Source organism: Neodiprion lecontei, chromosome 4, assembly GCF_021901455.1.
Source record: "Neodiprion lecontei isolate iyNeoLeco1 chromosome 4, iyNeoLeco1.1, whole genome shotgun sequence".
Taxonomy (NCBI): Eukaryota; Metazoa; Arthropoda; class Insecta; order Hymenoptera; family Diprionidae; genus Neodiprion; species Neodiprion lecontei.
In genome coordinates this window covers 17,256,392-17,493,018 of record NC_060263.1, presented here as the reverse complement: position 1 = coordinate 17,493,018, position 236,627 = coordinate 17,256,392, and the positions used below count along the sequence as shown (strand labels likewise).

The 236,627-nt window shown below is 39.2% G+C and overlaps 4 protein-coding genes across 5 annotated transcripts; 3 read left to right on the top strand and 1 right to left on the bottom strand.

Annotated features, from left to right (window-relative positions):
• Nucleotides 1-236: 236 nt before the first annotated feature.
• LOC107218465 (lachesin-like) lies at nt 237-33,278 on the top strand. Its single transcript, XM_015656352.2, has 9 exons — nt 237-623; nt 10,949-11,067; nt 17,190-17,457; nt 21,174-21,344; nt 23,360-23,509; nt 25,811-25,949; nt 29,167-29,315; nt 30,276-30,335; nt 32,512-33,278. Exons 1-9 carry the CDS (start codon nt 554-556, stop codon nt 32,631-32,633), a joined length of 1,248 nt encoding a protein of 415 aa, XP_015511838.1. The 5' UTR covers nt 237-553; the 3' UTR covers nt 32,634-33,278.
• Nucleotides 33,279-36,144: 2,866 nt separating this feature from the next.
• Nucleotides 36,145-42,215, top strand: LOC107218462. 2 transcript variants are annotated; one of them, XM_046737121.1, is made up of 3 exons: nt 36,145-36,194; nt 39,126-39,466; nt 39,549-42,215. In XM_046737121.1, exons 1-3 carry the CDS (start codon nt 36,190-36,192, stop codon nt 40,592-40,594), a joined length of 1,392 nt encoding a protein of 463 aa, XP_046593077.1. In that variant the 5' UTR covers nt 36,145-36,189; the 3' UTR covers nt 40,595-42,215. The 2 variants fall into 2 exon arrangements, with proteins under 2 accessions (XP_046593077.1, XP_015511835.1); XM_015656349.2 differs by lacking the exon at nt 36,145-36,194 and adding an exon at nt 38,915-39,011.
• Nucleotides 42,216-43,068: 853 nt separating this feature from the next.
• LOC124294087 lies at nt 43,069-236,373 on the bottom strand. Its single transcript, XM_046737946.1, has 11 exons — nt 236,280-236,373; nt 164,901-165,920; nt 99,894-99,951; nt 58,121-58,193; nt 50,734-50,939; nt 48,487-48,671; nt 46,837-47,032; nt 46,372-46,754; nt 44,338-44,506; nt 43,574-43,735; nt 43,069-43,305 (listed from the first exon to the last, which is right to left on the bottom strand). Exons 1-11 carry the CDS (start codon nt 236,369-236,371, stop codon nt 43,204-43,206), a joined length of 2,646 nt encoding a protein of 881 aa, XP_046593902.1. The 5' UTR covers nt 236,372-236,373; the 3' UTR covers nt 43,069-43,203.
• On the top strand, nt 63,200-68,273 carry LOC107218467 (glucose dehydrogenase [FAD, quinone]). Its single transcript, XM_015656353.2, has 7 exons — nt 63,200-63,408; nt 63,684-63,926; nt 64,062-64,190; nt 64,263-64,819; nt 64,938-65,400; nt 65,508-65,878; nt 66,801-68,273. Exons 2-7 carry the CDS (start codon nt 63,716-63,718, stop codon nt 66,897-66,899), a joined length of 1,830 nt encoding a protein of 609 aa, XP_015511839.1. The 5' UTR covers nt 63,200-63,408; nt 63,684-63,715; the 3' UTR covers nt 66,900-68,273.
• Nucleotides 236,374-236,627: the final 254 nt, after the last annotated feature.

The window sequence follows — 236,627 nt, the reverse complement described above, 5'->3', positions numbered from 1 at the left end:
CCGGAGCGTATAGTGTGTTCTCCTAACGTGGAATTGTACATGTGAAAATTCATGTGCATGTGGCGAAACTTGTTACAGCGCAGGAGAGATTTGTGAATGCGAAGCAGTGCCCGGGCAACAGCCAAGAACGCCCGGGACGCCTGCGCCGTCGTTCACATGCCTCTGGGGGAGGCTTTTCTATACGGGATTGTCGAGGTATAGTGAAAGATCCCAGGCAGCGGTAGTAGCGACCCGGGACTCTGCGGGATGAGTTGTTAAAAGACATACATAATGTATCTTATGCCGTACCGCGCAACCGAGAACGTGAATTAGAAAAACGAAGCCTAAAATTTTTTTTAAGAAGAACTGACATACGCCATCGTAGTTCAGTGCTTTTCACATCGAACCTTGTGTCACCGTGTTTTATTCGTGCATAAAACTTTGGAACGCGAGACTTTAAGTGAAAATCCGGTGGTGAGTCGTGGCTAACGGGCAACAAAAAACGACAATCACTGACAGTATAATAACGAATGCAAACTTGGTGATTGGAGATTACGGGAGGGAAAATACAGTGATGAATTCTAAGCTGCGCATGTTTTTGGTTCTGTGTGTCGTTACAACTGTCACTGCTGTTGGATATAAAGGTAGTATTTCGGTCTGAAACTACTAGCTTATTATTAATTGAAATTGATTATCTAGATGTCATGAGCTTTGGAGATTCTTTTTCATTGTTCAGACTCTATTTTCTCACTCGGATCTTCACAAAATTGCGTCATTTTTCAAGTCAAGTTTTGACGGAGTTAGTTAGTTCTGAAACTGACTACGGTAAGGTTACAATATTACCAGGTGGAAACGAGCCTGTGACAATTAATTTACAATTTAACGAATTCTACTTGGCGATGGTTTTCACTACTGGTGGCTTACATGAAATAGGAATTTATTTGATAAATTTCACTCTCTATTGCAGTGGATTCGGGAGATGTAATCATGTGAACTGGGTGTGTTTGCAAAATGTCTATTTCATATTCAAATCACATCTGAAACCTAAAACACTACTCTAAACATTTATATCAATTTTCACGTACCGGATTCTTTCCGGCGTATCTGAAAAATCACTTTTTTCGGACAGTTATTTTGTTCCGGGGGTGGTAGATGGCAGATAAAGCTGATCTGGGATCAGCTCGTGAATATGGGACTTTCCACGTGGTTTTAAGGTGGGCTTGAATCTCGCTATCTCTAATAAAGTGAAATTTTATCAAAGTTAGAGTACAGTCGGCGATGGTAGTAGAAATGATTTTAGGATATTTAATGAGAGCTATTTACGAGCGCACTTATTTACCAATGAATATGCTAATGATTTTTCCACGACTATTGTAGCTACATCTTATTCGGGAAACTCCTAAAAATTAAGACAACCTTGATTTAAATAAAGTGCTCGAAATGTTAAATTGAATCTTCATTACTACATCCTTTACACACCTTTAAATTGTTACATAATAAATAAAAGTAAAACTGCATCTCTCATAGGTGCCATTAAATGCTCATGCAGGTCAGCACGTGTATAATTGCATTTACGTTTAAGTAAAACGCGTTTATGACATTTCAATCGTGATTTCCGGTAAACGTGGAAACCAAATTTTAATACGAGTATCATTCTTTGCTTCCTTAGTTACGGAGTAAATTTTCTCTTTCTTCTTTACGAGTTTTTCGTTCCGGGACTTTCTTAAAGAGTTGCTATGAATAGAAAAAACAATCCAGTGTACGGAGGACAGCCAAGATTGTGATTTTGTTTTCATTTCATGATAAGTCATCTTTGATTTTCAATGAGCTTAAAAATTTCGTAGAGCGCTCTACCGCCCAGGCATTGTAAGATGAGACACTGTATGATGAGATGCAGATTTTGACGTGATGTTTTATTTGGCTCTCTTGTTGCGGGGTGGATAATTCGGATCACGAGTGACTATCGATGACCGAATCCACACCCGGCCTTGATGTTATTACGGCCTATTTCGGGTTCGTAACCCGTTGACTACACGCACGTACGAAGGATAAGAGGAAATGAGAGGCACTTCTATTGAGGAGTTGAATGTTTGAGTATATAATTGATTGACTAGAAGGGAAATGGAGAGTACAATGAGAAGATGCTGTAACGTGTCGGAATTCGAATGCTCTATTCATATAATTTCGTCCATTTTCGAATTTATTCTGCCGATCAGCAAACAAATGGATTCCCGGGCCAAAACAGCGCTACATGGTCTTGCCGGATTACGGCTGTCAGCTCCGAGCTTCACTCGATCCGCCGCGTGGCACCGATTCCCTCGCTACCGTCCCGTAAACAAATAGGAAATATTATTATAAATAACCAGAGGTTAATTAATCGGTCACGTCAGCGAATCATACCTGCTTTTACATAACGAGATGAAGAGGTGAAGCATCGCGGATCGTACGTCGGTATTTCTGTCCATTGGAAACTTTGACCTTACGATTTAAATCAGCAATGGTGTCCGTGGATGTTCACTATCGTAGCATGTTTGTGCAGCCATCCGACAGTTCAGGTTTATTCTTTATGCTAGTAGGTACGTATCAATGTCCGGCCGAACCTTCGGCTTCACCCACCTTCGACCAAAAAAAGTACCGTTGGCCGCATCTTCGGGTTCAGCCAAAAATCAGCCGAAGGTTTGGCCAAAGCCAAACTTTTTTATCAGTTGTCGAAAACGGACGAATTTGTAGAAGCGCGGGCGAGTTGCGTGCCGAGTCAGGTACCGTCATCTCATTTCATTGCAATAAAGAAATAAATATATAAATCTCACCGAGTACTTCTTTTATTACTACTATCATGCGTAATACCAAATGATTCTACGCAATTTGCATCGATATTATTATCGTTCTTAGCCAGTGTTATAGAAGTTCTTACTAAAGTTGAATCGTCGGCTTCGGTTTTGGGCAAAGGTTGAGGCTAGGGCTAAACAATCGGCTCCAGCTTTAGCCAAAATCTGACCTTCGGTCGGACACTAGTACGAATGCGCGTAACCATCTGGATTCTGGAAGTGTAGGTTCCTATTATTAATCCTTGTGTAACTATCCGATAGCGCAGGTTTATTGATTATATTTGTGTATAACTATCCGGTAATGGAAATGACGTTACTCCAGATGCACTCCTTTCTCATATATAATACATTAAAAATTGTGCTAATTCCTAACCACCCAATATCATTACTCCCACCAATATATGTATACCTTTTTATTCCATCAACTTCCTGAATAAACAAATACTAATTTCCTGTCACATGTAATTGCCTGCTTTGTCTCGCTGATTCATTGCCTACGTGCATTTACTTAGCCTAAGACAACCCACGGTTTATTCCAAACGTCCTGAGAATGATCATGTTAGTTTCCGCTTCGTTTTTTAATTATTATTACAGAAAGCAATTGGCGCCCAAAATTAACATAGAATGAAAGTGCACGTGGCCGGAGTATCGCAATATGGCGGAGGAAAAAGGGCAGAGATGCGAATTTTGATGTTGGCTGAATGGAAGATGACTTGCGAGTGTGAATATATGGGGGGAAGCATGCAAGGGACTGGTTAGTTGCAGTTTAGGAGAAGAGGGAGCATTCTGCTGATGCGGTATGAGAACCGAGGCAGTGAGATGATGATGAGAAGAGGATGCAGGATATAAGGTAGCTGTAAGAGTGTAAGGAAAGAATTCAAGGTCTGGAGGACGTAATACTCTCAAGGAAACTTGGAAGGTGGTCCGTCGCAGTGAAAATAAAAAAAGTTTATTACTTAACAAAATTAAATTGGATTTCTTAGGGAGTATGAAAAATATATTTTTGTTTCCTCTGCAAAAGCTCTAGCCAAAACGCATGTAAATATACCTCAGGAAGCTTCTTGATGCTTATTCAAAACAATATATAGGTCATGTGAAGAAAAAAAAAAAAACTTCCAACAAGTTTCAATCCCTTATCGCTTTTATTTAACCTTCAGTGTCAAATTTGATGTGTTTGATTTCAATTTTTTTCCTCTGCATATGAAGGAGTTGCTACCATTGAAAAATTTCGCGTTGAATTAGATATTAAAACGCGCATGGGGATACATTTTTTCCACTTTGACGGCAACTCCGAATGACGAACAATTCAACAAAGTTTTATGTCAAGTTTTTACTGTGACCGGGTTGGGTTGTACTTACATTTATTTTTTTTCAAATAAAATTTGTGAAAACTACAGTGTTAAAGAAAACAATGTTGAATTTAACATTTTATGCATGTCGCAGTTGGTCCACTATAGAGTTCGTGCGAATTTTACACAAACCATTGATGTCGAGTCGAGAGACGCTGAAAACCGAATTGAGAATGCAGAAACCAAATTAGGAATGCAACCGATCTGAAGCTGCTCGAAATCGAATCTATTGTAAATTCAAGGCTTTGAGTGACGACCTATGCAAACGTGTGCAGTGATACTCTGCTGTTGGTTGTAAGAGAAGTCGATACCATCGAAGGTGGCAAAAGGTGTAAAAGGTATCGAAAACGCATAGGAACTAGTAAACACCTTGGACCTTCGGAGCGTAAAAATAAATTCGAAAAACCCGAGAAGCACACAGGTATCACTTTAACATTAGTGCGATTTTTTTGCAATATGAACAACGGCCTTCACGTCTGTTATTCACATGTTTGGTTTTTAAGTAGCACGTCAAGTGACACATTATTCTATTCCCGAAGGGATTTTGACGTAAAGTGGTTACTGTATCAAAAATCGGAATGTGAAGTTAATGTGATTTCCACGTCAATAAATGAGGCAAGAAAGTAATATCAAGTTTGGACAATATCAAATCTGGTAAGACAAGTTCTCGTACAAACAAATCGTAACCAATTCAATATCAGGCAGTATCCGATTCATTATCATCTATTTATTATTGATACTCATGTTCATTTTTTACATTATCAACTTCTGTTTTCAGTTTGAAAATGTATTCTATTAATATGTCCGGAAATATTTCAGTAATTTTGTGATAATTTCTTTATACAATTCAGCATCCTGTCAAGTTTGTACACTGGTTCTTATATCTTCGGAAAGGTAAGATCATTTTGAAAATATCGATATTTGCTATCGAAAATATGTCATTCGCCCGAAGCAATGCGACTTCTCACGTTAATCCGTAAGAGATTTAGATATAGGGACACTTTATTTAGACCATAAATTCAGACATCATATGTTTAAGGTGAGTTTGTCCACTTTTCACATCCTGTATACAGCTTAATTACGGGAACATACCGCACACATGAGGCTCCGTGCAGAGGAGATGGGCTGCATGGATAATAGGAACGTTACTGTCAGCAAATACCTTATTCATTGGACCTGTGTTGCTTGCTACAACAAGATGGGAAAGTGGTCAAATTCACCCGAAACTGACGCAGAATTAACCTACTACCAATTAAAACCTAAAAAATACACTAATAGAAACTTTATTACAGAAGTGTGAACGGTATTCATGGCGCATGATTTATTTCAAACTTCGTTTAGAGCAAAAGCGGTTGTTTTTTGGTAAATTTGTTGTATAATCCTCGGGTGTTACAAGCCGCTTCCCCTCCGGACAGAAAGTCATTTAGCAAGCTATTGGACGCTACAACGTCCAACGGAATTTGCTATTTGGAGCGAATTCTGTCACGTTCGGATAATTATATTTAAAAAATCGTCAAATCGAAAAAATCGAAGATCGCAAAAATGTTTATTTGAATGCAATAGTGCGATACAATTTTTTATTTTTTTTTATTTTTGTGGTGGTAGGACAAAGAAACTCGCTGGTTACAGATTTTTTTGAACATATTTAGTCTTACGGCAAAATACATACTGAGAACATGGCCGAAACACGTGTAATTTAAACGGGGAAATCCACCCTTTTACAGGCAGGGGTTAGAGTTGGGATAAAAATCTGAAAAAAAGGGGTAATAATTTTGAAATTTTTCGGAGCCGATCTGGGGGTTGCCTGATGAAAAATTCCTCCGAGCCCTAAATAAGGACCACCCTAATGCACATATGTATATTGTATACGTATTACGTACGCTGCGCGGCACTGTTTGTGCTGCCGAAAAGTTTCACTTCTGTCGCGTGTGGTTTGCCCAAATTGTTTTAAAATTATAATACGAGAATTTTTTAATTTCATTTGCAGCCATTTCATCACACGTTTGGTCATATCTTTTTTTTTTCTTTTTTTCTGACCAAATTTGAAATTCCCCAACATTTCCACGATTCCCTGACCAATCTTTTTTGCCTTCAACATTTCCCGGTTTTCCCTGATCGTGGCCACCATGGTAGAAAGGCAATTAGTGCGCCACAATGCCACCGCATGCAGCAGTCGGGAAACCTCAATTCTTAGTAATGTTACCCCTGCGGTCTCAAATACAGACTTATAACGTGCGAGTACTGTACATACTTTATTACTGTTCTTTATTTGTGACTGTACACGGTTGAGAATTCGGAGTACCTTGGGTGTAAAATTTGCTCAGTCAATTTGAGCCCATACGCATTTGTGACAATATTTGCACTGAGACACGTTCGGGCGAATGTTGTTATTTCAACGATAAGTAAAATTGGAGTGAATTCTTATGAGTTTGAGTAAAATTTGCACAAATTTAAGTTAAATTTTCATGAACCCGTATTGATTCCAAGCTGCAAGAAAATTACACGAAAATTTTTGACAGTATAAATTTGTTTGTTAATTTGTAACGCTGATATTGTTGACAATGATATAAAAGTTCATATTGCGATAGTTGCGATGGGAATAAAGCTGATAATAAGAATGAAAATGAAGATACAAATGAGAGTAATGATAAGAAAATAGAAATGGTCAAGAAACGAATGTAAACGATAACTACAATAGTGGCCAAGGTCCATCCATTTCGTTTTTAGTATTTAGTATTTTTAATTCGTTTTAGTACCGTATTTTTCCCCTTCTCTGACGATGTCATAATGCCCTTAAATCCAATCTGCTAACCTAAAATTTTTTCAGTTTTCTGTTATTATTCAACAGAAGTAAACACTTCAAAATTTGTGTTAATCCAAATTGATACGTTACCAAAAATGAAGAAAAAATATTTAATTAAAATTTTGACAGTTTCCTAGAAGATTCAGGGTACGGTGGGAGGATTAAGTACAGACTGCATAAGCACTGTAATGGGTTTCATAAAAGTTTTAATGTGGTTGAATCCATCATGGTGCAAACATCTTTCTATCGGTTGTTGGCCTGTTTAATTATTTGAGCTATTTGAAGCGACTTAATCAGTTGAAACGGTTTCCATTGCAGCAATTTGGTAATAGATTTGAAGAACTGAATTGTGTACATAAAACTAGTTTCTAAGAAAAAAAAGCATTCCCGAATTCAAATCTATAAACAATTCGCAGAAATGTCAACCATTAGAACCAGCAGATTCAATGAATCGATAAAATAGCCGGATACGTAGTAGTCGATAATAAAGAAATAGTTGCTGTGAAATTGATTGTTAATGTTGAGAGAGAATATAAAATTGTGGGTACTCCTTCAAATATAAGCGAGATCTTGACATAAAAATTCATAAAATCGAGCATTTATTTGCCATTCAGAGATAGCTTTACTGTTATCCCTATACTACACCAGAGAATATAAATAGTGAGATTTGCGTTAGTCAACACAAATGCAGTTTTCTTACGGGTATACACGGCAAAATAAAATTGCAAAAATCTGTTCACAACAACATATTAAACCTGTTTAATAAGCCTGTGATCACGAAATTAGCAAATCATAAATATATAACATGATTTTAGTCGTTCATGTGATTATTTCTGACAAAAGTATTTTTTTTTTTTCTCAACATTTCTTGTAAACTGTTATTAATCGATTATATGACGATGAATGGCGATATTTTTTAAAACTTGATTCATCTTTTACCCAAAAGAAACCGTATTTTCAATGCATTAATTCTCTTTTAAACGTACGTATATATATACTTAATCATTCTAAAAATGGCAGAACATGAAAAATAAGGCTCAAGAGAAACTCGATAACAAAAATAAATTTGAATTTTTTTGCGAATTTTGATAATCACTATGTGATAGATACCTAACTATAACATGTGTGTGCTTACGATTGTTGTTTATATATAAGAAATTGATCCAAGAAATTCGAAAATCTGCTTGTTTCTGATTCATCCTACGTTCTAAAAAAAATTACAATTTCAGAAATGTCAATAAAATTTAGCAATCAGGTGATATAAAAGTTTTTGGACCTGTGACAGTTATAAATATTACGGATTTCCTGTTGTTCACTGTGGTGTGTAGGCAAAACGATATTTCTAAATTAAAAATACATAATAATACAATTTTTCACGAATATTTCTCCAACAGAAAGTTTTTACTCACTGCAAAAAACAACGACGCACATTACAAAAGACAGTATATCCGAAAAAGATGGCACGGTTTGGACCATTGGTAAAAATTCCACACGGCATTGTTATGAAAGAGAGTCAATGCCTTCAGATACTTCGGATGATACGTCAACAGATGATGAAAATCGTCCGTCAACCCACAATTCGAACACCTCGAATCCACGACTGAATATCAACATATCCAATGCATCACCTGGCATCTTTTCTGCAAATATAAAATATCAGTTCGCCCTTCAGCTCACAGTTTGACGAGGTCGATACCTGAATATAATCTATCAAAGTCACAAACTATGCTCTCAACTTCGGTATGTGAAGTTTCACCTGTAGTTGTATTCCGAAATCCAACGAGGACCTTCTACGAGCAAACTATACGATATCTGAAAGGTATCTATATAAGTTTTCCGTCAACCAGAATCAACTTATGCTGAGGAAAATCGTATCAAGGCAGAAAGTAATTAAAGGGAGATTATACAACAGCCGGTGGTTTTTCCGACGTTACCGATTGATTCAATGGAAGAATTTGCAAATCTCGAAGAACTTCTGACGTCAAATGAGCATCGAATATGCTTGGTTAATAGTGCTAATACTTATGAAATGCACGGTTACCAAAATTCAGTGCGAATAGGAATATCATTTCAAATATTTAGTCTGTGTGAGCTCATTTTTCCAGACTCTAGAAATAGATTTGATGTACAACGCGTCTCAGAGTACGAAGAGTTGTACCAGAAAATAAAACGCCGATACTTTTTATTCCACTTTTTGCAAAAATTGAGATTTTTTACCAAGTCCCGAGAAGATATGAGATAACGATTTTTCTCATTAAGATATAATAATTAATCGTTATATAGTACATTTCTTTTATGTTTGATTTGTTGCCTTATCACACGTATATAGTACAATTTTTTATTTGTTCATATTTTCTTAAGTTTAGTAATAATTGTACTTCTATGCTCTTGTGAGTATAAGTATGTGTAATAGACTGTGTACAAATATTAGATCCCAGGCAGTTTTCACAACATTCACATCGCAAGCATATAAGAATATTTGCCTCAATAATAACAGACGAATTGGCATAAAATACTGCTGTTATGTCCCAGAGACATTGTTGAAGCAAATATTTATACTCCTGCGATGTAAGTATTGTAATTGCTGACTTGGATGAAAATACCTAATAAATATCATCTTTCGCAAAAGTGTGTGATTTATCTTATTCAGTTGTCCTGCGTTTTTTCATGAGAAAACACAGGTACGTAAAATGAAAATAGGTAAATGAAATAGGTATGTATATAAAACGAGCAAAATCATTTGACGGGTACAAGTTACGATTACTTAATTAGCTAAAAATACTCACGATAATAATGCAATTAGTTCGGTGACAGATTTTAACATTTCATAAAGTACGGTAAGTCTTGAGCAAAATCCATTGTTCTGCATGTTAAAGGTGGCGAATGGCGTTTATTATACATATTATATAAAAAATTATACTAAAAATATATTCTCAGTTTGGATATTATACGTTTATCGTAGCATTGTGATATTCGGTCAAGTGAATTCAATTATACGTATAAACATCGGTTACCGATGTCGTTATTACGTTAAATGCTTTCCATAAACCCTAATTTTGACGATGAATTTCCGAATCGTAATCATTCAAATTATTGATAAGCGTTGTTAAAAAAACCGAAATCAGGGCGGACAATTTAAACTTTAACAGTAAACTTTTCCAAATTTTTGACTCCTTCGAGTCACATATTATCGTGCTGAGTCAACTTTTATAAAAAGATAACATTCCGTGGTTTTTGTGATACCTGATTACGAATCTGAAATTAGATTTTGAAAATTCAAGATGGTGGATCCAATACAGTGGACAAGGATTTCAAATTTGATGAAATCCGGTTAAAAAACTCTACGCAGCGTTTTTCGGGGTCCCTTGATTGGATTCGCCATACTGAATTTTCAAAATCTGATTTTATATTCGTAATCAGCGACTTCAAAAACTCCTAGGCAGAATAATTTCTCTGGATTAGATCGAATTTGAAATTGTTGTCCACCGTATTGGATCCACCATATTGAATTTTAAAAATCCACTAGCTTTAAAATCGGATGCACAGGATGCACAGGACACAGGCTGACAAAAAACCCTAACCCAGTGTGTCAAATCGAGCACTTCAGTTTTATGCATGCGCAAACAGCGTTTTACCGCACTGTTTGGAAATGAGGCACTTTACGCACGCTCCAAAAGTTTTAAAAATCGAACTTTCCAAGCAGGTATTGGAAAAATACCCGCGTCTCTGACACAAGGCAGCCATTATTCTCAGCGTTTTGAATTAATTGAATAATTCATAACATGAGGTGTTTACCAGATAGATCTGGACATGTTATTTTGCGTAATGCTACATCGACTCACTCTGCAATTGGTGCTCAATGCACGAAAGTGTTGATCATTTGACTTTGTATCGACTGATGGCAGAAATATTGAGAGTCGAGGAATTGTCGTGATGATCCACTAATGAAAAACATGATTCATTTAGCAGAACTTTTCGTTCAATTGCAGTTACTCTTCCGCCATCCAACGTTGGACCCATGTTTGTTGCTCCAGTCGGCAATCAAACTGCACCGACTGGTCGTGACGCGATCTTCACTTGCAGTATACGCAACATTGACAAATATAAGGTAAGCGCAAATTAGTGTAATGATTAACGATCCGAAGTAATTGTTGGTGAAGAAGAAGAGATGGCGTGAGAGGAACTCAAAATTATAGTCACTATTGTGACAACAATACCAATAGCCGAAAAAATGACTTAAAATGATTCACTGTATCATAAAAAGAAATAATAATTGTTTCACACGCTGCCTAAAATATTTTCCGTATTACTAAGATGAATACAGTATGTCAGGCAAAGTCAAAGGCCAGGCCATAAGTTAATCACAGATACAGCTGATATACGCAAGATCTACACTTTTCTACTTGTTTCGTTCTTCACAATTTCCTTGGATCCTCATTAATTGTTGTACGCTGCTCTAGCCTGTGAAGACCCAGATTACAAGCTAACATTGAAAAAATTTTGTCATGTTGTGACTAAAATGAAAGTTGACTAGATTGTAATATAATTGTGATAACTTGGAGCAGCGCTCTGTTGCAAGTATAAAAAAACTAAATGAAAAAAAAAAAATGTCGATTGATCGAAAGCCGAATGATACAAGTTTCGAAATGCAAGATTACGAAAATTCAAGTTACGATAGAGCAAAGATCCGAAAAATAAAGTTTCGATCGAGTAAAATTCTTAAAATTATAACATACTAACGTAGCGTAGTTTACTCAACGTGTTGGTGTAAAAAATCAGAAGAACCGAAAATAAAAATGACCAGGATTTGGAACGTAAGACTATCGAAAATCCAAAACACAGGAAGATCACAGAAGTGAAATTTCATCAAGCAAAAAATTTACGGAACTGAAAATCTTCGATCATTCAGAATTTCTATGTATCACATTTTTTAATTTTCTCATTTTTGCACTTTTGGAACTTTGAGCGTCAGCCTTCGGACCATTCGAAAGTTTAATGTTTTCTCAAGGTTTGATTTCTTTACTATGAGTTTCACCACAAAAAAATTCGAAACTTGGCGCTTTCGGAACTTCAACCCCGCCGCCTGTGTGGGCGAATAAGTGTGTTCAGCCAAGCTTATGCGGATATGGAATAAATTTTGAAAATTTTTCCAAATACTCTGGGTAATTTATTGTTAAAAGGGTTGAAATATTCAACTCACATTTATGAAATGAACAACGAACTGTTTATTCACTAGACATCAGAAATTTAATGTTCACGAGTTATTTTATTCATTGGAACAGGAAAGTATAATGATCGAAATTCAAGTGTGATTCTATTTCAACGGATAAAGATTTTAATATAAAGTAGCTAGATAAACAAAAATGCTTGGAGTTTCTTGCAACAAGGACGATTGGATAATCGCGTTTTTATTCCTCAATAGTTTGGTTTAGTTTGTTGGATGTTCGAAGAGAAAAAGTCGGAGCTTCGAGTCGTCCGCGAAAAATTTTCAGGCGGCGAACGATACCCAGAGAAAAACGGATACATCTAAATTGAAAACGAAAAGTCGTGTACCAAATTTTATAAAAATTAATGGAAAATTCTAAATCGTTTCGAACTTCAGGCTATCGTCGTTCCGTAACCGGAAGTCGACAGATATTCAACAAAACTGTGTCTAATCTTCATTGGATTTTGATTTTTTTACTTGAACCTTAATTGTTTTTAGTATTAGAAGTGGTAGAAGTTTCAAAAAATTCTTGAAATTCTTCTACCAAATACTTTATGTATCACTAAAATTTCGTCGAAGTCGGTCAAGCCAGTCCTCTTTAAGTTAAGCCTGAACAAACTCTCCTCAGGGAACCCTATTCAACCTTGCTACCTTTTTCGAATCCCGATATTTACTTGGTCCTCCTAAAATTCTTGTCATTTGGACCAATGCGCAAAACTTACCCCTAAACCAGTTCTTTTCAAATTTTCTTATTCTTTCTTAGGGTCAAACTCTTGCAACAAGGGAAGTGGAAAAGTTACGCACACTCCGACTCTTCTTGAGAGGCTTATTTTAGTTCTAGGAACATCGTATTCCGAAGGAGATACCACTTGTTGCCGGAAAGGTTTTACTGTTGCACATGTGCAAAAGTTGGTGCGTGTTCGAAAATATCGCGAAAAATTTTTAAACAGTGGGTACATTTTAACGAACTATTGTTCAGTATGAAGCAAATTTTGCTTGAAAGCGGACGAGAAAAATATAAATTTGAGAAGGTCGTGTATATCGAGTGTGAATTATAACCGTTGGCCGTGGATTTTCAAGAACGGACACCTGTATGTTAACTTGGGAATAAATGTTCTGAACTGATAAATAAACCGTTCGAACTAATTCAAAAGTGAAATACGCTGGATGTATTTATAGGCGTTTAGAATCCTTAGCCTACCAGCGCATGAAAGAATGCGTTGGTTATAAAACACACGTGTATGCTGTTTCATTTATTATCTAACTGTGATGTTAGGTATGCAAGAAATAGTACGAATATGAGATTATTTATAATTCTATCAACATAGACTTAACCTTTTTAATCCAAAATTGACAAGCAAATATAAATTAAGACAATGAAAGAGAAAATATTGAATAGGTTGCATGGAATGTGTCAAGTCTCTAAAAAATTGCTATCAAACTTACAGTATATACAAACATGATCTGCAGTTACTCAACAATTGCGCCGTTATTAAGTTATCTCGTGGAGAAATATTTCCAGTATCAATACGTTGATACTTAGAGCAGGAATGCTTGACTTATGAAAAATGTGAAAGGAAAATTGAAACGCGACGCGATCGATGCTGTAAACGTGTTTACACCTTGCGAATGATTCCCAAAGATTATTGAGGACCGAAGACGGTACATCAGTAAAATGTACCGTAAATTTTTATCAAATCATGCTGCACCTTTCACTTGAATATATCGTCCAGCACTAGCGCACCTGGAGTGACTTTGAAATCCCTGACCGTTTAGCTGTGCGATTTTGATCTAGCAGATCGTGGAATTGAAAGATCCATTAATATCAACGATTTTTATTATGTCTTACAGGCTTTGCCGATCATCAGGAAAACGCAATCGTCATGGAATTGTCGCGATTGGATTATTCGTCACAATATCTCATTGACAGTACACATTGTTATTGGTGATCAATCTGCTGCTTTTCGTTTTATTGATTGGTGGATATAACTCATCGTTTCTGTAAAACGTACGAGTTTTAATTACCGGTTGAAATATTTTATAACACTCCGTTACGATTCAATAAATTTGATTACGTAGTCTTCAAAAACATATTTTTCGCAATTATTCAGTGGCATTCTACTGCAATTACATAGCCCGTTAAACTTATTGAAAAGCCCGGATTTTACTCCGACGACCTAAAAAGACTGTACTCCCTCCATTTGTTTTAATTCCATTCGTACTAATATTATTGTTGCTTGAAGCAAATTACGTCTAACGGAAACAATACATAAATCTTTGCTTTGCACTCACCTTGATTTACTTGTATGTACCCATGTTGTGCGGTGAGAAAACGAAGTCAGTCAGCACGAGCGACAGCGTATATAATGTTTGACATTTTTAGTATATGTATATTCCACATTGTCTTTCTCATGTGAAACACGATGCGAAACGTTGATGCAGTGAAACATCTCGCACGTGCCCACATAAGCTCAAATACCATCGGAACGTATAAATGCACACCTTCCAGCACCTTTCAGATACCGGTTCGTTGTACGACGTTTTCAAGATTAATTTGCAATCCCTTTTCATTTGCCTGAAAGGTATTTAAAATGTAAGAAATTGTCATTTCTGCTCAACGCATCGCGGTTGTCGCGTGACAATGGTCCAGTATAAGTGATGTAACAATGAGACATCTGTGATATATCATAATCATATTAATTCTGCGAAAAGCACGAGGATAGCATTCAGTAACGTGAATTAGAGAACATCCCGTGATGTCAATTTTATCTATCAAGACACTTAATTCGTGATGTTATACCGGTATAGATATAGATGAAAAACAAAAAAAAAAAAAAAAAGCAACGCTCATAGACCAGTGTTACATAACATTTACACCAACAGAAGTATTAACCAGATTAATCAAAATGTGATATCATAGTATGACAAATGTAGCAAGTATTTTAGCTAGTTTTTTAAGGAAATTGGTGAGATTCATAGTTAAAACGAAGTATAGTAATATTGATTCATCGAGATACTACCAAGAATACATTACATTCAAATCTTGTTTTTTTTTTTTTTTTTTACCCCAAGTGGTGGATTGATTTTTTCTTGGATATGGAGCTGTGAATGATATATGGCGAATCGTTGACGTTTCGAGCCAAGTGGGGACCCTATTCAAAAAGAAATTTATATTTCAACATCCATTTGTATAAATAGGAATTGTAATTAGAATAAACCTATCGTAATTCAGTTTTGTAACAACGACGAGGCCATGACCCTTTTTTCAGTAACATACCTTGAGTAGTAGAAAAAGTGTCATATGTATAGATTCTTGAGAGGAAAGCTCTATGGAAATACCAATCTTCCACTTGTCCACCAACAGGACGTTTCATCTAAAATTAATTACACAAAGAATTAGCGTGATCAGTATTGAATCAAATACCTATAGCAGAAAGATGATGGAGACCGCGAAGATTATTATCGGGAACGACTATAGCGTAAATAAACTAATCGTGAGTGAAGTCACATAGTCACCCGATCGATAACAAGGTAGATGAGACTCGGGCTACAGTAATGACTTAACTCGAGTCGAGTTATTTCTAGAGAAACATGCATATTTGAATTTCTTATAGTCTTTTTGATAAGTATACTAATTCATATCTATCAATTTCGAACATACGAAATGTGTTAAAAAAAATAACGGGAATTTTGTAACTTTGCGTGTTGCATTAGTCCGACTCTCGTGCTTCTTTTGTTGTTGTGTTGGTGAACTTGGCTGAAAGTTTCTATACTGACGATGAGATAGGCATATTGGATATTTAGTCGCTCGTTGCCTTTCACAAAAGTTACATGTGTTTTGGTAGGCACGGTGATTTCGAAAATAGAACAGAGAATTTTCGTTATATCTTGCTATAAGAATTGAAGAAAATGCCGCACAGTTTTAGAAATGTTAAATATTGCCTTTGGTGAGTCTGTTATAAGTAAAACAAGGGTTTACGAGTGATGTGAGCGTTCCCAAGATTCACGTAAAGACGTTCAAGATGATGAGCGCCCAGGATGCCCCAGCACATCACGAGCCGATTAAAACGTGGAAAAAGTGAAAGAAACGGTTATGAATGATCGCCGAATCACAATTACCCAAAAGCAATATTTAAAATTTGTGAAACTTTACTGCATTTGATTCCATTCTTGTAGTAAAATTTAATACAAATTCTCTGGTCCATTTTCAAAGTGACCGATCCAATCAAAACACATGTAATTTTTTTGACAGCTGACAGTAGACTAAATATTCAATATGGCTACCACAGTACAGCAACTTTTCAGTCAAGTTTATCAATACAACACGAAAAAATCGCGCAAATCGGACTAATTCAACTGGTAAAATAACAAAATTCCCATTATTTGTTTAAATACTTCGTGTGATGCAATTGCGCTGTCACGTGTAATTGCACTCACACTTTGCGAAGTGTTCGTATCTTTTTCGCGCGTTTATATAACGTTTGCTTGTAGCGCTGTGTTTATTATAGCAGTGACTTGCATAAAGTTTGATTTTCTCTACAAATTGTCCAAAATTTTCAGATTTATTGCTCAATATTATGGTGATTAAGTATTATTCATTATACGTGTAACACCTTTCATTGATTTTATGCGTTGAGTATTTGATAATTATTGTTCAATGTGATAACTGAATTATGAGAATTGAGTGAATGTATTAGCCATTACAAATAGTTAATAGAAATCTTGCGATTCATCGCAATCAGCTGCGTTGGCCTTTGAATAATTAATTGTGTTCCTTTTAGGAGCACAGAAAACGTGAATATAGATTTTCAAACAGATCTATCATTCAAATAAACTTCTTATCCGAGTCCTCTTCCTTGTCTTCCCGATTCTTCCTTTATGTAAAAGCAGAGAACGAACCTAAATGCACGATCTTAAGATCGTGACTTTGTTAGTAATGAAGCAAATAGATCCACGAATATCTTGGTTAGACGTAAGTCGAGTTGGTAGATATAAAGTACATCTCAAGTAATGAAATGTTTCAGGTGGGCTGGCTGCGTACTTCAGATCGTACGATACTTTCTGTTCACACACGAACAGTTACGCACAATGCGCGAATATCCGTTTCCTATGAAAGTGGTAGCGGCAATAGCGGCACAACCAATTTTGTGACGAACCAATCGTTAGAAGATACAAATATTGGTACTTGGCGACTCCACATACGTCATCTTAAGGAATCTGATAGAGATTGTTACATGTGTCAAATTAACACAAGTCCGATGAGATCGGAAGAAGGTTGTTTGGATATCCTGGGTAAGTGATTTTCATTATTGCATGTTGTACGCACAGAAAAATTAGTAATCAATAATCGATCAAAAATCGTAGATTGAGTCAAAGTTTCATACACCAATAATATACAGCTTCTGGCTAATATTTAAAACTTACTTTGGCTTCGAACTTCATGGAAACTCGAAAAGAAACCTCAAAGCATCATATGTCAGTTGCACGTTACCCAAAATCCATTTACGGGGCCAAAATTGTAAACTTGTCTCATGTCTAAAAATGACTCTATAGTTTTTGATGAAATTTGGATGACCAAGAGTCCCTGTCATTACGAACGTACGCCGCAACTTTGAAAACTGGAATACTGCTATCATAATCTTAACTCTTAATGATTGCGACAGAAATTCAACAGCGAAAAATAAGTTTTCAACAGTTTCATTTGAAAAAGTGACGATTCTGAATCCTAATTGAACATGAAATTTAGATAGCGAAAACACGTTTCTGTGATTTTGATCTCGACTCCTATTGATTTTGAACAAAAATTTACTGCGCGTAACAAAATCTGGCAACTGAATAGTATTCTGCACCAAAGTGAGAACATTTAATTATCCTAAGTAAAATGATTCAATACTAAAAATTTCCAACGAATTACAGTCAATCATTTCTATTTCATCCTCTATAAAATAAACCTTCACTCCACTCTCCTTGGAGTGAACTTCTATTTCATCTTTCACAAAGTTGAATTCTATCCTAACTTTTACCAAGTGTACTTTTCACATGTTCTTGAAAAAAACATTTTCATCTTAATTTTCATCAAGTCAAGTTCCATTTCGATCATTATAATATATAGGTACAAAGAGCCGTTTCAAGACCAAAAAGAGAGTCGATCCCGATCACGATCCATAGTTGACCGGCCAGATCACCTCTGTTGTACCGATAATTCTTACCTTACTGATCTCTTTTACAGACCGTACCTGCTCTGTTTGATAATTAATATTAATCAATAAAATGTGATCTGTTTTTCGATTCCCACTGCTAGGTGCAATTTTGAGCGATCTACCAACAAAGTCTCCTTCGTGTCACTCATCAAAATTTACCGATAAAATCCGATCCGTCACCAATTCTTACAGCCAGATGGGAATTCTTACTAGTTTACTGACCAACCATCCCATAGTGCTGGACAAGCTTTATGTTCTGGGCTTTTATCTGGGCGCTACGAAATGGATAGGCAGCTATAATTCTTTGTATCAACGACTTCTTCAGTGTCTTCGTTTCTCAGACCATCTCACCTATGCGGACGACCTGCAAATTTATTTCCAGATTACTGTATGAGACTTGGCAGATGCTTTCTGGAGTATTAACAGAGACATCGACGCTGTTTTAGATTGGGCCACGACCAACGCCCTGAAATTAAACATTGTTAAGACCCAAGCTATCTTTCTGGGTGGCTTGCCTTTAATCGACAGACTCAAGTTTCTTGAGCTCCCGGATATTCGTTTTGATGGGTACCCAACAGGCTGACCTGATCCTTTCAGATGAATTCCATCTGTAACCAGGTGCATTTTGTCGTCCGGCAACTCTGTGTGTGTGTGTGTGGCTAGGAGAGAGTACATATTACGCCTTCTCGCAGATGGCTCAGTTGGTGATCTGTTCATGATCACAGCATCAATCTTCCGGGCACTCTGCTTTCCTTGATTTTATTGCTCTAGAGTTTCAGCTCATCTTGGAAGTCTTTCTTCGCGGATCGGAAACTTGCAGTCTTCCTCCACGATCGGTCGGCGAAGCATTCGGAAAATCCTTCACGGTTACAGGGTCGCGTCTATGGGAATCCTTTTCCGCCGAGTAAAGGGAATTCAAGTTTATCGAGGGTTTCAAACTGGTTCTATTTAATCATCCCCTAATCGCTAAGTATGTGCGTCTGATTCCAATCTGTCCTGACTGGTCTCTCTATCTCTGCGTGCTCTGTGTTGCGCTGTTTTTATTTTGTTACAGTCCCTAATTACTTGTCAATTCAATTCCAATTTCTAGTTGCGTAATTATTATCATTTTATTTCATCTAATTTAACCTTTACCTTTGCAGTTTTACTTTGTTTCTCTGTACTGTCAGTTTGTTTCCCTGTACTTCAGTTTATTGTTTAAAATGAAAGTTGTACTTGTGTAATATTATATTAGAACCCTAAGACTCGACAGTGGTAATAAGGATATTAAAGCACAGTGAATCAATCAAATCACAGGAAATCTAACCATACAGAATGAAAAGGAAATGAAAAATAGTAGGACTTGGTTTTGATTTACACAAAATGAAAAGTAGTTGAAATATACCTATCCTTCGGAGAAGTAAAATTATATAGTTTACTGAATGAAATTCCACACGTGTGCCTCAAATTGTGTGTTCTATTAATATCACGAAAAATCTTCATTTGAGTAGATGTTTTCTTACAGTTGAACCAACCATCGATTATTGAAGAATTTTGTTGTAGATTCCTTGTATCACTTTTTGCGAATCAATCTGTCAATCCAGAAACTGATTTGAATAATTCAAAACAATTTCTACCATCATTTTAGACAACAGTTTCAGATGTCTTGTCTGAAGACATTGGTCTAGGAAAAAAAGATGCGAATTCATTAAATTTCCATCGCATGTATTATACGTACCGCTCGAGGTAGAGACGGTTCAAGAACTTAAAATTATGACCCAGCGAATTGTGTTAGAATAAGCGATTCAAATATAATGGTAAAAAAAAGATAAAATAAATAAACAAAAAAGCTACAATTACGCAATAACGCCCTCTTGACTCTGATTTGGCTTACCATGTATGCCTTCTCAGTTCTTATAAAACACCTGAAAAGACAATAAATCAGAATTGTCGTTAAGATGGACAAATAAATTAGGTAATGTATTGAATGTGACAGCACAACGCAGATCCAATTCTTTGTTATTTTATCAATAACCTAACTGTGAAAGAATCAGTCAAAATAGAAGTTCCGTAAGATTTAATCTCTGGAGAATAATCAAAATTTGACCAGCTGATTTCAAAAGTGTTATAATGTGTGAGTGGTTGTCAAGAAATTTTGTCTTCACACTCCTTGTACACCCTTTCATCAGTTACTTTACCTGCTGTTTTGTATTGCACTGTTCCTCAAGCAGCTCTTTATTATTATCATATAAACAGTCCTTTTCCACACTTCGATAGTAGACCATGTATTCTGAATCTTCCGTATTTTACAAAATTCTTCTCAACCAATTTGTCTTTGATTCGTTTTCACTCACATGTCGGGGAACTCTTTTTGGAAGCTTCTAACGCAATTCCTGATTGCCCCTAGTGACATTGATACCAAAAGTAGGATTGTGCTCATGATTTTTCGACTGTAAGTGTCGTCGGACAGTTTTCTATCCTCAAGGTTCCATTAACGGGTTAGGTTGTCTTTGGGTAGTTGATACCGGAGTCGAGGTATCTCTAGTTCGATCAGCTATAATTATTTTCCTTGATGGAATTTTCTCGTTCTCTTATATTCACACCGCCAACGTAACGACTGCCTCGGTTTTAGGTAAACATGTCGTACAGATGCACATTGAAAGCTCAACGATTTTGCTCTGACCGATCGCATCAAATAATATATGCGATGCATGCATTAGCAACTTACAAAAACTGTAATGTAAATGTGGTTGAAATTATTAGTTTAGAATTCGAGCTCACCCGCACTGAGATACATGATTAACTTCTTTTTATTGGTGTTCAATATAGTACCACCTGATATTGTCTATGGTGGTGAGACAAGTGCTGATCTAGCTGTCTCAGAGGGTGACAATGCTACCTTGACATGTCGCGCAACCGGTCGTCCAACTCCCAGGGTGTCATGGAGGCGAGAAGATGGTGAACCTGTTCTAACGAGATCATCGTCATCAACATCTTCAGGTATGTGGTCATTCATCTCATGTAACAATCTTCTTACTTTTATTTCGAATCTGATTGGCCTACACGGCATACATTGAACTGATACTACAAAAAGAAATGTAAATAACGAGAGGCAGTGAAGCAGCCACTGTGCAGTAAAAAGTGATAGTTTAAGCCTCATCCTCGAGATCACAAAGTATTGAAATACGAAGTTTCACGCCAAATGACACGATGAGGTATAAAGTTGAACAAATACACTCAATGTTTCTTGTTACAATGTATTAAAAATCTGTACTAAACTAATAGAGTGGACTATACATAAGAGATATGAAATTTAAAATGTATCTGCTAGGTAAGAGTGGCCGACAGTCAGTCGACCGTGAGTCACCGGCATGAAGGGTTATGAAGGTGTAGAAATAAATCTCAGTATTCAAATATTTCTCCTTCGTTCATATTGTGCATAGAACATTACAATTTGCAAGCGTAAAGTGTTAACAAGGTAAATGCGATCGAATGGACAACACGAGTGAAACGGTTATACATGTATAACGTAAACGATCAATTCAGAATACGTGCGCGTGTCCAATAGCGGGACGACCGACTCATCAGCAGGCGGGAAAACCAAAAACTTCATGGGTTTATGCATCACCAAAACCGGAGTTAATCAGTAACTCAAAAATTACAGAAGTTAGTGAATCGTATAATTTGATTATGGCACTCTTGATAAAGGTGAAAAATGTGTCGCATAAAAATACACAAATAATCTATTGCAAATGGTCTTTGTGCTTATGTCATGGATCAATTAGTAATAATTTATGGATAACATGTAATCATTCAAAATGATATAATCTTCTTCAATTTATAAAAAAATGAACCATTGCGTGTAAAAGAAAAGAATCAAACTATAAATAATAGATCATTGTATTTTGTATGAATATTTGCACAAAATTTCAGTTCAATGGGTCAATTAGACATTGAGTTATATTGGGCGCCACGCAGCTGTTTTCAAAAATACGCCAAACCGTGAATAGCTACCACATCATCGGTTTAAACCACTTTCGAATAAAACTTACAGGATTTGTGAATGAAAATCCATCATTTCAAATGTTTACAATGATTTTCCACAAAAGAAAAAAACAAAAAAAAATTAACACTCAACAAAATTCTTAAAATTTACCACGCTTTTTATTATCCTGCTAAATGTATGTACCCCCTCTGAGACAGGCTGACAAGGAATTGTTTCAACACTATTGCATCTTCGTTAAGAACTTCGTGAAAATTTTTTTCAAAATGCTCTACCTTCAGCAAGGTACACGGAACTGCTTCTGTGGCGTTGCGTCGCTCAATATCCAGATACAAATACGATGTGGGTGATATGCGCCTTGACTTTTTGACGCCTGTTTTCGATCCGTAAAGTGTCACCTTATACGGGCTGACTTCGGAATGTCCATATAATGACTTTATAAGGCAGTTCCGAAGTCAGCCACATAAAGTGACACTTTACGGATCGAAAACAGGCGTCAAAAAGTGACTTTTTCATAAAATCATCGGAACTGCCTTATAAACTCTTTATACGACAGTTCCGATGCGCAGTTGAAAGTGCACATTGAAACAGATGTATAAAGATACTTTATACTTCAGTTCTGACTTCTGTTGCTCGGGCCCACGTTCAAATCTCGACTGGCTTTAAATTGACTTTTCATGTTTTACCGAAAAAATAAAGTATGCGGCTCGCCTGTAAACGGTTTTTGGCTCGAATAACAATTTCAGTACTTGGTTTCTGCTCGCCTTTCAGCTCAACTTCAAATCGTACGTGAAATCATTATCTTCGCCTAAAAACACCTAGTTTACGGGCATGCCTCATAATCTACTGTTAGAATGAACAGTTTTCTAGTTGAGCTTTCATGGCCAAAATCAAGCCGCGCAGGTCTACGTAAAGTAGTCGGCAGATAAAGATGATAGTATTCAGGAATAAATTTTTCAGTTACAAGATTACTCAGGAAATTTGTTTGAAACCTCACTGTCCTATGTTGCAGGGGTGGCGAATCTAATAAGACACGATACGTTCAACGGATCAGTGTTGCAATTGCATCGGGTCGAAAGAAAGCAAATGGGAGCGTACCTCTGCATTGCGAGTAACGACGTTCCCCCAGCAGTAAGCAAACGGGTGACTTTGGCAGTTAATTGTGAGTATAAATTCTCCTTATATAAAATCGATATTATCGCTGAACAGACTCTGAAAGATTTGATGTAATGAATTACTGCGATTTTCGTATTATGGCAATATTTAATTTTAATTAAATTAATGCACTACATTGTTGTGATAAAATTTAAATAAGATTCGAAAGATTTAGACCATCTCTCAAATGGTACGCTACCAAATTCAGATGGAGATTTCAACGTCGTGGTATGCTATCTCAAATTGCAAACAATGAAGATGCAATCCGGCAAAAAACCATTTCATTTATGAAAATATCAATATAGTCTGCTTGGACCATAAGTAGCACATTAACCTGACAATAGATACGTATAAATAATTTATCACCACTTCTACCATAAAAATCAAAAAAAAAAAAAAATGTCTGACACGTCGTACTGTGTAGTAATATGAAAACATCATTCCAAGAGTTTGACTATAGGGTCACGTGGATTACTTAACACCACTAGCAAAAGCTGGTCCAGTTTTTTCTCAAAACTTCGAATTGAATCGGATTTTTTTTGTAAAATGATCGTGCTATTTTTAGACGAGGGCTTTACTCAGCGATGGCTTAATAAATATCGTACCGACCTTGCACCTTTTTATTCTCTGTCATACGGTCTTTGAGATTAAATTTAGCAAATTATTCAATTGCTATTAATTCATATGATAATTAAACTTGCCCAGCTGACTGAAGCGCACTTTTTGACACATAAACGACCATATCACAAGAAATTTCAAATCGAACCGACGTCTTACGAAAAAATGAAATCAAATCTCGTAAATAGGCTTGAATTAGTAACCCCGCGTACGAATAACTTACAATTAGCTAGTGTAAGTCATGCAGCTAAGGAAGTGAAAGCCAATAAACCTTTGTTGTTCTGATCCTCTAATTGTGAATGTAGATCATTCGGGCCCCGCCAACATGGCTTCCTGGTTTCTGACATACACAAACATATAACTTCAAGCGACCGTAGATATCTCGCACTTCCAAAATCAAACTTTCCAAGCATTTACTGGGAAATTTCGTTTCGCTACAACAAAGTAATCACAAGCGAATGATGTTTGTACCTCAGCAAAAAAAAAGTCGAGTAAACTCACGTAAGGCTAATTTTTTCAGGCACTAGGATTCAGTCCTCTCAACGTAAATATTTCTTGGATGCATTTTCATACTTATCATCACCAATTTCATATAATGATAAAGTTTAAGAAAAATTATGAGAATAATCTAATTTTGCATAAAAGCATTCACTACCTTCCGTTTACGAAGTTCACGCTTACTGCTCACTAAGAGGGTATCAGACCTCTGTATCATTGATTCTGCTCAAGCTTCTAGGGTTTTTTCATTGGCCTGAGATATGAGGCCTGTCATATTTAATTTTAATAAATAGATTTCTCTTGGGTCCAATCGAAATTGATTATATCGGCACTTTGATAAGTATAACGTCACAATGAATAGAGCCTGTGGTATATTTTTGCGTTGAATATCAATTTCCGTTGTCCTCAATTCAAGTTTCGATGACGAGATCTCATAAATTCCAATACTAACGGATACCAAAGCATGATAAAATGCAAATTTTTAACAATTTGATGTATCGTCAGTTAGCGAACAAATACCAGATAGGTAGAACTATTTATAGAACAGCTTTGCAATTGCAGCCAAAGAAACACCCTTTGAAGTTAAAACAACATCAGTTCTCTGGAGGTCCGATACTTTCCATGTCGGTCAAACAGAGATATATTTTCAGAAATAGCAGAACTTACTTGGGCTGTTCAATTCAATCATCTCAACTGATCAAGATGGACCTATGTATTCAGCCAATGGTTCAACCAGTTGACTGACCAAAAATAGTTATTCGTTTACAATGGTTCAAACCCTATTGGTCAATCGGACAATTCATTTTTACATATATCCATTTTAAACCGATTAAAAAATTAACTGATTACACTGTCGAAACATTTTGAACGGTTAACCGTACTTGGCTGGTTAAACAATTGAACTATTGGTTGATTAACCACGTTGGTCGATTGATCCGGTTAAACTGAACTACTTAGTAGCAGGCCTCAAATTTACCTTTGAGTACCTTTCTGTGGCGGAGAGTCCACTACCCTTTGAGGAATACTCGGAGTATGTCAAAGGTCTCACGTAGTCACAAGCTTTGCCACAAGGCGACATCAACTTGTCAAAATTTTCTAAATTACAAATTTATTTTGTTTTTTCACCAAAGTACGACATATTTTTAAAACTGTTGTGTCTCTGTTCCTTCTTTCAAATTCGGATATCGCACAGTCGCACCTGCAGTTAAAGTCCCAAATCAATTGCTTGGAGCACCATTGGGAACTGATGTTCAGCTAGAATGCTACGTGGAAGCATTTCCGAACACGATAAATTATTGGCTGAAGCATCGCGGGGAAATGTTACTGGATGGGTGAGTACAATGAATTCGATACCAAAAGTTCGCAATTCAAGAAACCCGGTATATCATATAAATATAAATATAACTGATGTTTGAAGTGGTTGGAGTAAAATGTAAAACTTTCCTCGAAAAAGTAATGCGTCACCTCGCAATCTCCAAGCTCTGTTATGCTATATTGTATCGATAAAAATATTGTCCAACAAGTTCGAAATAAACAGAACAGACTAGTAGTGCATAATTTGATCAGGGTAACCAATGGAAATGGTTTGCTTATTGTCAATTGATTACCTGCCAGTCACGCCTTACACTGAATCGGTCAAAGCTGTTTATTCGGACAATCAGCCACAAGCTTAGCTGACTCGACTGGTTCAAACGGCCTACGAGGTTAATTAACTAGTAGCGTGGCCTGACGGTCAAGCTTATTCGACCATCCGAACTGGCCAATCATTAAAAGGTGACTAAGACAGCTCAATTCTTTAAAGATATAGATATTCTGCTTCGTGTGTACATTGAGGTCTCGAGATTTTCTTCACATCTGAAAAAATGCCTCTAAAAATACTGTAAAAATGACAGTACTACCGGTAAAACAGTAATAGCGTGTCTATGCGCTCTGCCGCGTTCCGCACTGGCAGTGTTACATATTTTGACCAATCAAACATTTGCTATCCATCGTCAAGTTTCAAGTACCAATTGTAAAATAGTGTATTCATTTTTTGAGTCCTTAGTCGTCTGGTTGGACTAGTCCTGGCGTTTTACGACTCTTGAATAGCAAGCGAGCAAGGCCCCAAGTGTTACATTGACGTGCAGTGCCTTTAGGAATTTAGAGAAACGCATGTCACGATGGCCCTTCAAGAGAAACTCGCATTAGTCGACCTCGTCGTCTAAAGCAGAAAATTTCGGACAGTGGTATATGTGGATGTGGCTTAAGATACCGCGGGAGAGGTTAGGAATAAAACTTCTAGCGGAAGGCCGGGCCCGACTTACCATTGCGGTCCCCGTTAAACTACCTTGGGTGCAGATTCGCCACGAGTTCGCGCTTCCGGATCTCGTTACCCCTTTCTCGGAGAAACATCTACGTTGGGTCCTCCACACTATCTCTTCCCTCGTTTCCCCTCCTTAAAAGATCCTGGAATATATTCCAACCCCCATTATTTACGTTTTCCTTCAATCCTCAACCCCAGCAGGTCCCCGGATAGAGTCTAGTGGTAAAACGTTTGAAAAAAAAGGAAATTTTTGTAGGTATTCACGTCTACATTTGAGATTCGTCGCAGAGACACATTTTAGACTTGTGTGTGAAGCTTGTTGGTATGTACACACATATGCTGTAAGTGGCTATTAATGTGAAATTAAAATTCACTTTAGCCATTTACTTTTGAACGGCTGCGCGTTCATTTTGGCGATATGAGCTACGCATATCATATTTTTTAGCGAGAAAAATTTGCTTGAGGAGAGTACAATTTCGAAATTTTTAGGTGAGTTGAAAAATTAACGACGGAGCCAGGAATCGAACCTGGTATCTAGAGAAAATTTTCTCTAGATACCAGGTTCGATTCCTGGCTCCGTCGTTAATTTTTCAACTCACCTAAAAATTTCGAAATTGTACTCTCCTCAAGCAAATTTTTCTCGCTAAAAAATATGATATGCGTAGCTCATATCGCCAAAATGAACGCGCAGCCGTTCAAAAGTAAATGGCTAAAGTGAATTTTAATTTCACATTAATAGCCACTTACAGCATATGTGTGTACATACCAACAAGCTTCACACACAAGTCTAAAATGTGTCTTTCTCTAGATACCAGGTTCGATTCCTGGCTCCGTCGTTAATTTTTCAACTCACCTAAAAATTTCGAAATTGTACTCTCCTCAAGGTATTCACGTCTTTCGCATATTTCACGTGAGATTTTTTCACCGAGAAATTTTTGATAGGATCCGGATTTATTACTGGCCAAACTTTGGTGTCAAAATTGAATAACTTTTGCACGAAAATTCTGTTATATTAAATTCCTTTGTTTGCTGGTTATGCTGATTTTTGATACAAGACGTAGGACAAAAACGAGTGTCATTACATCATACATAGCTGTTAAATATACTCACAAAGTACGTTGCTCTTGGAATTTTTTGATGTCACTACGCGTAACAGCGAGGTCCTACTTGACGATGTATCCTTGCTGAGAGATTCCACAATTGGCTACACCAATTTTGTGTGATTCGTTATTTATTTTCAAGTGTTTTCGATCCGCGAACTTTAACAAGGGTACAAATCTCAGTCGTGAGATCTCGGGAAGACCCGCGCGAGATTCCCCAACCGGCTCTACCCGGTTCTGCTCTCGCATTTAATTACCCGATCACAATTACATTGGAAACACGATCCAACGTTATTTAATAATCAAATCGATCGGTATGAGCCTCGATTCGTCGAGTTGATAGCCTCACGTTCACACAGTTCACTGTTCCACTCTTACGCACACTACGAGCTACTGTCAACAAAACTCACGTGTTATCTCTTCCGAGTTTCGACTAATACTGATCTGATTTTGGATTCTTCTCCAAATTTTCGTCTCGCTCCCTCTCGCGGGAATTTTTAGAACTTTGGACTGTATTGCCTTGTTGATCACTCGCCGTAGTGTGCGTGAGATTAGCGTACTTGGATCCAATCACACACACGTCGCAGTATTATAATACATTCTGTCCCTTTGCTAATATCTAGCTGATCTATAGCGGTCGTTCACCCCCTCGCCTTCCCATACCTCTCTGTTATTACATATGGTTTCAAGTAATGTTCGTCCAAACTGTAGTGCTATCGAGTACACTTCTTAATTTTTCACACGTTATCAGGTTGACATCGCGTTAAACGTCGGATTATAACTTAATAATCACATGGGGCAATAATAGGTCTGTGCTAACGGCCGATTACGAAATTATAGTTCATAAAGCACTAGTTTCAGCTATTGTTTTCTGTCTATGTATCGGTACGTGTCGCCAACAATCATCTTTTCACTGCGGTATTTGCTTTTTCGAACCAGTATGGAATTACACATTTTTTGACTTATCGTACGGTTTCTTAGTCCAACTGAAACACCTTAGCCGTGTATTAAGATATGTGTTTGACACCGTCCAAAATTTAGCGCAACTGCATTAAATTTTCCAATACAACTCTGTCACTTCATACCGTTACTTGACTATCATCGTGAAACCGGACTAATATCGACTATTATTTTATCATTATACAGACCGAAGTACAACATAAGAGAAGATCGATCCGGTTACAGAGTACTGATGTGGTTGCTCATCAGGGGGTTCACTCAGGAAGATGTTGGTACTTACAATTGTGTATCAACCAATAGCCTTGGTAAAGCCGAAGGCACTTTGAGACTTTATGGTAAGCTTCACAAAGAAACTTGAAGAATTTTTTTTTAGTAACCAGCCACAATCCTTCGTCCAATATGCACGTCTTAATAAAAAGTTTTTGTTTTTTTCCACCCAAAACTGAAATGTTTCAAACACTTGACTTGCCTTGTGAAATATTCTCCGCTCGCATCAATTCAGTCTATGATCATGTAGAATACTTACGTATGCCATCCGTCTTATTACTGATGTGGGTGAGTGTCGTGTTCGTTTATTTCGCTCCAGATTCGATAACAATAGCAATTTTTTGCACGTGGCTTAATTTTTGAATTAATCCATTTTTTCATTTATTTTTATATAATTGTTACCGCCGAAAACTTACCTTTTATCGTATCAACATAATTGCAAGCAAAAGCAAATTAACATAATTCCTAACTAGTCCCTTACAACTAATTTTTGGGCAAAACTCAATTCGTCTCTGTAGTCGAACTTTGCATGAAGAACACCTACGTTTTACGTCATGGGAGTTTCTATGTACAGATATTCGGTACAGTGACGTGTTCTCCTATCAGCCTAATTATAGCAGATTTATTCATGGAACATTCAGGAAAAAAAGTTCTCAATGGTGCAACGTTACATGTGTCGATAACCAACAATTAACTACATTTGTGAATGTTTTCAATATTTTTTATCCAAAACTCCAATTCACGCATGAGTATAAATTAAAAACTCCATCAGCTTTCCAAATGTCCTTTTCTTTAACATGAACAATAAACGAAAATGTAACTGGTTCACGAAACTTATTTGGTCTGCATATTACTTTAATTTTTCCACCAAACACCCGATGGATTATGAAATCAGTGTAGCCATAGGACTGTTCGATAGAACTGTTGTTTCATATTAGGCAAATTTTCTGTTGTTAATCTAACTAGTATACTCCTACTTCTGATTGGATTTATGTATTTCGTACTTACATTTTTATTGCTTGTTTCAGAAATCAAGATATTTGTTGATATCGGTAGACGGGGCAACGATGAGATCGCGATCTATGGAGGTTAGTACTTATTTAAGAGTTAATTTATTTATATTGAGACAGAACAATTTTCTTTTAGCCGAAAAGTTCCACCCGACGCGGCTGGGTCCGAGCTGTCGGGGCTCATGAGACAGAACTGAATCCTATTTTAATCGAATGAATAAATAATTAACCTGGGCGCCAACTGATTTCTCTAAAATCAGTAAATCATATTTCTTTTGATAATAATCATTGGCCGGCTATTCGGAACCCGCTCAAGGTCGGGGACGCTGGATGACCCGATGTACCTTTTATAAATTTAATGACAATATTTAAAGGCAGAGAAAGAAAGATAGGGATAGCACTGTATTAACAGAAGTAATTTATTTTTATCTTACTTGGTCAAAAGCGGTTAGATAAATATTCCCCTTGACGGATTCTCCCTCGACCGGTTACAACCGACAGGTTGGCGGGGTATCTTCGTCGAAATTCAAAAATCTTACCTAGAACTCTTAAGTTGATGTTCAACTGTTTGTCATTAGGTTAAATGTTTTTGTTTGTTTTTGATTATAATCTGGAACAAGGAGCGCGATAATTAATTATCTGAATGCTGTATCGATACTTTCCTATTATCCTCGGTCATGGACGTTTGTATACTTTTTTTAAACGAAGGATAATCAAATATTAACGCATTATGAACACTATCACATAGCTGTTCAGTATAACGTTTTTAACTATGAACAAACTTCGAAAGCTGCCTGAAAGAGTTACTTTTGGTTTATGAAGAAGAAGATTTTACTGGTAAATTTGTGTAATGCATGTATAATACCAAAAATCACAATTACCTGATGATCAACTGATTTATAAGATAATTATTTCCAACAACTAATAATAAAATACGACCGAATGCGTCTAGATTTCTCTACCTATTTGTACACATATTGAAATAGAAAATTTCTGTATCTTCTTCATTATTTTCACTGCGTAGTTCATTCGTTATTTTTCATTGTTCTCTGCGAGTTAGTAATGACCGTCAGCATAATTTCTGTTGCAGACTTGTATTTGAAATTGACAGACCCAATGCGTAAAATTACTTTTGCAGTTTGTAAAAATATCAATGAGAAGGTTTACAAAATTTGCATGAAATCACATTGGGCTCATCATCCTGACAATCAGAAAAATGATTTACATGAATATAAACTTGTTTAATGATTTATTTGAAATAATCGGAGTCCTGTCTCATTGCGCAAAGTAATGAAATTATAACATGACTTCCCAAATCTCATCTTAAGTAAAATTTATTCCCCGTCGTTAAAATATTAGTCACATAAAAATTAAAATAATGTTACTAGATATATTCTATGAAGCGGTAGACGTTATTTTTTCACTTTACTTAACCGGTCTTGCAGAGAAAATGAGGTGTAATATGAGAACCTTGGTTAAAAATAATAATTCTATCGAAATTCTATAATTTCTATTAATATTCGAAATGTGTTTGAATCATGAACATACTGGAAATTAATGACATAAATAAAAGCCATAAAACAATTTCGTCTCCAATAATAACTCCACATTATGAGAAGAAATTTCTTCTGACGGAAAATTATCATCTTCCACAATTTTCCTGTCCGTGAAGGAAGGACATTGGAGAATTGCGAAAATTTGTTCGACAACAAGGCTAGATTATTCACTTCACTTTTATTTTCACTTCATATCAGGCGACCATGTCTGAAACGTATAAGAGCAGATGTTATTTGAAATATGAAACGTGTATTCGCAAACGTTTGTATCTTTTGAACAAACTTTACGTATATATTATGTATTTTACACTATTATGTAGAAAGTAGGGTCAAAGTGCAGAGATACCTGTAGAATATGTGTGAGGTTTGTTTAATCTGTTTATTTATAGTAAAATAAAAATACTCTCAGGTAGCAGGGATAAAATTCAAGATATAAATATCAGAGAAACGTGGGATAAGAATGAGAATGTCAGACCGATTTTTATACCCTACATTTCATAAATACGTATAACGAAGTTGAAAATTTCGGAGTGGCTAAACATTACTGAAATACAATACTGCATTTTTTATGTTTCGTTGCTGGGTGAGATTTTGTGAAGTGAGCAAAGTATTAAAATGATTCAATGCTTCACGCAGTAATGCATTGTCTAGCTCCGGATAATTTAGTAATTTCTCATAATTTGTTCGATGTGTTTCAGGTTCAGCGGAAGCTGCGCGTGGCTCGGGTGCACTTCAAAGTGGATTGTGTTTGCGCACAGACTTTTCGCGTAGACTCAGCTTTGTGTTATGGTTCATATTACAAATGTTCAGGCGCTATTAAATGTGTACGTGGCATTGAAAACCGGAAACCGATAGTGAATCAACGGTGAACAATACATCACCTGATTGACAAGTGCCAAAATGACAATTGTTAATATAGTAATAGGAAAATACACGGACAAATGAATTGTCATACCAAACAAAGACGTAGTTTTACAACGTCAAATTTAATAGTACAGCGTGAAGTGGAACGAACAAGATTAACGTTCATGTGAATCACTAGATCATCCAAATATTGTGTACAGAAATTTATGTGAACATCGACGTTCAACGGACTTACGTGAAAAAATGATAACTAAACATGTGAATGATGATTTACTAAATATACACAAGAACCCACCGTAACGGCAATATGATTCATAACTTTCGATTGTACAAATATTCTTGTTGAACGTGGCTTTAATAAACCAAATATGCACAGATCGGTTAACCAAACTATTACGTTATTCTAGTCGTACAGTGCGGACTATGAATCATATTGTAATTTTGCAAGAAAATAAAAGAAAAAAAAAACAAAACAAATATGGGAAGTATTATTTTAAGAATTTATTTTGAACTATGTACGTTTTTGAAAAGAAGCTATTCTACTCCTGAATCCTGGGAAATTAACTCTTTTGAAAATTCATTTCTGTAACGAATAAACGGAGAGAGGATTTTCTTTTACGACTTGATCAGTGGTTGTGTCACATAAATTTTACCCGGTTCGAACACCTGTCAAAATCCTGATTAATTTTTTTAATAATAGCAATAAGCAGATTGAGTGTAACGTACGACCGGCTTCGTTTGGAAAACAAGAGACGAACATTTATGAAGAGGAAGGCTCGCACAAATTTGCTGTACAAATTTTAGGAAATGGATCATATGGAAGTAGACGCATATTTTTAAATTCACGATCAGACAAGTGCGTATGGATTATCACAGTAAACGACAATAAGTGAACAAATCACCTACTCGGACAACCCAATCATCGCATTGTCGTGCAGTTTATTGCCACGAGATTCAGATCACGAACCTCTCTTGCAGGTGAGTCCAAAATTGATCTACACAAGTGAATCGACGAACTAGCAGCGTGGTTAAGCAATATCACACCAAAGGTGGGCAGAATGCTTATGTTAAATGCCCCCCTCAGCCAAGTTGAGTTTCATCGTGGCACACCGACCAAGTTAACCTGAAGGAAAACTCTTGAACAAATTCCAGTCTAAATCAAGAAAGCAACTGGCAATGACGAATGTTCTCAGAAGAAGGTATGCGCTTCGGTTTGTTTGTACTTTGCAAATAAAGTAGACAGGGATCCGTTTTTTACCAGCCTGGTACAGGATCACAGAAACGTATTTCCACCAAGGTACCCGTTGACGGGCTACACGGAAAATTGTTTGATATCCTCTTGGTGGCAGGCTTGTGAAAAGCAACGACTAGGTTGCGCAAAGACAGCCTTCCGAGTCACCTTTCCATCGAAACTCATCAAACTACCCTAGGATTGTTTTCGCGTTGTGTTATGGGATCCCTGCCACATCTCTGTGAACTTTTGATTGATAATATTTTTATCTGTGAATCGTCTGTTCATATTTGAAATATTAATCTTAGCCATACGGTTTGAGGGCCGCTATTATTTGGGAAGCTCATCTCCGCAGTGACAATATAAAAATACTTGTTCCTGTGATTATGCACAATAGATAAACCTGTTAAGTACAAGAATTAATCTTTTCACATCGTCAATCCGGAGATGGTAAGCATTTTTTGATAGTGGCTTTAGGTTTATAGTTGCCTAATTTATTAAATAAATAACGACGAGAATTCCACCCAATCCAAACTCCTGGCCATCAACCAAAACTACTCTACTGCTTGATGTCAGGATTCGTAGTAGAAAACCACCGCTAAAAATTAGTCCCAGGGGGCCAGCACTTTCTAGCATAATATGTCAGCATATGAGTTATCTCTAAAACAGAGCACAATTTCATAAACTTTGCAAAGTAGGTAGTATTCTCAGAGAGACAGACACTGCTGAAGTTCAAAGAAAAGTTTATTCAATAGGTCGGATAATAACCATCCAAGCCGAATTGCACGAATAAAATAATTCATGTTCCAGTTCGCAGTAATCTTCCATGCAAAAAACTTTCCGTCGTATGAGAATGTATCTTGACCTGCACATTTATACCACCCAAATCTCACTCCTCACCAACTTTAAGCATAGCTTCAGATCGCAAAGCATAGTTATTAAGATTTATCAAATACAGTCAAAGAAAATTGTAATGTACATCATACATATGTATGTGTGAGCTTTTTCGTACTAACGTTTCCTACCTTACCTCTTTTCTGGGACCCAGGGTGGTCAAACTGCGCTTACCGACAGCTGACCTACGAGAATTCAAATAACCTTACCTTTCATTCAGGTCTTTACCTCTGACCGATGAACAGTCGAATTGCATCACCATTTGTTTCAGATTTGGACCGTTAACGAGAGCTGTATTGACATTCTACTGACAGAGAATGAAAGTGCATAACGTTTCGTTGTAGGTTACTTACAATCGCTACATGAAGCCATGTTGACCTCTTACTGACAATGGAAGTACCAGAGATCTGTTAACAACGGAGATATGAAGTGCATTTCCATTTCGTCATTTCATTTGGATTTCAATTGCCAAAGAAAGCCAAAAAATCTTCACTTCGCTATGTTACCAACTGATTTCACACCAATGACTGATAAGGTGTGTTTTGTTTTCAATTTACAAATTTACTATCTTCTAGACTTTTTAAATTAAATTCACAACTCAAAATAAACCCACGTCGGCACTACTCGTGAACGTTGATTCTTTTAACTAGAGAATACAATGTTTTTGTACCGTCTGGAAAGGTAATATATTCTAAAGGGTAAGCCAGCAAACATACCCAACGCTGTGAATTAAAAAAAAAAAAAAATGAAAAAAACAAATTACACAAAATAAGAGGGACTACAGAAAAAAATTCATGGAATAAATGTAGATCGCCAGGCAGGAATTTCCAATGAAACGAAATTGAATCAACGTAATGAAATACCATGGAATGAAGTAAAATTAGATAAAGAATGTTACTCCGGGCGAAAGATTTACTCGACTATCGGTCGTTGCTGTCGCAAAAAGTTTGTAATTACAAGTATGCCGGTATCCCCATTTATAGTTGACGATTGCACTCAACTCGACGAAAAGTCCGTTGGATGAAAAGTACAATTGTGATGTTTAAGTAGACAAAATTTCGTTGCTAATTACAGATATGATTTGTGATTTATAAAAAAATTCGTGTTGAAATTCGCCAAAATTATGATGCTGATTACAATTGTATTTTGTAATTGTCAATCGATTGGGTTCACTCACAAATCAAATTAGCTTATTAAAAATTTACCCAGCATAACGCGGAAGTGTCGAAAGCTAATGAAAAAGGTTTTTATGTCCTTCGTGGTAGCGGGGTTCAGTGCACTGTACCTGCAACACTTCGACCAGAACGTAAGCAGGTCAGGTCGTCTGCCTCAGTCAAAATCATCACACCGTGCCGCCAACATCGTACGTGAATAGCAGGGAAGCATAATGAGGTATAATATAATCAATATGCCTAATTATTTGCACGGTCTATTGATGAATAGGATTTAATAATTAAACTGTTAATTTTCCAATCAATCGTAAATCAGTATTCCTTTTATTCAAAAAAGTTCACTTTGTCAGATTTCGTTTAATTTACCGTCGAAAATTGTCGTGCGCAAGAACTTAGGGATTATATTTCCACAGAATCTGCTTTGTGTATAAATGTTTTTTCCGTACTACTTATCCACTATCTTTACTAGTGTAAGATAAGATTGCCTTGTATTTTCAACTCATGAATAATCGAATTTTTAATTTTTGACACTATATTATTAATGCGAAATAACTTATGAACGTGGTCGATGATAAAGAAATATTAGGCGTAATTATCATCTTAACATTTTCAAGAAATATTAAAATTCAAACTGATAACCTCAAGCCTGTCCTATAAGAAGGTGAACGTAAAATATACAGTTTATTTCCACCTTGTGTAAGTTGATAAGTTTTACCTTATCATGATATTAGCCGATTGTCTTGGAGCTGGTAGTCTCACGAATGGTAAAATCATTTCTGCGGTGAAGGTAAAGAAAATCAATTAATCCGGCCTTAAGATAAATCGTTTCAATAATTACTTGCCGATTGTTTGAAGCTGAATGCCTTATTCTCATTTTGTTTCAATTTTTTTCTTAGTACTAAAAAAATTATACTTCTTTGTGGCTGCAATTTGTTGTCAATTTAGCCCTTCTGTCTCACATGTTCTGAGTAAAAAGGAAGAATCCTTGCGCTTTGTGTCTTCTTGACTTTTCAAGTAGCAAAAATTTTAATAGTTGGTTTCACCCACCCGTCGCGTAGTTGTTGAAAAGTTTGACTATACTTGCAAAATTCTGACAGATGTAGCGAAAATTCAGTTTTTCCAGTAATTCCCTTTTCCTTAGGAATTGTGTTGAAAATTCATCACATTTAAAATAATCAGTTACAACTTTTGTCGGAATATTCCCAAGAATTTCTCACTGCCGTGATTCGTATCCACGTGCACAAATGTCTAATATATTTCAAAGTTCATCAAAGGACGATTTTGGTAAGATTTAATGAAATTACCTCACCTACGGTTCTTCTGGTTTGATAATTTTCCGCTTCGCTGTCAGGTCACCCACGCGAGTATAATGTAACAGGAAATCCTTATGGTACGTTGAACCAGGAGTAACTGCAAACCAGTAGTATAGCCCTTTTTTCATTCTGCTAAGCAAAACGTCAACTCCAAAGTGGCAACAAGGAGGATTGAGTATCCGCAGATTATATTCTATCCTTATAAAAAGATTCATTAAGCTCAGAAACAATTTCTGTGAGTGAACCATTCGGGGATTACATAATAGCGTATTAGAAAATAAGATTATTAGGAGTTTAAACAAGTTTACGCACAAACGCGTCATTATCAAAACTTTTCAATCACGTTACGTCTGTGGTCTCTCATTTTCAGCAATCCGTAAATATTTCACAGAGTCATTGATTTTTCTGCACTGCTTTTACATCTTGGCATGCGTACGTTGAAATTGTTTTAACATAGGACAATACTGTAAGAAAATAGTACGATTATCTCATAATACATAGGACTCTATAAATGTAAATTATTTATATTATTATAGAACAGAGTACAGAACTTACTAATTGAAGAGAAATTAGGGTTCATGCTTTCTTTGAACGTCTCACTAACAAATAGTATTGAAAATTTCATACAGGCAAATGCTGGAAATTTTTCAACGATCACGGTAACAACAGTAAAGAACATTCTTTGCGAAAAATTGTTTGGTTTCGATGATAACACATCAGATTTCTATGTTTTCACTGTGCAAACACAGTTACGAAACTCGACGTTTTAATATTCTTACGCTACCCACGATTCATAAGCAATGAGTCCGCGATTCTAGGAACATAAAGAATATCGAATTCGAAAATAAAACTTTATACGTGTTTTTCGAACCTCAAAAAAAACTTCTTTCTTTACCTGTCAGATTAGACTTCCTCTTTAATATGCTCATAAAATATTCTGTATCGAGTAAGAAATTGGCAACCTTTCGAGCTGAAAATTTTACGAGCTTCAACAAAATAACCCGTATGCGTAATTCTCATTACCTCTTATAGCTCTCCTTACAATGAATCAATAATTTAGTAACTTATATGAACAGGTAACAATTACATAGTATTAAACCAAATCAATTTTAGGTTCGCTCAAAATCAAGCTTCCAAAGTTTAAAAACTTTCATACGTGAAAGAGAGACAGAAAAATACATTATACGTTTAGATATAGGTACAGCAGAATGAGTGAGTGAGTGACAAAAAGAGCGAAAGAGAGAGAGAGAGAGAGAAGTAAAGAAGGAAAGAGAGTTTCACAAAGTGAAATGGAGAGAGGACATGGCATGAGCTTCAGAAAATGTCTACTGATGTGACTGATATAAATGACTACACAATGTCGTTCTGGGTAGATTCACAGAACCGGATATTTGTATAATACCGCGGAAACGCGCAAGAACTATACTTGTCAGAGAAAATCAGTTACTCCGTTACTATTCAAAGCATAGTGGCGGCGGAAGGGGGGGAGCAGTGTCATGTGCGAGCACCAGGGATCGAGGCCAATCCGATCTGTTCACGGATTGGCCGGATATGCCATACTTGTCTTCCCGTCCATTGTTTGTTTCGGTAAAAATTTCACACAGAATTTATGCAGTATCGGATTGGTATTCATTGTACTCACAAAAGTCAGCTACTTGACCCGTGGTGGTTATTTGGGGTGGTTCACACCCTACGCTAAATTTTCAGCTCATATTACACTATTTGTAAAGAAAAACGGATTAATTTAATTTTTTTTTTCTCTTTTATAGAATATCATTTTTGAAATTTCTTAACCCTATCGTAATCGACTAAATAGCAGCACCTACATTTTTAAATAGGACGGAAATGCTGCTAACCTTTTGGGTTGTGTACATATTCGCATTGCACGTGAGCACTGCAGCAGTGGGCGAGGCTTATGATATATCGCCGACTTCCACGTATCACTTATCAAATCATCCTTCGTGGTCCGGCTCGGCTCTTGAAGATCGCAGCGTGAGCGGAGTTGGACACTTTGCAGCACCCGTGAATCCACACGAGACAATCGATCATCGTAGAAACAGACGTGGGTTAGAAGAGTTCGAGGCAGACCCAGAAAAGTATATCGAGGATCTATCCTTTGAAGATTTTCCACGCAGCCGCCGTGAGATGAAAGATGTTGAGGAATTTACCCGCTTTGAAGGTTGTTTAATCATTCTACTACTCACGCGTAAAGAGAGTTGTTAAAAAATCGATAATACACTATTTCACTGTTCCGCTCTTAGGTCTTATGAAGAAGCCAAGGGTCCGCAGAGACGCTGAACCAAATTTGGAAAAGGTGTCCAGTTCAAAAAGCGTCCGAGAAGCTCGACTTAACTCCCCTGAAACGTGGTCAAAGCAACCAATCTCCATCGAGCTTCGTCGGCATTCTAACGCTGATCAAACCCCCTTCGGAAAGGACATCCACGGGTCATCTGGTCACCACGTACCGAAAACTGACTTTGTTACCGGACACCGGCGTGACTTTTCCGAAAGCCGAGAATCGAGAGCAATGCCAGAACTCGCTAGATCGTATCAGGACTACGTACCATTGTTTCGGGAAAAGGTCAGGCAGCGTGATTTCGACGTGACGATTCCACGATATTATTACCCGGACCGTTTTGGGTCCGACCGAAGCATCGATGAGCGGAGACCTGCCAGTAGTACCCACTACTACAACCGATACAACGAAGAAGATGTCAGTCCATACGGAAGAGCTCACATTCAGTCGAAGCCCAAGAGAATAGTTTACTATGCACACCTTCCCGAAGTCGCTCGAAAGCCCGTTGATATTAGAAACAATCGCCATCTCTATGACGATGTCGTGCGTTCGCCACCCGAAGCTGTCGCTAGCTCTACATCGTACAGTCGGGCACCAGGACACGTAGACAATAACAATTATCGTTACAGGATGTCCTATCCTTACGAAGCCTACCGACCGTACCAAAGATATGCTTACAGACGGCCGTACGATGCTCTATACCGATCGGAGATGAACGATGACCAGTATATGGATCATGCATCGCTGAGAGAAGAACTCCGATATCCAGAGCTTGAAGGTGGGAGTCTGGACCGAAAAGTTTATAGCAGGGTTTTCGATAGATCCGAGTCTACATTGCCATGGCCAGTGGAAATTGGGACCAAACTCCATATCAAGGATGACAAGAGAATTCCAGGACGTCGGATCTTTGGTCAGAATAATGATGACAATGGGTATGAGGTGAACGCTAAGATTCAGGCCGCTTTGAATTCGGATAATCCAAATACCGAGCGTCGCGAAAGCAGCGAATAGGTGTAAGACGTTCAACTATTTCACGATAACCATTTTCATCAAAAGTCGAACGGGGTGAAAATGTTGATTAGGGAATTCTAATACCTATAATACGGAGAAAATACCTGTTGGAATTTTTTGGTTAAATACATTGCGGTGAACTGTCATGTGTAAATTTCACATTTCCGGTAGTTGGTCGCCCTAACAAATAGCCGTTCTCGGAGTCTACCGCATGCACATTGAACTCTAGCAGACGACGGAGTGTACAGCCGTTAAGTATTCACTCTGTGCACTTGGGTACAATGAATCTGAGACGGCTAATTTTTTACACTAGACAGTTATGTTGGCAAGACAGAGAAACCTACAGCACCATAGTCGGTCGAGCACGAAACAAAGTCGATCTGAATAAAATTAACATAACCCGTGACCGTCGAATCTAACCTTAGAATACCGCGGGGATAATGACTTGTTGGATTGACACGGTCATGGGTTACATTATGTTTATTGAGATTGACTTTGCTTTGCGCTCGGCCGACTGTAGCGCTGTAGATTTCTCTGTATTGCCAACATAACTGTCTAGTGTAAAAAATTAGCCGTCTCAGATTCATTGTCCCCAACTGTACATCTAATTATTCATAAGTACCGCTCTGCGTACTTGGATATAAGTAGAGCTCAAGGACAGTTAGAACCAAGCTAACTGTACCCCGTTTTGTTAGTTTTTGTTTTGAGGAGATACCCCCGACCAGTTGAATAGTTTATTTATTTTCTTAGTATAACTAAATCGTGTTTATTTTTGTTTTATACCTCGCTCAAATACCGCTTCTTTCGTGAAATCAACCCTGGTCAAATTCGAGAAGATGATTTGGTGGAAAGAGGCATGACCATTTCCACACGGGGTATCCCGAGCCTGACCGCCGACCCGACCAGAACACCGTAACAGTTAAAGTCACATTCGCGGATGTAGTTTCAACTTGTCGAATACCGCAATTGAGGTAACTTTTACTCGAAAAAATTGCTTTCGATATAATTACCGTCACGCATGTAAATCCAACAGGTTTTTATTCCGTGTGTATGTGTCTTCAAGTTACCTTAAACGACTATTTAATCAGGTTCTCTTGGTCAAAGTAAAATAAATATGACTGCTTCCATATTGCAATACTGTAATGCGTATACAATAGTAATGGTTAAATGGTTTCTATTATTATCATTATCGTCGTCGTCGACGTTATTATTATTATTATTATTATTATTATTATTATTATTATTATTATTATTATTATTATTATTATTATTATTATTATTCATGGAAAGTCAACGGCAATTACCTAACAACCTAATTATTCAAATATCGCGAACTTGAGAAGAGTCGCCAACGTCAAAAGAATTAACAAATTATAGGATAGGTGAAGGAATATACGTATGAATGAGAAAAAAAAGGTGTAACAAACGTTTGAAAATGATGTGTGTCTCACAGTTGAAAAGCTGTGTGTGAAGTAAAGAATATATTGTAAGAAATTTGAAGATGTTAGACGTTTTTCCAAGGTTTCGAAGGATTGTCTACAATGCTAAAATCTCCCGACAAATGTTTACAAATTGTTATAAAAAACGAGTGTAATATATACGATTTTTCGAGTGAATTAAAGTTCTGTTGTAGCTGGTATGGATTTCGATTTACCTCCAAAAAATTTATGATTACAGCTCTTCCCGTACAAGGTGTATCGATGTAGATTCGAAGAAAATTATGAACTTATAATATCCACGTGCTATTAATGAAAAGTGTTTTGAATGTGTCAGAAAACAGAATGCAGAATTGAGTGTCTACAGTTGTATATATGCACGCAGTCAACGGACGCGTAACATGTGGTTCCATGTTGACACGCATATATATGTTGATTCATTGTGTACCGCTCTCTATTGTGGTTTGATTTTGGAGTAAATAATAATATTTTTTATTTCAAAGGCGATTATAAATATTGATCATCACAGCTGTCGATCGCAATGCATCACAGAAGTCTTTTCAAAGTATGAATAACATGCATGCGATTATTTTGAGTCTAATTATAGGACAAGATCTTTGGGTTATAGTTTTCAAAACTACTTACATTATATCTCACCAAGTTTACCAAGATGTAGACCTAATAAATTCATCACGAAACTACTGAAAAGCAAGTTTAGTAAGTTTTTCAATTCCATAGTCTTCTAATGTTTCTAATCAAACGAATCAGTAGCTGCTCAACTTCAACTCTCGTGATTCGACTAGTTTAAGATTTTAATGAATATTGGATTCGTCAATTTCCATTTTTGATTCGCATTGCCACGATCTCTGAACAACCATCTTGGAGGTATGTCATAGTCTCACGTGTGATCGGGAAATGGAATTCGCCAACAACCTTATTCCAATGACACAATAATATTCGTCATACAATTTTATTTAAAAACAGTATTCAAGTAAGAGTGTTGATTTCATGTCAAACCTGCAAAATATACACAATACATATAGGCAAAACTGGACCTTGAAAATTTCTTTGATCAGTTGGTTTAAAAATTCCATTTGGTCAATTTTTTTTTCTTCACGAAAGTGCACTGGACAAGTGATTTTCCAAATTTGTTGGTTTGTATTCATGTGCCGATCATGCACTACCGAAAACTTCTTCAAGTAAATGTTCTGCCAAATCTCCTGAAAAATCACCTCTCGACGTTATTTTGTGGAATTCTGCAAGCCAGGTGTTGATCTAAAAAGCAAGCAGCATAACAGTATTTATTCCGCAGTATTTACCGTGTATTTGTTTTAATAGAATGAATTGCTATTGATAATTTTTATAATTAAATAAATGGTTGGTTGCCCATTCAGATTTTTTTCAGAAATGGCAGTCGAGACCTCAAACGTAAGTTCAGCAGCCCAATCGCTGGTACTGAGCAGTGAGTTTCACAGAATACTCGAATCATGTACGTAGTAGTCTCGTGTGCCAAAGGTCCAAAATTCACAGTACGTTTGATCACCTTTTTGACAGGTCGACCTTTCATGAATCCAGATAATTCTTCTGGCGTCATTTTTAAAATTGAACACGCAGTCTTAAGGGCCTCATTACGACTGGCGTCATCATCAAACTCAGCTCGCACTTCCAAGTCTTCTTCGTGATTATTCATTTGTTTCAGAAGCCCCTGGATACACAAATTCTTGGTACACAAATTATCCTAAATTGTTTTAGCATTATAATTAACGTGCACTAAATTCAATCTCACAAATTATATTTGGTGCACCCGTTTTTTCCGAATTTGATTAATAAAACTAACATATATCTGGCTAATAATTGCAAATACGAATATTGTATCCTGATCCCAGCCATCAGGTAATTCTTTCGCGTATATAGTTATAGCGCTACCAAGGTGAAATAAATGTTGTAGAATCAGTCAGATTTATGAGGCAATATCATTATCATTTACCTAATTTCCTTTATACATGATTTACTGTTATATGGCAAGAAATTGTTAGTTCAAGAAGATGAACACGAAGCAATTAATAGGATACAAAATATACTCTCTCAGTTACTAGACCCCTGCTGTTTATCGTCAACCAATCGAATCTCTGGACATTCCGTTGTGGTCATGAACCAGAGGAGACAACATTCTGTATATATTGTCGATACTTGTTGAAAAAATTTTGATTTTTTTCTGCCAAACTTGAGTGGAATCACTCATATGAAGAACTAAACATATATTGATACAAATTATCTGTTGCCAAATAATTTTGTAGGTGCATGTACCTTAACTTTCAAATAAGCGTTAGCATTCCTTAGCTGAGTCAAGTCAATCTCAAGTTCTTTATTTTTAGATATTGCTTGCTCTTTTTCTTTGACCAAATTTGCTACTTGTGCTTTATAAGTGTTCAGTGAAGATCTTTCATTCGTGTTCGTCGACTCAGAGCGTGCTAATCTGGAAAATTCAATTCCGGGGCTTATTACAGCTGAACGTCACTTTTCAAGCATGCGTTGCCAATTATGAAATAAAAACACTTCTGTTACAGATGGACCGAGCTTGAGAGACAAGAATTAGTAAAATAACATTGAGCCCAGGTTTTTTCAAGTCTTGATCCAATTGTTGTATTCATATCTACCGATATTCCAATGCTTCGACTAAAAGGACGAAGAACGTAGCTCACAATCGGTAATACACTAGAACTCATGGGTGTAACGATGGGTGTGAGATTCGGCAAATATTTGACTCAATAATGAATTTTGCTTTCAAAGAGAAGCTGAAAGAGTTTTGGTCACAACAATTGGATCAAGGCTTGAAAACACCGGTTAATCACAGTGAAATAATCAAGATTTGAGCAAGAAAATGAAGAATCGTAAATTTGAGGCGCCATATTGGAGCCGACATTTTGTTTATAAAGAAAATTCCAACGCGATGTGAAAGGAGTGATTAAAAATACGCGATTAGTGCCTTTGACAATGGTCGGTATTGCTTTTTTCATTGTCAAAATATACGATTTTTGCGAAAAAAACACGAAAAAAATCAGCTCTTTTTTCGAAAAAATGGTCATAACTTTTTTCCAAAAAATCGTAGGCTGATTTTGCCCATACCATTCGGAAGAAGAGATCAAAAGCTATCGACTTATGTTTTTTTTTTTTTTCAAGTGACGTTTTGATCAAAAGTTACATCGCCGAAGGTCGTGTGCAAATTTTGGACATTTCGGACGAAATGGGTTTAGCGGGGATTATGATGGACTTGACGCAATGTGACACGGTACAAAGGAACGGAGCGGGACGTGAACTTCGTTGAAGGAAGATTGGTACCGGTTACGTTACAACATGGATCGTCGTATGCAATTGAATATCGCATTACGGATTAGAATCACATTCTGAGAAAAAATATTGGGAGGTACATTGTTGATTTCCGCATGGTTGAAAATTTATAGTCAATTTAACTTGATTTCTAGTAATAAATCGTAATATCGTTGACATTACAATATTTTGGTAACTGTGGTAATTGTGCGGGGAAAATAAGAAAAAAGATTTCACAAATAGTCGATATTACCATACGTATTGTTGTACATGAAACTATCTAGAGTAGAATGAACTATCCTGAATTAACACACCTTTCTCAACGTTACTCAGTTCTCTAACGGTGTACTTCTAAAGAAAATAGGAAATTTTTTCACAATTCCTTCCAAATCCATTTACCACCCACAGAGCCCGAAATTATTCGATTGGATTAATCGTAAGGTCCGATTTCACTGATCGAAAATTCAAAAAGTCAATGCAAAATTGAAAATGTAAGAAAAAATAATCTTTCGAAATATATTTTTCAATTGTTTTACGGTGCATTTATTCCCGCAATTTCATGGTACCAATCAAGACAACGCAAGAGTCCACTTCACCGTGCCCGAGTACCTTTGATTTGTTAGAATGTTTCGCAGTCTTAATAACGAATGAAATGATGATATATATTTTACATTGGAACAACGAGATCGCAATGCATTGCAGTACACTGTCAAAGGCATACCTTTTCATTTTTCATTTAGAGCGAAGTTAAAGCAGATACGATAGGTTAAGAAAAGACACTGTGTAACGTCACTTATGCCAAAGTATATCCATATGCATTATACAGGTACAACAAAAACCTCGAAATTCAATTGCTCATGTACTTTTGAAAGTGTGATTTTTACGAAAATGAAATAACGGGACCGAATTATTTTCAAATACTCTGCTAAAACATTTCTATTGAGTTTACCGTGAATGTGAAACAACTTAATGACACTTGTAAGATGGAACAATGTTTTTACAATACTCTTATACCCTTGAGTCGTAACAATCAAAAATTTGACTTGCTTGCTTCCAAGTTGAGTTTTCGTACCGACGTCTTCATCGGTCTTATTCTTCAAATTGATGATAACTCTGCTTTTAGGCACATTTTTGAGTTGCATGACATTGTTTCGTTCGTGAAGGTCTTTCCCAATTTTTATCTCCATCCATTTTCTGGTGTCTTCAAATTTTTTGCGCAAGAAAGAGTTTTTATCATTCAGATCTCTCAAATTGAGTTCAGTAATTTCCAATTGTTGCTTGAGTTTGGTAAAACGCTGACTCAAGAGGTCGTGCTGTATTGTTTTTTCACTGAGAACTTCCTTGGTTTTCTCTAACTCATATCTTAGTTTATCAGACACAGCAAGAGCGGACCTAAGCTGTATAGTAATATCATTCTTAAGCAACTAATGAAATACACAATAAATTGGATACTTGAGAAATCGGAATGAACAAAATTACTTTTCGATGAAGTTTTCTTGTCAGCTTTCCATAAAGTTTGTAAGACTTGTTACTCTTAAACCGAGCGCATCCACTCGATTGCTTTGCATTGAAGGCATGTGGTTTAAAATTTTCGAGGACAGAACTACAAATCTGGACAATTTTCTCGTGGACAGCATTTTCCCTCGTCGCTTCTATTTTCTTATCACGTATCGCCCTAGCAAAATGTCAATTATTCAAACGAGGTTGATTAGCTTTTTAAGAAAAACAACTTGATCGTAATTTCAAAGCAGAATTATATTAAATTTCGCAAGTGAATTCTTTGCGGAAACAATAATTCGTTTGTCACAATTAAGTAAAGTGAAAATTGCAAACTTCAAAACTGCCTGACAAGGAGACTATCAAAGCTGGTTACGAATCTTGGGATCGTTTCTACAAGTTGTTCTCCACTTTTACGTGTAGAAATAATCAAGAACTTGTAAAGTAGGATATAAATAAAGTTTGAGTTCGATTATTAGAACATGAGTTTGACGGTTATTATATACTTTGCAATTTGTAACAAGGTGTTTGGTTTGACGAGTAGAGAAGGAGTAGATGAGTAGTGTAGAAAGTAGAGTGTAGAATCAATGTTCTGGAAATGAGAGAAGACAGTAAAGTGTGAACAAGATTTGCAAAAGATTGTTTTGTCTAACAAAATGAAGAAAAACATATAACAAAATTAAGGCGCTTTCGGATAGAAGGGATAAATACCATAGCGTGAATGTTGAGAAGTGTGAAGTGGGAACGAGAACGCTACACTGATAATCATGGATTTTTGGGAGTCTAATCAATATTGTAGAGAAATCGATGCGAGTAAAGAAGAACACGTTATGAACCAGTTTTATGATTCCCACGGTGGTAAAGTAAATATATGCGATGCGAACATTGAACTTTTAAAATAATTGAACGCTTTCAAACAAAATTCAAATGAATTTGATAATGAGTCACGTTTATGAGTGAACGTGGAGTAAACTAAAGCCGGTAATCGGATAATAAGTCATGTAAGCCAATATAATCGATAATCGATTTGTCAGAATACAATTTTGAGCAGAACAATAATTGCAAGTATTCAGAATAACGATGTGTTCATTAACAAAAAATTAACAATTTTTGTAGATTTTTAATTGATAAAAGGAAACCTCTGGTTTTATTAACTTATAATTGACACTGAAATGCTGGATTATTAATTAGTAAAACAAATTATGAAAATTCACGATAATTTATTGTGGATAAGGCTGCCGTACCCTCAAGTTTCAGAAGGTTAATATTTGTGAGTGGCAGCGCAGCATTATTTAATTCTCGATGAATCTTTTAATTACTTTAGTTTTTAATGATCTGTTACGAAAATACGAATCGCAATTTGATAAAACTACTGGATTATTTTCTTCAGTGAGATATCTCTACAAATTCCAATATCAAGTAAATTCAACATATGGTTACTTGAAATGCTTAATTACTGTTCTAATTAAAACTGTATTTTGACAAAATAACTATCCACAATAATGGCTTTAATAGTGTAACAGCCGTACACTACTAATGGCAATATTAAAATTAGTGAAAAAACCTGTCATACTTGGACAGTTTTGAAAAATACCGACGCTTTCCCCTATTTGTAAAAATTTGAAAATGAACCTTTCAAATTGATTATGAAGATTATTTTTCTCTTTGTGAGCCATTTCGAGTTCCAGCTTCAAGTGATTCAACTTTCCTTCAAGGTTCCGAATCATTTCTTCGTATTTTTTCTTTAAGGGAGACACATCTTCCGCAGGTTCCATACAATACTGTTCCATATGGTCCCACCGATTCGTCACGTTCATCTATATACGTTGAAACCGATCAGGTATTGTTTGACTTTTCTTTTTCGATAATTATACTATTGTAACATATGTCATTTGCAGGATCATTTCATGCAAATGACCTATAGTAAGCTGTGGTATACTAGCCTAGACCTCATCAGGCTTCCCTTAATGCCCGATCAGGTTCTGAACAGGCTGTCTGATCGGGCCCTAGTGACGAATGTGTCATAGAATTCCTTCAAGGGGGCCTGACCCGGCAATGATCAAGTTCCTCAATAAAACCCTGATCAGGCATTGATCAGAACTGGATCAGGAGTGGTCAAGGCACTACCTGGTCAGACTTTAAAAAACGATCTATCAGTTAAGGCATTTTTGGAATTATATAACGAATTATCTTGTTTTTATGGATGCAAAAAGGAGGCTACCGCAAGTAAATAGCTGATGTCTGTAGCAAAATATCCACGCAAACAATGTTAGATGTAATATTAGTTGGCACGATTGGAAACTTGGAAGTTAGATGGCCTCGAGTCATCAGAAGTTAACTGATACTTTTAGCACGCGAGCGCCAAAGACTTCCAAGAGGCCATCAGCTGCGCGCAGTACTTGCAACGTGTAATATTTGGTCAGGGTCAGATCAGATTCGCCCTAGCAGAGTTTTTCTGACTTGCAGCGGATTAGGCCTTGAACAGGCATGCACAAATCAGGTATGCCTGATGTTCGACTCTGATCAGGGTCGAGTGGAACATCAATTTTGTTGTTCCGGGCGACTTGTCACTTTGGGTGTTAGTCGTGAACTGATTTCTCGAGCTCTGGTTTTCAGCTCGATCGCTTCGAACGCTGGTGGCGCCCTCTGCATGCGAAACAGATTTGTCGCGGGTTTATCACATTTTGATAGTGTATTCATACGAGCTTATTCTTCTGGCATATTCATCAAGGTAACCCGAGCCTTGAATGCGATTACTTGAGTGACACGGGCTTCCTTGCGTTCTGTCTTTCAGAACCGCCCCTTGAACCTTGCGCCGTGTCTTTGGGGTTTTTTACTTAAACCAAGCAAATATTCAGTCACCCCCCCCTCCCCCAGCCGGGGGTGTGGCCCCCACCATCTCGAGAGTACATTCTTTCTATTTTCCGGGTTATATCTATCGATAATTAATTTGTTTTCATGACCGCTCTGGTACAATAATGTTAAGGGAGTGCCCTGATCGATTTCGACGTTCGCGTATACGTTTCCAGATATCGAAGTCCGCGTATCGCAAACGCAAAAAGGGCTTAACAGCGCCATTTTATACATGATTTTGAACAAAAGCAATCAAACACATTTTCATCCGACGCAGAAATAAAGAAATTGCACGGATTCTACGAAAACGCAAAAGTAAATCCGTAGAATTCAAGCCATCTCTTTATTTCTGCGTTAAATGAAAATATGCTCGAGTCTTTTTGTTCAGAAATGCGGATAAAATGGGGCCGTTAAGTTTTTTTTTCGTTACAGATACGCGGACTCCGATATTTGGAGATATATACGACAGCGTTGAAATCGAGCACCCCCTTAAGAAGAGTTGAAATATCGACCGAACGGTTTGTGGCAACGCCAAATCTGAGGTAGTGAAATTCAAATGATAAGTAGTCTTATCCCACAGGCTGAGCCACAATGCAGTAGACAACACTTGGCTTATAAAACTTCAACTCGGTAGATGAAGAACTATCGTTAGTGAACAAGGTTTCAAGAGTCGTGACTGTTCAGGATACAAAGAGCCCAGCAGTGGGTTGAAAAACATGTTTTCTTGCAGTTCGTCACGGAAGGCAGGGAAGCCAGATAATAGTGATAATAATCACAATTAAAGCTATCGTACACTCTCAGATATATTTCTATAAGCGACGAACTTGTATGGGATAAAGGAGGGATCTATTAGTAACCATCATTATGCGGCTTTAGGCGTCTTAAGTTGTTCAATAGAAACACCCGCATTTGCACAGGGGCAAAGAATAATCCACAGAAATGAATTACAGAAATGGTCCAAAATTGAAATAGTTTTGCAACATATGTTACCCGGTGTTAATTAAATTATCTCTCAGTTAATCCTACCTCGCATCCACGATTGAAAACATCCTCTTTAAGCCACTGCGATGTTTGTTTGTCATTGCTGCTCCAATGCTTGGAGAATTTCCTACCCTCTAATGTCCCTACGAAGACATTGGTATCTGACAAACATCCCGGCTGCTGGTGCTTGTTGACTTTGACTGGAGCGGAGTTTGTGGTTACGTGTATTTTCGACAGGGCAGCGTGGTGATCTGAAAAATTACCAAGCGTATGAGCTTCATGTTAAGGGTTGTAGTACGATCTTGATCCTTCCACAGGACATGATATCGTCTATAAATCTAATGTGACGCGTATTATGTTGACGTATAAGCATGAAATCGTATACTATATAGGGACTCCATCCCTGCACGCCAAACCCAGTCGGTGCTTCACGAATTGTCAATGGAAATCACATAGGTATTGTGGTTTGCTGTACTCAAAACTTTAAAAGCAAATCAAGTCGATATCGCATCGCACCTAAAATATATCGAGTGGCCCGTGACGTATAGCCTTTTTTGCTATATACCTTTACTTCAAAAATAGTCCATAGAAACATACAAGTTCAACATACAGCCATCTGCTTTATAATCAGCTTATATAAACCGTTTTCGGTAATACAAAATGAATTTGTGGGCTGTTCTTATATCTCATTTTACGTCATAACAGGTGATGATTTGTGAAATATTAGCTTTTCAACTCGATTTAATTTCTATATATGAGAGCTCAAATATTTCGGACAAAAATTTCTCACTAATAACTTTATTTATAATTTTTGTATTGCGTTCTTAATTTAGAATCTTAGATTTACATTTTTATTTACTTAAGTTCATTATATGCCTTTTTATCACGTGATGTCACATCACATCCGATAAGATTTCATTTTGCGTATAATTCTCTGCATGCATCATCCTTTCCAATAATATTATCACGTCGAGCACGTAAGCAGAATAATTTAGTAAGCGTTGGTGCGAGCCTGACAAGTTTGCATAACTAGCATCTTTCTCTTTACGCTCCAAGAGTATAACGTTACTGAGTAAACAACCAGTTGTGATCTCGTTTTATGGGCTGAATCTTTTTGTAAGATAGGAAAATTGTTGCACGCTTTAATTTTTGACTAATGAAATCAAATTAAAAAAGTCCAAAAAATATAAAAAAACAGTGTGTTTCATGAAACAAATTTTTTTTTCTAACGAGTAACTCGTTCAGATGTCATGGCAAGTACATTAAGCATGAGGCATGCTAATGTTCAAACTCTTGACTGCCAGACAGAGGAATTTCCGGACAGAACAAATTTCCAGACAGACGGATAATTAATCTGAATTATACACCATGAAGCTTGTGGTACACGAGTACACGTGCCCAACTATTTTGTCCAACCGCAAATGTGTGAAATTCAAGAAATACTCCTTTAACGTTCCCAATTCAAAGGGCCGTTTCGTCATCAAACAACTTTGTTTTACCGATGCAAAAAACACGTATCTTCTTTTTTAAGGGGAGTAACATATCAAAGAATGATCAAAATCGTGGTTGGACACTAGTAAACATTTCCTTATCGCCAATCAAAAGTGGAAAGCTGAAAAAATGAAGAAATCTGCGTTCAAAGTTTCCAACAATTCACGGCTTAGCATGTTTAAGGCTATTGACTTTTTGGTTAGAATTTCCGAGGATTCGAGTTCTTGGTACTACAGCTGATAGGGATATTCAGTACCTAATGTTCTTGTGCTCTTAGCTCTTAGCTCCAGTGCACATCACGATTGGTAGTAAAAATACCAACAACAATAAGAGGTACTACATTCAATGTCCTGCGGTTTCGCTAGTATTCAAGCTGTATAATAATATTGAAGAATTTCACAGGAGTAGGTAGAATTCAAAAAAAAACTGTACTGTACTGTAAAATCCAGATTAATAACTGAAAATCTCTCTCGAGCTACAATGCCGAATGCAAATTTCCTGCTTGATGTGTCTCATATGTGTACAGACATTTTTTATGAACATTGAACATTTTGAAACCATTAGCTTTTAATCCTGAGAAGCAGAATTGAAGGAGCTTTATATGACGACTTTTTCTACTCAAACTACATTTCGACTGACTATAGAGATCAGGGCCAGTGAAATACTTCATTAGAAAATGTTTCTGCCATAGCAGAACTATGTTTTTAGTTGAATTGTTTTATCGTCATAGCAGATCATGCAACATGGAAAAACTGGTGTAACAACAATGTTAAAACTAAATCACATGTGGCTGCATTCGAGCTTGTGGATACAGTATCCTTGCATATCGACACTGCCTCGGTAGATATTTCTAGTTTTACCTTCTGTGAGCTGCTGCCACGTAGCGGACGAGCCTTGAATCCGTAGCTCCACCTTACCTCAGCATACGAATATGCGACCTTTCAAGGGCATTAGAGCGATGGGGTAGAAAAAGGAGAGAGAATTTTGAGGTTTTAAATACGTAATTCATTTCACATTCGAAAATGCAAAAAAAAATGTTCGTTTCGATGGTTAAACTGATCCACATATTTATATAGGCTGAAGTGAAGGCGAAATTTAAGGTCATGGTCAAGTACTCCTCCTTAAAAGTCTGAAAACTTTCGTATTCAACACTTTTCGTGAGAACTTGATTCTTTGAAGTTATTTAAGCTTTCGGTTACCGAACACCCTGTATATTTTATAACATGCGATTTGCTACGGATTTTATGTATCCTCTTCTAAGGCAATATTCGACACGTTTACTTTACACGAAGTGACTATGGCACATGTGTCGTGCAATAGGCCCACCTTAGTATAGAACCATTACCTTGTTTGAGGATGCGTCACTCTTAATTTTTTGCTAAAGCACTAGCAAGATTGTTCAATTCTTTATTGTATACGATATCCAACAAATGATCAAACTTATATCAGCATATCACCAGGTGTCCTATTTGGCATTGGTGGACTTCGGAAATGCATACACTATTACTAAAACTTTCTCGTGGAGCCAAGAAATAGGATCTCGAAAACGTTATAAGATCGAGAGCAAACGGAAAAAACTTAATGTTCTAATCAAGAATCCATTAAAAGCATAAAAGATTATCCTAGCCAAAACGACACGAAAGCAAATACTGAAGAAAATAATTTTGACTCGGATTCACCACCGCGCTTGCCGTCAGTAGAAAGTGCTAGAGTAGAACCAAATGATTTAAAAGTGGGAGTAGAAACGAATAATTTCGAAGTACGAGTAGACAATTTCTGGAAGATCCGCTTTTCTATCAGTCTTGGGATTTAAATTAATTTTCCGCCAGTAGAACAAGCACATTTCCATAACGTCACTAGCCTCTCGAAAGGTGCGCTGTTGGAGAAAATAGAAATTACACCAGACACGCAGACCGACCCACGGAGCCCAAAATCATCCAATTCGACTGAAGGTAATTGCCGAATCGTAAATCAGAAACCAAGTTGTATTCTGAATCAAACGGTGATTCCCAAGATTCTCAAAGAAAAGATTTTCATCGATAATCTAAGGTAAATCACATTTAGAGATTCGTCTCAAATTTAACGTTCATTCATGTTGCAAGTGGTTTGATTCTTAAGTGAATATTATTTAAATCCAATTCGTGGTACACTATAGGATATTATACGACCATATGGAATTTGGGTTCGAAAATGGGTCCCGTGCAGGAAATTGCTAACGACTTAAACGTTGAGGCGTTACCAGGTCCGGGGTCCTATGATCCCAATGATTGATGGACCTCGCTCTTGGACGCCACTCTGTAATTTGGAGCGTTATAAGCGGACCACTAACACGGACACGGGTAGTGTACTTTGGTACTATAACCTTTGGCATATGCCAGCCTGTTTGTCCACCAGTGGATCCGACTCGACCGCCTCATGCCTTGGAGCGCTTTTTGAATATCGTTCAGGCTATCTGCTGATAAGAAATCTCATTCGTTAAAAGTACGTATCCAAATCTCAGAAGCACCCAACTCGACCGCGAAAAGTCACGTGTCATACGAGCTTTTTGTCTTTACTCTTACAATTGGTAAGCTCATTTTCCAGTTTCATTGAAAGTATATCTAAGTATAGTATTCTCGCTTGTTTGGTGTGGGAACTTTCACGCGACGTATACGAGTATTTTACATGCAAGAGAATTGAAAAATTTTAATAATCACGCAAGAAATGACTTATTAGATTTTCAACATCGGACAAATGCAGCTTGTTCAATATTGGAAATTTAGTTTTTCCAGACGTGGGTGGTTTCCCAATTGCAAAATCAAAGTTGTAGTGTACCCTTGTAATGGCTAATTCTCTCATAACTTTTACAGAAGACCCCCCACCCTGAATTGGCACCACCGTAATTATTAATGGTTTTCTTAACGACCTATTAAGCTATAGAAGTATGACGAATTCTTGAAAATTTTTAAAATACATTTGAAAACTCTTTGTGTTACATCAGAGGTACATCAAGAATGAAACCCGGAGAATAGATTTTTTCTAAAAAAGAAGAAAACCCAGTTATCTGATAAAAATACCGAAAAAAATTTCGGTGACCAGAAATCTACGAAATTTAATTCTCAAGCAAAATAACCTTTACTTGTTATCGTGAGCTTATTTCTGAACAGTATGTAAGTTAAACAGGAATATAACAAAAGTTGTATAGGTGCTTTTATTATTTGAAGCTTTAGCTTTCACAATGGACACGTTTTATCTTCAACAATTTAAGATTATGTAGCTTATTGCATGAATGCGACCTTTATCTTTTGGAATTTCAATGCTTCAATCAACAATTTTGCGAACTTGAGTAATATTGGATCAATAATTGCTATTGATTTTAGCCCCGTTTATTCACGACTGAGAAAATTGATTGTCAACACTTACACTTATCAACTTTTACGTTGCTCCTAAGGTGCTATGCTCAGCCCGGTAAGCGGTGAATTGAGCGAGAATAAATACTCGGTTGGATACAAACCAATATCTTCTCAGTAGTAGGGATTGGTGGAACATGGTATTCGTCACGATTGTTTTGTACATTTTTTTTTCTTTTGATTGTTTTGTGATTGATTTTTTAATACGATTAAAGTGCACCCATGCAATCTTGCTTTCGCGATAAACCAGGTATCACCGAGATGCCTGGCAGACTGAATAATGTCAAGCGCTGACGATTTCTGCGTGAGTCTTTGCTGTGACACTAAGTGTCCGCTCTCACTCAGCTGTTTGCTGATAAATTTACTATTGTTTTTAAAATTCGGTCCATCACTAAGCGTGTTGAACTCCCAGCCACCCGAATCCACGCCCGCAACATTCGGTACTCCTGGCGATTTTCTATACAGACAAGCAAGAAACTTGCTCACGTTTTGCTTCGGTACACTAATATCAGCTTGAGAGTTTAAATATATAGCTAATATTTTTTCCCAACTCAAACGTAAAAATATGTGATCTTTGCCGCATGCTGAAAATGAACAAAAACAAGCTGTTCCTCAATGAATGACGTGTTAACCATTTTTCCGCTAGAGAGCAAAAGATGGTTTTGCCCACTAATACAGCGAATAGCCTCCATACAGAGGCTCCTTGTAACACGCGTTTCGCGAATGTATATATAATAAATTAAACAAGTAAATAAAACTCCGGAAAAAGAAATGAATTATACAAATACAGAGAGTGAAGCAGAATATAAAAGAGAAATCTATTATTCTTCTATACAAGATTTAAAATTGTTGTAAAATTTAAGTTTGAAAAGATACACCGTTGTTTTTTTTTGTTGGAATCAGCATTTTTGTATTAGTCGGGGAGCTCCCCCAATCTCGTAACTACCTCTCACATTTGTTACCATAATCGTAAATTAATTGAGAAATGCGTCCAATTCCCTCGATTCTAAGTTCGTGTCATATCTGTACTCACTCAAAATCGGCACTTTTACTCGCTCGTCGCACAATATACTATTTTCTTATAGGCCAAAAGCTTTTTTTTTACGATAAAGAAACTGCGTCAACTCACGCGTGAATTCCCCCCTTTTTTTTCTTAAGTACTCGGCGCGAAATTCTAGCGAGTTTCTTGATTACAATTATCTGTATTCCCTCAGTAAGCAGTCTAACGGCCACAAGTTTTTCCGTATAATATCATGTTTGTATACCTGTGCATTCAGAACCAATAAGATGCGGCCTTTTGTCGTCCTTTTCATTTCTTTCTCTTTGCGTACGATTTTATCGAATTACCAGACTTGCTGGTATGTTGTTCATCACTACCAGCAAGGTTTCCGTGAAACATCAAAAATTTGGTGGGCAGGTTATTTTTTATAGGGTATATTATGTTTTCACTTCCAAAAACATTTCGATAAAATACATGACTGCTGGTTTGGATTCCCCATTTGTTTTTTTGTTTTTTTTTTAACTGTTTTGTGATTTCATAAACAGATTATTCTTCGCATGCTCGCTGACAATGAGTAAAGGTTCTTTTTTCTGATCGCTATCTGTTAACTATGTGGCCTTAGATCGTGTTAATTTAGAGTATTGTTAAGAATTGTTTTGTCGCCTTCGAGCGCACTGGATTCTACGATGAAATCATACCATTGTTAGGATAACCATGATTTTCGTATGAAACCAATCCTACCTGTCGAAGTTATCAATTTCTACAAAAAGTAATGAAATTCCTAAAACGAATCGCAGCTGCAAAAATCTTGCTCCGAGTACATCAAAGTGGATTTTATAAATGGTAAGTGAAGAGCCTATGAAATACAATGTAATCAGTCAATAATATTGAATAATTAAATGATATTGCCAGATTAACTCATCTCTAAAACGTCGCAGATGAGAAACTACTTTTACAAACTTGGTATCCTCGTCGAAATCACGCATGCTATGCGGACGAACTTCACACAGGTGTAATAAAATTGAAGTAAGTTTTCCTGGCAAGTGGACAATGAAAAATAATGTAATAATAATTGTTCGGGCAACTGACGTTTACTGATATAAAGATTTATCGTCTTACGATATGTTTCTCTCACTCTTATTCATTCATCGTTGATCAACCCATTGCCGGGACAATGAAGGTGAAAGTGCAGATAATACACTTGTCTCCCGAAAAGTACAATATATTATAGAGAATGTAAAAAAAAAAAGAAAGAAAAGAATAAAGAAAGAAAGGAAAATCTCACCGAATCCTTCGTGACGTAAAATTATTGTAGATAATACACGATAGTTAACCAACGATTAGCTCGGCCGTCTGTCCGTTGGATTATAGTAACTCTCCCCCGAGGCGCCGCGGGACGCCCTGATGATAAATGACCGAATGTTTTAGAGTTTTTAACCGCGAACCGCTTACCTGCTTCACGGGCCCTTCGTGGTCGAAGGTCGCTGCCGCAATCTTACCGTAAATCACTGTTAACACTGACGCAAACGCTACAATAAGTAGATACACTTACCGGAATAAGATGTTGAACCCAATTTTGCTTCTTCATCCTGGAAAATAACCCCGGTTCCTTTGCCGTTCCGATTCTGGAGAAAAAAAAGCAAAGATTGCGATAAGAATTATGAGACTCGAAATGTAGGACGTTCGTTATAATACATGAACTGAGGCGAAAGCTCTTTTATAGTAAGAATCAAGCGATACGTATAACGAGTCTCATTTTTGAGAGAAAGTCCCAACGTTGTCGTTCAAGCAATGACATTTTTTTATGCTGTTTTAATTTTTGTCCTTTTTTCTGCTCCCTCATCTTCTTGCCTCTCTTCTCTTTGCTGGTACATCGTTAACCATTGGCCACCCCACCCTTCTTACCTCCTTGTCCGGGGTATGAGAATCCCAAGCCCAAGCGAGTGTCTAAGGCAAGGGGATTTTTATGTAGATTGGGAAGGCCCCGCGTAATTTCGAGACTCACCGTTGTTTATTGCCAAATCCTTTTAGCCTCGAATGGGGTGTGCCTGGCTACGGATTTTTCGTCGCCGTTTTCGTCGACTCGCACGGACTCTTTCTTGTTAGTGAGCCACTGTGATATTAAAAAAGCTAATTCTTACGAAGCAGGTATTAACATAACGACATTCGCACTTAGTAATTTACAACCCTGAGCAGCTATGATACTGTAATGGTACGGCCTTAATCAAAACTAACAACCTTCCCTGTAGACTGCGTCTTTGCAAGTATACTCAATGGTGGATAAAGCCAAGATCAGTCCTGAAAATATAGCTAATATATCTTTTCACGTTCATTAATTCATCGCGTATGGAATACAGAAAAGGGGAAGCGTCACAATATTTAAACGAATTGAATTCATTCGTTATATTGCTGGCTATGAAAAGTTGCGGCAAACTGACTATTCAAATGTGCGTATCAGTAGCTGAGCGGATCCATAAGCCCATTATTATTAAATATTATTAAATGTTCGTATTTTAAAATCAATTGTTACAATCAGCCATTATTATTACAGCAAGTCAGGTGCTAGCTTGAATTTTTCTACATTACTTGGTAATTCTATGAAACGAATATCTCAGTCTAAGAAGCTGATTGAAATGCCAAAGTCGAGTAGGAACGGGTGTGCAGCCTCCCACGGATTGGTCTGTTTTTAGGTTATAAGTTACCTCTGATAAGTGGTATAATAAATTGTTACGAAAATGAACCCTTCAACTTCTGATAAAGAGCTATTAAACCAAATGTTATTTCTTGTTTATTATTTTTTCTTCAAATCCAACAAACCGATTTTTCCGAAAAAAAAGTACCGGTCAAGAATATATCATGGACAAAATAGAGTAAAGATTGAGAATCAAATTCCACACGTGTAAAGACATTGACAAATAGTTCCAATATTCGTTATTTTTTTCTGCTGAGGTGCCTAAAAGAGACAACTCTCATAATTTCTTTACACGCGATTCGAACGTATTTTCACAGCAGATTTTTTTTCTTATCTGAGGAAAGAAATAGATCGTAGTCAAAAAATTAGATCACACTTATTCAGTAGTTATCCGAATTTCAACGAATTAAAATAAATGATAATTACATTTTTTTTTTCAAATCCATCATACTCTTAATTTTTTTCGTCAGGACTATGGCCATTTTTCTAGCAGTGGGATGTCTCACAATCAGTACATTTTCTTCGTACGACTTTATGTTGGAGATATTACGAATTTTGAAATACCACACGTTTTCACTATCGTTACTTGTACTTGTTCGATGAACTTAAAAAAAAAAGAATTGTAAAGATACGTTAGAATTGCATGTGAAATAATTACTTCAGCTGCTTCTTTTCCGTAACTCGTAAAGAAATGGCATTGGTTGAAATTATTTTTACCGTAGTCACACGTGTGGGATTTGATTTCCAATTTTTTTCTTGGTTTGTCCCAAATACTTTATTAAACTGTATTCTGTTTTGAAACATTGATCTACTGGATCAGGAAAAACAAATAAGAACCAAAAAAGAACATTTCATTTGCTAGCTCTTCATCAAGAAAAGTTTTAGAGTTATATTTGGGATTTACTTGATACTTATCAGACATAACTCACAGTTCAAATATCAGACCGATTGACGTGGAGGTCGTTCTTACTCAGCCCGGTCTCTTCTTCTTTGAAGTTCAATCACTTTTGGCGAATTGCAACCATCTTTGTAACTTTGTAAAAAGGTACTTTAAATAATTGTACTTATGTCTTGGAAATATTGGCATCCTCATCAGTGAATGCATTCGGTTGAGTTTTAGAACAATGATTCTAGAAATAATGTTCACTGATGTCATTAAGCGTATGCAAAGTTTGAATCTCTCAAGTCATACTCAAGTCTACTGTAAAGTACACTATACTCGTACATATGAATATAGGTTCACTGATCAGATTCAATCAAATATAAGAACCAAAACCTCTTTTTCCAATTTCCTCACAGTTGCAAAGTCGACATTATATGTCATTTCGAATAGTATCGCAGAACTTTAGCCAATATTTGCAACTCGGCTTCCATTCGTAAAAAATAGATGAAATACAATTTACTGTGTCATTCCCACTACTTAACTCGAGAAACTTGAATAGATGTGGTTCCAAATTGAATAAATCAAAGTTAAAAATAAAATTTGACTGAAAGAAATCTTTTATGGCGTCACCGTTAACGAATACCGAGATCGTCGATCAACGAGTTCGACTTATTTTCTCAAAGACAGCGGTATTGTGATTGGTGGGAAGTTGTGGAGAGGTATCCATACGTACCGGTACTTAAGGCATACGTTGATCGAAGCCTGGCCGTTATGGCGATCTATCATTCACCGCCCCATGAGTCGCGGACGGATCAGCTGTTCACGGATGCTTACCAACGCTTACGGATAAAGTACCTACATAGTCAACCCGTGACCATCATTAGTCGCAGGATATCAAATACCAAGACTGGTTAGATCTCAGATTTGATTTACTTATTATTTATAAATTCTGGCAATGGTGTGTGTCTATAGAATTTTATATGATGAGGTATTAGAACTAAAGAAATTTGGTGCCATATCGTTTGTAATGTTTTTCCATGTACGGGACAAGGCAGGAAGATGCGGAAGAAAGTACAAATTATTTATCTTATGTACCAAACTTCCGGAAAATTATCATACCATCAACTGAAACGTTTATCAGCTATTATTAATCAATTTATTAGTCAACAAATGGTTATATATAATAATAATCATTCATCATACTGGAAATATACCACTTGATATGCTATAGTAAAAATAGCAAGGCTTTCTTTTGCTTTCTATCCGTCAACTCGACAATCTCCATCCGTCAAATAAGCCTTGAAAAATTATAAAATACCGCATAACAAGCATTATTTCATGAGTTTATGAACACATAAATTTCATCTGAGCTGTAAAGGTAATAGACGGCCATACGTATCAAAACTTGTCCCGCAATCACGTTCTACATTGATGTTTTCTTGCAGCTGATAATATTGTTCCGAAGACATCGACAAATGTTGATGTAATGTTATTTGCATATAAATATGGCTGGTTATACATATATAGAGAAAAATTATTCGAGAAGATGAGTTTGGAAAAAAATATGTAATACAAAGATGTGACAATCTTAAAAAGAGAATTGGATGGTAACTTGACAAAATTTCTTTTGAACTTGCAATATATTTGATACAGACATATATTATATGCTTCTCATCTTTAGCAAAGACAAGCTATACTTTAAAGAAGAACAAAAACCAATTTTGGATATTCTCGAAGGATGTTTTTTGGATGTTTTGTTTTTTTGTACTTCTCCACCTCAGTCATCTCCGTCAGAAATGTAAACTATATGTTGTAACGTGTACGATTTTTAAGAGCCTTTATTTGCTCGTATGAATAATCGTGCGTTATTGTGGGTAGTTTTACCGCTTTTAATAAAACTGGCAATTAGTGATTGATCAAAGAAATACGGCCTCCTCTTATAAGTGAAAGTCTGGATCGATCTAACCGACCCAAAACACCCTGTGCTGTGAGCTAGAAGTTTCGCTTACTCAGGTTTTTGAAGCCAGAGTTGCAATTTTTGAAAACACGGGCTTTTTAAGCCAGTGTTTCCCTATCGCTAGTTGCGAACTTGGGGTTTTAAAGCCAGATCCGCTTCCCTCATTCAACCAGATAAGACACCTGACATGCAAATATCTGCTATTAATTTGGAGTGCAACGATTACCCTCAGAAAAGAGGTTTTTAAGCCATGACTATGTGTCAGATTTGAGATACCCCAATATCGTTTTCGGACTCGGAATTTATGAGGACAGAGCCGTTCACTTTAAAGAATCATCCTACGTTGATCGAACGAAATGCAATATTGCAATTGAAGCTATGATGTTCCCGGTTAAAGAAACAGAGTCATTTAATTTATAATTTCAATGGTCAAATAAAGTAGCGAAGAAGATAAAGAAAATTAATCAACTACTCGATATAATCGTACAAAAATTAATATAAAATAAAGTTTTACAGTATTCCTAGATACTGCTCCTATTTGAATCTAATGCCCCATGCAAAGATGTTGAGTTCAAATTCGGTGAAGACTAAATCTAGCGCTAATCCATCTGAAAAATTTGAATCCAATCTGAAACTTTAAATCTTCCTAACGAACCTAATACCGATCATTGACTCAGCGAAGTGCTTTACTGCCTACTGGCAACACACCCGCGAAGCACCTCTATTTATACCGAATTCGGACTGGTTACGAGCGGTTATGGGGTGTCGTTCGTTCCATTCGACTATCTTCGTTGTCGTTTGTACGTCTTCGGCGTCATGTCGCGTTGTCATTGCCTGCGGTCCTAGTGGTCCTCTCGGCGATCGCTCCGGTTTGCGTCGGGTATATTCGGTTTGAGTTGAGGCTGCTCCATCATGTATACGATTCAGTTATCGGCGTGGTAGTATCAGACTGATAGCATTACAATGTTTGTATTATACTCTTGGCCAATGGAGTTATTCTTTGCCAAGTCGTATAAATGTTTATGAATAACAGTACGCCCCCCGTTGTTTCGTAAGTTCCGAGGTATATAAAACGTCGGCACATTCCAATAAGTGACAGTAAAATATTTGATATCCTCATACATTAAAACTCTGAAAGAGTTTTACCAACACAAATTGTGAGAATAGTTTGCAATTCTCGAATCTTAACGTTAAGAGTAATCGCAAGTGGTTGAGGTGGCAAACTTGTTCAGTCTGAGGATTGAAACAGTTGTCCAAAAATACAGTGACTGCGGCGAAAATCTCGTTTGCATGAATATAAGACACAAGGTAATTATGGAAATAAACTAAAATTCACCCAGGTTGTACAAATTATTTATAAATTAAGATTTTAGAGAAAGGGCCAAGCAAGGCATTGAGTTTTACCAGCCAAAAGGCCACATCTGTTGACCATATGAAACTGACAATGATCTGTTTGTTGTTCCATCTTTCAAACACAATTCATTTCACTAGAAACATTTGGTGATACTGCAATTATAGTTAGATTTTCGTGCAGTCCGACAATTGTAAATTATACTACTCATTATTATCCTTGCCAACCCTAGTTAACTTTCAACCCGACTCGTCCGCAAGAGAAATGGAGCACAGCCACGCCGCATCGGGAACTTGCAATGTGGGCCAACTAGGACCGAGCTTGACAAGCTTGTGCAATAACGTCACATTATACTATTATTTTATGTCGGTTCTTGACGCCTTCATATACAAAAAGCAAAACATAGCTCAAACGTGCGAGCGCATCACGCCTATCCAAACACCAGATCCCGAGTACGACTTCATCGTAGTCGGTGGTGAGTTACTTTATGAAATAAACGATTTATACTTGGAGGAGAGATTTCGGTACGCGTGAACGTTACCGGAGTCAATGAACAAGATGAGGGAACCAAGTAAAATTGCAAAATAAACCTCAGTTCTTTTATTTATAGGTGGTGCAACCGGCTCTGTCGTGGCTGCAAGACTGAGTGAAAATCCATCCTGGAAAGTTATCCTTGTTGAGGCTGGCCCTGATGAGCCACCTGGTGCATCTGTCCCTGGTTTTCACAACACGATGATCCGTAGGTGTACAGGCAAATATAGAAATACTGTCTGAAAAATTTCAAGTAATTCGTGAGAGCTTTGTTTGGTAGAATCACCTATCGATTGGGGATACCAGACAACAAACGAGAGTTACGCCTGTCTTGACTTGAACCACTCCTGTGCGATTCAATCTGCGAGAGCACTAGGTGGAAACATGGTGCACAATGCAATGATGTACCTGCGCGGCAGCCCGTTCATATTCGATCAATGGGCTGAAATGGGTAACGAGGGATGGTCATGGAAAGAAGTCTTACCGTTTTTTAAGAAATCCGAGAATAACGGTGACATCGATAGTGTCGGTCGAGAGTATCACGGCACGGATGGGCCACTTTTTGTCGAAAGATTTCCTTACCAACCACCTTTCGTTAATGTACTACTCACTGCAGCCAAAGAATCAGGTTTTGGCTACAACAACGACCTCAACGGAAAAGATAACCATGGCTTTGCTGTAATTCAAGGAACGGTGCACAACGGTGCCAGACGCAGCAGCGCCGCTGCGTATCTGCGGCCAATCAGACACCGTAGTAATCTTCACATCACTTTGAACTCCATCTGCACGAGGGTCATAATCGAAAATGGAAAAGCAGTTGGCGTTCAATATTACAAAGTAAATCAACGATAAGCCATCAAGCTAGGGAGTAAAACTTAATTAATGTGACCACGTATGATTTTTTTTATTTCAAATGCTATTGACGAATGAACTGATTCCGATGAATTGTCCGCAGGACGGCAAATTCCATACGATACGCTCAACCAAGGAAGTCATCATCTCCGCAGGTAATATTCGGTCTCCCCACATTCTACTCCTCTCTGGAGTTGGGCCAGAGGAAGATTTGAAATCGCAGGGAATTGACGTGGTCAAAGATTTAGACGGCGTTGGCAAGAATTTCCATGACCATCTCTCAGTGCCGCTTACATTCACCATCAATGAGCCTGATGTCTACGACAACAACTGGGCCGCTCTTGCTGAATATCTAGGTTTCCGGACTGGACCCTTGTCTAGCATTGGAACAGCTCAGGTGGTGGGTTTTATACCATCCAAAATCACAACGCCCGACCTTCCAGACATCCAGATAATCTTCGACGGTTATCAGGCCGCTTGCGCGCCTGGTGAAATCGGCGCCCTTCAAAGCAATGGTAACCGCCAAATTCTGCTTTTGGCAGGGTACTATTACCCCAGAAGCAGAGGTATGTCTGAAGCTTTCGATTCAAGCAATATAATTCTCCTACCTATAATTAAGGAATTGAAGACTATATGGAGCCCATCAAGCAACTGCAGTTGTTTTCTTTCACAGGGCAAATCAGTCTGGCTTCAAGTGCTCCACTTGAATATCCTTCTATCTGGGGAAACTATTTAAACAACCCTGCTGACGTTGCTGGTATTGTAAAAGCCATCGAAACTGGTCTGAAGTTTGCTGAAACAACGGCCGCGAAAGCCTATAACATGACCTTGATCACACCACTTGTTGAGGAATGCTCCAAATACACTTTTCCAAGTGCAAATTACTGGGAGTGTGCCGTTCATTACTTGGCACATGGGGCAAATCATAATGCAGGCACCTGCAAAATGGGTCCCCCATCAGACCCACTTGCAGTTGTCGATCCTCGGCTACGAGTTTACGGAATAGAGGGACTACGCGTTGCAGACGCATCCATCATGCCTCAGGTAATTGCCGAAATGATTTAATTCGTGGTGTGATGCGTGAACTTTGTCTTTGCAAAGAAATGATAGGCGAAATAGAAACCTAAATAGTGAACTCTATCTGCTTGTTCTGGATGATAGCACTTTATGCAACAAGTGACGAAAACTAGGGAATGGTGATTAGTCTGCACGCGAGCACAAGTCGGAGGCGAAACGGAGAAAAATGCAGAGCTCGCACTCGAATCTCCATTTCCTGGTTTCGTCACTACTTGCATACAGTATTTTTCATCATGAACGCGTCGAAAACCAGTTTTGGTGCCCGTAACACGTGCCTATAATTGTCTGCAGCGTCAGCTGTGTATCAGAACTAGCCTCACTCAGTTTGCTTCAAGTGCTCATGTGTAGCTGTGCACAGTGCTTTTTAATGCGCATCTGCAGTGGCGCACATCATTCTATACGACGTAATGCGCATGCGTAACGGTGCGCGGTGATTTATATGGTGTGGAAAATTAACGTTTTACAACACCTGCTCTGGAAGTTGACTTTTCGAGCGCTGTATGTCATCTCCGAAATACACAATAATCGCATACTTGCCTATATATGTTTCATAAACGCACATGTTCGGTTAAGTATCAGATAACTGCACAGATTCCGCCTAAACTATACTACTATAGAAATATAACCACACGAGTACAGTCTGTATTAAACTCACTCTATCTTTTTCACTTTACTAGAAACTACTCAAACGCCATCTGATGCCACTATAGTAATTTAAGTTTTAAAATTATTATATTCCTCTCAAATTCGACTTCCAGATCAGTTTTTGTAAAAAATATTGTATTCTACGTGTGGGATAAGTAGCATAAATAACTATTACAACTCATGTGTGGCAAGAAGATCATTACATAAGCAGGAGTAACAGTGCATGATATACATGTTTTTATAGGTGCCCACCGCAAATACTCAAGCAACTTGCGTCATGATTGGAGAGTATGCCGCTGACCTCATCAAGAAAGATTGGAAAAGTGAAATCTATTCTTCGTAGGAAACTTGTCCGTAGCGGTACCAAATGTGAAGCAAAAACGAATGTGACCCAGTGAAAATAGCTTGATTTAGACATTTTTAAACCAGCCCCACTTCGATCTTAATAAAATCTCTTGCATTTGCAGCAAGTTCACGTTGGAATTGTGCTAAAAAATAAAAATAAACCACGGCAATAACTTTGACGAGAGTGAATGAAATACGAATCTCTCAACTTTGGCTTATTCAATTCGTTAGAAATCTCAATTTTAATATTTGAACAATTATCACAGGCGTAAAATAATTATTGTCACCGAATTACAAAACCTGTGCTGCACAACTTCAACGAAATAATTCGACAGAAACACGTTGTTCCTGAGATCTTTACGAATGAAAATTACTATTGCATTTGCTCTGATATTCACTACTTTGGGGACTGGCACACTTTTCTTGCTCACGTTACCGCAATTCTTGTAACTACAACTTCTTACCGTGATAAAATTACCGTAAAAAAAGCCCACCGCCCCTAGATATTGATTATACTCTACAGTTTATTCGGAAATGTTCCATACTTTGTCTTTATCTTATGCAATGTTTCATTTTCTTTATCCGTTTGCGGAAATTTTTTTGATCATCTCTACTTCAAACCGCTTGCGCGCTTTGTCCGTTATCCTTCCTTCACTGTAAAACGAAGTCATCTTATTGATAACCTACGTAAACCGCCTTGTATGCGTGCGTCAGAGGGATCTTTTAAATATTTACCAAATATTAAATAAATACCTGAAAATACCGGAAGTTATTTTTTAGGATATAACATCTGACGTGCACATGCATGCAATAAATCACTTATGAAGAGATATTTGTCTTGGGTGGGTAGGCGCATCATAGAATAAGTATAAACAAAAGGCAAGAGAGGATTCTTACGTATACCCGTGGAAAGAGTGGTAGTGGGCATAACTCTCCCACTACCCTGGGCCCACGGGGTCGAAATGAATGAACAAATTAAAAGGCGCAAAACGCTTTTACTTCTTCATTGGTCCGGCTCGATGGAAATTGCGGGGAGTTAATCAGGGAGTTCGTCAAATTTTCCCAAACTTTAGAGGAAACTTGGTTCAATAAGACACTTCAACTTGAAAAAGATCCTTCTAACGAGTCACTTCAGTTTTTGCATGCGATTAGTACAGTTTTTCAAAATTTTCTCCGCATTTGTTCAACAAAGTTAAACCTGTAATTTGGTAGAATTTTGTCTTGCGCTATTTCTTCCAACGTCGCATTCAGTTCTTGCGAAGCTATATTATTTCTTTTAAAACTCGTTCCATTAAAATTTTTATGTTGAACCAAATATTTGAATTAACCTTTTGTTATTGTATTCCAAATATAATTATTTTAATTTATTGAACATTTTGTTATTGTCTTCTAAACTCTGTCTCCACAACTAATTAATTCGCAACCGATCCTAATTAAGTTCACAAAAAGACATTTTCTAATTTCCCGCCGAACACGCAGAACCGCCCACAGTCTGAATAACCAAAATCAACGAAAGGTAAATGGCACCCTTTTATTACGAAAGGTCTTTTCCTCTCGATAAGCGCCTAACCAAGAGAGAAAAATTCAGTATGCATTTGGAGTAATCGTGCATAATACCATTTTCCTTGCATACAAATTATGTGACGAGTAAACGTTTTCGTACACAACTAAAAGTCAGACCCAACCCGTCTCACAACACCTGCAGGCTGTTAAAATATAAAACTGTTGTGTTTGTTTAGCTTGTTTACTTACCGAAGTCTTAACCGCACATGAACAAATATCCACATAATATGAAATATATACGCGGGAAATCTGCGGCGAACAGAAAACTGAAATTGTATACTCTGGCACCTCTACCCAAGAGTATAACTTGCGATCGATGTTGATATTCGCGAGTATACTCGTACAATCTCCACCTGTGATTGTTATTTGTAACCGGCAAATCAGTTTGCTTTAGAATGACAAGGGCTAAACACTTTTTGCATCCCGCGAAGTTGTTATCTCTGTAGGAGCTATACGGTCACCCGAAATCGTGCTCCTGGCCCTAAGAGCACCTCGAGTCAAAGTGGGTCAAAATCATTAAGTATCTGCTTGGAGTGGAGGAGAACTTTCATGACTATGTTATGTACTCCGTCGACTTCACCGTTAACGAGCTGGATCGCTCGGATAACAACTGGGTTATTTGGCGAATTGTACGCCAGGTGATTCGTATGCATATATTTTCCGGTGATAGCAATTACTGTAAGCTCCAGTCGTACTATGTGAACACGATTATTCGAGTGGTCTATATTAAACACGGTTCAATTAGAGCCGATTTGGAATGAACGCCAATGGTATATCAGCCGATCCACTGATTTCACCCTCGACTGATTCCCACGGCTTTAGGTCATTTTGGCACGTCCCAGTCTGTACCAATACTAAATGCGTGGAAGCATCAATGAGGCTTTTCACATATTGGCGGTACACCTTTCCCACCGTTGTCATGGATTCCCAAACGTAGTTGAAAAGTATTGCAGCACTTTAAACAAAACAAGCGATAAAAACAATACTTTTTTATAGTAATTTTCATCCGTACCCAAGCCAATTCAATTACTGGAAGTACCGTCAAGCAAAGACCACTATCGATAGAGAAATCCAATCGAAAGCAGCCGATTACCAGACGCCTGGGATAAGGCAACCAGCGTACCATGTGAGAAGTATGCACCGGAACGAAATAGATCGTTCGCCGAGTTCCAGAGGAGACAACCAACCCACTTGACCATCTAGACCAAGAAATCCCATTACAATCAATTTGCATGATTGTTGTGAAGTTATTTTGATGCATTTTTTTTTTTTTTCAATCATGCTATATTTTTATCGTACTACTTGCATATGAATCGATTTGTCATAGTTAGGGCAGAACTGACACATCTGAATTACTGAATACACCTGTTTAAGATTTGATCCTTCACTACTGTCAAATTTTCACCATACGAAGTGACTGGGTGCTTCACTATCGATAATAAACCTTTGCTTGATCACTTAATATTCCTACACGTATCGTTCTTTTATCCGAGCAAACGTCGAGGATTCGGACAAGATAGCTGAACTCTTTCTAGTTGAATTATTATTTTATCCAAGACTATTAACTAACGTGACAAAATCACCTCGTGTGAGATCTGAACAAAATTCAAGCAACTGTTTGAGCTTGCTTAAATCCGATCGTCAGATAGGGAAGAATTTAATCTAATACAGTTTCAATTCATTGGATTCATGAGCTCTGAGAGAATAATTATTTATTTGTCAAGGATAAATTTCAAATTCAAATAATGTTGAGATATTTAACTGATGTCCAATGAAACCTGGTATGAACTAGAAGTTCAAAAGAATTGCAGTCACGGAGTTTAGAACAAAGCAAATTCAGTAGAATTAAGTTAACACGACGCAATATATGAATTTTTAGTCACTATCGTATACAACGAAATTTTGAGAAATATATTAATTTACATTCACTGATGTGCAAGCATGATGAAAATTCGATAACGAGGAAAGTAAGGTGTAAATGCCAGCCAATAAAGTTTGACTTCACGTCACCTGATCACGAGCTTCCTAGTGAGGTTCAAATCGGGGTCACTCATTTAGAAGCTGTCTGAAAGTCAGCCAATCCCAAGCAGACTTTCGCAGAAAATAAAACTACAATATATCAAAAGAATGAAAAGGCGAGTTTTCAATTCGCATTGGATTTGCATCGAGATTGATTTCAGTCTCTGGCTCATGTCAAATGGTTGACAGTGTCGACTGGGGGTTTCCAAACAGTGATCAGCGTCGTTGTTCTGTAAGCAGTCTTTTATCAACAACGGCACCAATAAACGAATTAAAATTTAGAGATGTTTCGATAGAGTTGAGTCGGTTACATCTTTATACCACGACAAAGTTACGAAATGATTGTTAGACTTAGGAAGTACTTTTGCGTGAGGACTTGGCATTCACTTCGCTTCTAATCGCGTACGTTTTCTTTAGTGGTTGCCAATGGAGTTGGCAAAGACGAGTCCTGTATTCACTTCTATTTGTATGTTTTATCACGTACTTGTAATTTCGGTACATCAAGCTTGGAACAATGATAAAAAACGTATCAAAGCCTCAGCCATTACAACAAATTTCGTACACTCAGGTAACCACCCAAATTTCATTCACCATTCAAAAATTTATCGTCGAATCTCAGTAGTAGCAGCTAATTGAATTTTTTATCGGCTCCGATAAATCGGACTTCAGGTACATACATTATTTTTCATCGACATCATACAACAACGAATGAGCGGCTAAATGTAAATCCGGAGAATCGCTGAACAATTAATTTTTCGTTAGACCCAGCCTAAGAGAAATCTGCCGTTACAGCCATGCGAAGTAACGAAGCGTCATAAACGACTTTAAGACTGAAACATTTGATACTATTCCTTTATACGAAACAAATGAAATTCATAAGTATTTCCGGCAATATTCTTACCGAGGGAGGATTCTGAAGGGGACTTCCGGTTGTAAGGTGAGCTAGTGTCCCTAATTACCGTGTCGGTTCATGAATACGATTGCCGTTCTCCGCTGCACGGAAGCTAGCATGGCGTCACTGGTTGTTGCTTGCTCATGAATTTATGTATCTCCATTTTGCAACGTGCACAGAGAAAAGTTTGTAGGATTTCTTCGTCAAATTTTAAAGTGAAAAATGCCATGTAATACCGTGATCGCTGGACATACATGTAATATACTAATTTCTACGATACTGCAAACGAAATATTATGAACTAACGATCACATTTTTACAATGCTGGAATCCCTTCCCACTACACAAACTGCTTCAAGTTTTCCCGAAGTAGGTAATGCTACAAAATTATTAAGGCACTGCCCCATCTACAACATTTTGAAGGAGACTTATTTCTTGCAGGGTAATAATGGCAATTTGGTTTGTATAGAGTGTTACGGGACTATTAGCAAACGTGTTACAACTGAACAACGAGTACTTTTATACACCTTGTAAAAAGAACTAGGTTATGAAAAACGATGTAAAAGTTTTAGTTCATCGCTCCGTATATGGCGTTTTTGTAAACGACTACATTCCTTATGCGAAAAATATTGTAATACCGTACAGATCGCTGTAAGAAGTATGTTTGATACATTGAACTGCAATGTGAAAGAAATGACAATTCTGTAGAGAAATGAGGTATGTAATGTTTAGAAAACAGTGGCTACGGCAATCATCGTTTCACTTTACATCGAGTGCGTCACTGACCGTTATTCTTCAGTAGTGGGTTTTTTTTTTCAGGCCTCATATTCTAGGAAACTACCTCAAAATTTATGCCCTCATTATTTTAATAATCATTCCGAAGACACGCTATAGAATAATAAATTAAGCTGTTTACACCTCAAAGTTCAATCGTAGAAAAGAGTACTCAATCAATATATGTATAATCATGATTTGAAAATTCAGGTCACATTCGTAAAGCTGAAGACAAAATTACTCCTATCATCGATACTCCTGCGATTATTAATGATCATGCCAAGAGTTGCCGCTCTTGTTCTCTTGCATCCATTATTAGAATAAGAGGTTCGGATACCTTGAGCGAGCGTTAGTGAGGTGATGGAAGAAGGAAACCATCCGCGATTTAACATATTAGCGTTAATTAAGGCAATTATGTCCCCGACGTGAGCATGAGAGTGTGTCCGATGCTCGACTCATCCATATTCAGCAGTCACTTCCGTCCACGTTACAACGAGACTTCAGCCTCGTCGTCGTCTATGCGTTGACAGTCATCGTGGGATCTTTTGTACCGCGTGACTTTTCAAGAAATTGAGGACAATGCAACGGTTGTACAACACTGATTAAGAATGCGATTAGCCAAGCCATAAAACTCATCTTTCAAGTAGAATTCTTCCCTGTGACACAGTCAGTCGTTTCATGGACATAAATCCATACCGCGATCAGGAGAAGTTCTGGACAGTTCCCAAAATCAGCTCTGGCGTTGATTGAGGCGTCTGACAATGAGCTCGACAACGGCGAGATGCTAAGATCTCTGAAAGGCAGCAAAAGGTGCAGGATGTACATGTATAGAGGAGGCAACTTCCAGGTGCACACGAGCATAAATAGGAACCGGGAAGGTCTAGCTTTGTGGAATGACCAATGGCAGAAGAGAACACAGCGCGCGCCGTTCGTATCGATCCTTGGAAGAGAGGAGCTCCCGGGTCACCCGCGGGTCGCTCTCTTAGTTTTCTCGCTGTCTCCTAAATCCTGCCTGCAAGATTTATTCAAGCTATGAAAACGTTGCATTTTGTATTCTCTTGGCGGTGTCTGCTTTCTGATGGAAATGCAGCCCAGCGGTCTAAGCCTTCTTCTCAAACATCTGCAAGTGCAAACTGACCCTTGAACGTTGTCTCCTCCGTTTCTCTTCACAGGACGCATGCGTCGAACGACAAGGCAAGTCCACCCTACTCTTCGAGAGGAGGGCGAGAGTGTCACCAGAGTGCGTGTCGCGCTATGCTGATGACATTTCTCCGCACATGCGTACGTCTTCGGCCTATCGGTGGTCACGTTATTAAAATTTCTAAACCAATGACGTTCTGGGAATCGAGTTACGTGGGCTGGACCTCTCAGTACGGGGAGTTGTTATCACTTCCGAGATCGCGATCACCCAAAGGTGATGGCCCAGGCAACTCTGGCAAGTGTCGCCGCTGATTCTTTCCTCTCAATTATCGGGTTAAAAGTTGTTCCGAACTTAATTTGTAATATTTTTCCATCGCCGCTTATGGCGATTCTGCGTATATTTATTTTGAAGGATGGAGCAAGAATATTTTAAATTTACGTGAGTTATAGGCAGAAAAAAGTTAATTTGATCCATAAATTCGTTCCATTTTTGAGAACTCCCGCTTCAGCTTAAGAAAACATCGTGAAATGGAAATTTGTCACACTGTGTCAAAGGTCAAGACTTTTTTTTCGAAAGATAAAATGCTCGCTGATTCGACATGAAACTTATCCGCCTTTATAGAACCTTGCTGATCTTGTATTTTCCTGGTCTGACCTAATGGTGAAAAGATTGAAGGTTATGTGTAATATTTTGAGAAAAAGGATAACAGACGATCCACGTCACGTGCATTTTCTTGTAGGGTGTTATGTGTGTCTGGATGGGGAACGAGGCTATTGTAGATCTGGGATTCACCTGGTTCGTAGCATCGAATGATTTTTAGATAAATGGTACTTGTTAATGACGTAAAATATGGTATTTGTTATACCTTAGCCCAGTTCTTGTCCTTTTAACATCCTTCGAGAACCGCCTATACGATTACCATGGTGATGAAGAGTACGCGAACAGACTATGGCTCTTGTATCACGGGTAAACAGAATCACCGTCATTAGATATTGTCTGATGTCGGTTAATGGAGGAAATGAGTTTTAAGCTAAAAAAAGTAAACGAAAAAAAAGGAAACTTCCATTAACGGTGGTTTCCCAGGTGCAAGTTTGTTTCTGATATTATCTATAGAGAAATGCCGCCGTGATTTCTGAATTCTGAATGCAATCTGTGGAAGAATTTATTAATTGGAACTGATCCTCAGATTCAGTCCCGGAAAATCGGTGACTTGCAAAAAATGAAATAAAATTTTAACAGAATCTAACATTTTTCACAAAAATTCAACGTTTTTTTTTTCGTAAGAATCAGAATTTGTAGAGTAAGGTGAGAGATTAAAAATAAGAGGTTAATTTATTGGGTTAAAAAACCTCTAAGCTACAACACACATCAGAATTAGAATTTGTATAGTGGGTATAAAATATAAAGTAGTCCTCGCGTTAGTTTTTTCCGGAAATAAGAATCTTAATGCATATGAACGTACGTAGCACACAAATGAAAGGGAATGAATAACGCCTAAATTTCTTATTGTCTTACCGTAGAAAATATACGTACAAAATCTTTATTATTTCGAAGCGCGCTGTTCGAGAAAACACAATTTTTTCGTTATTTTTAGCCGGAACAAAAATGAATAGAAATTTTTTAAATTCAAGCGACAAAATCTCTCTTTGCACTTATAACAGAAGGAATAAAAAGATTTGTAAAGTATGCGTTAGCAATACAAATTTTCGAGTAATGAAAGTTAAAAAGGTTTATTTTGGAGAATATGAAGAAAATGGAATTTTTTACCGATTCACGATGATATACTTTTTAATCAAGGAATTAAATAAATTGGTATTCAGTCCGTTCACCGTTGGGCCTGAACCTTGTTTAGTTTTATTAAAATAATGATAATTTCCAAAAGCTTAAATTTTCGATAATTATAAGTTACAAAAATAATTTTTTTAAATTTCGCCGCTGGATTTTGACATTCGTGATTATAAGTGAGCATCTGAAACTCATTTTAATCCGCATTAGTATGCTGGATTTGAGAACAAGTAACGTATAAAAAGTAAGAGTAAATCCAAGTGTTTGGCGATTTGACTTTTCCACGTATCTATCCATTTATGACTGCGGTGTTCGTGTGCAATGAAAAATTGACCCCTTGATAAGATCTAATAGTTTCTCTTCCCGGTCAATTTGTCCTTCTTGACTAGCGTTGCTGCAGAAGTAGTATCGTAATGCATTATACATGCACATGAGACAGTGACAAGCATTAATTATCGTACCAGACAAAGCTCACGGGGTTCTGATTACCCTCGATTTTGCCTCCGTTGTATCTGCCAGCCATCGGATGGCGGAAAACCTGATACAGTTGTAACTAGATAGCTGTTTAAGTGCTCACAAAAGCAGAGGTTGACGTCTCAATTTTTTTTACCCGAGATAGCATTGTTACCAGAGAACTCTGGGACCACGTACGTCGCAAGGAGTTGTTAGAGCTGTTTGGAAATAAATTTTATTTATCAAGACCGGACAGTGCAGGTCGTCCTTGCTTAACCATATCGATGCTTGAATGATAAAATGTTCATACCTTGACCGCGCAGCCCGTTTTCAGTACCTTAGCCTGCGATTGTCAATTGATCAACAAGATAAGCCAAACTATGACTTACGAAACCATGATCATTTTGTCTTATTCTTGTGAATTGTGAAATTTTTATCAAGTACTCTGATTCCTTAAATTTTTGGACTAAGAATTGAGCTAAATGTCTCACTTCCGCGTTCGAAACATTTGTCTATGTCTTTTTTTCACTGAGATATTCGCGCTATTTATATATATACCCCTATTATTTTCCGAGATGTAATTAACAGATATTCAGAGCATTTCATGCAGAAACAGTACAGCTGAGGTACGCAGACTACGCAAATTTGTCGTTTTAATTAAAGTACTTTAATTTCGAGCTGAAAACGAGATACATTTCTCCCGTATGGTGGAATCGGAAAGTCAAATGAGAAAAACAAAGTGATTCGGGAAACACTGAAGTCCGTACCTACGAGTATATTATTCCGTGAATATTACATTTGTGACTTTGCCTTGGCGCAGGTCGCTGGAAACGGGAGGCACCGGGTTTCCTAATTTCCTCCGGGAAACGAAATGCGAAGCATCATCCGCCGCTGCACCGTCGGTCCTGTCCGTGAATTATTTACCAAATATACAATTGTCTTCGAAAATTGGCAAGAAAAAAAATCTCGTCGACGTTTCGTTTACTTCATGTTTGTTTTCATTCGATCTCTCGTAATTAAAAAAAAAAGGATATTTTTTTACAGTTAAATTACCCAATGCCTTGAAATTTTCGAAAGTTTTCTATTCAAGGAATTCAACATCGCGATAACGCAACCATCAATATCAAGCTAATGATTTGTTCAATTGCAAGTGTTTTTCAATGTCTTCAAGCACTTTTGTTGATCTAATGTTTTGCATACCTTTCTCTATGAACTACCCCATTTTTCGCCATTTCCAGCGGAGGCTAATTGGTCGAGGAAAGTGTTTTGTTTCGTCCATATTGTAGGCACATTTTTTTTACTTTGTTACCGCACCGTCTCAGGAGACACAGAGGGATGAAGGCCTGCTTCGGACGTTTCAGAACAGTGATGAATAACGTAAAAACAGTTATTTTTCGTCGCACGATTGTTCGTTTACCCCCGCGTATGCCTTGGCTTTGATTCCTCATTCCCTCTTATCACCCTTTGGCGGACAGAAAAGCCCGGGAAGAAATGCTGACGCATGCACTTTAAATCTGAAAACCCCCTGGTACCGAGCCTTTAAAAATTCACGTCGTGAGACGAGAGAGTGATAATTTGTTGCCGAGACGTGCTTTTCACCGCCAAAATTGATTAGTTTCCCAAGACGTGGTTGACGGAGTGCCGACGGAGTTGGGGTTCACTTTCGTCTTGTAATGGAACAAAACATTTCCAGGGTGTTGCGATTATAAATTGTACGCTTTCAGAAGCAGTAAAGAACTGCCGGAGAAGCTCGAGGTTTGTCAGCGAGATGCAAATGAAATTGTATTAAAGTTTCACCTCCTATGTTCGAGCTACGTCAGGAGCGCCTCGACGCGCCCTAGGGAACGCCATGGAAATATTAAACTTGTCTTTTCAACCTAAAATAGAGCGCGAAAAAACGAACTTTGCTATCTCTGTGTGCTTATTCAAGAGGTTTCTTGAAATAAAGGAATAACCAACAACGAATGGATCATATACATGACAGTGTCCACGTCATTATTGTCTCGATGATTCGAAACGTCGCTTTGACAGTTGTTGAAACGCCCTTCGGTAGAGAAATTTGCCGAATCATAAGTAACCGCGTCTTTTTTGAAAAAGATAATGGAATCTGAAAGTTCCTTTTTCTCTATGCAAAATTCAGCATCCAGTTTTCTTATCTTCGTATTGAAGACTTTCCAAGTTTCTTACCCTGTAAAATTGCCTTGGTTGAAAATCACCGAAATCCGTTCATTTGCTTTCCAAAATTCAATTTCAAAATTCATCACCGTTTATCTGAAAATTGTCGGAAGTGATTCTCTAGACCTAGAAACTCAATTTTTAATTGTTATGGTAATTGTAATAGCGTCCCTTCTTTTTCTTCTTACCGTAAAAAAGTTGCGGAAAGTTAAAAACGGAAATCCGCGAGGATAGAAAAAATACAAAAATACCGCAAACTTATAACTACTTTCCCTGAATTTGACGAAGAACAGACATGTTCAGTATACTTCGTGCTAGTAACTCAGAAATTGAAGAGTTTGAAATACCACTGATTATCGTAAAATACTGATATAACGAAAAAAAAACAAAAACTGGTCAAATCGAAATGTTTAACATATCGCTGATGATGAGTTACGAAAATATTGTTCTAAGTCGACTTGTTTTTCGATACGTTCAAATTTAAGCCATGTACTCAAAAATATCTCTAATCCGCAGAAGTTTTTCAAACGGCCCGGACATTTTAGGTACCTCGATCGCGAAGCATTTTCTTCTATTGTAGCTTTTGTATTCTTCTTCATCATTGTTAGTGTTAATTTGGTTTAACATATTTAAACTACTCATTGTCAGCGAACAATAATACCCTGCAAATTCGTTTGCCATCGGCCTGATACACTTTTCGGCGAGTCACAAGGGTTCATGAAAGCATGATGAAGATCACCACAAGGAATGCGAAGCTAGCATTAGACTCGTCCGTTGTCTAGCCAATCACCGGAAGAACCGTATAGCTACCGCGGCAAGATTTATCCACGTATAATCACAGACTCGGGCCTTAAGCATTGTTATTGGTGCATTTTAATGCGAGAGATGACCCATGGTGTTATTATCGCCGTAGTCTCGTCATCGTCTGGTGAAATTAGCGGTTGTTTCAGGGGCTCGAACATAACTCACCCATCTGTCAAGTCCAGGATGCCCGAATTCGTTAGTTCTCGAGTTATCCTTAACTTACGAAGCAGCAAATTTCCATTTATCTAGACGTTTACATGATCAGGGCCGTATCCGTCATGTTCGAGAAGCAACGAACAATTTCGGGCAAAGTTGGGAGTTGTCAAAGTCGCTAGTCACATTGTTTTCATCTTTCGCCCTCGGAGAGTTCACCTCAAAAGGGGTGCATCCATTTCTCAAGCACATAAAGCTCGTCATGGGTGACTGAGTGCCGGTCCAAGTTCTTGGGAAAAGTATCCGTTAGCTCGGGCCAGGTTATCTCGAAACTCGTCACTGCCTTGCGGGACTGTCGACCACAGGTAGTGTGGATGTTAGCCTTGGTAAAATTTTGGTTTCTCATCATAATGTTGATTATCCTGCGGTCTTTCATAATTATACCCGAAGATTCCGTTAATACGCACCCTCGAAACACCATATCAAACCTCGGGTTCGTCCTGGTAGTATATCCAGCGTCTCTAACACGGCACATTGATTTATGTCCGAAAAATGCCTTCCAGGCAAAAGGCTTGAAGAACCCCGGTGACCCAAGACTGAAATGGGCAAACTCAATTTTCGAACTTCCCAATATCACACTAAAATTTAAGAAATTTCAACCCTTGAAGTCCTGATGTAACGGATCCCGAGACTTTTACGGACAAGTACGTGTAGCGTCCTGCAACTAAATGCGGCACTTCCACACTGTTTGAACCTCTCAAGCATAATGATCGAGCAGTGTTTTCAGAATCAACTGCTGAAAGTGTACAGAAATCTCTTCATTATTGTCCTAGTCCCTATGATGCGATATGCGGAAGATCCTTTTCTTCTGGCTGTTCAGTAAAAATGCAAAAGTTTTCACAAGATTCACGTCAGTTCAAATAACAATGAGTATGAACAAAACCTTACAGCCAGAAATGAAAAGTCATACGAATTGTGAAGTTCAGAAAACAATTGAGTTAACAACCAAGCGATTGGAGGAATGCGGCAAACTTGTTGTTAACCGAACTAATTCTACTGAAATTATCCCTGAATACATGATCTGGTGGATAGTTCATTCGCAGCGTATTAATCGTACTGGAAGGTATATATCCCGGAGTACTCGAGACTAGGCGTGATTGAGGACAGATTAGACCGTATCATTCTGGGTCCTCGATATTAATTCAGTCCCAATTAGTACCGTTTCCTTCCCGGCATTAGTGTCACGGTGAACGCACAATCTCGGAATCTCTCGTATTGTACGCCACCCGGTGGATGCGCACCGTCTGCCGTCGTTGTCATGAATATTACATGCTTCTTAGCAAGTGGAAAGATAATTGTCAAGATGTCTAAATGGAGCTGCGAGGAGGTGGACAGAAAATACATAATACATAACTCGGAGCGAGTCCATACTGAACGCAAAATAGCATGTAGCAGGTGCTACTGTACTGGTAATTATTGTTCTCTCATAAGTTCTTCGCCGTCACAACACTTCGGCTTGCACAGACTTTTTATCAAACAACAATCAGTTTGATGTAAAATAATTCATCAACATCCATCGCATGATGGAATTCATTGGTGAACTTTAAGCGGACAATTTGGTAAATATTATTTTTGTGACAGTCCCATATGGGTTTTAAAAAATATCCATTAATTGGAGTATTATGCGGACCCTGATCACAATACATTAAGTGGGCTGACTTCTACTTTAACAAGTTGATTCCAAATCCTTCTCTATTGCCACCGTAATAATTGGACTGTCTGTTCAATAATGGGGGTCAAAAGAAGATTAAGAATAGTATATGGCTTGCAAGCAGTGCGAGGCCGGTAGTCACAACGCGCGTATCTGGTTTATAAGAACCCTCTGCAGGAAAGTCGCGATGACTTATGTGGCTCTGACGTTATCGGCAAACGTCTCTGGAGCTCGACCCAACACTGGCCTGGTGGTGGATCTCGTAAATCACACCGATTTACCCACCCACTTACGATCCCTACAGTCCTGAAGATGCGATATGACAATCAACGAGGCAGGAGGTAACCTCCATTTCGTCCCATCGTTCCGCAACTTATCGAGTCTCTCATTGTCACTGTTTTCTTTCCTTTATTAATATACCCAGAATTTACCGTGAGTTCGGACACTCCACATCCTGTGCCATACCCACCACAAACGCATACCGCATACCTGAGCTACTACTGGCGCTCATACTGCAACGTCTCCCTCCCAAAACCGAGCTGCACGAACACCACGTATGTCGGTGTGGGCTTGCCGCAGGATGTAGGGTGTCCGAACTCAGAGGAAACTCTTGGTTTGTATGTGGAGCATTTAACCACGGTGCAGGAACACACTACGGCAAGTATATTCTTATTTTATTTTTTTTTCTAATTACTCGTATTAGGCCGGCCAAATTTTTAAAGTGCATGTACTGTTTAATCAAAGTTGACTCCTCGGTCATTCCATAACCCCAATATTTTACTTGACCTGCTTATTTGACCACTTTTTTTCTAAATATATTCTAGATCGCTTTGACAATTTGCACGATACGCTCCTTCGTCTCAAACCACCATTTTTACGAAGCAGTTCTAGCTGGGTATGAAAAAATAATACATATATTGTGGATTATCGAGTCAATTCTCATTCGAATAACTGAAATATTACGAGCAATGACAGCCGCGTCGTGATTAGGGTATCGAATGTATGATTTCAAAGTCATTTCAGTGAAAGATGACGTAACGAACCGGCCATCGTTTGGGAGCTTTCTAATTTTATTGAAGTGTTGCCAAGCCGAGTTCGTCTCTAGATCGCGAGTCACAAAGTGACAAAGATACTGCCATCGCACAGCTACCGCATACGTGTCAGTCTATCTACCTTATGAAGATTCCCCAACGCTCCTCTAGAAGTGATGAAACATTTTCATTAGGCCAATTTCAACGACCCACAAGTGGTTGACCCGGTTCTTAGCGAGATCCGCGTTTAAAACATATCCCGCTGTTTAGCACCAACACGGAGTCAGGGAAATCATCCACTTGCCATCTATACACGTGAACAAACGGCTGCGCTAGCTGTTGGGTTTCGTATGCTTTGCTACCGCTACGCTCTCCAGAGGCGGGATGTCCTCAGAATAAACACCGGGCTTTGTTCCACGCTTATGAATAAAACATTCGATAATGCATCTAAAACCGCACTGTACACACTGCACACCGACTCATCTTCTCTTCGCTTGCTCCATCTTATTCTCTTGGTGTCTCATCTGTCTTTCTATTATGCCCGTTCTCGCGCGCAGTTCATTCCGTATCACGTTGGAACGACAATTTTCGAATGCGTTACACTGCGTAAGGTGGACTGTACCCTTGATCAACCGTTTAATCTGATATCGTACGCTCTGCTTTTCCCCACCATCGCCGCCACAGGGTTGCTTTTACTTTTTCCTGCGTTTTTTGATCTGGTCCATGAACTCGATTGATGTACATACATCAAAAAAATAGTGTGTATTGTTTAACAAGCGCGGAAAATAGGTAGTATCTCAAATCATCCTTCCGCAAATGTCACACGCATTTTTTCCGACACCTGCGTGGAAACTTTGATTTGCAAAAAGAACCGAAGGTGACACTGACACCGCGTAAATCAAGGTTACTTCCCAGGTAACACGCGGTTGAGTGATATTTGAGTCATTTCCGGCAGAAAATGAAGTCAACTGATCGAAGACTGATAAAGAGGGCGCACTTGAAACCACTAGTTGATTACATGTCGACCATTTGTTCAAGAATGTTCACAACAGTATGAAAATGGACTGTAAATTGATTGATTGTGTCATCGAAATCACGTCGAGCGAACTTTTAAAATTTCAAAAATTTCCCCATTATTTATTTATTTTTTTTCTTTGTTTTTACTACGTTCGCTATGGCCAGATCTATACGCCATGGGATGTTTCACTGGAGCAAAAATTGACACCATGATTACATATTTAATGTTTACTTACATTTTATAAAGTGGTTCACGAGAGATTACTTGGCAAATAATTTAACTATGATTAGGTGATTTTTTACGATTTCTAAGATTTCGTATGATTTCTTGAGATTAAAAAGAGATTCCCGTAATCCTAAATGATTTCTCTGGACTACCAATGATTACTCGTGCAGAATTTTATTTTAATATTATCGGTTTCACTGTAATTTTGGAGATGATGAAACTATTTCAAACGATGTTGAGACCATGATCCCCCGAGTGAAACATACGAGTATATTTAATTTTTGTTACGGCGTTGTCTACATCTTCACATTTTTGAACACTTTCGTTGACATATGATTAGCACCGCTTCGTCTTTTGGCTTATTGACAATCGTCGTCACATCTCAGGTGAACAGGTACCTTGCCGACTTTCTGCCAATTCTAAGTTAAACTTTTTCATCGATATTTCGACTTCATAATTGGTCTAATGGCAGTTGACATTTTAAAGAATGCGTTACGTATGTTGATACGTGTGGAAATATTTACGAAAAAAATATTGCAGCGTAAGGTTTATTTAAAAAAAAAACTCAACGAATTGTATACGCATAGGGATCTACATGACTTGGAAGTTGTAGGTATTTTGAACTCGACTTGTACAACAAACTTGAATCCTTACATGGATAACAAAGTGGAATAGATCTCTATGCCTGTACAATTCGTGAAGTTGCTTGGCATGAATCTTACGATGTAAAATTTTTTTCAGTAATTGTCTAAGCCTATGAAGTTTACCCGTAGGATGAATTTTTTTTCATTGATCCGATTCGAATTCAATGATTTTGTGTGTATATTACGTGTGGCATTACTTTACCTGTGTGTTCTCAGAACTAAACGCATTCAAGATTGTTCACAAAAATTCAAACATATTGTAAGTAAGTTACAGACATTTTTTGACGAATGGAACAGTAGAAACTGATTGCAGTGCAGCTCATCTATCAATATTCTGATAGGTCTTAAAATCAGGTAAAAAATTGCAATTTATTCTGATACAAAATTTTCGTTTAATCAAACGGGATACAAAGAATCGAAATAATTAGAAATCACCTGAAAATCGAAGTGATTTTTAATATTTCACGTGTTTCTCTAACATTTTAAAAAGCCTTATTCTAAGTTTTAGTATTGGCTTCAGACTTCTGTAACATACGAAGCCTGTTTGGTGGATATTCCTATTCTACCTGTAATGGAACTATGCCCATGTTTAAGCTAATAGGTAAACAAATAACTAAATAAGTAAATAGTCGTTTACACGTGAATTTTGTTTCCAAATTTGACATATTTGTGGCCATGTAGTCAGACGTAGCTGAATCGAATTTCACTTTAATACGATTGGCCAGACACGCGCGCACATAACGTAAAAGTAATCTACGATCAATTATTATTGAGCGTGTGTGGATATTGGCAAAAGTGTATGCAGAATTGTAAACACAACTGCTACACCCGTTTAGTTTTCTCCACTTGGTATGCACGAATCAATACTCACGCAGCGGAACGCAAAACTTAAGACGGCTGAAGAGATCAGAGGGTCAAAGAAAATGTGGGGCTGGTACGATAGGCGGGGGGGTGAGTCGAGGCGTCTTCATCGTGTCTCAATGTCTCCCCGAAGGCGCTCCGGCAATTTGAGCTTTCATTCGCACAAAGCAGCACCGCGGAAAATGCCAACATAAAAGAGAAGTTAAAACTATGCCGCCGTCTTATTACTGCCAGGGGCCACTCTCTCCCCTTACCCTCCATCTCTCTCCCTCTCGATAGCTATTACCCTCTGTACTACGCCATCACGCCTCCTGTTATGGTGGGGAAAATATTTTCTTTTTGCCTACTTCTGCGGGAGCCGCCTCAGCCTTGATTAAATAATTTATAATCCTCAACGAGACGGGGAATGTCATTGGGGTGAATCCGAACATGGGTAAATGCTTTTACCATCGAATCGTGAAGGCGTTTTACGATACGCTGCACGTCGTGTGACAGCGGTGGGACAGTTTTTCAAGGATCCGAGTACAACCTTTACGCTAGTTTTGTAACATAATTATTCATTTTTATGCACCGAGCGAATTTTGCATTATACGTGTAAAAAAATTAATGAAATGAACCAATCAAAATACTAAATTAAGCAAATTTGGGAATTTTTAGTTTTTTGATATCGGTCAGATAAATATTAGAAAAATAGTTTTCACTGCCGGATTTGGCTTAAAATGATCGGTTACATGTATAATTTCTATTAGAAATACCGAATCAGGAAAAATTTGGGAATTTTTATTTTCTTTTATGTTAGTCAAACGAGTGTTAAAAAAAAAAAAAAAAATGGTCTTCACTTCCGGATTTGGCCTCGAACGATCGTCTACGATCGTCAAAAATGTCATGCTGTTTTCATCTTTAAAATTTTATAAATGCAAAAAACGATTTGAGAGAAAAATCTGAAATAAATTTCCAAAAGAATCTCAGTTCGTGCAAACATTACATGAGTAAATTTTTCATTACATGTACATTATCGTACATGTTCGCCCTTGAAAGCAGCTATCATACCAAATCACGCGAAAGTTCCACGCCCGAGGCAATACATTATTTTTTGTACCACGGAGAGACGGGCTCTTCTTATTACCAGACCGGCGAAGAAAAGGATCGATTAGTTCGGTGTGACTGTTGCCTGCGACACGTCCGAGTGACAAAGAGCGATCACGTTTCACCCGTGTGAGAGTCATGTGTTTGTTCTCCAGACCTTCTTTTTCCATGGCTCTCAAGGCGGCATGTGGCACATATTATAGTACCTGTGGAGCTTGGCTCATTCTTTCTTCCCTTGTCCCGTCACGTACGCATAGTTTCCAACTGTATGACATATTTCGACCGATTACGGTCTACGAAGTTCGCTTTGATACCACTTTTTTCTTTTCTTATACTCTACTTCGTGCAAAACCGCGCTTGAACAAAATGAGGAAACTATTTGACACAATGTTTGTACTTACCGCGGTTCCAGCAGTAATTTTCCCCACAGATATTTTAGTTTTTGCGGCTGCTTTGACCGGACACCGAATGCCGAAAGCGCACCAACTCACCAAAATTTCAACTATTCCACGCGGTAAACGATAGATCGCGCAAATCAGCCCCGCATTTGCCTTCGCGAGCGACTGTGCGGTCAAACGAACTTCCATATCTACAATACGCGCAACCGACTCAACGTTTGACCTGGCAGAATAAGATCGCCGTCAAACGAAAAAATTAATTGGAATAACGATCGAGATACGATGCAGTTACGCCGCTTGCGTTGTTTTTTAGCCCTGGGTAATACAGTAGCAGGTATGTATTAGGTACGGTCGAGGCGAGGTATCCAGTCTCTTTGTGGAAGACATCAGACATCGGCATACCGTAGTTGCTTTGCACAAATGCGTGCCTTCATGTTCCATCGAAAAGCCAAACGACCGCCACGATCATTCGCCATTCGCATCCGACCGCTTGCACGTTTGCATTTAATGCAACTCGTTGAACTGCACGCGCTGGTATATCGTACGGAAAGAGCACGAGCTTGAGCGGCGTATTCTGAGTTCAGAATTTTCAATCGAAACCACTAGACATCCCGTACGAACAGGATGATAGTCCTTGGAGCAAACGAGAAATTGCTGGCTTAGGGAGGAGAGCGGGGAGAAGAGGGACGGGCCAAATAGGCGAGAAATTCTTTGACAAATAAAAACAAATGCTTGTACTTCTTCGAAAGAATTTTGTCATGGTGAGATCAAGCGGATAATACGACATGTATGCGCATATGTAAATTATTACAGTTCGTAGAGTAAACGTGTCTCCGAGAGCTCGAATACATCGGTTCACGGAAACGGTTCCCTGCTGCATAGATATGTATCGGTGACCATTTTATGCGCACTTTGCCGCGAGTGTAGGTTCGATTCTGGCTATAACGTTGTTATATTCAAATTTAGATACTTGGCTAGTCCATAACTGCTATGCCGCTATCCCCCGTACTCAAATTCTGATGATAATCGCAACGGTGATGAAAATAACAACGACATGAGTGATGATTTTGTATTGCATCGTTTTTGTGTTACATATGTGCCGTATGTGGTGTGCAGACGAGGAAAGATAAGCAAATCACGCGATACTGCGGTTGATATTTTTTGAAGCCTTGACAATTATTGGCTAATAATTTTCTATTGATAGAAACAAAAAATTAATTATTGAGATTAGAATCACCATTTCCAAGAAGGTCTCAAAATTCGCATCTTCAGGCACAGAATTATTACTAATTTTTTGAAAAAAATCGTCGGCATGTTATTGGAGGTAAAATGGAATTCTTAATTCCTTTTATAAAAAGTACACTTCTAACGGTCGAAAATTTTCTTACAGGCTTATTCTTTCAAATGCATCCACACCCAGCGCCTGTCAGATTCCTTACTGTTTCACATTGTTTTGCAAAAAAATTTGCAATCACTTCTTTATCCGTCAGAAGGGTAATCACCGCTGTTCATGAACATCGCAGAGAAATTGTTCAAATTGTAAAAAATCGTGCAGTTTTAGTGATATAACAATGTGACATCTGCGATACATGACATCAATATTAATTCTGCGAAAAGTGCCAGGTTAACACTCAGTGACGTTCATTACATTTCCCAATTAAGCTTCCCTCGCTGTATAATAGTACGATATCTGTGTTACTTTGCAGTAGCATCGAACTTGTGGAATGCTATATGTATAGAAGGCACCCCATGATGTCAATTTTATATAAAAATAATTCACAATGTGACGTCACAGTCATGCAAAAGAGTCAAGTGTGTTTCCTGGGACGGAGATCTATGGAACCAACTCTGAACGGGATGGTTATATAAATGAACGAACGCTACTACAGAGTTATTAACAAGAAATCAAAAGAGCGCCGCATGTTTCGTTGAACAAGTTATCGCACGATGAATCATACTCCTTATTTTTCCTACCGCGTACAAGTTGCATTTAGACTTGAGCTTCGTGCTGTGCTTGATCACACACACACTGTCGGTACTTATGAGCGGGCAATGGTTACCTTTCCGGAACTTTCCCTTTCCCGTATTCCCTTTTCCAGACCACGAACCGGCGCCTGGAGTTGATAAGAGACATTTCATTAAGAATACCGGCGAAGGCCGCAGAGAAATGATATTTGAGGCGGGTAATTAGAATTGTGTTCATCCCGGTTCTTTGAGACGGTTGTTTTCATTGCGGCACAAAGAAGCGACCTGGGGCTAATCTCCGATCTGTTACCTTCCCTCCCATCCGCACCCGTCGAGGTCCTCGTCCCCGTCCCTCCATCTGGCCACGCGCTTCAGCTGTGCTCGATAGGGGCTGGTGGATGAAAATTTTTTCAATCGTTTCGTAATCTTGTTTAAACCTGTCGCCCTCACCCTCGCGGCTGTTAGCTCACTTTGTTTACACGGATTATGAACAGTCTTGATTCAAGGGAAAGGCGCTTCAACGATCCACGTTTCCGGTTCTTTGATAGTATCAACTTTTCTTCATCTGCGAAATGAGACTGTTGCCTCTGTCGTTGGATCGTACTTTTTAACAACGCAGATCGAGATTTCGATCGCATTGTTGAAAAGTACGATTCAAGGACGGAGGCAACAGTCTAATTTCTGTACCGGATCATATACAGCTATTGATTCATCAATTTAGGAAATCCGGTACAGAATTTGTCTGACGTAATCAGCGTGCATTTGCAGTCTATATATATGCGTAAAATAAGGTGTGCAAATGCAAATAAAAATTTGTTTTTTTTTTTAAACGCGCATCAAAATTTTAAGTAGAACAAATATGAGCTTTCAATATTGATATTTAGAGGTACCTATTTCATTTTTTCCATTTTCCATTTGAATAAGAGGTAAAAAAATCGGAAAATTTTTTCTCTCGGAAACTGCTTGACTTATCAACTATCCAAGTACAGATTATAGTCTGTAGTCTATAGTTTAATGACTGTACAGGCAACTCGTATCTCTTTCACAAAATGATTGACGATAAGTCGGTACACGTTCGGTTTAATCGACAAATTCAAAAACTCGGGGTTAATTACGTGACAGAGTTAGTCGCCACAAGCATAAACAGTAAAAACGTTCGAGGTTGTGTTCGCGAAACTCTTGTGATACATAGAAGAAAAAATTGACACAGTGGCTATGACAATCGCATCTATGCGCTTTCTTCCGCTGGTTCAACTTGACCTTTTCATTTAACGCTGAAGAGGAGCGAGCTACTTCGTTACGGGGTGAATATATTAATAATGAGAGCAGACGAACACACGGATGTGAGTCGAGTCGCGCTCTGGCAGGTATATTTGCCAGGGCTAAGCTTCGTCCCTTTATGAATACCCAGCAGTTAAAACGGAAGGAGCATGTAAAAGAAAAGAAGAGGAATAAAAAACAAAAAAAAAAATAATAAATAAAGAAAAAAAAAAAAGTGAAACAAGATTTTAAAAAAGGAATAACGAAAACATTTTTAAAACTTCGCGAAAGGCAGTGAATTCGCGTCTGCCCAAAACTCCCAGAGTACCCAAAGCTTGCTAATTTAAAAGGCGAGACGCGTTGACCGGTTGGCGGGTTGTGGTCGTTGGGAGGAAGGAGGGTTTGAACAGGATGGAAAATGGAAGGTTGGGGAAGGGGGAAGGGAGGAGGATTTTTCATATGCTTACGTGCACAGGAATAATGAGCTTGTCCATAAATAAAGAATAGAACCTGGCAGAAGCCGAATGGGTATAAATGAATTCTCTCGTGGTTACCTGATTATTATTGTTATCATTATCATTACTGCGAAAACAAAAAGAAGCACGTTCTACGGTAAACGGCGCAAAAGTAAACTCGATACCTCGGATGAACGAGGGTTTACGACGATGATCGATTTTTTTAGATAAACATTGATGAGACAAATACCTACACGTTGTATGGGTTGTTTTCGAAAAATACCGACAATTTGTAAAGTCACATTCACCGATTTCGTAGTAGAATAAGTTAGTACTCGTAGAAATATGTACGGCTTGTGTTATATTTTCATACTTCTATACTGATTCATTTTATTGTGGTGCCTTCAGGGATTTCGAGAAATTCTTTGACAAATTTGAAAACAATAATTTTTCTCGACGGAGTGACGTTGGGAAGAATAATGTAACAAAGAATCTATTCTTACGTATGGAGAACTATCAGCTGTCCAATAAACACAACGAGCTACTGTAACAGTTTGTTTTACCATCCTCTGAAAATAGATTCGCTTACGCGAGACGGTACGACTTAATTTTAGTGATTTTGATTAATTACTATTTGAAAATAATGATCATACCTGTAACAAATCGCCTCTCTTTTCCTGTCACCATTTCACGGCCTTCATCTGCGAGGAAACACGAAACTTTGTTGCACAAGAATTTCACAATTTATTTGAATCACACACAGTTACGCGAAACGATGTTGGACCGAATGCAAACCACGTTGAAAGGGAAAATCAGAGTAAATAATTAGTTACCGAAAACCGCCGAACAACGAAAAATCACCACTCACTGCTCAGGCCTGAACTTGTTCTGAATGACAATTTCGCAGCACTCGCGAGACTGCTAATCCTCGGTGTTTACAGAAAAGGGAACACACCGCAAAAACAAACAGGTGTATTCGAGCACGATAGAAGTTCGAAGATCGAGCGAGTAAGAGCACCACAATGCGGTGTTTACGAATGAGATTGATCGAAGAGGGAGATAATGGATAATTTTGTATTGGGAACTCTGGCCTTCGAATACGCTATCTGGTGGCGAAATTCAACATCTCAGCGAGTAGGTCGTATCACTAACAGCTGACTTGGACTATATGCTTGTTTGTGTCGAAACATTGATATTTCAGATGTTTCTTGTAATGAAAGTTTCATTTTATATTTTAAAATTACAGACACAAAATGTATTTTCATAAAAATTGTTTACATTCGTTTATGTACTCCGTGACCTACTCACTCTGATGCATATTTTCACCTCTAGGTGTAATTTTCTAAGCCATGCTTGTGCCAGAGATCGCAATAATACACAGAATGTGAATTATAGATTGTGCAAGTTCACGTGGTAATATTACAATCGTGTGTTTCTTGTTGAAAGTAGATTTATGGCTAAAAATAAAACATCTTGGAACCAATTGGAAGATAGGATTTTGAAGAGAACACTCTAATTTTTAAGATGTTACTAATTTCAAATTTCGAGAGTACTCTTTGCAGCAGACCTACTTGCGAAAGTGATTGGATTCGATGTTTGCATATTTGATTGAAAAGATGATAACTCACGGTTTTTAGAGCACTTTCTCATTAAACGATTAATAAGTTAGAAAAAAAATTGTACAGCAGGTTTGAAGAAAGTGTTTCGAACGGGATACGTTTCACTTTAGAACAGCTGTTTCCGAAATCGATAAAAAAAATTATCATGTTCCGTGCAGACCTTTGAACTCAAATTTGCAAATTTGAAACATATTACTTCAAAGTAGTGTGTTGCTTGAAGAAAAACTGATGTGCACAAGACTTGTGAAACCCATATTCAATTTGACGTTTCAAGCTACAAAATGGTTTTTAAAAAGTTTCTGGTCTCAACTTTTTGCGGAGTTGTGTAAATTTAAAATTGCTGGGTTCTCTTAAAATTAAAACGGGTGGCCCCCTTAATAATTCGTCGATTTAACATTTCGTATTTCAATGTCGAAAATATATCCTTCTTCGATTTCAATTTGCAGTTATTCCGTTTTATCGCAAAATTCATGGTATTGTTCGACTGAATAAACGAATTGCAAATTTTATATCCCACCTAGGCGTACTGTAGCGTACAACGTTACATGTTGCAAATCAAGGAGTTCAAAATTCTCACCCCTCCGAATTGAATAAATATTGGAAAATTCATGAACCGGCTATCATACACAATTAAAAAAACATATGGTATGTAGCACGCGTAACAATGGTCACTGACTGAAAAGTTATCGCGGGATTGGTGTGATTATTATCGTTGATATTATTATCATTACTTTGCTGTCGACGATCTCCCGTCTTTGTCCGCAAAAAATCATTAACGAAAAGTAGAAGCCTGAACTATGCTTATATATACTCAAAAAACTATTTCCATTTACCATAACGATCAAAGGGGGATCACAATCGCACTATCCAAGGCTCTGTTCTCAGTCAAAGAAGCTCTGAAACCGTCAAGCATATCGAATCGCAACAATTAACTCACATGCCAGCCACGAGGTGTTATTTATACTTGACTTCACCGGTGTAAATGCAGAAATAACGCGTTCACGCACACGAACACCGTTCAAACGCGTACCGTACCTACGGGAGCATCGCTAATCTTGAGTTTCTCCTCTGACCAATACCTGCCTCTCGTTGACGTCGACGCCGACGTCGAGTCCGCCTCGGGTTCGGGTCCTGAACCAGGTCTGAGCTTTTTAATTAAACATACTAAGGGCCGGGGGATACTCGGGTCGGTCCGCGGTAGCGGGGGCAACGAGTTCTGGTGCGCCTAGAGTTCAAAGCGCTGCCTTGAGAAGTCAATATCAAATACCTCCAAGTCAGATGGAGTGCGAGATGAAAGGCCGCTCAAGGCGTCCACTGGGACTCGAAAATACATCCTCGGCGCAGACTATTATTATAATAAAAGCGATAAATTATCATCCGTAACACACGGCGTATTACATGCGGGTGCCGTAGAAAATTTAAACAGTCGTCAAAGAGTTCCTTCTACACGTTATAAACGAAAATTTGAAGCAAAAAAGCTGTGGCTCGAAAATTTACGAAACATTTGCCTTGGCGTGTCAGGGGGTCGGAGCGACGTCGAGCCTTTATTTTCGGTGTGAAACTCGGATAGTACTAATGAACGAAAGACCGGTGTAAGTATCGTTCGAGATAAATGCGCCAGCGCGGCGGTATCGAAAAGTGGATAGTATCGTACGCGGTCGGGTCTGCGTATACCCATAATCCTTGTAATTGGCTTGGCTAACACGTGAACTGATGATTGTCGCCAAGGTTCGATATATATCACCCGAAGACGCGGGGACTCGCGGTAAAAGGCCTGCGTGTGCGGAATTCATTGCGAGCAGAAGTCTGGGTGACGTCGCCGGACCGAGATAACGCTGAAAAGCGGCCACCAGGAGTTCGTTCTCGCGTGCAGGACTCCTCTAAGAGCCCTTCGACTGGAATTATCTGCTAGCCTCGCAGGCCTGCCGCCACCCGGATTGCCGAACTCCACGATTGCGAAAGCACAAGAGTCTGAAAGCCTGCACTGGCATACCTCGACATGTGTGGAAATTTGTTGAAGATAGTCCGGAGAGTGTTGCAACTGTGGTGGAACTAGTTGTGGTAAATTCTCACGATCTCTGTCACTCTCTGATCAGCGCCTCAACAGATTCCGTTATACTTGAATTTCTCAAAAGTAGATATTGAGGTTTCGATACAGGCATAAAAATTTCCTCAAATTTACTAAACATGGCGATCAAACGTGGCGAAATTAATATTTTGTCGATGAGAATAACTGTGATTTCATTCGATAAACCGAATTACTATTTGGATCATTTTTCTATTTCAACAAAATTACATTTTTCTCAATCGAAGAACGTTTTTCTTTTTTGTCGTATTTGGTGAATTTTATAAATCTTTTTACTGTGCCGCCATGCCGGTGTGAATGGATTCTCATAATTCTCCAAAAACTCTTGTGGATTAATTTTAATAAGAACAAGTCGATGGTAAGCTTTTATGAATTTTAGGCAGTTTGCTTGCGAGTAAATCCTACTCAAAACTCATTGTGCCGTAGTTGAAGAAGCACCTTTTGCAAACAAATACACTCAATAGTTCCAAATTTTCATATTTTCGTTGCAAGTTCACTGGAATTTTCGAAATTTTCGAACTGATTTTATGACACTTGTTATATTATACGTCATGTTGTAAGAGTTCGGTTTGACCGTAAACTTTGCGTAGTAAAAATCGAGTTACCACTTATTGACATATATATCGAATAGAAATAATACTACAGTGAATTTTGAAATGACGTTTTACTTCGTCAAAATCATGGTCACGCACTTTGGACCGCATCAACGCTCCATGTTACCCAGGAGACACGAGGATTTGTTCAAGACACCGAAATCACGTTATCCTTAGGCAAATTAAACTGATTTTGTAAAGACTCTAATTGTAGACTCAAAGAGGATCGATCATTGATTTTTCTCGCTTACTCCGATCCACTCTCATGATAGTGGTGATCGACCTCTTCAGATAATCGAGAATAACCGTTAGTGCAGCTCACATCTTCAAAAGAGCGGTATCAATTTACGTGTAGTCAAATTTATTTATTCAAGAAAAAGGAAGTAAATTGAAATTCAGTAGCAGGGTGCACGAAATAAAATCGAAAACACTGGTTAACAAAAATTCACTTTTCACGTGTAACATGAAAACTTTCAACTGATTATGTTAGGAACACGATTTAGTATAATATAATTGAAATTAGAATATCTTAGACACGAATGATTTCATTGTAATATAATTTTTTTGGTTTACCCAAAAATACAGTTTTTATAAACAAAAATGAGATTACATACTGTGTTGCAGTACACTGGTCAACGTAATTTCGTAACAAGGAAGGTACTTACTCATTTTGAAATACCTATCTACTCTCATTATGAAACCATATTTATTTCAATTCGATCAGATCTAGTTTTTGTGTTACAGCTACTACCAGTAAAATTGAATGCTCATCGTTTTGACGTATTTTTTTTTTTTTTTTGATTCAGGGTTTTTTGGTATTCACTGTAAATACCAGTTAATTAGTTACAATAAATAAGAAAACACCCTGAATCAAAAAATATGAGACAAAACGATAAGCATTCAATTTTACTGCTAGTAGCTGAACACAAAAACCAGACTTGATCGAATCAAAATAAATACGCTTTTATAATGAGGGTAGATAGGAATTTCAAAATTAGCAACAACCTTCATTGTTACAAAATTTTCTTGACCAGTGAAGTCAAACGATACAATATCCGACACACTTTTCGTAACGAACGTTGATGGGACGTAGCGAGTGTGTTAAAGTCTCTAAACTCGCGGAAACACGTATGATGTTTTGATATCTATATCACACCATGCTTTTTTGGGGAGACCTCTCGATCCAACGCCGAATCGCTTGAGGTCCCGGTAAAGCAGCATGCACTCCGGTACTTAGAAAATCTTTCAGGATTCAACCACCTTTCAATGTCCTTGGCGAGAACGAGAACTGGACCCGGTTTAACAGCTACGAGCTTTTTGCGATACAAGCCAGTGCATTAGTAGTTCTGGTCACGACTTGCGATCACTCGGATGACCGCCAACAGCTACCTATCTTAGAGCACTTCTTTCTCCCAACACCTTGTTCGACGATGACAACATACCGCCGGTAAGAAGAGTCGGCAAAAACTTACAAGTTTATAATTGAATTTATACGTACGTGTCTCCAGCACCTGTGATTCTTGCTGTGGTCAAGTTACAGAAGCGTCGGCATCAAAAGTGCATCTTTTGATCCGTACTTGAGAAAGTTAATTATATTGGACATGAAAGTAATTTTTAACTAACAAGGAGAATATCAGACTTCCGGATCACAGATTCTGCTGGAACTTTTGAGGGTGTTTTTCGGACTCGAAATATTGAACTTTTAATGAGCAGTTCCATCTTTTTTTTCCCATTTGCTGCACTATTTTTTCCTCCGTGCATCATATTAGTTTTTTTCTAGTTTTAATAATTTTGTACTTTTATATCTGTATTCTTTTTCCTTATTCAATAATGCAATATTTAGTCAGTTCGTATATTGACTTTGTCGTTTGTTTTACTTTTGTCGACTTCCATTTCTGACGACAATTCTTTTGGCTGCCCGTGTACGTAATGTCTGTCTTCTTTATTATACGACGTATATTTTCTGTAAAATGGCTATTTTCTTTCTACAGTATAGCTGTCATTCAATTATGCACGTTTTGTTTTAAAGGCATTTTCTTCACATTAAGCGTAAGGCAATCCACGTGGAATCAACTTTCGAAGAAATTGATAGGTGTTGGGTAGAGTTGACATTTTACGTTAAATAAATAAACAAATGAATGGTTGATCAATATCTGCACTTTTGAGATAAGTATAAATAAATTTCAATTTGCCAGGAAATTTTCCTCACGCATGTATTGTTATCCTTCGTGATCTTCTTCATGCCAATAAAAATATCTTTTAATCTAGCGGAAAAGAATTTATCATTTTATTCTAATAGCAATTTTAGAATTGTTCCGATTTAAAAAAAAATTTTGAATCACCAATGACAGTTTTATGAATATGACCCGCAAGGTATTATAAAATATTTTGTATCGCACGCAACGCATTGAGATAAAGGTCTGTTTGAGTACGAACTTATGTAAGAAAATTTTTTCATTCAGAACAAACTGTAATTGAAACAGATAAAAGTTTATCGTTAACGCCAAGTCAATTACCTAATAGGTTCATACTCGAGTCAAATCTTTTTTTTTCAGACAAACTCGAAACATTTTTGCTCTGAGTGAATTCAAACAAGCGAGGCGTACTGAAATTGGATTGTTTCGAGACGTTCCCTTATTTCATCCACCTTAATAAAGGGGGCATTTTGTACGGTGAAACCTAAGGAACCTTACTGGACACTGAAACAAGTGTCTGATTAAAAATAATTATGTACCAGCAGGACAATTTAGTGAGATTTCGTGTTAAGTACATATCGAATGTAATTGGAAAGTAACTAACCCTATGTGCATATAAATTACATTACATAACACTTGCCGGTAAAAACGGTTAACTCGACTATGAAAATGACTGAAATCAACTATCTAAATCTTTAAATGCTTGTAATGTATTAAAAAAGTGGAATTTCTGAAATCACTTATCTCAGCGCAAGCATCCCATTTATATCGATGAGTTGAAAACCTCTGACCGAACGAATTTTAACGTAGACATAAAAAAAATTTGAAATCTATACCTAGGAGACTTTTTGAATCAGTAAGCTGCAACTGTGCGAAAATAGATTTTGCTGTGCTTGTCATATACTTTGGAGCATGTGCAAGTAATAAAATTTGTACAAAATACGAAATTCTTCATCATGCGACCAGACAATCAAGTAACGGAACTTATGCAATGTGTAATACAACTAGCAGCTTCACTTTGACCTATATCAGCGATTGATAATTTGATTGATACTTTGGAGCATGTGCAAGTAATAAAATTTGTACAAAATACGAAATTCTTCATCATGCGACCAGACAATCAAGTAACGGAACTTATGCAATGTGTAATACAACTAGCAGCTTCACTTTGACCTATATCAGCGATTGATAATTTGATTGATACTTTGGAGCATGTGCAAGTAATAAAATTTGTACAAAATACGAAATTCTTCATCATGCGACCAGACAATCAAGTAACGGAACTTATGCAATGTGTAATACAACTAGCAGCTTCACTTTGACTCATATCAGCGATTGATAATTACGGTAATCCGAGGGAGTATTCACTTGTTGAAATCACAAACCACTTTAAAAATCAGGCACTTGGAAACCACTTAAAATCATTTAAAATTGCTCAAAATTATGTGTAATTGCGTGAAATTGCACGTGTATGCAATTGTGGAACTCACAACTTGAATTGCAAAACAATCGCTTAAAATCACTCATAACCAGTTGTAATCGCTTAAAATCTAATAAAATCGTACGTCCTTTCACTTGTTGAAATCGCATCCAGTTTGAAAAGCAGTCACTTGAAAATAGTCGAAATTGCTTGAAACGATTCCAATCGCACGTCACCCAATCTATGAGTGAATAACCCCTCGCGGTAATCGGCCTAATCGTGAGTCACACGTGAACCGGAGGTCGGAATACGACACCATGATAAAATCGACCGGTGATTTTCTCGACTAGCGGTAGGATAACGAGTGGGAATTTAACCCGTAGAGTTCGTATCCGACGATTAAATGGGAAAGCGAGTCTCATGCGTAGACCACCGTGGTAACTCGGCTTGGCATGGCCTCGGCATAGTTGACCTTTGTCAAGACCATCTTCAGCATCCATGATATTGAACCGCGATGCAACTCCAGCCGACCTTTCTCCATCTCATAGTCTAATGCACTTGGGCATTGCAGCTCCGGAGCTGGAACTGCAAGTGAATGCAGGAAGCGTTGGAATATACTTCTCAGCTTTGGCATTACTGCGCCAGTTGTGGAATCTCCAACAGTACTCTGATGGAACTCTGGTGCATCTAATGGCCAATCCGTGTCCTGACGCGCACCCCTCAGACTCCTGTGCCAGTCGCTCGTCGTGTTGCTCCAAGGTGTAGATACCCGGTGATGTAACCGCTGATGCAACTTATATCAACTGAATCCTTGATCAGCTCCATGAGACTCGAACAGTCGTGCTGCATGCTGTTCCGGTCTTTCGCTCCCAGCACGAGAACATCAATTGGCAAAATGGACACTTCTGGTACAGGAATGCTGTCACCACAGTAGAGTACGTGTGGAGGAATCCACCAGAACTCGAACATTTCCCAGACCACAACCGCTCTCATGATTCTTTGTTTTTTTTTTTCATTTTTTATTTCAACTTTGATCATACTACGCAAGAGTATCTTTTCTGATATTTGTAATAATTCTTTGAGCCTCTGTTCCTAAGCTATGAATAGCCGTTTGCGATCGCACAAATTCAGTCATTTTAAACTGTCCTAATGCTACAACTGAGGGCAGATAGTGGCAAGACTAAAGTGAAAATAAGTCACCTTGATTCTTCTGTCAGAATCATTCATTTATATAACTTGGATCTGTTTTTCGCATTCATACTTTACCATTAACGCATGTATGAAACTATTTCCATAATGCTTCGTATCAAAAAATCGTTACTTATATCTTAAGATTGCGAATGTACATATCCAAGTTACAGACGGTTGATTCATATTTGACTCATTACCAGTATAAAACGAAGTCAATTGATCCGGTATTTGAAACCAATAGATGACTGCATGTCAAACATATGTTCACAAGTGTCCGCTAGATGTTGCATAGGTGTTGTCTTGATCTTAATGTTTTTGAGAACATTCGTCAACGTACGATTGATATTGTTTCGACTTTTGGCTTATTACCAGTCAGTACCACAACTCAGGCGAAGAGTCATCGTTTTATCGTCTTCCTGCCAACTGCAACTCAAATTTTTCGTTACATTACACTAGCCTCAATTTGTCGACCATATGTCGACGTTTCGACAAGTGTGCTCTCTTGGTAATAAAGTACTGTAATATAGGATTCAAATACCTGATAATATCGGTTTGATCCTAGACTCTTTGATGGCAAAATGTGCTCGTCAGTGATCGTGAGTTAAAATTTTGAAACTCGTCTGATATAGCATATGAGTACGCGTACCAACTCCATTTTCAAGGATCGTTTAGTATGGATTAGTGTACGGTAACTGGTTGTGAGCTGACATTCTGAAAACCAAGATCGCTTCATCGGAAATTTGATTTCTTATGGTTATAAACCATGGTTCTACACTTTAGTACGCACGGAACTCATTGTTTTCTCTCTCTTCAATTGTACCCCCTTAACTTTCAACAATTTTCTCACTTTGACGACCGTTAACACAGCCAAGTCTGAGAATCGTTAACCCAACTAATCACGTGCCCGGTAAGTAATTTATGTACATAATTAGGAGCTGACGAATAGCATGCAATATGATTTTCATTGTCTCATTATCGAGAACATTTATGCAATTCCACCATTGAAATTTCATTCGATAAATCTACGAGACATGCGTCGCATTAATGTATCTCTACGAAAATCACGATGTCGCCATGGTGCCTTGTTGATCGCATAGATACAAGCCCATGAGAACGCTCGGTGAAGGAGCAGCAAGTTCAATGATGGTTTTTTCTCTGGAGGACCATCGGCCAGGGTGTTTCGCACGATAGGTTTGCCCGGAGTTGACAATAAATTCTGTCGTCGCGAATACATAAGTGTAGCGTAGGTGAGAACAGGTTGAGCTTGCTCGTGTTTACCACCGCCTGGGATTCTATCGCTACCCACTCTTTGGGTGCCAGGAATCGTCAGATAGATGCGCTATCAGTTTCAGTACATGAGCTACCATCCATACTCCGTGTTTTGCATGCTTGTGTCATATTAGACATAAGCGCTAGTGAACTATAATTGCATATATTGGTATGTATAGATATGGAGAATCAAATTTTAGTACTTACGGCTGATTCTAGAAAGGTACCGTCGACTGCAGAAAGACTTTTTGACGTGGAATCGATCCTGAAACAAAATTATTATATTCATAAAATCACATGTAGAAAAATATGCATCATATTAAGGAGTAGTAAAAAAAGTTGTTCGGGCGAAACTTCAAATGTGTTGAGTCCATAATAATTTAGTCACACATTCTAACTTGTACGTTTACTTTCGAGAAGTGCACTAACAAAAATCAAGCAAGTACAGAACCGATGAAATTCGATAATCAATCAGTCCAAAGTCTTTCAGGGTATTTAAAAAGCAACGTATTGATCAAAGACATCGCGAGAATGAATTAATGGAAATCGATGATGTATTTTATAAACAATAAGATTCGCTCCACGCTAAAATTTGACACATTTGGAAATCCATCCGTACTGTAATTTTGGAATAAGAAATTGTTATTCCCTAATTTCATTTTACCGAGCTCGAAACAGGTCGGAGCCAAAATTTCAAGAGATGGTCGGTCAAGGTCGATCAAATTTTAGTTTGTCTTATGATATTTGAAATCTATAACGACTTTGAGAAGCACAAACAAAGTTGGAATAGATGGGTGATTCTCACTCGAGTGAAATGGGTTCTAAGTGTTGACTCTTTGATTTGACAATTGGAACTGAGAAATGAATTCAACTGACACAGTATAAAATCCTGTGCACAATAATATGTGTCAGTTCTAATTCAGAATGTTCTAACTATTCCAATGAATTACTTATGAATCAAGAAAGATTTGTTCCCGTATTGAATCAGGGGTGAAAATTTTCATTTTTTTATATTGTATTTCTTTCAAAAAAGGAATATGCAAATCAATAGTAGCATCTTTATAGAGTCTTCACTTTTGTGTATACATTCGAAAGTTCCCCGCCATTGTTTTCAACAGGAGTTTAGACTGTTTATTTATTTTAATTTTTTTCTCTCGAAAACTTCTAATCAAAATAAATGATTTACAGCCTAGCAATTATTTTCTCACAGCAATTTATATTTGAGAAATAAGGTGTCACAAGTTGTCAACCGATAATGCTCCAAAATTTTCTATAATTGGTTAGATGAAAACGAGAGGCGCACAAAAAAGATGCCTTCAAATAAACTTGCGAATTGTATATGAAAGTTAAAATTCAGAGCCCTATCAATATAAGCAAGAATCTCTCCTTATGCAGCAGGTATATCAATGTCCTTTGCATGCCACTCAAGTCTTGCAAATCATATCTGTTGTCAAAGAATTTTTCGAAAAGATGCGAGGCTACAAAACAATATTTCCAGTTGTCAAGACGAAATTTGCAATTGTTCAGCAATCTACTGTTCATTCATAAGAGTAGTTAGACCGTATGGAAGGCTTGAACAGTTTGATAATATATAGTGTTTTACCTCGAGCTTTGAGATCTTGAAAAAATTTACAGATAAAGAACTTGAAACTTGATAAAATGGTACAGCTGAGTTGCACGAGTTGTGTTCTATTTATTTCTTATGCAACCTTACGGCGCTGATGTTTAGAAATTTTTTTTTTTTTTTTCGAATAACAGAAAATCAGTGCCCACGTAATATATTCCGGTAAGCGAGAAATGCATTTATAACTTCAATCCAAGGTTCTGTTTTACGTGAAAACTAATCATACAACTTCGAGCTTTGCGACTGACTTGATAAATATAACCAGAATGAAATTAGCTTTTTACGGATCAAGCTGAATTCACCTCAGTAAAAAAAAAGAGACAGTTCGGAGTAATCGAATCACAACTATTCTTACGTGTAAGCTCTTTTGGAGAAGTCATCTTCAGAACAATTGAAATATTTATTATCTCGATCGAAGGAAAGCGCATACACATCAATATTCGACAGGATCCTCGCAAGGGTCACACCGTTAATAGTGTTAGAAATTATTTTTACTTGTCTGACGACTAATTAGTTGATCAGTAATCGCAGCAAGGTGCAAATCAGCACTGAATTCGACAGTGAAACTTCAAATTAATAGGATGGAAAAATGTGCGAGGTATAAATGTTTACGACAATGTAATGCGCGTACTTTCCGACTCGTCAATTTCGACATAAAACTATATTTGCGAACAGAAATGTGCAATATTATTGTTGGTAATGGAATAGTGAGAGAATGTTGGGATTTCTAAGTAAAGTGAAACCAGCGGCTCGATGGTTTGGTACAGTTGGATCGATTGCACTTTCGCAAGTTGAGCTTTCTTTTTTACGACGGGATGCCGGTAACAAGGAACTCAGTAATAAAGTTGTGTCTTGTTAGGTTTAAGGACGATGCACCATGCGCTGTGCGCTAGCACCTGCGGCATCAGTGTAACAATCTGCCCCTTACAATGAAATTACTTATACCTGAGTTGCATTATTATGTTTATAATGTACGAAGTGAAAAGTTACAACCGTCACGATGCTTCGATACACACGTCGGTCATAGATTACATGTAGGTACACATATTTGATGACATACGTAAAGAAACAGCAGAACAAATTATATAAATTGCATCTTACGCCTCATTATTTTAGCGGCATTCACTGCATATATTTTTAATATATCTTAAATTTGCACAGCATAGATATCTCACGTAAGTTCAAAGTAACACAAATTTCATTATATTTATTTTATTGCTCATGCATATCGTGTGTTTAAAATATATCTTTCGTTATATTTGACGTCATTTTTTTTTTTCGTTTGGAATACCATTCTAATGCCACTCCAAAGAAACGTCAAGGAAGCCAGCAGAAATATTGTGATTTTTTATACGAGTTAGGCTGCTTGTTTAGAATCGTGAATGATGTCAATTTTCTCGAATTTGACAGCTATTGCAATCTTTAAACTGGAAGTGTTGAATTTGAATATTTTTTCAGCACACGTCGAGTGGCATTTAATTAATTATCCATTAGGGTGGTTCGAAGAAAAAGTTTTTCTCTTTCGGTATTCAATATTTCTTAATCTTTGAATCTGGTTCTTTAAGCTTTTCAAAACTTTATAGCAAAGTATAGTTATCATCAATAAAACACTGTGGATTTTCTCTTTGTCGGTAAAAATTGGTAGTTTTTAGATTACTTTAATGTGTGCTCTAATGATGATAACTATTCTTTGTTACAGAGGTTTGGAAAGCATGAAGAATCAGCTTCAAGGATCTATGCATGAATTTAAAAAAGTTTGAACAGATTACGAGTTAGTTAACACTTAACGAAAAGTGAAATTTTCCCTTGTTAAATGAATGTGAAATAAAAATTTAAAGAGCAGCCTGTCAGACTTGACACTTTTTTACGAAACACCAACATTTGAGAGCAAAAGAGCGGATAAATTCAATTTCTATTGTCAACCGCCCTTATTCTACCCTGAATGAAATTTTATTGCAATATTTGCTTTTCCCCCATACAGAAAAGTAGTATAAAATATAGCATTTTAGGGACAATCGCGGTACAGTCGTGAAAAGTACGATAGCGAGTAACAAAATGCACAACATTTATAACAATTTTTCAAAAATCATATAGTAATTCTTGCTTGTCAAGATAATATTAATATATATAGAAATAGTATAATGTCCTATTATTCTAGGAATGTTTACGATTGTACCTCGTTTGTTCCTAAAATGCTATACGGGAAACCAAATATTGCAATAAAATTTCTTTCAGTGTAATATTCTGAATCCTGAAAAGAGAGAACTTGCTACGAACAAATGGATGGAATACTTCATTTTAATTTTATGTTTAAAACGTAGCATAAACTGCGATGTGAGATACAAGTTTAAGTCGTTATTTTAAACGTCATATGATGTGATTTTCAATTACCGGGCAAGTCAAAGATTCACATTCAGGAAATAAATGGCAACATTCAATTACGCATTAATGACAAGGCGGCGAAAACGCGTCGTGATTGATACAATGTGCAGGATGGGTGATGGAAGAGCCACAAGGGGGACGAGAAACGATCACGGATTTTTTGTGTTCATAATAAACGGGCTTGTTGCCCGTAAGCCGTCGGCAGGATGTATAAATACGACAAAATGTGGCATGCGAAATGAGATTCGTTTACGTTCCATTTTTTTGTTTTTTGTAACCGCTTGTTACCGTGCAATTTCTTCGCCAGGCGTGCGAAGGATCCTTGGTAATTAGACACTTTACATGCATTTACAATTAAGGCCAAAGCAATGAATTCATTTTCGCGGTACGAAGAGGACGTCATTGCTGAGCTGATAACATCTAGAAATTATACTTATGAGACTTTCCTTGCATTCTGTCAAAGACTTAATCAATTACGAACAATGGTTCACATCGCTCCACTTTATTTATCAGAATCTGCACAGCTATATATTCCTATACATTTCTAAGATATACGATCCGAATCTTTTGTCGTTAATATTATTTTTTATTAATAAGATATTCCTTTATTTCTAACGAAATTGTTTCCTATTGCATTGTTTCGTTCTTTTTATAGCATAATTTGTATAAAATTGTCTACGAATCGTGTCGGAGTCTTTCGACTCTTATGAATTTTTGCTCTCGATAGAAGCATACGGTCAAAGAAAACTGGACATGACAATTTTTTATGCCCTCATCATTCCGTCATTTTATCTTGACGTCACATTAATTTCAGATTTATACATCTATTGACCTGTTTAAAATTAAAAACCTGTTTTTTTTTTTTTTTTGGAAACTGATATACTTTCAAATATACTCTAGCGGTTCCAACCAACGTGCGTATCCTGCGTCTAATTTATTTCGGTAAGAACCGTGAAATGATTAAACGTGACATGGAAAAAACAGCCGTCCTTTTCCCTATTTCACCCCATTGTAATAACCGCCGTTTAATTGTCGCCTTCCTATTAAACCTGTAAGAGGAGCGCCCCTGCACGATATCCTTCAATTAACAACGATACCTCAAATTTCCACCACAATGTGAGGATCGAGTGCTATACTTAGGCGCGACTATCAGAACACAGATCGGGAATTACGGTCGCGAGGCAAGACACGCAACCGCAACTTAATTTTGTCTCTGACGACCGTATACGAGCAATTTAGTAGCCATATGCGGTATAACGATGCTGTATGCAAATTCAGAAAATTACCTCTTCCTGAGAACAGAGACCATGCAAAGTCCCGTGAAACGAATGCCCATGTGCATGCTTACAATGAAGCGACCAACTACCAAGAAGACTAACGTGCAAGATTTACAGCAGTGTTAATTTCAACCAACGGAAAATCAACATCTTACGCGATATCGTCATTCTTGGGATGATTCGACATTTTTGATTCCTTCATTTTTGGATAGTTTTTTTCAGAAGCTTCGACAGCTGACGATGGATAATTCTTCTTTGGCAACCGAGGAGTGAATAACACCGTTGCAGTATAATAGGCGGCTTGCGACATCCCGGAAATTCAAGTATAATATATAAATTACGAGGCGTAATTTAGCGATTGGACATCAGCAAGTGCGCGGTAACCGCAGACTAGCAACTAAAGTAACGGAGCGCCGAGAGGCCTAATACTATCTTATGACGCCCTAATGAGATGTCTTCGACTCTTTACTGCTACCGCTCTTTATTATTTGCTCCTCCAATAATCTATTTGATATCTTGGTCCAGTTCTCTGATCGTTTCCGCGGTCTGGACCACCAACAGTCTTCGATTTGCTCCACCTGCTAGATCAGCTACTCTTTCCGGATTGCACGACGTCGACTCGGCCAATTGATGTTCCTGAAAAATAGAGAAGATTGTTCTGTCTGCTGTAACTTTTCGCGAATGGAAATCAGTTTCAATCTTCTCATGACCGTATCTAAAAGACTCGAATCCAAACAAGAATGTAACCGAGAAAACCATGCGTCAACTTGACGGAAAATGAAGAATTCCCGAGAAAGAATTCTAGACTTATTTGTTTTATAGGATTTCTGAACATCTAAGATCGCACCGTTCTTTTGACAAATGTGTCCATTTACCGTTCCTCGACATATCACCACTACGAACCAGCCTCCAAGCCCGCGAGCGAATCTCTCATTATTATAATTAATATGGGACTTCCTGTAATGAAATCAAACCTTTTGCTTCACCAAAAACGCACACAGACACTTTACTGACATAAAGTAAGGAAGTGGATTCGACAAGCAATTGATGGTTCAGACGCGATCCAACGATCGCACTTGGCCTGTGCTCCCCCTTCGATGGTTCGGATGAGAGTGTTTGCACCTTCACTCCTCACCGCTTGCTTCGGGAAATCGCGCGCAAAAAGCATGTTTTGATTCAAAGGTATTGCGGTTAGGCAAATGTTTTGGAAATTCTTAATAAATCTAGCTTAAATCTGAGAGATGGGGCGCCTATACTTCCAAAATATGGTTTTTTATGCGACCAGTATTTCAGCTTGACGGCATTGATGAATCTTAAATCGGTGAGCGTATTCTGCTTGAAAAGATCTTTCAAACAAGCCGTCATTTGACTCTCTCTCTCTCTTGCTCAAGCTTCTCATCCTGCCCCTCACATCCACCCCTCTAGGTGTGGCGGGAAGGTGTCCATCCTTCCAAAAGGTTCATTTTTTGATCCCATAAATTTCCTCCAAATTTCATTCTCATCTCTCCATCCGGTCAAAGTCACCCAGCGCTACCGTTACTTTTAGCGCACCCTGCATATTGGAAAGTAAGAAGGGGATGTAGTGACAAATCAATCAGCTCACGCAGCTGTTGACATACTAAAAGATTTTAATCGTATATCAACGCGCTTTCGTCAGAACAAAACTGTTCATTTAATTTCGATTTGGTATTTAATTAAAAGGTGGTCGTGCGATTTCGCGGCTTGGCATGCCGCTGAGGTCAGCCAGGTGTCTCGCATTCCCGGTCTGAAGCGTTTATCAAGTTATTAACAGCAAATTGCAGTCGGGTTGTTATTACGTAGAACGTGGTTTCCCAGCAGAGTGTCGCCCCGTACATGGCTTCACTCGCTTGAGACCTCAGGGTCGTGAGACTCTCAATACCCCGGCATGTCCCATGGTGTTCTAGAACCCCGGTCCCTTACCATTTCAATGTTAACCTTTCCAAGATTTCGGAGCGCACTTCTCTTTCATCGGATCGAAGACCTTAAATTTCTTTGCCGTGTTCGCATATTCGGTTTTTCATATAGTCCAAAATCTGACGAAATAAATTTTCACGAAATGTAACCGAAACCGCAGGCTTCTGTCTCAATTCCAAAACCTGCCGGAGAGCTTTTTGAATTTCACCGTTTGAGTAACAGGATTTTTGGTGGCGCTTGGTTAATTGTTTTTCCTTATATTTTTAATATTTTTTTTTTTCTCACTTTGCTTAGGCTTAAGTATAAATTCATCAACTAAACGCAAAGGGTCGTATGTGCCGGTAAATATGACCTTTTGGTCCTGATGAAAATTGAAAAACTGATTTTCTACAGTGATTGCATAAGGGCGTAACTTCCAAAAATTATTATTGTTATTCGTATTATTCCGATAATTAACGATTTGGATAATTGACGCTCGGAAAATCGATGTCTTCACTGTATAACTTTATTATTTTCAATATTTCAAGCATTCTAGTAGTCTTCAAAGCGTTTGCATAGAAGAAACAAAAATTGGCGATTGCGACCTTTTGTTTCTATCTTTGTACAATCTTTTCCAAGATCTTCAAATTTTTACAGATTTCGACTCATTTATGCATCTAGACGGTTTAAGAACGTTTGCAGAGAAAAAAAATTCGTACAATCTTTCGTTTTGATCTTGTTTTTTTCACGTATACTTACTAATAAAAAAAGCTTGTATCTGCCCAAATGCGACCTTTTGCCTTGATATTTACGAGCACTTGATTCCAATTAAATTACACATTTCGATCGTTTTCAGAGCGAATGGTAAAAATAAAAACACTACACACCCTTCGACCACTGTAGTCGCATTTTTAGCTGCACCGACCTTATTCCATTAGACACGCGATGTAGTTTCAGGAAGCAAACTTACATGTCAGATGCGCTTCGATGCAATGACTGCGGTGGGATAACTGTACGATTTGATTTTCTATTGTGCATCGAAATCCACGTTTATATAGGCGTGATGAATACTTGTATGCGGCTGCTTCGAATAGAACAATCCTTGCACGTTCCTTGAGCCGTGTTTCTATACCTGATTGCTTTATTTGTTGCGATTCTTTGGTAGACAATGCAATAAAGACGTCCGCAATATAAATCAGGCTTGTCATGATCGCTGGTTCACATTATAGCAAAACAATTCTTACTTTGCATAAACAAATATGACACTTCCTCTTTCCCAGAATCAACAATCTTATAAGCGGACATTGCGTTCACCCACATTTGTCTTCCGCTTTTTGCTGCGGAATCTTACGAGAGATCTTGAACTTCTCGTTCCACTCCTTCTTTTCCTTATTCTTACTCTTCTTCGTTAAATAATTCGATCTTAGACAGAGAAATTCAGAAAATGTAGATGCTGAAGTGAGAATACAGACGTTTCTCAAAAATCTATTGCATTACCCGAATCGATGCTTAAAATCAGAAAAATAATACCGACTGAAACAAAAAAAAAAAATACCTCGCAATTCCGATTATTTTCAATATTTCAAAACCCCCCGTTACAAACCCAAAATCAGTGCAATTTGGCTGTCTATACGAAACTGAGTAATAAATACTCATTTGTTTCTGTCAATTTTTACTCCATTCAGGCATGAATTCATCAATTTTGTATACCGATGCTCCATGTGCTCTGCTAACAGAAATTCGATAGGCTCGTATTCAATTCTTTTAACCTCAGTGCATGTGATTTAAACACGAACAGCATAATATTATAGTGTAGAGGTATAAACAATATAATATGAGAACTGAGCAAGCTTATGCAAAATAAAGTTATGATTGTGTAACGCATCACAAGTACGCATTGCATACTTGAATTCCATCACGTGAAGAGGTTGTGACTTCTGACACACTACTACCCACTACGTTTCGCGTGTTAAGAATTCCTAAATGCTGACTAGAGTGAAACTCTTTTCGTTTTCTCACAATTTTCACACTCGTTATTAATGGGTAAGAAAAGCATTTAATAATGATCTCGAAAAACTATAAAAGACAATTTTGAAATCTCAATATTCTCGGTTTCCTACTCATGGCGAAGATTGAAAGATATTCTTTTTTTCGTACCTCCTTGACGATTTACTCTTCTAGCAGAATTCTCATCAGAGATATGAAATTATCGAATTGAAAGTGATTCAAATAACGGTGTGTGAAATTTTGGAAGTCTATGAGAAAATGAATTTTGATTTCTATTTCAAGGCGTGCAGATTTCAAGATCTTCCAAGGTGGCAGCTGTTTTAATTTGTCACACTTGGTTCAACGTATTTAAGCATTTTCCATGCTTTACTCATTGATTGTATATTTCCTTTTCTCTTTGGAAAAAAATAGCGTCCAGTAGTCTCGGTGATAGGCAGTGTGGGAGCGGCATGCTTCTGTCGGTCGGTTCCAAACGGCACTTTCACTCTTCTGCAATCCTGAGGACACTGGCCGACCCAGATCAACTCGCACTCTCATCCCAGCTGTTTTGACCGTATTCGTGACTAAGCCATACTAAGGCACCGAGAAAGGACTTACAGACGAATCTGGACACCTTCGTAGGGCGATGGCACCAACGGTAGGCCACTTACCAGCTACGTCAAATTCAAACAGAATTTCCTTTAATCTACGTGTGACGAATGCTTCCCAAAATCGTTGTAGAACAATCCGTGATTACCTAACTTTGAGATCAATGCATACTTGTTAATAGATGAATCACAGATGATATCAATCGATAAGTCTTATGAATATTTATGGAAATCACCAGTAGTCGACAACCATTCACCAGCGCTCAGCGGCCAGTAGAAAGCGCCAGTAGTAATCGACCACGAATACCAGAGCAAGAATGTAAAATGAAAACTTCACGCATGACCTGAGAACACCTAAATACCTACATTCTGCTAGTAAGCTTTGATAGGGTAATTCTGAGAGAGATGCTCCCCTTAAGCGGAAAATGTCATAAAAAATCATTCGCTTACAAAATCGAAACCTTTACCGCGCGAACTTTGTACAAAAACTGTGTTAGGCAATGAAGAGTACGGTACAAGGAATTTGAATCTTCGTAATTGCATATAATTACAAGAGCTATCAACATACCGCATCGGCCATCTCACCCCTAAGGTATGATTCTAGATAAAGATTTTCAAAAAATACTGTACAAACAAATTATGTTATACCTGAACATTAATAATCTACTGGATCCGACACAATCTGCTGGTAGGAATCATTAGCTCTTTGAAAATTAACCGACGCTGTCCGCCTTAACATAGAAAAGAAATCTGTCGTCGTATTAATATTCATCGATTTTGCAAAAGTCTTTAATCTGATCAACGATTCTAAACTTTTTACCAAATTGAAAATCCTCAACTTCTCGGGAGAACTAATAAAATAGCTTTCCTCGTACCTCACTGATAGATCTCAAGCAGTTTTACTGTTAGATCAAAATAGGAAGTGCTCAAAGTCCAAGAAAATTTATTCTCGACTTCCTCAGGGATCTACATCAGGACCATTAGTTCTTCTCCTATTCATTGATGAAATTTTCTCTGTTCCAAAATACTTTAATCATTTATTTTTTACTAGCGATTCACAAATTTATCTTGATGTCTTACCTCGTGAGGTTAGAGAGGGCCTAAATCACATAAAAAGCGATTGTAATGTCATTACGGTTTGAGTCTCTGATAGTGGATTAAAGTTGAATCTAAGGAACACCAAGGCAATGATCTTTGGCAGCCTATTCTATCTGAGTCAGCTAAACGTTATTCAACCGATCGAAATTGTTGCGAATGGGGCTTCTATCCAATATGTCCAATCAATTAAACACCTTGGATTGCATATCACGGCTGATCACACCTGAAACACACAGGTTTCCAATGTTTTCCGAAAAATGCATAGAGTTCTACGCAAGCTTAGGTACATGAAATGCCCAAGAGTTTCACTTACCGGTTTTATTTCACGACGCTTACCGCAATATGGTGGATCTTTAACTGTTGATGATCGCATGTTCTCGAAAGTTTGAACAAATGAAACAAGAAAAAGCAATCAGACAGTTATCTAAAGCAGAACCCAAAGCCTTCAAGTTTCAAACTGCATGCGTACTACTTTTTAAATATGGGTACGTGCATTGGATTACCAACGTGCTAAACGCTTGACCCACGACCTTCACCCATGGGTTGCCTATCTCAAATGACTGACCAATTTATGCAAACTTGATCACATGTTCAAGTCTGACACATTTACTTGTTAACACTCTGCATAATATCATTATCCGAGTGTATGGATGCAAAATTAACCGTCACTAATGTTTCGATAATTTTTTCACATAATTAGAAAAGAAATCGGAAATCAAAAAAAAGATAATCAAAATTTCTCGGCCAAAAAATTGCATACACAGCTAGCGTCCGATAGAGTCAGGAGAGAAACGAGAATGGAATGTATTAAGTATATACCTACAGAGAGCGAGGCACTCCTCATACCCTGAAATCAGTTCTATCGTTGATATCACAACTGATACCAGAGTCCTATGACTCGTATAAGCGGGCTGCGGCAGGTACGGCAATTATGTAGAGTTTACATACGTAGACACACACACGCACACACACACGCGAGCGAGCGCACGTATGTACATATGTAATATTAATAGGCACATGCATATGTTGCATGCATACGTATTATATACGGCGTACGGTGTATGTAGACAGGAGAAAAAATCCAGCCTGCGGCGTCACCGCATCACAATCGTCGAGCCTCGGTCGAGTTCTACTGATATCGCTTCGTGCGTGGGCGAGCAGCAGAGCAACCGGGCGATGGGGCGACGGGCAGGTGGATCTTGGTTACCCGCCGGCGTTAAAACCACTCCGCGGTCCCACCTGTGTCTGTGTGATGCCCGAGCCTACGCAGGTACCGTCGTCGATCCGCAATAATAAACGGCGAAAGGCTCGACGCGCCTAGATCGTAAGCGCGTTTTATCTTCAGGGGAACGTGGACGGGGGTCGCGGATCCGATGCAGCGGTCCGCAACGGCGACTCGTTCGAACCCCTCGGCAGCATTTAACGAAAGTAATTCACCGGGCACTCGAGTCTGCGAATTCTGCTTGGATATTTGATCAGATTAGCTACAGGTTACCTATGCATTTAATAGTAAGATGTGAGCAATCATTTCTTTTTACATTGGAATACTTGTGCCTATGAGCTACTAGATTTTTATCATCTCTGAAATGCGAAACGGTTGGTTGGGATTGCCAGATTTTGGATACTCGAGTATGCAGGGTACTCATGTCGGAGTGGTATTGATTTCGAGGAATCCCATAGCTTCTCTGATTAACTTTAATTGAGATCCTTCCATTCATGGCACACGAAATCATGTGTAAGAATTACGAGCGTGTGTATAGTAGACTGGGCCAAAAAAATTGACTATTTTTTTTTTTTAAAAATATATTCAGAATATCATTCAGTATGGCAAAAAAAAAATTTCATGAAATTTTAAGCCCTTAATATTAACTTTAAGAGGTCTATCATCGCTGTTTTTGATTTTTAGTAATAATTTGATGTTTTACGTCAGAACTGTCGAAATATTGAAGTGAAAAAATTTATGTTCACTTATCCCTTTATAAAATTAAATTCCCTAAAAAAAAGGTCTGATTATAGATTTTTGTCAGACAAGCCGTTTCCGAGTAATTAAGCTTAATAAATTGATATAATTTCTCGATTTGACTTTTTTAATTTGGAATTTCGTGACTAACGAATCAATGAATGTATAAAAAAGATCATGACAGATTCTTAAAGGAAATTTAATGTTCTACAAAAAAGATCTCTTAATATTTTTGCCTCAATTTAATTTTTCAAAAGTTATTCTCAATTGAAATTTCAAGTTTTTCTTCAATTTTAATTGAGAATAACTTTTGAAAAATTAAATTTTCGCTAGATGGTACTCACAGATTTTCCACGTTGGTATTAATGTCGGAAAGATAAATGCTGATCCTGTCAAACAATAACCAAATGAATACAGACGGATGCCGACGATGTTCATGGCGATCCAGCATCATTGGACAATCCTGACCACAAGTATGACGGCGTCAGAGGCTTATTACTGATCTTAGGCATCGGCTATCTGCTCATAGGAATCGTCAGCGTCGAGTCCACTTTCGCACCGATTACTGCTGAAGTGATCTTGCGCAAAGAGTATCGCGCAGTCTCGGAAATATTTCGATACCCTAAGTACAGCTGCTGTGTCGAATTAGTGCACCAGCTGTTTGTCTACACTTGGGATGTACGTGTGTGGAGGATTTGGCTGGATTTGGATTATTGAAAATTAAAAATCAGTTTCTTTGAGTCGTTGAGAATCGTTACTAAAGTTCTTGTTTTAGATGTAACCGAGAAGGAGCTGCATCGACGCAGCTGATTGTAAGATATGTACGGATATAACCGAGGCCGGTGGTAACATTGAGTTGGGTCTGAATCAGGTAGTCGGCTAGCTAGGATCATGTGTGGCAATTGCTGCGTTTCTAGTGTGAACGCCTACTGGACTGCAGCTGTGCTGTCCGGCTATCTTCTGAATAGCCTACGATACCAACACCGAATGCACTTCGCACAGCCGGATTGCATTTACTTACGTTGCATTGCTCCACCTTCTTGCGATGGTTTCACTTCAAGTCATTGCCAGTGGTTCTCTTCGTAGATTCGTAAGTTCGTTCAATCTGTTGTAAACTAGTAGTATGCGTTTACGGAATGGATCTATAACGACTGCATGTTTCGTCGTCTGCTCAAGATTAATGCGCACGCGTTAAAATACGAAAGCGACTGTCCATCAGGGCGATCAATCGTCATAGACGAAGAATCTCTGCGATGTATGCAACCTCAAAAATTTTCGTAGTTGTAAGTTGAGTGCATAAATGTGTACCGTCACCATAAAATCCTCGATACTCAGTACCTTTAACCTCCACTTGCAGCGATAATTTACACGTCACAAGTATACATCTTTGGTAACCAGCACAGTGAAGCCAACTATCAATTTGATTAACAATACTATGCTGCTTGACGCGTCTTCATTATGCAGTACGCATACCGATACAGCAACGAATGAAAATGATTAAAACCTGGGTCTGTTGAGATTCTTATTTGCACATATACGGGGGATTCCACATCAACCAAATCCATTTTTCGGGTCACGACCTCGTTTTAATTTTCTAGATACTATGAAGTATATTGTCACATACTCTGAAAGAGAGGGTCTTACGCTAATTTCCAGATCTTTCAGTATCATACCCATTAAGATACCCGCGGTTCCTGTTCCAAATTCAAAAGAGAAACATACCCTGTCATTCTACAGAGAATGCAAATTCGAAACTTTCAGGTGACTTGAAAAATTAACGACGGAGCTAGGAATCGAACCTGGTATCTAGAGATGCTTTGCCGGAGACTTATCCACTAGACCACCTAGCCGTCCTGTCACTCTAAACAATAGAGAAATACGAAACGCAATTTTTCTCAAAAAGGTAATCGTTCATCGTGACACCAATGTTTTCCATCTTTCGTGGACGTTTGAGTCGAACGATGTCTTACCTCCCAAGAAATGTTCGAAGCACACCATTTCGTTGTTAATTTCTAGAAAAAATCAGGTGAAACATTTAGCATGTGGGTATTAGCAGTGAAAAGTCAAAAAAATTTACGTGAGACTCTCTGTTAGAGTGGCCAGAGCATTCATCGATTTAAAAAAAAATCAAAAGAGGTGAAAATGCCCTCTTACCGATATTGCTGTTGGGGCTCTTTTTGCTAGAACATAAATTCTCTCTCTCTCTCTCTCTCTCTCTCTCTCTCTCTCTCAACGGTAAACAGGTGTTTCACATCGAAGGGTTATTATTTTGGCCTAGAAATCGAAGCTGCGTACAGCAATTAGAGGATTGGATCGAATAGCGGTGAGGCTTGGCGTTCGACGTTGGAAGATGATCAATGATAATGATTCCACCGAACGTGATCGACATGCGCGATCCCGTGCAACCACATGTGGCGTACGAGTTCAACTGACCCCACTGCTCCATAACATGAATCTCAAGTTTGAACTCGCAGCCCTCTTCGACGCCGATTTGCATGCTGATGAAGCGCTGACGACGTTCGAATAACTGTGCGGATAACTGCTGGTAGTGGCGATGCTCTACAGGCATCCAAGTTCCGACGTACAGAACAACGGTTCTCGTATATAATGCATGTCTACATGCTGATAGTCGTCGGATATCCAGGTTTTACGCGAGGGTCCCGGATCCCACCTTCGGGTCGTTTACCTGTGGGCATGGTGGTCATCGATAAACGAGAGCTTCATTGGGTTTGAACAAAGAATACTCCCGGTCAGCAAGTATCGAAACGGTCTTGTTCTCGTGAGATATCAGGTTGAGAATATTGGTCTCACGGAAACGGAATCCCAAACTTACAACACTGAAAATAGATATTGCGTAGCCTGCACACAGTACAGATATCCCAAGCTATCGGAACGTTTGAACCGAAAGATCCTTTCTTTCCAGAGACATTGAAAATACAGCAAAATCGTCTGAACTAAGCTTGAGAGTTGTCCAGTTTGGATAAAAATTAATACCCACCTGTTTTCTTATTATTCAAGTTGGATGTATTTGAGATTAACAACTCATGGTTGGCGTGACTCCATTTCGGCGATACAGCCCATCGAAGGTGTTGCGAAACAACGAATGCTGGTTGTTGGCAACTCACATAATATCAGGCCACGTGTTGTTTAGTTGTAATCTCGTAAATATGGTGAATTACACTTTTGCGAAGCTTTTCGATATTCATTTGATGTACAGAAAAGCGAAATACAATTCAAAGATAGTTACAGTATGTCTTTACTACGACAAAATTTTTCCATTAGACTCACCTCTGTTTCCACATTTTCAATGCGATCAATCGGGGATTGTGGTATCCGTTTGCAACCCGACGGCCTGTACCACCGAAATGGGATCAGGCGGTCCATCGGTTAATGATTACGAATTGTTTGTATTGGCAGCCCTTACAACCTCTCAAAATTTGTTACCAATGTTACTGACGAGTAAGGCGTTTTATCTATGAGTAAATATTTTTTTGCTGGGTCAACTAGTCTTTACTTTTTATGTTGCGGCAAGTCTCGCTATTCAGCCAAGTGTGTAGTATCAACATCTGTGTGAAATCAACTAAGATCTATGATAAATATTGGACTATCCAGTCATTTTAGCTTTCATCCCTTCCAATATCGCATTGGTATATGCCTCGTTGTTTGGCGGAGGTGACATTTGACATGAGCGGTTCAACGATCAATTAATCGAGACTTCTTCCGTAGAGGTCGAAGATAGAACCAGCGCACGTGATCATTTAGCCATTTCTTAGACGCGCCGCAAGGCATGCCAAGAAGATGAGGCACTTGGTATTCCTTGCGCGGGTCTTTTAGCTAAGTGATGCAGTTACTTACCATGCGGTCTGTAATCTTTTCAAATCAAAATCAAAAACAATTCATGGAGCTTGTCGTGGTACAGATGGTCGTCCAAATCGCTCGCCGACCGCAAACGTGGCAACAGAGCCCGTGATCGTTGGATACAACCAACCGATACTGCATCACTGAATCTTCCACCGTGCCCCCTGGGCCTTTCGACGACCACACGCTCGCAAGTGAGTTGATTTTGGAGAAGCAAAGAAGAAGAGAGGTTGAGAAAGGGCGCAGGAAGAAGCAGCCTAATAGATTATTAATTTACACGTCCACTGATCGAGCCAAGGACCTGCGAGAAGAGCGGCAGATAGATGAGGACAGCGCGCAGACTCGCATCTGTCCCAAACCTGTCTCTTTACTCGATTATCTGGCATTATGTAAAATACGTTTTCATCAGGGTACCGGGTAATAAGTGGTTGTCGGTAACGGTTGACATAATGCGCGTACCATTACGCAGAATTGAGCCTTTTTGCGGCGAAGCTGCACACTGCTATAGTGTCGCTTCCATACGATCAACGCTCACCTCTGCGTGGACATATAGGCCAACATGTATGAAAGCTCACTGAACACCTTGACCACTGAACCCAATAGACTCATCATTGAGCCCGTGATGATGCGACGTTGATCGTGACATGATGCATGATTGAGCGGCCAAGCTGCAACTTTAAAGAACGTTTTTTCACACAGCTATGACGTTATACCAAATTTCAGCGACTGCAACTGCCACACTGCTACACTACATATTTTCATTGTCAGTATATATGCTCACTCACTGATTAGTAGAGTGGCCTGCAAAAACAACGCTCGATCATATTGTCTATCACCCATCATGATAAGTAGCAGCTTTCTAAAGAGAGCTCAACCAGTGGTCACTCGTTCTTTGTAAGCTTCCGCATGCCGATAGGTGTGACATGTACGTGACCACAGTTTTCCCAAATACGTTCGCAGCCGTTGAAAAAACTATCCAACATAAATCTGGCACGGATTATATAATTTTTCAAGTTGATTTCAGTGCTTCATTGCGAATAAAATTGCTGTCGGTGAAGTAGAAAACAAAAAAATGAATACTTAACTGCTCTACGTAGACGAAGGGATGGCCTGTGAGGATCGAAACACTAAACCATTCAAAACGATCATATTTCTCGTACATCAGCATGTGCATAAATCGGATTATTTCTTAAAACCTAACATTTCACCAAGTTGTTGAGTTTTGCAGAAAGCTGCCTTACGTGCTGCCGCTAAACCTGGAAGAGACCGAGAGTCTCGTTGCAGACGACGGAATTAATGGCAGGCATTTTCGAGAGTCACGCCGCGCTAATTAGCAAAGGTTGCCAACCCATCGTCGGAACGGCAGCGGTATAGCGAACTCTCTCGGACTCTCTTGGCTACGATATTCAACGGCGCACTGAAATCGTGTGCACCTGTGTCATCGACCCCCCATGTTACATACGCAGGTATCCCGCGCCTCGCGCGGCATTAAAGTCATTGAAGGAAACGACACTGCATATGTCACATCGTTCACACGGCTCGACCAGGGGGCCAGCACCCACCACGCCTTGGTACCGGGTACTGCGCGACGCCGTGCTGCGATAGTGAAGAGAAAGAGGGTACAGGGTCCCCACCCTGGCCGCGTGACTGGACCTGATGCAGGTAGCAGCTGACTCGAAAGTGACCTCGCGCTACGGCAAGTGCATATCCGCCTTCTTCAACGGCATTTCGAAAGCTCCGACGCACCCTCGCATGTCCCCGTCTTAAGAAAGCCTTTTCTTGATTGAGACCTCGATGATTTTTTTAAATCCATTCGAAGGGTAATGTCGCTCAATGACGTTAGGTTAAATAATAACTTCCAACCTCGAAGGTATCTAATTACAAATGGTATATAAATTTTAAATCCACCGAGAGTTAGATTTTATTGATGCATGCAGAAAAAAATTCAGTGTCAGACTCCCTGAGTGTAACATACAAAGTAGGGCTCGGTTATAAGATAACAGTCGGACTACTCTATGGTCTTATTTCGTCTAATTTCTCAGTGATGTTTATGTTTTCTGTCATTGAAATCGGAACAAAGTGTCTTCGATGTTTTGAGTGAGAGTTGTGCATTTGGTTTCATTATATTGAATTCACATGATTATTGTTCGATACGGTACAAAACTCCTGTAGCATTGATCGAAGCACAAAACATAACTCATCATCAATGAATATTATGCAGAGAACTGTACATTATTTTTAATTAATGTATCTATTGCAGAGCGTTATTTTGGGAGATAGCATTTTATTTTGTTTGCAGGATGGAAAGTAGAATATTTATGACAATTATAAGTTATCACGAATGGAAGAATGTCATTCAAATGATCGTTTATTCCCTAAGGAGGTTGGTTATTTGCATATAGAAACTTCTTATTAGTTTTACTACAAGGGAATCATTGGTGAGCTACGAAGATGTGATCAGAAATTCAAAAATAGATAAACGAAATTATGTACAAACGTTTAAATACCGATACTTCATTTCGAATCGCTTCAAAATGATGACGAAACCAAAACACTCGTTTGATGCCATTCCACAGTGGCTCATTCCATTTAGATGGTTATTTTCTACAAAATCACAGAAACAGATTCTCTTTTTATTTAGCAATTGACTCACTTTTTCTATATGTTGATTTTAGTAGACCAACGTCAATACCTTGACATAATAAACCCAGGAACAGCAGATACAAAAATGCGTTCATATGAATAAATTTCAATGATGTTAAAAGAAAAGTGATACCATTTGACTTTATAAGCCCATAAACATACAACCTTTAATTTGGCATCTTTCCGCAATGCTCGTTGTTTTTTCCCGCATTTACATTTTTCGTGTTTAACACGATCTGTAATAAAATTCACAGTATTTAAAAGTGAATTCAAGTTCATAAGAAACTTGATTTGAATTCGCATCTCTCAGTGGCTCGTTTGTACAAATTTTGAATCTGAAACGAATAAAATTCCAGAATGTTACAATGCTTCTACTTGTCAGATTGTGAACCTGAAAGTACTACTCCTTGAAAATTTCCTCAGTTGAGCTCCTTCAACGGATGATACATCGACTCGATAAATGAATAAAATATTTTCAGGAAATGAAGAATGCCTCACTCCGAGTGCATGCAATCACATCTAAACTACAGCCGACCGATATTGCTTAAATTAAATTTTGTAACTTTTCTGCAATGTCGCGGAAGAGCACAATTTTCAACTTTGTTGCACTTCCACAGTCTTTCGTTTCAAATGCAGATATGGCGGCGACGATGGTACCGAGTTCTCCGATGTTTCTTCCTCTGCAGGTATATTTCTTGGGATGCAAAGTAAGATCAGGAGAACTATCGCCAGGTTAATTACAGCCGCTACCGCTAACTCCATTTTAACTATCTATTTTCTCCGATGTTACTGCCCACGGCAAAAGCAAGGCAACAGCTAAGCAGCCTAGCCGCGTCTCTTACCGATGGTAAATGTGTCCCACGATGTCTCGGGACGTAAACTAATGTCTTCAAGCCTCGGCCTATCGGCTACCGGTCCGAGGAACTTAGAGCCGGAATTCCCGAGGCACAGACTTCAAGGCTTAATGAATCTACTTACTCCGCGCCGCTAATTCTTTCAAGTGCGTGGTGGTAATTAAACGTCACAGGTGCAGCCTCACCGACTCTCGATAGCTGGAGTGAATACCGTTGCTCTGTGCTATTAAACCTGTGAAACATACCGTGTATGATCTGTAAAAGACGACAGTTTGCTTTCGACTTTAGCTGTATTGCGTTGCGAATATCGAACTGCAATCGCATGAGTACAAGTCACTGTGAATTTTTTGTTCTGTCACTAGTTCTTTGTTATTTGCGTCCATTCCAAGTTTTACGGAGAGGGCTGTCTATATAGTAATTTAGGTTTGATTGCTTGATTTTATAATTTTTCTTACACCACGAAAACATTATTTTTCCTAACTCTTTTCATGGATTTCAACATAAATAGGAAATTTGAGAAGTGTTCGTAACTTCAGTGTACCTGGCGCAAGGTTTTTACACCCTAGGTGCTCCGGCTGAAATTCATATTTACATATTATATGACAAACAAACCATCCAACTAACCTGTGTTAAAATTTAACATGCAGGCACCGTCCACAGGACTTTTTCGCTAACCTGATCAACATAAGAAAAACCCGAGGAAAGACCATTGACTCAACCACGGAGCGATTAAACAATCCTATCCCTTGACACACAACCGCTTCAAGGCAAACTAGATGGTACCTCAGAGATACTTATTTTTGAATTTTAACGATCCCATCCCCCAAATCGGCTGAACATAAATCAAAAACAATTCTCTCATTTTTTCAGATTTTTACGCCAACTCTAACCCCTCCTGCCAACAGGATAGATTTCCCCATTTAAAATACATGTGTTTCGGACACATTCTCAGTATATATTTTAGTGTAAGAGTAATAATTTTCAAAAGAAACTGTAACTGTGAAGTTTCAGTGGGTCATTAGTGCTATTACTAATACTCACCAAAAGTTCCACAGTTACAGATTTTGTTGAACATTATTACCCTTATAATAAAATATACACTGAACATGTGTCTGAAACACGTTTATTTGAAATGGGGTAATCGATCTTGTAGGGGGGATGGGTTAGAGTTGCAGTAAAAATCTGACCAAATTAGGAAATTATTTTTGTATAATTTTGAACCAGATTGGGAGGCGGGGACAGCCGAAATTCAAAAATGACCTCTTTAAGAACCACCCTAATTCATACTGATCGGAATCGAACAATAACGATTGGCCATTAGATGCTACCGAATTGACTAATTTCAAACGGATGTCACAGATTCACGAGGTATATATCGATAGCCTATGAAGCAATAGTCTTGGTTCACCCTGCATACGCATACACCTGCCCAATGTCGTCGCAGAGTGCAAAACTATGGGAGATTCAAATCGAATGTTGTCTGCTGTTGAACTGCAGTAGTGAATAATCCAAAGTCAAATAGTTTCAATTCAAAGAAATTTGACACGGTCCCCTCTCCATTAGCGCTCAATTATTCGTTTGATACTTTTTTCACCTAGCATCGTCACTTGACGTATCCTATCACCGGTAAGTGCAAAAGTGGGCGTGATGCACACGTCATTAGTACACCATCTAATACTTCCACCGTGATCAAGCCTTCTTCCACCTTCTACTCAGCACTGCCATTGAACAGAGTTAATTCATTCGTTATTATCCACAATACGAATTGCCTTTCGGCACTTACGAAGAGAATTTTTGATAATCAAACTATGAAGACAACTGCTGGTGACTTGTTTCAATCTGTTTAACAGTTGCAAAATGCGTGGCAAACACTCTTTACGTAAACTTCGGAGAACATTGGGAGGGTGATTTGCTGCTCCTAAACACTGAACATCCACTTCTCCTTATCCCTCTACGTCCATTTGTGAAGATGATTCTCAGCTGTTGGTGCACAAGCATACCTGTACACGTACCTCGCGAATATGAAACCGCTTACAGGCAGGTACACCGACGTCTACCACCCTTGTTGATGAGAGAACGAGCTCTTTCAGATGAACAATTTCAACGTACCTCTTGTTCGTCCGGTAATTCCCTTGGGCGATCCACCCACGAGGAAGCGGCGCGGCAAGGCGCAGGTGAGATGTCACGACGTGCGCGCGTAATATATCGCTTTTTTTAGATAAGTAGGTAGGTAGAGGGCACGGGTGGGTGGGTGGATGCACTTGTGGAATACCGCGAGTTGTTTTGTATAACGTACTTCCCTGTAGATAGCCGTATTGTACATTTGTATCCCTCCAGTTTGCCCCTGGCGTCGCATGTCAGTCCGACAAAGGAGGCAGGCCAAGATAAAGGAGGTAATGTTTTCGGATTACCATTAGCAAATGCCAACGACTGATCACCTGCCTTCCACCAGCGCATTGAACCAACCCTTTTTTCAACTTGCAGTAAGCATGATCGACGAAGTTGAAAAATGAACGAAATTTTTAAAGTCATCAAAAATAGGATACATACATGTATACGAAAAAGAAAAGAATAAGTAGTCTGCAACTTTACTTACACAGATTAAGTAACGGGACGTTAAGTCGTTAGTATAAATTGCACTTCGATAAAGCTTACAGATTTTCTTTCTTTTACATACAATTTTTCATGCATATAACTAATTATTTCAGTAGTTGCCTAATATTGCATTGATAGCCAGAGGATAGAGATAGGTCAAATATTTTTAATTTTTCATTAAAGTCAAAGAAGACGTACCTGCTAATAAAAGCAGCTTATCTCAATGGTGCTTTCGAAAACAGCTCATCTAGGCAATTATGTTGTCTACATCGTTTATCTCATTGGCTTTGACACGAACATCTTATTTCCGGGGTTACGTTAGAAACAGCGCAAGTAGCAATTTTGCGCATTTAGAGATAAGTACTCAATGTATCAATTGAGCTGTTCTCTCAAATAACTACTTTTTCGAACCTACATGAGAAGGTAAATTTTTGCGCACTGCTCAACTACCTAAAAATCGTGATGGGCACCGACGAGTGACTTCCATGCTCCAATGATGTTTGTTTCATCCAGATATTGTATTTAAATTAAATCTATGTCAAATAAATCGACCTTTCACAATGCACATATACTGGCTTCTACAATTTTTTAAATTCCACCAAACTTTTAATAGTCATAATCAATGTCGATATCAACTTCGTGAAAGTTAGATATCTTGACTGCGATTACCCCATTTTTTGCCTATTAATTTTCTACTCTTTAAAAATTGTGTTAGAGAATATCAAGTTTTATCCAATCATTCTGCGCTTTATTGCACATATTCTTAGGCCTATTATCTAAAACCTAATGCGCATTGGATGTTTCAAAGCAACCTTAGAAAAATACTTCCAACGTTCAAATCGCTTGTCCTCTTGAGCTCAAATTTCGATCAGATTCTGACATCGGCTAATTTCCAGCTAATACTCGAATCGACGAGTAAGGACGGTAGAAAAAATATGATTTCTGTCAAATTGGCCCGTGATGCTCAATAGCCACGAATTTCCATAGCGATAAAATGTCGAGGTGGGATATTCAGGCTGGTGGCTGAGATGCGCGAGGTCTGTAACGGAACTGCGATGCTGGCACGCGCGCTGTGGATACTAAGTATCCTTTTACCCCTACTTTTTGTGCATACTGCATATAATATGCAGATGCAAACGTTATAGAGATACATTCCCAACTCTACAGCTGAAATACGTGTATTTATACGAACGCACGACTTCTCTTACTTAGGTCAGGAAGTGCGACTTATAATTACCAAGATTCTACGATCTGTAATAGGTCTGGCATACCTAAGCATCTACGGTAGGTTCATATGTTATTAGTTGCCATATTCCTGCCAAGATCCCGGTTCTCTGTAACCTCTTAGTCGATGAAGTACTATTTTTATAACCTTGGAATATTTACTTCTATGCGTGCATGTTGTGTCTTTAGGTACATGGGGTATTCCATGTCAACTCGGTATACGTTTGATCGTGACGTTCTGAATTTTTATGGAGGATTTTTCCTACGGTAACATAATCTTTACAGAAATCTGCGAAGCTTTAATTTTTTAGACTAAAGTCACGAAAACATCCAATAAATTTTCAGTAACTAGAATTGAAAGTATTCAGCTGTTAATTTAAAAAGTTGAACAGAACTTCCAATACGAATTCTCCTCGAGTCGAGCTTGGATGCAGTTCGGAAATATCCTCGCAATTTTCAAAATTGACCGAAGAGTTATTTGCTCATGCGTGTGTAATTACGCTTACGTTATCAAGGATATGATTCACTAGATTTGATTCCAGACTCTGTCGCACACCTACGTACATGTAGCGTAACGCGATAGAATAAAACTGTTGATCAGGTTGGATGGACAAACGCAGAGAAAGCCGGACGCGTAACCCTGGTGACCTGGCAATGGACCAGATATACTTGAATATGGATGCCAAAAGTTGATACACCTGCCGTACCTAAGCTGAGAGAAATTTTTACTTCCGGTTACCGCTTAGTCCTTAACTATTTTCGTTTTTTATCACAATCGAAAAATATAGTTCAGGGGTCCAAAATGAAAATTGGTTTCATAGTTATTACCAGAAAGTCTAGTATCTCTTACTATTCTTTCTCATTACGATCACTGTTGTTATATTATCTTGTAACTGTTGGGAAAATTTAATGCTTGTGCAACAATAAATTGATCTTAAAGTCTTGTTTAACTAAAAGAGTAGAGTAAACCGAACAAACTGATTTTACGTTGCAATTGCCAAAAAAGGATCGACAATAGCGCAAAATGGTTACGCGTACCTCGTTTTTCGTAATTCCAACAATATTGAAACAGTTTTTTTTAACGATGCCTGTATTACTGAATTTTTCTAGTTACTATAGAAAATTAAATTTTTGTCAGTGTACGGGGTCCCGTGTAAATGTTACCCAGAAGGATAACCGCAGAAATTATAAACCCATCGCAAGTATTTGATCATTACTTTGCTACGAATGATTAATCGACCACTAAGGGACATGGCAGTCGTCCACCACAAACTACGATGGTAAAAGATACTGTAACTCTGAAAAATATATCATCGTTTCCGCAGTAGCGAGATACTGTTATGATAACAACACAATTCCGCTGGAAATGAAGATTGTTAATAATTGCCTCTGTTTGGAGAGATTGATTTTATCTAGCAAATATTACTTATACGTACACGATTCAGGCCATTTTGTGATGATTATTTATCACTCAAAAGGAAACTATCACTGTATTCATATTTAAGAAGATGCCAATCTACTTGTAATGTTTTCATGAAATTGGACATAACTAGAAAATCAGTGTGACTCTGGAAAAAATCTTAGCATGCAAGATGCGGTCTGTACAGTAACAGAAAGTATCATTAGCAGTATCGACCAGGGCAACAAAAGAATATTTACCTATATCGATTCGTCAAAATCATTCCATACTGAATAAATAAAAAAAAACTTCTTTTTTTTGAAATTTCAGAGTAACATATTCAACACATGGAAACGAACTCAAACAAAAATAAATTAAATAGAAAAAAAATCAATCAATTATTGGGAAACAATTTTAAAAAACAATTCCTTGTTGAATCCATCGCGATAATAAAAACTTCACTCGAGTCCGATACGTTATTGTAAAATTTTGGGGAACATTAGACTTTTCATTCATTACCATTGTTATCAATGTAAAAAGTAATATAAAAAATGAGGGTTTTTTATTTGTTCAGCTGATCCCAAGGCGCTTACTACCCGAATGTCATACAGTGTTTTGATCAGTACACTGAGGACTACCTATGATTAAATTTTGATTCAAATCGGTAGTGTCCACTTACAGTTACTCTTCTAGTCAACATTTTTTCAAGTTAGTTGAATCGGTATCTCCGTTTCTATGCAATGATTTTCGACATGGAGTCTTCAGCGATCCCGGGGTGACACCAGTATTATACAGAGAAGGTATGCAGCGTATGGGTTAAGAAAAAACGGAAACGCTATCGAACAACGAATATTCAACCACGAACAAATTAAAAAAGCAAGAGAAGCCGATAACTGATATTTCCGAAAAGAAACAACAACAGGGTACAGACAAAAAAATTGTTCGCTATCGAACTAGGTACATAACTAGAGTGCTTTTCCCAAAATCACGATACTGGGCATTTACTATGCGGGGGCTCTCGGGTATGTAAGGAAACAATCCAGACGGTCCCCAAAATCGTGGCCTCAAAAGCGTTTTGACGTTCACAATTTTTCACGGAAGACTCGTATTAGTCCACTTCATCATCCAGACTAGAGCATTTCACGCAAAACTGTGAATAGACGTGGCTTCGGATATCAGGAAAACTTGGGAATAAAATTTAAGCAAAACTTCGGACCTGACGTATCATTGCGGTCCTCGTCGAACTACCCTGGGTGGAGATTCACCCCGAGCTCACGCTCCCGGACCCCGCTGCCCCTGGACTCCTAGGTCCTCCTCCCTGTCTCCTGCATTGTTTTCCCTCCTCAAAAGGTCCTGAAGTACAGTTCAAGCCCCGTAACCCACCTTTCACCTCAATCTCAGACCCCAGCAGATTTTCGGCTAGAGCCTAGTCGTAACAAGACGTTTACCAGAGAATACTAGAAATTGGTTACGCGACAAACAAAACCCACAATATGATTAATGAAGAACGTGGAAAAAAGCATGTGACGAAATAGCACAAAAATACTCCCCACGCACAAGTATGGTATGGCCGCTTATGGAGGGAGTATAAAGAAAAAAAACATCAAGTTACGACAGTGAAAATAAATACATATAGAACAAAAAAGTCTTTCGACGCATCATTCATATTCTGTTTTGTTATTCTCGTCAGTTTGCACATCTCAGAAAACTTACAAGAAATATCAGTTCGGTCTCCGCCTCCGATTTCGTCGCAACACATGTATCTTGTAGAACGTTAAAAATGGAAATGTACGTATTTTTTTTTACCGGTATAAAAACGGTCTAAGTAGGTGAAAATGACTCCTAAAGATGGGTGAACAATCGGGTGGTTTTTCAGATTCGGATTGAAGCGATTGATATATTCGAATGAAACCAACGTTGAAATGTTTCATCCATCAATAGACACTTCAGTATTAGTTTCATTCAAATACCTCAAGCTCGTTATTAATTTATCCCGTTGGGTGCCCGTTTTTAGGGTCATTCCCACCCCTTCAAACCGTTTTTCCTTCGACAAAAAATACGTGTCTTTGAATACTTTGAGAACCTTAATTCTACACGCTTTCAGTGGCACCTTCGGTATTTCTCAAATCAACCTTACCTTTACAGGTGTTGCAAAAAATGGTGTGTTTCACACGTGCATATGGACGTTATTTGACTTATGCGATTGTAGCACTCGCCTTTGGCTTGAGTTGCCAACTTTGCACTCGTATTCTAGTGAACGCAGCACTTGTCTTCGGTTCACGCTACATGCTTCGCACTCGTTGGAAATCACCCACTTCGCCCACTTGTAACACAATATGCTAGTTCCATATATTTGATACGTATCCAAAATGTATTTTTGTGTTGACTCGAAGTCCACTCCAAAACCGGGATAAATTTTATTTGAAACCCTCGAAATGCCCATCACAAAATGGCACCCTTCAAAAACGAACCCGATCCCAAGTGTAGAGATTCTTCATGATAAAGCGCGTAGATGTGCGTATATTTTATATCCTGCGCATTTCTCTCAACATTTGATATGTTGTCGGAATTTTTTAAAATTCATTACATTAAATTATGTCTTCTCTAAATTTATTAATACGGAGGTTCTCATTAAAAAAAAAGAATATACTCGAGCAACGTGTTGTCAGTATAATTGGTCACGATTTCGTCGAGTTTGCATTTAGCATCCAGGAATATCGATTTTTTTTTTGCTACGTCATCAACATAGAACAAGATTCTGAAGAACAAATTTTTGTAATTTAAAGTTTGTCCGTCGCGTACCTTTTTCTTTTGGCCACCTCACGCAGTATGACTTCCGTAATACTGTGAATCATTATCATATAAAGGTACCGTACTAATTGTGAAAGAAACGATACCCAATTCGATTCTACGTCAATCTACGAAACTTGAGTCGTCGGTCAGCTCATTTAAAACGTATATTGACTTGTAATTTCGATTCAAATTTGTGTTCCATTCGTCACTGAAGTCTTTACAAAACTATGATTTCTTAAGCTTTCAAGTACTACAGGATAAACGTTTTTTTCTCTTTCATGAAGTGTTCCGAAGTTCGCGATTTTTTTTCTTGCCTGTCTTTTCTCCGACTTCATGAATATCAATCTCAATTCAAGGATTGCATTACTTGCAATCGATAAGCAAGGCGTGAAGTCTGTACTATCTTCGTAAATATACCGTATAGATATGATGTAAATATTCAGTCGTCACACACCCAGGTTAGTCCTTCGCGTGAGTAAGAAGCGGCGGAGGATCAAAAGTTGGGGTGAACGTCGATAACAAAACTACAAGCTGTTAACAGGTAATTCTGTAAAGGTCGCGCAGTCTTTCACTCGTTTTTCTACGTCTTTAGAGTCGCTCGCGCTACCATTTGTGGGCGAGGCGATCGGATCGCTGTTTGTCGACGGCGGTGCTCTTTCTCCCTCGATGGTTCGCGTATTATCCCACTGTTCTGTCACACCAAGGTTCACCCGGCGGATTTCGAGCCGTGACTCACTCCCTCGTCCATAAATTCGACCTACGCCGTTTGTTCTACCGCATGTGTTGGTCAATACCAAGTGCCAGATTTGCGGCTCGATTCAGGGACATGCCAAAATGAAAAACCATGGACTACGAGAGGAGGACTACGACGACTTCTGCGTATTGTACGTACGGCTAATACAAGCTCACATCCCTACCGCGGTACCTCTGTGTAACTCGGGGACTCCAGGGATCGAGCGCTTGGTATATATCCATCGGGAGAGGAGGGCTTCTAATGAGGCGGCGTGGGTGAATGCTCGCGGAACGGCGAAGATGCACTAAACGGGAATACGGTGACAGAGGTTACCTACCTGCTTCGTCGGCTGACGCCGACTGAAATACCGTATACCACCTCACACACAAGCAATATTGGATTTACAGTCTAGAGAAAAAAAAAAAACGTCAGTATCCGATGAGTGCCTGTCGATAATTTGGTTCAAGTCTTATCGAAGTCGTGTCAAAATTTTTGATGAGTTTTTCTCAGAACCAGATTTTTCAAACGATGTCCATGATGTCTCAAAAAATCTAATGATCGATCAAGTTAAATTTGTGTACACGTCTTCGGCACTGCTACGTTCAAAGCGAAATATATTTCTTTTAAAATCATTTTTGTAGCACTTCATGCAGAAATATAAATCACAGAATTTCGATATCGGTCGAATTATAATTTTTAAAATAGCACTATCGTTTTAGTTCTCTTTTTTTATTCATTCTGGTACTTGCTGTAGCTTCCAAACGCATACGGATTAAAAATGCTTTTTGGTTCCTCCTCTCAAATGAGCAGACCAACCGAAATTATAGAAACCACGAACCATTTTTTTTTTCATCACATTTTTCACATTGTGTACAGTGTTTATTTACGCTTATTTTTATTGCGTTTGAAAATTTGTTAAATGTCATTCAAATACTCATGGATGATGCGTAGAATAATGACCTATTCCAAAAACACCTTACAATTTAATATAAAAAATGGACTCAAGTGACTACTTAAGGACGTTGAGAATTCATCACACGGAACGTAAACTCTAAATAATCCATTTGCGAACACAATGAGTCCTTATTTATTGAAATTTACAAAACAATACGATGATGGTATTAAAAACGAACAGAAAGAATCAACTAAGGATTTGACAACTTTGAAAAAGGGCTCCTGCTCCCAAATTAAATGTTGCATACGAACCTGTCTATCTGTTTTCTAGTTGTTGCCGTACGAAAAATAAATTTCGTTTTTAGAATAGGTTAAAAATAGCTCCACCGATTTTGGTAAGGATATAGTTAGAACTAATTATTCCGGTTGAACTTTCTTTAGTAGAGTACACAATTTTTAATTTTTTTCAAGTTCAGATGAGATTCCGGGAACGAAATCAAGTCAAATAACTGCATTATTATTTTTAGACCTCGATGTTGATGGTTTTTATTCATTCATATCCTTGCTGGGCATTGAAATCTGTGTAAATTAGATGACTATCTATTTATCATCATCCGAAAACGAAATTCAACAAATCTACGTACTACAATGGAGAATACAAAAAATTTGAACCTACCAATATAAAAATCGAATTTCTCATTTACAACAAACCCAGTAGTTTTTACTCCTGCAAAAACGTCGTCTATATTATTAAAAAGAAATTTTTCCAAGTTAATTCAAGAAATTGAAATCATGTGCAACGAATATTGCATCACCGAGTACACGAGTTACGGTTACTTTGCAGCGATTGGGCAATCACATGTTCTAGATATGACTACATACCATAATTAAATATATACAGTATTGATTTCTAAGAATATTGAAATGAATCATGTAAGAAAAATAGGAGCTACATATACTACGTTGATTGATTTATGAATCATGGTAGATCTCGCTCCACAGACTTACTTACATATATGCGGCTTCTTGGCGGATAGATCTGTCATAAACTCATACCAACTACGTATTATAATTTTATTGGACGTGTGAAATCACTGGACACTTTACGTCTCTTAGAAAGTGTTGGACAGAGGTCGAAAATGTGAGTTTACTATGAAAGATTGTTCTGATACGAGGCAAAAAATAAATTCCAATATATCCGTACGCAAATGACCTGAAAGCAAAATTGAAGTTAAAAAGAAAAAGAAGAAAGAAACAACAGATGGTAAAAGGCAGAAACAGCAGTGAAGAGGAATGAGAAGGCGGGTGCGCAGTTGTGATTGAATGGTAGAATTACGAGAGATAGGCGAACAGGTTAATTTTCATGCAAGGCTAATAACACGACGACTTGATGCAGATAAATCACATAACAGAGTAAATGAAGCGGATTAGTATATTGTTGAGAGTGTTAGGCCAAGGCAAACTATTGTATCTAGTCAATGTGCATTCGTTTACGTGCCTACTATTGCTGATGAGCAACGAGTCGATATAATTAATTGAGATACCTACGAAGATTCTCAACGTTCACAGTAAATGCGCAATTCGCTGGATGTTTATAATGAACTTTGCGTCAGTTTGCACGACTGTACAAAGAACTATGTGGAACAAGAAAATGTCTTGGTTCAGGGTAGTTTCTGATTGTCATAAGAAATGTAGTCTATGTGGAACAAGAAAATGTCTTGGTTCAGGGTAGTTTCTGATTGTCATAAGAAATGTAGTCGACTCAAGTTTGAGTATGAATACGAAAACCGAAGACTATCGATACGAAAATTATCCTGCAAGTCAGACTCGATCAGCAGTAAACACAAGCAATATTGGAAGACAAAATATCAACTTTAAGCTCTGTCCTCCTAAGTCGTCACCTGATACACTTTTGAGTCAGTCTTTGAGTTAATTGCAACGTTCAAAAGGCGTCTTAGAATGATATTTTTGATGGTTTTTTAAGCAATGAACAATTACGTACGAATAGACAGAACCGATTAAAAGCATCTATAAGGATGAAGACGTGGTTCTAGACGAACGCGATTTACTTTCTGATAGTGCGGCATAAAAAAACCTCTTCGATTAATTGAACAAGAAACGAAAATTTTTGGCTTATATTTATTGGAAATCAATAATACTTCGAAAACACTTTACTTGTATGTCATCCATGGATGGAGAACCTCTTTCTTATGTTGAGCTATGTTAGGTTGCACGACTGATGACTAGGCCGATTCAAACGATGAAGATACGAAAATCCCACGGATGTCACATCTGCGTAATTAATTGCCACATAATCCTACGATTACAGAGGTCAACACTTCGTTTTCACACCGTATCCCTGTTTTATGAACGTCGACACAGGGACGTTTGTCAGACGACGAGAAAATCCGCGTGTGATGTGGCTTGAGCTTATCAGTATACATATAACTCGATGTTGCGCCGAGAAAGTGCACATCGCACACGCTCACCTCCATAAGTCTACATGCAACATATTCACTAGTTATTGATGCATTACGATAATGTATACAAACCGAGGAATGATACTTTAAATTCAAATTTGTTCGACGGAGAAATCAGCTTATTGTTTATAGTGGCGATGAATAATTCGTATTCATGATTGTAACGCGGAAAATTTATCACGGTGATCATAAGAGGTGATAGCTTCTGAACTTAGGATAATGATAGTTAATCACAAATTCTCGGTTTATCCGATTATTTTACGAAATGCAGCGGTGATCGCTTCCAAAAATTATAACGAAAACGCCATTTATACCTACTACGCAGAAAAACAATTTATTTGATGGAAGTGAACCATCAGCAGTCCACTAGCAAGTGAATAATTTACTAGTATCAACTAAATTCTTGTTGATTCAAATATATTGTGTTGTAAATTACATGAAGTTTTTTTCCTTGCGTCAAGCGAATGATATAAGGGAGTCCAGGGTAAGGTGGGATGCTCAGATAAAGATCATGATCATTACTATTCAAATGACATTCTTGTATGCCTATTCACTCATGGTTAGCCAAAATGTTTCGTTATTGAAGTAGCCAATAAAACAATGCTTTCACTGCAAAGTGGGAGATCTCTGAAAACCGTATATCCCTTCCTCTTTGCCAAGGTTCCTCCTATTCGATCCAATTTCATATCAACTTGATATTCGACAGGTGATCGTTTCTTTGGGTCGAACCATTTTTCCATTCATGTACTATCCAAAATGAAAAGTTATTCAAAGCGTTGATGTATTTAGGGTATTAATGAAAACTAATTTTTTTTCATCACCACCATTTTACGCGATGGTTGGCACGACACGTACAAAAATGTGCGTCTCCGATACTGTAGTCAATATTTAACAGCCAAAACGTTTATATATACCCGTGAAATTAAGAACGATACAACGTTCTGAAGCACTTTGGTAAGTAGGACGAAATATGCTGTGAGAGCTCTGATTGACTCTCGTTGTTTCTAGTAATGATGTATTTCCTTACTAAATGTCGATGCCAATGGTATGTCTTAAAAGGATGGTTGTGTTGTCAATCAACCTGAAGTTCAAACCAGTTTGCTAGTTTTCGCTGCGGCGATCGTGTGAAGGTGCCGTCCAGGCGTGACCTGATCGGGTGGAAATAGCTTCCTACTGCCTGATAGTGGGGCAGCATTGGAAAGCTATGAGTGGATGTACAGCTGCGATTCCCGCCACATATGTAATGATTTTTCGTGCGCTTTCTTGCGTCAATTAGTTACGAATACGTAGATGCTGAATAAATTACGTGAATGATCAAAGTTATTTACATCTGACTCAAAGAAAAATTGAATACCATAATAATCAGCTACCAAACCGGTTCGATCACTTGCGGAAGATATTTGAAAACGGGGCAAATTAATAGCATCGTGCGTATCGTTTGCGAGTCAAAAATTGTCACACGCTAAACAGATTGATAGCATGCGGAAGCGACATCAGGCAATTATCGCGAGACTGTCATTATATAGAGACGTTTATTGTCACGGTACCGACATATACGCTCCTCAGAAAAAGGCATCAAAAAATAATTGGCACGTCGGTGAGATTCATGTGAAAAACATGCAGAGCAAAGGTAGAATATCGCAACATGTTTTGAATTCAACCCCGAATCTTGGTATTTATGATAGTTGCCAGGTCTTGTCGTGAGATGGGGGGTTCAAACCACGCTTTTCAAAGTAGTATAGGAACGGATTCCAATACGCTACGATGAATCGTATATCATACCTACAGATGCAGATGCTGCGGACAGTAGGTAGACATTCCATAACAAAATTCTAATTGTGAGTATTTCCTTTTCTGTAGTCGTTAAAACCGATACGAGGAATAAATTTATATTACCATCCAGGTACAAAACGCAAGAAATACCTACATCAGCAACAAGGAAGTGCACCAATGGTTGAATTCCTCTGACATGTTGTTTCAGAAGTGAATCGCAAGTTTCAACGGAACGTGAACACACGAGGTAACCTTACCGGACAAGTTCAATCCATAAAAAGTCTCGCCCATCACTTTCTACCTTTACTTAAAGGCCATCAAGGGTGAATTTCCTCCTAAGGATTCATTACTTTTCTCACGTGTAACAAATCTAGTTGATCGTCTTCCTTCTGTTAGGTACCGCGCGTTACACAGTCACATACCTCGGTTAAACTCGTATCTCGTATTGCACGCAGAACATTCAGCCCGGTCACGTACAGTGGGTTCTTCTGTTGTTAGATTTCCGCTGTGTGGGGCTACACGTTTTATCAAATCTCATTCGTCAGCGGAATGTCTCCAAGTGGGTGTTTGCGACATGCAAACTCCAAAAATGGTTTTATTATACGAGGAAGATCCCGTTGTTGCCCGTGCTCCCTGCAACTCGCTCTCTGCCTGCACCGCGTCCTTACTTTAACTCAGGCGCTAGTTGAGGCATATATCTTGCACACGCACATGTGCAGAGACGGACGCGAATGTAGAAATACAGGTATACGGTGCACTCTCTCGGTTACCGTAGAAGCGGTCCTAGGAAGAGGATCAGGTCGAGGGCACTATACGGTTATGCGGTTCGGTGTCACCGGCTTACCGTCCAATAAAGAAACTCGAGACGTTAGCAGAAGAGCGCACGCGATCGCCTAGAGACATCTTTTGCGGTCGGTGCGGCGAAGCAGCCTCCGGGTACTCGTTGGCTCGTGGCAGGAAGCCGCGATGTAATTAGTAGAGTTACTCTGATTGCCGCCAACCATCATATAGACATCAGTTCAATGGACGATGATTAGATAAAGGAGCTCTACATCTGCAACGTACTTATCGAATTATGCCGAAATTCTCGACAGCCGGCTACACGATAAGTATTGTTGGATTACTATAATCCCCGGTAGCTCATTGTTGCTATCGATAAAAATATAATTTTCGAACCTGCCAGATCGGCAGTTGAGCCTACTACGTAACGAAGATGTTGTCACAGGAAATCGAGTAATTTTAATATGAAAGAAAGTATCAGTTCCAGTGCAACGGTTGTAACTAGAACAGAATTTCTTCTCGTGTACCTCAGATCTTAAAATCTAATGCGGTATCGAGTTGAATATTTTCAGGTTGCTCAAATTCTTATGACAGTGATTGAAGTCCACGTCAAAATTCATCTGAAAAATGATGAAGAATTATACATACGAATGTCCTGAGTTATGATTTACACTGTTGCATTTTTCTGCCTCTACTAGATCAGAGCCTAGCTAAAAGATTTCTTCGAAAATAGATGTCAGGATATTTCAAGATAAGCAGGTTATAATTTTGCAGGTCACTGTGAAATCCTTAGACAATGTAAGAGCACAATAACAGATATTCGAGATAAGAGCCAATCGTGAATATCAATCTTTGTCCTGTTCAAAAAAATGATAGCGTTCGGCCGAATGTCTTATCACCCGTCTGTTGAGCACAGATTCGAATTATCTAATAATGACGATTTGGGAGACTGACCCGGAAAACAGATAGTGCAAAAATATCACTCTTAGTTTCTTGGAAGAACTAGTGTAACGTAAGTTCTTAGGAGGTGCTCGACCATCGTAAAAGACGTTAGGTGACTTGGGATCTCTGATAGTCCCGAGATCTGGTGGTCAAGCAGTGCCGCTCCCAAAGTAATGGCGCTATCAAGTGCGGATCTCTCGCTATCCACGGTCTGGTCAACAACCTTACTTACCCAGCCGTATATACTTTATAATAATATCCACGGCCAACGATATCGTTCTCCTGTTGGTGGGTTTTGAATTACCATACCTACCGGATTATCTTTCGGCGAAAACATCTTCATCGCCAAGACCCTTGGTAACCCGATAAGCGAATTAAGATTAGTGGCTTCTGATGTGGCGCTGAGTAAAGACCAAAATTTACATATTCACCAAAGGTCGGTGACAGCGACGAGAAACGTCAATCCCCGGGCGATATCCTTTTCGGGTTAGAAAACGAACCGACGTCGACCGGCAAGGGATCACTGTACAGGGCTGAAGTTGGCGCCAAGAAAATAGTCCCATATATGCACGGTAGGTAATTTTTAATACGGCTTGTCGCATCGATGTTATACATATAAAAGTGTGCTAATGTTGATCGGCGACGATCAATCGGAAGCTCAGAACAGCAAAATTTCCGGTAGGAAAGCTTGATCGCGTTCGACTTAAGTGAACGTAAAATTGATCATCTCGCGACTTGAAAGACCCACTCAGCCGTGATGTCACTGATCTTACAAATATCACGCGCAGTGAGTCCTGACTTGTAATCCAGTGAAACCGAGTGTATGAAAGTGTCACGTTCCCACGACTACGTAGCCGCTTGAATTTATGAACGTACTTACTCTGCACCTGACAGTTCTACTTTCTGCAATAAAATATATTCAATGACCATTTTCACTCTACTTATCTCTCTCCATATAACGAAACAATTTTCAAAATCAAATCGAACATTTCTAACAATGAATCTAACAATAGCAAAATATAACAGTACCTAGTACAATGCGAAGTTATGTGAGAAAACAAACAAATCGTGTGCCGATCTCTCATTAATAACTCCGACTGCCTAAAAATCAACGGAATTATTATCAAGATGATCCGTGATGAATATTGTTTCCTCAGAGTATTACCCTGTTATCTATTCAAGTCACAAGAGAGACTCGGGAAGATACGATCAGAAATTGTGGTACACGTAATACGTTATTGACATGAATTTGAAAGACTATCGTGCGACTTAGAACGCTACAACAAGTTAGGCTTTGAGTGATCCGTGATACTCCAATGGCTCGTAAAAGTTAGACCATAACATCCAAAAAAGAGTGAGACCAGTGATCTCACATAAATGTTTGATACTTGCTTATGATATCCTTGAATATAAAAACTTGTAATTTGAAAAGACACATTCATTTCATTTTAGTGCAAAAATGTTTTGGGTTTTCAGAAATTTTACCGCAATCGAAAAAACTTTTTTCTATGTGTGAATATTCGGCTTGTACAGTATAAATTGTGTCACGTAGATTTTAATTCCTAGGAATCCCGAATAGTCGTATCGCCTCAATTCTTGTAGTGAGTGATTATGCACAGAGAAACTTGCGGAATAATATCGTAGTATAAGTGAGCATGCAAGCGGTCGCGTTTAGTAAATAGCGAAGGATTTTCTTGCGAGGAACACCCGCTGCGAGGTCTCACTCGCGAACGTGCAGCGCCGTCGGTCTGTAGAATGTCGAAGTAGAGTTAGGTACCGAAGTGAAATATAAAAGGAACTTGTGAAAAAAGGCCCTCGTGACGGAGTGACACTTCCTGAAGCCTCGTCGGGCCACCAGTCGAGACAGTGCAATCATTAATGGCCATCGCACGAGCGAGTGCTCCCATTGTCCCAAAGGCAATTCGAACAGGAAGCGTCCAACCGCGGCATTACGGTTCTGTCATTATTGTGAATTGCCACGGTACGGTGCAAGGAATCCCCTGCAGACGTCTGTCTCGAGCGATTCAAACGTCAAGATAGCCACCATCCGCGCTTCAGGAATGGATCGGCGCTGAATTGTTCGTCGTGTCTATCCGACCTCTCCTGAGATATCACGCGAGTTGTTCGCGAATATAACGTGACGAACTGCCTTCTTCCCGACTGGACCAGACTTAGTCGCTGTTCTAGGACTCTTTGAGATATTCCGCAAGCTAGGAGATTAAAAATGGTACAAGGTAGCGAAAAATCGAGAACTCGAGGATCAATCGTTCGCCAGTTGTGAACCAAATTTGATCACACCGCCTTGATTCTTGTCGTCGTCGAATGCTTCGGGCGCCATAGCCATGAGCGCATCGCACGCCCTGCGGGTCAAGGCGATCTGGAGGATTGCTGTGTCGGTAGAATCTCTGTACACATGGATCCTGTGGAATAACCACACGTGCTGGCTCGTTGAATGTGTGCGCGTTGCACAGGTACGCAAGAGGTTGCCCCCCGTATGCACCGTCCGTCGTTTGGCTCGGTTTTATCCGCCCACTCGGAGCTTGCGTCGCATGAGACCCCCCCGGGCCCCCCTATCTCTCTCTTCAGTTGACAGCTGTCACCTTCCTTGCGGCCCGATGAATCTGGCGCTGTAGGGGGTGAGAGAATCCGGCAACCTCCCGTCAAGGCTTCTTGACGGCTCTGGAGAGGCGACATCGCAGGCTCCGATACTATCGGGGAATAAACACGGCCCCGATTAAATCTCAAACGTGAGGTAAAAACTGGGGAACCAAAAAGAACGTTTAGAAAGAGATCGGATGGACCGTTGCTGCCCTTGACCGCTTGTCACGGTGGACATCGGTGACGGGTCTTTGTCAAGCCAGCTATTCGCCTCCGTAAACCGAGGACTTGAGGATGACAGAGAATCTTGAAGTATCATTCGTCTCGAGATTAATTTAGTTCGCGATGCGGTACCTCGAGTCGCAATCACTTCGCAGCGTGTGGTCAGAATATTTTGTGACGTACGTATTGGCCGTCGGTAACGCTGGCACGCATGCGCTGTGTAAATATTCAACTGAAACAGATGATTTCAAATGATGATTCATTCCATAGTTAACCGTATTATCATTGTAGCTATTTACATTTTATTTATATTTTGTGTTCTTTTTGTGGAAACATTATCCGCCCGATGGCGAGCAACTTAAATCGCGATGCGAGTACCTAACCAAACCCATTTAGTGACTCTTCGATTCGGATGTAATTAGAAAAGAGTATTTGTTTTGAAGGACAGTCGGCTTTGTTGAATATAAAAAACATTTTTCTAAATCCAATGAATTTCTCAAATGAATACTACCTTGAAACATGGAACTGCACTTTTCATTTTTCAAAAACAAACAAGGCTTTTTTTCACTCGGAATACATTTTTGCTTCAGATTGAAGGAAGGGATTTAGGAAAAAACAAAAACTGTTACAACAAGTAACTTTTTCGTCTCAGTGTATGTACTTGAGTTTGGTAGATGCAAGAATATTCGAAAAATTGATTTCTATTTTGAAAAATAACTTTCTAAAACTGAGATATTGCTTATGAAACTTGGAAGAATTCGTGAACTTATAGTTTTAGCTTAGTTCATGCTGCCGGTAAGTAGTTGATAATAATCATTTCAGCGTCCTTACACAGGACATTTCGTATAATTAAATTCTCCAACAAAATAAGTACACACCCATCTTTACTGTGGACTCAAACTTTTGATTTGTACTAAAAATATACCGTGTAAATTCCATTAACTTCGATTATGACTAGCAGTGACTTCTAGCAGAACGGAGAAGGGGTTACTCGATGTCAACGGTCATCGATAAGAATACGTATCTTTGACGTTTCGGCCCTTTGAGGAGGGCCTTCCTCACACTAAAGTTAATTTATTAGGAGGAAAAAAAAAGTTCTAGGAGAACATCTCATTCTCGCGAACGCGTTCGAGTGCATTACACACATTCAATTTCAATTTAAAAATGCATCTATAGCTCATATTATTTTCAGCAAAATGTAATCTTGAGGGAAAAAAAAAGTTTCGATAAAGAATATAGAGATGTGAATTTTTTACCACCTAGTTTTTGAGATATTTGTGATTGGAATAAAATGAAAAAATTTCATTCTACAATTCTCCATAAGTTCGTAACGCATCCCAATGGGAAGTCCTTAAACTGGCCCCACCAAGGTCAACCAAATTAACCACTTATCCTTCTATATCCCGCTACAGAGATATTGACATTCGAACATTATGCGCGCGTATCGGATCGTTTCCGACCAATGTGGGACGTTTGTACGTACATTTGATGTGGCATATGCATAAATGACGAGGTTTAAGTCTAGACCAGTCGTTGATCAGTCTTACAAGCACGTTGTTTCTAGATTCGCTTCGAGTTCGTGCTTCATTAGCTAATGGAATTACTTCAGCGCAATGACACAGCGGTTACATAATTGCAAGACTCGAGCACGATTGAGAGTTGGGCAACGATTTTCCATCGCCTTTCACCCACACGTCTTCAACTTCGTCTCTTCCCGCCTGACCAGTATTCCGCTGCTACCTCCTAGACCATCACTTATCTTCAGAGACAAATGACGAATGCCATCCGAGATTAACAGTCTCCTGCGAAATTGGGGTTGCCCTGTTGTGTTGTGCTATGAGTAGTAACACACACTTCCACGTATGTGTAGGTACAAGATACGTGTGCACGCAACTTTTGTTAACTTGGTGAACATCGAATACAACAATCGACATGCCGCACGCAAGCAGTGACAATCCTGTATGCGTATCTCACTGGAAGAAAGACCTCTGACATTATTTGCGTCATCATTAGCCTCAAAGCTAGAAGTGTGACACTGATTTATATCATTGCATGATGTCACATTTCAGCGAAGCAGCTCCACCGATCCTATAGATTCAGTGCCTGAACAGAGCGAAGAGCGAAAAGGTCAGATGATTATCGGTGTGGGAATCAACGGCGATTTGACTTGACAAGGTTAAGTTTTCCGAGAACCATAATGCACGTACGAGAACCGTGATCAAATTAAATTGGCAAAATTCTTCTAACAGGATTAGACGCCTCGCCTCATCTCTTACAACAATCGGGCGACTATATGCCGCGAAGAAGATGCTGCGAGTTTAACGGGGTTCTTTACAGTTTTAACTCTTCCCCTCCCTCTCGACGAAGGATCCTGAGGTACAGCAGAAGTTGTATACGTATCGATTCTCCGAGTATCACCCCTCTGGCTGTTACTCATACCAGACTGTGTTACAGCATCCTGGGCTCGCAGATCATCTCACCCCAGCCATCTCGTTGATATTAATGACACCCGCTGGATCGTAAGTTTGTCACTCCTGCGTAGGATGGGGTTGCTGAAGCTGTTGCGGCATCATTCAAACTACCCCGTAAGAAGCATCAGCTCACGGTTGAGCCGGAGAGCGCTAATTGCATACATTTTTAACAGCAAGAACTCTTAATCAAGCTTGTATCATGAAAATGTATGTATAAAGCCTCATGCCCGTATAGCACCCGGGAGGCGGTGGAAAGTTTTTAAAAGCCACGCCGCAGAAGGGTTGCACTTTTCCAGGCATAACCGTACGAGCCCTCTACTTCGACTCTTTACGACTAAGTGCGATGCTGTGAACGACTTATCGCCGTCGACCCACCGGCTCAACTCTTGGAAGTAGTCCTCGCCACGGCGTAAATACCACTGCAAGCTCATCCACGTCCGAGCTTTATAACAGCTATTCTAATTACCACGAACAACTACCACAGATGTCTGCTATGCCAAATCCTGACCCTTCAGCTGACGATAGACCCTTAACAGTGCCCCACCATGCTTTTTGGAGTCAGGGCTCGTCGATATTCAGAAATGTTCTACTTTCCAGGCTAGATACCATTCGCTTGATCCGCATTGTATGCCAGGTAAAGCATTCAGACTGAAGTATTGTGTTGCATATTATGGAACATTCTCGGTTCAATCCACCGAGTACTACTTGGATAGCTTGATAAGATCTTTCAAGATAAGGCTAACCAAATACAGCAAGATCTTCGGTAATCATCTGCTACACCAACTGAACTGTCGTTCCCGAATTACGTGTATTTGCGGCTTTCCATGCTAACGGTACCAACTTTTAATCCTGATTCCTTTAGATTGTTTTGTTAATTTGTTCTCAGATATACCATGCTCAAGATGTTGTGGGAAGTTTTTGCCTGATTTCCATTCAAAATAGCTCTACAGTGACAAATTTTTGAAAAATTCATATTCTTAATGATCACTTGTTTTTCAGACGCTTACATCGCTGCTTCCACTGCGCGAACTTGCAAAAAACTCTAATGCAGTTACTTCTGTAGCTTGTCAGGGATCTCGTGCCACTGTAAGTTTAAATGGTAATTCGTAATTCGTAGATAATCAATTACGGATACGTCCAACACTGATATCGGCCGTCATGCGGACAGTAATAATGGGATCCGACACCTCTTTTAATCAAACTGCCAGTTCGATACGCATCACTATTATGAAAGGTCGGACTCATGTAACGGCTAAATTCATGTCACGGTCTCTTCACACGACAGAAAATCCACTTTACTCCGCTTATTACGTAGTCGAAATAATACGCTACCCAGGATATCTGGAAAGGCATCATTATTCTGCTTTGGTGAAAAAATCTTCGAAGTCTTACCACAACCCTGTCAAGCGCGGTTACCGGAGTCATTAATTTACAGCCTTAAGATCTAAGGCACCAGGGACCGGCTTACTTGCGAAACTGAAATGGTATCAGCATGAGAAGTCACAAGCTGAGATACCAGACTCTGATCTCTCAGTGCGCCTGACCCCAAGTGCCGTTACAAAATGTGACCCAAGCACGGCGGACATGGGCTCTACCGCCAGGCCGCCAACCCTTGCACGGAGACTCGGACCCATTATAGCTATAGCATGGATGTACTTTCTATAGCGGTTGGAGACGAAAACCGTTGCTGAAGTGTTACGTAAGGACGGATTGATTAACCCGAGATCAATCGTTGTACGAGCAGTTTGCTTACGCTTGTCGAATGTCCTTATTATTTTTGACAGCAGGTCCAAACAGCTTCGATTCATTGTCTGGATCGTGACCGACTGATTTTTTGTGTCATTGAGTTATTGCAGGAACTTGAAGAAAAATGTACTCTTGTAATAAAAAAATAATATAAAAAAAAATTTGTGAAATGGTTCTTATGTCAATTATATGTACAGTTATGAAGAATGACGGGACTTTCAGAGGAAACCTATATCATCGGAATGCGGTAGACATTAACAAGTGTCGTAAGTACCGTTTAATAAGTTTTTGTTCAGCAGAGTAAGCTAAGATCATGATTTTTCCGTCACGAACAAAATAAATGCATAGAACTTCAGAAATAATTAAATAATAATCGATGCAACTACCTTAATAAAGGGCGCGAATACCGTAGAATATTAAGGACAGTACCTAACGCGAGACTGAATCGAGATGACGGTAATCACTTCTTGTATCATGACAGCGCCACTTTCATCGACAAATATTTAACAGCGTAATAGCTGAGTTCTTGTATCGAAATTACATCTCAAGTACGGAAATGGCCGACAGACAAAAAGCAGTTATCTGTCATCCAAAGTAGAGTGCTTCGTGTAATACACTTGTAGTAAAAAACACGCCTATAGAAAAACGTTTCATTTTAACTTGACGGCGTACAATCACACATTCGCTCTCTAGAATCGTAAGAAACACGTGTTCGTGTACTTCTTGTTGATACCACAGATCGGTGAGTAGAGAAGACTATTATTCGACATTTGGGCCCTCAAATAGAGGGTCTTCTGAGAAGCGATCGGACAAATCTACATTCAGAAATGCGTGAAATACGTATGCGTTTTATCAAAGTACGAAAAAATATACTCGTCAAGCAGTCAAGTGAAAACGGGAATAGTGGAAATGATAATGATATCATCAAGCAGATAAAATACCGTAGTCAGTTTGACAATCTACTTCTGAAATTATCACTTACGTACTTTAATTGAATCCCGTCGAATGAGAAGTTGATGAAGGAGATGAAATTTGCCGCTATATTTTCAACACTCTCCAATGCTTGAAATAAAGTTGCGAAACTGATTGTTTGTGAAGGGTACCCAAAAGAATATTGGTACCTAAATACCATGGCCGTGAAACATTTTTACTTCCAACGTATGCCTGAAAGCCGATACATCGGCATTGACAGTTTTTGCCGCGTGTCATCAAGATAGAGGACGGCACAAAAGACCGCCGTTGTCGACGCAGTCATCCGAAACAGCCGCCGTGGTCGCACTGTCCAGAAATAGTCGCCAGTACCGGGGCACTTATCAGAACTGGCAATCGGCCCACTGAGACAATTTTATGTTCATTTTTTACTCTGCCTGCACTGCGGCTAAAATTCAACCTCCGTAACAGAAGATGACTGAATACTCGATATCCTTAAAAACACACTATCCTTCATTCAGGGAAACTTGCTTGTGAGACCAAGATCGATACAGTATACAACTATGTCAAATTTTATCATATTTTCAAGAAAACTTGATGAATATTTTGTGCAATAAAGGACCCCGCAGAATCCTTGTAGAAATTAGCTCCCGGTCGAATTGGCTGGATTTTCAGTATGTTATAGCGTATATCCTCCCGATGAAAAGTTCTCATGAACACACGTCCCAATAATCAGTCGTTTCCGAGATAAAGGCTTACGAAGAAAGGTGTCCCGATTGTTCGACATTTATACACTCAAAACGCCACACGGTTGATTTTCAAAGATAGAACGCTGTGATTGATTCAATCAATGCATTGATTTCATTCATGAACTCGCTGGCTTATTGAAAGGAGGTACAACGTCAGATTTCGCGTGAAGAACGAGACGTGCAATAATAGACTTGTTTTGTTTTTCACGCGTGTACGGAATCTCTGCGAATCGGTTGTACAATTTTAGAGTGATATATTTGATCTCAAGTCACCTTGAAGCTTTATAATTCATCAAAAAAATCTGGACATCTTTCCTTCGAACCTTGTACCACGGAAACTATTCATTTTCGGGACTTGTATCCATAAGAACTTTTGATCGGGAGGATATGTACCACAACATACTGAAAACCGGGCCAATTCGACCGCGACCCAACTTCCATAAGGATTCTGCGGGGTCCTTGCTGTGAAAATGTTTCGAGACACAGTCTTTGGCCAAGTATCCGAATTTCGACAACTTAAAATCCGTAGAAGCGGGAATTCAAGTATCCCGGATTCCCGTCATCTGGACACTGCCATTACCCACGGGATATATCGAGTAATAGAGCGTCGCGAAGCCCCGAGGTAATCAATTTGCGCCAACACGTATAGGTTACGTTCTGCTTGGGAGGGATTGCGTTGTGTTCGACAGCGCGTGACGCCGGGATGACCACAACACAGAAGGCCGCTCCTGGGTGCTCCCGGGCCGCCCTGGACCGGCTCCAGATCTCGCCGAGGAGTCCACATGACGTTGCGCGTCGTCGCCAGCCACGCAAACTCGTGACATCGTTATCGGCACCATGGCTCTCATGCAGAAGCATCCAACGATCCCGTCGTGCTAAGACTTGATTCTCGAACGGTGTGAGTTGCGGGTAACCAATTGTCTCACTATCCACCGAGTCGCAATCATACATACTCACCCACCTTGGGGTGAAATTCTTACGCGTAATGTGGGTTCAGGGCTCACATTGTTCCATAGTCAATTTCGGACGTGACCACACAACCACATAATTGAATACTTTCTCTATATTCGAAAATGTAGTACAAGTGCAAACCATCATTGGATTTCGAAAAATGTTGAAAGGCTTCTTTCCATTCGTAAGGTTTTTTCCAATTTGCGATCACACAAAATTAGAGTGTGTTTGCTGGGATAGAATATTGAGCTTTTTTTTAAATTATACTATATTCAAGCCATACGTCTTACTGTTTGATCGTTTTACCAAATGGTAGGTACTCAACACCACCCATACTGGCAGAGTAGCTTACATGGATTTTCACCTATGATAATAAATGTTTCATTATTAGAAATAATTTCACATAGTTACTCAGTAATTTAAATTGCACACGTTGAAACCGAATACTTTAATAGAATCTAGCATTTTTCTAGTAAATGCGTTAAAATAATGACTTTATCAGGTGAATTTAAAAATTTTTCTTGTACCCTATCATACTACTATATAACTGTCACTACTGAACATAATGGGTCAAACTGCAGTATTCTCTGCAAACTCAGACAGTTATCTAATCAAGAGATCTCTATGCAGGAATCAAGCTCACGCAAGATCGAGCAAAAATTTTTTAAGCCAGAAACTTTATTGTTTCAAATAATGTGAAGATCTTTCAAAGAAACCGTTGCGCCTAGCTTTAGATATACTCAATATACTCATATCTATTGCCTAGCTCATTCAAATGCTTGCTCAATGTAGCAGTTCCAATTCCTCCAAGAATACGATTCTGATGATAGGATGAAATGGCCGTGCGGGGCAATCTAGTCATCGGATTATAATTTTCGCAACATTACTCTTCCGGACACTACCGGGACACGACAGCCAATGACGCCTCCGCTGAGGAGTCAGGTCACCAAGGACCTTTTGCGTCACCGACTCAACGGGTTCATAGTATTCATAGTATTCATAGTAGTCATAGCCACAAATTCGAAACGCTTCACGCAGGAGCTCCAACGCGGTCTCATGGACATTGTTAAGTCCACACCGCCGCCAGTAACTCATCAATCGTGGCGTCATGTTAGGGGCTCCAGAACACATATGTACACCCGCCTCGAACCAAAAACTCCTCCATATTCAACCGCGGGAGCCGTTAAAGCTTTATTTCAACGATGACAACAATCCGGAACAATGGTCGATTCGATACGTGCAATCTGCTTATAATCAGACGTCGGGATCCCTACGTGGTAACACAAACAACTCGGTGTCCACGCCGCAGAGAACCAGGCGGCTCTAATGTGTATCCGCGCATACTCGTATTCAACTCAAAAATGACGGACTCCCCCCTCGTATCGCTATTGGTTGGATACCGATGTCTACTTAACTGTCTCGAGCACTTCTGGCCGTCACCGTGTCTAGAACTCGACTGAAAATCTGAAAACCAGCGCCTCGTTTCTGCCCGATTGTAGCGCCCGACTCCAGTGGCTAATCCAAGAAACTTTTGACTGACAACACAGGGTCCGTTATTCAAATCAAATCTCTATCTATAGGTACCGCAAGAAAAATATGTTCACTTTCTGATTTTAACTAAACATTTCTTCTCTGTATTAACATGAACATGGACATAAATTGTTATATTTTTTTGTTTTTAATAAGGTTTTATTTTAATTAGTTGGTGACAATTACGATCAATTTTTTCTATTATGTTCATCTTCTGTCCAGTGTAAATAATTCATGTGATTCATTGATTCGAACACACATGGCCGTCTTCGTGAGATGTGTTTTCAGTTTTTTTTTTTTTCTTTATTGCATGTTATGAAATATTCCTAAAAGTGATTTTCTATTTTTTTCAGTGACTGTAAGGATCGACACTTCAGAAACACATTATGAAAAGTCACGTATGGCCTGGTGCACATGAAAACTGACATGAAAATCGAAGCAAGGTGATAAGAGGCTTAAACACAGAGTAGAACGGTAGCCTTTCTTTGGCGTATCATACTGGTCAATTAGATTACTGATGAATAGTTGTGAAAAGTCGATGAAACAACCGGCCATTATACGTCCTCGGCGAGACTCTATCAAAGGATAATGACTCATTGTAGTCAACCGGCCATCAAACTACCGACAGTTTCCAACTTTTGCTTAACGACCGTCAGTTGCGGGTGGATTTCAGGCTTTCAAGGCTTGGCAGGATTCACTATTTCAAGGCTTAAAGGTTGCAACACTGCCTGCAGGTAACGTTACCTCCGTCTTGTTACATACACCGACACCCGCGTGCAGCGTACTTTCACCGAGAGATCACACGTTGTTGCAACGAGCTCACACCTTCTGCATCGCGTGATACAGGTAATTACTCAAAAATACCTAGCTTGGCGGCGTTTTCCTCGCCTTGACTTAGCTAACAAAACGCTTCGCAATTGGTCGTTAAGATATCGTGCACCTAAATGCTTTGCGTTCTAACTTTTCAGCTCCTTACTCTTCGTCCTTCGCGAACGCCCCATCAACGGAACGACGTTTACACGTATCTTCTAATAGACTGTAAATTGACAAAATCTAAAGACAGTGTACTCGCAGTACTCGCACGGCAGTCCAATCGCTTTATCATACAAATGACAGAGCTGGTCGGACCCGTGCAATACCATAGAAACTCCTGTGTCAACAACCGGGCGTACACCATGGAGATTCAAGATTTCTTTTCGCGTCGATGATCACGAGACAGCCGCATTGCCGCAGACACATTCTGTAAATTATCTATTTGAACGAGCATGAAACAATCTCGGAGTGACATGAGGTCGAATTGGGAAGCGGGGAACCTACGCTAGAAAATATTTTGACCCAAATAAAGAAATCAAGCTCTAGTAGAAACCCAATACTTTTATATGGTACTAGCGGCTAGTTGCCTTGTTTTTTAAATTTAGGTTACTGGTTTTCAGTAGTAGGTAAGCGCCGATGCTCCTTAGCTCGATCCTACACGAAATTATTTCACATGGAAAAATCTTGTACAAATTTATTCACACCCAATATTATCCTACACAAAGTCATCCTATTCAGTGTAAATTTTTTTTTTCTTTAAATGGTATCTTGTGATACAAGTGCGGAAAGTAGGCGATGAGTATGACGTTTGCAGACGGGAGCCGCAAAAGCGAGTACTGCATTCACACGAATACATCCGAGTGCTACAATCGTACGAGTACCAGTGTGAATGTAGCCTGATCAGGTGTGGCAAACCCTATTTTTTTAAAACATGTGAAGGGAAGTTTGATTTGAGAAGCAGTAAAGGAGCCACTGACAGCGCGTAGAATTGGTGTAAGAAAACTCACGTTCAATGGCACATTGCGCAAAATTAAATTATTCGCAAGTGTGAACGCGCCAAAGAAAGCCCTAGTACGTAAAATCAAGTATTTCAATTTCGCGCATGCGCCTACGTCGTTATATCGCACTGTTTGGAAATAGGGCACCTTACGCACGCTCCACAGACTTTGAAAATCGAACCGTTCAAGCCCATGTTGAAAACAGATATTCTTAATATCACGCGCTGTCAATGGCACCTCTGATGTTTTTTTAAATGAATCTTTCGGCGTAAATGTTGCACAAAATATCATGTGTGACACATGTGGAAGGGCGATATCTGAACAAGTGCGAATTGCGGTGCGAGTCAAAATTTTCGTTACTGGTTACACCATACACTATTACTCACTCAAAACCTGTACGACTCAAAAACATGTAAGTTAATTCATTAGTATTCTTATTTCAACTGATGTGTAATTGCGCGAATCGGTGAATTGTTCAAATATTGTTCGGAAGTAAAGAATTATTCTGTTCGTTTGACAACTCTTTTTTCTTAGTATAGATGATCTCACCCACTGCCACATTCAATGTGGTGAATACGCGTGTGATTTTGAAATGTGGTCAAAAACACGTATGGTCTTCCTTCATTATTTTCAGTGATACGTCTTTCTAATAGTCAACCTCCCATGCGAAGACGTCTTTCAAAGTCGATTCCGAAATTTGGAACTTGACTCATATCACATAGTTTCTAGATTGAGTAACGTCTAAACATCGACTGGCAAGCCATATCACCGGTCCGTGAACTTCAGAATGAATGTAGTATCATTAACCCGTAGAATCCCGCCGTGCCTTTCACTGAAATTCAACGTTTTGGTTCGGATTGATAAGTCATTTGAATTAACAGAAGATCTGATTCGTAATAACGGGATTCTGTTCCCAGGATATATTTTTACCTTGGCTTCACTTATATGCAAACTAGCCTTCGGTAAGATTGTCATGCACAACTTCAATGACGCCTTCCGCGGCAACCGGATCAATTTTGTCTAGTTCACGGTCATCGAATGCCGTGAAACTGTAATGCGTTGCGCGTTTATCAATCAAAGTCGTGGGTAAGCAGTTTAACTCCGTAAGACGTCATTGTCAGCTGAATGGTGAGAACGATAAACAAATTCAGATTTGCCGAGTATTCGTTGCACTGTAATGTTTTTATTAAAAATCGCAAATTTATTAGAGGCGGTGTAGTCATGCATTTTTTCTTCTCTATAAAAAGGCCTTCCAAGTACCAGGCACTACAAACCTTTTACTTTATTTCATCTAGTTCTTTACTTTTCACATTCATTTCAATTCTACCATTACGGAGCTGAAGTAGATGTGTTGCAACGGTCACGCGAATCTTACAGAGATCAAGGCATATACGGATACACAAGCGTACACACTCGAAAGAAAAGAAAAAACAGAATCAACAAAGTAAAATAATTACAACGAAACCAACAAAATGAGAACAAGAGAAAGCACGGGATCATAATGTTCGACACCAGACAGTTGTAATTCCGCTGCTGTTAGTCCCACGCCCTTTTTGATGTCTTTTTTCTACTCCTGAGGGTCCAATTAGTGGAAAAAGAGTCCTGCAAAAACTATTCTGACACGAGAAGTTTCCGTACTCTGAAAATCGCAAAAAAGCAACGACCCCTTTTGTATTTTTTGAGTAAAAATTTGGCCGATTTAAAACAATAATTCAATCAATTTTTTGATGTACTATATCGACGTAATTCTGGTAGAGGAATCGATTGCGCAAAGAGGTACAACCGAAAAATATAAAACTTTCTTTTTAGGTAGGCGCTAAGTGCTAACGACACGAAATTCAATCGCCAGGACGAAGTACCACAAAATAAAATAAAATTGGATATAGAAAGTTTGAATACTGACTAAAAAGAACTGTGAGTAGTTGGTAGAGGGGCACGAGGGAGCGGGGAGTAAAAGAAATACATACAAACGAAAAGAATTAGTAGAGAAAACAGAGATGCAGTCAGACTAGGTAAGCCATTATTGTACTGTACTAGCAGTGCCGGAAAGATGGTAACACGGATTTCAAATATACCACGTTGTCCACGACGCAGAATGCAACGGAAAGACTGGAGCTATGACTAAGAAAATATAGCAAGTTACCAATACCAGAAAAATATGATACAAGATACGTACGTTAGATTTTACAATGAAATAACGGTGGGTCATAAAAGTTGAAATTCTGTTGCTTGTATAGAAATTTGATTTGTAGGTACGAACTAGAATTATTCACGCTCAACACACTCGATGCGATAGTAAATCAGATAAGCTAAATAAAAACGAACTCGATACTACGGAATATATTACTGAAATGGATAATCGAGATTTAAAATGTAGATAAGAATACAACGAGAGAGAACAAAATTTATATCATACAATACGGCAAGTTTTACAATGACACAATTCAAATCCTGGAAAATACACGGATTCAAATTCGGTAACGCAATTAACAGGATATTTTAGTATTGCTTAATATTTTATCAAACTTTAAGACGTCTCAAAATTTTCTTCAAAATCGTTGCCTCGGAGGCAAGACGTTGATTTATTTTTGAAGATCCAAATCTGTGCGGATATCATTTTTCTTGAATTTCGTAAAGTTCATAGAAATAATTATGACTTACGCAAAACTATTTTCATATTTATCATCTAGACTGAGAAGAGAACAGTGGAATCGTTGGATCACAGCAAAGAGGAGAAATAAGGTGGAGAGGAACGAACAAGATGAAATCGCAAGATTGAAAATGCACGACACACAAGACGGGTGTCGTAAGTATGAGGAATGAAACAAAACCCTGCAGTCAGGACTCAACGAGGACGTGGCTGCTTTGTTCCCATTGTACCCGGTGTCACTTCAAGGTAGCGTTCGGTACACGCAGTCGAGCGTGGTGTCGGGTCACCAATGCGTCCGAGTGTCCAAAGCGCCTCACCCGCTCGAAGAGACCAGATGATTGGTGATAAAGGAATAAGAAGAAATCGTTGCCACCTGGGCGAAGTTGACTGAAGCAGGAGTAACGAGTGTTCGTTTAAGAAATCGTTTTTCTTTACTCGATTTGACTTTACTTGCGAGAGTCAACTAAAGTGAAAAACAAAAAACTTGAACGAACACTTGGAAGTGCTTAGGGCTGCGATTTGACATGTAGGTTCGTCATTTCAATGTTTGTCCTCCATACTTCACGATGTGATTCGATAAAATAATAAGGATCTAGGGACTACCATAACTGCTACGAGCTGATCAGGTTATAGAAAATCAAGGTATGTTCAAGCTGATGGCGTTGCGTGTTACCTGACAGCAGCCAAGGACTGGGCGTACCCAGTGATTGACTGGGCTGACATTAACAGTTATTAAATCAAGATAACTACTAGCGATGGACTTGGCGCAGCCCTTGTGTACCGTATAAAATAATAATACCTGAGTTTCGACAAATAATTCGTGACAAAGATAACTACTCGGACGTAACGTTCGACACCTGACCGTCTCGATGTGCGGTGCCCGCAAAATGAGCCAACTTTAACGATGGGTCAATCAAGAGGTACACGTTTCTCTCAAGAGAGGCACAAGCTGCTTGCGTCATTGGCGTACGCTTCGATTTTCTGAACCGTCGTAGCGTCTGCAGGGTAAGACACAGCACTTTCCAACACTCCAAGATAAATACAAATAAGGTATACACAATAAGTGTATGTGGTAATTATTTCATGGCGTTGTCGGTTTTTGTTTGGTGAGCTCAGAAGTACAGCCAATGAATTGGCTTAGAAACGAAACCATGCCTGAGTCCTTGCAGGTATCGGGAGAATGGAGTCTTCGGAATTTTTATTTGTCGTCAAGGTACAATTCGTGTCAGATTGTCGAATTGAGGCTTCGTGTAAGACTGATGTTGGATTTTTGTCCACACTCGTTCCGTAAGAGTGAGGTGTTTCACAAAATTAGCTTTTTCACCAGGTTGACATGAAACGAAACTTCACCCTGGTAAGGGGGGCAAGGGGGGTCAGTACCGTTGCTCTTACGTTAGGCAAACGTAACGCGATTCGCGAGAAACTTTTCGCGATGATAATCGTTGAAACCGTTGGAAAATTCAAATGCTCGTATTTGACAACCAGATATCTTATCGCCAAGACTTTCCAAAAGTTCGGTGGTTTTTTCGAATGAGATGAATGAGGTCGCGGCTTATTGGCACTGCTACACTGTTTTTCAGATCAAATGCTATTCGGATAAAAACTTTCTTTTTAATGCAAGACTTTTTATTTAAAAGCTTGTATGGAGTTATGGACAGTATATCGCCTTGTCCTTTCACCATGGCCGAGGCAAATGTACCGATACGAGATTTAGCGAAGAGAATGACGCGCCGAACCTTACCGCTCGTTCATCTCTGTCAGATACGATGCGGTGAGGCAGTATTTGTTTACCGACTTAGAAAATTGGTCGAGTGACAGACATCACTGATCCTGCAAGGACCGAGTGTCGTTTGTTCCTTCCACAGAAAAACGATCCTCACGGTTGTCAAGCTCGGTGAGTGCTTGCGGGAGCAGAGATAGAAGCTAATACGAATTCCAATGTTCCACAATGAACTGACTATATGAGTATGTGAAGGAAACGAAAACGAAGGGAACATGCCACTTTCAGGGATACATCCTCAAAAGAAGTTGACTGTGCTACAAAGACACGCGGATCCTATTAGAGTTTTTTGATCTCATTGCAAGTTGAGGTCTAAATGTCTAGAACTTGATTTACGAGGAAGCTTATACTTGAATGATTATTGTAACTTATTGTCAGCTATACGGGAATAAATACGGGTACCTAAATTATCTGGGAATGAAATTCGTTATCATAAATCCACCGCAGACCATACCGGTTATCCGCAATGGTTCTGTCGTATTTATATCACCGTTGAAAACGTTAAAGAGAGCTCAAAGTGTACGTCGGGATCGCTTCTAAGCTTGACCTTTGTCAGACTCACGTGGATACTTAACCTCCGTTACGTTTTACGAACAAGCGAACTCTGAAGAATTTTTCCGTGCCATGATCTTTACAGTCTGCTCTATATCAAAATTACGATTAGTCGCCTGGATCACCAACCAATTGTCACAAGCATACCGCTTCATTGCTCCGAATATAAGTGGCCATGCGTTTTAAATTACTATTTTGAACCTGCCATAGTTATGATTATAGCCATTTAGCGGATCTTACATGGTTGTAGCGCCTGCGGGTGTCGGTAACGGTGCATAGACAACAGCTGTCTGGGATGTTGCGATATCGATTTGCTAATCTTGAAATCAATCAAATTTTATTCTCTGTTGGCGTTTTTTAATATTACAATGTCATAAAGAACTCCTTGTTACTGTATGCAAGGTTTGAGATGTCGCTACAACTCATGTCCTACATCGTGCAGAGGATAGGAATGAATCTATCGCCTATGATTAAATCTCACGTACGTATAAGCATCTGATGTTATCAGGGTTTATCGCAAGAGAATTCATTTTACATTTCATTGAACCTCAAAACAGACGACCAATCACATTTTACGCTCATCAAAGAAAACGAGTTACACTAACAACAAGTTGACAAAAGCTCGTGAATTACATGGTGAACCCCAAGAACCATTTTTCGCTGGTGATTTCTCGAAAAAAGTCAACGCCGACTGACTTGGGCAGTTTCAACCTCTAATATTATATTGACGGAGAACCCTGCCCGTTTATCTTCGATTGGTACGGGTATACTTGATTTTAAACACATTCTGCGCCAATGCTACGGGCAATGGTAGTTGCAGAAGTAGTCGTGGACAGACATGGTACCAGCGCCATAGGGGGAGAGGCCGGGGACGAGGCACACGATGTGACGTGGCATTAATAAAACCTCGGAAGAAACAGGAGAGAAGACTGGAGAGGTGAAGAGTCGACAGGTGACCCGAGGCGACCCGGTCCATGCGAGACATGACGTTCTGACAAAACTAAAATTAGTTCACCGGCCACGGTGTAGTGAACAAATCAAACGATTACTTGCCCGATGGTTCAGGGTCCGAAGGAGCCGATGCAGCCTCCGTGACTCTTACAAAGATACAAATGGCAACGTACAACGAATTCGTTAACGAAACAGAGAACACTTCTCGGTATAATATTGGTTAGGCTGGGATAAGCCAGCAGCATCATTTATAGCTCTTAGATAGTGACAACAAAGCACAACTTTTCATGCGTAGAATCGAGTTCACGTGCTCATTCAAGTCGTATGGCTGTTCTCAAACTACGAGGTGCGTTTGATAAAAAATTGTCTCTGAGTTATAGGTCGGTTATACTTTTTTTTTTAGAAATTTATATGTCCCAAAACTTGTGTGGAATAGTTCATTTTTCTAACGAATATGATTCTAGAGATCAAATTCAATCCATGTTTTGTAAGGCCGGATAAACTTGCTTTTCTCTGCTTCGTAATTTGATGAATGAATAATGAAGATTCACAATACCATAAAAAGTGGGAAACTACGACGCAATAACATTGTACAAGTGATAAAATTGTGCTGTTACACTCGGAGAAAAATTGTAGTGCCTTTAACAAAATGATTTTATCACCAGTGTTTTTATTTCAAGCATGAATACGTTCGGATGATTGAAAAAAATTTGTTGATTCTGTGAGACCACAGAGTAATTTTATAAGCTGGGCCTTGAATAATGGGAATAATGGGAAGACCTTGGGACTATGACGTAAAAAAAAGTTTGGGGTCTCCTCAGTAGTGACATGGGTCGGTGCGATCAGTTGCCGGCAAGCCACTGAGTAGCGAGTCTAAAGTGAGGCCGGGGTCTCCCAGACCCCAGTGTGACAACGATGTAATTTTGTTGAGCATAACTACTTCTCCTATTTCAATTTATTTTATGTTTATAATATTATATATTTGTTCCCCATCGCTAGATTCAAGCTAAAGATCTACCGAGTAAATGTTTATGCATAATAACTCATACAAATATTACTAACGTACTTTACAGTCAAAACATGCAAGCTCGGAGTAAGGCACGCAGCTGCGAGGAGGTAGAAGCGCTGTTTTTCTCTCGGCCACAAACGAGAAAGTTTTGATACTCGAAGCTTGTACTAGTAATACCGTAAATGGATTGTAATTATGTCGATTGAAAAATAAAACTAATAAATATTAAGACTATTTTGTCTCAGAGAAATGGAAAGGCTTTTAGTTAGGAGGGACAAAGTCGAAGCATTAATGTCGAGAAGTTTGAGTATGAATAAGCATATAAACACCATTATTTACTTTCTTGTAAACAAATGTCATTTGTTTTAGATATTTTGTTACATTTAAATCGTATTCATTTGATTCGATCAAATTGTTTTCGAATCTTCCATCTCATCCTAAAACAAATAGTATTCATTGAAAATCATAATTAATGCTGTTGAAGGTTTCAAATGAACATCCTCATTGAAATCGGATAATTAGGAAAGCAAAAGGCTAAAGTACAACGAATTATTTCTTAAAGTTTTTGAAAGCTCTCTTCTTTGAAATGAACGAAAATTTTATTTCAATCAAATGAACCAACCTAAACAAAATGTTTTTATCAAACTATCGAACAATCGTTCAACCGTATAGCAATGCAAAAACTCGTTTGAACTGATTAAACTTTTTCCTGAATGTAGGTATTTTCTGCTGTAAAATAAAAAATTAAAATCAAGTGGATCACCCCCCCCCGCCCCTTCATAAGTATATTGCCTTGTGAAGACTGAGATTATTCCGCTAAGGGGTAACGTTGTCGTAAAAATTTATATATTTGACAATTTTTTTGATTGGATTGACGAAAAGGTAATGAGATAATGATATTTAAAGCAGTTATTGGTCATACTTAGATTGGTGTCACTCTTTAACGATGTAAGAAAAAATCGTTTCAGCAAGCACAACATAATTAGTTAAAAAGTTCGACCCACAATAATATTGAAGTAAGATCGCACTTGATTCTGTCTAATCAATCATTGCTGATTATTTTACCAACTCACAAGACGCACATTTCTCATCCTAAATGCCCAGCAGACGCCTGTTACGTAAACCGATATTGGAGACGCCGTATCGTGGTCTCAAATTGAAAGGAATAAGAACTCTTCTCGCTACGCGTATGGTAAATAACCGTGTCGTACGAATATCACCGAACCCTAACCTCGATTTGTCAGGTGGCACACCTGCCACGGTTGGACTGTAACGTGGAGCGGCTATTATCTCGAATCTCTGGAAAGAGGTCCTCTTACAGCAGCCACTCCACAGCAAGATATCGTTCGAGGTAATCGCTTTTGTTTCGCTGGCGTATTATTATACCTGGCAAAGCTATTGTCCCTGCATGCTCGGCTTCGTATACGTTTATCTCGGGTGGAGTCAGGCTGGCATGAACTTATATTAGATTAGAACCACGGCACAGCGAAGGGGCGGACCAATGTGATGAACTAAACGCGTCGGGTCCTGGGATTAGTTCCCTGGCCGGTTGTCATCTCCGCGGGAAGCCACTGTACCTACTCTCCTGCAGGCTCGAGTTACCTCCTCGCACGTTCATTGGCGTATTTGCCACTCGGTTGTTATACCTTCGTGTTACTTCAATCGTTACCTTATTGTTAAACACAGCGATTGTCCAACTCCATTTTCCGAACACGTAGCATCGCAATTGCCTGCGCAAGGCAAGTAGGGTAAAGATTGGCTCTCACGTATTGCGCAACGTTGAAACGTGCTTGGCTTTGGATTCTCATCTGGATTGCAGATGCGGAAAATGATATTTAATTTGGAGCGTATGGTCCCAATGACTGCGCTGATGTGAAATTATGGTACAACGTAACCTCCGTCGATAGTTCTCGCCGGGACGCTCGTGTTTTTAAAAGTATAGTGCAACAAACCCAGTGTGTAGTCGAATTGGAAGTGTTAAGATCTATTGAATGGCGTTTGCCTTCTGACGGTGTAACTTCACGTCTTCCAAGTGCATGCCTCTCGTTATATCCTCAGAATAAATTATATGATGTGTGTTATGTTTTGTCCTGGAGACCACTTGAGAGTGACGAAAGTTTGATTACCGTAGCGGAGAGAGAGAAAAGGAGAGATCTGATACTGTCGTAACCACTTTTATAGCCATAATGCACGTGCCTATATTCACAAGATCATTATATACAGGATGTACCGACCTAACGGTTGTCGTCCGGTCCAGGACATTCTATTCAGACATATCTTCACTTGCTACCTAGTAGCCGTTTATTTAGAACTTAAACACCGATTAGTGATCGTGCTAGTCACGATCTTACGATCACGCACGCGATAACCCAAATTTGAACGTCACGCGGGATGTCGTAAAAGTCACTAATGTATCATTTCGTTAATAGATAGATCTTCACTTTCTGTTCTTTTTGATATTCACGAATGATGATAATAACGTCGTTTTTCTAATTATTCCACGTCATACACTCTCTCATATTCTGTCAATACAACGATAAGGATACGAAGGAAAAAAAGTATTTCTTTGTTCTTGGTTTCAAAATTCTCGATGATGCAAAGAAATATTCGGTCAAGTCTAATAATAATCGTTTCTGTCAATGTACGTGATTGTACAGGTTATGTGGTATTCGATTGCTCTTGGCTGACAATTCTTCGAACCATGTCAAAAAATTCTGCGATTCTATGCAAGGAACTGTGCTCCACACGGGGAAAAAATTATTAACGTAACGTTTTTCCAGTTTCCGAAAACTTTTCAAAAAAATATAGTATTCTTTTCCGTTTATTTCAATGCGTTTCCTTCAGTTCATCCATTCAATGTTGATGACTTGGAATGGAAAATTGTTAAATTCGAATCTTATTAAAGAGTTGATATTTCATGCACTCGCCTATAAATGAGACATTTATTTCAACTCTCAGGAACAGCTTCCAAAAATATCCATTGTTCTGCAGCTATATTTTGCCATGCTTGCTAAATATATTTACAATTACTTATGAGAAGTAACTGCCGTAGAAGCTTGGCAAATTTTTCATCAACACTTTTCGACTAACCAAACTAACCAAAAAACAAGTTTGACTTGTTTGGTTATTCGGAATAGCTCACCAAATGTGCACAACAAATTCCAGCCAAAATATGAAATATTGTAGAAATTATACACTTTGCAAGAATGAAATTTCCCAAAAATATATCGGAAGTGATTCCACTACAATGTTATTTGGATAAATGTAAGCAATATTACTGTTTAAAGTAAATAATTTTAACAATTTTACTCTGCCACCTTCCCCCTCCCCCTACTCCTAAGAATAATCTAAAATTGAAATTTCGATCTTGTGCACTTCCGTCATTTATTTCAAATCCAGCGTACCTAATTTGAACTCACTGGTGACGAGAGGAATTAACGACAACAGAGTCAGGGCGGCTAGGTGGTCTAGTGGAGTAAGTCTCCGGTCAAGCATCTCTAGATACCAGGTTCGATTCCTGGCTCCGTCGTTAATTTTTCGAAATCACCAGTTTTTCAAATTTATATCTCCAAATAAAGTTTAAAATTTGCTACTTCACCAATGGGTGTCATCGCCGACCGTCGATCGAAGATTGCCGACTGCAATCAACTCAATGTCTGCCCGCCGAATCCCTGCCCGATCGAGGAGAGAGAAGAAGAAGAGAAAGCGACGAAAAGGCGCAGGAAGAGACTGCGTGCACGCACCAGGGGCAAGTATGCAAATCCACACGGGGCACCGTGTACAGGCGATAAAAGCTTCAGGGTGTGACACAAAGTCGACGCGGTATTCTTATGAGAGGATCGAGGCAACGGGATTGCGGGTAATCTGGCGTGATAGCAATTGTGTGTATTTGCTACCTACCCAGCTACCTGCGGTGTTATTAAGGACGCAACGATCCCATGAGATCAAAGGAACCAAGGCGAAGCTTTTAATTAACGGCTGTCACCGCACCGCGATGCGACGCATCGGTCCCCGACGATAATGTCCGACGATCTCGTTCGTCGATCGGTGCGAATGCCCTCAAGTGACGACGAGTGGCGGGCCCGATGAATCAGCCCTCACCTTCGGGTCCTTGGCTCGGCGAGAAATCACAGCACTGTGTTTGGTTGGTTGGCTGGTAATGCCCGTCACCCGCAGCGATCCGATTCCTTCTTATAATTGCGATTATCCGGATGTCGCGCCGGCACGGCGGCAGTCAGCGCTCTTCGAATCGCCATCAACTCGCCGGCGAAGAGCTGCCAGTCACTCGTGGTGTTGGCCGTGCCGGATGCGCTTTGCCGCACTTTACGACCCCGTTAAGTTTGTCATTCTGTCCACTTTCCTTCCTTCTCGAAACGTCTCATCGCTGCTGACTCGCGCCTGGGCTAATTGGACGCGATAAATTCACGACGCCACACCATAAACTGCATCGTTACTACCGCGATATTCTCCTCCAGCATCCCCGAGCTTGAAGAAACTCTTTCCGACCCTCCGCCAAAAGTACGAACCCTACGTCCTTCGTCGTCACCTTGTCATCAAGGTTGCCTCTCTTCGCATCACTCTCTTTCACAACTGCCGATCTTCGCGGCGTTATGTCTGAGACGATGAATCTAATCGCTTTGATTTTCAACGATCGTCGAGTTGATACTGTGGTTTGAGGAAGAATTCTACTGACAAAAAAGATTCAAGGAAATGAAAAGACTCGAGAGACAATTTCATTTTGTTTGAGCTACTATGAAATTATGACGATCGATATACTGATTCGTCGTATTACTGCTATTACGATTTTCAAAGTATGTATTTGGGTACATCCCTGTTTCCGATAGATACACAAATGTATCTTACGCATTTGGGGCGAGATCGCATATAAATTAAAAGGGAGATTTTAAAATTACTATACGATGAAAAAAGTAATCGACGATCCTGTAGGAATATAATCTGGGGTTTATGGTTGCCTTACCGGGGACTTATCTGATTCCAGGAGTTTTTAATTATTTTTCTTATTTTCTGGTAGTTTTTAATCCCCCCGATGAAATTGTGTTATCCATCACATTTTTTCGGTTAAATGAGAAATTGATATTACATTATTCGACGTTCGTCGAGTCATAGCAACAATCGCCAGAAAATATGGTAGATAATTACGTTCAAAAGGAGTAGCGACACATACAAGATTGTCCGCTTGCAGATACGAAACAGATTTTCATCGTGTAGGTACCCAGAATGGTATTTTTTACTTACGGTGAAAATGAGAATAGTTCAAGACTTTGTAGCAGCAACGTCTAGAAATTATTCTCCAAAGCTGTGGCAGAATTGATCTTTCGACGACACGAAAACTCCACACGAATACTTTGCCATAATTCAAATTGACATCTGATAGATCCTGAACTCTTGATGGATCGAGATTGGAAGGAGTACTGAACTAAGGTTCCGATGAGACAGCTTACCAAGAAAATTTCTTTCCAGGAATACGGTGCTTTCAAAAATATTCTCCATCGATCTGTACGTAATCCTTTAACGCGAACGAAACGTTGCATTACGAGACAAACTTCTGCAGCATTCGAAAAGTTATCACCAGGAATTTGAGGAGACAGTCGATGCCCAACAACATCGTGAACGGACCTTACGGACGACCGGGAGAACCGCAGATAGGATCTCGGTGGAAGAACAACGGTAGGATCGAACAGGGAGCTAGCCTCTGACCTTTGTTCCCGTCAAAGACCCGCGCGAAGACCCGGCCTTCTTCAGCACGCAAGTCCGTACCTTGCCGTGTGGTTAATGCCGATCATTGCCTGCCTGATCGGCGGCAGGCTGCCCGTACGATACGACGAGCCTAGAGAATCGCCGCTAATGGAATCAATTAGGCTTGGATTAATATTGACAGATTTATTGACTCGGCTTTTGTAGGCGTCATAGTGCAGCACCGATTTCACGCTGCGAAATTAAAATCGACGCCGCTTACCAGTTCCTAAACTTGTCAGACTTCGGATTCGTCGAACCATTCGGGTACCAGAGGCAGAGTAGTTCCGAGTGTGTACAGTAGGTGCGTTACAGGCTCTGTTGTACGATTGATGAAAACCACGCTTGGTAATGGTACCCGTTCGAGACAGAGCGATTTCGTAAGAAAATTTCGACAACCACGCGAGGAGTCGATCGGTAAAGTCAGCGAGAGACGGCTGAAATGGATTATACGAGAAGTTTCTCCCACCGCACTACGGCTACCGATCACGCAACACGTTCACATCTGTCGGAAGGTCGACTTCGAGATCGGTTACGCATTCGCCCTGCAGAAAGGAGGCTCGCGGTAAACGCGATAACTGAAAATATGCAAAGCCCCTCCCTCCTTGTTGGGAGTACTGACACCACTCTATAATCAATTTCACACGTTGATTAATACGAAGTAAATGAATAGTTGGGAATCGTAGCTCTGCTCTCCGCGAGGCCATATACGGTGTGAAAGATGATTTATCCGGTTGGGGTCGCGAGGTCCTTCGCTCGCGTAATTATCATACGACGGCCGATTAAAATCGCAGCCCCTCCGCGGCTAACATCAATTTCAGCTAATTACATGCATTTTCATTTCAAGTCCGGAGACCGTATTGCCGTTCGTAGCGATACTCGCGAGCCGTCTATCGGCATCGGTGTTCTATCTATGGTACGCGGTGTTACAGTATAACCTACGCGTCAAGAAAAATTGTCCGAACGTGCCGAGGGACGAGGGCAATCATCCTCGCCTTCTTCGTCCACGTCGTGGAGAGGAGAACCGTAAGACTTACCCAGAAGAAGCAAGGATCGTAACTTCCGACTATTAAGTTGTCAGAGATTCTTTACATTCCGGATCGCTGACCAAATTTATAACATTGACCCGGTCATTTTAAGAGCAAGCTTATATCCCGATTGTCGTGCCTCTTTCAACCATGGGATTAAACTAGTCTTATAACCCATTGCCGACGATATTGCGAGGCAAAAAGCAATTATTATATATGCGTCTCCATGTGGGAAACTTCACTAACTACTTTGATTTCTCTTCAATCTGTTCGTTTCTTACGTGACGTACACTGAACTCTCAAAGATCCACAGTTTTTGGAACTCAGTGGATCACGTCGTACGAATGAATTTTATAGTGAGATAATTATTCACGCAACATATTTATGCAACGTCTTAGATTGGAAAATAAAGGTTGAATCATATCATCTGTAGATTCGTTTGTAAATTTGATAAGATAATATGTACCGCTAGGAGTTTTATGAATATACCAAACGGTTGATGTTACTTGAACTGATAAGAATGTACTAAATATAATCGATCCCGACCAGGCAAGGTACTACGTGTTCCACGTATCCGTATTATTAACTAAAATCTCACGTCAATCGAAATAGTTTCGGAATTTCCTTGTAGAGTTGAATTGAATCTTTTTATTCATACAAGAGAAAATTCTATACCATTTCAATTGAATTCTTGTAAGCAGTAATTACTATTTGGTATCATAATCCGAACTTATTTAGAAATTGTGTCACCATATCAAATTGTTCAATCTTGGAAATCGTTCCCTAACCGGAATTGTACAACTAATTATTAAAAAGAAAACGAACAAAATTTCCGTGAGAGAGAAAGAGAGCGAGAGTAAACTTACCTTACAATTTACCAAGGATTTAAACGTATTGCCGAATGTTTAAATCCGGTACACTGATGCTAATTTCAGTCACCTTTTTAACGATAATTGCTGGATATAATACATGTACTGCATATTGTTCTACAGTTTTCCGCTATCAGATGCAGTCAGACGGATAAAGATAAAAATTTCTTATTTACTCGAACCGTAAGCTACAAAAAAATCATACTTGCAGCTACAGATTTTTTAGGTCGATGACAGAACACCGACAGTCGCCTGCTGGCTCCATATAAGCGAAATCTAGCACAAAAAGACGCACGGAATGCATTACGCGCCATTGATATGACGCTCGGAAGTTTGGTATCATATTTATCTTCATGCCTAGATATTCCAATATTAGCAAATACAATTCTCAAAATAAGAAATAACAATTATATTATATAACAGTAACTGAGAACAATGTTTGGGTTGGGATCAGGAAATCCCGTTAATCTAGATGCTAAAACCATTTATGGACCGATTATACGCCATGAATAGGCCTCGAGATGAAGTCGGCAATTTTGTTGCAATAAAGAAGTTTTAAGTGCCATTTTTTTTCTCATTTCATACTTTACTAGGTTGAAAATAATCAGATTGTTTTTACTTTTTTATCTCATTTTACTTTTTCTATTTGACATAAACTTGGAACGAATTCGACAGCTTGTAAAAGGCTACGGTATGACGTCACTCATGCTAGAGTTCGTACATTACGTGGGATATTTCACGTGTAATCAACCTGAGCAAAACTCTCACCATCTCAGAACCAGTTCAAATTTTGTGAAATGTTTTTAATGGTTGCCGAGAGTATGTGTGATATTTCGTGGATTTTTATTTGAAGACATTTAGACATTAGCAGCCAATAAAGTATTCGGTTTTCGATAAATCTGAAAAGCTGAAATATCCTTGATTTATTATCAACTTTCAAGAGCCGCCGCATTGTTTTCGATATCATGACTTTGGAATACATTCATGTAATAAGAACTTTTTTATTGCCAACTTCTCTTTTGTCTGATTTCTAGTTTTCGAATTATGTTAAATTGAGCCTCAAATGTTTTTTACTATGGAATATATGGAATTTACGAAAAATCGCGCATCCTCTTATCAATAAATAAAAACATTTCACCAAGCTAGAACTGGTTTTGAGAGGCTGACGATTTTGGTCACTGCGATTACACACGGAATGCTCCATTTACTCTTGGGATCACCATTTGCAATCAAGATAATAAAATTCGACCTAATTATTTCAAATTGCTCTGCTTTATACACGTGTGAAAAGTAGAAATTTCTTGTAAATATCTGATTGTAAAATGCCTCATAGGAGTGCTACGAAATCTCTGCCCATTTTATTAATTATTTCAAATTGCTCTGCTTTATACACGTGTGAAAAGTAGAAATTTCTTGTAAATATCTGATTGTAAAATGCCTCATAGGAGTGCTACGAAATCTCTGCCCATTTTATTAATTATTTCAAATTGCTCTGCTTTATACACGTGTGAAAAGTAGAAATTTCTTGTAAATATCTGATTGTAAAATGCCTCATAGGAGTGCTACGAAATCTCTGCCCATTTTGACCGGAGCGCCTTGTTTACTCGATTATTGACAAGTTAGTATTTTGTAATTGAACACAGATTCAAAACTTTTCTCGAGCTTACGATTAAGCTACCTATTCAGGAGTAACTCTTGGTGCCGCATAACCGAACGCTTTTGCTCATCGTGACTATTTTGGAATATAATAATACCTAAATTCGTCAACAGAATAGTAATCGAAGGTATTTGCTCACCCAATTCTCTGCCGCCTGATATCCGCTGCTCGAGACACGACCTCCGTCTTGGTACAGAATCCGCGTTCGTGGCCACGAGACTTTCTCCGCAATTGCCGTTTCATCCTGACCCAAGGGACGGATGGTGAGAGCTTTGTGGAGCAGGAAGACTTGGATTTGGCGAAGCTAGCAGTTGACCCGTCCATCCCACGACCTGATTGTTCCGTCACTGTGTTGTCAAGCTTGACGTTACTCTCACATTGATTCAAGAAAACAGAGTCCTTTGACTGTGAACGGGCTGCAGCAGCTATCAGCAAAGTCTGAAGCGAACAGTTGCTGTTCTGCGGAACGCGTTCAGACATTTCGGGAAAAATTTTCTGGTCCACATTTATATTGCAGGTCTGTGGAAACGCGTTTTCAGGTTGCATGGTCCCTGTCGGTTTCACATGTCGAATATCGTCCCCGATTTTACCTTCCAACGGGGTGGCGGCCAAGATGTACTTTGAAAAGGCATCGATGGACTTTGAAGGTTCGTTGACGAGAACGTGCAGCGTGTCTTCGGAGACAGAACAGGTGACCAGATTCTGGGAACCTTTGTCATCTGTCCCGACATCGTTTTCCCGAGGCTTCGACAAGACAGGTGTAGAGAAAAGTTCGTTGTCAGAGTCAGACGGAGGTAGCATGGAGAGTTTCAACTCTGGTACAAGGACTGGATGCCGTCCGCCGGTCTTCGATTCTGTCAATTCAAGCTTGTCACTAATTAACTGGTTCAGATTTGCTTCCGAATTTTGTCCACGAACAACATTGGCTGAATTTTCTTGAGAATCTAAGCTAGTCGAAGAGCCTTGCGCGATGCTAAGGTACGAGGTATCGTCCGATGTCTGTGGAGTGTTCGCCTGAACATGAGAAGCGATCGCGTGCATATCGGCAGCGGCATTTTCCAACTGCGCTACTCGATTCTCGAGCAGCAGGATCTGCTGGTCCCGAGCCTTCAAAAGAAGAAGTGCCTTCTGGGCCCTGTGCTCTTCTTCTCTGGCACCTCTGAAAACAGAAGCAGGTCGAAGATTCACACTGAGGATTAAGCAATATCATGTGTAATGAGACATCGATTAAAGACTAGCTGAAGTCCTGCGCACTATTTCACTATCTACGAAACTCAAGTTCGAACTGAAGATTATATCCTGTTTAACTTGCCCTGAGTATCAAAAAATCTCAACTCATTTGAACATTTTAAAGCCTGAGTGAAACTCATCATTGAATACCTAACGCATAAGCCACAGAAAACCTTGATTTCTATGTAATATTTTTCTATTTCCGAATCAACTTTCAATTCTCGTATCTTATCCAGATGTCTGTTTGAGATCTGAACCAGAAAAGGAAAATACCAATGAATACGTGTTTCAAGTAAATTACTTTAAAGAAAATGTAAGCATTTTGATGAAAAATTCGACAAAAAACCGTGGCAATAAATGAAAACCACCTTTTTCGTTTACACGTAAACTAAGGTATCTGAAAAATTTCACGTCTCACTTAAATTCATTTACGTATATAAAAATGTATATACTCAGATAATAACTTGAGCGCAAATTTTGCCAGATATAAAAGCAATACGTGTAAAGTATTTCTTGCAATACAACAAGGTGGTGTTTACATTTGCTATCGCAATCAGAGCAAGCCATTCCGGATAAAGGTTGTCAACAGAACATCCGTTAAATCCAAACAAGCTTTGCTATAGGTATTACTGATTGATGTAACGCTTGTTACTGCGCATTTTCTACCCAAGAAAATAATACGTAAAATCAATCTTACTGCTTAGCGGAAATTAGCGTTCAATTTTGAAATCCTTTATCATGGAGGCTCCAAAAGAACCTGATAAGTAGCCTGCGGGTTCGGGTCCTCTCCCAAAATTGTGGAAATTAGCGTTGTTTTTAATTTTCATACCTTTTCATTTTATTTTTTATGCCTAATCTCTTAACTCTTTGTACAGTATGCTCGGCACCCAAAAATTGGAATGGATTTAACTTACATCGACATCGTCGAAAATTTATATGCAGTCACGAATTTTATTTAGAAACAAAATTTGCGATTACTTTAAAAATTGTTTCCAGTCGTTGAAGAAGGTCCTCTTTCGGGCTAAAACTGTTCGATAACAAGTCGTTGTGTTTTTGAGATGTTTGATATCCATTGTAAAATCAACACTCATCAATAGTATCAACAGAGAATTTATATCAAGGCTAAGAACCAGAAGGGCGTGACAAACGTTCTTTTTAACTTCGAGGATCTCAGAAACATCAGCGCGTCTCAAATAATCTAAGAGCAAGTATTTGATTGACATCCGAGACCTTTTTGCTGTTTTTCTACTCTGGTATATTATGCGATGAAACTATCTCCATCTCATCTTCAAAGTTACAGAAGCTACAGAATTCTAGAGTTATTCGAACTTTCGAGTGCGGAAGCAGTTGATTTATCGGGCTCATTACGCTCGGGGTGGAGACGAAAGTAGGGGTTAAGGCGGAGGGCTGCTACCCTAGCGGCATGTTTTACAAGACGGCATTAATTGCTCAAATTAAATATGCACCTCTCTGGTACGCGGTAATTTATTTCGGCTTCCTTGAGCTCCTCGCGCGATGAGCCTGGCCGGTGGACTTCGTCGCAACCCACACCCACCACCATCATCCTTACGTTCATTGTCATCGCGCAGTGAAATATTTGGAAAATGGATTCGACCTGTCGAATAACAGGCAAATGCGTAGACGTATTCCCGTGTGACGTATTAGCCCGAAAGACGGACAATCACTAACCTTTCAATCAATGTAAAATCTGAAAAAGTATCCAGTCTTGTTTCTTCTTCAAAATTCCATCAACGGTCCAATATTCACCCGAGACAGAAGACTTGTTAGCAAACTTTAACAAATTTCTGTAATAGCCTATTAGATGTTTGGCTTAGGTTAGTCACGAGTATAATCCCCCAGATTTATGGCAATTAGTTAGCTGTGAAAGGCCCGTCGTTGTGAAAAAAAATTTCGCAGATTACTGTCTTAATCTGCGGGCGAGGGCGTCGTTGAGGGCGACTGCTCCGTGACGCCTTCTGACGCCTAGCGACGTCCTGCGAGGAATTCATTAAATAGGTTCCCGCATTTGTTCACGACACCCTCAAGATTCTAATTAAATAAAATAATAAATGTACAAGGTGGCAATTAAATGGTGCGACCCCTCTCCACAAATTGGGACCGGAGTGGTGTCCTACCGAACCAAGACCGAGAAGTTTCACGACCCCCTTATTCAGATTTTCTTATGCTCAGCTACACCAATTTGTCCTCGTTAGAAATCACTTGCACCCAGGCTTATGATTGTTCCGTTGCAGAAAGTATTATCAATATGATTTTTAGCCCCATCAATTATTTATTGTTAGAAGATATTATTGAATATAGCAAGTAAATTAGAAACGTAGTATAATAATACTTTCAAGTTTTAAATTAGTGATCTCTCCTTTTGTTCAAGAAAATTTCCACACTGACCATATTTAGTTTCACAATGAAGGATTTTTTATATTAGAACTCGTACTGCTTTTATTATACGTATTTGTCTGTTTGGATAGAAGATAAATTTTATTTCTGGTGTTGGCATGGCAACGATTGAGACTGGAATTACATTGTATTGAAGGGTGAATATAATACTTATTACGATAATAGCAAGATAAGCTTTAGTGTAAGTAATAACACGCATCGAGAGCACCGGGCTCTCAACTCCAAGGAGAGAACTGGGCTCTAAAACCAAACGAAAGTGGACAGAAATAATGCAACTAAATGAAAATAACGTAAATTATCTGGGTTGAACTCACAGTCGAAAGGGAACGACAAGCTTGTAATCGAAAACAAGGGTAACCAAAAGATAGCCGGGATTGAATAGAATGGTAAACGCGGATATCAAATCTAGTGTAGCTCCAGATCGTACAACCGCACTCGCCGACCACCGAATACAGAATGATATCTGAGCTGTGTTTCGTTGTTCAAAAGCCGGATTACCGATTGTTGTCGTGCGATAGATGTTGGTGGTCGTTAGAGAGTTGTTATGGCCGGGCGGTCAGCTCGTCTCTGATACATGGATTCGGAAGCAAAGGCCTTGACGTGGACTGAGTTTACTTCCAAATCCAAACAGTATTTTATAACAATACACAGAAATTTTATGATATGGAAAATATTTCTAAAAAGTGTTGTCGCAAATTTTTATTAACCTACTGCTTTTCCCAATTGCAGACGTTTTATCATTCATTGTCTCATTGCCAAATTCGTCTCGGTCAAAAATCAAAAATAGCCGACATTGGCATTGAGGATGATGCTCCTGTTTGTCAAGTTCAAACACATAATGTCGAAAAATTCATTCCGTAGCTGACTAACTCCAATGAAACCACTTTAACGATTGCTATAAACTTTTTATAGTCCAGTATGTGTGCACATGGCTAGTGCTTGCAGCCGCTTTGTTCCTCCGCGTGTCCCAGCCATCGGTCATAAAATTGTCACGTCATCATTCTCTGTCACGACGGGAACAGGGATATAAAAAAAAAAAAGAAAAGTGGAACGAAATTTCACGTGTGACGAACGCGTCGTCCCAGAACTACTAATTACACGATACCCTCAAATCTTCAATCATACACCCTACGGAATTCTGACAGGACACATTTCCTTTAAGACAATCGTCTCGGACGCACACACGGAAATGGGAACATGGTCGAGTTGAGTAATTCGTTACCGAGGAGGGCAGTTTCGGCATGACTGTAGAGGAGAAATTGAACCCAGGCGTACATCTTCATAATACGGCTTATTAAAATTACAAATGGGCTGCCTGAAGGGTCCGAACGTCAACCGCAGCCCCGTCTAGGGACAAGCCGCAACGTACTTGGGACAGTGGGGATGGGATGGATTTCCTTGGTGACTCGACTTCTGTTACGCGCTTTATGCCAACATTTTGACCGTTGACCGCCGGAGATTACTCTGGGAGACCTTTGGCTGACCGCGAGATAGCTGCGAGGCCCTTCCGTACCTTCCTTACCTGCTCGCCGAACACTGAACTGAATTAATGTTATTGTTTTGCTAGCTCTCTAGCCATTTCGTCCCTGTAAAAGCCTCGGGAACCTAGGCTTCTCAGGATACGTAAGCTAAGTAATTTAGTCTCAGGTGACGGATTACAAACTCAGACGCATCCGAAGTCCAACTATTGCATCTTTATACTGTACACGAGACGGCTTTGCTACACGACATAGTTATGCAAACGGCGTCCAGCGGTCCGGAAAATATCCGTCAATTTTTCTTGTGTCCTGTAAATATTCTATTTTTACTGCCTTTGAATAACCTAAAAATGTTCTGGAAATATTCTCGAATTTGTTACGGATTTTTAACCGAACACCATGATACAGTCCGTTAACTGTTGTGATCAGACCTTTTCGGAAACACATTGGCAAAAAGCATCGAACCCCTCGTGATGCGATTAATGATAGTGAAATGAAGAACTGAGTTCTGTCATTAGGTCACGGCGTAACATTGAAAAGTAACAAATCAGTCAGCTATGGTAATAATTTATTGTTGTACTAAGTAAACTTCGACATCCAGGATTATTTCATCCTTCTGACGTAACCTCACATTTAAAAAATACAAGTCATATCACACCGACTATTAATAATCTTCATACGTACTGCGATGGGGCATAAGAACCTGCGTTACTGAACAAGAATGGGACAATGACAACCCAAATTAACAATACGACGAGCCATCAAACGTTTCAATTATCGCAAAAGGATATGTATGCAATATGGAGCACCGACGTAACTACACTGTACCAGAGATCTTAAGAACAGAAAATATGAAGAAGGTAGTACGAATAGCGCGAAAAATTCTGCGTCTCTTGAGTGAATTTCGTACAGGTTGTAACGATTCCCGTATTCCCTCCTTCGCTAAACAGCCATAACCCTGAATGAACCAATATGTTTTCCTTCTCTTTGTCTCGCGATGAAAAGTTACTCTAACGCAAGCTTCAACCATTAAAATTGAATTATAAAGAGTACCTTCACCTTAAAAGAGACACATCAGTGAATCTTTATAATTTTTTGTTTTACTCAAAATTTAAACTCATATTAAAGCATAAAATAAGAAGATTTCACCCAGTTTTAATCGATTATGTTCCATATGTGTCCAAATACGATTTCAAGTAACGTCAAAGAGTGGTGCTTTTCGTAAAGCCCCTTGCAGTACAATTTTTGTCGTAAAAAACTTTGCAAAATAGTGACCGTAATCGTATCATACCTAGTGTGAGAGACTGTGAAATCGAAAAACTCCCGCAGGAAATCACCGGGTTGACGATAAGGACTTGAGCAATAATTCGCGAAAATTATAAGACGAGTCACTTCGTTCAGGCACCGAATCGGTGAGCTAAGTTCCCTTGTACCGCACAAGCCTAACGGCTCATGTGGATTTACCCTATTAGGTATAGCAGGTGTTGGTGATAATTATTATTATTATCGTAGGAGCGTAGAGGACGAAAGTTGCTCTGGAGACGGTGATCCGACAAGTTACCACCGAATTATGTCATTAATTGCAATTTGCAAAAAAAATGTTGAATGGAAATTGATGATTGAAATAAAATGTTGCAAGAATATTTTTTGTCATTAATTTTCAGACCTGCCTTACTTAACTTTAGTTTCCTCCTTTTCTTTACATTAAAGAGTTGACATTCAAATTTCAACCATCTAGTGTTTCGTTGAAATAATTTCTTCTCGTAATAAACTTTGTCTGCGCTGCACGTAAGTTTGTATGAGTTCAGCACTGTTTGGAGGAGTTGAAGATCTAATGACATTAACCGGCAATGCGAAATAATCTTATAACTGTAATCAAACAAACGTTACTTTTATCGCTGATTTGAAAAATGTCAAATAAAAGATAGAAATGAGAAAGAAAAACGAAAAAAAACTTTGAGTACCCGGTTCTTTAAACAAACATCTACAAAAAATGATCTCGTATGTGGAGGGATATTCAGTGAGAACTTGATGCAAAAATATTTTTGTGCATATAAAGATTAATTGTAAGTGATATTTGAAGACGATTCGTATTAACACCACTGGAAAAGTGACATTCTGATGATTAAGTCGTATTACTTATTTTTTGATTTTCGAGCGATTAGAACTCGCATTATATTGAAATAAAGATTGTGAAAAAAATGTTTTCCGCAATATTTGAAATTCCAATACCTCTCAAATTCTTCAATGTCAATGTTTACAATTGCGAATTAGTTCTTCAATCGATAACTAGGAACCGAATTCGAGACTGACACCGAATTTTGTAACTATGCGTCCAAAAATGGTCTGCCAGGAACAGAATACCTCGATAACCTCACCAATTACACGATCCTTCCCCACACTTCATTTATATCACGAATATAAATAAAGCATAGTGGAAAGGATTATTATCCATAATATATATATACACATATATTATGTCATGTATATGTATATATATATATGTAGGTATATATATGTATGCATATATGTATGTATGTAAGTGCAGATCGAATTGGCTCATTACTAGAGAAGTGTCAGTCAGTTTAATATCACGGCAGACCTACGTACTGTTGGCTAAAGTGAATAATAAGAATAGGAATACTCAGGCCTTGGTACCGAGTCAAGAGAGCAGATAAAATCGCTTGCCACCAATATTAATAACAATAATTGCGTCTCAGATGATGAATGATCCGGCGTGTCGTCCGAGCAAGGAGCGCCGTGCTCTCCACCATTAAATTCTATTCTATTCCATTCGCGACAACGATCTTCGTCTCCTAGTAATTAGAGTCGACTAATGACGCTCTATAAGGACAAGCCGCCTTGCTCAACAGGGGACCGTATCTTCCATCGGACGTCTACGCTGGTTTATTAATAAGATTTGATTGCCTCGACTGATTCCAACGACCTTTAATGCGCTTTTCACTCTGGCTGATCTACTTCGCAGCTCCTTTGGTAATGTCACGTTCAACCTGTGCTCACTTATAAGTTTACGAGCCGGTACGGACAGCGCTGATTGCATCCTTGTCCCCGCGGTGCTAACAGCCAGGTAATGCAGCTAGGCGCGTAAATAACCAACGAACACTCGTCCTCCGAGCTTATTAAACACGCGAAGGGAAGGGTGAGGAAGGAGGTGAGAAGGTGAGTACAATACACCCACCATTTCTGGTAGCGAGGAGGCAAAGGGTTAGGAGAACGTTGCTAGGATCAGAGCGGCGCGCGGAGTGAGCTCGGTGCCGTCAACGTCAGAAGTCGAAGCCGCCGTCAAAGGAAATGGTGAAGAGTCATCCATCGAGTATCCATCAGCAGTGGTTCCCACCGGCCGGGCGTTGAAAAATAAACAGTCGAATTACAACTGCGGAGAAGGCGCCTGGTCGCGACAAGGGCCATAATTACACTAAACGATCTCCAACCACATTCAAGTAGCTAACGATTGTAAATGTGGCAATGGAACCCTGAGCCTAATGCTACGAAAGTGCAGCCCTCCAGCAAATCCTTCATGGTCGAGCCGCTCCAGTTTAGTCACGAAATTGTCGTTCTAGATGGCTCCGTGGACCATGTAAGGTTCTCATTGTTCAACGTGTCAACCACTTCCCTCCGCGGTGATTGTTTTTCTTCTCACCATGGTTATGTCGGTGTAAATACGAATATCATCACCGTTAGGTATAGTTCCATACGAAACACAACTAACTACGAATCGTTCAACTGCTCTAAGCAGCTCCGGTTTGGAAGTCCGATGCCTCGATGATCGTACGCGCTCACGTGGCGTTAGATAAACTTCCCGATGTGTGCCCGTGTTGGTGTGCGTGATGCGTGTGTGACGGATCCCCTAAGCAGGAATTAAGGTGCAAGTCACGCCGATGGGGCGATCCAGGCTTCTGAGGTTAGGGACGGGTTCCAGACGTTGGCGATGCACCGTTGACTCCAGGGACTTGGAGGGCGGGGAAGCCATCTTTGCTCTTTTGCGCCCAGGCCTCCACGAATCGAACCTCATTGACAGGTTCACAGCTTCTGAAGATTCCCTACTGATTCTTCGCTCAACAAGCTCTTCGGAGGGGTTCCTTGAAATCATGTTACGTACGTGGTCTCAAGACGCACACCCACCCACTACAGGTTACGAAACGATGAAACTTTTCCGTCTGTATAATTTCAATCCAGAAAAGTAATTTTCACGTCCTTACTCGTATCCATAGATATTTAACGGTCGAATATCCACATCCGCACTGGAACTAAGAGTGCTGAGATCATTTTTTCTTGAATGAACTGCGGATTCCATACTATCATTCAATATTTATTTTCGAAACTGTAATAATTAGCTGTTTTTATTCAAACGATCCAATTGTTCGTTATTAGCTCATGCGTAGCTCGTTGTGTTCATTTGAAGAATTATTCTCACAATGAGACAAAAATCTGATTGAACGAAACAAAACGGCGTTCGAAACTTCAACGACAAGCTACTAATTACATGAGGTAGGATTTTTTACGGAAAAATACCGTTTCTGACGTGTAAAAATTTTTTCAAATTTTCTTATAAAACATAAAAGTGTCTTTTCCGAGCGTGACGAATATTTTTCACGGCGTTCTGTCAGAGCATTTTCTGAGGGGGGACGTATTCCTTCGAACAAAAGGAAAGCGAGGACGAAGCAGCCGCTGTTAACACCTTCTGGACAAATCACTCGATTTTCGCGGACGATTTTCTCGGCACACGTCCGAGAAATGGGGCAATCTAATGTATCACCCGGGGAGTGGACAAGACACGATAGGAGGAAGGTGGTTTACTGCTCACCGGTAATGACGAAACAGATGGCCTCCCACGAGGTCCTAGTCTTGGTTCTTACGTCACGTCCGTGTATCCCACAGGAAGAGCGAGGCGAAAGACGTTGATGAAGTGTGCCCATTATCGGCGGAGGACAAAACCCACTTCGCGGGTCAAGCTGGCTTTATTACCGGAAAACACACCACCTTAAATCGACCCTCAAGATGTACCACTTCGCTCGACCTTCCTCTCCAACCTTTTACTTGCTTTAAGTAGGTAGGTCCCAATGCTGTTCCAAGTTTAGCTTCCCTTCTGCAATTTACTTTTCGTACTGGGTATGAACTTTGCCAATTACACACTCACAGATCAATTCGGCTTCTGTGACGTGGGAAAAAAACGATGTAAGTAGTCTTACGATTCAACAACCTCGAAAAACTGTCTCTGCAAAGAGCGATCAAATCGCGGAGCTAATCACATTTTACGCTTGTGCATCACAATAGAATTTAATGTATAACATTACAGTTATTCGGACCTAGTCGAACAGAAGTGAATAACTGATCAGAGTATTATGACTTCTATTAAACGTCAAGTTCAGTTTCGTATTTGAACCGATGTAACCAATACTGCAACACTTTTCTGGGCACTGCAAATCAGCATGTAGGTTCACTTAATTCAATTCAAACATCTTCATGAAGTCAGTTTTACCTTCTCTCCAATGTGGACAACTGACATGGGTAAAGGTCAAATGATATACGCGATAACGTGCATCGGGACGAGTGGAGAGTATATGGCGAATATGAGAGACAGTCGCTGTAACTTATCAATGCATCGTTAGTCCAACGCATAGCACCGGATCAGTTCAACCGTAACGAACTATTCAAGTTGCGGTAATAAACAGCGATTTCTTCGTTACTCACAGACTCCAAGTAGGCGTCTATCCTCTGAGAGGTGACACGGCCAGGACTACGACACCATTTGATATTAGGTCAGAGAGTCGATGTACATGTCTGAGAAAACAAGGCAAGCGGGAGCTGATAACTCGATGAAAAAGTTGGATAACGAAACGCGTGAACGAAAAATACAGAGAACGAAACTATGATCATTTAGTTTGTGGTCAGTAGAGATTCACTTCAGATATAACGTCAACGCTAATCTGCTCTTAAAGCTGATGTATATAATTTAAGGTCATATTTGAACGTTTTTAGTTGACGCATAAAATCCTATTCCTCGAAACGAATCGAACCTGTCAGATAGCCATGTGTCGCAAGTGAATTTTTAATATTTAAAGAGACCTTTTAAGTTGAAAATATAATCATTTAAAGTATGCGAGTTTAGAAAATCAATTACAAATTCATCCTAAAATAATTTCACCAACTTTAAAGATATTAATGGTTGAAATTTGAATACGTATTTGTCAGTCACTAGATATTGACCAATGAAATCTTCATATAATTCTGTAATCGGATGAATATCCGATTTGTAAGGAATATGTGATTTTTACGGTTTGTTTTTCAACTTCAACAAATCTTTCTGGATCAGACTGGTTCACTTGTAAGCTTCTTTGATTTTTGTTTACCTTAACAACAAAAAATTTTCAAGATAATGTGTACACAATTTTTCCAGAACTGTCTTTAAATATTAACAAGGGCGTAAATTTTGAGTCGACAATACACGGCAGCAATATTTATCGATTTTAAGTTGAAGAATCATCTAGCGAAGCATCGATAAAAACTCTTTTTATATCCTGCATAAATAGAGAATAAGAGGTAACAAATTCTTGACACAAATAAATTAAACTTGTCTGAATATAATATTTTGTCAATCCGAAACATCTTTTCTCTCGGTGACACAAGTACGCAACAGTCATGACGATTTCTGAGACCACTGAAGCAGCCATTGTCAGATATCGTTTCTCTAAATGTTCAATCAATTCACATTCATCCATATCGTGAAGTTCCATGTATGCCTGTCAGTTCTTCTCAACATTTAGTAATAACCTGATATGAATGAGTTTTCAGCGACTTGATTACACTCATGACAAAGGCACCCTGCAAATCCGCATTTCTCGAACGGACTTGAAAATGCCCCGAGCGAGTTGAACACACAAGAAAAAAATACACAATATATTACAAAAATGTGTCGGAACTTTGTAAATTATATATGGTTAATTGGTTATGTGTCTATCAGTACACTTTCAATAATAATGTTCAATATATCGCATAAGTATAACGCCATGTATCGATAATAAACTTAGCACTGAATTGCCTTTCAATTGTATCAATTCAACCAATGTGACTTTAATAAAACTCCTCTGAAATTGAGGTCATTCACGGAGAGAACAAAAGATCAGATTGTACTTAAAACTGCAGCAAAAGAGGAACGCATCTGGTTTTTTGGTAACATATACATCGTAAAATACAGAATTTGCTCTAAAAACAGAGAAAACCAGTGCTTGCCTTCTTTTCTCCGTATTCGCCCTATTTTTCCAGACGCTTCTCCGGCCTTTGAAAATTTATAAATCAAAGGAGCCAAGTGCCTCAAAATTATAACCATTTACATCCTTAGGTCAGTTTAGATTTTGCAATGGATTCGATAACCGCAATTGAGTGTACGCACTGCATTCACGGATAATACTTCTGACGCATTTTCTATCTCTACTGAAAAACCGATGAACATTTTTACATAAAAGTTTGTCATCCTAAGCTGTTTCTAAATGACCAGTATCAACACTAAGTTCCGGTCAACGTGTACTTTGAGATTGAACCACGATTACGGTTAGACGATTGTGTTTTCTTCCATCCGAGCCCGCCACTCTTACCGCCTACCGGCTGTTCATTAAAAACAGCATTGACATCAACAGTCCATGATAATCTACGCTTTAGGAATTGGCCATCCGTATCATCACAGACGAAGGGGTCCTGCAGGTATCTCAATTTTTTTCCATTTAATGCAACCGAGACCCAACGCCAAATCGGTGTTGTATGCGTGGAGCAGCGACTAAGTCGCGTCCGTTGATCAATCGGCGTTGTTATTTGGTAAACCAAGAAGCGAAAGAGGACCGTGTGGTCGGCATAGACGGTGTTTTTTTCTGCTTCTGTCGTTTCAAAAGAAATTCCTCCGATCGCCGCGTGGCACAAAAGATTAGTTAGCGGAGTATCACTCGACCGGGGACAATGTAAAAGTAATTTGAAGCGAGCGCCCGCGCGTACGTGTGTGCGTCTTTGACATAGGCGTCGACGAGGAGGACCCGGTCGTGACTGACGTCCCCGAGAGTCGTGCATCGTCATCGTCCGAAGAAAAGGACACCGGTTTCTGAGGACACCGAATACCCCTCCTGGAATGAACGTATCTTGGACATAATACCGCAGTCTTTTCTGGCTACATCCTACGCTGCCTAAAAATCTCACATTCGCGCTACCAGAGCTCGTGGTCCTCGACGTGACGCAGCCGGATCTGTTTTTCTTCTCTTTTTATACTAAAAACTTCGGAGACTTGTTTCTATCCTCTAATTTTACAGCTTCCTATTAGTGTAAATAAGTCGTTGGCAATTGACTACATTTCACTTAATCACGGTGTGCCAGCCGGTAGGACTGCAAGCTCTGCATTTCCAAGCTCACGTATGTCTCGTATCGTAAAGTATAGCCGTAGGGATGATAATTAATGGAGTATTTCGATTTAATATTTCCTTACGCCACGCGTCGGAAGAGGATCAATTTTGAAAAGTTTGAATCTCAGTTTTATTTCACTCGATACAGTGTCAAACGCGGAACGCGTGCCGCCGAGTTCGAGTGATACAGCGAGTAGTGCCAAAATAAACAAGGCTACGAACACCGAATCTACCCAACCAGCTCAACGTATTGCTCGTTGAATCTAATCAAACTGCAAATGTATTTTATTCGTGACCAAGTCTGTCGGATGAATCTACAGGGCCAATTCGCTTTGCTTGGAGCTTGAGTTGTCCTGTTTTGAAAAAAGGTTTACCAGGATGAGACCTACGGTCGCTAAAAAAATTTTGAAACCAACGGCGAATAATTCTCCGAGTAATAACGTAACAAATTTGACGAACTGTTTATTAGAGCGATAACCGAGGCGTGAATAACACAATACAGGCTAATTATATGTAGTAAATGGCGTTGACGACCGGGTGGGCAAAAAGCACCCGACACACGCTCGAGCGAATGGATCCATGTGTGTTCGTACACGTATACTCGTATGTGTCAGCCAGCAAAAAGGACCAGTTAAGTTTGGTTAGAAGGTTCAACTTCATTCTCCATGGATTCATCCGAGCCGGTAGTCGGCTTGGGTGGCTTTCCTATTTCTGTCAGTTTTTTTCTGTTTTTATTCTTATTTTCTCTTATTTTCTGTGGCCGTCTCTCTCGCTCACTCTGTTCACTTCTCTCACTTTGATCCTCGCGAGTCGTCGCTAATGCGTCTCTGTTATTTCAGTCCTTATCCCCAGCAGTTAGCAGTTAGCCAGTTAGCAAGTTAGTAGAGATTCTCGATTAGTGTAAACTAATGCCACTCTCTCCCACCTTCACCTATTGCTGGAGGTACACCATGACTTTTCGGCCGGTTCTGAACCCACGCAAGTTTAAAACCCATGTGAAAACTACCGAAAAGTCTATCCGTTGCAAAGTATCCCTATATGTGTATGCAACGTTCCTATTCAACAGAAAGATATACCGAGTGATCAATGCTTCATCAATTCACGGATCAATAAGCGACTTAAGTCGATTTTTGCGTACGTTTATATCCGGAACAAGTTGACTGATTTTCATGGAGTTGATGATGCCAGTGGCAGTGTTCTAGGACTACTTTTATGAATTGGAAATACTCCATCCCGTCAACTTACCGATTGTTAACAATCTACACAATGACTTGTGATCTACATAATACTTGTCAATTGAATGTAAGTCTTCAGTGGTAAAAACTAGTTATATGTATAATTCATCTCACTCACATTTGGATTTAGCGTTTGACAAATGTGTTTGAACAGAAGATTCGAATTTCCTTAGATTCCGAGACGTTCAATGGTTATGAGTAAAGGTCATCAAACAGCACAGACATTTCATGTCCATCTTTCAGAAGCCGGTAATTCTTTTTCACCAAACCTCCTCTCATAAAATATGAATGATCTGCTGAATATGAAAATTTCTACCAAAATTCTGACAGATGTATGAGTTTTTAAATGTTTTAACAACGAAAATTAGCTTACCGCAGTTATCAAAGATGAATGACTTTTCTAACGAATAATGTTTGCTTTCTAGAAACTAAGAAGTTAATGCAAAACTGTTCGGGTGGAATTTTTTTTTTAACGATTCGAAAGCTAACTGCAAGCTTCAACGGTCGAGCTTATGTGGAAAAATTTCCAGGAATTATGCTCTTTGACCCTGTAATAAAAGTGCGGCGATAGCTGGTAAATTTAGATTCATGATTTTAGAAAAAGAGGATACAAACTTCAGGTACAGTAGGTACGTTATCTTCTCATAGTTATACGCTTGGGCGGTGAAGCCTGCAGATAACGTTTATATCATGATTATCTAAACATTTGTATGAAGTCGAAATTACTGCAGTGCGATCGAAACAATAAATTTTTTACGACAAAAACGGCTTGCTCAAACTGTGTGTCTACTACAGGCATATAAATTAAAAAGTTATAAGATACCTTTATCGACTTTTCCTCATGGAGGATTAATTAAATTCATTACAAGATATGAGAATTTACACGAAAAAATATTCCTAGTAAATTTAACCATCACCCCTCGCCATTTTTATAATGAATTAGTGTAATTCCTAGACTATTAATGCATCCTTTGGAGAAATGTTCGTACTGGGAATTGTTTGTTCACAATGGTAATTGGGGATAAAATTTTCATAACTTGCTGGTCAAGTCCAATTCTAGTATTGTTGTATATAATCAATGCACGTTGTTTTTAAGCAGCTACTATATATACTTCACCCTCCACGCGTACGTACGATAATCACTGATTGATGTTTCAAATTCATAAAATTCTCGTTAATAATGCGTTATGGGATAAAAAAAAATTCATATATCAGAAAAAATGAAAAAAAAACGTCTTGTCACTCTGAATTTTATTGGAATACCTTTGTCTTTGATCATGAAATTTTTGTGAATTTTTTCAAGATATTCCGTAAGGACGTAATTGTCGGCTTGAAAAAATCATAACTCGCGAACAATTGGGAATTTTTTTTTTTTTTTTTTGGAACAAGTCACGAGTGTTTTACAGAAAGTACTTATACGATAAGAAAAATTACCGACTGTTTTTGACTCATTGATTCAACGTGGAATACCCCATACATATTTTTTTTTTACTTTTTCAAGTCTTAAATTGTCAGTAAAGTAGTAAAAAAGTATACATGATTTTCGGAATTACGCCATTTTTTTTTAACTGTCAATATTTCTTACTCATTTTCGTGTAAGCTACAATCAAACTCATACAACTTCAGAATATTTGTGTATTTTTTTATTATTATATTTGTTTTTTGTTGGAAATGAGCAAAACAGCGTGAATCGTGCGAACCATGTAGTAACTTTTTTCCATTACCTTCTTAAATATTGCATAAAATACCTATTTGTAGTTATTGAGCAGCGAACAAAATTTTGAACATCCTTCGAGTATGCACGAATATGCATTTCTGCAATTAAAAGATAGTATTTACATTCATGGACTTCATTATTCCGAACGACACTAGAATATCTTAATCACGAAGTGAAAGAATAGTGAATTTATTCATCCGATAGAGAAAAATGAATTTCGCAAGATCTACGAATGTCAAGCAAGCGGAAACCTTTCCGGATTTGATTAGTCATTTGACAAAATGTATACTTCAATGTTAAGTAGTTACTACTCAAATACCGTCTGACTTTTAGGCAACCGTCGAATTTCAGTAGAGTGCTTCAGAAAAAAATTCATTTGTAAAAGATTTGTACATCATTAAGCTAGGTTCTTTGAGTGCTGACGATGAATAAATTGAATCATACTTTGATCTGCATTAGAAAATAATTATTGATAACAAATCGAATGAATTTAATTTAATTTTATTAGAAAGTTGTGCAAACGTTATTTCAACCATACATAGCAATAAATCTGCATCAGGTTTCGAGAGTGATCATGGCAGCTGATTTGTTCTCGAAAGGCATTGATTCGCTGTTTACCGAACAATAAACAGCCCTTGTCATGAGTCGTTGGTGACGAGGCATTTCAGCGACCCTCATTCTGAAAGCAGGCGCGAAGAGCGTTCGGGCCCGTTCAGGCCTAAAAAGTAGGTGATTAATGATTTTAGGACTTGAGGAACGTCTCGCTAGACTAAGCATGCTTTCCCTTCGTCTTTTTTGGCACACTGACGTGTCTGTAATTGATTCTGAATTACTTGACATCAAGGGAAAAACATCGCCTCGCTATATTAGAACTTTTGACAACATTGTACCGGAATCCAATCGTATTCGACAAGTGCATATCAATTATCAGCGAGAAATTTGAACGATATTAAATAATTTACTGCCAATGCTAACCGGTCTCGAAGTAAATATCACGTTAATTCAACGAACTATACGTCGCACCAACTAAATAAACAATAATTCTCCTAAATAAATGACTATGAAGTTGATTTACACAGAACGATGTTCAGTTAACGAGAATTTTTAGTTCAACGACCTGCATTACGTAGTGGATCGAAAAATCATTTTGATCATCTATACTTGTCGAACCAAAGGACGTTTGATTGAAACAAGATCATATTTTGCTGGTTGAATTTCATCGACTATCGTGGATCAACGATACAAGGCTTTCTTTCCGGGCTTTTCAGTATAGATTTTTTTTTAGCCTAATTGAACTAATTTGTTTTACCAACCATTGAAACTTTTTGACCGAAGCATACTATGTATGCTGGGAATTTTATGAGGATTATAAATGTAAAACATATGAAGTGAAATTGTGAAACGCTTTGCTCATTCAGTCAGAAAGAAAAAAGAATCTGAGTGAATCTAAATTTAGGATGCAATACAACAAATTAGATTCGCTTTTTCACCTTGTGCTAGTTAATGATAACGATTACACGTAAACACCGTGTATTACATTGCGTCGTAGGCAAGTTGAGCAGCCGTTTGTCCCGCGCTCTTAGAACTGAAGTAAATCGAGTAGCTACGAAACGGTTAAAACAGTCACTTGAGGCGTAATATTTCAAAGCCCCAAAAGGGAGCGTGGAATGTCTAGAGTAATTTGAACAAACGGACGACAACGTCGTCATTTGTCACTGAGGTGACGCGGGCAACGAGTGACATCGAAAGCTTTGGCTTAGGTATTGCTCGGACAAAAATAAAGAGACGCATTTTTTGGACAACGGTATCCAAGCCGTAATAAGCGTTTCGTGTCAAAGAGTCTATTTTCATTTGCTCGACACACGAAGCGTCATTTGAATTATCCAAAAATACCTTGCACGCGCTTTCGTGGATTCCAATTTCTAAATAAAAAATCTCACTCTAAATTGGATGACATCCGCCCAACCGTTAGACTCATTCTTACTTGTCCATCAGCTTTACGATTCTGTGCTAAGGTGATCTTACTTGTCTCGTTCACGGCTATTAGTAACATGCGGATCAAGAGGGACCCTGAATGTGCCAATCAATTAACGAATCCTGCTTTTCTTTTTTTACAAAAATCATACTACAATAGAAAGTCGATTATCCAAACGTGTTACATTTTCTTTCTTAATTCGCACTATGAACGAGTTCAACGTTCAATCCTTCGACTTTCAAGCGTCAATATCATGTTCTTACGTATTTTTGCCCCACTGAATCTTCAACTATCCGAACGGTACTTCATCCGAATTAATTCCGGTAACCGACACTCTGCAGAAGAAGTTGAGGAGAAAGTGAATCGAAATATGACACACATGTCTTCAAACCAACGGGATACCACGCGATGCATACCAATGCTGTAGCTTCGAACGATAACCTCTCTACGGTGGTTGTATGAAAAAGCGGGAGTTGAAAAGGATGAAATACTGAAAAATTGTATTCGTGTACCCAGTCAAATTATGTAGAATCTCACGGAGCTTTCATGTGCGGATGAGAAGCTGTTTGCATCGAACAAACTTCGATAATTAAAATCCTTTCACCCTCTTCGGCCGGCAATCAGCCGGGCAAGCAGATTTGGTCTTTGAAAATGGTCAACCAAAGGCTGCACGAAGCCAGAGTGCGACGGGTCAAAGCTCGTGCTTTCCTTCTTAACACGGCAAACATTCACCAGGCGATCGTCGACCCATTTCAACAACGTTTGCCAGGATGATATGTGCGACCTGGACGGACTCGCTGCTGAGTTGATAATTTCAGCAAATTAACCGTTCAATTATCTTACGATTCTACACGCATATCGCCGTTGGTGGACCGGTACTCACGATTTGCGCACGCGTTTTGCTCCCCGCTGTTCAAGTAGGTGTGTAGCAACCTGTATCGCACCACAGTACCTGATCCCGTATTTATTGAACGCGCCAGGTCGAGAAAAACGCTTCACAGGCACCGTTATATCACGGTTGTGATGCGGTATGGATTGCTATAGAAGTTCGTGTATGTACATCGAATTCCACCCACCTAGTAACGTAACTCTCGATTCTCTTCGTTATTGTCCGTGGAGATTCCACCGCCAGCTGACAATGGGATTTGCCGTGAGCCATCACCTAAAATCACAACAAGTCGTAAAAGAAGTATAAACTCGTTTGAAATGTTTCACCAATTCTTCACGAGTTTCGACACATCTCTATATCTATTATATAGAGGAGAATGTTGCACCTTGGACTGAAAATCATTACCCCACTAAACTGCAAATAATAAATGACTAAACATAAATTGAAAATCTGAAACGTGTGTTGCAAATAACTTTAAAAGTCATCCTTATACTTCATGGATTCGTGAAGTGACATTTTTTTCTCGGTTTCAGAAGTTATCGTTCAGTTTTCCAATTTCTATCGGATAATTTTGTTTGTCAAATGATATTAATATAAAATGTTGGTCCAATTTTATCCTGATCATACTAAATAAATAAATTATGCAATATTGTTCAAGTTCAGCCTGACAAGTACGTCTAAAATATCGTTACATTGCGTTTGGAACTAAAAAAAAATTAGATGAATATCACGAAAGAATTGAAACTAGTATGGTCCAAGATACAGGCCCATATTTCACTTCAGACCCTTTGCCGTTTGGTGAAATCGTGAAACACAGTGTAAAATCGAAGAGCTTTGTTCTTTAGAGTTAGACATTGACATAAAAGGTTATGGCAATTTGAAAAAACCCGGTCCGTCTGATCTTGTCATCCACTCTATGAACGTAAGCAACTCGCATAAACTAGAAGTGCGGCGAAATCATCAGGTAAAATGACTCATATTCAATTTATTTTCTTATCCTATTGATTCTACAAACTTACCGCAGTTTAATGGGCGTGCTGCATTTAAAAAAATTTCTCGTTTCTGTGCCTGGGTATAGAAAATTTGAAACAGAATTTTTTCTGGCATTTAACAATTTCCGACTAATCAAACGGCGCTTGGAATTAAAATCGAACATAATTCAAACAAACTGTTGTTGCGTAAACTTGCGAAAACAAACAACTGTTCACGAATTCTAATTTATATAGTAAAGGCGAAAAAAAAAAAAAAATGGCGCAGTCAAAGAAAGAATATGACTATGTTTATTCGAATAGAATTTTTAGGATTCCGTTTACTTATATTTTGGTAGAATTACTTTACTTTTTAAAACATTTCGTTTTCCAAGTTTTCACCAACGTCACATTTTTGCAAACGAATCTTTAATCTTTAATTTAGAATTACTTGTACTACGTAAGAAAAAAACCAGACATAATGTATTCAAACCTAATTGAACTTGTCGCGATGTATTTACGCAGCCCCGAATCATTGACTTCGTTGAAGTGTAGGTTGTATAATCGTGAGTTGATCCTTGTCGTTCAATCCGAGATGGCACCTTTACAAACGCGTGGTTTTCACACGGTGGGCTATAAATATAGTTGCCTGAAAGCAGGGCGATGATACGGACATGTCACTGGCGGTAAGGCCTGGCCTAGGAGACGTTTGTTTGCCCCGGAACGCTTGAGTGACAAACACGAGCGCGCACGAAGATCGTCCTCGGTGTTTTGACAAGCAGCGAAGCTGCGGAGAGACGCCGTGATGCAGCGGTGTAAACGCGACATGTAAAGCGAACGGGAGTCAGCATCTTGAAATAGTATGTCGAAGATTTATCAGCGTTTAATGGTCCCAAAATCGTAAAGTTGCAAGCTGCGCGCGCTCCGCGTCTCCGAGACTTTGTCAACGCCTTTGTCAAAGTTATGTCAACAGAATCGAAGGCTCGGTGCCAACAGCTGGGCAAAGCTGGCGTTTATTCTCGAGTTAACGATGCCTTGTTTGCTGCAGGCGACACGCCACGGTTTTCGAAAGTCGCCTCCTTTACTTCCCTCGAGACAAATTTCCGACCGACGGAAAAAGCTCGGGTGCTATGTACTTCGATTTTTTCATTCCATTATGCGAAACTAACATTCAGATATGGTCGTACCAACGCATTGTTGTATCAACGATAATTACCGATAATCTGCTTATTGACACGTTAATTAAATCACGGAAATCAATGAAAAATGAACTAGGCACGTTATTTTACAGGTACCCTTTACTCAAGAAAAATCAGCTTTACTTGAAACATCGATAAATTTATCTTCAAATTTCAATGAATTCATGACAGTTTCTAAACACTTTCGAATATGTTCACAAAATTAGCGATTTTTGTAATGAAATAACCGCTTCGTGCAATTAACTAGATCTAAATCCAGTTACTCTAGGAAGTCCGTGTAGCTTTTTGAGAGACGTTCAAAATTGTTTACTCTGCAAGCACGACGAGAAGATGAGATTGGTAAATAAATGTAGTGGAATACAGAATTTCACGCCTAGCATTGCTTCCAGGATCAACACGAGTCTTCGTGCTGAATACACATTGGCTGCGTATTTACTACGGAGCTTGAATCATTTCCAACAAAATGTTTTTTCGTTTTTGCACAGAATGAAATTCTTCGTTAAACTTGTCACACGGCTGGACGGACGCGCCCCAAACAACCAGAGCCATGCCGCGTTGTTTAATGAGATTTAATTACGCTTCTCGGACGTACGTTGAGCACCGGAAGAATAATGCTGTAAGACGTAATCGGCTCATACCACTTCGCTAAAGCGTCAAGTAACGGTAATGTGGTGAAGCATCTGCCAAATTACGCCACTACGTGTTAACTCTGCGCAAACTTACAATCATGGTTCCATGAGGATTTTGCAATTAACCATCGCGGGTGCGGAAATTTGCAGTAATATAAGGTAATTAATAAATTGCAACAAATAAACCTTGTAAAGTGAATGAAGATTCTCAACGCGTGTCTGTGTTTTTGATGATAATTATATTTCATACCCGATGAAAAAATAGGCTGATAACTTTTTTACCAGAACTGTCGTTAAAAATGACGTGAGTCTCAAAATGCGTTCACATTTTTTGTACATGGGTAGCAAAAACTTCAATATCCCGTCATTCAAATCAGTCAATCATGAATGTGTCAAGATTTCCATTTGAATATAATCAATATTCTCAATAAAAAATTATTCGTGATCGTCCCGATCTTAGAATTTTAATTGATTATTATTCACATCCATAGGCCATCAAATTGCTTAAGAATGAAATTCGAGCTGACGCTAGCGAGCCAGCGGAATCATTGAAAGATCGCAGTTCAATATTTATTTCCAGATTCAAACAAAGCTGCTATAGGCATCAAAAACGTGAACCAGTCTCTCTTCTTCTACATATATTACGGTTACGTTTATTATACATCCAACATTTTGTAACACAAACAAATCAAAAATCTTGGTCCATTCGGATGTATGTATAAATCGAGTTCGCTTAGGCGGGAAAAAATCACACTCATATAAATGGCCCTTTTTTGCTTCTCTTACACAATGTACTGTTTCACCAATAATATGATCATTCGTCAATGATAAATAAATTGGAGGCTCGAGTGAATGCAAGACTTTTATAATGTGTTGCAGTACACTGAGAGAAATTTTTATTTCCGGTTACCGCTCAGTCCTTAACTATTTTCATTTTTTACCATAATCGAAAAATATAGTTCCAGGTACGAAACGAAAATTAGTTTTCTAGCCGTTACCAGAAATTCTAGTATCCGTTACTATTCTTTCTCGTCACGATCACTGTAACTATATTTTCCTGTAACTGTTGCGAAAATTTAACGCTTGTGCAACAATAAATTGACGTTAAAGTCGTGCTTAGCTAAAAAAGTTCAATAAACCGAAAAAACCGATTGTGTATTGCCAATTACCAAAAAAGGATCGACGATAGCGAAAAAAGGTTACCTGTACCTCCTTTTTCGTAATCCCAACAATATTCAAACAGTTTTTTTAACGATACCTGTTTTATGAATTTTTCTACTTGCTGTAACCAATGAAATTTTTCTCAATGTACCAAAACGGCTCTGTCAAATTGTAAAATACAAACCGAAAAGGCCGCAGGCGGCACTGTAGAACTCTAGAACTGTAGAACGTCCAATGTAAACATGAATGAGAATTTTAAAACGGTCCAAATTATTTCTAGCATACGAAATGCAGACGGTTTGACGATTCACGGCGGAACAGCGCAAACGCGTGAAAGTCCCAATCTGTTATCGGTGGAGGTCTTGACTCCCGGAGGCTTCCGGGTGGCGTGGCAAATGGGTTGAAAGCAAACACAGATACGAAGCCGACTGACGACAAGCGGAGGGCATCGCTCAACAGGCGTGACATTATTAAAATCTGACCGCGAGCCGCGGGGACCCGTTCATCTCATCGGGGACTTTATCACTTCGTCATTTCCTCCGGTATCTTTGTTGACAATCCGATTTTTATCCGAGATTTAATAACCTTTCAGCAAACAAGCCGATCGACCATCGCGATTATAGAAAGTTAACCGAACAAGAAGAAAGAAACGGAGGTTAATTTTCCAAAAAACTGTTGATTTTTTGTTTTGGAAAATTCTACGCCTTGAATTGAAAATTGAAACAAATTGAATGAAATTATTTTTCTTGCGTAGGCGAGAATGTTTTACCTGAGACCAAATTTTTTTTTCTCCAACAGACCCTGGTGAATGAGGTATCAGAACGTAGATTATACTTCTCAATATCGAGTGAGTGCGTTTTCATATACATTTTTTCTAACAATGAATCGTGCTGATTTGGTGCTATATTTTGTCGTTCGGACAATATGATCCATGCATGGTACAACATAGTGATGTACCTTTTACGAGAGCGTACATATTGCACCTTGGACCATGCACATTTTTCGTTTGATGTGATAAATTTCGACTAGTAGAATGTGTCTTTTACCTACCAGAAAATATAAAATACAAGTAGGTGATAAAAATGCGTAAAACGTTCACTTCTCATGGTCACATAACATCAGTGTCGTAATTATTACTGAAACAACACAACAGACGGTAACTAAAAAAAAGGACTGCGTTATTTGTTTGAGGTTGGGTTCCAACTGAGAGATACATGGTGTAACTACTTCGAAACAGGCATTCCCCAAGTTATACGAATTCAAAAAACGTGACTTTAAAACCCCTTTATAACATACATTTGAAACGTTCGATCTGAGATGCTAAACAATTACACAGGTGTGAAAAAAAAATTTTTTTCAATTGCGTGGAATGTTTTTTGTAAATATTATGTTTACGAGTGTACTAAATCTAAAATTAACTTCCATTCCCTTCGGCCACGAACGGTATGCTTGAAAAATACAAAGTGTTTGTATAAAAAAAAATGCATAACAATAATAAGAAAACCACCATTTTATTACAATGAACCAAGCAATATTTCTTACAAAATTAAACAAACAATTTCTTTATGAAATGTATTAAACATTCCGTGTTCATTCTTTTCGCCTATGAAACTTTTTCTTCTTCTCTTTGATACAATTCCGAACAGGCTTCCGCTTTCTATTTTTTTTTTCCTGTTTGTATTCATTCTCGAGCCTCACTCTGATAAATATTAAATGGAAGTAAGAAATCATTTTTGCATAGGATTTTTAGCATCAAGAATAAGATACGAGGTTTCGAGATAAACGGGAGTTTCACTCTAAATGAAGCTCCAAACACGAGTTCAAGAAAAAACCTGACGCGATGGAACTTTTTGAGTATTTTTCCCGGTTTCAGTGAGTGGTAATCGTTAAAAAACAGTATAAAAAACCTGTGCAGATTTTTTGGTCGCAGACCTGTGTTATTTCTCATCGGATGATTCAGTTTTATGTACATACAACGCCACTCAGTTCGACCACACGGTACTGTTTAGGATGAAGCAGTATTGGGGGATTCCTCGGAAGTAGTACTCGAGAAACTTCACGCAAAATTTTACAGATGGCAGATGTAGCTTACGGAGTCCAAGGTTGAGAAAACGCGAGCTGAACATATGAACACGTGATAACAAAAGATGTCTGATTCGGTTGGAACCACGAGAGTTATAATTAGGTTAACTGGAACAAAACTCCCCTCGTCGCAAAAAGAAAAAAAAAATGACACAGATGAAATCCGGGTTTTCGAAATATTAGTTATGTCTCATACTTTCCGAAAATCTTCAAGTTGTCATTGCTTTCGTTAATCATTATCACCTTACAAATATGGGTATATAAATACGCGGCACACCAGCGAAGTCATCAAAAAATGATGTCTTCATAACTGAAGTTGCATAGCTGCGGTTTACTCTGCACGCCAAGTCTCAACTCCGTGTTATTATTTTTGGCTTCACCTTCTTGTTCGTAGATGCATTCTTCTAAAATATTAATGATTTCAATTATTCAGCATCAAGTGCAGTGTTACAATCTTCAGACCGATATTGAAATAGTGTCATTTGTTGCGAAAGTTCTTCATTAAATACACTTACTTTCAGCGAACCTCGTCTGGATCAGTAATTAATTCTCATCTCTTTATTATGCAAAGAGGTCTGAAAGTTGTCTGCAATGCCAATAAATGAACGCATAATAATGGCTAAACGCGATTCCAAGTCGAAGGAAAAGCGATTGACTTTCAAAGCGAGTATCATATCGATTACATACTCATAAAGCACTTTGGGAGAACGCTTGATCCGTTTAATTTCCGAATTCAGACCCAGATGGAAAAATTGATCGGCGACAATCTTCGCGACAAGGAAGTATGAGAAGACGGTTTACTCGCGCAGTGATTCAGTTCCCGATCGCAAGTTTTAGGAAAACTGGAGTTACGACCCTTTCAAACGTTGCCCACCAAAAATAGATGGTTTACTGCTTCCCTTAAACACGTCAACGTTTATGCGAAAATTCCTGAAAGTAAATTGACTGGGAATATTTTGGTACGACAGCAGGCTGTCACGATCCGAAGCCAACTCAAACGATGAAGCTGCTTCGAGGTTCCCCTTCAAAATGGCGGGTATTAATATCACAGCGCCGGAACAGTGTTTGGTTTGGAGTTCGCCTGTCGCCGGTCAGGCGTGTCGCCCGTGTAGAGCCGATACTGGATACACGTGTATGTTCTGGCACGGATACGTGATCCACGCGTGTCGACGCGGCACACACGCAGCCGTGCAAGTCATCCGGCGGTCGTTCGAACCAACTGCTACTGTTCGCGATATCGCAAAAATCCTCATGTTTTTCTACATCGATATCTTTCAATTACCGCTAATATGATAGCTCGCCGTTGTTGCAAGTCACCGTCACGTCGTTCACCGCAACCTGCGTCACGCAATTAATTGCCGTCAGCCGCAGACCGCCTATCGCGTCACTGCGGATGTGCATTTCGGAAGATGGGATTCGGACGAATCACTGCAACCTCCATTTCACTCCGAAATCCAATACGCAATACGCGTCAACGGAGTGGCATATTCGGTTGAATTTCACAGGTACGACTATGACGACTCGAAAGCGAAACACTGTCGCGACACAATTGTGAGCTTGTAATAGACGCTATAGTGACGTAACGAATATTCGCATTCGCAAAAATCGTACCAATATTTTGTGAATGTGAGTGTCACTGATGTTTCATATTCTGCTTATTAAAATTGCAAAGATAATATTAAATAAGACAAAATAAAAAAAAACACACAAATAGTAGTTTGGTAATAAACTTTCATTATAAAAGTTTGTTGTCTGTATAAAGTATTTTTCGATTTACTGAACTTGATTTAATCATCTTAAAATCACACTCTAACCTCAAAATTAATTTGTTCATATTATCAATTTATTGTCAAGTAATCAAACAAACAATTGGCTTAGTTTGAACGAGCTCGACAATTTTCGTAATAAGACACAAACGGCGCTAACGTCTGCGTGCGACTTGACAGTCCGTTGTCAACTTTTGGTCGTAGTGAAATATCGCCAGATTTAAAAATCTATATCCACATTCGCATTCTCAAGTACTTAAAAATTCACACTCGTCGCATCACTAATAGACGCGTATGGTTACAAGTTGACTGCACATTGAGGGCGATTCTCAAGCTAGGCAGTTTGTCTTAAGAGCCACACTTCTGTGTTGTGGAATACTAAGGTACCTAGTTGATTTGAAATGTCAATAGTATTTGAAATCGTACAATACTGGTTTGTACATTGCTAATCACGTATTACCAAAAAACAATGTACAAGTAATACTAAGAATTATATATGTTTCTTTCAGCCGCTTGTAAGCATTCCCATAGGATGGATACCGCACAAGTTCCTTGAGACTGGTGTATTAGCATGACTTTTGAGCTTGTCGAAACAATGGGCTAAGCAAAATATTCTTTCACAGTTTTTTTCTCTACAAAGTGAACATTCCCGCCGTATGATAACGATTCAAGGATATTCAGAGCTTGAAATCTTCAGTCTTAACGATCGCAAATGACTGTATATTTCGGTGTTTCTGTGAATAAGTTTGCGATAAGATTTCCGAACGCTACGCGGTAAATTATGTTGCGTTTTTAAATTTTTTTGGTGATTTTAAAATGGATCAGAAATACAACTTCTTTGATAATTACGTTAACCATGTAAGTATAATGAGGAAAATAACTTCGAAAAGATTGAGAAGTAAGATGAACTGTTTTCGCTTGGTTGATCCTAACTATCACCATAGCATGAGCAACTATAAATGTGCTTTCAGTAACCATATATTTATAGTTTCACGTCACGTTGTAATAACTCGTACTCATAACAACATTACTGACTTGATTAAGAGCCTTGTATAAAAGGGTAAAAATAGCCTTATTCTCAAAAAGTTAGGTTGGTATAACACTGGAGCGTGTGGCTAGCCGTGCAAGCGTCCCCGGTTCAAATTCTTACAATTGCGACGATTCTCGTATCAATGGCAATGCGTGTTTCATCGCTCGATAGTTGACAATGCATAGTATAGTTCAGACTGCCGTGTTCCTGTGTCAAATACAACAATAAACTTCTTGTTTGGACCATGCGTGTGGTTGGTAGTTCATATCTACCGCTACTAAACGCGTATAGTAGCATACAACTATGTTTAAAGCATGTTTTGAACAAAAATTGTAGTGGTAAGGTTTGGTGACCCTATTCCATGGCTAAAATATGGAAAATTCTACTGTATATTTTTAAAAGCGTAGTTTAATAAAGGCAACGATAAAAGCATTATACATCCGTAAGCAGCAAGGGTTTTCCAAAAAAGTATAATATTGTATTTTTCTCGGAAATTTTTTTTTCTGCGGTACCGATGACAAAAATTGGCGAGGGTCACAAATTTTCGGGTGTCGGAGAGCGATAACGACCATTGATCGAGGGGGGTCGATTAGAACAAGTAATTGGTGTGTGGGAACCTCTCCACACGGTGAGCGTTCTGCTCGTTCTAGTTGATTCGAGTTCATTTTACCGCGTGTCGTACAAACCCCGATTATTCGCTGTCCCCCGTCCTTCCAGCAACGCTACACCTTTGCAAATATATTCGCGTTCCGCCATGTTTCTTCATCCCTTGAATCATTCTCATTAAAATGTCATCAATTCGTTCTTAATAATATTACCAATCTTCGATAATATCGCATGTCACGCAGAAAAATCTGCATTATTTTAAAAACACGGAAAGTTGCATGGAAATATCGGGGTTGACTGTTTATTTGGAGAATAAATTTTTATTCATTCAACCCCCATTGATGGCATTAAAAAAATTGAACAACTCGGTTTGAGAAATTTCTGAAAACCTTTGTGATCAACATAAATATCATCTCACAAACGAAACTAACCACTTTGCTCACATGCTTGTAGAAAAACATGTGTATATCAGATGTAATAAAAATTATGTGTAATCGCACGCCGTACATCTGTAACAAAATAAATTTAATATACGCGAAATACATGTGAAAATGAAATTCGAAATCCTATTGTTACGATGCATTTTTAAGAACACTCGATATATCGCGACTTTAGGATAATTTGAAGTTCATTAAACCATAATACATCATTGCCGAAACATACTCATATTATACAAACATTCAATTTGCATTGAAATTTTGCATTTGCCGTGATTTTTTTGCATCGTTTGATTACTTTATCTTTACGAACTTCAACCTCGTGAAAATATACTACCAGAAACAATATATATTTTTGAAAAATAAATCTATAGTCATGTATCGATAATATGCAAAAAAAAAAAAGTAACATGTTCCGTAAAGAAGACAGTAAGTAACAGTGTATACACACATAATAATCTGTAGCATGAATGTGGATTACGTTTATAGTTACTTTTCAATATATTAATTGCGTTTCCAATTATGTGCATACATGTGTGGCAAATATTCAACACAAGGTAGTCATACAACATACACGTGTGATTATTTTGTGCTAACGAAATGTGCGTTGGTTTCGAATCATTGCCCGTTACAGTAGGTGCATATAAAATATGTACGACGAATATGATTTATTCGTGAATTTTATTTTCACCAAGTAAAATTGAGTATCTTTAAATATTCTTGACTAATGATTGGAAAAGAATCTTCTCTCTTGCGAACTTGCCGCACCTGATACTTCTGATCAAACTAAATAATGTTAAATATAATTGACGCACAACAGCGTTGACAGATACTAATTCAAATTAGAGACTTAGATAGATTTTTTAGCTCTGATTATTTACGTAAATTGTATAAAGTCGAATGAGTTCTACGGAGAAGTTGTCGATAACAATCTCGCAGTAAAGGCAAAGGAGTCTACGGCGATCGACTGATCGTGGATAATTCGCTCGGCCACCGCAGCATTTCAACAGATAAAACCGAACACGATTCTCGATCCTCGAGACCAAGAGTAACGCCCGGAGAACACGATGCGACGAGGCATTCTATTAGCAGCGCGCCAGAACCGCAACACGACTACAGGCTAGATTTTTTACCCTACCTAAGTCCTTCGCTATTGTTTCTAGATGGCCGAAGTTCTGGTTGGAGATATTATTGATGCGACGGTTTCACGTAGCTTCGAGCCTATGACCGCAGCGGTTGGATTACGAATGTCACGTTGATATCTGAAATAACAAGGGGGACCGACGACAATCGTCTTGATTTGAGACGTGACACTGCAGCGTTTCGATGGTGCAAGTAAGCATTAACCGAAGCTTGAAAACGTTTGGTAAAAAAAAAAAAAAAAAAGCTTAGATGCTGCAGAACTAATCTTACGTCGTTTCTAATTGCAGTCCTGCGTTTCAACATTCAATTATAAATCATTCGGAACATCGAGACGTTTCACTCCAAAAAGTTTGGCTAATCGCTCAATGAAGACGTATTCCCACGGTATGAAGTCTTGGGATTGATTTCGACAAATGATCTGAACTTCCTCGTGTTTCTAAAAAAATTGACACAATAAAAAGGTTCGTATCATGCATTGCAATTACCAAACTAGTCGGATTCGTAAAGCTATAAATTAAAAACTGTATCGTGTGCATCACGTAAATTGAAATCGTGGCTGCAATAACGAAATTTCACAGAATTTTTTTTTCGGAGGAAAGGGAAGGGAGCCAAGAATTGCCTAAATCTTATCACAAATGTGCAAAGTGTCCCCATGACCGTTATTCGAAAGTTTATCCATGAAGGATGTATTCTCGCAAAGAGAGTCTTCAAATTTTTTTGAATAACCTATCAACTGATCTTTTAACACCTCTTCAATGATTTGAAAAAAAAAAGAGTATACCGCAATATTATCTTGGACTATAAGTATTGTAGTAACCCTAAGATCGATTTGCACACACAGCTCTGTTGCGTAGTAATATACTCTGAGACCACGACTCCTCAAGGGTGCATTTGGCGGGCACATTTAATATATCTTGAAATCAGAACCCAGGGATAGTTAGAGAAGGGCGGAAATTTAACGACCGTTGGATCGTTAGAACTGACAATAACAAAATTTTCCCATTGGCCGTGGGTGTTGATTGCATTATGACGAACGTTTGACCACGTCTTCAGTGTCCCAGTGGAGATGATTGAGCGTTCGAGCTTTAATTAGAGCCTCGCCTGATCTGATGATACAGCAACGCGTCCGGGCGAGATTCCGCCTGGTGCGTGGTTTCGGTTAAGCGAAGTGGCCAAAAACCTATCATGTTTATCTCACTCCTTCCATACACATGTCTTTTTCGCATTCAATATTGAACTCAGTTTTCAATACTATATCACTGTGGAACGTTGTGGTTCTCAATAGTTTTGTTCAACAAATAACACCCAATTGTAAGACGTACGTCGATATTGAATAGTTTTTTATGTGAAGTTAATGACGCTATTTATAGCCATTTTAAGACTGCATTCAGTAGTAAATCTGTGAAATTCGACAATTTATTAAGAATTTAGTTTACCTACTTGATGTAATATTTGTCTGCAAGATAGAACATATCAATTATGTTTAATATCCAGTATCATTAAGCATTCGTCGCGAGCGATATAATCGATGATATATTCTTTCAAAACTTATAAAAAATAAGTATTTCGATATGCTGTAAATTTGAATAAACATCTGCATTGTCCCAGCTTTAACCTCGCCTCTGCCTCGTACCGCCAACATCGCACTTGTATTCCTGTAAGCGTAGCACTTGCCTTTGCGGCTCACGCCGCATACCTCACACTCATCGGAAACCACCCACTTTCCGTACTAGAGACTAAATATACTTATTGCTTTGTTGAGGTTAACTTTAATTAATTGGTAGTTTCGACTGATTTTTATTTGGCTTATTGTGTTAGTAATATAAATTGAGTAAAATAACTCAACTACCTTTTCTCTTAAACAGTACATCAATTGGCATCAAATAGATCTATAACCAAACCCTTACAGGCTTATTTATTGGCACCCGATTTGACACTGGTGAATTTTTGATTAACGAACCTAATTCCTTTGTATAAACCACCTACCAGCGCTCTCTTTGGCTTGGGTTGAATGTTTATTCCATTATATTTCTCTCGTATCACCTACAAGTCCATCGGCTCTCTATTTGGTATTGGTATAGTTAGGAAATGTACACATTATACCTCCTTAGAACGTATTCGTAGAAACCAACGCATAAAATCACTAATTGTAATGCATTGAGAAAATGATCGAGAGCAAGTGAAAGAGTTGAATTTCGTCAACAACAAGTCATTCAAATAGAAGCACGTCTCCAGGAAATCTTTAACAAACTACGTGACTAAAGATCGAAGAAACAACGTGAACTGAGTAAGATTTCAACAAATAGCCATTTTAAATTTTGAGTTGAGCGTATCAGATTTGAGTCCGCAATTGCCATTCTTTTAGTGAAGTCTTCAGCAGTGGATCTGCATCAAGCTACACTGATTGCCATCAACATAGTGCATTGCATCGTACCTCCCTTGATTGAAAAACTTTTCTATACTGGACAACTGCCCACTATCCCGAAACTTCTGTTTGCCTTCATTTAGCGTGATTCAAACATTTTCTCTCGATCCCCGTATCCAATAGCCTCAATTCATTATCACGCATTCGGATACCTTATCCCTGTTTTGTCTCGCATTTGAAAGCAGCGCTACGCTGCACTCGTTCATTGAAAGTTTCATCGCGTTCTCTTCGTGAATCATTGCTACCGAACACTTGTTGATTAAGGGTCCTTGAAGTGATTTCCTCCAGAGTCTAGAGCACAATAAACGACGAGTTCCTAGGCCAGGCCACTATCCTCAGTGAGAAAAGGTAGGAAACCTAGGTAGGAAAGTCAACACGTTTCACGTGACTTTGAAACCAAGCCGGCGTTATCGCCGCTGACTAAGCCGGTGACTTTTGCTACCATGGTTAAGCGTCTGTCCGGAATGGACCAGAGGCTGGCAGCGGCGTCGAGACAAGGAGTTATGATATCGGTGCCGATCGCCTCGCGGAGTGAAAATACACCAGCGTGAGTAATATACAGGCAGGCCCAAGCGAGCAGGCGTGGGTACATATATAGGTAGGTGCCTTTGCGGGTTGATCTTTTATAGTGTAACATCCAGTACGCGAAGGGAATGATCCGTGAGCACTGGAGGCGCGAGATGATATCGGCGCATCCCTGCGGTAGAGAGGGTCAAGGAGCCCTGAACCCGGAGGAGTCAGCGATTCTAGTCGTAAATACAGGCATGCCCTGCTACTATTGTCGATCCGGCGTTATTACGACCGATCCAACCGCCACCTGGGAGTTGGGACCAACGCACTTCTCAAGTGCGGTAAACGTGGCCACTGTAAGCTACCACGACGCCGTTCGTGTCTCTGCCGGTGGAAGTCGTTCCGAGCCCGGAAGACCAGACGAGAAGCGTTTCTAGATAGGTATGCGTCAAATTTCGAGAGTTCTCGTGAACATTCTTTTATGTCTCTCCCTCTCTCTCTCTCTCTCTCTCTCTCTCTCTCTCTCTCTCTCTCTCTCTCTCTCTCTCTCTCTCTCTCTCTCTCTCTCTCTCTCTCTATCGTCTAAATAAAAAATATACCGCGCAATCTCATTCGAGCCATTCATTCCATATAGGGCCACTTCTCCTCAATCTATCAGCCGGTGGATTAAACAATATCTAGAGAATAGTGGAGTGAATCTCCGGCAACATCAGCGGCGTCGCGAAATAGTGTGAACATTGAATAAACATAGACAAAACTGTACACCTTGTTCAATGATAGTTTCTAACGGTATTGGCCATATTTGAATTTTTTTTCTCATTCATTAAATAAAATTGAATAATTAGCGGACTCATTTTTGATAAATTGAACTTCACTTCGAGTAAGTTCGTCCGATCATTTAACTTGTCTCGGAGGAGTAGAAAACCGGGCGCAGCATTGCTCTAGTATCGTAACTACACGACGATGTAGTAGATGAATATTTATAAAATGTTACAGCGATAACACGCACTGTCAGTCTTGTGAAATTCAACGCTATCTCCCCTTATCCGACCTTCCATGGTTGTTTGTTTTGGAACAAGCATACGTCAGGTGGGCCATCTATATTCTTCGAGTGTTTCAAGTAATACAGCCTTTCAATAATTAAACTTCCTTTTTCGACTATAGTAAATCATGGGAGGTTCCGATTCGAGCGCAATCTCCCCTCATTCCCTTATACCGGTATACGTGTTTCCCCTGCCCGTATCCTGCCAGCTTTCGTGCTCACGCGGTCAGCAGAACTACAGTGAATCGAGAGATCAGAGGCAAGCCTAACTCCTCAACCATCGAGCAAAGCGCGCGGCTCACTGATTCCGAACAAAATTGGCACGCAACCCACAGCTGCGGGCCCGATTGGCCGTAGGATGGTCAGGCGGCAAGGAGGCGACGAGGCGGAGGCCAAGAGGCAAGGAGGCATCTGTGTCCAATCTACTTGCTGGCCTTGCCGGCAATCAGAACCAGGGTCCGTCATTATCCATCAAATTGCCAGCAAACGGTAGGCCCTTGGTGCGCGAGGGAATCATATTAACGTGCTATCCCACCACCGGCACAAAAGGGTACCATCCTCGTCGGAACCACCACCAGAAATGATTAGGTGATCGATAATTCAGAAATCCGTGGAAATGATCGAATAATAGCCGTGAACTTGTGGTTCTCGAAAGTCTAGGACAGACACACGTACCTACAACTCGTTTCACAAGCTGTGGCGTCGAATCAAAAGTGAATCCCCGCTCGGAGCGCCACAGATGATTCGTCATTAGAGCACCGCAGTCACTGACTTAATAGTTTGAGGTTGTTCAATTTATTCCATCAGTTGTCTAATGAGTACTTTTGCCATGTAATCACGTATTTTCGAGAATAGCAGTTATTCTTAGAGCATTCGTCAATGAAGCTGAAGCTAGTGGGCAAAGGTAGCAGCCAAACCTTTCAAACCTTTTGGGATTAAAATAATGCAGTTTAGTTTCATCCAATAATTCTGTAAACGTATTGAGGGTTCAAGGTGTTTTGCAAAATTTTGATTTCCGACCTTCATTACCTAATGCGAATGATCATTAGAACGTTTGGCTGCTAATTGCGGCTGCTAGTATAAATTTTAAAAAGTAATGATACTATTCTGCTTAAGTACGGATTTTGCAATACGATCATCAATCATTTGATAAGGAAATTAGTAAAAGTGATCGAGGATTATACGTTTTCGTTACTTGTTATTGGTCCATGAAAATATTATGATCATTCGCTATTTTACCTAATCTTTTTCGCACAAAAACTCTATTCTTGAGCAGGATCACTAAAAATTGGAAGACGAAAGGCATGATTTCGATTATTCGAAAAATCGATACCACGATTCTAACCAATAGAGATTGGGGAAAAAAGATGTTATAGCAATAGGAATTATACTTTGCGATATTATGTACCATTTACACAAATAATTATAATCAAATTGATGGGCGCGAGGGAATTCAGAGAATAACTCTGTGTATTGACTCACCAAGTTCTTCGTTGAGGTTACGACGGTGGACGGTTAGTAACAATCGCAAAATTCAGTATAACAAATTTTCGAACGAATAACAGTATCTTGTGGCCTCGTTATATAGCGTGCCAGTTATCCTGTAGTATGATTTCAATTCGAAGACTTAATCGCAACGGTTATCGTGTTTTCAATCAATCAACGCAATGCTTTACCACCCTTTTTACTAACACAATGAGATTTGAACAGCTATTTACACCTTGATCGTGGGTATTCACGTTACTGTTATCGCGTGACTTTCAACGAACCGATCTTATTCAACTGGGTCGCAGAACAAGGGGTAAGATAACGATTTAAAAAAGACTTAATTGAGCCCGCGGACGATGAGCGAGAGATTGTGTTCACGCGTGAGTAGATTCAGTTACTACTTTTCATGATATTACTCACGTACCTCGGTTTGGAAAACGTAGTGTTTGACCGTTGATGGATACTTCGTCTCTTCTATCCGCGGTTGTTACGGTTATTCACACTACTGGGAACGGATAACCCCGAATCATCTGGGCAAACACGTCAAGCGCGTGACAGGAAAAACAAAATAACTGAAGATTTATACGTCAACTCAACCAATGTCCAACCTTCCTTTTAACTTTTTGCTAATGTTTCATTGATTTTATCGTGCTAAAATGTATACTAGGTGATTTTTTTCATCTTCGTGTTTTTTTTTTGTTTTTTCACAAAGCTATAATTTTTCTTTCATCGAGACGATAATTCAACCAAATTATAGAATCGACGAAGCTTTCCCGAGATATTTGTAACAACAAAATTGCAATAACATGCAGTAATAGAAAGTGAACTTTTATTTTGTGACCGGTAAAGAAGATTTATCCAATACTTGCATCACGATAGGATAGTTTCTGACTGTATAGTGACAAACATATAATGCGTATCAGTCTTTATCCTCACTTGCAAAATCTGCAGATCCCTCAAATTTCCAAATAATCGTTGATAAAAAAACACTCAGCTGGTTTCATTCGGATTTCATGTTTAATACCAGCCACCATCGCGTTTCTTCGATATCCTCGGGGCGTAGATACGAATAGTTTTTCAGCTCATAAGTTTTCTTTTCACGCTCAGGATTGAGCTCTGAAATAAATGATGGTACAAGAAATGTGGGATTGAAATTTATCGGAATGGCAGTTAATTTGAAGTCACCTCACCAATTGGTACTCTGATGTTTGTACCCAGCGAGGTGACATTGCCAGTGCCAAGCTTTGGCGATACTAACGCCGAGGATTCCTGGATCAGGTGACCAGCCTCTGTGTTGAGAAAATAGAACAGTTTTGGCTTTTGTTCAAATTGATGGCACATCTATACCACTTATTAAAATTAGCTTTGATGAAGAACGCAAGCCCGTAGTGGAATAATACCTAAAAAATCATCCATGGTGTGACATCCACCGAGCAAAAATAACTATAAGGTTCATCAAATCTGTTTCTCCTACAAGGCAATACGGTTTTTCTTCTGTGAAAATCTCAGGAATCCAAAAAAAGTATTTAAAGCAAGATTGGACCGAAAAATTGTGTAAAAAATGCATTTTTAACGAGGAAATTAGTTTTTCTATGGTTGTTTGAATCAGCATTTATTTGGAGAATTCTTTTTTTTTAAAGCAGAGGTTTTACCTGTCGACAATTTATGTCAAAGAAATATTTTCAACTACTCGAGGGAATGGGTACGGAAAAAATGGTTTGAGCACGAAGAGCAAGAAATTTGGAAAATATAGTCATTGGTATAAAAAAACCAATCGATTTAGAAACTTCAAAAACAATGTCAAAATGTACTCTCATAAGGTACAGTACGGATTTCTAAACTTGCAGATCGATAAGAACATGAATTTCAAACGCATGTAATTATTCAGATCGTTACAAGTATTCATTGTTTACCTTTTAAATGTATATCACTTCGAGAAGACGCCGACTTCCCTATATTCTGGTTAGAATGCAGAGTGACGTCAGGTTGTATTGTTTGCACGCGAGTGAATATGGTTTGAGATTCAGTGATTTCATTGTCAGCAAGTCCTCTTGAATTTTGAGAAACTCGACCAGCCGAATCACCTGTTAGTTTATTTACGAACTGTGTGAATAAGTACATTACTTGGATTGGGCAGACATAAAAGGACATTTTCAGAGCGTCGACACCTGTTCTGGTAAAATATCTGACGCTGAATGAAAACAGTAAATGATCTACTAGCATGAACTGTTTACATACGATTTATCCGATGTCAAACCGGAAACTCTTGAAACATCGCAATTTTCAAATTACCTGAAAATTTTTGGATGAAATGAAAGTCGTGTTTAACAAAAAAATGTAGTCTATAATTTTGGTTTTAGAACGTAATTTCAAATTTGGCACAATCATTCTTCTTCTATTGGCTATATCTTCCAGAATACTGAACGTAATTAAACAAACAAACAGGCATCGGAAAGAGTATGAGATACTCGTCAAACTGAAGTGACATAAATTTTTTTTCACGACTATTTCGTCATGACCTTAGTTCTTGTCACCGACTGCCAAATTTAAAATTAAAAAAAAAAAAAATATCGTATTCGGTTCCCAAATGTACTGGCGAGAAGGAAAACGCATTTGTCGGAATTGACGTTTAAAATTATGTTTTAAAATCGCAATTTGTAAGCACATAATCCTTTTTTGTTTTTGTCACAGAATACGTGTAAAAAATTCAGGCAAGTTATAAGAGTCAATCGATACTTTACCTCCAAGGTTTTCGGTTTGATATTAGATGACACTTATATGAGGTACAGAATGATACGCGAGAATTTGAATTTAATTGCAAGAGTCTGCAGTAGCGCATTTTCATCAAATTTAACTACTCCGTGTCAGTGTGAAATTTTTACAAAATCCTTACACCGCAGCCTTACATAATCACAGTGTCTACGGATTGAAATCTATGAAATATTGATCTTTCATGAAATTTTCATCGATGTTGTAACTCAAAGCAATTGCAGCTACTCGAACATAAAAGAATAGTTGTGAAAACTGTATATGGTTACTGTATATTTTTTTGTATAATTGTCATATACTGTACATATACGCGAAATATAAAATGGCAAAATAAATATAAGCAGTTGAACATACGTCATACATCAATATGAAGCGTGATTAAAGTGCCCCATTTTCTAATAATACGGTCAAACGACATTGGCGCATGCGTACAGCAGAAATGCTCTATTTTCCACACTAGGATTCTCTCTGGCGCATGCTCACTTTTGATTAGCTCAATTTTGTCTACTATGTCATTCAGCATAAGTTACCTCACCCCAATGTTCGCGCAGTGAGTGCACCTTCGGTACTTCTTAAATCAAACTTCCCTTCACAGGTGAGTTAGAAAAAATGGCATGTGTCACACGTACGGATGGGTGATATCTGACTGGTGTTATCACAGCGCTTACCTTGGGCACACGCGGTAAACTTCACACTCTTCAGATATCGCCCAATTTTCGCACTTGTAACACAATATACTAATGCTGTCACATTTACTGAACACGTTTTTATGTCTTCAATTTACACGGCATGTATTACAGGCTCACACATGTTCAAGGCAACAGATATTTCACGTATATTTATTTTGCTATAGGTTATATGTGCCACATACATTTTTCCATATGTTTGATAAACCTACATATTCGTGTCGTCATAACATTTTGGTGCCGTGGTTGCGTAGAAGTTTAATTACTGAATTTCAAACAGGAGCACCCTGATACGGTGGCTATTTACTCTGAATACACTCAACGTTATAGGATCACGCTTTTAGGAGAATGAGGACCAGCACGTATCGTTAAAATGATTTGTCCGGCCCGAGGGAAATACTCACACAAGTCTGCGGTACGTTTTTGTACAACTTCCAGTATTCAGTACGATGCTTTGCCCGGGGCTCTCGGTTGAGATTCGACGTTGTCCGCTGATACAACTCTCTTCCAATTGATGTAAAATCGAGGCACGAATTCATGGTTGTGTACTGCTCCTTATCGACATTTCTTCTTTATTCACCGTCGTGTTTGTTTACTTTTATTATCGCAGTCCATTTTATAACGGTGGACGGATCGTGAATGTAATAATCGGTCTGTATAATTCATGTTTTAAAAACTGCAGTCATTCTTCACTAGGTTTCTTATTTTTAATAAAATTTTGATACAGGGTAGGATGTTTCTTGCACGGTTCTATGTACACAGTACCTTTCAAACGGAATGTTTTTTTCAAACCACTCTTCGCAAAAAGTAACTGATCAAGATTGGGGATGGATTTTTTTAACGGAACATCTAGACTGCGCCTGCCAGCAGCCGGACAGGCAGAGTTGTAAGGTGAAAGGCTACTGATGGTGTGTAATTTTTTATTCATTGTCTCATCAACCTTAGAATTTTGTGTTGCGGACTGCTTGCGACCGAATAATCTCCGTTTACGTTCAATCTTTGGACGAGTATCAAACGCAGGTAAATCATCTGTAGCTCCCTGAGCTTCTTTACGTTTAGGAGGAATTGTTTTTACATCCAATTTCGGTTCTGGTGGCTCCGGTTGCAAAAATATACCAGGAAATTTACCTGCAGTTGACTTCAGAGCTTGGAGTTTTTCCATCTGACGTTTACTTTTCAAAGCAAGATCTTTCCATGCTGCGATCTCATCATCAGGCGTCACTGCGGCCGATGAATTATCCGTAATCTTATCAACAGATCCTGCGGTTGAGAGAATCGAAGGTACTTCATGATTGCTGGATTTTTTCTCATCAATATTAGACGACTGGCCATCTGGCTTCTGAACCCGATCACCTCTCGCTTGAGTCGTGCCCTCACTGGCCTCAAATCTGCTACTTTGTTGTATCGGTTCTCGGACTACTAACGACGATGTTGATTGTTTCTCACTTTGACTCACTTTGCCTTCCATCGATTTTACCTGCTGATCGTGTGACAAAGTTAAACTGGAGGAGCTATTCGCGGTAAAAGAATCACTCGCTGGCCGAGATAAGATATCGTAATTAACGTGTTTCGACGACGTCGTATCAGAATGTATTGTATTCCGTGTGAGTGCATTTTCTTGTGCAGCCTCGTCCCTGGTCATAAATTGCTTCACGTTAACACCCCATAGGGATTTTACGATGTAGAATGGCTTCTCGACTGTCGCCACAACGTCTGAATATGGATCAACTTTTCGCGCTTGATCCTTTATCCTCACTCCCCATTCGGTGCGCACAAAGTTATCTTCAGTTACGGGATTTCCACGTTCATCCATCATGGCTGACTGTACGCGCATCATTTTTTTACTGTCCTCTTCTGCAGTCTGCAATGTGGGCTTTATGTCACTTTCCATGTTCCTCACATCTTTTGTCGGCTTCTGGGTTGTATTTGATTCGTGAATCGGACTATGATTTGAGTTTCGAGGTCTGAGGCCGACCACAGCCTTGACGAAATTCAACAACGATATTTTCCGAAACGGAACGACTTCCTTACTCTCAATAAACTTGGCTGATCGCTGGAGTGTACTGTATCGGACCAAAGGAACTTTTTCAGAAAACAAATTAACTTTTTCCGTTCTCTTATCAATCGTGTTACTTGTGCCGTGGAAAGGTATCGTCCTTTCAGAAGCTCCATCCTTGCGTACGCGTTCTGTGCCCATAAACGAAACATTCAACCGTATTGACAAGTATTTAAGATACGTTTTTTCAAATTATTATTCTAATTTCCAGACAAAATTTAGGCAATGGATTCACGATGAGGCAAAGTCCACCACAAACACGCAGGACTGAGTAGCGTTTGAAATGGTTCCACTTTAAATATGGATTCAAAATGTGGAATGGTATTTAAAATGGTCCATTCAGTGATGAATCAATTTTTTCACTTGGATGAAGCAAACATTAAATAAATATCCTGACTATATGGCATGCATGAAGGCCAAGTATGTCTGCCTATAGCTATTCGTTGACTATTTTCATACAATAGAGTGATAATGTGGCCAACAGTTGGCACATCGACGACAGAAAATAACACGGAGAATTGCACCTGCTTGTCGAGATTAATAACATATGCACAAAACGGAATGACAAGCATAGCAAGACGTATATCAATCATGGGAGAAAAAAAACTAATCGCAGTGTGTAATGTACCATTCTATATTTCACCTCTTTTACATTTTTGATTTGAAATGGAATTGTGGAAGGCATTTCCATTTGTTTATTTGAATGATATTTCACATGCATATTCCAAGTTGTGTTTTGAATCCATTAATGAAAGCATTTTACCCAGCCCTACGAATACGTTACTCCCTAACGCAATAAGTTGGACATATATCACTGTATAATGATATTTTTCTCACCAGATGATCTTGTAAACCTTTTGCTGAGTTTGGATAAGAAGCCCTCACCGTTCTTCTCACTTGCGATCACGCGCGACTTAGCTGTAAATAGTCACATACGTCGCAATTTAGGTATATGTACGTACAATCTAAATGTGCAGATAACTCGCTTTGAAATTTAATAAAGCAAAAATTGGAAAATTAATAGACAAAAATATTAATATTAATAAAAAGAAACTATGTGGAAAAAGGCTCCAAAGAAAAATATCAAAGACTTTGCGGATCAACAACATTGCAGAAAATTAATCTGATATTTTGTAGACCTTCAATCGAGCTTCAAATCTTTTCTCAACTGTCAAACATCAAGTTTCGTTACGTTAGGTTATTTTTCGAAGTAGCAGTTGTGAAATGTGATGAAAGAATTCGATGACGTACATTGGCATTAAAGGAAGCGAGAACTCCTTTCCTTAGGCGAATCAAACGACGTTTGAAGCATGTTATTACACTTACAGGTCGATATGTGTCTGGCAGGACCGAGTAATCTTTCAATCAATACGGAGGAAGTGCCACTCTGCTGTAGTAACGAATTAATTCTTGCGGAGTGTAAAGTTGCGTTCATCGTAAGAATAAAAACTTGACAAATTTTGTTAACGTAATCAAGAAAGTTAAAATTTTACTTCAAAATATTATTTTGTATCGAAAATCCAGAAAACTGTCTATTTTTCGGAGTGTCGATATTTCTTTATTTTTGAACGCTTTTTTGTCACGAATCGAGACTCACACTCGAGATTCGAACACAGCATAAGCAAACAACTTCAAGATAGTGAGACTCGTATACTTGCTAGTTCGTTTCGTGAGTACAGATTTCTATGACAAAAAAATACGTATCCACAATTCGATAAATAATGATAGCGTTTGCAAAAAGAACTATGTTCCGTAGTTTTAACGCTTTGACAGAAGAACAGTTTGTCGAGTATTCGATTTTATCGCACTGGTCGGGAATATCGTTGGTAATTTCAAACTTTTAACATCATGCTGAAAATATTTTTGATCAACTCTTCGGTACAGGTACGAATTTATTCTCGATAATACGTCACTGTCTGTGACGCTGGGAGCGACTGAACCGAAAAAAAAATACACAATTATGAATGAGATTGATTATAAAACTTGAGTATAGAAGGTTGGACAAGTGGTTTAGTATTACCATCATCATTTCTCGATCAGGAAAGTCATTTTCTTGACTTGTGGAGTTTGGCAGGTAGAAATTTTGCAGCTGCATTTAATTTGACGGACTCATATATGCACGTGATATTTACTGATTAATTTCCTACGTTTAAAACGATAAAAAAATTATCTACAGTAATTAAATAGAATTCCTGTTATCATTCCCATATTTTTTGATGAACCACGCCATTCGATTATAACAGATACATCAAATCCGCAGAATTAAAGATGGAATCGAGAAGTTGAGTTGGAGGTCCTGGACGACGAAAAAATTCCATTAAAAATCTACACTTGATTAACCATCGACTGAAGAAAATACAGTAGTAACAATATTTCACATCGCAAAAATACATGTACTCTATAATTTGAAGCACTGTTTTAGTTGCGACATTGCAACTAGTTCGCAACTATATTTCGTGCATACGACTTCTCTCGAGAGTGTTTTAAGCGGAAAAATATTTTTCAGATTTAAATTGTCGAGGTATTGTTCCCAGCTCTGCCCCATGCAACGTCCACCCGTCAGAATCAATGATTTAGCTTCGGTTAATCATCTCGAACTTTTTTCCCTGGAGACGAGACCCCCACGCCACCACGGTAATGGAATAATGGACCCGCTGGCCTCTCACGAATACGCGGGATTTTGTATTGATCTACTATATTTGACGTCGAAGTATAGGAACTTAATTTTCAGACTAGTAACGGACTTTGGTCCAGCGTGTCGTCCCATTTTGCTTCTAAATCGAGCACCGCAGCCTCACCCCGTACCTACACCGTAGAGGTTTATGAATGTCGAAAGTGTTTCTGTGGGAACGACACTGTCGTGAGCATTGGTCTCGAATCGCAGGCAAGACCTTTCAATGGGCTATGGCAAGTCGATCCACGTTCCTCGATAGCCTTTGATGAAAGTTTAAAGGACATTATCGCGGGTATCGGTTGGACATTACACACCACACGTGTCCCTAACTGTACCACCGTCGTCGATGCAGCTTTAAACAGCAATTCTGTCCCTCGCAGTTTAACGTCCGTTTCGCCTGACACATGTGCTCTATGCCTTTTATTTCGCTTCGCGACTTGAATCACAATCCGTATTTACCTATTTGACTTTGGAGTTCACAGAGCCTTGCAGTCAAAGCCCCAATTCGACATTCCATTTTGCCTGTTTCCAATGCACAGTTTAACTCTTATCAACTATTGAAGCGTAGATGTATTCAATTCCATACATGATGAAACGTACCTCTTCAAGCTTGACCACCCAATTTCTAAATAATTATTCTGAGACCAAATGATTTTCAGAAGTAAGGTCTGTTGCACTTTGGTGTAGAGAATATGGTAAAGGAAGAAAGAGCATATATTATACGTGAAGATGATTAGGAATCAATTTCCTCTGTGATAACTTTTCAATTCTCTTTTCAGGGAAATTCTCGAAATCACGATACGATGCTAGTTTTTGAACGGACTATTCATTACTCCACATCGCCGTATCATTTTTTAGTCAAGATTCTAATTCTCTCAGACACACGCCGTAGCTGAGGTTAAACATCGGCAAGTACCAAGCAACACCCAAAAGAGCTGTGAGGGAATTTCAGATATTTCCCGTGCCGAATGCCAAGAAGCCAAGACATTAACCGTAAATTTGTGGTCCCTCGTGCAAAATACCGTCGCAGCACGGCAATTGTATAAATTGGCTATGACAAACTTATCGTTCTCCCGACTTGTACCCTATTTACCGAAGCGTATGTGTTGTCGCAGCCCTGGTTGAAGTGGGGCCCTAGACTTTGGTCAATATTTTTTCTTCGTCGACGCCGCATGCAGGTGCGTCTCTCGGTCCCTCGTCGTCGTTTGAGACATCGTTCCCTCGAGGCATTGTCCTTCTTTTGCCGATCACGTACACCGACCAACTTCTCCGCTACGTTGTTTGATTTGTCGCAAAATTGATCAAATAAAATAAACGCCCGTGCGTTTGGTGGAAAAGCTGCCTGCTTTCTGCTGCATGGAAGTTCATCACACCCAACTACAGGCGCTCTTTGAATCGAAGCGTACGATAACGCAACAAGTGCATGAGAATACATTTTACAATTGAATTCATTGCAAATATGCGACTACTCACGTTTCCAAAAGTGAAACAAAACCGGTTCTTTTTTTTTTCATTATATTGTTTTTGATTGCATTATTTTAACTGCTATTACTGAAATTTGTATTAGATTTTCTATAAACGTCGTATGAACTGTATCAGAGTCCTGTGAATTTTATGAATCTTTTTTTTATGCAAACGAAGGTTCGAAAAAAATGGTGAACATCAATTTTTCATGCTCCTCATTTGAATTTAAGGTAATTTTCATCAAAGCCGTATTCGAGATCATCGTGAGAGTTTATCGGGAAAGACAGACAAACCGAGGTTTCTTTCATTTGAAAAAGTAATTCTCTTCCGAGACCAATACTTTTCCCGTATCACGACAGGCGATAAAATGTAAAAAGGGAGGAAGAGCGACAGAAATAAATCGGTGCTTAGAACCTGAAGGAGTAATCAATCAACCAATTGACGATGAGTTAACAAGTGTGTCGCTTAATTCGAACGATGCTCACGTCGAAGCTCGTCCGGTGCGCTCATACAAATACTCACAGACAGACGCAGGCATCGCGGTAAGCGTGTATACGCGATGGCTGGGGTTTAAAACGTGTCTGCAGGGGGTGAGTTTACATTCACGGAGCAATGCGCGGTCCCGAGTCCCTGCGGCAGGGGTGAAACCGCTCGTTTATCAGGAACCGACTTCCAGTGAAAGCGACACCGGCGTCCCACACCGTGCGAATAACAATTCTTTCGATTGAAAAAGTATTGCCCGGCAAGCGACACGCCGAGTGGTTTGGAACTGGGGACAAATTTTTTTCAGCTCCACGATTTTTTCAATCCACTTAGATTCCATTGAAGAATTTCCTCCGTTTGAACGAGTCTTCTCCCGGGGGTTCAAGACTCTCTGCAATGGTAACCGAAATCACACTGGGATAGTGTCGATCCTTTAGACATATATATATATATACAGCAACGCTATCAAACGTCAGAAATTATGTACGCCAGCTTTCTCTCGCTGATCTCGATTACTCAAGTTGTGGCACGTCTTATATCTCTGTTTAATCACTTGGTAACGTGACAGTAATTATACATCTCGGATTACAAATTCGAGATCTATTCTAAATACTTACAAATGTACGGAGTACTTTGCCTCTATTTTCAGGTTCCATATAGATGAAATTTTTCATCCGAAATAGTTCTATAAGTTTCGAATTCGATGTTGGAGACAAATCTATTAGTAGAGTGTTGAGTTACTTTCAAAATATCCTCGTGACTTTCAAGCGAATTAAGCTTGAATGTGGGAGGAATCAACACCGAATCAAGCTCGACTAAAACTGTTTTGGTAGCAGCGTGCAACCTTTCATTCGGCTGATTCTTTGAGAGAGAAGTATATTTGATTCGTCAGATTCCAAACGATGTTTATGAATTTTTAACAGCCTTAATAAATAAATCCGCATGGAAAACAAGTCTTCGTGTAAAAATCTGATTCTTTGACTCAAATCACGAATCATGCTTTAAATTTCGAACTCTACAAATAGTAAGAGAAAAAAAAAGAATCCGAAGTCCAAAAGACAAGGCAAGTGTTCCAAGTTAAATCTATTTGTATTCCGGCCGACTTGAAATCTCAACACCCGACGTTCTCAGATCGCGATAAGATCGAGTTACGGACGGAAGAATAGCAAAACGGTGTTCGTATAAAATACGTTGTTAGAAAGGTAACGTTAAAACGACGTGGCTCGTTGTCAGTAGGGACATGACTTTAATTTCCAACCAAAAATACAACCTTGACGTGAAATTAGGCAGCATCGTTCGGGGGATAAGACAGGATTCCGGTCGTTCCCCCTCTTCGTGAAAATTTACCGAGTCTGTTTTACTTTGTCATCTCCGGTTCATCCCGGCTGTCAACACGGGTATATTATAAATGCGAGCCAATTTAAAATTCATTACAAGGTGTAGAACCCGCCACACGCCCCTTGTCTGTCACTCCTCCGTCCGCGGAGGGGGTAATTGTTCGTCACTGGTACGTAAGCGGATCTCCGTGGACCGAGATGGAAGCGAGACTCGAAGGGCGAAACGGCCGATGAAGAGAGACGGAGAAAACTGTTGAGGGGCTCCGCTGCGCGGGGTTGACTTGGGGCGAGGAAAGGGAAAAGGAGAGGGATCGGAAGGGGGATGGGAACGAGGCAATCTCCCTCGTCTTGTTTATTTAAATAATGTAGGCGGAAGGGTGGGAGAGGAGGAGACGAGCGAGGCAAAGACAGAGAAAAAGAGAGAGAGAAAGAGAGAAGGCCAAGGGGGTTTGCCGGAAAATGGGCGACTACAAAGCCTTAAAATCCGCTAAGCTGTCGGGGGAAGCTGTCTGAAGCGTGTGACATCAGAGAAAACCCACCTGCCACACGAGCCACATTAGCTGCCACTTTTGGCTGGTTCCTCGTGTTACCGGCGAATGTTTTATTTTCGTTTGCCAGAAATGTTTCAAAGCTATCCAATTTTCAATTTTTTTTTTTTTTTTTTTTTTCACTTTCACGTACCGCAGAACCTACAAGGTGCGTAAAAGCCGAGGAAAAGTGAAGAGAAAAAGGAATCTAGTTAAAGTGTTTGTCCTCAACTATAGCTTTTTCCCGACAGGCAAGCGAAACCCGTTTTCAGTCATCGTCTAGTTGTGAGAAATTTGTCTGCAATGCTGTGTAATATATTCTGATATCGTGAAACGTTACGATTAAGTAGACATATGCGGGTAAACGGTTAGAATTGGGTGAGTTTTGACAATACGTAATATATTCGATTAGGATTTCTTTTAGTTGAAATTATGTAGATCAGGCTTCTTTGAAATTTTTTTCCTTCGTAAAATTAATAATCAATAAATAAAATTGTTACTGACGATAACCATTTGATTCCGTGACATGTTTTGCGGTTTGCACGATATTTCAAAAACGGTTCAAACCGATCTCTTTTCAATTTTGAAGACATGATTCTGGGACAGTTTTTCCTCTTTGCCACGGTTCGAAGTTTATGTCCTTTTTTTCGACAGAATGACAATCATTTCAAGTTGAAATTCGACTTTTCATCATAATCTTCCGACATTTTTACTTAATTTTTAAGAAAATCGTAATAATTCGAAAAGTGGGCATGCCACAAAGAGGTGAAACTATCCAACAATATTCACTCCGAAATTGAGATAAATTGAATCAGCCGTTTTTGAGATGTTCTGAGCACTGCAAGACACGTCACCAAATGGAATAGTTGATTTTCGCGTCAGCATAACAATACTTCTGATGAATCAATTTTTTACTAAAAGAAAAAAAACTGTAAACGAAGCTCGGATCAATATAAACAATACCTCTAAATAAAGAGCCCCAATCGAATCGAAGAATTGAGCCATGAATTTCAAAAATTGACTAATTTTTTCAATCGTAATGACCACAGAGTGATTATGTAAATTATAATTCCCACGTGTTCTAACTTCAACTCGAATACTTCTTCAAACTCAATAAAATTCGATCATTTTATTAGACATAAAATTAATTGCAAATAAATCATTCCTTTTACCAAATTCAGTTGTAAGTAATCTTGAGTAGTCAGTTGGTACTACAAAATAGAATACTACTAAACGCGAATCGAATAAAAAAAAGTATTTGGTTCAAGTATAATTGTCCAAGTGTATACTATGGTTAGAATCGTCAAATAAACAGACATAGGCAGACAATTTTCACTGAGGGTAAAAAAAACGTAGACTGTGTAATTTGCATAACATTCCGCAGGAGATGAAAAAAGCGTCTTACCGCGGAACGGCAAAACTCGTGCCACCGAGAAAAGATATGTCATGAAAAATTGCAAAACGGTAATTGGAACAACCAACACCCTTCTTTCTATCCGCTGGAGCGGAAGGCCGGGAAACTCTGGGTCCGAGAAAAAGTGGGAAGAGATAGGATATATAGATATAACGCTGGGAATAAAGAATTTACATGTTCGAGTTGCGCTATCAAGCTGGATCCCCTCTCTACCCCCCCGATTCTCAAGCCCCGCGCCTATCGGCCCCACCGCGAATCCAAGGCCAATCAATCGCTCCTGGAAGTCTCTTCTTTATAAATGAGGAGCGAGAAGGGAAGGTCGGGGTGGTAGCAGCTCAGGCAGTTCAGATATTCACGGGTTGATTACCGGGCGAAGGGGAGGAGGGGAGGAGATGTTGGCGGGGTACGGAGTGGTTGTAAATTCCCGGGAGGACGCCTAACTCGACAACTGACAAATTAGCCCCGCTTTTCGGCGACACTTGCGAAATGGGGCGACTACCGGTTGCCCCCATTCTTCCCTTTCTAGCCGGTCTTGTCTCCTCTCGGCAAACAGCTCCGGTATAAATAGATATATATATATATACATATATACACGTATATATTATGTTATTTCGCGCCGATCAAGGATGGCTGCCCCCCCCCTTGCCCCTCCCCGTTCCACGAAATAAGCTTCGAAACGTTGCGCCCTTCCTCGACTCAATTTTCTTCTTGACGTCCAGCGATACGTCTTCGACTCGCGGTCAGCTGAGCCCGTGCTATTCGTCACTTATGCAAAGAACACCGGGCTTTGGGCTTCACTTGGTATATAAGCATGTACGTAGTCTATTTTTACGAGTCCTCGATGCTTCGAGTCCGTAGTTTAATGATGATGGAGTCATAATTGCGCCACTTGGACGTTATCATGCCGCTCACAGGATCAACTCGAATCGCACTGATTTTCAGAGTATTCGTTACACTTTGGCTAACGATCAGTTAGAAACAAGATCTATAATGAGAGAATTGTTTTTCGGTATGTCTGAGATTCATTGTGAAGTATAATTTGGACGAGTAATCGATACTTGGGATCTTTCTACTTAGGTAAAGTAATCATGCTTCAAAGAATAATGGATGCACAATGAGTTGTAGGACGTGGAATGTGAGTCGAGACAATTTAGCTGCTAGGCGTTTGTGAAAGAAATTTAAACGATTACCACCGACGGTACGTGAAGTTAACCCACAATACTAATTGTAAAACTGAATTACTCAACTTACAGACATGCCATGCCTGCCATACTGATTTTTAATGGGTTACCTGCAGGTATTTGTATTGAATTATTCCGATGCGGTTCGAAAGTAAGGGAACCGAGTGAACTTCCAGTGTCGGAGAAATTTCATGTTCAACCCCATCCGCCTATATGCGATATCACAAGTGACACGATAAGCTTGTAGGTGTGCAGCATGCAAGGAAAACATGGTCGTACCGTACAGTAGATTCATGCTACATATAATATATACGTTAACATATTTGAGCATACATGGATTACGTACCACTTGGAAGGTGATGTATACGAGGAATATAAGACAATATATGCGTCAAATATGAATCACATATGACCACATACGAACAGTATGTTAAACATTTAATGCGAAATATGTATAAGGCATAAACACTGCTGACCTATGTGGAATTTCTGACAGGATAACTATATACGTGAAAAGCACAATTATTTTCACCTATCAACTGTAACTTTTCGTTGTTCTCTTTGTTCTCGGGATAGGTGTAAATTGGAATGCACAATGTTCGCGATACTTAGACTTGAGAGCTGAATGTGAAATTCAGCTGCGGAATGCCAGGAGGAAGTGAAGAGAACTCGATGCTTGAGGTTCGGCAACTACCGTCTGGAGACCGGTGCCCCGGATCAACTCATCCTGCGGCATCGTTCCTGAAACTAGACCGCAGCACGAGGCGCCTAGATGCACCAAATTGCTTCCCAGTATGTACGAAGCCGATATAGAAATCCACGAATATGTCTGTTCAAAGTGTGCCTCACGCGGGTCCCAGGTATATAAGTCGAGTGCGTGGGTTAAAAATAACTGAGACGCCATCTGCCCATCGTCGCACATACGCGCTGATAAACACCACTCAAACATTAGGTCAAAAAACTCTGAGATCTTGGCCCGTGGACTCCTCCTGCTCTAGCTTTGATCTCACAAGGTGATCCACCTCCACTCCAAGAGGCAATCACCCCCAAGGCGTTTCAGATTATGGGCACAAAAGACTCAGACGTCTGCGGACCTAGTGAAACTTTCATCTCGAGACGGGCTACCGTGCTTTCCCATGTCCGTGAATTCACGTTCTCGAATCTTGGCATAAAAATATCACTGCTCAGTTCGCTATCGAAAATCAAACAGTGATTTTTCTTCACAAGTTGAGTAGAATTTGCAATTAGACGCAACGTATATAGAACCGGTGTTTTATTGTCGTGATCATGTGACCGTCGAAGTTTATTATAAACTGAACTGATATCTCAACTCGTTATTATCTTCTTAATGAAAATAAAGACTAAAAACGAAATGTCCCTTGAACCGATTGTCTACTCACATTTTATGGTAGGATGGGATGACCTGATTTCAAGTATTTGTCGCTAACAGGTGTTGCCTGGCATCATTTCACTTCAGGAGCAAAATGCATGTATCAGCGCAGTCGGAAATTATCGTAACACGAAGTGTTTTTGAAAACATCATAAAAAAAAACTCGGGGGAATAAGTTAACTTACCGACTGGAACGAATAGCTTCATAAGTATAAATGGATTTAGGTTTCATTCAGATCCGGCTAAAAATGTGTTATGATGTGACCGACGTGCCCGAAAAATTGTTGGAAATAAATTGTTTTTCTTACCAGTACGGATACGGCATTGTCTAATATTTTCGTATATCTCGACAAAAGTGACTGTTCGAATGTATGATAAAACGGTTCCTATAAATATCGTCCACTGAACTAATTAAGAGTAACTGACAAATCGATACACTGCTCAAAATCAATGAGTCAAAATTTTAGAATTATACAGTAGGTAGGCATAAAGTTAGCAACTCGGAAATTTTACCTTCAGAGATCTAGAATCAGTCAACTTAGAAAAATCATGACAATGTGGATCGACAGCTCGGCAATTATTTTCCGAAAACATAGATTTTTAAGACCATGAATCATAACAAACATTGGTATCATGAACATTTAAGCTTTTTGATATTTCAATCTATTGAATATCAAAATTTGCTAATAGTTGTATGGAAATTGTCATAATAGTTTTTAAATCTTCAACTCTTCGGAAAAAAAAGAGTTCGCTTGCAACAATTTTACCCCAAGTGCCTTTGTTTGGAAAATAAAAGTTTCTTCTCAAGACTGAGAAACTCTAACGATCGGAATTATACCACGTATAGGTTAAGTAACTGGATGATCGTTGATTTACTTTGATGTTACCAATAGAATTAACAATCGTTGAACTAAAATCGGGTAATAAAGCTTGAACCTTCAATCATGTCGTCAATCCCCGTTCGTTGTACTCCGAAGATAGAAACTTCACGACAACGTGACTGAAACTGTACATTAACATTTGACCGAAGTAAACTCATACCGCAGATTTTATCGAAGATAGACTCGATTAATCCGGTATAAACAGCCGGTGCACCGGTTACTCATTCCTACTTTTGTAAATTCTGTAAATCATAGCTAGTCCAAAACGTCCCGTCACTCGTTCTTATTTTCATACCTTTAGTACTTTATTGCTCGTCTAAAAGGTCTTGTCACTGACACGCACAATAAGTTGCTGCATTGCGTGCAGCGACATAAGCATGCGTACGCAAACGAGCACGCTTCTACACGGTGCTGAAACCGTTTCTGAGAAAGTTTTCCGGCAGTACGTTGTAAGGAGTGGTACTCCGAGAGGCACCGCAGCCCGAAGCATCTTCTAGAGAGGATAATATAGAAGGTCTATCCTCGGAGTCTCTAACTTAGCCACGTACAATTACCATACATCTCAGTACTGCTCGTATATAGCCAAGCCGGGTTATATACGCTTAGACCAGAGTTATGGATGGATACGCTAACTTCCACCAGCTTAGCGCTATTCAAGATATATCGCGTCCCATTTCCCTGGGCTTGTTTCCCGGTTCCATACTTTGGTTTGCACAAGAAAGAAAAACAACGGAACCGCCTTTGCGAAGGATGGGAAAATCTGGGCTGAAAAGACATCGCTCGCCTTTTCGCGAAAATATATGAACCACTGCATCGGGCGTGAATCGAGCCGGTACTACCGCAGTCTTGCACTTACATCCTGGTGCGAAGGAAACAATACCAGTACGACGTTCCGCAATGTATGAATTTGAAATTGACGCGGGTTGAGGACGAGGCGCGAAAGATCCGACATTGCGAACGAGACACGGAATCTGAAAAGAAGCGATTTTCCTTGGCCATCATCGGCACGGTAAACGTTTCGTTCGCTGTCGCCCGCCAGACTGTGCCGAGCAGGACTCGTTGATCGATGGGCGCCCGTCAGTTGGCAACAGTTTTAATTAAACCACCCTCGAGATTAGCTCCCCCTTCCACGACCAAACGCCTGTTTCCGACTCATTCTAATTGTTTTAAATCTCACCCCACAACAGTGCAGAGTTTCACCCGTGAGTATTAGGGGAGAAAAGAAAATATATCTATTAAAAGAAAGAGAGGAAAGCACGCGGCCCATCAAGGTGACAGATTCCGCGGTTTAAGTGACGTTTATAAGATCTTATAAGAGAAGCCTCGCTTCAGCGGCACCCCTTCTCACGATTTTCATCCCCAATTGTATCCCCGTGAATTCGTTCTATTAATTTCTTTCGTCCCACGGTTATTCGTCACTTCGCAGTCTGCGGCACGAAGAAGGTCTCGGCGCGTGCACGCCTTGGCATTTCGGATATGTTCGACCGTAGGGCACGTGTCAGATCAGGATTTCTCGGAATCTCTGCCACGTCTGGCATGTGCCGGGAATGTCCGCACGGATGACGCCTTGGCACACCGTCGCCCTTCGTCTTCTTCGTTTCGTCGCCCAGACGTCTTGGACCCCACGAAGATCCGACTTCCGGCATCCCGGTGTCCGTCGGACACCGACAACTTCTCGAAAGCCAGGAGACCGAACGTCTGTCAAGCTGAAGAACCGCGCCGCAGACTCTTGCCAACCGCGATGTTTCACACCACAAATCACAACCCCCAAGGGACTCGGGTAATAGCTTGGTGAGATCGTCTCGGTGATGCGATGTCTCGTCGAAAGATAACAGCCAGGATCTCGCCATTCTGTGGTTGAGTGGATATCTGAATTTTTCACTATCGTACGAGATTTCCCTCATGTTCATGAATAATTCAATTATAGCTTACTTCAAATGACCTGTGACTCGGTGAGACTTGATGTGCAAACTATGATTGTTCGGCCCGGAAGTTGGATCAAAAAATTTTATCCTTAATACCTGATCGGACTTAAAAAATTATGCCCAATATATGGCAGAGATTAATATAAATAGTTAATTGGCGCTTGTGTAAATTTAAAAACCTGTCGCCTCTACGCCCTTGACCCCACTATCTCTCCTGACCAAGGGTTGTTGATTCGTATCACCATAAGGGTAGCAAGACATTAAGTTCACATCCCATTACCATCATTTTGCTATATATACACATAAACGTGTTACAAAAATCGAAGTCATGTTCAGTTGACAGTCATTGCGATATGTGACATAACGTTCTCTATCAACGTTCCCAGATATCCTTGAACTCGGAAGTAACGATAAACAGCAACGTACAGATTGTACAAAACCTTATCACCAACCTGAGCCACATATTTCAAATCTTGAAAGAATTACGACCGGTCAAAGTCGTAAGCTCGAAATCTCGTAGCGTTGTTGACATTTTACTCACTCCCTGATTCGACGGGCGGCGATTTAACTGCTATTTTGTTCTGGTCTTTGCTGTCAATGTGTGACAGTTTGTACAGAGGAACGAAGAAATTAATATCAACACTCATCAAAATAAGTGCATCGAGATAGGTAGAAAAATAATGCTATTTATAATAATATTAATATTGAGAAAAAATGTTTGCCTACTGAAAAGATTAGAGAATATTAATAAAACAGTCGTGACGGAACAGTAGTTAATTTAAGTGGCTGACAGTCTATCGTACATGATTTTTTTCACCTAAGAGACACGAGATTTTCACAACTTAATATTAGTCTAGGGAAGCAATTCACGGCTAATGAGTAATGAATAGATTATTCATTTATGAATGATAAATAATGTTTCGTAGTAGCAAAAAATAATCATGTGACAGTAGTATGCTAAACAATTGATTGTTGACGTACGACATCAACATCCCTGTAATTTGCGTTAAAATATTGGAACGTCAAATATCTGTATAAATTCAAGCTGAGTTTAACTACGAAGGCCTTACAAATTATCGACCATTCCAAGAGAGAAGTTTCACACTGATTACCTGCTTCTGACTCAAAATTATTGAGCAAATGGATGAGCCTTTTAAGAATCTCTGGGAGATTTATTAACAAGCAAACAATTAAAAGATTAACTTTTTCAACAGTATTAATTTATCTTTCTCTAAAGTTGCAGTGCTGTTACCTATGTATGTACGCGAAGAAAAAAACGTTTAATGTAACATTATCATAGTTAGGAAATAATACATTTTTCAAAAAGAAACGTTATGCAGGCATACTTTTAGCACAAAAATAATCTCAACGGATTCTGACATTCTTTGAAATATTTTGCATCACAATTTTATCATTTACTACCTACTCCTGTACGTGAAAAATTATAAAAACGGCTGTGAGTCGACTGATTCACATCAGACAAAATTTTACCCGGTGGACGAACGACGTTTCCAATTCGTATCTTGCTTGATTTGTCTGCAATAAGCTAGAGCTGGCCAAGATTCCGTCAGACTAGTTTTGGTACAATCTTGACCATGATATTCATGAAACGAGCTTAACTTTCGCGAAACGCAATTTCCCGTTCCGGAAGTAGTACAACTTGAGTCGGAACGAACCGATTGCAATCATAAAAAGATATTTCGTGATGTACGACTGTCTGAGAAATCGTAAAATATTATCGAAACTACACGTTTCTTCCTCAAACTCTGCGACGATCCGAATCCTCGCAGTGACAAACGTCATCATAGGTCCGCAGTGGCGAGATATCACTGAGGTTCAACTACAGGCTGAATTGAAGCTGGCACGTTCGTAGTAATTCAAACTTATCCAAGGCTGAATCGAAGCAGGCTTCCTTTCCACCCTCATCGGAGCCAGAGATTCTCTTCGCGTCACGCTACCTTCCTTGGAGTATTCCACATGGTCTGCACCTTCCTCCGGCGAAACCACGAAGCGATGAACCCCCGGAAAAGCGGAAGTTGGAACACGCGACGCGTAGAAGACGTCCTTCCGAGCCGTGCTCGAAGAAATCGTCCCGAAAAGAGTGACCTCGGGAACAAGACCGGGCAGAGCTTGCATCGTGGAAACCTATCGCCAGGCATTGCGTGTGGCGAGGTCATCCCTCGACTCCGTCGACGATTTATACTCTCGTCCCTCGGACCAACCCAACTAGTGCTGTAGCAGAGTCCACCCACTAACTTGCACAACCCTACCAGGACGCTCGGCGTCGAGGCGGATGCCGTTAATATATCGCCTCCTGTCCCGCTGCTCGAAGTCTTCCACTTTTATCGGCTTCCTCAGGCTTTCCGACTTACCTACCGCCGAATTCGCGATGAAAACCGACGAGGGAAGTTTTTAAACGGAAAGATTCTCAAACGCTGACCCTGCCGGGATCTCGTAGAAGTTGAAGAAATCCAGAGGGTATGTAAAGCAGGAATTTACATACGGGGAACAGTTTTATCGCGTCTTAGGTACGAGCTATCCGAACAGATCTGCGGGCAGAGTTCCGAGCTGGACGCGATATATGGACAACCACGGTCAGGAAGTAACGCTGGATGGATTTATGGTCATCCAGGGTGTGCAGGAGATGCAAATCGGCAACTTGCGAGAGCTAAGCCTCGCCGAATTAACTCAAGCATCGATCCGACAAGCCGGAACTTCGTCGCCCTCATCCTCGTTGGCTCAAATATGCAATTGTGAATTCCGTCGACTTGTACTTTTTAGATTTCGGCTGAACAGCACCGTGTGCCAATTTCTCTCGAATAACGTTTCTATATCCATGCGTGCGATATGAAGTTTCTCAAAATCACAAATTCGTGGCAAAATCTATCGGGATATTTTAGATAATTCGTAATTATCTCTCTATCATTGAAATGCTGCACGAATACTACAAGATGACTTGTTATCTGTTTACTGGGTGGAAAACTATTTTCATTACCAGGTTTTTCCAGATTCTCAACATCTCAAAGTTTTAATTGAACAAGGGAATTTGCAGAACTATTTTCATTACGTTACCATGAAACTAGAAGGGCCTTTCGCCCCTTCATATTTGTACATCTTAATTACGATGATACGCGTTGTACCACTTTACTTAAAAAATCGCTTTTTCTCAATTACAGTAGCTTCCAATAAGGCTATTGAGTATTCCATTAAAAAACATGAGTTATTCCGAGCTGCTGTTTTTCTCCCTTCAAAATGAAACAAAAAAAAAAGAAATCAATTATCGTTATACTTTTCACAAAGTTCAATCGATGGACGGGGTTTTCTCACAAAATTGATCTTGTGATTAGAACAGTAACGCAAATTTGTCGGTATTTTGCAAAATCAAAAATAAAAAGGAAGATGGCTCAGGGAAATTTCAAACGATACGTTGACTCAAAAAATGATCCATTTGATAACATCGCCAAATAAGAGTTCGGTGTATTCAGTGGGAGATAAACGAAGAGTAATTCACACTAGATACTAAAAGCGGCCCGAGCGACTCCGATTCATGCAGGTTTCAATTCGAACGACTGGACGCGGTGCCGTTTAACCGGAGCCGTCACGCACCCCTCGGGTCTAATGAACCGCAAATGCGTTTTCTTAACGACGCTGTTAATATTTAAACAAATGCGATCCCTGTCGGCATTTAGAAACCCATCCGGACCCTCGTACGTCACAGGGTATAAGGTAGCTCCAAAATTTTGGGTCATCGACTTTCTCGTTGACCTTTGGTAATTTGTTCGCTATTCTTCTTTTCGAGTCGCGGTGTAATTGGAAGAAAAAATAAAAATGTTAATGATCTAACTGTCGCTGTTGTGTGTCGCGCATTCCACGTGTGATCGGCTGAACCGAAACTCTCAACATCTCGGAACCGGTTCAAACTTTCTGGAAAAATTTCGCTAGTTGTTAAGAGTATGTGTGATTTTTTATTTTTTTTTTTTTGTTTGTAGATTTTCATTTGAAGACTTAATATTCAAAACAATATGGTGCCCGCCCTTGAACGTTAGTAAATAGATGAAAATATCTTAATTTTTCACATTTCTCGAAACCCATACATTTTCTCGCTAATAATTTCAAAAAATACTTCTTTGTGAGTGCAAAAAAGGCGTACTTGTATTTCATCATGGGGCCAAATTTGATTAAGCAGACACGAATTTTGTACTGAATTGTTGTTTAATTTGACAAAGAAAACATAATCATTTATCGACGCATGAGGAACACTCTCCAAATGTGACGGAAACAAATCAAACAATGAAAATTCCTGTTCATTCAATGGTATCGGAAGAATTAATGAGTCGATACAAATCTGAATCCAAAATGATAGCATTTACTCAAACCTGTATTTTTTGGATACGGACTACATCGACCCATAACATCTGCAGAAACCATGCAACCAACGAAACTTTTGGTTTTGTAATCTGTTTCATTTGAGTTCTCAGAATACTTTTGATGTGCCTATTTTTTCATAATAATTCAGCAAGAAATTTATAAATTTTGAACTGGATTCGGCCGGACGATGAAATTAACACACGTTGTTCTAAATTGACAAAGTAATATTTTCGAAAATTTGTAGAAAAAAAATTTAGAGCATTTTCCATTTTTTGTCAACTTTCAGGGGCAGCCGTATGGTTTTACATATTATGACTTTAAAATTGGCTTATTTAAACATTTTTACTGTGATGCAATGTATCTCTAATTCACACATAATGTTTGTTGTCCACTACTGCAACCAATCGGTCAGAAATTTAATATAGAAGAGAAATGAGGCCTGACGATCTGTTCTCTAAACATGAAAAAGCGACGTTGATCAATAAAACAATTATATGGGTATAATTCCCAATGGAGTGAAACAAGTTCATGATGAGACGAGAAATTCAAACAAATTGAAACATCCATTTGATGAATTTAAGTAGTTACCATTCCGTGCGAGGTGATAATATGGACATAAATGGTTAGCACTGGAAAATCGAATATTTAAAGGATGTCTGATCTCCGTTGAAAACAGTAAATAATATTTGTAAATTTTCACTTTCTTCTAGTAAAAAGATCTCTTCAAACTCTGGCAAATAGTACAGGGCTTAAGGTTATGCTTATGTGTGAATTAAGAAAAGGCCGGGAAATTGACGATAAAATACAAAAAAATATATCATTCAGCTGCAGTAACGTACCATAACATCTGATCCAGTCAAAACTGTCGCAGCAGATTACTCTCGCGGTTCCGTCAATCTTCCAAGCTTTTCTTAGCCAACCTCCAAGTACGGTCGGTAGCCCGGTCATTTCCCAAGTTTCGAACGGATATGGTTTAGAAGAAGAAGGAATTGTGAAATACGATCCGCCGTATTCGACGTAGGTCTGACATCCCTTTAGTGGGTCATTTATCCAGCATAGTTCGGATCGGCGGGATGTGGCGTAGCGTTCTCATGGCGACCCGTAAAGCACAGGCCGAGTCTTGAGTTTGGGCTTAATTGCGTATGTTTATGCCCCTTTGCTTTTCTCCGGCTAAAAGAAGTACGTGACATGTTTATGAACAGCCCGGTCCACTAATGCTCGATGCCCTCAATCAACCTATTGGGTGAACCGCCCCGACCCCCGACCATCCTCTTCGAGCCTCCGTTCTCCGCAACTCGGGGGCGTATTGATCTTTGGGGGCGCTTTGATCTACGAAAGGGTCCCCCGCGTGCGTGCACACACGAGCGTGATCACACACTAGCCCGAAGCAAGAGTTCCGTCGGGGCACGTTCTACTCAGATGGTAAGTTTATCAAGGAATTCTTTTGCCTGGGACAGAAGTGCCCGCTTAATTACAAAAATGAGTTAGCCGTTCCGTCGCGGAGTGGTTTAGTTAGCGACGAATTCCAACGTGTCAGGGAAAAATCTGGACTCGAGGGAGACCTTTTTCTCCCTGGTGTTGTAACGCGGTTTATACTTGCCGCAGAAGACGAATGAATCCGCAATTAATCATTCGTCAATTTTAGTCTCGGCGTACGAAAATCCTCAAACAAGTTGAGCCGAGCCCAGCGGCTCCCTAAGGGAAAAATAAACGTGATCGGCTTTTCCGTTGAAAAATAGCGATTAAAAGTAATTTAGCTTCACGCCCCTTCTCTCTCTCTCTCTCTCTCTCTTTCCCTTCTTTTGCCTTCCTCTCTGCCCCCTCAGACTATAGATCAACGTGGCCGTTCGGAGCGAGAATATTTAGGGCGGTAATTGCTGGTATATTTTATTAGAATTGCACACCAACTTGGCTATCCCGTAAATTTTCTTCGGAATGTCCCAGAATTTTTACATCCAGAGTAAATGCATACACTAATTCTCCTCCTCCAACGTTCAGTCTTCTGGCTTTTTCCTTTCTTCTCTCTGTCGATTTCGTAAACTAACAATTTCATTTGTTTCCTGGCTTGTGCATTCGCGGCAGACGAATTGTCGCTAACAGCGTCTTATCTCTGGGTAGGTACTCGGCCGTCTCGACAATCCCTTCGGTGTATTTATGCCGCGCAATAAATTGGTAACCCTCAATGTCAGCGTCTTCCCATTATTCGGGTAATTAAACTCTCCAAGATCCGGGGACACGTAGCCTTAGGGGTTTGCGTTGAGGCCTCGTTTGATGTAGCTAAATGCGTTTGACAACAGAATATCTTGTCGTTCTCTCTATCCCTCTCTCTCTCCATGTGTACCAGATTATCCATCGTCTTTATAGCCCTGAGGATAATTTCTCTGGTGTATAACGGAGGTACGGCATGAAGACGGAGCGGACCAAAACGCGAAGGTACCTTTGCTTTCATGTCAAGTCATCGGTTATTTAATGCTACCAATTACGCAAATAATATCAATTAGTGTACTTAAGCAACGAATGATCTCAATCTAAGACCAACAGCTTGGTTCGATACCGAATTATGAATGTGGATACGATGAGGGTTGAATCTATGTGTTCGCTTGGAGCCTCATGGGAAATTCTCTCCGAGTAAAGGGAAAACTGGACATCAACTGACCCCTACATCGGAACGAGTTAAGCTACACCCCTAATATTAATTTAATAACGTCAAACGTGAACAATTGACAGGCAATATAAGAGATCGAGTGATCGTGGAACGAGGCGAAGTCCGTCGGAAAAGAGAAGCAAAGAGAAACTCCCCTGGTTCTCGGGGCAGTTGTCCCAACTTCCCAGCTAGTTAGGAGAAAACAACGACCAAGGGCAACCCTTCCATGGGCTGTCACTGGAGGCAAGTGCCTTTCCAATACAATAGAAGTTGTTCTAGTTGATTTCATCACGCCGTCGTTCAGTGCTCACCCTTTCGCAGAGGGAATAAACGCTAGGGTCAGTGAGGGGGTCAAACAACGTAAGGATTTCCAACAAAGGGTCAACTGCGCCACGGGACAAGACTGCCTTCTTAATTTCCTGTCCTGCTTTCTCTTTCTTCGTGACGGGAAACGTATTTTGCTGTCTGTGGACCCCACTTTTTCCCGTAATGATCGTGTATACGAAATACGCATACAGACAACGATCAGGCCTCAGTGTTCCAAAGTAACAACCCCGTATAAGTGACCTTAAAATCGGGCTATTGCACGTAACAAGAACATTTCTCTCGTTTTGCCAGCTCAATTTTCATTTCATTTCACCTAAGTATTGCTATTTGATTCTCTTCAATTTCGAATTAACCATATTTGTTTATAAATATGAGGCAAAACTCGTTGCCTTGTTACTACAACAGTGTGAGTAAAGCTGAAACATGTTTTGCATTTGGGATCTTATTAAAAAGAAGACATCGAAATCCGATATTCGAAAAAACGTAAATAATTCCGCAATCATGATTATCAACCACAAGTAGACGTCTCTCAATTGTTTTTTTACTCGAAAACAATACGTTTGAGTTCCTATTTTAAACCAGCTGTGATTTTTCGTACGAATCATAAATGCAGCACCATGGTTACACTTGCGGACTCGTTTTCAGTTTTGTTTGCTGAAGTTTGAATTTTGAAAACCAACGTCCGGATAAGCACAGGCTGCTAAAAGACTATTTGTTGACCCTGTATAAATAGGCTTCTTGATTGGTGGGTTATCGCGAAACGATGAATTCGAATGCCTACTTGTCGAAATCACGGACGTGTAAGCAGATGAACGGCGGTCGCGGTGTGAAAAAATAGATCGGTTGCTCAAGAGCGCGGTTCACCGCACGAGCGACCGCTTGGGGTACTATTAAAGCCCTGTGCACACTGTGCGTTTTTCCGCGTCCGATCAGCCTGCAGGCTGCAATGTCCGCCAGCTTTGAGACTATGCCTCCTTTACAATTTTCCTGCGATATTCCGTTCCTCCTTACAGCGAAACACAAGAAAAAATGAACATCCCGATACACGATCAGCAAGCTACAATAAATCAAAACCCACAGCAACGGTATTCGAAGCTGTTCAAAGTTCGCAAGCTCAGCGCAAGCCATCCAGCACGAAAAAGCACGCCGTGTGTGCACTAGGCCTTAAAATACGGGACGAAAGCGTGTCGTGAGGTCACCCTGGCGGTATAAATATTTAAACTCCCGAATTAAGCTTAGATGATAAAGTGGCTCTAAGTGAGCAGCTCGCGCAGGCCTCTGGCTCCTATCAGCCGCAGGAGCCCAGCAGCTCACTCATACCGGAGACGGGGACCACGCGCAGAGACCAACGAGCGCTTGTATACCGCCGGGAATAATCTTCTGAGTGTGTCTTGTCGAGAGCGAACCTGTCAATCCGTGGACGAGCGGGCCTATATCGAGACGCCAGTCAAAAACGCGGTGTCGCATGACGTCACGGGACGACGTCCGACTTTGCGGCACCGTCGTCGGAACGCGCGTGGCGAGGCGCCGATAAACCGAAGCTTTGCAGCGGCAACGTTTTATTCCGCTCAAGTGCTTCTGGAAATATAATATTCAGCTCTGACCTTCGCTCGGTGGTACGGAGGTTGGGCAATTTCATTCTCTTATCCGATCACCCCAGAGTATATTCACACGTGAGATACCAGCGGTGGTGGCGGGTAAACGCTAGGTAAAACGAGCGGGGTGATTGGAATGGAGTTACTTCTGCAAGAGCCTTGACATCGGGCTACAGTATGTAAACGAATCGAATCATTTGAAACTACTACGGAAATTTCGGCTGATCCTTTGACGTTCGTTCGAATGACCGAAAATCCTTGAAATCGCGTCGAACCCAACGAGATGTGAAAATCTTTATACATGATATCGCGTGAACCAGTTAATCAGTTGTCAACCCCTCGTGGACTCTGGGCTCAACTGAAATGGTGACTGAAAACGTTGATCCCTAGGCTAATAATAGACTTCTGTATCAGAGTTTCGACACTCTTTTATCCGATGGGTACAAAAATGCACCGAGAATAGATGCGCTGGAGTTGCGATGCTGGGTCGTTTCAAGTTTATTGCGAGGGCGTTAGAGGACGAGGGTGTGACGAGGGGACTAATGCACGGTCAAGTGCTAATTACCCTCGGAGTGGTGTTTCCTCGTAACAGCACCAATTTTATGAACCCCACGACGTGTACGAACGTCTTTACCGAGGAAACGAACCTCGCTCGACGTCATCTCCGGGGGCGCCGTTGGCCAGACGGTCTTTGCTTCGGAAAGAGAGATAGAAATGAGAAGAAAGAGGGCAGACTCCCGGCGGCGATCGATACCTCAAAAGCTCAAGGTGCACAAAACAGAGGTAAGAGGAAGTCCCTTGCGGGCGAGCCGACGGACTGACGGAAGGACGGACCCTGCGCTTTGTTCGACGTTGTTGGATAGCGGTGGTTGTAAAAATGATAACGGATGGCCGGGGAGCTAGGTGGACCACGGGTCGGGACTGCTGGGTAATGAAGTACGGTCTGTATAGACGCAGCCTCGTCCACATCTAGTTTGCCCATCCTAGGAATTCCTCCCGGGACAACGCTGATGCGAATTTACTTGCAGCTTAATCCCTGCAGAGAGTTTTCGACACGCGGTGAATATGTTCTTTCACGTATACTCTGCAATGGTATTTATACGTTGATATTATTATTATTTGTCGAAACCATAAAAAAAGTTATACACGCTATGTACTTGAATGTACTCAAATACGGTGCATGTAGCAATCCTGCACAAGTAAAAATTATTATTTGTCTCCAGGGATGGACAATGTACGACTTACAGCTTGGAATTTCTTAAACTCTATTCAATTTTACCACTTTATGTGTAGTTGTAAATATGAATAAAAAATATAAAATATTAATGCAGAAAAAGATTTTCGTTTTAGGTATTAGGTACTTCTAGCAAAAATTGACAAATGAAAGTTACTGCAGGTATTTCCTAAGTCCCCGTGTTGATAAGTAATGAATTTGAGGTAAAATGCAAAATAATGTTTGTTTCTTCACATGCAGTTTTGTAATGTATCTTTGATTGTTACTGTTATCAATATTCACTGCTAATTATAAATTACAAAAGAATATGCGTGTTAATTTGATTTGTATAACAGTATTTTAATCACCTGACTAATAACTTTTTCTAGATTAAATTGGTAATTGAAAATAAAATTTATAAGCTGATGTCTCCAAATTTAATTATTTATAACTAAACGTATCACATTGGCATTATTTCTCAACTTCGACAAACTGAGGAAGAAATTTTGAAAAATACCTAAAATAATATTCGTTGCATATGATTTTCAGGCCAACCCGCACCTTCCTTCAATATTTTTCTACGATGCGAAACATTTCTTACATATGATCAGGGATTTCCATCCAACATTTCTTCCAATTCCCTCACACTTTCCCTCCTATGCGGTAGGGACTTAAGATATGGTAAGCCTTTCACATTCGCCAGACAACTTACTCACCCCGATCATCGATTTTACATAACTCAATCGTGACTGCACAAGCCATACGGATTCGTGGAAAACTGTTCAGCAGTTTAATATTGGAAGCTTATGCTTTATTAGTTCTTAGTAACAGTATTCAATTTTAGTTAACTTTCCACGACAGCTGAGCATCTCACAACAAATGTGTATATACATCATACACACATACGCTGTATATCACCTTTCAGTCTCTACGAATGGAAATCAATTGTGTGTTCTAGTGCGTCACACGCTGAAGATTGATTCGGGAACTGTACAATTTATTGCACACTTCGTCATTTATAGATATCACTCGAAACTAAAAAAAAATTTTAAACCGTGGATGAAATATTGACTTATAGGCGTCCCAGAGTGAACCTATGCTTACTAATTTTGTACAAATCGATGAGCTTCGCAACGTACTTAATTTTCATCGAGAACCAATAGCCGGAAAATAAAAACGTAGCCTCGGTTCGTGCGGAAGGTTTCGTACCTTCCTTACAGTATACCCATCGTCTCCGTGAGAAGGTTGACGTACAAAGATCATGGCATAAAATCATTCGGCAATAACTTTTGGGTGTAAAGGTGGGGCATAAACGAAAGCGGGACGCATTGGTGAGCTGACCTTATTTTGCCCTTGAATACCGGGTGCGCGGCATTTGCCAATCGGCCGGTAATTTCGATTGGCTTCGCCTTTCAAGATTCACTTCGGTCGGAGGTAGTTGGTGCAGCATCACGCAATGCAGGAGCCGAGAGACCGTGGAGTCATTTCACTGCTGAAACTCATTACCATTCGTCAATTTGAAGTACGCTCCGGCAAAGTGACCAATGGCTCTCTATATTCGGGTAATGGCCGCGGACCGGCATCCGTCACCCCGATCCCAGCAACTCCTCGTCCAGCTCAGTCGACTCCTGGACCGAGAGCCAGTACACAGGGTTATGGGTGTAACACATAAGCGCCCATCACCCTCTGGGAATTCTCAAGCGACAGATTGGCCTTCCCCTGAACGGCTGAACTGCACGGCGGAGAGGGGGGGTAGAGACTCGGCCAAGCTCAAATGAGTTTCACTAACGAGTTGACAAATCGAGTCTCTCGGGGCTCGTGGCGAGTCGGACCTATAAAGCAAAGGTCGAGGGCTGACCGAGGCTGACCGGGGGCACAGATCACCCGTTATTGCCAGCGGTCGTTTATTGCTCTTGTTCCTACTCTTGTAATGAATTACTTCCAACCGCGCGAACCTGTGGACGATAGGAGGCTCCATTTATTTACCAAGTAAATGCCGTCTAGGTGCCCGACGTTCCCGAGGTACAATAGCAGTCTCTCCTGCTTGCCACCTTCTTCGTGGGACTTTCCCTCCCAAGGACAGCTGCCAATCAACCCTGCCCGAACGAAGAATTATCGAGCGAATATCCCCGTTTACTTACAGTCACGGATAGGTACGCCCATCGACCCACGGTACTCGCCAAGGTCTGTGCTTCAAAGTTCTAACCAACACGGATCTAAGATCCTCGAGCTATCCGCTCGAACGTCCTGCTAGATCTTCCAACCTCTGCACCTTCGTATCAGCAAGATCGTTGACTAAAGATGTAGGTGAAAACGGTTGTTGCGGGCGTACGAATCCATTTCAAAAGCAACGATGCGTTCTCGACAGAAGTTTTTTCTATCCTGCTTGTGCACAATCCTCACGACTAATTGAATTTGTAAGAATGTTTAGGATTTTGGATGACTAGGATACTGGTAGATGTTTGATGTTTGATTTACTCACGGACTGCAGTCAGCCAGTTGTTCTTAACAATTCGGTAATTGAATTTGTTCTGACATATATTTTTAACGAGCTCATGTTGCTATTCGGAAGTGGAAGGTCAACTCTAATTATTCGAGGTGAGAAATTCTTCTCAATATTGGTTTAAAACTAATATGGGTAGGAGTTAAAAATCCTATTGGCTTATATTTTCTCTCGAAAAGATATGAAGACGTGTTTTTGGTTTACTTTATATGCTATCCAAGAGATTAAGATACCAGCTACTTTAAAAGGCCGCATGTGCAAGTAAGAAAAACTTTCATCGCCAGGAGAAATTTTGAATGGCTATTGTTTTAACGGGCCATCATGGTGGTTGGCTGAAAAACAGAGTTTTGATCGTTGATGCGCGTTTACACGAAAACTCCGAAAACGGTATTTTTTTTTTTTTTTCATTTGCAATTTATATTCTGAGACATCCTTAAGCCTGTTATATACAACGCAACAACGGGCAACCCTGGACGAATTCTTTTAATGGCTAGCGGTTCAGGTTGGGCGCGGGACTATAAAAAGTTGCTTCTATAATGACCGAGTTTTCTCCATTAGATGCCGTGTGAAACTACAGATAACTCTCGTACCATCCGGACTGATTCGCACGCAATTCCAGATGACACACGAAACCCCATTAGGGCGATCGTTTCTAACAGCTTTTTATCAACGTCGAAAGTGACGATACTCTAACGTAGGCAATAAATACGATATGAAACTGCTACAGACAGATCCGAGGAAAATAAAACAAAAAAGAGGAGATCAACAAAAGACTGAGAAAAAGAGAGCGGGGGAGAGACACAGAGAGAGACAGAGAGAGAGAGAGAGAGCAAACAATAACGAGGTGAGACGAAATAAATAAACTAGATGTGAACAGCAAGATGGAATAAACTGGCAACATAAAGTACATAATAAAATAAATTATAAACTGAAAAGTATAATGCAAATAATAACATGAAGTACGTTACAATCAAAGAGAGACACGGCCTCACAATAAGACCTTTGTCTCTGTGACAAATTTTACTTACGATTCAATTTCTAATTTTGCCGTCATATTCACAAAAGACGCCTATATATTCACGTCTCCGTTATTAAGCTAACTACCGAACAGGCACTATGCTTCTCAGCCGCCGTCAGATATCGGTAGAAACGCTCTTTAAGCTCAGGAGAAGTCGATGCTAGAGTACCTAATATCAAGTAGTAAAACATCCGAATACCATATATCTGTGACTATGAACGATCTTCGGTGCGTGGCATTGCAAGCACAAGGAACATGTGGCGTGTCCGTTTGACTAAGATCACGTCAGGACACGACGTTTTTCTGTAGTCGTAGTTAGTTAGCGAAAATTAGTCACATAAGACTGCTTGATTAGAAAAAGACGTCATTGTTTTCAGACTGCCACTTTCATATCGATGCAAAGGAGATTTTTTAAATCTAAGTTCCTATTCGTAGAACGATTGAAATCATTGTCACTGCAAAGCTTAATTTTTAGGACGATGGTTGCCAGTTTAAATGATATTGTAACCTCCTCTCCAACGTTCTTTGGAAATGGCGGGCAGGCAACTCTGGTTCGCTAGAAAATACTAAATGAAATCCGGGGCTGTTTTATAAGTAAATACACAGGGTACGCGAGCAATGGGAATAGCGATCAATTATAGCAGGCTCCTGAGTTGGATCCACGCGATCTCGAACCACGGAACGGAGAAAGCTTACTTGACTAGCTATCGTTCAAGGCTGATCCGACCTAGCCGAAGCCGTCATTTCGAGGAGCGGTGTACGGATGGGTGTACCTACAGGTATACTCTACACGTGAACGTGGATGCGATCGGGCCGGGCGGCTGCATCCACCAAGATACACCCTGTTATTTTCTGGAGGGCAAATTATCCTTCAGGCTGCAGTGCTCTCGATGTACTTGAGGCTTGTGGAGACTTGCCGCAGTGGCCGGGCTGCATTACCGCCGTAGTTGCACAGAAGAAGTAGCCTCTTCGCGCACGTATCTCCAACAACCACGCCGCATCAAGGCACGTCCTACTGGATTGCGGGCGAATCATTCCTCCGTGCTACCTGGTATTGCCCGATCATCTTCCTCCTCCGGAGTCTAAGAGACTTACGTAAATGTCAGTCGTAACATCGTTCACATGGATATTACGTTCGTCGCACAGTATCGTGACTCACATGGCGAGGCTTTTTGGGAGAAGTACTCACCGGTTTGGACCAGAGATATGGACCAAGGATTAATTAAGTATCACTTTGAAATATCTCATTGTCAGTGATAGTCCCGATGATGGACCGTGCCTGGGATAGAGAAGCGAATTGCGCAGAAGTCAAGGTGCAAAGTTTTAATGAGAAAAACCCAATTACCAGGATAATCGCGCCACACCGTCCGATACAAACGAAATTCGGCAGGATGGACGAACTCACGGATGGCTCACGCTGATGGTTTCGCGGCTGTTGTTAATGGTGATTTGTGGCCACGGCTCCTTTCCAGTTCAATTATTGGATTAATTGGTTCGTAAAGAGGTGGAAGAGAAAAGGACAAAACAATGCCACCTCGCTTTAATTAGCTGCCATTGCCATTATCCCCTTTCGGCTCCCGACCGCCCAGCTTCGGGAGATCCACGCCGTAGCGAGTCAACAATGAACACGAAGCAAGTCTAATTTCTGAACAACATGGCATCTCGAGAATCATAAGAGATTTCGCAACAACGTGATAATTGTGACATGAAAACGCAAATAGTCTCGTCAAGAGTATACGGAAAATAACCACCTTGTATCTTGATTACTTGAGTCTCGTTCCGTGTCAGGTTTCATGCGCTTTTGACCCTCTTTTCTACAAGTATATGCTCCAAGAATTGGCTCACCCTCGTTTAGTTTGTTTCATCGTACAAGCTTGAAGTTTCCACAGTCTTCTTCCTTTTTTTCCCAACACCCAACCATTTAGTCAACGCACAAACTTTCCCCTGATGACTCTTTTTGTCACGAACGTTACGCGTCACCGCAAAGGCGATTAGGAATGAAGTAAAAACTGGCTGTCATGAAAGGAAATTGGAATGAGCGCTCTTTTTTCCTGGTAGAAAGGGAACCTGTGTCGATATTCGATGGTTAAGACGAAATGATGTACCCAGTGGGGGAGAAGAATCACTCAGTCTAAGGATCCTGGAGTAAGAAGGCAGCTGGGACATTGGTGATCACCTCAGTTTTCTGCGCAACGATAAATATTTTTACGCACTTTTGCGATTCTAATTTGCAAGCTCGTGCAATAGTTGGCTTATCAAACATTGAAGAGTTAACATGAATCATGTGAACTTTTTTAACTGACATGTATACCGGCCGGAGAGTACGGAGTAACTTTCATATTAATATTATAACCGTTATTTCATTTTTCATAACGCAAAAAAAGGAATAAATATGTATACAGAATAAAAATAAACATATCCATAGTAAGGATTCGTGACCACGAATTTCGTTCCCCGACGTTCCTCTTTCATATTAAATAAACGTATCCGAATTACATAAAATTCAACGTTATCACAAACACATTGTGACGCTTCACTTCTTCCTCACTGACGGATTAAATAATTCACAGAAAAAAATCAGTATTTAATATGTGTTCTAAATCATTCATGTCTTGAATCTGATTTAATTATGCCAATTAACGATCATTCAGTTTGATTGCGGTAAGACAAGACGTGATATGTAATACATTCGCTCATTATTCAATCATTATAAATTAGAAAATTGAAAAAACAAAAAAAAAAAGAAAAGAATTACCAAATAATTGAGGCACACTTTAAATTGACGCTTTGTCGCAGAATGAATTGGACTCTAAATTAAATTTAATCCAGTAATATTATTACCAAAGAAAATAGCCATTTGCATTGACGATTATTGTAGTATATGTAATAGATATCGGTATTTTCAGGCTTGTGCCTCATGCGTTATACGCGTTCGTTGATGAGAGAAATTCCCGATTAATCGTCCAAATGGATCCAAATGGTCGGTTGAGAATCGCAAATTTGAAAGACGTCTCTTCTCGGTCACGACTATAGATCGACTAACTAGTCGTTATCGTACATACTTTAGTGAATTACTAACACACACGGACACATATATATTTCACAAATTTATCAATCTCCGTCAATTACGTCCGCATTTTCCTGACAAACAAGGTTTTCTCAATAAAATGCGTGTCAGGAGCTGAGAAATCGGCTTTTTATAACAGTTTTTGATACCCCTTATTTTGATCACTCACCTCTCATCCTTATCTTGGAGCACCCGGTGAGAAGCACTGTAAGTTGCGGAGCTCCGACAGTGTATGGTGCTGGGAAGGTATTGTCGCTCCATGCCCCATCTCATGACCAGCTCCCTCACTTCGCACACTCTAGGGTCCTACTGGTATTGGCCCATGAACCTGTTCCACGATACTACAGACATAATATATCCAACATCTTATTTCTACTCCAGTACATGAAAAAAATAACATCAGAACAAGTAGAGCCATTCCAATGAGACGCTAGACTGGTTTGTAACAGTCACAAGTTCAGCTTACATGCCGAGGCTGCTGTGCGGATGGAAAGATGATGACGGCGAGACTCGGAAG

What these genes read in the sequence shown, in the direction of transcription:
- LOC107218465 (XM_015656352.2), top strand. Translation starts at nt 554, where the DNA reads ATGAATTCTAAGCTGCGCATGTTTTTGGTTCTGTGTGTCGTTACAACT. An exon ending in GGGGAAATGTTACTGGATGG is followed by an intron (nt 25,950 to 29,166) that starts GTGAGTACAATG and finishes ATCATTATACAG; the next exon opens with ACCGAAGTACAACATAAGAG. An exon ending in TGAGATCGCGATCTATGGAG is followed by an intron (nt 30,336 to 32,511) that starts GTTAGTACTTAT and finishes GATGTGTTTCAG; the next exon opens with GTTCAGCGGAAGCTGCGCGT.
- LOC107218462 (XM_046737121.1), top strand. An exon ending in GGAATTTACCCGCTTTGAAG is followed by an intron (nt 39,467 to 39,548) that starts GTTGTTTAATCA and finishes TTCCGCTCTTAG; the next exon opens with GTCTTATGAAGAAGCCAAGG.
- LOC107218467 (XM_015656353.2), top strand. Translation starts at nt 63,716, where the DNA reads ATGGAGCACAGCCACGCCGCATCGGGAACTTGCAATGTGGGCCAACTA. An exon ending in TTTTCACAACACGATGATCC is followed by an intron (nt 64,191 to 64,262) that starts GTAGGTGTACAG and finishes TTTGTTTGGTAG; the next exon opens with AATCACCTATCGATTGGGGA. An exon ending in TTGGCGTTCAATATTACAAA is followed by an intron (nt 64,820 to 64,937) that starts GTAAATCAACGA and finishes AATTGTCCGCAG; the next exon opens with GACGGCAAATTCCATACGAT.
- LOC124294087 (XM_046737946.1), bottom strand. Translation starts at nt 236,371, where the DNA reads ATGGAGCGACAATACCTTCCCAGCACCATACACTGTCGGAGCTCCGCA. An exon ending in GGGTTCAACATCTTATTCCG is followed by an intron (nt 50,940 to 58,120) that starts GTAAGTGTATCT and finishes GTAATTTTTCAG; the next exon opens with ATCACCACGCTGCCCTGTCG. An exon ending in ACGCTTATTTGAAAGTTAAG is followed by an intron (nt 43,736 to 44,337) that starts GTACATGCACCT and finishes TTGTGTATCCAG; the next exon opens with GGGCTTCTGAAACAAATGAA.